The 281,684-nt window shown below is 41.6% G+C and overlaps 17 protein-coding genes, 1 long non-coding RNA gene and 4 other non-coding genes across 32 annotated transcripts; 9 read left to right on the top strand and 13 right to left on the bottom strand.

The window, feature by feature from the left end:
* Positions 1-20,608: 20,608 nt before the first annotated feature.
* On the top strand, positions 20,609-62,731 carry olfm2a (olfactomedin 2a). Of its 2 annotated transcripts, none has more exons than XM_068718858.1 (6): positions 20,609-21,039; positions 50,426-50,575; positions 56,744-56,899; positions 58,701-58,920; positions 59,916-60,022; positions 61,745-62,731. In XM_068718858.1, the coding sequence occupies exons 1-6, from the start codon at positions 20,983-20,985 to the stop codon at positions 62,417-62,419; spliced, it is 1,365 nt and encodes a 454-aa protein (XP_068574959.1). In that variant the 5' UTR covers positions 20,609-20,982; the 3' UTR covers positions 62,420-62,731. The 2 variants fall into 2 exon arrangements, with proteins under 2 accessions (XP_068574959.1, XP_068574958.1); XM_068718857.1 differs by lacking the exon at positions 20,609-21,039 and adding an exon at positions 40,293-40,731.
* Positions 62,732-96,861: 34,130 nt separating this feature from the next.
* trip10a (thyroid hormone receptor interactor 10a) lies at positions 96,862-113,313 on the bottom strand. Of its 2 annotated transcripts, XM_068718507.1 has the most exons (15): positions 113,193-113,313; positions 108,192-108,307; positions 107,630-107,686; positions 107,144-107,291; positions 105,128-105,190; positions 104,574-104,678; positions 104,332-104,460; positions 103,698-103,844; positions 103,369-103,557; positions 100,686-100,862; positions 99,648-99,757; positions 99,236-99,368; positions 98,961-99,049; positions 98,740-98,873; positions 96,862-98,392 (listed from the first exon to the last, which is right to left on the bottom strand). In XM_068718507.1, the coding sequence occupies exons 1-15, from the start codon at positions 113,214-113,216 to the stop codon at positions 98,241-98,243; spliced, it is 1,773 nt and encodes a 590-aa protein (XP_068574608.1). In that variant the 5' UTR covers positions 113,217-113,313; the 3' UTR covers positions 96,862-98,240. The 2 variants fall into 2 exon arrangements, with proteins under 2 accessions (XP_068574608.1, XP_068574607.1); XM_068718506.1 differs by lacking the exon at positions 100,686-100,862.
* A 529-nt stretch (positions 113,314-113,842) lies between these two features.
* si:ch73-208g10.1 (intercellular adhesion molecule 5) lies at positions 113,843-118,365 on the bottom strand. The gene is made up of 8 exons (XM_068719055.1): positions 118,146-118,365; positions 116,803-117,066; positions 116,390-116,713; positions 115,981-116,280; positions 115,601-115,849; positions 115,089-115,415; positions 114,563-114,829; positions 113,843-114,400 (listed from the first exon to the last, which is right to left on the bottom strand). Exons 1-8 carry the CDS (start codon positions 118,210-118,212, stop codon positions 114,207-114,209), a joined length of 1,992 nt encoding a protein of 663 aa, XP_068575156.1. The 5' UTR covers positions 118,213-118,365; the 3' UTR covers positions 113,843-114,206.
* A 173-nt stretch (positions 118,366-118,538) lies between these two features.
* On the bottom strand, positions 118,539-125,233 carry angptl6 (angiopoietin-like 6). Of its 3 annotated transcripts, none has more exons than XM_068718559.1 (8): positions 125,177-125,233; positions 122,519-122,776; positions 121,564-122,060; positions 121,339-121,476; positions 121,052-121,247; positions 119,831-120,024; positions 119,082-119,352; positions 118,539-118,999 (listed from the first exon to the last, which is right to left on the bottom strand). In XM_068718559.1, exons 3-8 carry the CDS (start codon positions 122,032-122,034, stop codon positions 118,815-118,817), a joined length of 1,455 nt encoding a protein of 484 aa, XP_068574660.1. In that variant the 5' UTR covers positions 122,035-122,060; positions 122,519-122,776; positions 125,177-125,233; the 3' UTR covers positions 118,539-118,814. The 3 variants fall into 3 exon arrangements, with proteins under 3 accessions (XP_068574660.1, XP_068574662.1, XP_068574661.1); XM_068718561.1 differs by lacking the exon at positions 125,177-125,233 and adding an exon at positions 124,332-124,396; XM_068718560.1 differs by lacking the exon at positions 125,177-125,233 and adding an exon at positions 123,865-123,931.
* Positions 121,893-122,846, top strand: LOC137878300 (uncharacterized). Its single transcript, XR_011103602.1, has 3 exons — positions 121,893-121,976; positions 122,237-122,374; positions 122,762-122,846. It is a non-coding gene; the product is annotated as an uncharacterized lncRNA (long non-coding RNA).
* A 610-nt stretch (positions 125,234-125,843) lies between the features above and the next one.
* Positions 125,844-129,434, top strand: dcaf7 (ddb1 and cul4 associated factor 7). The gene is made up of 7 exons (XM_068718248.1): positions 125,844-126,203; positions 126,471-126,629; positions 127,149-127,260; positions 127,345-127,463; positions 127,553-127,762; positions 127,994-128,111; positions 128,288-129,434. The coding sequence occupies exons 1-7, from the start codon at positions 126,066-126,068 to the stop codon at positions 128,458-128,460; spliced, it is 1,029 nt and encodes a 342-aa protein (XP_068574349.1). The 5' UTR covers positions 125,844-126,065; the 3' UTR covers positions 128,461-129,434.
* A 117-nt stretch (positions 129,435-129,551) lies between these two features.
* Positions 129,552-129,623, bottom strand: trnac-gca (transfer RNA cysteine (anticodon GCA)). The gene has a single exon. It is a non-coding gene; the product is annotated as a tRNA-Cys (tRNA).
* Positions 129,624-132,179: 2,556 nt separating this feature from the next.
* On the bottom strand, positions 132,180-158,851 carry kcnh6a (potassium voltage-gated channel, subfamily H (eag-related), member 6a). 3 transcript variants are annotated; one of them, XM_068718245.1, is made up of 17 exons: positions 158,654-158,851; positions 158,253-158,370; positions 154,810-155,040; positions 152,979-153,128; positions 152,689-152,792; positions 151,904-152,213; positions 150,154-150,356; positions 142,809-143,234; positions 140,871-141,288; positions 140,066-140,265; positions 138,693-138,945; positions 137,887-138,080; positions 137,101-137,200; positions 136,713-137,000; positions 135,668-135,836; positions 134,854-135,061; positions 132,180-134,578 (listed from the first exon to the last, which is right to left on the bottom strand). In XM_068718245.1, exons 2-17 carry the CDS (start codon positions 158,326-158,328, stop codon positions 134,294-134,296), a joined length of 3,615 nt encoding a protein of 1,204 aa, XP_068574346.1. In that variant the 5' UTR covers positions 158,329-158,370; positions 158,654-158,851; the 3' UTR covers positions 132,180-134,293. The 3 variants fall into 3 exon arrangements, with proteins under 3 accessions (XP_068574346.1, XP_068574347.1, XP_068574348.1); XM_068718246.1 differs by having other exon boundaries at positions 135,668-135,833; positions 158,253-158,851; XM_068718247.1 differs by lacking the exons at positions 132,180-134,578; positions 134,854-135,061; positions 135,668-135,836 and having other exon boundaries at positions 136,759-137,000; positions 137,101-137,196; positions 158,253-158,851.
* Positions 135,546-135,617, top strand: trnac-gca (transfer RNA cysteine (anticodon GCA)). Its single transcript has one exon. It is a non-coding gene; the product is annotated as a tRNA-Cys (tRNA).
* On the bottom strand, positions 139,347-139,418 carry trnac-gca (transfer RNA cysteine (anticodon GCA)). Its single transcript has one exon. It is a non-coding gene; the product is annotated as a tRNA-Cys (tRNA).
* On the bottom strand, positions 139,843-139,914 carry trnac-gca (transfer RNA cysteine (anticodon GCA)). The gene has a single exon. It is a non-coding gene; the product is annotated as a tRNA-Cys (tRNA).
* A 3,575-nt stretch (positions 158,852-162,426) lies between the features above and the next one.
* On the bottom strand, positions 162,427-169,392 carry gfap (glial fibrillary acidic protein). The gene is made up of 9 exons (XM_068718942.1): positions 168,843-169,392; positions 166,865-166,925; positions 166,665-166,760; positions 166,375-166,536; positions 166,134-166,259; positions 165,575-165,795; positions 165,438-165,481; positions 164,667-164,749; positions 162,427-164,444 (listed from the first exon to the last, which is right to left on the bottom strand). The coding sequence occupies exons 1-9, from the start codon at positions 169,352-169,354 to the stop codon at positions 164,403-164,405; spliced, it is 1,347 nt and encodes a 448-aa protein (XP_068575043.1). The 5' UTR covers positions 169,355-169,392; the 3' UTR covers positions 162,427-164,402.
* A 4,455-nt stretch (positions 169,393-173,847) lies between these two features.
* Positions 173,848-192,238, bottom strand: map3k3 (mitogen-activated protein kinase kinase kinase 3). The gene is made up of 17 exons (XM_068718716.1): positions 191,039-192,238; positions 187,196-187,270; positions 186,535-186,656; positions 185,299-185,339; positions 184,750-184,849; positions 184,496-184,609; positions 184,161-184,281; positions 182,694-182,827; positions 182,198-182,271; positions 181,949-182,016; positions 181,445-181,540; positions 181,152-181,313; positions 180,688-180,836; positions 179,364-179,495; positions 178,627-178,756; positions 178,292-178,469; positions 173,848-177,102 (listed from the first exon to the last, which is right to left on the bottom strand). Exons 2-17 carry the CDS (start codon positions 187,197-187,199, stop codon positions 176,874-176,876), a joined length of 1,854 nt encoding a protein of 617 aa, XP_068574817.1. The 5' UTR covers positions 187,200-187,270; positions 191,039-192,238; the 3' UTR covers positions 173,848-176,873.
* A 1,145-nt stretch (positions 192,239-193,383) lies between these two features.
* limd2 (LIM domain containing 2) lies at positions 193,384-204,668 on the bottom strand. The gene is made up of 4 exons (XM_068718879.1): positions 204,498-204,668; positions 196,794-196,838; positions 196,518-196,654; positions 193,384-196,401 (listed from the first exon to the last, which is right to left on the bottom strand). The coding sequence occupies exons 1-4, from the start codon at positions 204,498-204,500 to the stop codon at positions 196,242-196,244; spliced, it is 345 nt and encodes a 114-aa protein (XP_068574980.1). The 5' UTR covers positions 204,501-204,668; the 3' UTR covers positions 193,384-196,241.
* Positions 204,669-205,422: 754 nt separating this feature from the next.
* ddx42 (DEAD (Asp-Glu-Ala-Asp) box helicase 42) lies at positions 205,423-212,913 on the bottom strand. 2 transcript variants are annotated; one of them, XM_068719207.1, is made up of 18 exons: positions 212,818-212,913; positions 211,676-211,891; positions 211,401-211,551; positions 211,225-211,286; positions 210,796-210,832; positions 210,266-210,418; positions 210,028-210,132; positions 209,798-209,917; positions 209,516-209,692; positions 209,267-209,395; positions 209,075-209,174; positions 208,943-208,990; positions 208,744-208,841; positions 208,176-208,452; positions 207,778-208,004; positions 207,580-207,690; positions 207,317-207,424; positions 205,423-206,972 (listed from the first exon to the last, which is right to left on the bottom strand). In XM_068719207.1, the coding sequence occupies exons 2-18, from the start codon at positions 211,882-211,884 to the stop codon at positions 206,115-206,117; spliced, it is 2,970 nt and encodes a 989-aa protein (XP_068575308.1). In that variant the 5' UTR covers positions 211,885-211,891; positions 212,818-212,913; the 3' UTR covers positions 205,423-206,114. The 2 variants fall into 2 exon arrangements, with proteins under 2 accessions (XP_068575308.1, XP_068575309.1); XM_068719208.1 differs by lacking the exons at positions 210,796-210,832; positions 211,401-211,551; positions 211,676-211,891; positions 212,818-212,913 and having other exon boundaries at positions 211,225-211,288.
* A 10-nt stretch (positions 212,914-212,923) lies between these two features.
* On the top strand, positions 212,924-221,123 carry strada (STE20 related adaptor alpha). Of its 2 annotated transcripts, XM_068719209.1 has the most exons (13): positions 212,924-213,024; positions 213,830-213,895; positions 214,212-214,269; positions 216,170-216,198; positions 217,600-217,702; positions 217,925-218,046; positions 218,279-218,387; positions 218,502-218,625; positions 218,869-219,040; positions 219,214-219,318; positions 219,522-219,781; positions 219,879-219,921; positions 220,075-221,123. In XM_068719209.1, the coding sequence occupies exons 2-13, from the start codon at positions 213,884-213,886 to the stop codon at positions 220,228-220,230; spliced, it is 1,293 nt and encodes a 430-aa protein (XP_068575310.1). In that variant the 5' UTR covers positions 212,924-213,024; positions 213,830-213,883; the 3' UTR covers positions 220,231-221,123. The 2 variants fall into 2 exon arrangements, with proteins under 2 accessions (XP_068575310.1, XP_068575311.1); XM_068719210.1 differs by lacking the exons at positions 212,924-213,024; positions 213,830-213,895; positions 216,170-216,198.
* Positions 221,056-223,683, bottom strand: rnf113a (ring finger protein 113A). Its single transcript, XM_068719211.1, is given in 11 exon segments — positions 221,056-221,204; positions 221,314-221,420; positions 221,495-221,588; positions 221,670-221,759; positions 221,873-221,979; positions 222,088-222,197; positions 222,374-222,481; positions 222,706-222,804; positions 222,889-222,968; positions 223,447-223,575; positions 223,578-223,683. Coding segments are annotated over 11 exon segments (1,086 nt in total). The 5' UTR covers positions 223,669-223,683; the 3' UTR covers positions 221,056-221,133.
* Positions 223,684-224,291: 608 nt separating this feature from the next.
* On the top strand, positions 224,292-237,845 carry rundc3aa (RUN domain containing 3Aa). Of its 2 annotated transcripts, none has more exons than XM_068718332.1 (11): positions 224,292-224,562; positions 233,220-233,347; positions 233,597-233,730; positions 233,845-233,930; positions 234,161-234,250; positions 234,700-234,780; positions 234,867-235,032; positions 235,138-235,295; positions 236,124-236,237; positions 236,415-236,521; positions 236,900-237,845. In XM_068718332.1, exons 1-11 carry the CDS (start codon positions 224,456-224,458, stop codon positions 237,040-237,042), a joined length of 1,314 nt encoding a protein of 437 aa, XP_068574433.1. In that variant the 5' UTR covers positions 224,292-224,455; the 3' UTR covers positions 237,043-237,845. The 2 variants fall into 2 exon arrangements, with proteins under 2 accessions (XP_068574433.1, XP_068574434.1); XM_068718333.1 differs by having other exon boundaries at positions 224,293-224,562; positions 233,220-233,335.
* Positions 226,580-231,990, bottom strand: zwi (zwilling). 2 transcript variants are annotated; one of them, XM_068718334.1, is made up of 2 exons: positions 230,299-231,990; positions 226,580-229,305 (listed from the first exon to the last, which is right to left on the bottom strand). In XM_068718334.1, the coding sequence occupies exon 1, from the start codon at positions 230,750-230,752 to the stop codon at positions 230,504-230,506; it is 249 nt and encodes an 82-aa protein (XP_068574435.1). In that variant the 5' UTR covers positions 230,753-231,990; the 3' UTR covers positions 226,580-229,305; positions 230,299-230,503. The 2 variants fall into 2 exon arrangements, with proteins under 2 accessions (XP_068574435.1, XP_068574436.1); XM_068718335.1 differs by having other exon boundaries at positions 226,580-228,354.
* A 1,860-nt stretch (positions 237,846-239,705) lies between the features above and the next one.
* On the top strand, positions 239,706-248,151 carry fam117aa (family with sequence similarity 117 member Aa). The gene is made up of 8 exons (XM_068718669.1): positions 239,706-240,278; positions 241,955-242,100; positions 244,574-244,669; positions 244,858-244,971; positions 245,578-245,694; positions 246,180-246,411; positions 246,529-246,703; positions 247,271-248,151. Exons 1-8 carry the CDS (start codon positions 240,155-240,157, stop codon positions 247,488-247,490), a joined length of 1,224 nt encoding a protein of 407 aa, XP_068574770.1. The 5' UTR covers positions 239,706-240,154; the 3' UTR covers positions 247,491-248,151.
* A 1,241-nt stretch (positions 248,152-249,392) lies between these two features.
* On the top strand, positions 249,393-255,297 carry slc35b1 (solute carrier family 35 member B1). The gene is made up of 9 exons (XM_068719009.1): positions 249,393-249,932; positions 250,769-250,872; positions 250,980-251,110; positions 251,206-251,236; positions 251,856-252,016; positions 252,165-252,291; positions 253,774-253,880; positions 254,017-254,170; positions 254,608-255,297. The coding sequence occupies exons 1-9, from the start codon at positions 249,820-249,822 to the stop codon at positions 254,658-254,660; spliced, it is 981 nt and encodes a 326-aa protein (XP_068575110.1). The 5' UTR covers positions 249,393-249,819; the 3' UTR covers positions 254,661-255,297.
* Positions 255,298-256,904: 1,607 nt separating this feature from the next.
* On the top strand, positions 256,905-258,836 carry ndufa4a (NDUFA4 mitochondrial complex associated a). The gene is made up of 4 exons (XM_068718931.1): positions 256,905-257,046; positions 257,831-257,919; positions 258,160-258,220; positions 258,538-258,836. The coding sequence occupies exons 1-4, from the start codon at positions 257,005-257,007 to the stop codon at positions 258,592-258,594; spliced, it is 249 nt and encodes an 82-aa protein (XP_068575032.1). The 5' UTR covers positions 256,905-257,004; the 3' UTR covers positions 258,595-258,836.
* The last annotated feature ends 22,848 nt before the right edge of the window (positions 258,837-281,684 follow it).

The following is a 281,684-nucleotide window of genomic DNA, read 5'->3' as shown; positions in this document are numbered from 1 at the left end:
TGACATTGTGTCTCCAAAGTCTAGCATTTCCTCTGCCTTTTCAGATAGCTTTACGGTGCTAAACGTTTATTTCCTCTGTTGACAGCTGAACATCTTTGCCATAGACTAGTACTACAAGACAAGAATAAACTCTCAGAATTGAGTTGTCAAACATGACAAAAATTTGGAAACTGTTAACATACATTCTCTCCCATGTGCAGTGGAAAACCAGCTTTAGTGAAGCACTGAGAAGAGCTCTTCATCCAGCTGATCCTGGAGCTCAGATTTGTGAAAGCCTGTGGGAATCCTATGGAAAATGCAAAATTGGTATTTTATGCACACAAATACAAATAGCATGTATAAAACAATGCTGAGAAGATCGTAGCGCCGATCTTCCAATTGGAAGATCGTAGCACCGATCTTCCAATTGGAAGACAATTTACTATTTCATTCTTTCAGGGGTCCCTAAGCCGTTTCATGTTACAGATTCTACAGAAAATACAATACATAACACTGTGTGGTAGTTGTGAAGCTGACGTAGAGAACAGTAAGCTTGTCAAGTATGCAGGGTTTCCGCCAGGAAAGTTGTTAGGTGGCAAGTATAATTTGACAAGGGTCAAGGGTCCAAGGTCCGGCACAGGGCAAAGTCATGACCCGCCTTACTCTGCCTCTGATTGCCCAGTACCTGCTGCCTTCGTTGGTTAGGTTTCGGCTGGTGGCGTTAGACTGGATAAGAATATATCAGGGTGAGCCAATCAGAAGCAGAGGAGGGTAGAGGATGCCTTCGCCATCCAAGGAAAAAAAAAATAGCACTGACAGTTTGGCTAGCTTGCTAATTGGGATGTGAATGCTAACCAAATACGAGTTGTAAAATTGATACAAGAATCTCTCAATTTTACACAAATTTTGAAGGGAAAATGGTAAGAAATTGATTCATCAGTCATAAAATGACACAAGCAGAATGTGTTAGCTCTGTGTATGAGCAGAGCGACAGAGGGTGAGGTGTCCATGTGTGTACCAGGGGAGAGACAGAAGCAGCCGATCTTCTCATCTCATCTTCGTCCGCTTATCCGGGATCGGGTCGCGGGGGCAACAGCTCCAGCAGGGGACCCCAAACTTCCCTTTCCCGGGCCACATCAGCCAGCTCTGACTGGGGGATCCCGAGGCGCTCCCAGGCCAGTTTGGAGATATAGTCCCTCCACCCGGTCCTGGGCCTCCCTCGGGGTCTCGGCGTATTCCCAAGCCCCCTCCAGGATCCTTGCGAGAGTGAAGAGCTGGTCCGTTGCTCCACGGCCAAGACGGAATCCGCATTGTTCCTCTTCAATCCGAGGTTCGACTATCGGCCGAACCCTCCTTTCCAGCACCTTGGAGTAGACTTTACCAGGGAGGCTGAGTAGTGTGATACCTCGGTAATTGGCACACACCCTCTGGTCCCCCTTTTTGAACAGGGGAACCACCACCCCGGTCTGCCACTCCCTAGGCACCGTCCTAGACCTCCACACAATGTTGAAGAGACGTGTCATCCAAGACAGTCCCTCCACACCCAGTGCCTTCAGCATTTCTGGACGGATCTCATCAATCCCTGGGGCTTTGCCACTGTGGAGTTGTTTGACTACCTCAGTGACTTCCACCAGGGAAATTGATGATGCTCCCCCATCAGCCTCCAGCTCTGCCTCTACAATAGAGGGCGTATTAGTCAGATTCAGGAGTTCCTCAAAGTGCTCCTTCCACCGCCCGATTACCCCCTCAGTTGAAGTCAACAGAGTCCCATCCTTACTGTATACAGCTTGGATGTTTCCCCGTTTTCCCCTCCTGAGGTTCCGGATGGTTTTCCAGAAACACCTTGGTGCCGACCGAAAGTCCTTCTCCATGGCCACTCCGAACTCCTCCCACACCCGCTGCTTTGCCTCCTTCACGGCAGCGGCTGTAGCCCTTCGGGTCTGTCGGTAACTTGCAACTGCCTCAGGAGTCCTCCGGGATAACATATCCCGGAAGGCCTCTTTCTTCAGTCGGACGGCTTCCCTGACCACCGGTGTCCACCACGGTGTTCGAGGGTTACCGCCCCTTGAGGCACCAAAGACCTTGAGACCACAGCTCACCGCCGTAGCTTTGGCAATAGAAGCTTTGAACATCGTCCATTCCTGTTCGATGCCCCCAACCTCCACAGGGATGCTAGAAAAGCTCCGCCGGAGGTGTGTGTTGAAGATCTCCCGGACAGGGGCCTCCTCCAGACGTTCCCAGTTTGCCCGCACTACCCGTTTGAGCTTACCAGGTCTGTCCAGAGTTTTCCCCCACCCTCTGACCCAACTCACAACCAGATGGTGATCAGTTGACAGCTCCGCCCCTCTCTTCACCCGAGTGTCCAAAACATACGGCCTCAGATCCGATGATACGATAACAAAATCGATCATCGACCTTCGGCCTAGGGTGCTCTGGTACCACGTACACTTATGAACATCCTTATGCTCAAACATGGTGTTCGTTATGGACAATCCATGACTAGCACAGAAGTCCAACAACAAACAACCGCTCGGATTTAGATCAGGGAGGCCGTTCCTCCCAATCACGCCTCTCCAGGTATCCCCATCGTTGCCCACGTGCGCGTTGAAGCCGATCTTCAGATCTCATATTTTTACTTAAGCTAGGCCGATGACCATCGGCAGTAAAACTTTTTTTCACACTATGATAGTTCCCTGGTCATTTTCTATATCCAAAATGCTCCTTCACTGCCGATTTAAGGCACTTTTTGGTGGAAATAAGGCTGGAGTTTTAACAGCAACCTTCAGGTGAGTGGCAGGACTCTCTCAAACACATAAACCGATCCAGCACACACACACACACACACACACACACACACACACACACACACACACACACACACACACACACACACACACACACACACACACACACACACACACACACACACACACGTTACGTGACTTGCACGAGAAGAGATTTCACACACAAAAAATATGTCTCAATTCAGGAAACAGGAGATCATAGATATCGTAGCTTCTCCAGTTCTTATGGTTATGAAACCGTGACTTATATAATCGCAGTTACCAAACCGATTAATCGCGACATCCCTAATTGCAATAATTATAGTTTATATAACAAAAGATCGATACTTGGCGTTCGTGTATAAATACAATATTGCTACGCAAAACATTGCAATACTATGCTGTATTGATTTTCCCCCCACTCCTAATATATACAGACATATACAAATAAATGATAAATGTAGATGATGAAATTGCTGTTCATTTGTAAGAGGTGACAGGCAGTGATAATTGTATTCAAACATGGTACATAGTTTACGCTTTAGATTAGGGGGATGCAGGAAGCTTTGCAAATTACTTTCAAACATATACGAATAACTTGTAACAGGTGAGGAAGATGTACAAGTGATATGTGAAAACAATTACTTGTGATCAATAGTTTACACTTTAGAGAGGGGCGTGCAAAAACATTTATAAAAGGTGGGTAACAGTGATCATGTTAGTCCTAAAATAATGTAATCTTGAAGAGACTATGTTGATGCTGAATAGTTTACACTTCAGGTAAGCAGCTCTAAACACCTCAAATGTGTTAGTACACATCAATAGAAGTTACAGAGTAATGGCCATTATGTGTGCATCTTTGTAAATGTTTAAAAGGTATACTTTGCATATTTGATCTCCCTCTCTTCCCATTAAATAGCATAAGCCTGAAGTGATCTTACTTAGTCACTGCATATGGCCCATTTGTAATGACTACAACAGTACAAAAGACAACTGTATGCCTTCTCTCACATTCTGAGGCGCCAGCTGCCTCTTTTCACCAGCATGTGAGGAACTTCACTGGTCGTAACATGTGCAGAGGTCACCGTTATGCCTCAGATTCATAATATATTACTTATTAATCATTTACTAATGATTTGATATTGGTTATTAAGGTTTATATATGACTTACAAGTATCATTTATGATGATGAATATTTATGAATGTTTGTTGGTAATTAGTTATTTAAGGCTTATAAATTATTTATGACTGATCATTATTACAAAGTGTTACCAAATCTTTTTTTTCTATTATTTAATGAGTCCTTCGATCCTTAAAAAGGATCTTTCTTTTCAATAGATGGTTTTGAATCTTTAATCTTATGTAAGTGAAGCCCACAGAAGTAGATTTTTGGAACTAAATATAAAGGATTGCTGGAGTATTATTGATTGGGAGAGTGATCTCTGAAAGACACCGCCCTCTGTGGTGCTCTGTCTTTTAAAGCATTATGGACAGGATTGTTGTATTGTCTCTCTTGTATCTCTCCTTCTGTAACTAGAAGGTAACACACCAAACCTGATGCACTCTGATCTGTCTTACAGATATCGACCTTGTAATGTTCACTGTACAGATGAGAAAACGTTAGGTGTACTCTTGTGCTAAGCTCTTGGCCAACTCTGCATTACTGCCCACTGCTATTCCATCAAGGATTTGAGCAGAGCTGTGGGTCTATAGTTGGCATTGATGAGCTACTTTTAGGCCCAGGAGTACATTAGTGTAACCCACAGGCAGGAGGAGTACCCTTAGTTGCTGCATATTGGAAACAAGATTGTCTCTCTTATTCTATCTCTCGTATCTGTGTTCTCTCCCCCTCTCTCTCGCTCTTCTCACATCACTGCCTCATTATTCTGGAGTTGAAAATGTTAGAGACGTTTCTTTGTTGTTTGTTGGACTGTCTAGTCTCCCTTCTATGCTCTTTCTCTCTCTCTAGTTACCCGTGCCCTCAGCTCCTCTCCTGTGACATTGATTCTAACTAAGCTGAACGTGTCACAAAGTCGCAGTGAGAAATGTACAAATTAAACAGACGTTCATTAAACAGAGAGAGGGAGAGAGTCAGTGGGAATATCTACATCTCCGGGTGCACAGGGACACTCCCTTGGTCTCAACACATCCACACAAATCCGGATGTTGTGTCACAGTCGATAACAGCAGACATTATTTTCCACGCCACTGATGTGTGTATAAGTGTGCACGCTGCTCTCAGTTTAGCATCTTGTACTGTACAAGTGGTATTGCGAGTGGGAATAACTTGGATCATCTCTAGCTTGTGCTGAACGTGCTCCTTGATGCGTAGGCCTGTAGATGTGCCTGCGTGGGTATGTGAAATCAGGAGCACTTGCTGCTAAGCAGGAGTACTCTTATTAGTGTGCATGCAAGCGCCTCTCCTGCCATGTCCCGTCCACAGCTCCTTCATCTCCGGAAGGGTGGGGTGAATCATTTCCGCAGATGCCTTTCCCATCAAAAGCGCTTATCGACAAAGCTAACATTAGTAAAGCAGTTATAAAAAATGACTTGAAGGCGAGGTAGGGCAATAGAAATCCCTGGGCGAGTGGACAAAGGGCCCTGTGATGGTTCGGAGACCCAAGGCCCTGTGCGTCTGAAAGAGTTTCAGATGATTATCTGGCAGATAGAGAGCACAGATTCAAACACACAGCTTGAGAACACCCCCACCGCCTCCAAGACACACGCACACACATCCTACTGCTAATTTGCCGTCTGCTGCAGCTCTCAGCGTCCACGGCAATGACCACGACCATACTGCTGTGCCATTGTCGCTTAACTAAGTCCCCAGTAGAAGGAGGACAAAGTTATCTGCAAGCTCCCCAAGACAGCCAAAGTAATCAGTGGTGTCTTGTTTACCACAATGCGAGAGGGACACAGAGATAAATTGATGTATGATGAGAATGAGAGAGCAGAAAGAAAGAGAGAAAGAGAGCCATAGTCACTTGACAGGCCTATGCGTTGTATGAATCACTCAGGCCAATTTAAACACGCACATCTGTTCATAAATCCAAGGCAGTGTGTTAATGAACAAACTTAGCCCGAATCAGGAAAACAGGAGGAATAGTCACAGGGGATCTGTGTTCGGCTTTGTGTGTGTGTGTGTGTGTGTGTGTGTGTGTGTGTGTGTCTTTGATTTGTTAGTGAGTGAGAGTAAGCGAGAGAGAGAGTGATAACTGCATGACCCCATTGCTCAATAGAGATGATTTTTTCCCATAAATCAGACGAGGCAGCCAAGGAAAGAGTGCAAGAGAGACAGAGACTGAGTGATTATGCTGTGGGAGTACACTGGCTCAGACCTCAGTTGAAAAGCCAGGGAAACTAATCGTTTCCATTCACCTCGATGAGTCTGGCTGCTCGTCCGTGGTCCTGAATGCAAAGAAATCCTCATCTTCTCTCCACCTCTCACTCCGTCATCCCCCAACCCGCTTTCCTTCACCGTCCCTCCCCTTTCCCTCCCTTTCCTTCTTCAGTTCCTGTGGCGGCACTAACACGGTTGTTATTCTATCACAGAGAATCAGATGTGGCAGCATTTCATGGGCACCTGGACACTTTTCATAAATACTGCGAAGGCAAGGGTGAACTGCAGAGGAAGCAGAGCTTGTTGCGTGACAGATCTAGTCGAAAGAGAGATATAGGAATAATACCTGTGCGAGGGAACAGAAACTCAGTTGTTCAAGATGACAATATGTTTTCGGTCACTTGTACAAAATCATCATTGTCTCGTAATCTCTGTACTTATGCAAGCAAAATGGAAAAGGCCTAGTAATCAATACACCTGCAGAGGGGATAAAGTGCAACGCTTTCAACCCACTTGTCGGTGCAACTGGCAACGTTTGAATTATGCTTTCATATGTTTCACAGTAATGAGTACAATTGGGCCTGACTCTGCTGCTCTTGAATAATTTAGAACCAACCTGAGACATGAAGCAATATTCTGAATCTGCAAATCCGGAATTATTGCTGCAATCACTTGTTTTTTGATGCCTGGCTTTCTGTCAGTGGTGGAATGTAACATTTACCCAAGTTTTGTACATACAATTTTGAAGGACATATACAGTACTTCCATTTTCATTGTATGCATCTTGCGTTGATGTATATATACCATTTTTTATCACTAAAAATAAATTATGATATTATTATTATAAATTAAACTACCCAGCAGTACATTAAGTCATCAAAACGAGCTCCAGACATTAATACATCAGTGATTATAATCCAGTGATATAATATACGACTCTGAAATGCCAGTTTGCAAAATGAGTACTTTTTACTTGGTTACTTTAAGTATATTTGAATGCTAATACTTTTGTACTTTTACTTTTGTAAGATTTTGAATGCTGGATATTGTCACAAAACATTGTTGCACTGTTGTATTTAGCCTGCTAGAATATTTGATGGTAAAAGATCTAAATACTTCTTCCACCACTGTATACCAGTGGAAATCTTTATCTCCCTCACACATGCAGTACACATTCATAGTACGGTCACAAAATAGTGTATTGGTGGCTTTGAGGGTGAATTCACTTGGTACAGAGGTAATCAGAAAATTGGGAACACTGTAATCATGGCTGCATTCGATTATTATTTTGCAATCAACAGAACACCTTACGTTTAAGTGGGATGGTAACTATCTGCTAATGACTTCTCTAAAATTCAGCATCTCAAATAAATCTAGAAGGCTCTTGAGTGTATTCTACCATGTAATGATAGAAGTGCTTGCTGATAAGCGCTGACCTGTTTCTTTTGGGTATAGTAGATGGGTATAAAAGCTGAGAAAGCAGGCCGACTTAACATAAAGGCACTATCATTGAGAGAAGTCTTCATGCTGGTATTTAATTTTCTTTGAAACACGCCATACAGTGCCGCCCAAACAGAGGTCTTTAGTTAAACCCCGGTTCTCTATCTATTTCCTCTAGGACACATCAAACAGCCATTTCTAGTCAAGTCCCATATGCATGTTTCAGCATCAGATGAAAGTGCAGCGATGCACTGATTGAATCCTTTGCCGTCTGAATAAACCAGAACCTAATCTGTTTAAACCACAATACTTAAATTTGAATTCTATTGAAGGTGCAGGATCCACTGGCGCTCGTTGTGCTGTATGCTTTTTTAACATCTTTACACACGTGTAACACTATTACGGTCATGTTGTAGAATTAAATGTATGCTTATGTTAGAGAGACTGTATGTTGATGTGTGTGCCTTTGCTGCTGCAGTGCTAATGAGAGACTAGGGGTTACAGGGTTTCAGGTGCTGGTGCTTTGAGAGAGGAGGTGAGTGACAGGGCTCATGAATAGTGATGGCCGACAGCTGCTCATTAACCAGGAGACTCTCTGTCAGCTAGCAGACTGGAACAGCAGCCCTTCCTCTATGTGTACACACAGTTTCACATTAACACACACAAGCATGAAAATACATACACATATGCACAAGCCCATGCAGATGTGCCCCCGACCAGCGCATGCACGCACACACACACACACACACACACACACACACACACACACCCACATAGAGTTCATATCTCCTTCATCTGGATCCCCTGAGCTTCCTGTGGAGCGGAGGCCAATCCTGCCTGTCCCCCTGACAGCATGAGCCGAGTGTGCCTATTAGCTGTGTGCTAACACCACTCCCACTGGGGCAAGCCCCTCACTGAATATGGATACACCAGCCAGATGTAAATTCTGAATGAAGCCCAGAGTGCAAAAGGTACAACAGACTATAGTGCCCACAGAAGAAATGTTATTCACTTTTTAAATGGGTTTAAAGTCATTGTTGAAGAAACATCAAGTAACCTTCATTGTCTGCCTCACTTTCACTATGACAACCTTAAAAAAAGATTCTAACACAAGGTGACTTAGATACTTCACATATGACTGTGTGTTTCATTTATTTAATAATTGTGTCACGTTGCTCTTAAAAATAAAACTTTAAAATGCCTTTTAGAGAGTAACAAAAAGTCTGCAAGCCAGTGGTGGTCGCATTGCCTTAAAAGAATATCACACTGTTAAACAGGTGGTCTTTGAAAACCGGCTAGTGTTGGGGACTTTATCATGTTGTACTTTTTAGATATAACTTGAATCGCTTAACTTTGAACATTGTGTGCATGCAGATGCTACCAAGTAAAACTCGCCACCAAACCAATGTATCTTATGCATCTTATGTCTGTATTATGTTGTAGACTCAACCTGATGGTTGTGGGAGCTCACAAACTAATCCTTTCTCACAACAGGAAGGAATAACAACACCTGTTGAGGCCTGGGACTCGGCCTTGGCCGAAAAGGGAATACGCCTGCGAAGGGGGGAGATGAGATAATGTGTTTGTGAAACATACTGTATATACTCTGTAAAACCTTCATCACGGTTATTTCTCACAAGGAAATTAATAAGATTAATTTCCACCATAGCTAGGAATGTGGTCGTTATCAGTACTAACAAAGTACCAAGTAGTATCAAAATTTCTCCAGCCAAATGTCATTATATGGTTATTTTTTCTATCAGATTCAGGTAAATAGCAAAAAGCAAGACAACATCTGGATTAAGGTCTGTCTTTAATCCAAGTCCCTGATCCTGAATTATCTTCTTTTTTTTTTTTTTCAAATACCAGGAATACATACCTTTAAACACAGAAGGCCTGAGACCTTTCTTTTGAAAGCAGTATACATAAATACCCTCCACCAACAAAAACCTAAGGCTTTTCATCAAAAGTCACATATGAAAGCTTAAATCTGTAGTTCTCCCATTTTATCACCCTCTGCAGCTACAAGGGGTTTACAGCAAAGATGACAGTTGTTGTTGTTGATTGTGTAGAAGTCTGTTGTTTACTTTACTCTATTGCATGATTTTGTGTGATTATGTTTGAAGCTTGACTGAGGTGATGCTTGATGCGTAAAAATACAAATTTAGAGTAAATCGTGTTGATTTCAATGTGCTGGCTACATGTTGAACTTACTTTATTGGCATTGTCAACCAAGACAGCTGTAACAACAAGCATGTCCAAATTACAGCCACAGTTAATGTGCATTTGACAAATGTGCACCATTCACACAGATCTATAGTACTGACATATGCTAATCAATTAACAGCAGAGCTACCCATTTTAAAAGAAAAGCTGTCTATATGTTACAGCAATGTGCTTGAACTTGCATTACGTGCTGCTGACAGCTCTGACAAACACCTCACTGTTAAAACTAGTTCAAAGGTCCAAAGTAAAAACGTGACAAGTGATTCAAATCATTTAGCAAGTGAAAAAGGGCCATATCTTTTTTCAGGGCTCAAATGATGCCACTGATCATTGGCATTACATCTCACAGGAGCCTCGAGAGAGTTGCTCTCTTTCATTTGGATATCTATGTGTCACAGTAAATGGCAACAGGACACACGCTGGATTTAAATCCTGACAAAGGACTTGGCAGGAAAGCCTAACAGGCAGTTTACTTAGAACAATGACCAAAAGCAGGCTTTATAAAGTCAGCGGGAATCAGGTAAAGCAAGCAAACCCGAAGGGCTGAGACAGGAAGGTAGGAAATATTAGGTACCGTAAGCAGCATACAAATGCTGCTGACTTGCAAACAGGTTTCAGACCGGATAAGAAAACACAGATTATCAGTTATAGAAAACTTGTTAACTACAGTCAATTTAACTCAGCCACACAGTATGTTTGCCATCATGTTACTGATATACACCTCAAAACCCCAAAATATGTTCTTCTCTCATATTACTTGAATTTGCCCGCCCCCAGAATAATCATGTTCAAATTTCACAATTAGCTTTTTTTAACTGTTAATACAAAATCACTATCACTGGACCATGATGAAGTTTCCAAACAAAAATATGTGAGATATGTACAGTAGTTTACAGTAGAGTACTGTCTCCACCTCAAATAGTCAGGGATGTAGCTAAAATATTCATATGCGAATTAGCATACGATATCATCTGAAGACTTTTGCAGCAGCCAGTAACTGCTGGAGGAGAAATGGTCTTACTGCTCACTCTAATTCCACTTTAATGCTAAATGTCTATTTGGGCGGAGAGCATCCATTTTTAAGAAACACTTCCTCACTATTCTTCAAGCCAACACCCGTTTCTTGTGAGACAGTAACAATGTACCAGTATGCTATAGATGGCAATGCGTGCAGCAGCACCTCTAGTTAAAAGTCTCTGATGGAATGCTCCTTTTGTTTGTAATCGATTGAGAGAGAAAGGCATCTGCCGTGTAATCGTTGCCTCATTTGATCTCAAACAAACCATGCTGCCCTACACAAGGAGGGAGAGAGAGCAGGGCAAGCAAAAGCTGGAAACTCCTTCATTACACCAAACACACACACACACCAGCACACTTACTTCCTTGGCCTGACTCTTGCATGTGCGCAAGCACACACACACACACACACACACACACACACACACACACACACACACACACACACACACACACACACACACACACACACACACACCCCTTCATTTGCACACTCCTTTTAAATTATATCGCCCTCCCTCTGCTGGTGTGTCTTTTTTCCTCCAATCTCTCTCTCTGTTTCTTGTCTTCAATCATACTCAACAAACAACTTTTCACACAGAGTGCACACACATAGACAAACACACACTCACTCTCTCAGCCTATCTTGGAATGAGCCTGGGATTGATTCTAGAGTGGGGCGAAATGAGCAGTCACTCTGAATAGGCAAAGGCGTCAAATAATACAGATATGAACGTCAGAGGAATAATTGAAGAAAGTGTTTTATATGTAAAAGACAGGGGAGGATGGAGTGGAATTGAATCTCAGAGAAAATGAGGAGCGGGTTGTGTCCCAGGGGACCGACTCACAATGCCTGAGCCTTGTTTGAAGAAAATAGAGGATAATTAGAGTGGTCAGTGGCTTCCACAGGGCCCAACACCGCTCAGCCTCACACTTCCTTTATCTGTCCTTCGTTCACTCTCTCTCTCTCTCTCTCCATTTGTAAGCCTCTTTTATTCAGCATCTCTCACTCAATTGTTAGTCTATGTTCATATACCCCATGCCCCTGTTTTCTTTCTTCTTTCTTTCATCTCATCCGTTGCTTTTCTATTTGTACTCTCCAAGCCTCGTTTTTTTTTTATTTCTCTCACTACCTCCCTCCCCCATCTCTCCCCTAGCAGGCGCAGAGCTACATCAGTGGAGTTGATCAGATATTCCAGGCACATATGGACAGCACTGACAGGCATAAATCATGAGTATTTTTGAAGTGTCCATGCAGGGCTCTTCAGACTGCTTATGGTGAGCAGGAACAGCTCTGTGGAACCAGTGCATTAACTCCCTCTCTTCTACCTCCAGTTCCATGCCAAATGTCTTTCTCTTACTTTTCTTTACAAAGTGTCAACCTCTGCCTCTGCAGGTTTTCCCACTCTTACTCTCTCTCTCATGCTGTGCCTTTCATCCTAAGCCAACTCAATATATGTTAATACTAATGCATCTTCCAAACTCTCCATGTCTGAGCACTGTGCACTTACAGCCTGAGAGGTGACTGGTTTTCAAAAGGAACCAGTGCCCCACCACTCCACAGCAAAGTTCTGAGCATATCTGTGGTCTAATCCCTTGTATTTCTTTTTCCCATTACATGTTGGCCAGCTTGTCTGCATGACAAAGACATGTCTCTATGGCAACACAGTAGCCAGCAGCTAGATTACTGTATGTTTGGTCATGTAGCGTTGCCTCAAGCTTTTCTTGGGTCGCTTTGTGTCAGGACAGCACATGACCATATTTCCTTCTCAGCCAGAAGGAAATAAAAACCTGCCCTCCCCCCTTCCATAGACACAATCCACCATGAGTACCAGCGCACCAGACAGGCATCATACAAGCCTCAAGGTGCTTGGCGTATAACATCACATTGAGTTTGAGTAACGTTTCAAAAACAAATTAAAAAACATTAAGCTTCCCAATAACTTCCAGCCTTTCATTGCTCTGTTTTCCAATTCCAATCATATGTGAGTGTCATCATAAACTAAGATTACTTCAGCTAGTCAATATTGTACAGAGATGAAAATCATTACAAAATCAATTGACGTGCTCCATAATCACAGAGGAGATTCCTGGAGCTTCCCATAAGCATTTGTCTCCCTGTGTGTGGCCGCAGGCCGACAAGCAGCACAAATAAATCTCCACGCTCTGCTACGTCCTTGCGCTTTCGCTCCCTCTGCCTCTCTTCAGATGACTTGTCCTCTGTCTCGCTCCGATTCCCTGGATATTGATTGGGACCCTACTGGAAGGAGCAAGAATAAGATAAATAAGAAGTCAGTGGCCATGAACAGTTCTCTCACTCGCCCAACATGAGGGGACAGATAATCATCTTGCAGACATGAGAAAAGGGTCATGTATTTCTCAGGTCATTTTCATTTAAAAAATGACCTCACAAATGACCTAAACCACAGTGACATTTTGATGATTTTAGCTGTTTTCGCACATACGGTAGAATTTTCATCGACTGATTTATAGTTCTTAAAATGACACCACCTGTAAAATATCACATCATCGAAACTGAAATAAAATGTGGTACAGCTGCAAACATCAAAGGCACTTAACAGAAGCTTGGTGCATGGTGCCTCCTCAACTGTGCAGCGAAAAACAAAAACCATTTAAGCAGGTGCCTGCCTGTTTTCACTCTGCTAAGGATCATTATCTACGTAGTTCTCCGACACTGACTGTAACGCACCATGTCACACTAGACCTGCATCAATCAAGCCGGATTTCACTGAAATGCAATAAGGAACACAACTGATTGATTGTCACACACCACTATGTACTGTACAGCCGAACGCTGCTATCCGCACACAAATACACAGCACACAGGCATGCGTAAAGTCATCTGTAAACACGATCACACACAGTGAGGTAAATAACTGCCGGTATCTTTTGCAGCGTCGGGAGCAGCGGCGCGAGGCTTCCCCTCAGATTTTGAAAGCCCTATCTGTATCAGGAACAGCAAACCGAAAAAGCAATTTGCTTTGTCACACAGAGACATGCTTGACTACACTGAATAATTGCACTGCAGCTCTGGAAAGAGCTGTTTTCCTTTTATCTAATGAATGCCTTCAGGGGACGGGGCATGGGGATGTGCGTTTTCTATCTATCTTTGTGTGTGTGTGTGCACTGTGCAATATACGTGTCTCAGGCCTTCTGCATGTATGTGTCAACATATATAAGATAAGCAGGTGCGGCATAAAGACAAATTTCATTGCCCTGTCGCTATCTGATCCAGTGTCCCTTTGCTGCTTGCTTTCCTTTCACATCGTTCCACTGCAAGATATTGATTCATCAAATCTGCATGTTGCCTCTCGGCTGTGTCCAGTTTCAGGTTTGAGGCAGTCCCCTGATTCAATAATGCAGAAGCAGGCTGGAGAATAAAAGCCCCTGTGCCTGGCTTCAGATACTAACTCCTGAGAAGTGCTGAGTCCACACTCTGCTGCCTGCCGGCCTGCCTCTGTGGAGCTTGGCAGAACAGTGTGGAAGCTGGAGCCTCCAACCCCTTCATAACTAAACAGTACAGTACTAAAGTTGTCACCATTATATACATTTACTTACTGTTTTACAACCTGTTTAAATATTTATTATATTTATTATTCTTTTTGCAATATCTGTACACCTGTCTAACACAAATATATATATATATATATATATATATATCATATCATACATTTTATATATAGATTATCCCTATATATTTACTTCTCCACTATTCTAAGTTTTAGATTTAAACCTTTACTTGCGTGCTTTTCTTTTTATACATAAATTAGCATTGTTGGAGAAGCCTGAGATCCAAGATTTTTATTGCCGACAACTGCTTCGTAAGTGTTGCGCACATGACTATAAATAACTTGAACTTGACTATGGAGGACTGGGGGAGGCCCATTTGGAGAGTGAGATTAAAAACAAGAATTTATTTCTTTATTATTGGTCACATCAGAATCCAGAGGCAAAGAAGAAAGTCATGTTTGATCACCAGCGGCGAAGGAGAAGGGCATGCAGATGGGGACAGTGGCAATGAAGACAAAGAGACAACAAACACGACGGAAGAAAGAAGGCACCTTCTCTGATGACTGCTTGTGTGTTCAGGAAAAGGTTTTTGAATTGCCGTAATGACTCTTAAGCATTTGTTCCACTGTGGAACTGTAATTAAGCCATCAGCCACAGTTTGGAGTCTTTACCTTCATAATGAGGCTGAATGTGCGCAGTTCGTGCTCTGTGGATAAGCTGCTGTAATCACTTCTATCTGCTTAATTATGTAAAACCATTCTTTTATCCTCGTAGTGTATCACTCTTTATCTCTTTCTCTCTCCCTCTCAGTCTGTCATGGTCTCATCTTTTGAATGTATAACTGGTACCATAAAAGCATAGGGACCGCAGTAGCAATGAACACACGTGCTGGGAGATATCAACCTGAGACAGTTGTTCTGGGAATTGTAAGTCCAAATGGCTACTGGGAGATAAAGTACAGTGAGAACTGAGTGTTAACAAAGGGCACTATATGAGGGAAGAAGTGCAGCTACTGTAAGAATAAGCACAAAGCGCTCACCACTCGGAGGAGTGTTTTATTACCTTTCACCATGCCCACTTTAGTACCCGTCAGAGGGACATTACAGCTCAGATCTAGGTATTGTACAAGACATTTTGCTTTCTTCTCCCTCTCTCTTTCAAACACAACTTCAATTGCACATGTTTCCTGAATTCTAATAGGACTATTATTATCATTAGTGGTCCTGCTCCAGTGTGACGGATGCTGCAGGTTATTTGCAATGGTGGTAAACACCTGCATGTCCCTAATGGAGAGAACCTGGTTGCACTCTTGTAGACAGACCTACATCAAAGCGCTCCTTCAACAGTACTTCAGAGGTCACCACACCGCTACATGCCGCGCACGCACAAACCCATGTACCCACCCACACATACACTCACTCTTGTGGCAGTGGAGAGTAAAATCTTGTGATGCTCAGTAACTTTACATCACAGACAGGCTGCAATGGAGGAAATAAAAAGCCCTAAGTGCATGAAAAAACATGAAGCTGCCGCTGTTTCAATGGAGCAGAAAAAAAACAGAAGAGAAAAATGTCAACAACAAATAGCTGCTGGTTTCTGTTGCTGCAGGCGACATGGACTTCGTTTCCCTCATGTTTCTTTCCTTCCACATTATGCGTCATGTTTTCATCCAATTAAACACAAACACAGGCCACACAATACAATTCAGGGAGCATCTTTGTACTGCTCTTTGGGGGAGGAACAAACAGAGGAGGAATACAGAGGGAGACGCGTGAGGGGAAGGCGAGAGAGTGATTGTTTGAGATAAAGCAATGGGCAGGTGTGATTGTGTTTGTATGTGTGGGCTGGGTGACTTCACTTTAAAGATGGACCTCTTGGCAGACCATCTCTGTGTGTCTGCCAGTCTCACCTCATGTCTTCAAGTTTCTGTGAGTCTGTGGAGGGCAACGCCGTCCCTGTTGTTTTTTGATTTGACACAGAGACATGAACAGACTACCATGCACTTCATCTCGATAGTGATTGATGATGTTTGCTGAATTATGGCAAGGCAGAGACATGAAGAATGGCGGGGCCTCCTTGCCGGAAAAAAACCCAAACTAAATCTGAGATGTCCTTGCCCTGGTTGCCTTGGTTACGCGCAGGTAGTAAAGTGAGACAGCCCAAGAGAGGGTGTGAAAAGCAATGTTTAATTCCATCTTCAGGCAGCCATTGAGGATTTCACACCTTTCCTTCTGGGCACTTTGGTGAGCATTGCTATGGCAACTGAGCACTCTTAACCTTCTGACCCAACCTTCTCACCATCACTAACTGTTGTGTGTTAGTCCAGTTCAAAATACACAAGGCCTTTCCTCATCTGTACGGACGGAGGGATGTGATTTAGTGAGCTGTTTTTGTCTCAACACTGATCTGACAGGAAGAGCGTTGAAAAATTGACATTTTAATTGTAAGAATAACAGCTTTAATAAATCCTGTCATAAACGGAGGTCCACATTGACCACGTCCAGCACACTTTTGCCTGAAATACTGGAATCCCATATTTCAAAACTTAATGTCTATAGATTTTTGATGCCTTTCCATTAGTGAAGTGGAAAGAGAAACTCAGCAGGCGGGTGAGAGTGAGCTGTGGCAGTCCATTTGGCTGCACAAAGACATTGCACGTTTGGGAATGCTGAATGAGGTGTTTCAAGCTGTTTACATACACACGAGTTGATAAGACATGCATTAGGAAGCACGACTTTCAAATGAGAGATGCATGCTGTTGTAATGTTTGCACCAGGCTTTCGTGTTGGCTCAGACATCAGTGCTATGTTTGCAGGAGCTTCAGGGTTAACACTTCTCCATCTGTGTGTTTATTGGCATGTGGCTGTTGTAGTGAAGTGTGTTAGTGTGAGATAGATTGCCAATGTGTCTATTAATCAGTACTAAATTTAAGCCAAAGACAGTAAGCTCTATCAGCTTAACATTTTCATGTGTGCCCATTGAACTAATGTAGACTCAACATTCTGGATATACTTTCAGGAAGCATATGCTCTTTCAGTCCTATTGCATAATAACTCTGCAGCACTGGCAGTAGCAGTAACATCAATAACATCCACAATGACTTGTTATAGGACAGACTACAATGTTTTCTAAATGGATAGAGCAACTCATGTTCTCTAACTTCACAAAATCCAATTAGACTGTCTGTGTGATGATCTACAATCTAGTCACTCACTGGGCCTATCCTCCTGTCTAATATTCACTATAACCATGAACAAAACACTAAGCTCCTCTTTCTCCGCCTGTGCTCTATACCGCAATTCATTTACAGAGTGTGTTTAAAACTCGCCTTGTTTTCCACTTATTTGAGAAGAATCAACTCCTGGAAATTGAAAATCCATGTAATGATAGGCTTGGCAACGGTGGCTCAATACAGCTTGGTTTTTAGTGCTGATGAACCATACTTTTTGACAAGCAGAGTGCCTGTAGGCAGTCAGAGACAGAAACTACTGCGCGCACACGCACACACACACACAGAGTTGTTCAATTTAGTCCTCAGGCCATATGTAGCATTGCCTCAAATATTTTAGAAACACACTCACAAAGTGAAACACAGAGAGAAATCCCATGATTAAGTCATAAAGCATGAAATGCAATAAAACAACTACTCACTAACTAACATGAACACAGAGGGCAACCAGGAGAAGGTGAGGAGACAGAGTTGATGAGTTCAGAGAGGCAGAAAAATATTGAGGCCGAAAATTTTTAAAAATAAATAAAATTACATTTTAGTGCCACATCTACCTCACACAGTGCAGCCACATGAGGTTACAGGAAGAGAGAGAGAGGTAATGCCTGCCTGAGAGGACACGCAGTAGCCCTGAAGGTCTATTTTTTCCCCCTTTCTCTCAGCCTTCTTGGACTGATCGAGGATAAAAAGAGAAAAATGTTGCATCTTTGACAAATGGGTTATGCTTTGTTTGCATTTACCTCGGAAACATTTCACCAGCTCCCTCAACGCCCCAAGCCTCTAAACTGTAACTGTAGGGAATGGAGATGCAGATGGAGGAGAGCAACCAGGAGAAGGGAGGAGTCCGTTAGTACAGTGTATATACTCAGCATGACTATTAAAAAACATGAGCACTCTCTGACCCCATGCAATGACTCAACATCACTTTTACTCACCCTGGCAGCCTTGGGCATCTCTATTAATCCGAGCCTCATGCTCTACTGTATGAATCTGAGCGGAGGCACTATCCAGGATGGTACAGTAAAATGCTTTAGTGAAAACACCAGCACAGGAAGGCAGGAACAATCCCGGTCTTCTTTTTTTCCTTGTTTTTCTTTCTTTCTTGTACACCACTCCTCCCTTGCTCCCCCGTAGCTACTCATTTCAACTCCTTGTAGTTATTCCCTGCTGGGAAAATAGAGGGGTCTGCACCACGCCACTGGGGGCAGCAGCAGGGGTGGAGAAAGTCAACCCTCTGCTGAACCATACAGGGGCAGGGGCTGGAAGGCCCAAGCCACCAAAGTGCCTGATCTAACATCCATGCTGAATATTATATGAACCACAATACTATAAACTCGAGCCATGGGGTTTTGTCAACTAAGTTGAAGCAGTAAAATAGCAACAATCTAGCTGACCTTTAAAAAACAAATATGGGATTTGGGGTAGAAAAACAAAACAAAGTTGAAATGACAAATACAAAAACTTTGTAATGTGTGCTTTGTACAATGAAAACCACAAATATACACATTTCTTTAGGTCCAATCTCGACACCTTGTGTAGTATGTCCCAGTGTTGGGCCCCAAGTTATATGTCACTGTCTTCCATCTGTCATTACCATTATTCTTTTTTTTTTTTTATTCGATTCATTCTTCTGATAAACTCTAACGACTTTCACCACTGCTTTATGATACCGGGTTTCATACAATTAGATTAGTAATTCAACTACTGTTAAACAGCTGGTAGCACCCACTCCCTCAGGTAAACCCTACTGCTGAGCTCTGCCAGCACTGTTTTAACTGTTAGTGCTGTTAGCAATGTTAGCTGCAAGCAGTTGGCTCACCCCTTGCCATATTGAGGGCTGTTGAGAGGCATTACAAATGCTCCCAATCTTGTATATAGCGCCTGTAAATATCAGCCATCACTTACTACACAAAGCATCTACTCAGGTCACTTTTGCTCGAAATATGGCACGATATGTTTGCTGTGTATGTTGTGCTTTACTTCTTTGAATTTCTTAAAAGGAAAATGGAGTGGGAGGGCTGAACACACTCTTCCCAGCAACAGTTTTTTTCATGTTTTGTCTTTGTTGTTTGACGCTGCGGCCAGTCGTTATAGGGGATTAAGCACAGGTGACATGTTGTGCATTTACCTTTGAAAAATGTTTTTGAAAGCTTGTATTAATGGGTGAGGACAGAGCAGGCAGCAGAGGCTGTTAGATTTTTCATTCCCAATTCAGGATCGCCGGAAGCTACAAACACAGGCTGTCAGAAAAGCAGGGGAATCACAGGCCCATAGCATCTAATCACTGTGAAAGAGTTCACATGGACACACACATACACAGAGAAATAAACATACTGAGGCTGCATGCACACCTATTCGCAATATGACGTGGCCTACAAAATAGTTATTAGAATGCCTCGCCATCATTTAATTACCTCTGTTAGCTAACGATGTTTATTATCTCCACTGTAATCGGCGCAAAGAATAATCTTTATCATTTCCATAAACCCCAGAGAATCCCTTGGTTTTGGCATCTTCTAATTGGATATGCGTCAGAGCTGAATTAATGGTAATAATTCAGATTTGACAGTCACTGTCTCCATGTTACACAATGATGACGGTTATCACTCACCATCGGGCTTATAAGCATGAAGACATTATCAATGCTAAATGTCAACGCTTTCTCGAGGTATCTGTCGTTGTAGTGGTAATATTTAGTGGAGCGAAACGCATCTTCACTGGAAGCAATGCTTCTATCTATCCATCTATCTCTCTATCTATTCATCTCTCTCTCTCAAAAATATTTCCCCCCCACCTCTTCCTCCCTCCCTCTATCCTTCCCCCCAACCCATCTCTCTCTCTCTCTCTCTCTCTCTCTCTCTCTCTCTCTCTCTCTCTCTCTCTCTCTCTCTCTCTCTCTCTCTCTCTCTCTCTCTCTCTCTCTCTCTCTCTCTCTCTCTCTCTCTCTCTCTCTCGGCCAAGCTTGGCTGCGTCAAAGAGTGGCACTTCTTTTGACTGGGCTCCTGGCACATACACGTGCTGCTCCTAGCGTCGGCACCTTGCAAGCACAGCAGTCACCTTCCAACCTCTGCGACTCTCCTCCGCTCTGTCTCGGTCAGTCGCAGTTATTTTTGCAGGACGGAGAGGGACCGCCGGCTGTCCGCTTCGCCCTCCGATTACATTACCCGAGGAGTTTTCAACGCTGGGGGATTTGGGAGGTTTTGCTTTCACAACCCGCCGCCAAAGACTCTATGCTCTGCGAAAGACACGCGGCTGGTCGCTTTACCAAGCCATAGAGGGCTGCCGCCGTGCGTCCTGGTGATGAGGTTGGTGGCGCACAGCCGACACAGCATTAAAGGAATCCCTCTGTGTCTGAAGAAACCGCCCCAGTAAGGGACAAGAACGGGGGGAGTGCTGCGGGAACTGGTGTCGTCTGGGACGCTATCATTTCGACTAGGATGCATCTCTTCAGTGCCATGTTCCTGCTTGTCATGTTGGCTGTCATGCCCTGTGAGGTAAGGACTCCGGCACAAACGCTTGTACGCTATGAATAAGCATTGTTTAAAAGTTCCCAAAGCAGTGCTGACCGCTTATAGATGAATTCCACATATGGATAATTTTAGTAAGAACATACGACGTAATAAGAGCTGTATCAGAGTTACTGTGAAAAAAGAAAGAAAGAAAAGGGGACATTTGATGTTAAGGCAGTGCAAAGACTGTATGCATGTTGCAGCATTAAACAGGCAAATTGCTATTGTTCGTGCTGATAAGAAGCAAGGAGGTAGAAACTTGACGTGAGAATAGGCAGAGCTGCAATTGACGGTAAATCCACCTGAACTTGCCCTTTTAATTCCCGGAATTCAAGTCTCACACATTTTCAGACTGACATGTATCTTGATGCAACTTGTATAAGAATTACAATGGGTGGATCCACATGGTGGTTTCATGGTGAATGAAATTGTTTTGAAAAAAAGGAAAAGTAAAACATGTTAGTGGTATTTGTTTCTGGGGAAATCTGATACCTTTGATGCCCCCGAGGTCGTTGTTTACAGACTTTCCTATCTACCTCTTCATCACTGACAGACACAGAGGTCTCCGAGATATACACCATAACCGATTGTGCCGATTAAGCGGAAAGAACAGAGCGACGGACGGCAACACTGGCAGTCTGAGTGTTATGTGTGAATTGCGGCTGTAAATACGAGCCATGCGTAATTAGCAGTGTACCAGAGCAGCGCCAACAAATGGTTGTAGATTCTGGAGATGTGTGGCGTGCTGTAGTGCATGCATGGCACTCGAGAAAAAGCCGCGTCACTTTGGTCAAAATGATGAGCTTTGATGTGACAGTTTCGAATTGAAGTGAAGGACGGTAAATTATTTGACCCAGAAAAGCTTTCAGTCCAGGCAGTAACATTTGAACTTGCAGGGGTTCGGCTGGTCAGCATACATGCTGCATTGAGCATACGGCAGCTTAGAAAGTATAAGGTCACCTAATAAAGTAGTGTGGCTGTTATTTGGGAGTGCATAAAATAGCCGATGGTGAGTATGTTGGAGGGTGCCGGTTCGCACCTTTAGTTCCATGCAGCAATATAATCAATCCCACGGACAGCGCCGTGTCGCGCCTTCTGTTAAAAAAAAGCAGTCTGAGTCAATTTAGCACCACAGACAGCGCCTCCTCCTATATGTTGGCGGTGAGTATCACCATTTGGCAAAGGCCACCAGACAGACCGCAAGGCCTTACAAAAGAAACACTGCAAATACAATTTAAAAAAGGTTCTAAACAAATGGAACAACAATGTATTTATAAAAAAACAATATATCCTATATTTGAGAGATATAAGAGATGGAACTAAGAGTGAGAGGGACGTAGTGTGGTCCCTCACCTGTTGTTTCATCTCTAAACCATGCAGTTCAAGCTAATTTATGTTTTGGGTTTGGTAGACTTTTCACATATTTAACTAGGGTTACCTCTATCCCTAAATAATATGTGGCCCATTGCTCAGGAACATGCTGAGGAATATGCTTAACATATAGAAACAGTAAAGGCCATGCAGTATGTTGCAGCATGCATTAGTGTTGTATATGTCCTCTCTACAGGGAAGGGTTACACTGGAGTTGACCTTTAACAGAGGTAGAAGCTACAGCATGCTTTCAGTCTACAGGATGTAAGCTGATGAACAAGACTGCACACCTGTGTGCCAGGTTCAAAGGATAATGTGTACAGCACAGATGGTATTAGATGGAAACAAATGGATTTCATCCTGAGTGCAATGAAACAAGGTGCAGGAGTTCCCGGGGCTCTCATTTAACAATCACACTAAACACGTCCGCAGCTGCACGTCTACCACAAAATCACACGATGCTTTGAAGTGCCTCTTTAACCTCCTTTTAATTAAATTAGTTATTAAATTTCCCAAGGCGTAATAACTGATTTAACATCGACTGAAAACTAGTTTAAAATCTAATCTAATTACTAATCCTGACACTTCAAGTAATCCACATCCACACAGCACTATGGGTGTTCTTCAATAAATAACGAGGAATAAACGTCACTGTAAAACAGTCGCGAATGTGACACGGAAAATGTAGCTGATGATTTACTATCATATCTCAACCCTTTCTTTCAGTGGGTTCAAACTGTAATTGGCCTTGGGGGACAATTTGTTATAAGTGTTCACATTAAATATTTAAAAGTCTAAAAGAAAATATCACGCTACCAGTCTCCCTAAGATTGCACTGCAAACATAAAGAATTGATGAGTTCTTGCGTATCTACTGCAATGAGGGTAACACTCCCTACTAGAGTTGAAATATCCATCCACATATCAGAGTCTCAGTGCAGGGCGTGTATTAAATATTTACAGGGCTTTAATGAAACAGATGCACTTGTTCGTTCACCGGATGTGTATGTTAAGTATCCATAAAGCCCATGGGTCCTTAGTGTGACTGATACATGGGCACCTGCTTGACCTTGCCACAGATGTCTTGCTATATGGTGTGCACATCAAGCCATGCGTGACTGTAGGTGCTTGCATTTGGAAGAAATGCAATTTACAGTGCACCCATTTACTATAAAGTATACCGCACCGGCCTACAAATACTGTGTTCGTTTTAAGTGATTTTTTCAAAGTGTACTTAAGATGTCTAAAATATAATGGATCATTTCAAATTAACACCAAAGCAACTCAACTTCTCTAAAACTACCAGACATTCAGGGAAATTAGTGCTGAAATCATTCTGCAAGGTGCAAACAATTTAATTAAATAAATAAATTAAATTGATGTGAACAATGAGATGATCTGATATTGTGTACACAAACAAAAAAAACAAAGGCCACATTCAGTGTGAACGATCCCTTTTATAACAAATGAAGCATCGATTTGGTTGTTGACAGTTGCCCTGAAACCTCGTGGATAAATATAGCTTCTTGACTTTGAAACAAATCAGTCACATTCTCAAATGGTATGTATTTAGAAGAATGTTTACACATGACAAAGATGTGTGTGTTCCACAAATATTCCTGTTCGACCATCAAAGAGATTAAAAAAAGCTTGCTGGAGCTTGACTGAGGGGTGAGGTAATAGTCTTCAGGGGGACAAAAGATTTCTTTGTTTTGTTTTCTGCTCAACTTCTGCTTAAGTTGTCGGTTATAAAGATTGTTTCATGTACTTGAAAGATTCACATTCACGTTTCGAGGCATACAAAAAAAAAAGTCCCACTGGAGCAAGGGAGCGCCAGAGGAATACAGTTATTGGTTTAAGATGTCTGGCCTGGAAGACTCCCACCACTAGCATGGTTGAGAGTGATTGAAATAATGACTTGCTTTGGTGTTTTTCTGCTTTAACACCAAGTGCAGTGGGGAGAAAACCTAATTGCTTGTCATTCTGAAAGAGGGAGTCAGAAACCTGTGTAAGCAATTGGCTGGAATTTTCAGTAATTTACTTAATCCTTTCTCTCATCAGGAATCACGATAAACAATCAGTTTGAACAGACTGCCATTTAGGACCTTGTTAAGTTGTGTTTCCTCATTCTGGATTGGTGTGATGAACGCACCAGCCCGGGGTTGATTTATAGCTAAAAAGCAACGAGCACTTGTAAATCACACCATTATTTAAAACATCATTTGGCACAAACATTTCGTTTATTTACATTAAGCAAATTATACAGTACTTTACTTCAGTGTTGTAATACAAGTGTCACTTAATTGAGATGGCTTGACTCACTCAATTAAAACAGTAGCTATGATAACGCTGTATCGAGAAGACTTTCTTAGCTATGTGTCAGTATTATTAACAAAGCTGACATACGTAAGGACAAGTGACGTGAGGTAGTTAGCTGACCTAATGCTAACACTATCTACAGCGTCTCTGGATGAGACGACAACAAGGACAGACCTCAGCTCAATCAGAGTCATGCAGGACAAACAGCTGGGATGGACAACGTCCAATCGAGACGGCTTTAAACCCACCACCGACCTGGCGGTGACCCTTTGGCCACAAATCCCATTTCCTGGAGCCAGTCCAATGAGAGCAAAGCAGCATGATCACAATACAACCACTCCCCCTGACGTGACTATAATCGAGCCACTTGCGGTAAATTTCTGTCCTTACCTCCGAGCCAAAAGCATTTTACACAGCAGTCTCACCGAAACATTGAAGCTTGTCAAACCGTGAAACAAACACTGTCCCCTCTCCCATAATTATCATTGGCGAGCCTACCTGTTAAAAGCTTTTGTAAATATGGAGGAATGCGACTATGCAGCTGGATGACAGTCAAAGAGGAACAGAGATGTGAGTCTATGTTTCCAAGCAGGAGAGGAAACTAGGTAGCAGGCTGGACAGAGTGTGCTCTGGCAAGCAGCAACCTCCACCAAGAGAATTAAACAAATGAAAAGCTGCTAGAGCCGGGATATAAATCTGCCAGTGAGCGGAAAAGACACACACACTCGACTGTTGAAATCACCTTGCTATGCTATGACAGGTCCAGTGCTTGTCTGAATGACTAACGTTGCATGACCACACTTGCTCTCGGAAGGTCAAGCTGCAACACACAAATACAACCTTAAATCTAATACGAGGACATTACATATTTTGCATGCAGTTCACGCAGCATTCATTTTCTCATGTAGTAATGGCACAACATGACATTTATATTTTTGTAGTATATGTCAAAAATATGTAAGCTTATTGTATTTGTCATGTGTTTCTTGTAATGTTAAATACCAAATCCCATAAAACCTAATTTCCATGTTGCCTGTCAGTCACTAACAATCATGTCGAGCACTATGTGGGTGAGTAAGTGAGCAGGCCGGGTTAGATTAGCCACTACGCCTGCATCCACCTTCACGCACTCCCCATCAATATACAAAAGGTGCTGCTTCACAATCAGCCACAGATAATGAGGTTGCATTATGTTTGATTCAGTGCTGCTTGAAGAGAGTGAATCGTGTGTGCTTGTGTCATGACTGATTAGGGTAGTGCTCGAATCAGTGCTCGATAATGATCACGTTGTGTGAGTCAGAATCTTACCACTGTAAAGAGATCTGTTTTATGAAATAGATGCAGCTTAAGAAAGGGGCCGGAGCACAGAGAGCTATTGAGGCTGTCCGCTGTTCTCTCCCTCATCTCGATGTGCTTTCATGTTGCCCTTCATCATCAGAGGCCTGCGCGTTTGCGTACAAATAATTAGCGGCATTGTGGACTCATCTGAGAACACACATTTGGTCTTAGAGGAGATACAAACTGATGTAAGACCTTGTATTAATGTTGACTAGTTGAAAGAGTGGATAAGTGTGAAACGCGTGGTGTTTGTGGTTAAGAGCTAGAGCAAAATCAACACTGTAAAATGTTCCTCCTAAGTACAGTGTATGTCCGTGTAGTAGATAAGTGAAGGGGTGGTAAGCATGTGTGTATTCTAATGGACAGGGAGGTTTGTGTGCCTGTGTAAGTGGCTTCGTTTTTGATGATGCTGTACCTGTTTCTGGGTCAGTTTTCTAAATGTGGTCTGTTCATGACTCACACAGGGGCAATATTAGTGTGTGATGATGGTGGCAGAGAGCTTTTTTTTTTTGTCATGCAGCCCTGGGTGAAACGGGTGACTGATTTTACTACTGCAGTGCCTTGATGAGGCACGAAGGCAGGCAGCGGTCTGCGTGGTAATTGGCTAACAGATGGAAGGCCGGGTAAAGAAGCATGTGAGGTCAGTGGCCTGACTCTCAGAATAACACTGTGTCCCCATCATGATTGGGCCCCTGTGGTAGAGAGGGTGTGTCAGCATGGCCTTATACCTTTCCAGCTGGAATGTCCATTACCTTATTTTATTTATTTTACCTTTATGTAGCTAGGGAAGACCAATTGAGACAGAAGTTTCGTTTTTGATGGTGCCCTGGTTACATATCATATATAAAATAATTTCTTTATCACAGAATAATAAAATAAAAAGCTATTATCAAAAGAGACAACATTATTAATATATTTTAAGCCTAGAAATCATGCAGTAAATGGGCCAATTTAATTACCCCTTCATTTGTTGTTGAAACCCTGCTTTAAGTATTTTGCAGATATATCACAGAACAGGGGAGATTCTCGTTTTAAACTGAGATTGTCAAAGTCAGAGAGGAAAGTCTGGTAACCTTGGTATTTAGTCCATGTTTTCAATGACCACTTACTCATTCAGAGCCACAGACTGACCATTACTTATGCTCCAGGGTTGTGTGGGCTCTAAATGACCTCTGTTGCTGTTTTCTGTCTTGTTGAAAACCCAGCGGCTTGCTGTACTAAAATGACCATTAACGATCCCATGGACTGAGCTGGCTGACTCCAGGGCAGCTCATAATCGTCATTAGAAGAGTCTTTAAGGTCTTTTGGGACTGAGTGCTGAATACAGTTGTTACAGCTCTCTCATTTATAGAGACATGGTTAACCTGGCAGCTAACCAGCAGCCAGCTGTACACTTAGGGACTGATTACTTTTTATTCACGCAGGAGGAAAGAAAAGTAGATTTACATGTGTCCTCTGAGCCTGTAGTGTCCCCTTTTGACTCTAATTCTCTCTTCCAGGCGATTTCACAACGCACAAATAATTTCTCAAACTATTCTGTGTGCTCATAAAACGTATAGGATGTTTTTTTAGTGTCAGCAGTGTATGGAAGGATCAGCTTGACTGGTGGGGTGAATATCATCCCTATATCGCATTCTCTTCCCCACTTTCACTCTTTCTTTCTGTGTGAGTGTGCTGGAGGGTGCAGGACTCCCAGAGGTTTATGTCAGTGACTCTAAGCAAGAGTGACATTTCTCTGACAACACCCAGAACAGGCACACACATGCACGCGCACAAGCAGTCTCTCTTTCACACACACACATTGTCTCTGTCTCCTGTTCTCTCTCCCCTTTGCTCTCTAGTTCACACACATGTCAGCAGTGGGATTCACAACAGACAAAGAGCCAAACAACGCATTGAATCGATACCAACAAACACGACTGACGCTGCTAAGCCCGTCGTAGGTTATGGTATGAGTGACGGATGCCAATTAGAGCACAGACATTGATCATCAGGCTTGATCATCTGGTCAATGCTGGACACACTGCCATCAGCATTAAGGGCAACAAGAGACGTTACCCTAGTAACTGCCATCGTGGGACTCACCCAACGATTTTTTTTTTTGCGTCCATCTGCTCTTTTTTGCATTGCAGTAGGCACCTCCTGACCAGTTTTCTGTACGACCTTGCTTTCCCCTGCTCGATGAATCTTTTATGAGCCTGGCAATGTGGGTTTCTGTGGAGAAGATTGGAATATAAATATGGCTGTTGCGCCTAGAGCTCCTCTTCCCGCTCTGATACAAAAGCTTTCATAAGACTGAGCAGATTGGGCAAGCCGCTACTTGAACGGTGCTCTTCACATCTCTTCGCTTTTATCAGAAGACACACATCCTCTATCAGATAGCGTTATGCATCCTCAAACACCAGACGTAGATTCAGCTTCCACCTGCTCGATCACATGGCTGGACAACATACTCCCGGGAAATCTCGTTTCCTTTTGAGTCAGCATAGTTTTCTCCTCGAAAGCCCTAGTTAATTACAGATTGCTTGCAATCGTGTATGGAGCGGAATTGGCATTGAATGAGAGGTGATAAAAAAAGTGAGAAAGTAAATATTGGTGATGATCCTTGCTACTTTTATTCCAGAGAATTCTTTTCCACGCCGCCATGTGCGAGTGTGACAGCATTGCCTCCCATGTTCAACGCTAACTCAATTGCAGGGCTTTCATTTTGGGGAATGAAGGATGAGAGCTAGGCACCGCAGCAGAATTGGGTGGCAAGAGGAACCATTTAATCGATGTGTTTTTCGCGTGGCACTGTCACAGCCACTCAGTAGGGCCATTGATGAGGGAGGCTCTCTCTCACTGCGCCAAGGCTTAAAGGCTCCAGTCAGGGAGGCGTGGGAGCCCAGCAGCCACCAGACACTGCTGCATATCAAGCAGGCTGGCAGAGATGCTCTCTGCAGCCCCACGGTGAGCAAGGTAGAGAGGTCCTTTGATAGAGACACTACATGTAGGAGAGAGGAGATAACAAGTTGGAAGGAACACCAGCTTACATTACATTATGCTGCCTGATTCTAAACCCCTGGGATTTCTCCAAGTCTTCCAAACACACACAGACACAGCAGTGTGTAATATGGGATGTGAACACCACATCTGGAAGTAGGTGTCATAATTAGAGAGCTCAGTACACATCATATTCGAGAAAAAAGTGAAATGGAGTGATATATGTGGCCCTGATGACATTTACCGAAAGAAATTTGATCTAGCTTTGATGGATTACACAAAATTGGAGGAAAATGATGTAACACACTGACTTTTGCATTCATATTTAATGGATCAGAAGGCTCGGATTTAGATAAGCATATCAGTGGAAAGGAAATTTTCTTGTGAATAAGCCCCGTGTATCCAGCAATGCCATATATCCATTGCAAATTATGCCCTTTGATTTTGTTTGGAGTACACAAACAAAACATGCTTTTGAAACAATGGCCTTGAACTCGCTTGCAACATTTTCACCTTCTTTTTTCAATAATCCGCAGCCTCAGAAACGCAAAGACAGCCTGTACAAACAACAAAATGTATTTTTTCTGTACTCTAAAATAAAGCTCTAGTCCCTTAGTAATACTTATACTTGGCAATGGGTTTGCATATGTGCATGTAAATGATGTTACTGTGTAGTACAGCTAAGAAAAGTGTTCTGTATTAAAAAAGCATTATGTGAATTTTAAATATACACCAGCATATTCTGCACATGTATAACATGTTTTCAGTAACGCGCGCACACACACACACACACACACACACACACACACACACACACACACACACACACACACTCAGATGCTGTGAACTGAAGATGCTGTGGTGATCAGGGTTGGTGGGCAGTGTCAGAGTACAAAGTGAGAGGATGTGGACGGGGTTTGAATTAGTGCCCAGTGGAGTAGCTGAGCAGGGCAGCATGGTTGTAAAGTGAGTGAGACAGAGAGAGAGAGAGAGAGAGAGAGAGAGAGAGAGAGAGAGAGAGAGAGAGAGAGAGAGAGAAAGGAAAAGACAGAGCGGAGTTGCTGGAAATGAAAATTGGAGATTGCGGGCAGGGATACAGGGAGCAATAGACAGAGAGTGCCCTCCGACTGTGTCTGCCGAAGGGTTATTATCTCTCCAATCCTAACCAAAAGAAGAAGAATAATGAGAGGCCTATCACTTCGTCACCATGATTTTATTCCCCTCACTGGCACTGACACTCCTTGCACATTGTCTTTAATTAGCTCGACATCACTTAATCAATATGGCCGTGACCGTGACAAAACAACGGCATGTGCATCCTGTCGCTCGGGCAAGAGAGACACAGGAAGCAGCAGGAAGAAAGGATGAAGTGTTGACAGACAAGATGAGAGACGAAAATGATGTAAAGTGGCATTTCTGTGGGAGGGGGGGAGGGTGGGGGAGAAACGTCATGCTCTGATAAAAAAAGAAAAAAAATGCTCTTATGAAGATTAGAGTTTGCTCTTGTTTGTCTACTATTGAGTTTGTGTGCATGCAGATGTGTACCTATATATATATATATATATATATATATATATATATATGTGTGTCTGCATCTTACTGCATCACAAGGTGAGAAAAACAAGCTGGTTGAAGTCTTTGCTCAGCTGTATATCAGGCAACAGTCATAGTCCTATCATGTCAGACTATGCTATGGAATCTAATGCAGAAGTCCTCGTTATATTTCTGAGCAGCAGAGCTGAGAGCTTGAGCCACACTAATGGTGATGTGATGAATAGGTATTCAGGATAGGTCTCTCTTTAAGCCTTAGTGCCTCAGGCTACTGGTCCTCTCAGGCCCAGCTCTCATCTCTCACTCCTCTCAGTTAAAGTAACGGCATGCAGGGAGCTGGTGATCAGATCTTTAGGAGTGCTTCTAATTTTTTTCTACTTGGCATGTTCTGTGTTGATCTTATCCAAACAGCCCTGAACAACACTATTAAATGTGAACAGTGGGATTTATTTACACTATGACATATGTAAGTGTGGGTATAACCTGTTGCTTCAGGGGAGTGCCATTAAATGGAGCACAGCAACAAGGAAATAAAGAAAGAAATGAGTGTAGAGTCCTCGTTATATATGAGCCTTTTCAAATGAACACCAACACACAGTGGTTGTGCAGAAGGGGCTGTTGCTTAGGTGTCATTCAAATTTAAATTAGTGATTTAATCTACGGGTGGCAGAAATGTCCCCAGAATGTGTTACCTTCTCAAGCTCCTTATTAAAGGGTATTTCTGTCATTCTAATCTCCCATGCTTACAGGTTGGATTTTATTTTAAATGAATAATGATGTGTGCCAGGAGGAATTAGCAGTGGAGTCGCAGACTGCCATGTTTTAAAGACACCAAATGAAAATATTTATGTTAACGATTAGCAAAGGAAGCGCCTCCTTAAGGGGGAAATCATCTCCCATTTCCTCCTTGTGCTGCTTGGAATATTAATGCAAGGGATGGCCTTTCTGATATTATATCTCCCAGGCTGCTGCACTCACAAAAATCATCATTAAGCACCATAGATGTGCATCGTGCTCAGAGTGAAGACATCCTGTATCAACTGGAATGTAGACAAATGACACAGACATACTGCTTATAGACTGCAGGACATGTCACTATGTTCGCCATTCAGTTTATTTCTCAGTACCTTCCAAAATGCTGCATCTGTTGCTGAGAGATCCAGCCTGATGATCCAATGCAACCCCCTGTGGTGAAGCCCCAGACTCAATGGCCACTCTTTACCATTAGGGCCTACCTCTCCCCGTTCCTCCCACCAACATCTCCCCACTCACAATACTTCTCATCTCACACTTGGCTAACTCCACAGAATATTACCCTTTTATAATATTCAACATACGGCCCTCTCGTTTCTGCTCTGTATAGTAATTTTCTCAAGTTTGTTGACATTTTCCTGTCCGTTTGTTTGTGTAATCATTGAACGGATCAGCGGCTCCTTGTTCTGACAATGCAGCAGAGACTCCGCAGATTACATGGCTGGAATCGTCATCGGGGTGTTGGGGGAAGGCACAAGGAACACAGGCTAACACAAGACTGTGTATTTATACTAATAATTATTTCTACTCCGTCCACCAGCAAGGCGAGAACTCCGAAGAAAGCACACAAGCTAATTTGTTTATCTACAAATTTCTCCGAACCATTCTTGCCCATAACTCCATGTGGCTGAAAATGTAATATTCAGTTAGGGGCTGTTTTGGGATTTCTCTCCACTGCACACTGTGCCTGTGTTGTACTAATAACGTGTCCCTAATTAAATGTTACAGTTTCTCTGAGCATTAATGACCTGAAATGCAGGCTTCAGTGTGAGCTCCACCAAAGACGCTGGACACAAGACTGCAGGCTGGTTCCATCCGTTCATTATTAATATACAGTTATAGCTGATGTGTTCTGGTCATTGTTTGCTCCTGACCATGTCGAGACCAGAGCATTAAGATTTCTTTCACAATCGGCTGCTGCAAACTCTCAGTCAACCGGACTGTAATTGGCAGGATATCACCACTCCTCTCTGGTCCTGTTAGTTTCGCTGTTGCAGACGTGGCAGAAAAACAGACAAGATGTAAATTCATCACCTCGGGGAGTTTCAAATGCATCACCCATTCTTTTCTCTCTTTATCGGTTTCTCTCACTGCTGCTCTCCCTCTATCTCCCCGCCTCTCCTAAACATTGCAGTCTCTTCTATTACCCTCTTGTCTATCTCTTGTGTTATTCTTTGGCTTATTTTCCTCTTGTGTAACCACCACCGTGGTTAGCTAATCATAGTGAAACCTTCACTGTGTAACTGGGTGACATTCGTAAACAATGACTCAGACAGAGACCAAATGAGAAATCTCAAACAGATCTTGTCCACTGGTTGTCTCTTTAGTCATCAAACAAGGCGCTAGGTGCATAGCATCTAAGATCAGATCTCATCTCTTCTGCAGGTATACATCAATACATCACTAATGAAACAAAACACTTTGCAGGCACAGTGATAAGACAATGGAATGGCACTCAACTCCAGCAGTGCAGAAACAGATGTAAAAATGCTCTCAACAGCAACAATAATATTCGATATAGAGGCCAAATACAGATTTGTAAATATTAGCATGACAAAATAGAAGTGTTTTATTAGCAGCTACTTTGAAGAAAAAATTAGGTTTCCAGCACTCAGCTGAAGTCACGTTGCCATCTGGGTGAAAAATTTGAACTATTCTGGCTGATGGCCGGCACCACAAGTTCAGTGAAGGGCGTTTTGAAGAGGCAATGGGGGGGCATCCTCAATTAGTAGGCTTTCTTTGAGCCTCAGCTACCTTGACTCCCAATGTGCTGTCAGTAATTACTCCATTTACAGGAATATCATTCCCTGTACACAACGGAGAGAACGTTTGATTAACCGGGTGGGAGAAAAAGTCAGGATGTGGAAGTGGCTATCTGCTGCTGGATCCGGAGAGGCTGGGTTTTTGTGGGACATTGGTACTCAGGTCGTGTAGCCAGGAAATGATCATAGTAATTGTGTGTGTGAATGTGTGCTCATGCAGATCTGTATGCATGTGCTCATGTGCGAGTGCCTCCGTGTGTGTGGGCAATTCAACTGGGTACATTTAACAGAGGAAGTGCTGCACTGAGTCTTTTTCAGCTGGTGCTGTTGGCATGAGTAGGTGCAGAACAATGGCTGGGGCCATGCTGTGCTGCAGAATGCATGGCAGATGATTGCCGCATGTAGTTCCTGTATATTGCTTTGATCAGGTCTTTTCTTTTGCTAAGCTAAATGTGGCGTCCTGCTTGTCCCTGATTGAGCCCTCTGATATTCAACCATATAATGTTCATTCATACCAAATACCCTACAAATAATAATGCAAAAGCCCCCGTGGACGATTGAGATTGTAAATCAAGGGAGCAATCAGGAGCAATCAATCCCTCTATGAATAAAATTTGAAAGCTTGTTCGAGCAATACTGTATGTCCATGAAGCTTCTGAGAAGAATACTGAACGGAAGATTTCTCCTATGCTGTGTTCGCTTGGCCCAAGAAAACAAGACGATACAAATATGTTTGCAAAGTATACGCCTCAGCTGTATATGTTGCCCCTTTGGTGGGTCATTAAAAAGGCAGGTTGAGAGGCTGCTAGATTTGGGGGAGACACATACAATTATTGTTAAGGACATCTACATTTTTCCATCTAGTGTCATGGTGCAATTCTAAAGAAATGTTCTGGGTTTGAATATTTGCTTTAAAATCTTGTTTTAAAAAAGGTAAAGAATATCTGTAATATATTGTAATATATACAAAAATATATTGTCTATACTGTTGTGAAAGTAATTTCACTTTACTGGTGCAAATTGAGAACAGCGCAGGTTAAGAAGCCTTAGTCTCAGATCTGCAATCTTGCCTTGTGATAAATTATGAATGCGTCATGTCTTCAGTGTGGGTTGATTAGATGGGCACTACGGTCTATACTGTAAAGACAATGGAGGGACTCACCACAGGGTGTTGTAGGTGTATTACAGTCAATATAGCCAGGCAGACACTTAATATTGATTTTCTTTCTCACGTGTTCCCACTGGAAGGACCGATTCGCACCTGTTAACTGACATTAATGTAGTTAAACACTTTGGGCTGAGCCTCTGTTTTGTTCCCTACTTTTGTATCACGCAGTAGTGACCGAGATACTGTGTATTACGTGCATGTCACAGCTCAACCGGGCCTCTCACACAACACTGTGGCAACCACCATTAGAGGGTATTGTAGACATTTCACAGCTCAGTGGAGAGAAAGCGTGGCTCATGCAAGTGGACACAAATACGGAGAGGCATCGACACACACAAACAAATCTATGCACGCATATGTAAACACACACACACACACACACAAACACACACTAAAATGGACACATTTATTGTCTTCAGGAGATTAAAGTGCCTCATCTTGTCAAACTGTGCTGATGCAAGATGAACATGCCAGGTTATCGACTCCCATGAAAGGCCACATTTATCAGTCATGAATCATATACTATCAATCGCCTCTGTGGTCAGAGTGGGACAGAGGTGCTTCATTTGTGGTGAACGCTCTCTGCTTGAATTATTGAACACAATAAACTCGATAGGATGTGTTCTCTGCACTATGCATGCCCGGGTCGATGCATGCATGCATGCTCTATAATCCTCCTGCGGTTACTATAAAGGTGTAAAAGCCCAGATGAATTTCCTTAATCAAAGGCCCACAGGAGCCGTTAATAGATTAAACACTCCATGTTGAAAGCACACCACTGGCTCTGCCTGCCTAAACCCTGGGGTACAGCCTATTTACGCCATTTAAATAGTTACCATGGTAATGAGGTCACGCTTTGTTTAAGCTGATTTTGATCTTGATGTATTTAGAAGGCAGTGGGCCTCCATGTCCATCATCTAATTAATGAATTATGACTCACAAAAATAGCCAGTATTCTCAGAGCCAGATGACTCCAGCATCTTTCAGAGCTCAGGCGGGGGGGCTCTGCTTGTGTGCAGCCTCGCTGCCTCAGTCATTACAGCTCTGCATCATTATGAGGTCTGTGTAATTAGCTGAGGTGTAATTTGGTCCCTTATTTCAGCTGTGAATCTGTAGTTTGCTGTGTGTTTGTGCTCAGTGTGAATGGCGCTTTCCACTCCCCAGTATTGTTATCTCACCCAGAGCTCGTCCCTATGACCTCAGGGCTTTGTAGCGCTCTACTGCCATCCATGGGTGTGCACAAATGCTGCCATTTCAGCAGTTGGTGGCCATTTTCACCGTTTGAACTGATTAAAAATGCCCTTTATAGAGCACGCACACTAGGAGCAGAGTTGATTTTTTTTTTATGGATGTTTATGATAAAGCACAAGGCCATGTTGGCATGTCTATGTGGAGGCACACTTTAGTGCATGTAGATGTTCAAGAGTTTGTGCTGTCACAATATCAGATTTTCACTACACAATTACCTTGGACAAAATAATTCACGACAAAGATATTATCACAATATGCATAGATAATTAAAAAAAAAATTATAATAACAATGCTATGAGTCAAATTCATCTTTAACTTTGTGTATTGTGCATCCTGTCTCTTTTTTGGCAAATTAATTACAAAATACGGGTATAGGGAGGCAGAAAGATGATATCAACTTTTAATTTCTTAAATATTACAGTTAGCTTCAATACCAATACATCACGACACTCCTAATCTACAGTGTGCAGTGCAAATCTAATGTCAAGCATGCAACAAGACAGCTACGATCCCCACTGAGTGACGTGTATGAGCTCAGGACAGAAATAGTAGAAGCTAAGACACATGCAGGATAAAGGAGAAACACATGATATGATGCCACTTTTTCTCATTGCCAGAGGGGCCAAGAGAGACAACAGAGAGAGAGAGAGAGAGAGAGAGAGAGAGAGAGAGAGAGAGAGAGAGAGAGAGAGAGAGAGAGAGAGAGAGAGAGAGAGAGAGAGAGAGGAGATAAAGGCTAAATAAAATTCACAGAGAAGGAGAACAAAAGAGAGCGACAGAGAATTGGAGATAATGACACAGCAGAGTAGCAGCGAAAATGAGGCTGGACAATTATTAGAGTGAAAATTATGAGGAATGGCTGTGAAAATTAATGAAAAGGGATTAAATTAATACAGGTTAAATGGCTGACTTCCTCTCTTGCTAATGTTTAATGAAAGCTTGTTCTGCCAACAGACTCTGTGATTAGACAGTTGATTGGCAGAGCCTGGAATTCTTTGAGGTATGGCAGATTGTCCTCATGAAACTCATTATACCCATCCTTTATTGGATCCAACACTTTACAAAAGATGGCATCTGACCTGCACTTTATGAGAGGAATTTTAAGTTTGAAAGAGTTCAGGTGCACTTCACTCTTCACAAGTAAAGCAAATACATAAGTTATTAACAATGCTCCCAGATGAAAAGACGCCTTGAAATAGAAGAAAAGAGCTCCACGGTGAGAACCTCTGAGAGAAGATATGATGTGGGGGTGTCTGACGGCGGCCTCTATGGCTTCAGTTATTATACACTCAGCAGGTGCAGCATGCACATTTTTCTTATTGTCACCAATGAAGAAAGACGTGTCAGTTCTCTATGCGACAAAAAGCATTGCCGTCAAACTAGAAAGAGAACAGAGTTGTCCACATCGATGTTACCAAGTCACAATGAAAGCTAAAGAAAAGAGGAAAAAAAGAGGATGCATACGGTTGCCTTTAAGGTTTTATTTTGATGTGGTAATATTATCTATTATCTGAAGAAAGAGGAAGGTCAATTTGTGCATGAACACAGTACCTATAGTAATATTAAACTACTATGTCCAATTTAGTCTATATTGACTACTACTAACATTTACATGAAAATGTCAGGGACTCAGCTGCAGTAGGCTGTGGAAACAACATAACTAGCTGAGACTTCTCAATGACTATTTTGTACCCGTTTATTAAATGATCACAAGACAGTTTGGGTTATTTTGAGACTAGAAAATAGTTATTGTGTGATCATGAAAGCTTGTTTTAGCATTTTAAGATCATGAGAAAGGCTAAACATAAAACGAGTTACACACACGGCCTCTTCCATCGGCAATAATAACTGCTGCTAACTCTGTAAGGAGGACCAATTCAAGTTTTAAGTGATGAAATTTTTTTTAAATTAGGGCATTCTGGCTTGTCCTGTGTTATCGAATAGTCCTTAAAGTTCTGTAAGGGTTGGGGTAAGGAATGTAGTTGTCGGTTAGGGGCTGTAGGGAATGCATTATGTCAAATATGATCCTCACTAGTTTGGAGTAATTTGTGTGTTTAGTGTCTATTGCATACGGCATCATTAAGAACATATTGTACAAATTGGGACCACTGGAAGACAAATTAAGATATCAATGTGCTGTAGCCATGGATTTCTACTGGCAGTTAATTATCAAGCTTGCGTCTTGCACAGTGGCCACAGCAGTACATGGGGTGAGTGATGTCTTGGAGCACCCACTTGAGTGATTTTTCATTTTCAGTCAGCCCCCTTGAGTACCAGGTTTTCTTTAAGGAGGCAGAGAAAGGGAGCTTAGTTAAATAAAGTTAAAAGGGTAAAGGATGTCCATATTTATGTTTGAACCTTTGCTGCCACCCTGTGAATGTGACGATTACTGCATTCTCTTTACAGGGTGGTGCAGCAAAGGAAATGTACATTGTACATGACAAAACAAAGGTTTCCTCATCAACATGAAACTTGCAAGGGAAAAAACTCTTGAATATAAAATGTATATTTAATACAATTTCAGTTAAAAACTGGGCATACTTTATTATGTATGATCATTATAATATTTATAATGATAGATTATATACTCGTAGTAGTAGTGTCTAGCTGGACAACTACTTTGATCGATAACGAATCACCTGTGAAATGTAATCAGATGATATATTTGACATATTCTCTTGGCTCCAGGCTATTTCCAACATACCCCTGGACCTTGGCATTACCCTTCTAAGAAGCAGCAGTGTGTGTGTGTGTGTGTGTGTGTGTGTGTGTGTGTGTGTGTGTGTATGTGTACTACTTAAACCTTTTTCTATCCGTTAGACATGGAACAGTGCGATTCAAAACAGCGCTGCCACATGCCCCCTCACATCACCATGACACATTCCCATAAAATGACAACTACCTGTCACCAGTTATATATATGGCACAACAATGACTGGCACTGGCTCGCTCTCTGGCTGTGTGCAAAGCAGCATATTGGGTGTGATTCCACCGGTAACCACAAGGAGTCAGTATTGCTGCAGAAATAGAGGAGCAGACACAGGCGAGACTGATGTGGGAGCAGCAGGTGAGCTGAGGAGGGCTGACATTTTTTTGGATGGGGCTCAGAAAGCTGTCTCTTCTCATATCACTTCACAGTGCACCCCACACAGAGGAGCCCATATCACTCACCCAACGTGACTGTGTGGGGAAGGGAGCCCATCCATGGCTGACAAACCGAATAAGTCAGCAGACCAGGGAAGCAGGCAAGGAAAGGAGATGACCTGGCCGTTTTGTCTGAGCAGGACATTCTGTCATCATTATTCACGGTTGTTTAGGGCGTAAAATGACACTGCCAGCTGTCCAGTATTTTTGCTGGAAATCGTTGTGAGGAGACGCTTCGAGTTTTAAAGAGAAATTCGAGACCTCCTCCAGTTCCCATACCCCTCATTTCATCTGGGCCATTGCGGTAGAGGTGAGTGGCCAAATCAGATAAATATGACTTTAAAACTCTAATCTAAACTTCAGAACACTTCTTAAATCCATCCTGAAATAAACTTAAAGCATGCCTGAGGCATAGCCCCCGAGGTGAAATGACACCAAAATAGGCAGCAAAGCATTTGGTATGATATCTGACACAGGCTTACCTGCTATGATTGTGCTGAAAGTTAAAGCTATTTGGATTATAGCAATACGACAATGGTAAAAAATGTACCACTTTAAAAAAACAACATAGTAATAGCTTTTAATAGCTTCAATCTGTTTTGTCATATACGTCAATTCAATCATCCGTTTCAGAGCATAAGCAGCAGTAAGTGTCAAGAAGACGTGTAAGTGAAGTTGGTGATATGGTTACGCCTCAGACATAGTGGAGTTGGTAAGATACTGTAAAAGTGCAAGCTACAGACTGATTTAGGATATGCCATGAAGCAGAATGACGGATGAGCTGTCAGAAGCAGCCGTGGGCGGCAGCACCTGGATCTCTCCCACATTAATACCTTGACGGCCATGTCTCCCCTCACGAATCCTGGCCAACTTTAAATCCATCCATCCATCCATCCATCATCCTCCATCCAGCACAGACAATATGATGAGGACAGTCTACTTTGGCTGGAATGCCTTTGGAGAACACATGCCACATAACATAGAGCAGCAGATCAGCTCTCTGAAATCAGCCTCAGGAATAAGTACATGCAAACACGCGCGCACACACACACACACACACACACACACACACACACACACACACAAAGATGTGAGTCATAAAAGAACAGCCAAATGTCAGAGAAAGAGAAAAGAATGGATACATGCATGCAAAACAGGGCTGGCAAGAACAGAGCCGAGGCTGATTGGGAGGGGTTGAGACAGAGAGGCAGCCAATGCGCAGCTCTGCATCTTGAGGAAGAGAGGGGAAGCGAGAGAGAGAGAGAGAGAGAGATAAGGGTAGAGTGAGGAAGTGAGGGAGAGGGAGGGGGGTGAGGCTGAGGCAGTCACTCTGAGAGGGAAGATTCCAGCGTGATGCTGCTGGATGTGAGCTGCTCTCCTCTAACCGGTCTCTGGCTGTCCCTTTGACTGAGCCAGCGGTGTGTGAGTGTGGTAACTGTATTTTACCAGCTCTGGGGCACTCTGCAGCTGCTCGTGCTGAGGCAGAAGCTGACTGGCCGGATCCCTGCTTGGGCTGCCTGGAGCAGAGAGGGGTTTGACTGGAGCTGAGGTCCAGGGCAGGGCAGGGCAGGGCAGGGCAGGGCCGGCTGCGCCGGGGCCCCACAGGGGAGCAAACATGAGCGTTCCCATGCTAAAGATCGGGGCGGTGCTCAGCACCATGGCCATGGTGACCAACTGGATGTCTCAGACTCTGCCCTCACTGGTGGGACTCAACGGGACAACAATCTCCAGAGGGGGCACCTCGGAGAGGATTGTCAGCGTGCGTATGACTTCCTTCGCTTTTTTTGTGTGTGCACTGTATCTGTCCCGCTGTGAATGTTACAAAGAAAGAAATGAAAGAGCGTGACACAGCAGATGACGGAGGGAGATAGTTAAGAATCGGAAAGATACTAGCATGCAAGTTAATGTGTGTCTATATGTTTAACTAACAGCTGAGTGGTTTCAGACAGGGGTGTGCAGATGGGAGAGGGACCGCGAGAGTCTGTCTCAAGGGCTGTGATGTATCAATAAGAGAAAGATGAAAGAGGTAGAGGTGCATGTGTTGGTGTGTGAGTCACATTAAGAATAATGCTGCTGAATTGTGCGATTGTGAGAGGCGGAGGACCCAGCGTGAACGGCCGTGGTAAATCATATGTTTTTGCCAGGGTGACGGGAGGTAGAGAGCGGTTCTGAGTGACGTTCAGGCTGATCCCATCTGTCATTCACCTCCAGGGTGAGAAGGATGGTGCTCAGATCCAGAGGTGACGGGGAAGACGGGGAGGTTGAGACAATGTTACGGTTACGTCTTATATCGCTCCGTTCGTCTCAAAATCCTCTCAATCCTCCTCTTCTCAAATAATACTCTGGCATGAAGGGAGATCATAAAGGTTTGGAGAAGGCATTGGGGGTGTTTTGTAACTTTTAAAAAAAATAGTTTTTTGCTAATTTCATATTTAAAACATTTTTACCAGTAGTTTGTCTTCTGTTTAATGCAGACACGCACACACCAGTTTTGTGTATCTGTCTGTCTCAGTGTGCTAATGGGAGGTAAGGTAGAGGATGAGAAATATCAAGCAGCCAAATAAATTAGATATTTTCTGGTTCATCAGCAGTTAATGATTGCCTTTGACTCTATCCTGAGTGTGTTTTTATGGCACCTTACCCATTAAGCAAATGCCTACGTCTGTTGAAATGATTGGATGAAATTGAACGTCCCAAGAGATCTACGACCATCTGGATGTGTGTGTGAGTGAGTGAGTGAGTGAGTGAGTGAGTGAGTGAGTGAGTGAGTGAGTGAGTGAGTGAGTGAGTGAGAGAGAGAGAGAGAGAGAGAGAGAGAGAGAGAGAGTGTGTGTGTGTGTGTGTGTGTGTGTGTGTGTGTGTGTGTGTGTGTGTGTTTTCTGGCCTGTATATGCGTTTGTGTGTTTTAATATATGCCCTGACTATGTTTAGGCATTCTTGTCCCAGGGGTGAAGGTCCATCTGTTTGAAGAAGAGTTTTATCATTTTTAACGGTTCGTTAAAATATCAATCCCTAGCTTCATCTCTCCTTTGTGTTGCAGTGAGGTTTTGGGTTTGAATGTCTTCTTTTGAGAAAAAGGCGTCTTAGCAGAGTGCTACCTTTGTCAAAAAAAATGTCAGGCACCTAGCTAAAAGCTTTTTCATTAATTTTTTTTTTAATCTTTCCTACAACATGTACACATTACATTTTTTGAATACAACATCAAAGTAAAATCATAATCTAACCTCTGCAACAATGTCAGAGTGCAAGGCATGTTTGAATCATTTACAGCACTAAACACTATAATCCTATTGAACACCCACCTTTCCCCCAGGGGGTATGGCCTGGATAAACCATCCATTGATTTTCTATAGCTGCTTATCCTGCTCAGGGTCAAGGGGAAGAAAAACGGTTTATTTTCAGTAAACTCATTCTAATCAAGACTCATGACTGGAAGCCCCATCATTTGCATTTCAAAAGACTGGCTACAATAAAATGTTATACATAGTTATGAGTGGATATATTTCTTTCAGGCAACTTTCATTCGCAACCAATCGAGGAAAAATGCTACCATTGAAGTTCATTTCATCAAAATTTCATCAAAACTGATGAGTCAGTTTGATTGTGCCAGGGATTATTACAATATAACAGCCTGTTGTGATGGGAAATGTCTCCGCTTTGAGACAGGAATAATCTGCTCTCATAAACAATGGCAGCGAATAAAACTTTAATGTAAAACCCAGCCTCAAAGTCCCATCACTATTAATGAGACATTTGCCTGTGATGATCTAAGAAGCAGTCATGACTCACACAATGTTTAGAGCTCTAATCAAAGATAATCACTGTGACAATGTGGTGCTAGCGTGCCAGTGGCCATTGCATTGCGTGGCTGCTGCCCCCCATGGCATCCATGCATGCTGCGTCCCATATTCTCCCAGCTCAGAGCTATTTGCAAAGTCTGCTTCACTTGCTTGCTGCGCCTGTCTTTTAACCAGCTGATCCAAGAACACAGCTGCCTGAGTTTGTATGTGCCTGTCTGCAATGGCACAGAGCACAACACTGCCTGGATGCTTGTGCACATCTGGATAGTAGAAAATCATGTTCCTTAATGAGCGGAAGAGACCACACTTGTAAGGAACTAGTGGGGCTGCACTGGATGATCAAGCGAAGAAAAGCTGTAGACCTGCCAGACTGTGCACGAACAATTTTCTTATATATTATAATCACAACACATTTTTAATTAATTTATAAAATTGGCATTTATTCTGCAGTTAGCTATATTTGATATTCCTTAAGTGCAAGAAGAATGATATTTTAACATTATTTCTAAAGCTGAAATCAAGTCAACGGTAACACCGAAAATCTTGGACACAGTCACCATGGCACTGCCAAATTTGTTTTGCGACATTTAAAGCTTGGGTAGGTTACATTGGTAAAACCAAGAGATTTGAAACATTAACCAACTGAAAAACACAGCCCAGTGTTGTCAACTGTTTTCCAATGAAAGTAGCAGCAAAAGTCAACACTGACAGCCCGTCCCTTCAGGCCTCCCTCCAAAGCCACAACCCCAAAATGATCATAATGATCGTAAACAATGTAAACATAGCTATTGTAATTACTCAAAGCTGTCAAGCTATAGGCTTGTGGAAGACTCCGGTAAATGGCAGAGTGTGTGCAGGTAGGTAGGCAGTTTTATTACAATCCTGTAACAGCCACAGATATCGCTTTTTTGTTTATTTGTCAGAGCATTTCATTGCTTGATTTCTGTCCGGATATAAAGAGAATTTCAACAAAGGTTTCTAAAATACATTGCCCACCCTAGCTTTAATCACTAAAAAAGAATGACTTGTTTTATCTGCATTTTAGCTGGAGTGAATTCTGAGCCACCCACCTGAAATGCAAAGCATAATTTAGTGCAGTATGGTCATAATACTTGCAAACAAGTTTCCCAGCGGTAAGATGTATAATAAAAACAAGTTTAGTCCAAGAATTGAACCCTGGTGTGCTCTACAAGTTACAGCCAAAATAAAGAGTCTATTAAAATAATGTCTGCTTTACATCAATAATAAGACATAAACCACTTCAGAAGTACCTGCTCACTGTCTAATTTAATGGACACAGTGCGTAAATAAATAATTACTCGCACATTATAGTTTATTGTTAAATTAACAAATTTTGTTTGTATGTGTGCACATGTATGCGTGCAAGATATGCATACATACATAGAACTTTACATACTGTGGTTGTATACCCATAATACTGCACTGAAAGACAGCACAGTATTTGTGTGGTGCCTCTCCCTTTGATATCTAAAATAAGAAAGCTGTGAGGCAGAAGAGTGAAGAGAATATTCTCACCATCAAAGGGGAGCGTAGAACAACAAATGGCAGAGTACAAAGAGCCTGGGCTCAGAATCTGATTGGGGTCACCCAGCCTCTGTCTGTCAGCATGTGGGACTGTAAACTTTATCACAGCCACTGTGCAATCCAATAAAGCAGATTGTAAAGATTGATTCTTGGCTATGGATTCAAGATTAAACACTGCTGCAGAATTTTATTTGAGCACTTTTCTTTTATGCTTATCAACCAATCAAACTTGATTTGCGTTCAGAACCTGACAGGTGTCCTCTACTACCTGTAGTCTGCGTGAAACCTCATTGAAAGGCAATCTTGTAATATCATTAAAAATGTTTTGATACACAAGCTAATTTTGTGGCAGCCTGTGTACAAAACAGCAGTATTGATCCCAGACTCTATAATTGGTCTTATAATCAGGCTTTAGAAACGGTTCATTTGCCATTATGAGTGTCAATTTCAATCCAACTGAACTTGTGCCTGAATCATTGCTTTGCCCTTCAAAAGCAATTTGATGATTTCACAATACACATAATTCCATATTTTCCTCCATTGACTGTATTCTAACAGTTTATGCAATGTTTTCTCACACCAGCTACCCTGCCACTCTCGAGTCCCTCCTCTATTTAACACCAGCTATAGTGATAGAGCTATCTCTCGTACCCGTCTAACAGAGTGGATGCCAAATGCGTTCCACCAGGGCACCTGGCACGGCACTAGCAGCCTGCTCCAAAAAGTATAAAAGTTGTAGCTTGTAAGTGCTGAGCAATGGTGAGTGTCATTTCTCTCACTTCTCCAAGAGTTCTCCAACAGAGCCCCCCCACTACAAAAAAACCCCCAAAAAAAACGCTTGACGCATCTGCCCACCCCCACTGTCAATTCAAGTGTTATCCGGATTGGAACGAGTGTGATGCAGATGGGAAGCGAGCAGGACACCATGCGGGAGGGATGGCAGTCACGTGAGTGATGGAGTGGGAGAAAGTGCGAGGCAGCAGGGAGGAAAAGGGAGGCAGCAGGGAGAGGGGCATGATGACTTTATGAGTCATATTATTGACTGGCAAGCATGCTGCGCTGATTGTGGTAATCGGTTTTCCTTGGGCACAGGAGAGACCAGAAACTTCACTAGGAGCCTTCATTGAGTTTTATTGTAAAGGCCAGCAGCTGGCCTGTGCATTGAGGATTGACTGATTGTTCATTTGAAGAACGGGGGTGTGTATTTGCATGTTTATTTGTGTGCGGTGAATTACAGCAATACCCAGCAAATTTGAAAAATTAGATCTGATTGTTTGGCCATAGTATAGATAGAACAGGATTGAGCTCTGTATAGCAGGGACAGATGTTTGCTGGGGACAAGCGCTCAGAGAAGTTATTGTCTGGCATAAAACACAATTCTGCTGAGGGACAGAGTGGAAAAGAAAGTGAAGCTGTAAAACGTGGATAAACAAAGTTGTGTGATGGAAACAGAATTAAGAGATAGATTACATTCATTTTTTATCCTTACTATCTCTTAGACTATCTCTCTTTGACGCCTCTTGCATTTTCAAAATGCTTCTTTCTCCCTCTCTATACAACTTTATCTCAGTCCTTCTGTTCTTACACTGTCTCTCAGATGTGATGGCAAACTCAGGTCACAGTGCAGTGGTCAGCTCTCTCCCATATCTCAGGATCTGCGCCTGCTTCTGCCTGTTTGCCCCTGCTGCCTGCTGCTTATGAAAGTTATAATAGACTTCCCGTCATGCTCATAAAGTAAGGGAGCTGTAGATTTATGATCTCATTTAGCTCTGGCTTTACAGCAGCCAGCTTCAGAGTCAGTCTAATGAAACGCCAGAGGAAGTCCATCTCGCAACTCTCGACAGTGATACCACAAGCTTGATTATTTAATTGGATAATCCCTCTGAACTTTTTTGCATAATTTACAACACAAGGGTTCTGACTTTGCACTGTGAGGAAGCACTTGGGTAACAGCACAAGATGGTTAGATATTTAGTTTCATAATAGTTGCACCTAAACCACACTGTCGTCAGCGTGCAGGAAGAAGGAGGAGTGTTGGAGTTGCATTTGGTTACCACTTTTTAGCTTAGTAATGGCCACACCCTCTCGTCTCATCTCCTCTTCCCCACTCTCAGCAGGGATTTCACTAAAGTTGTCATTCAGCACTGTAAATGGGAAGTGTTTGAACTAAGCTAGAGGAAATTAGAGCCATCTCTCTCCTCCCAGTCAGCCTTTCTCAAACCACAACTCTTTCTATCAGTGTCTCAGCAACTCCCACTTTTATTGGTTTCTTTCTATTGAGAGGATGGGAGGTTGGGGTTGGAGGACATGCCAGCTGTGGATGGTGGGACTTCACAGACACAGGCTATAAGTCGGGATGTCATGGGAACAGAGGAAACCCTGGGGTGGCACAAAAGAGGCAGGCCAGAAATCTAAAAGAGCAATTTTCACTTTAGTGAGCAGCAAGCCCAATTGATTTTCCATCTCTCTTGCCCTCTGCGGTCTCCTATTGTTTTCACTTCTCCCTTAATTGGCTTTTGCATGGCAGCCATGACTGTGACAGCTTCAAATCTGGCGCTTACATATTGTATTTCATCCCTCACATCTAATGGGTGAATTTCTGGGAGAGTGAAGAGAACACCTCCTCTCTCCTAAAACCACTGTCTATGTCTGGGAGGAGAAGATTATCCCTGAGACCTGAAGTGCCCCCAGCTAGCCACAACTGATAGTACAGGTTATGTTATCACAACTACTCAAACATTAATACTCTGAGGCCCGACCTGCCTGCAGTATGCAAACAATATTCACTCATTTCACTCTGCATACCCTGAATATTATTCTGTATATTACACTGTGCACACCCTAAATATTGTTCTGTAAAACATTACATATTTAGGAAGTTGTTTTTCCAACACTATTAAGATATCTGACAGGCTGCATGGTGTGAGCACTATGTCAAATTAACCAATTTCACTAAGCCACTCTTCGCTAGAGAGAGGAGACTTAATCATATTTATATAAATAAACAGTGTTCCAAAACATATTCAACTTTACTACTTGCACCCCGGGAGATCACTTGCATATGAGCGCTGGTATATAGATGTCCCTGAAACGACTGATGCACAAAGCATATAGGGACAGAGTACATTTGCATTTCATAATTATCTCTGCCCTCCTGCTCTCAAAACTGCTACTGTGTTGAGAACAGGGAAGTTAGTGCAGAATGGATAGGTGGGTGGTAATGAAATTGGAACTGCTTCAAATAAGCTCTTAATTTCAGCCCCACATTTATGAAACATTAATGAAGAGAGGAGAAGATGTGATGCTGTGAAAACTCCCTGGCTTGGGCAAAAAGCACATGAGGAGCACAGCGTGAGTTTAAACATGTTGGAAAATGAAGAAAGTATTATGATAATGAAGCCGACATGGCTCAAAAATGACTTTGATGAATTTTGAACGTCTTCCTTATTACTGCCCACTATGTCACATATCATACAAAATCTGTGTGACACCAACTGTGGCTCCCTTTCAGACTGATAGCTATATGAAATATTGATGCCCACTTCTGCATCCATTCGCAAGAATCCTTCTTAACCAAAAGTGAATATCTGGTGTGTAGGCAGACAGCCCCCCTTGTATGAATATGAGGTAATTTTATCAAATGCAGGAGGCTGCACATACCCTCAGAGTAACATAAGTGGATTCTGCTGTTTGAGGCAAGCGAGCCTCCACCTGTTTACACCGCAGGATATGAACTGTAATGAGAATTCGGTGAGAAGATCCAACACACAGGTCCACAGTATCGTAGCAGCCATTGCATATGCTCTCCTAACGTCCTGCAGTAATCATGCGTACAGCCCAACAATCCCTCTCGGGGGTAAAGCAGCAGTGTAGCTGCGGTTTTAAATGCATGTCCAAATGCATGCATAATAATAATCTGTAAGATTTCAATCATGTAAATGCGGCATGAACAAAAATGAACATATGGGCTGTTCTTGCTTGCATGTGCATCCGCAAATATTTAGAGACATGTATGCTCACAGAAATACTTAAACATACACACTTATACACTTGTACACACATGTGCTGCAATAAATCACAAGTCCTGACAGTGAGTGAGATGTGGGCAGAGAAGCAGACAGAGGAGGCGAATCTCTCCCTCAGGCAATGGTAGAATGAAATAGACAGTCAGATGCGGTTGAAAGAAATTGGAGAAGGCCTCTGCTGTGGAGACTGCTTCTTTTGTCTTGTTTTAACTCCAACTCTGGCCTCTGTAGACCTCCGTCGTCTCCCCACCTAACAGCCTTATGAAGCTGGATTGCCTCAAAGAAGGAAGACTAATGATAAAGAAAGGTGCTGAATGACAGAAAAAAAAAATTGCACAAGTCACTGCAGGAACTGTCTGCACACTGACTCGCATATGCATCAATATTAAGAATAATAGAATAATAATTTAGAGAGTGCACTAAAAAGTTAAGTCAGTCTGTCACACTGAAATATCAATAATGTATGTATTTAATAGAAAATATGAATGATGTATTACTCCTTTCTTAGTTTAATGAAATTTAAATGTATTCATTTTTTTAAATGTACGAGTCAAATTAATATACCTAGAAAATAATGAATCAGATCAAATATGAAAAGAATGTATATTATCATTGTCATGGTTTACATTACGGCTTATTTAAGTCACTCACGTAGCTGTAGTCTGCTGGCCACAATTCATTTGGAGTAAGATTTAAAATTCACTCATTCTGAAAGTGTGAGGAGGAAGAGGGAAAAGCAGTGAGAACAGGAGAGGGAAGAGAGAGAGGGGGTTGGGGTGCCAAGGGATTGGCAGGAGTGACAAGATGTGACAGCAAGCACATTGGCTTGCAGGGTGGTTGCTACTTTACACTCCAATCACACAGTCCCTCTGTCCCCCAAGACATTTTAATCTGATCCCCCCCGACCCAAGGAGACGACAGCACAGCACTGCTCAGAGGAAAGCAGGAGAGCGGCGCCGAGCCACAAGATTTTATATCCAGCCTTTTTTCTTCCACTTATGCGGATGGGTCCTTAATTGTATCACTAAGATGGCTGCTCCTTCTCTCATTACATTTTGCTTCATATGCTGAGTGTGTGTAGATGCGGCGTGAATGAACAGATCGTCCTGGCCAAGCGTTCGCGTAAACTGAGTGCACACGTGCGTGTGCGTGCAAGCGCACAGCACTACTTTTGATTGGATTAGTCAGAGAGAGACATCCATCCTCTCAGCCTCGCCCCTCCTGCACTGGTTACGGGCTGCATTATCGATCCCGAATAGCTCCATTTCCTCTCTGTGTCCAAGCTTATTAGATGCTCTGCTTTCACACAGCCTGGCCTGATCCCTGCCTCTTCCTCGTTTCTTTGAAACCTTCATCTTCCTCCCATTTGTCTTTGTCTTTCTTCATCCTCCATCAAGCTCATATCTCTGTCATGCCGTTTGTGTTTTTCATCCCTTTGTGTATTTTCCACCAATGTTCTTATCTTAATCTGCAACCCTTTCTGTTTATTTTCTCTCTCTGACTCTTCTATCCTCCATCTCTCTCGTCTCCTGCTGTGAGGGCCATCTCTCTCTCTCTCTCTCTCTCTCTCTCTCTCTCTCTCTCTCTCTCTCTCTCTCTCTCTCTCTCTCTCTCTCTCTCTCTCTCTCTCTCTCTCTCTCTCTCTCTCTCTCTCTCTCTCTCTCTCTCACTAAAATTAGACTGCAAGCGATTTTGAGTAGTTGGAGGGATCAATTGCGATTAATTGCCTTTGGGGAAGAGTAACTTTTGACAGGGTTGCAAGAGAGGGAAAGAATGCCGTGGAGAAATTATGACTTCTAACGTATGGTGACAGAATGGGCACAACTAATCACGATATGGAATGTATTAGTCTTTTTTTTTTCCTCTAAACACTTTCTACAACCTTTTTAAGTATTTGATACATTAATTAGTTTAGAAAGGTTTTATAAGAATACTGTTATACATGCTGGCAGAATGAAATATCTTGTCAGCCCTTATATATTTTGAAAAGCCAACTTGGGAGCAATGTAGATAAACAACAGCAGACAGAAGCAACATTTTTCTCCTCTTTGTCTAAAATATATACGTCTCTATGTTTCTGCAGACTCTGTACCCGAGCCCAGAGGAGGGCTGGCAGATCTACAGCTCGGCACAGGACGCAGATGGGAAGTGTATCTGTACCGTGGTCGCACCGGCCCAGAACATGTGTAACCGCGACCCACGCAGCAGGCAACTTCGCCAGCTCATGGAGAAGGTGACAGCTGTCAATAACACACTCACTTTGAGACACGACTCTTCCCCACGCAGACACACAAACTGTCACACTGCACTGCGCTCGTGTCTGGCGCCGTCTGTCACATTCAGGCAGCTGAAGTGAATAGTCTCACTTCCTTTACCCCACAGTTAATGCAGATGAATATGACGCCAATCAAGAGACATTGTTGTTTGAACTATTCTTTTTTTTGAGCCACAGGGTTGCTTAAGCATGAATTTCCTTAGAGAAAGAGAAATGTCCTAAACTCACCCATGGAATTTGACTAATTGAGCCTTAGCAGCATGTTTCTTTTATGAATATGAATCCATTTTCCAATCCATTCTTACAACAACAACAATTAAAAAAAGTAACTGTTTTACAAATCAGTGAATATAGTAAATTGCACAGTTACACAAAATGCTAAATGCTGCACGCACTGAATCTATTTACTCTGACTTGAGCTCATTCGGTCTTCCTCCAAGTGAAAAATATAAGTCAACACTTTTTTTTGTGAGTATTCGTGTCATGTATGACAGGCAAATAAATGTCATGTCATACAAAAACATGTCCACCCGCAAAACCCTACAGCACGCTACACTGTTTCAGCAACCGGACAATAAATCTACATTTCATTTACATTGAGTATTATTGACCTACAGTGCAGTGCATTCAAATGTAATTTCCTGCTAGTGGCTAGTGCATAAACACACATAGATCAGGCAGAAGAGGACTTCTGCTTAAAGGGGATCCACAGCTGCATGTTGACTATCCAGATCTGCCACTGTATTGATTGGTGGTTTGCAATTGACTGGCATCTTTACATTCTTCTCCACTTTCTTTCCCCAACTAAATAATAAAAACCAGAGAACTAATGTGCAACGGCTTTCACTTGCTTGATGGGCTGTGGCAGCTCATTCACAGCAGAGTTGTTTTTTGACCAGCGAATGGGTGAATGAGAGGGTTGATCCACAGAGCGAGTGAAAGTCTTGGAGCAGAGAGGTGGAAAGGAGACAGGAGGGGCTGACATTGATGTGGTCTTGTGAGTAGAGATGGTGGTAAATTGAGATGCTGAATAGGCTCTTAGGTCCTGATGGATCAATGAGACACCTGAATTCACATATTGCATTCATTCTCATTGAAGTTTGCTTTTTTTTTTTTCTTGACAGTCTCTGTCTGCTGCAGTTTCAAGCACACGTTCATACAGACAAAATCCACACTCACACATACTTTCAAAAAAAGTATATTTAAACAGAGAAGGTATATCCAGGCTCAGAAAAAGACAAACTTGATTAAGCTATTCAGAGAAAGGAGTTGTGTTCACCTAGTTATGTGAAAGTATAAATGCACTGTATGTCTTTATAGGAATTATATAATGCCTATAGAGACTACTGTTCCTGCATGTTTTGGGTTTTAAAATACAGTGCTGCAGTATGTAATGGGTTTAATGTTGGATATGTTTGTGTATGCTTTTTAGCACCATTAGTACTGCGCATGTACTGTAGCTCATAGCGTACAGTAACTTATTTAAGCATTTTGAGGGACGTAATTAGCTGCTCATTGGTATTTTCTGCTAATAATTCTTTGCACTTTCCAATAGTGGAAAGAATACATTTTAAGCTGTCAACATTGCAAGGTGATGTTGTCTACTGTACATTTTGTAGAGACATAACTTTAGGATGGGTGAAAAGTTAAACATAAAAAAACCGTATTGAAAAGATGAGCTTATTTCTCTGTGAAAATCAGTAAAACCTTGAATATAGAGCAATCTATTAGAAAACACAGGAATACTACATTTGAATTTTGAAACATGTGTTATTTGTTTGTGAAGTCTGTGTCAGATTTCAACAATTTTGAGGAAACAGTTTGGGTTGCTGCATTGTACTGTATATCAGTACAATACCATAAAGACAATACACAAAATGAAGTTTCTCTGACATCCCTAGTCTCTGATTATTCTAACCTTTGCAAATATATTTTTATCATTGTATTAGATTTAATTACAGTTTATGTTATTATAAATACACACTCCTTGTAAGACACCAGTTATCAGAGCCAAGCGCTCCCGTCACATACAGTCCACAGCCCAGCCTAATGAGGACACCTGGGGTCAGCACTGTCTGAGCTGCAAAGAAGTGAAAGCCACAAGTTAAGAGACTACAGTATGTGTCTGTGGCGCACATAAAAGCACCATACTCGCTAAGACATCCTCATTTGAACCCAGAGCATGTGAATTATTTGAGCGGACCGGATCCACAAAGGCTCTCCCTGACACAGAACACCAAGGTTGCACTAACAATGTCAAAACCATCAAAGAATGTAAAGCAGCCTTGTGGAAAAGCCTCTATTCAGCTTTCTGCAAAGGCAGACAAAATACCATCCATGCAGAGCAGGATTGGCCCTGAAGGACAGTGGTGTGAGAACGCTCACGGCGGCAGACTTTAGAACACCTCATGCCCCTTTCACCTCTCTGTTCGACTGACTGAGCTGAGATGAGATGAAATAGGAGGGCACAGTCAGGCATAAATACACACAAACATACTGTAGGATTTGGTTCAGAGTGAGTCATTACACCCGACACCTACGACTGATTAGATTCTGGAAAGTATGAGTGCGGGGCCAGAAGAAAGCGTGAAATGCCTGGTTTGTGTACATTTATGTGTGTGTGTGTGTGTGTGTGTGTGTGTGTGTGGGTCAGTTATCACGGATCAGAGGATGGAGAAGTCCCAACTGCCACCACAGCCCAGGACGGTGGCATTGCATTTGTTTAGACTCCAGGCTGGTGGTTATGTTACACATTCCTCCAACTATTCCATCTGTAGCTGTCAAATACGTTTTTAATTGCTGAAGAAAATGTTTTCTAACTAAATATTCCCTGGCTAGTTCATGAAGCATGTGGGAGATGAGTTGGGCAGTAGGCTGGACACAAAGTAATTGAGTGGGCTGTCAAAGTGTAGGCAAGCAAGGCATTTGGTGCTAAACAGACTTTATGTCAAACTGTGATCTCCGAGAGTTGGACCTGTGTTTGTTTTTGTTCTGAGTTATTTAAATAAATATCTTCTGTTGAAGTGAAGTTTGGTGGCTCGTGTCTGTGTGGGTGGGTGGGTGTCTGGTTATGTGGGTAGTTGGACATATGTGCATGTGAGCACCACAGCCCTGCAACATTTGTCAATGTTCACATGATTTCTGGCCTGTTCAGTGCAATGTGCAGGAGATGAGGAGGTGTATGAAACAGTAGGCTGGTTATGCAGCAACAGAGTGGGCTGTCAAAGCGTGAGCAAGCGGAGTACTGGAAAAAAATTAAACATAGTGCAAAACTGAGAAATGAGATTCAATAAACACCTACTTGACAGCATGTTTGCACCTCCATGACATTTATATTTTTTCATTGCCTGCTATTTTGTATGTATCCATTAACTTGTGCACACTGTCATAATGATACTGGCTTGCAACCCTTCTGTTTTGATAGTTTTTTACTTTTATTGCAATATTTATGATGCATGAATTTGTCACAAATGTATTCCCTTTCTGTAGTTAGTTTTGGGGGGGTTTCGAGTGCGTTTTACATGACTAAAACATGTCTTTTTGCTTACATCTATACTTTAAAAGACATTGTTTACTTCATACTGGATGCAAAGCTCAAGCTTCTAATTTACAGTTCAAAGCTGTGACAACCCTTCAATTGTCATCCACATAAGCCTATTGCTAACATGATGCTAAATCAAATCCCTGGAGAGTTGCAAGACATCCCAGCATGCACTGGGTGAAAGTTATGGAAACACCTTAGAGGGCAGTTTGCTGACTGAGACATCCACACCTGTGAGTTTTCAATTCAGCTGACCTGCATGGAGGGATGGAAAGAGTACTAGAATGTATACTCTCAGGTAAAAGTGCTGTTACTTTACTTGAGTAAAAAGTAAAAAGATAGGTGAGTAAAAATGCACTCTGAGTAAATGTTAATGCGGGAAATTTTGCAAAGTAGGGGGATGTGGGTTACAAAATTAATTGCGCTGAATGTCAGTGCATAGACTAGTAAAGCAACATCACACCACCGAGCCCTAATGTCTAAACCAACAATAAATTCCATTTCACAAGACAGCACTTTGCAGCTTGTGAATACAACTGATAAGCAATTATAAATATACTGTCATAATGTCATCCTCTTGCCTTACTGGAATTCACCAGAAAGGAGGACAAAAAGCAGACAATTAAACCAAAATGTATATTGACACCACGGCGGGTGCAACAAGCATTAATATGTCACATAAAGCAAACCGTCTGCCCAGCTTATAGAATCATCAGCAGAATAAAGCATCACCAAAGCAGACAACACAGAGATGCAAATAATAAAAAACACCACAGCGACTGCAGCCACAAGCACAAGCAAAAAGAGAGTTTCTGCACACACTACACGCATTTCTAGGCAACACAGCAGTACGTTGACTTCAAACAATGTATTGTTGTACTTGCATGTCTGAACGGCATTCTGCGCATCTTGTGGATCACAAAGTCTTCCTCAATTTGTCCAGATCTGCCACCTCTAGAGTAGGCCTAGTGAAACAGGTGACAAGATGAAACAAAAGTCAGGGAGTGGGGTCCAGAAGAATTTTAGACGTCAAATATGCGTTTTGAAATTAGAATACAGCAAGAAAACAACATATTGTTTTGATAGACAAATCATTTTATTGTGTAACAATGCAAAAAAAAAAAAACATGAATGTTGCTGCATATTGTTTTAATTTTATTTAAACTTAATTTCATTTTAATTATTTCATCTTTTACTTTACGTTCTGCTGGGTAGCTTAAATGACCTCTTGGAGACCAATAACGCCTTATTGATTATAATATTAGCAGAATTTGTTCTGAATCTGCAAAGTGACTAAAGCTATCAGGTTTATGTAGTAGAGTAAAATGAAAGGTATACTATTTGCCTCGGAGTTGACCGTTAGAGCTATAAGGTAGCTGAAAACAAAAACACTCAAATAACGTTACAGTAGCCTACTTGAGTAAATGCACTTAAAGTTACTTTCCTCCATTGGTATGCGAGTTGAGAAACGCCATGAAGTTACCCAAAGCTGATGCTGGATATGTTATTTACATTACGTTGCTACGTATTAGCTCTCGCTCCGCTGTTTAGTTGACTCACATAAACTAAACGCGTGTCGTGGACAGTCACTGCCCTGCGATCCACTTGCCTGCGTAAATAATGTGGCGCACTCCAAACTTGACACGCGCAAAAGTAACGTTAATGTTCGCTACGAACATAAAAAACTATAGGCCTGACGTTACCTCATGTTTGTGGACACATTCGGCACCAATCGCTCCAGTGTAATCTTCTAGCTTGTATCGTTCATTCCCCGTGCAAAAATATAACCAGTCAACCCAGCCTCTTTTGTTTCACTGCGAACATCAAAGTTTGCATAAAGTTTGGACTGTTTGAGGCTCTGCAGTCACAACGTGCAGACAGGGATTAGGCCTGTTGTCAAAAACAACAAACCTCTTCTGAAGCTAAAAGTTCCTCAGAAGTCAGCTAGGAGTAACATCCTGGGGGTGTTTGATTTATGTCGCTCAGCCTCCCTGTCAGGTGGGGCATTAAATCAGTGATTTAGGCCTATAAGGGCAGGCGCATCCTTCTTTTTTTTAACTATGCCGAGGTACAATAATGCTTACCATAACTTACAATACCCTATAATGACCCTTGATCCTTGATTGCATTGCATTGTTGTACATGTTTGTACCGTTCAATAACTGCAATCCAGTTGGGGAAACCCAATACTGGGGGTCTGGGAGGCTCCAGACAGATCAAAACCTATGATAGTGTGATGGACTGCAAGGCATCAAGTTATATAAGTTACATTTTTTTCATTATTAATTATTCTACCCATCTCAAATTATCGTTTGGTCTGTAGACTGTCTGCTAATAGTGAACAAACATTTCATCTCAGTTTCAAATTATTCAGATTGCTGTCATAGTAGACAAAAATATTCACATTTGAGATAATCCAAATTGCTGATCAACCAATAAAGTAAATCAGGTCAGCTCTATTAGCAAACTAGACCTGCATGTCTGATTAGAAGTGGACGATTGGGTTTTAAAAAAAACCTAATAGTTCCTCTAAGATTAACACTAAAAATGAAACGTGTTGGTGTGTGTTTCTGTGTGTGTGACAGGTTCAGAACATTAGCCAGTCAATGGAGGTGCTGGACCTGCGGACGTACAGAGATCTACAGTATGTAAGGAACACGGAGAACCTAATGAAAGTGGTGGATGGAAAGCTGAAGGTGGCCTCTGAAAATCCCCGCAGCCTCAATCCAAAGGGCTTTCAGGTAATTGGCTGTGTGTCACCTCCTGTACGGCGTTGCGTGTGAGTATTATTTTCAGGTGAACGCAGATACTCTCAGATGTGACACGGCTTTCCATGTGCACACAAACTTTGGCAGATGCGTTGCGATCTCTTTCGCTCTTCACAGACAATAACATTTTGTACAACTCTCGATAGACTGCCAAATAGGTATACAAATTCAATTCCCAAACTGTCTTTGAGTCATTGAGTTATGCTCAGAGCAAATTCATATGGTCCTGAATTATTAAACTCCTGGACCTAGAAGAGAAGTTTTTTTTTTTCTGTATTCCCTTCTTTACATCCTTTCCCCTTCTCCCCACTCAGCCTCTCTTCCTCTATATACTTAACATTCTGGTGTATGCTCATAGATAACAGGCACATATATTCACATTTATCCCCACCTTATCTCTCTACAAGCTGAGGCTCAGCTGCCATTATCAGCACGCCTTTTTGTCTTCCTGTCAGCCTGCTGTCTTGACATGGCTTTCTCCACATTTCTCACACCCTTACAGATATTAGATGGACCATAAAATAGTTTGATTAAAAGATGCTTCGATAAATGCTAAGTGTGCTTTACTGCTGGTACCCTGCCTCAGCACAGCGACAAGTATGAATGGCTGTGTTTTGCTTTCAGTGTGTTTTATGAAAGCCAGCCCGATGGAGGTAATGAAGATGTTTATGAATAAGCCAATTCCAAAGTAAAGCCTGCAGATGACTAAAATATGCAGAATAGTAAGCATTATTTCCCAGGACTTTCGCTGAATGCACATCCGCAATCAGATAAAGAATTAAAAGAAGTAAAGAAAAAAAAGTATTTTTAAATAAAAAAGAGCAGGATTTGACCAGAGCAGGTTGGCTGATGAATGTATGCAGCTCAAAGGTGCCAATGGCAGAGCGTGGGAGATTAACGAGACTGAATTTTCGCGGCTTGAAAAGGGGAAAATGAGATTTATGATGTGGCGCCACGGGGCTGAGAGCTGCTCCATCAACAGATTTACGATAAACCTTAACAAGGAGGAAACAGCCCCTCCTGTGGCGGCCACACTTTATTGATACACCTATTTCTCTCTTGAGCCTTCTACTTTCCAAGCAGGCAGCCTGGCTCTCCTGCTGCTTACTGCACTCCTACCTAAAGACACATTGTTGTTTTCACTTCTAAACACATGAGTCACCGAGCAAGATTACACCCGAGCAGCACCATGCTCCTTACTGTAGGTGAAAATCACCCGAACCAGCTGAGACAATAAACAGACGTTCATTTGATTGAACGTGGCTTTCTAATACACACACTGTAAATTAAAATATATCCACTTACAGTTCATACAGAGAAGCCAACACAATTCAAGTAGGTGGAAGCTTGATCAATATAGAAACAAAAAAAGCTAGTAACTGTGAAAATGTTTTATTATAAAGGTCATAAGTGATGCATGCAGTAGTTTAAGATATAGCCAAAGAAAAATAAATACATTTCAATGTGTGTACCAAAGTCAATAATACATGAAATCACAGTAAAATATACCTGCAGTTGAACCATGAATCTTATGATGTATCTAAGAAGTCAAACAGATGAACCAGCACCCAGCTACAGTGTGAGCTCTGATTGAGAGATGATCTACCAACCAGAAGTAACAACCGGAGATTGAAGGGCTAGCTACCCTGCACACAATCCCCTGTGCTGACTATTGTGGTCGACCTCATCCCCCAACCTATATTCTCCCAGGGTATAATCTTCTCCACCCCCTTTGTGCTATTCCATGTGTCCTTTTCTGTGATTATTGTCTTAGGAGTTGAAAGACAAAGTGACCCAGCTGCTCCCCTTGCTGCCGGTGCTGGAACAGTACAAGACGGACGCCAAGATGATCCTGCGTCTTCGGGAGGAGGTGAGGAATCTGTCCTTGGTGCTGATGGCCATCCAAGAAGAGATGGGGGCCTATGATTATGAGGAGCTGCGCCAGAGAGTCCTGCTGCTGGAGACCAGGCTCCACTCCTGCATGCAGAAACTAGGTATAACATATGCAAAATGGGTGTGGGTGGGCTGTCATTGAATGTTTCATTTTAAATTAATTCTCAAATGTAATTGTAACAATCGGAGTTTGAACAACATCGATATAGAAAAGAATAAATGATTAAATTATGTTCATCAATTGTCAAAAGTCTGTTGTGCATTGGCAACAATTCCACTCACCTTGGTGTTCGAATTACCAGCATAAATTAAGAAAAATTGGCCAAGAAAGCCTGAATGAATAATTGATCGTGTTCTCAAGTAATGTGTTAGATTAAACTGATGATTTTACAAAATCCCACGTATATAAACTGATGACTTAACAAGAAAAGACTGTAGTTAGAGTTTAGCTTTTAGATCATTAGAGTGTTGTTATTGTCGTTGATTAAGCATTTGCATAAAGCAAAGGACTTAATGCAGAGAGATAATAATTAAAACAATTAATTACACAGAAATACCTATATTTATGTATTTATTTTAGTTGCTGTTTAAACATATGCAGAGAAAAGGAAACTAAGATAGTAATGGAAACAGAAATCATGCAAAAATGTTTTAGGTAAATTAAGATGAAAAAACAGTCAATCAACAAATCAGTCAATATATTTTTGCATATCACTTATGAATTATCAATCCCAACCGCATTTTATTCCCCCTAACATGTAGTGGAAGTTGCCAAATTATGATAATTTTGAAATTCTATATTATGGCTGTGGAGAATGCTGCGTCTTTGATACATATGTGTTAGATACAAACAGTGAAAAAGTGATACAATGTTTTTACAGATTGCAATCCTTAAATTGGCAAAACCATACAGGGCCTTGAAAGCAGCCTAGTGGAACACCATGTTTCAAATGCACTGTAGAACTGAAGTTCCCTGTCTGTGTGTGTCTGTGTGTGTATGCATTGCCACAGTGTGTACAAATTGATGTCCTCCATACAGTAAATACTTACATACATTTATATGGCGTCTTAAGTCTTTCTCTCCTTTGACCTCCAGGCTGCGGGAAGTTGACTGGCGTCAGTAATCCCATCACAGTGCGTGCATCAGGGTCAAGGTTCGGCTCCTGGATGACCGATACCATGATCCCCAGCTCAGACAACAAAGTAAGCCCCTGTGTTTCTATGCTCGCCCCTGAAGTGGACGCTTTAATCCCTGCTACCTACATCATAGTTCAACAAACATAGAGCATAAAGTAGAACCAAAGTCATTGTCAAACAAGTCTTTTCAGCTGATCAATGGAAAAAAATATTCCTCACAGCAACTCTGTCATGATACTTCAGTGACTGATTGACTGTTTTGCCTGAGTAGGACTCCTCGTGAGCTCTGGAGGAGGAGAGGCAGAGAGAGAAAGGGGAATGCAAAGCTGAGTCACTGATGGATAGCATCCTGTTTCCTTATCCCTGTCTACCTCTGTCTCTGCAACTCCAGCTGATTAATCACTTCATCATCAGTGGAGAAATAAATGAGTTGTTTGGGCTAAAGTTTTTCTAAATCACCGAGGTAATTACCAGGAGTGTGCTGAGATGCTCTGGACCCAGATGATATAGTAATGGCTTCAGCTGATAAGAGATCACATGTGGTTTCATTTGGGCAGGTACATGTTCGGAAGCAGGTGGGAAAAGACACAAGTGAGGGAGAAAATTAAGAGAAATTGTGGGGCCGTGGTGAATGGAGGAAGTGGTGGTGGTGATGGAGAAGTGAAAAAGAGAATTATTAACTATCTGCAGGGGAGAATAGAAACTGATGAAGTTTAAGAGGACAGATGACGATGGCCTTTATCATCCCCATCCTGAATCATAACAGGCTAAATGCATAATGCCAACAGAGAAGGTCAATTTCTTCGATTGAATGCCCTGATCTTCGTCTTTGATCACCTTACTTGCTGAGAATACATGAGACTATTTAGATCAATCACCAGTTGTATTAATAGCCAGATACATCAACAATATCACATAAACACCCACATCAATCATGATAATCATATTTGGGGGAAAGTCATTGGGGAGCCAAACAGAAAATAAAAAAAAAGATATTGTGCTCAAGCTTCAGCCTGCCTCAGCTAGAGACTCATTTTGCAGGCAGGGGAGAAACAATGCTTAATGCTCCATAATCTCCCCTTCTCCATAATTCAGCTGCTGTACCTCACCTCCCCCATCTCCTCCCATACACTACCTCTCGCCCCAGTGGAATTGTTATGGAAGGAAAGTGCCTATTCTACACCTGGAAAGCAGGCGAGAGCAGGAAAGAGGAGAAAAACAATGGGTGGTGCATCAGAAGAAAAATGACCTACATCTTAGCAAAGCTCTCCTTGATATGTTAAGGATAAAATAAATATCCAAGCCAACTGCAGTTTAATTGAATCAATTAAAAGCTGAACTGTGCCTCGGCGGAAGCATTGAGGGAATGAGATGGGAGATGCAGCCAGAGAGGGGCCATGTCAGTGGAGAGATCCGCTGAGAGTGCTTGAGGAAAAAGATAGAGCTGCTAAATGGATTGATTTTCTGTAAATGTGGACTGGGAAAGGCCAGGGAGCACAAGCATTGGTTGACTGCAAAGTGCGGGCAACATCTTCACTCCCACACATCAATAGTTCTGCACACATACACATGAAGGCATAAACTCAAACAAGTAGAGATTCACACATATGCACAACAGGCATTCTTTGCTCAGGGCATCGCCATCGGCTATAATGAAACACTGCTTACAGTGTTGTTGCTGAGAGGTGTGTCAGGTATAACAATATTCTCCAGAACTCTAGATCTGTTCATTATCTCCTTTAGTTTTTTCCATCTTCCCAATGGGATTCATTCTTCTTCTCTCTACAGGTGTGGTCCATGGATGGTTACTTCAAGGGACGGCGTGTCCTGGAATACCGGACAATGAATGACTTCATGAAGGGGCAGAACTTTGTGCAACACTTGCTGCCTCACCCCTGGGCAGGCACTGGTCATGTGGTCTACAACGGCTCACTGTACTACAACAAGTACCAGAGCAACATCATCATCAAGTACCACTTCCGTTCTCGAAGTGTGCTGGTGCAGCGCAGCCTGACCGGGGCCGGCTATAACAACACCTTTCCCTACTCCTGGGGTGGCTCCTCTGACATCGACCTGATGGCGGATGAGAATGGCCTCTGGGCCGTTTACACCACCATCCCCAATGCTGGGAACATTGTCATCAGCCGCCTGGAGCCCCAGAGTCTGGAAGTGCTGCAGACTTGGGACACGGGCTTTCCCAAGCGCAGTGCTGGAGAATCTTTCATGATCTGTGGTACACTTTATGTCACCAACTCCCACCTGGCTGGTGCCAAGATCTACTTTGCCTACTACACCAACACATCAAGCTATGAGTACACAGACATCCCTTTCCACAATCAATACTCCCACATCTCCATGATGGACTACAACCCCAGGGAGAGGGTCCTGTACACCTGGAACAATGGACACCAGGTGCTCTACAATGTCACACTGTTCCAGGTTATTAAGACTTCTGGGGACTGAGAGCCCTCAGACTGACCCACTCAAATAATGCTGTGATCATTGTTCGGGCAGGGGCAAGGGAGCTGAGTGGAGGTGGGTAGGGTTGCGGGTGGTGTGGGTTGGGGGTTCAGTGTAAGGGCATAGGCTTGGATTTTTTTTTAAAGAATTTCAATCTTCATAGAGTGCTATTATTCACATTCTCAAAAAAACACTCTGGCAGCAAGGTCGGTAAAGATACAAAGACTGAGCGCTTCTCTTATTTTTCCTTCTGTGATGAGTAAGCATGGTTCTTTTTATTTGTGATGAGAAATAAATATCAATCTTTACCATTTATGAGTTTGTATTTCATTGTCACTTTCATTTCAAGTAGACCCTCACTGTATCTCGGAGGGGTGAACAACAAAGAAACTTGGATGTGTGTACAAGGTGGGTGCTTCAAAAATGTATAAACAGGTGCTTTTTTTAGTTTGACATGCAAGTATTTATTCCTCGTTCACTGAAACCTGAGATATTCATATAGAAAATGTGTTTAAAGTAAATGGAAGCTGTTTTTTAGCATGAAATCTAAAATACATAACATTTCTAAAATATGTTAAATGGCATAATTTCAAAAATAATTAAATGGAATAATTGTGTCTATCTCACTGATACAGAGTGGCTGTTACTACCACAGCCGAATCACAAAATAATGAGGTGACAGCATGCGCATACTGAGGAGTCAATATCCAGGGCTGCACTAAACCATAACTTTGAAAACATTTCATCCAATACATTACATATGAAAAAAAGCCAGGGCATCAAGTTCTGTGTAATAAAACGCTTAAAACGCTAATAATACGCTTCCGTATACTCAAACAGTGTTAAATTTAACTGCAATAGCCACGGCTTACATTTTATGTTTCAAGGTGAACTGAAAATGAATGCAAAACATCTGGTAAAAGGAGCAGGTGTCGCTGCAAAGGGTCGAGAAGCACTAACAGGGAAGGAGACACAAAATATATAAGAGGAATTCTAAGAGCATTTACTTTTGAGTGGGGAAATGAAGCTTCACAGTTACTGTAGCATTTCATGCTCCAATCTGTTCTAATCTTGTTAGTCGCACCGCTCCTCTAACCTGTTTCCTGCAGAGAAATGTTCAAACACAAGGCATACAGTGGGACTCTGCTCACATGAAAGTCTCAATCTACAAACCTTTCATTGCACATTTGTTATTATTTGCTCCAGAAAATAATTCTGACGCCATCTTGACATTCTCTGCTGTATGGAAGGCAACATTGGCACAAATACAACAGCCCTCTGTGCTGTCATTTTATTCCTTTCATTTATAAGACTTGTGAGGGTGCATCCATTCTTTGTCTGGGGTGGACACAGAAGACATGCAATGAAATAGGAGCTTCCACTTTTTTCCCCCTGAGTAACCATGGTGATCCTTTTCATCATGGATGACCTTTCTATCAATAAAGTGCTGTGTTGATGAGTTCATAGAGTACATGGGAATGGATGACATTTAAAACACAACACAATACACAACAGCACAGCACATCAACAGTGTCAGCTGGAAAGAGTGCAGTATGAAATGGGGCCAGGAAAATAAAAGTTTTGGATGATACAAAAATGTGGAGACAGTATAGATGTAATTGGTTACCAAAGAGACCTATAAATGGGGAGTAATTAGTGAACTGCAGTTACACATAAACATAATACCATTGAGGTGAGAGTGGAAAACTGTTGATCGTGCTGCTCCAAGATTATAATCGCCACAGCATCATCTCCCTGCTCTCCAACTGTCTAAAAAAAATAAAAAAAATAGGATGATTGGACTGCCCAGTCAGCTGCTAAGAAAATAGCCAAGCCTATCCTGATTGTGCAGGCAATTATAAAACAGGGCAGCAGCTTACAAAAGAAGTCTGGAGTTGACAGTTTCACCAATGCACAAAGGTATTTAATGTTGGGCGTGACTGCTTAAAATGGACATACACTTTCAAGGCAACACACTTTTACCCTTAACAGAGACCAGGGAAGGAAATAATGACTGCACACAGATAATGCAATCTCTATGATCAAACCCCGACAAATAAAGTCAGCAGACTAGAAACACGCATTAATGTGAGAAATATGAAACATTCATGTCAATATTCTACTTACTTAAGACTTGCAACACAATGGGCTCTAAAATAGACATGAATAGAACTATATACATTTTGCATCCATTTGAACTTGCATTTGAACACATTTACTTAGAATAAAAATAAATATATAAGTTATTGTCACTCGTTCACTCAGTACATTTTTCTTACAAATTCATATGTTGTGAGAAAGAGAAATGCTATTACCAAGTTTTGTTGACAACTTTTTTCATAAAAAAAATCAATTACTGCGAGTGTTTGCTGCCAGCAGCATAACCGTTGCCTCCAGCGCTTGTGAGGCAAACATTAGCTCTGTGAGCACCAGTGAGTGTGCTGTTGTGCCAACTAATGCTCAGAGCCAAGGGCCAGCAAGTGAAGTGATAATAGTGATAAAGATCGGGGGCATGACGAACAGCATTTAATCATTATGGGTCCATTTGAGTATTGTACCATTGTATCTGTGTCAGGATAGATCATCTCGAGCTAAGCCCTACGTGTCAGTGCGCAACCATCTTCTTTGCTCAAGATCATCCTGAGAGTGAAAGAAAAAGTGGATTGAAAATGGCAAAGGTTGTGATTCAAGGGGCCTAAGGTTGTGTAAATGCATGCAAATTCAGAATTCTTGAAAACATCATTTGGATATATGAAGATATATGTTAAGTTAAATGGTAAATTGGTTTATATACCATTACAATGTACAAAGGCACTATATCAGTCAGTATTCTCAGCACTGTCACCTGAGTGGTGAAATGAAAAGTGTGGCGTAAAACTCAATACGATGCAACAACAAAATTGTTGCCAATATGAGATAGCGATGATTAGTTATTGGTTTTGTGCCACCGAGCACCTGATTTATGTCCAAACCTATAAAGACAATACTGAACCGGAGAAAGTGAAGCAGGAAATACTGTGCAGCCTAAAGTTCCGAAAGATGATGTGATCACTTAGCTTGAAAACAAACAAACAAACTGCACTGACTATACTGAACTAAAATAAGCAAAGTGAATCAAGATGTGCAAAGTCAGCAGCCAGACAGTAACTGATGAGAAGTATGAAACTTTGTACATGTCGGTCAAAAAGATGCTTCTGTTAAAAGACAGGTGGATTGTTTGTAGACAAAATCATATGTGACCTCTCAGTGGTGCAACAAGAAAAATATTCACATCCCAGATTATAAACAAGTTCAATTTGTAAGAGGATGGAAAAGGACGTTAAATGTCTTTGATGCAAAGGGGAGTGTGATAACACACATTGTGAAGCAGATTACAATGATTTGCAGTTAGAAATCAGCAAGACATCAGCAAACCTTTTTGATTTTGTCATGTTCAGTCAAACATGTGAGAAACTGCAACTAGTTTACCTTGAAAGACCCTCAGCCATTTCTTCACTTACATTTTTCATTGGTGTAGGGGTCAGCGCCAGCTGTAAATTTCGCTGGAACATTTCCTTAATGCAGAGTCGTACTGGGTCCCTTGGGAAAACAAAAGAACCAACTTTGGAATTAAAGCTGCCCTGAATAATAAGCAACCAATACAGATTTTTTATTAGGAGGACGTATTAACCTACAGAAATCTCTCAGCGTGAACAGCCTGCATTAATGCAGAGGAAAAAAGGAACAACAGACTACAGAGCAGCACCGGCGGCTCGATTTACTTGAAGTGACTATAAGCATGCGTTCTCACATGCACATGGACTGATTGAGGGCAGGTGTGGCAGCGATACAACTGGTTTGATAGAGTGCACAGGGGTGAACTTCAAATGCAGGAACACAGATGGAGAGAGCAACTCAAGAATTAAGAAGCAAACGCACTTCCCACATTAATCAGGCTGCCATCCTCGGGACGAAGGGTTTTGTTTTGATGGAAATACAATGATCCGTGTGTGGAGCAGGTCCTGAGATACTCCTCTTAGATTTCAGTTGTAGCGTACATGCAGAGTACATTTGCCTTCAATACATATCTTAGACAGCAATGCTCACAATTGGTCCTGCTCTTGTTTCATATGTTTGCTAATTCACTGTTTCCTTTCTCCATCGGATTCCTCAGTAATAACCCTCCGCCACACTTGGAACATCTCCTCACTTCCAGAATCAGTGACACACAGGTGACACAAAGGCCCTCTGAACAGTGCTTTGAACGTTTGTTTCCTCATGATTAAACATCACTTGCACATATCTCCCCCCACCACATTTTGTGTTCATGTTTAAACTCAAAAAGGATGCAAAGGTGCCGGGGTTGTGGAGATGGAATAACGGGTTAGTGAGAGAGGAGGTAATTTTACTTCACTTAACTCAGAGAAACTTGCTCATTAATTGGCTGTTTAATTGTGTTTTGAGCTTTCATTGATTCAGCACTCGCATCCCTAATCTCATTAGGTACAGTTTTGTGAAGGACAGTAAAGTAGAATCATTCTGGGCTGGAAACATGGGTGATTCAGTTTTATAACCCTGATGTCCTGACGTCACACTCCTCGCTGAGGCTGTAAAGATTTACCATGACACATGAACTGTAAGTTCTGCTGGACCCCTCTCCTCTTTCTGTAATTATGGTGTGACACTGCTGCAGAAAAGAGATGACGTTTAGCTCTGGTGTGTTGGTAGAGAAGAGAGGTCAGGATACTAAAATACAAACATCACAATACAGCCGCAAGCGGTTATGAGCAACAGGAGTCGATATTACAGAAAATGACTTTTAGAAAAAAGAATATTGAGATAAAAAAAGAAATATTTTTCAGCCCCCACAATGCTGCAGGATGTTATAAGATGTGCAGAAATCTATGCAGTGGAAGTGAATACAATAAAGACTTGGACAAGAAATAGGGTTGTCAACCAAAACTTTATCATCTCTCACAGCAGATTTTACCATTTGAGCATTTTATGGTTGCTCCTGTGCGGCTAAATGCAGCAAAAAAGCAAAAGCAGGATCATTTGTCATGTCCACCAAATTGGGTTAAGAAAATGTAATGTGTTGAGAAAGAGCAGTTTTGTGTATTGCATTTGTTCAGCCAATTAGCAGGTAATATATAGACAAGGATCATTTGTGTGAATAATTTCAGATGTTTTCTGTGAGAAGTAGTTTGACACATTTTCAACAAGAAATACATTTGTGATGGGGACATGTACCGGAAAAGTTTCAGCAGGAAAATTAATGGAATGCAGGAAATGGTCCCTTCCACAAAACGCTGACAACCAATCATAAAACGATTTTGGGCCTGTCGAGCTTTGCTCTGAGTCTGTGCCAAATTTCATGAGGACTCTGCAAAAATATAACAGGTTTAAAAAAAAATGTTAAAGCGGAAAAACTAGACTAATGGAAATGAGTATGATAGATGTGTTGCATTGGCTTAAATGTGAAGTGAATTAGTCAGACCAATGGGGTACTACAGTAGGAACTTTTTTTATTTCAAGGCCCAGCAGTAATGACAAAATGTATGGGTATTTATAATTTGTCAATCAACATATTCAGTTGGTGTTGATGAAAATGCTACAACATATAATCTAAAAAAGTTTTTCTTTTTATGAGGCAGCAGTTGCAATCCTTCCAACTCACACTCCTTTCAGCCCTACTGCTCTACTGACTCACACTTTTTTTGTAAATGCATTCATTTGCAAAAAGAACAATTCTGCTTTAAATTGCCATCAGTCACACTTCCAACACCTACCACTTAGTGATCTGTCCTTTGTCTTTCTTCTTAGTGCATTTCAGCCTGGACCATTTTGTTGAGAGTTAATTACACCATTTGAATTATTAAGCATGATAAAGAAAATTATTTTTTCTGGATGCTCCCTGCTCATCCGTACAAGCACCAATAAGAGCTGAAAACACGTGGGACAACCACGCAAATTCAGATAGACTACCAGTATAGGCTAACTGACCTGAGATAAGTGGTTAGTAGCGGCTGCCTGGCTTGGCGAAAATGAGTCTTTGATGGACAATTGGCACCTTATGAGTTTTATCGTGAATGTGAGACAATATCAGTCTTGACATTCCACCTGAAGCATATATTTCAAGGAAAATATGCAACGTGAGCTATTCCCCATCACCTGATACAGCCCTGCTATGATGAGGACAATCAAGCTCATACACCTTGAGGCAGAAGACTAGAATTTAGAGAATCAGCTCTGCATTTGTGGTCATTGTGTTGATGACAGCAGGTACTTCGCAAGTTCAAACTATTTGAATGGAATTACCACAACGAGTGAATGCGCTCTTAGCAGCCAAAGTAAATCTTACGGAGCCCCCGAAGATGCAGTGTTATTCTATTAGTTTGAACTATTTTTGTGTTACGTCACCATAGACTTTGTGTTCCCTGATCCAAAGGAAAAGTTAGTGTGTTGGTCCAGATGTAGGCCTACACACTGCCAGTTTAGGGAAACGCTCTGCAAATATGTGACACTTTACATTACACATGTATTGCTCATTACTCCTTTCGACAAAGCCACTGGCTGTGAGCACAGCTGCTCTGCCTGCTGCGGTAGTGTTAGCTGTGGATGCGCTTACTGCTCGGACTACTCGGCTGCATTTCAGGTTCAATTTATGGTGCCATGGATATGGCTAGCATAGCTGTAATGTGACTACTTCTTACTGCTCCTATCAACATGAGTCAAGGAAGCATCTCTAAGCCATATGGGAGTTGAATCCGTGGTGTTTGTATCGGATACGACAGTGTTGTTGATGTCAAAAGTAGCTTCCATTCACCGCTCAGCCAATTCACTAGACACACACAACACTGGGTCACACCCATTATAAACAAATGTGTCAAAGCCATAATCATTACAACCAAAGATTGAATACAGACACAATTACAGCGACAGCAAAGGCCAAAGTTATGTCATCCCAAGGCTATGATCAAAGCTACTCTACAGCTTGTCTCTATCAGCCTCGACAGCAGTCAGTGAGAGAGCTAGGTTAACTAGCCCCACCAGTCATATATCTACTGTGGCTGCAATGACTTGCACCTGAGCCAGCCTCATACATAATACTATGTCATAATACAGCTCATACTTTCTCTATGAATCAGAGGAAATACAAAATGTATTTAGTGATAACGCAATATATCATGAGATAACGCAAAACTTAACGCGAGGGAATGCAAACAAATTTCTGAAAAAATGCATTCCTACTGCAACCTTTAGAAGGGTCCGTAGGATCTGTAAAACCTGAATTGTGAATTTTAATTGAAAATTCCGACTGTCACATCAACCAATAGCACAGCTTTAATTTTGTAAAGGAACAGGTGAAAATAGGTAAGCTAGCTCATTCATTTCAAGGGTGGTGTGACTGCAACCTTATGCTAAGCTGTCCCATATATTGCAAATCTTCAATGATTTACATACAGTACCTTCCAGTAGATCTAGTCACTCCACACTCCACAGCAGCTCTTTTTTAGACAGTTGTTCGTACCCCACATGCACATTAACAAGCAAACACAATCTCATGAAGTGCAATGGAAGTATTACAACCTTTAATTCTGTGGACTATTTAAGCACTGTGTCAGTGTAAACATGATGTAACTGTTTTCCTTTTGAACCGTATAATGAGTTGTTTCCAAAAATAGCACAGATTAAATAAAGAAACATAGATCTAAAAGCTGTTAAAAATGACTAACTTTTACAAACAAATTACATCACTTGATATTTTCTCCCTTTTTAAACATGTGTTAAGCACTGCTTCACCTGCTTAAATGGAGAAGGCTCCCAGACTGGGACTACAAAGTAACTCACACACAGATAATGAATTGTTAGTAGATCAGCTTTGTTCTATGCAATATTTGTAATCCCAAACAATGCAGAATACAATTTTATCCAGAACAGATTTATCTAAAATTTTCAATGATGGCTCCAGTTTGTTTGTATTCATCAAAGGTTTCAGGCTAATATTTAAACTTAGTAGAACATGATGGACGTGTTTATAAAAATAGTTTTCAGGCAGAGTGTCTGTAACTGAACACTCGCAGCATTAGAGATGCAGGGCGGCTCATGAGCACCAATAGAATACAAGCAACTTCAAATGCGGCGCTCTGATAAGAAAGTTCATGCAAGTATAGTGAAGTGAGGGGTTGGGAGACAGATAGAGTGACAGACAAAGTGAAATCCAGGCTAGGTGAGAAGACTGTCAGATCACAGGCCTTCTCTACTGTATGTCAGTGAGACAAGATGCTGTTCTCTCCCCCGGAAGATCAAAAGAAATAAGGGGGGGCTCTCAGATATGACAGAGAGAGAGAGAGAGGGAGAGAGAGAGAGGGAGAGAGAGAGAGAGAGAGAGAGAGAGAGAGAGAGAGAGAGAGAGAGAGGGGGATAGAGAGATATTTTCTTTTCCTTTCTCCTTTCTCCTCTCTCTATTCTGTGACAAAATGAGGAAGTTTTCAAAAGAGAAAAAAGAGTGTGTGTGTGTGTGCGTGTGTGTGTGTGTGTGTGTGTGTGTGGGGGGGGGGGGCAGTAGGCAACAGGAGGGTGACTTCTACTGTATTACTGATATATCACAATTGAGTTCTTCTTTATTAGGCTTATCCAAAGGCCCCTTCCCCACTGCATACCCCCCTACTTCCGACACCCCTGCTTGGACCACAACCATCTTCAAACTCAACTGTCATTTTTAACTCAACTACGAACCTGTAAAGTTCCGTGACTTCATCTCGTACGGTTGCGATGCCACCACGGTCATCAAAATGTGTCCACCGACTGGTAATAAAATTTTGTTGAATTTCACCATTTTAATTTCCATCACACATCGAAAACTAGCTCTCTTTGGTTGAAGATTAAGTTGCAGTCTATAAATAGGGATGTTATTGAATATGTGGGTGTACAGGGTGTCCGGGGTAAATATATTTTATATATTAATATAAGCTATCTTTTCCTTTTAAATGTATTCAGTATTGCTGAATGTCTTCTGTGTTACATCTGCTTCGGTAGTTGCTTTATGTAGTATTCATCTGCTTGCTTGTAACATTATTGATGCCTCGCTCTCAATGGAAACATGGGCAGGAGTTTGATTCATTCTTTTTTATCTCTCACACATGTATCACCAGTGCAGAAGTAAAAGCATCACTGTTAATACAATTCATGATAAATTAATATGACATTTTTGCATCCCCCCCTAACTTCAATTGATATAATCTTTTATGGCGGCTCAGGTATCTTCTGAAGCAAGCTTTGAATACTGCATCTTTCTCTCTCACTTATTGTTTTTATCTCTCTCTCCGCCTACAGAGTGTGCTGAATTTTGCTCCAGGTTGAGACATGTGCGTTCACATTCCTCCCATAAAGCTGTTGTATAATTCATGCCTAAAGAATATAAATTCTCTTTTAAATGTTGCATACATCTTCATCATGCCCACATATTCATAAAATGATTTCACCATACCTCACAGATACATTAATTAAAACATACTGAGGCTGGGCATTTAAAAAGAGTTAGGTAATCATCTATGTAGGAAAGCACAAGAGCCAGGGAAATCCCTGGAGAAAGAAACCCATGAGGCTGGGTTTGTATTGGTGTTGCTGATTATTTTTCTTCAACTTGCATTAGGAAGACGAATCCCACCACTAGTCTTATTGGGTGAGCAGGGACACCAAAATACCTTTTTTAATAAATATAAAGAAGCATTAGAAAGTATTCGCTGGGGAAATGCAGCCTTTTCTAGCCTTCACTGCGACGCGACAGGGCCCCACCCACTTCACCTCAAGAGCAATACAAAGTAAAGGTAATTAAAAACAGTTGGCTCAGCCCAACCCGACCATAAACATCGCAGGCTGCATGCACCACGGTACATTTATATGCAAATTGAAGCTCGGGCTGAGATCACAGCGCTTTACTGATCCAGTTATTAAATTAATTTCCCCAAAACAAGTGGCAGGAGCTGCTGAGGTAGTCAATGGGTTTTCCCTCTATCTGCGCATATTAATGAGCCATTATCAATTTTACATTCATCACAGCAGGGAGATGAAAGGGACGACGCACACAAGTACCTCCACCCCCATGGCAGGCCACCCCGCTCTGCAGTCACAGCCGCTACAAGGTCGTCCATCACCAGAGCAGAGGGACGCAGGGGGACCAGGATCTCCATATCATCTTGCTGCCCCCCCCCCCCCCTTTCCCCCACAAGCCCAATCTCATCTGTCTGCCGCTCCATGCAGCTACACACTGAGATGACATGATCAAGTTGTTGCAGTGAGAGCAACAGGTGATGTCACACAGCAGCTAAAATGCTGCAGTCTCTGAGGAGCAGCACTGTCAAACCACTGAACCTGCTGGTGAGAGAAGCAGACTGCAATTCAGTGTGAATTGTGCGTGAACACACACACACACACACACACACACACACACACACACACACACACACACACACACACACACACACACACAGTGTAGGTTATCATCGACACAGTATGTGAATGGACACTGACACACAAGAAGCAAAGAGGTCCCACTGGTAGTGCAGTGACACTTTGCAAAACAAAATGAAAGCGACAGGCTAGTGTTATAAGTTGTTGTCTCTATTGACAACTACACACACACACACACACACACACACACACACACACACACATACACACACACACACACACACACATACACACATACACCCAAACACAAAATACAAAAAGGTCTACCATCAAACCAATCGGACCCTGAGTCTGGAACAAAGTCTATCTATCTATCTATCTATCTATCTATCTATCTATCTATCTATCTATCTATCTATCTATCTATCTATCTATCTATCTATCTATCTATCTATCTATCTAACTATCTAACTATCCACAAAATAAAAACAATTGTCTTCCAAGGACAGCTATTTTAAAGTAGCAATACCACAGTGTAGAAATACTAGTTGCAAGTGAAAGTCCTGCATTCAATAAAAGTACACACGTTTTAGCATCACTTAAAGTACTAAAAGTAAAAGTACTTATATATATATATATATATATATATATATATATAAGTACTTTTATATATATATAAAAACTTTACGTACTGCTAGGAAGCTTGTTAATTCCTCCCTGGGGATCAATGCATACTTGTTTTAATCTGTGAGGTTATTTTAGTCAGTAAATGGTATCAAATAAATAGAGTGGAGTAAAAAGTACAATATTTGTGTAGTAGAAGTAATAAGTGGCATAAAATAAAAAATACTCAAGTAAAAAGCAAGAACCACAAAATTGTGCCAAAGTACATTGTGGAGTAAATGTTCAACAGCCATATTAACAAAGAAGAAAGGAGAGCAGGTGAAATGAAGGTTTCTTGTGTGCCATGTGGGAACAATTCCATTGTTTGTTTTACTTGCCGTCTTTTATTTGTATCTTAAGTGACCTTCGGCAAAACTAGAGATGGGGGACATTAGCAAACCAGCAAGCATCGTTACAGCAATTACTAGGAAATCACGGGGCCACAGGGAGTAATTATGTGCTTCATGTTTACAATCTGAGAGCGATGGGGGAAAAGATGAAGAAGAGCACACATTGAAAAAATTTAGCTATAGGCAAGTAGGAGAAAGTGAAGCGAGACAGCAGGATGAGGAGACAAAGAAAGAGCAGGACGGAATATCAGCAGAGGCAGCGGATGAGTCAGGTCAGCAGTCATGTTTGTGAGAGGATAAGAGAGCAGGAAAGAGGAGGAATTTCAAAGGCAGAGAAGTGGACTCGTAAGTGTAATTGAGTGAACACTAGTGTGGAAAAGAGGAGGAACAAAATAGCCAATAGCTCTTCTCGAGTCTCCAGAGCGTGCATTTCCTGCCACGGTGATAACTTGGATTTCTAATACTGCATCTCGGTCCTCTGAGGCATAAATTTCAAATGGCTCTATGTCCCCACTGTGGCTGCCCACACTGGCAGACGTGAGCGGTGACGAGCTGGCCAGGACACGGCCAGGCTGAGTCTGGGGCTCGGCTGATAAGACTGAGGTGGAGGAGGTCACCGAGCTCACTGTATTGAGACATAACCGCAAGTCAATTCAATTTCCTTAAGGACACAGGAGTCCAATACGCAATCAGAACATTTCATATCACAGCCAAGGCTCCCCTTGCCCTTTTCCCAATCTCATCGGATGAGAAAGGGAGAAAGGTGGAGGAATGAGTAAGAGAAAGCATGAAAAAAAAGAGAGGGAGCGTGTCAGGCAATAGTTGTTGGTGGGGGTGGGAACTTTGGAGGTTACTGCAATGGCCCAGAAAATCTTAATTTCCTGACAGTGTTGTGTTTGTAACCAGTGATTAAGCTCCAGCTGATCTCGAGAGGGAACGAGGGGAGAAACATCAGAGAGCACATTCACAAACAGATTCAGTAAAGCTTTAGCACTCAGACAAACAGGCTAACACTGTTGGGATGTTGGGGTTCTGTAGAAGAGAAAAATCAGCCTCGCACCAGCACTTTAATTATTCATATCAGCGTGTCCTTGACTTTCAGAGGAGAGTATGAGCAGTATACATACATACCACCCAGTGGATCAAACACAATGCCAACTGCAACAGAGGAACCAGCGACAAAGACGCCGAACCCTGCCGAGAAAGAAAGAGTGGAGGAAGGGGAAGAGCTGGGAGATGGATGAGGTATACAAAGCAGAAATCTAAAAATGACTGGAGACTTTAGGACGCCTGTGGACACCCACAGACCTGGAACAAAATAAAAGATTTAAAGTTTGCATCCTCTGCCTACTTAGACCAAACATAGCCAAGATGCGGCCTTGTTTTGTAACTCCTAATTTTAGACCACATTCATTTGAATTCTTAATGCAGCCAAGTGATCACACAAAGTTTAAACCTTTTGTGCTCATTCGATCCCGCTAATGTCGCTTCAGATGGGATTTCTATCATGGCTGCCATTATGATGTACGTGTCAACAAATGCCATTCTCTACCTGATCCATCACATTTCACCGAAGGGGTAAAGAAAGTGGTCCAACTTTTAAATTTCCCCTCTGGATGACACTGAAATGATGCGACAGAGTTGGTAATTGTTGGACATTTTTTTATGGGCAAAGAAAATGAGTATGTGTGCACATATGAGCATTGTAATGTGTCTTCATGTACATCAAAAGGCCCACTGTGTGTGATGTTGGCCCACTGTGTGTAATTTTGTTTGATTTCTTTGGCTATTTTCATGGTGCATTGATAAATAGTCTCTGTGTTTGTTTGTGTAACGGGTGGGAAAAGAAGCGTGAGGCAGAGTTGGATTAAAATACTTGCAGACTAAATATAAGAAAACATTTTTTATTGACAATCCACCTGGTAAATATTCCAATGACAGTCATCAACTGTTTCGCTCATAACGGAAGAATTTCAGTGACAATGGAAATAAACTGGAGACCCTGAATGGATGCCAGGTAATTTATCATTTCATAAATCATGCAGCTATAGGCTCATTCTATAAGCTTAATCAATAGTTTGTGGGACTTTATCAGACAGCACAGACAAGGAGTTCACACTAGTGGGCGGCTGAAATGAAAGTTGCAATAGAGAAACCAGATGTCGAGAGACTGTAAACAACTCCTTTGTTGAAGCAGCAAATTCACAGGGCACTAAAAAATGCAGAACCAGAAACGAGAGGGAAAGAAGAGGTTGTGATGAACAGCTGAGCAAAAGAAGAGCGGCTGATGAAAAGATTAGAGTTTGATAAAGTAGAGGACGGCAAGATATGGGCTCATAATCAAAGGGCATGGAACCAAGTGCAATCACATCGTATGTCTGCTGATTTACATCGGTTCAAAAACTCACCGTCTAGTGGTGTATACATTTATCTGAACAATCTGGTTTCACATTCTGTGTCCTTCTCTCTATCTCAAACGCTCATTTTTCAGGTTAAATGTTCAACACCAACGGCTAGGGAAAGAGCAGTTTCTATAGAGATGCTTTATAGATAATGTGGCAAATACTGACAGGTGCAGACACACAAGGGTCGAGTTGGGCGTTCATAACACTCACTAATACCACTACTCTGAAGTCTGTAGGACACCAAATGATTATGATTATGTAATGCAGTGTGTTCCTAGTTTTTGCTGGAGAAAAAAAAAACAGAGAAAGAGAGAGAGAGAGAGAGAGAGAGAGAGAGAGAGAGAGAGAGAGAGAGAGTAAGATGCGAGGCAGCCCACAAACAGCATCCCTCTGAAGAGAATCTCTGGAGCTTTATTACCAGACTTCCAGCAACAACTCAACCATGTGGAAGCAAACATGCTGTACGTTTTTTTCTCATCTGCCTCCCTTTCACCCCCTATGCACATCCTCCTCCCTGCTCTCCCTGTCATCTTCCTCTCTCCCACATATGTGACTCCCAACACCTTTACTTCACCCCTGCTTGGCCAGCCCTCTGACTGAGTGCCTTATTTGCTCTGTAATGTCGGGAATGCAGCGACCCTTCTCTGGGTCACTGCTTTGAGGCTGAACTTGTATCTCACTGCCTGACAGAAGGAGAAAAAGGGGCCAAAATGGGAAGTGGTGAAATAAATGTGACTCTTTCATGCCCAACAGGAGGGAAGGAGAGAGAGACAGGGGGAACGTGGAGGCAGAGGAGGAGGAGGAGGAGGAGGAGAGAAGTCAAAAAGACACAGAAGACCTGCCATTCTGAGGTCTTCACAAAAGAGAAAAGACAAGACAGCCAGTTGAGGAATACTCGCACACAACCACAGCGTGTATCCCACTCTTTTACAGCCTTCCGTTGCAGTAAAGCGCAGTACCTGACAGCAGTCGACAGGGCCCACAGCGGGAGGCAGTGCAGAGGAGCACACAGCACATGTTTTCTTGCATGTGCACAACCATGCATGAAACAGGGTTTACAGATGCTGACGTGACTAGAGCAGTCTGCAAACGGGATGTATAATTAAAATGCTGCTGTCATTAAGACATAATTTGGATTAAGTTTAGTTTGACGTCATTATAAACTGACACGCCAGTTAATCTTGTGACTGCCTGTTTGTGTGGGTGCATGTTAAGAAAACCACGAGAGGCATGAGAGCTTTCAAACTTTTATATGTGCCCTTTATGTATGTGAGCGGATGTCCACATAGGAGAGGAAGTACGAGCAAACATCTGAGTGATGTGGAAAGTGAAATGTGAATGGGGAGCTTCCATGATGAGTGAGAGATTGAGGTCATCCTGCATCCTGATCCTTTGTTACAGATAGAGGAGGTCTTTCCAAAGGCTGCCACTTCATAATGTGAAGCTAGCTATTTAATCACTGCTCTTCCTCCAACACATATTTAAAAAGTGGTGACATTATTGGAGCAGACATCATTGAAAACAAAGAGCTTTTTGAATAATCATATAAAGCACAATGAGGTAAAAAAAAAAAAAAATCTTGTTTTTGATCTCTGGAAATCATCATTCATCATTAATGGAGGAGAGTTGCTCACAGATTGCACGCTGTTACAATTTAAATCCTATTTCCATAACTGGGCAGCATTATGGACTAGGCCAGTGGCGTTGGTGTGGCGTTAGGAGTCACAGCTGAGAACACGTTTTGTGCCAGAAGGACAATAAAACAGGAGCCTTTTCCATAACATTTTTGCAAGAATTCTTTAATTTATGTTTCCCGCACAGTGCTGAAAGCTGCCCTCCACCACTCTTATAACAGAAACTCACCACATCATCCAACTACACACAAGTGCACCACTGCAAACTCAGATCTCCAATTATAGACCGTGCTTTTGATTAACATGGCCTCTTTAAATAGGTTTTGTCCCACTTTCTGTACATAAAGTTTTGTGTTCCCTATGTAAATATGTAGGAACGCACACATCCAGATTAACAGAGAAATAGATGCTTTTGTAGATGCTTAGATTTAATTAACCTCCCAGCTGTCCTGTTTCCCTCATGCACATCAGGTCAGTCCAAACATTGTGCATGGATGCATGCCAATAATACACATCCTTTTCAGAGACATTACATGACATTGGTACGTTAACCTCACTAATAAATCCCATGCAGTGTTTTCTATTTGTTTTTTTAATTTCTCTGAAAGGGTTTGTAACATAATTAATAGAAGAAGGAAGAATAACAGATTGATAAAAAATAAAAATAAAATACAAGGTCATTTAAAAACGCTGAATTTGAATTAAACGTAGACATGAATAATAGATGAAATGGAGCTTTGAAATTCTGCTGTTGTGTTATTGAAATGAATACAAAGACTTTTAACATGTGACAGTGAAGAACAAGCTATACCTCCTCTAACATTGTTGTTCCTCACTTTGGCCATAAAACCAGACCAAACAGGAATACAGTTGGTCTGTCTCTGCAAGTGCAAACTGGGGACCCCTTTGCAATGAAGCAGACCACTTATCCTTATCCCACTTATTTCCAGGTATATTGTTAAAAACAAAACTAGACACCTATATCTATAATTGGGGCTCTGTTTCCCCTTTCTCTCTCAGTCCTAAAGCAGCAGACTGCCAGACTTTCACTAAAGCAATTTGTGTCGGCATCAACTGATGTCAAGAGGGAGCAGGGAGATAATGAAGCAGAAACACACCTGAAACAAAAACTCACGGCGACTAATATGCAATGTTAAACCTTTATATCTCATCTTAACATGTTTGTTTCAAAAGTGTCAACAAGCTGATTTGGCAGATGCTCATTGTCTGCTGTCGAGCCACTGAGGCTCATTTGAATTTCAATTTGGCGTGGAGGAAGGCAATAAGAAGAAAGGAGAGAGGGAGAAATGTAAGGTAGCGAAGAGCAAGGCAGCAACAGTCCAATCACTCATAGACGAGAGTCATTTGTCTCAGTCTCTGAGGGCCACTCATTCAATTATTCTTCTGTTTTCTTTAAAGCAGAGCAAGTATCGATTCATTTCTCTTTACACCACATCAAGAGAGCAGTTCCCTCAAAAGCCTCTGCACGAAACAAATATATACTGTACCAATCCTTACAAGATTAATGGCGTAGCATCTCATATGCACTCTGTCACAGCGGCTCAAGTCTATGCTGAACGCCTATCATTTATTCTCTTTTAGGATATGGTGACATTCAACTAGTTTAATTTAAAAAAAGTAAGCAACCAAGAACGACACACTGCCCAAATAAAGTTCAACTTGTGTCAAGAGAGCCAAGATTACATCACCGGCCCGGTCACACTTAAATGACAGCGTGTGACAAGTGGTCACGCTAAAAAAGGCACCAACCAAGCCTTTGGTATTTTACACAGGAGCTGTCAAAACCTTTCAAAGCCTGAATAATCAGCTTCTGTCCCATCAGTCTGTAGCGAGCATAATACGAACAAATACCTGGTAAACACTGGATGAAAAAGCAACAAAAAGGATTTGGGCTCCCTAGAGCTGACAAAGCTCTGCTTCGACAAGGTTTGCTGTAGAGGATGAGGAGGAAAGGAAAGGGTTTATTTATTTCTCTACAGATGTGAGTCATGCCATCATGGATGCTGGCGACAGAAAGAACAAGGAAAACATGCAGTTTCTAATGGGTGTTGCATACCTTTCATGTGTGTGTGTGTGTGTGTGTGTGTGTGTGTGTGTGTGTGTGTGTGTGTGTGTGTGTGTGTGTGTGTGTGTGTGTGTGTGTGTTTGTGTGTGTATGTTAGTACGTAAAGTGTGCATGTATGTGCATGAGAGAGGATGAAGAGAGAGAGAAGGATGACAGGAGGAGAAAGTGAGAGCCAGCAGAAAAGAATTGCTGTAAATTGTTAACGGTGAGAGCCAGCTAAATTGCTGACTCATGTACGCCACCCAATTACACCCCAGGACTGCCTGGCAACCCTATTGTGATTGAGCTGCTGTTTGGGCTTTTCACAGCAATTTGTTATATTGAGGATTTTTTTTATGTTTTCATTCCTAAAGCAACTTTTGCGGGTACAGAGAAAACCAAAACGTAAGTCTCATTTTTCCAATTTCAAACAGAGGGCTTGTTCATACTGACAATTATGAATGTTTTCTTGAGTTTGTGCCTTTGATTTATTTCTGATAAATCCTGGTTTCCACCGAATTCCATAGACAATAAAAACCTACTACTACTACTACAAAAAAAAAAAAATTCATTTAGAGACCAGTGCTTAAAATGTGAAAGAATTCAGGGTTTTTTTATTTTATTTTTTGCAGGAAAAGAAGGGTTGAGATATTCTCTACAGAGAAATGGGTTCGGACCTGGAGGGAATGCGTGCATTTCATTCTTCCTTCCATAATGGTAGAGTAACGTCAGGGGGAAAGAGACTCAGCATGAATGTAAATAAATAAATTGCAACCATGATTAAAATAGCACTTAAAAACAATCTTAATTGGCAACAGCTCCAAGCAACACAATCAATGGCATTTGGAAGAGAAAGTGAAATAAAAATAGTGGGATTAAGTGTTATCAAAATAACAGATTGTATTGAGACATAGAAATGCTATTTCTAAGTTGTGGGTTGACTGGATAAAAAGAAATAGGATATTATATGGAGACATTTTGGTCCAGGCGATACAGTATATGCACAATAACCCCAAGCGCAGACTCTGAGTTGGAGTAAATTGCCATCGCAACAATACTACATTATAAGTCAGGCTCTAAAAGTCTCCATGTATTGTTGGTGCAGCTAGATAACCGAGCTGCGTGCAGCCACCTAAGATGGAGAGGAATGTAATCTGTTGAATGAGACAAATCTTTAAAATAAAACACATTTCCTCCCCATTGGTATTGTGCTTTGTCGGCAAAAATGAGGATTTGCGGCGACTTCTCAGACACTCGGGGCCACTGGTGAACAAAAAGAGTTATTATTCACATCACAGTAGCAAGCAAACACACACACACACACACACACACACACACACACATGCACTTGCTCAGACATCCCTTTGCTGCACTTTCTCATCCATTGCTATTCAGAGTCTCCTCCTGCCTGGTCCTTTATGACTCCCTGAGCGGCTCTTGGGCTTTGTGGTTACAAGAGGTACAAGTCTGCTTAACAGGCCTTGCATATTCAGAAGACCTGTAATAAAAGGGGGGGGGGGGGGGGGGGGGGGGGGGGGGCAAGAGCAGTGAGACAGTGGGAGGGCAAAGCTGACATAAACACCTCCAGCAGACTCAGTGACTCCTGAACTCCAGACATAGTGAGAGCTGTGGGAAAAACCAACACGAAAAGAATATTCAAATAAGGTCTTACAGTTGAAAGCCTGTGATCAGAGAGTCTGTTACAGTAACTGAGTCACAGTATGAAATATAAAAAGGACCACCAGCGTTTATACATGTTTTTGCCCATTTGATAAAAATATACTGTATTGGCCATTCTTAAAGACACATTTTTCAGCATGCCTTATCTTCCTTCCAGGCAGCTGTTGGTTTCTATTCATTTAATCATGATGTAAAAATGAACCGCAAACACACAAAACTCGCTTGAGATAAGTTATCGATACAAACCACCGATTTCTTTCATTTATTTTGTCAACAACAACATTATGGTTGCATGACTATGTATCTTAAGGCCCAGACTGATTTGAAATAGTTATTAAAAAAAACTGTATGATCTCTCCCAATGAACTTCAGAAGTATGCATATGAGGAACAATACAGAATATTTTTAATAATACTTAAAACGAGTGCACTTCATTTCGACATTACAGTTACAGACACTGGCACCGATTATATTTCCATTAAAATGACTTAATAATCATGAGCTGTCTAATATAACTATTAACTTGAATATGACGTAGACATTTATAGACACTAACAAAACATTTCCGGTTGAACTATGAAAATGTGCTTTTTCTTGAATGCATATCCCGTCAGTGCATATCCTATTTGATAGATGATTGGCACAAAAACAGTGTGAAAAGGGCAAGCACATTCACACAATTGCTTATAACTTCCTGAAGTAAAAAAAATAATAGCCGTATTTAATCTGTCCAAATAAAAGGTATGTGTGTGAATGTCCATATGGAGAATAGATGAGAATAATTGAGGAGGAGAGCAGAAAAATAGGAATTTTGATCACTAGCCGATACGATCTGGCTCATGCATTATGAATGATGTAAAGGGCGACTGGCTCTCTAAACCATCTGCAAAAGCAGTTAAGAAACTAAAGGCATGAAGAGATGAATTTGCATGTGGGTTTATGGATTAATTTATGGGATAATCAGGAGTTACTTTCAGCAGAGGGTTGTTTAATTAATGTCAAGAGGTTTTTCAGATGAGCTACAATAATTCACATAATTTCAGTTGGACCATTTAGACAGCAGTCCCAGCCCTGAGGGCCCCCCCCCCCCCCCCCCCCCCCCTTACTAAACTCAACATTAGCTTGTATATTTCTCAGCGAGCATAGACAAGAGCAGCATCACCACGGAAACCACAGTCAGCCAAGTATTACCATGGGAGCAGGATGCTACATAATTATGCAAAACTGTACTAAATACACAAGAAATTGCAGAAAGTAGAGCTTTGATGAGACTCACGTTCAAGGCATGTTTATTTATTTTATTATTATTGTTATTATTATTAGGTCTGGACATCCATAAGGCATGAGTAATAGGGAAAAAATGATGTATGCAGTGAGGCAGACACGTAATAGCTGCAGCAAGGCAGAAACAGGAATGTGTGAATGTGTGTTTGTATATGTGAGATAAACACAGAGCATGGGAGAGAAAAATGCTCCCACCCTGTTTGTCATAACATGATGGACCTCATTGGAAATACAAACTGACAGGCGTGTTTAATTTCCTTGCAATAACTGAAAATTGAACGTCGTGGATAAACACTGACAAGGCTTTTCATCAACAGTAAGTGCTTATGATGAACCATCAGATGCAGCAAAAAACATTAGCCTATGGCGCAAGCAGCAGAGAAAATACTTGCAACTACTGTATATATAATAGAATTTAAAGATTATAATCATACCAACTCAATACAAAAATTGATGTAAAAGGCTGACAATACTAATACTATTTTAAAGAAAAAAAATGCTAAACGTACGAGTGGAATTGTTTTGTTCATTTTGGCTGCATTTTCAGATATATAATAGATGATGAAAATAAGGCCACTGAATAAAAATTTTAATACTGTGAAGCATTATGTGCACATATGGGAAACTAAGTTCATAGTTTAAAAATGTCATCTTTAAATTATAAAGCATATCTTGGTGAACGGTACTGAGGCATGTTTACAGCTTGTAATGTCATAAATCAAAGACATGCCTGTGAAATTATAAATAACCAAACTGTTAAACTTGTCATCCATTTTGCACACATCCCTGGAATTTCTTTAAATTAATACTGGAATGTGTTGAACTGCTCTAGAAAATATCACCACTTCAGAGTTGATCTTAACAAAAGTAAACGTTTCCGCTAACACTGTTATGCTGCTCACCACCCAGGAGTGATCTATTTTCTGAAACCACAAATGCAGATAGATGAAAGTGTTTCAGTTGTTGATGCAGAACACTGAGGAAAATGAATATTTATACAGAGGCACACATGGGAGCACTTCACTATGCAGCTGAAAGCCAAAAATGCAACCAACTCATTCTCCTCCCTTCTCCTGTCAGCCCAAACAGCCCCTCAGTCAAACCACCCCTCAATCAATTCTCTGCTAAAAACACAAACACACCCTCCACGCACCGTCCTGCTCACGAGGAATCCGCTCGCATTTACTCTGCCTCGAAAACACTCTTTAGAAGGGGCCAAAAAGCCCAATGTGTGTTAGTAACAGAGAGTCCATGTGATGACTGGAAATTCTCAGCTTGCCGTTTATCCTCAGACAAAAGCGCTGGGCAGAATGAAAGGGAAATTGGAGTGCTTACTGAAGCTGCTGAGAGGGGCCCTAGCCGAGGCACAAATTGCTTCCCTCCTCTCCACTACACAGCCCTAACATGGCTGAAGCCATACATCAATTACCAGCCACCTGAATGGAACATCTCTGCCACTGCAGTACCTTTTCTGGTTTACTGCCAAATGAGTGCTGCGTGTACTTCACATCATAGAAGTCAAGCAGCCAATACTGAGAAGGCAGGTGTATTATAAATCTGCTGCCCATCCAAAAGAACTAAGTAGCTGTTGACAGGTGCCGGTGGCATCTCAAGTAGAGGGAGAGAAAAGTGAAAAAGGTATGTGAACCAGAGTGCAACGCAGCTTCTGATTTCCCATTCTGCTGACTAACAGTAATGAGTAGGTTTTAAATTATTTTCAGCACCAAGCAGTTTGTGTCATACGATTGCTCTCTGTGTTCATTAGAGAGAGAAAGAGAGAGAGAGAGAGAGAGAGAGAGAGAGAAAAAAAAACTTACCCAAAACCCCCCATTCCCAGAAACAACTTTGTTCTGGGCAGTCGTCCATCAGAGTCCAAGCACAGAGTGAGTGACAGAGAGGGAAAAGAGAAAGAGAGAGGGGCTCACAAATACAGCCATTTTGTCCAGCTTACTACATCCCAAGCCCACGTCTCTTGTCTGGTTGCCTGCCAGGCAAACCAGCAATCCCAAGTCACATTCTCTCGTCAGCTATTAAAAAAAAAACTGTTTTACATTTCATCACAACTGCAAGCTAAATCTGCATCAGGCAATTTCGTCACTGCCACAACTTTTGATGAAGCTGGGCAAAAAAAAAGGAGAGAGAGGTTGAAGATATAAAAGATACGTAATGTATGAGGCAGTTGGAACTATGTAGGGAAGAAAATGATTGATGGCTCACTGCTCACACATTTATGCTAAGTTGGTTTCGATGTATTTTTTTTTCTTCAAACAGAGCAGCAATGGTTCTTCGGGCCTCTGGGCAACCGCACATCTTGTGCTTTCTGTATGAATCATGCGTCCCTTCATACCCATGCATGTGCATGATTATGGAATAGCAGCATGTCTGGGGGTCTGACCAGAGCTGGGAGTGCATGGTACATACTAACAGAGAAGCCAATTAACAATTCCAGCAGTCGCTTGTTGAACCGGCACGGTGCAGAGGTCTCTGTTAAGTTAAAATACAAATGCAAACTTGCCAAAAGGGGGACGGAGTGCTTGTAAATCACTTCACAGCCACTTTAAGCAATCAGACAGAAGACAAGGCGCAAAGAAACATTAAAACAGTTTTCTAAAAAAAAAAAGGGAAGACCAAGTCTTCCTCAAGAGACACCTGCAATGCTAGCCTAAGGTTCTAAAAAAAAATGGCACGATTTAGGCTCTCACTTTGTGGAGTTTGATCGGATTCGTTCACTGGAGACTTTTTTTAATTGCTGTTCGCATGGGAAATCACTCAGCCCTTGGGCGAATGAGCAGGAACAGCGCTCTCAGAATTCTACACACACACACACACACACACACACACACACACACACACACAGATTCACACCCCACTAGCTCTCATACCAACCCACTCGCCATAAGATGTTGGCATTGTACGTATCTCCAAACCATGGATACGCTGAATCTCAATGTTTCTGAATCAAAAAGACGTTTGATATCAATGTTTCTACATGCGTGTGTATCGACTTTATGGTGCTTTAATTTCGCTGGCTGCTTCTGCCATTTCTAAACTGCATTCTCAATTAACGTTTAGGGTTAGGTAACAAACTTCTTTGTTAGGTTCAGTATAAAATCATGTTTTGAATTAAAATAAGTTTTTGGTTTCACATGAGAAACAAACAACATTTTTAGGAGACCAGGCTGCTCATACTGGTAAGCTATCCAGCTCTTATTCAGCTTTCTGATATGGTTGAAACATAGTTGAAACATATATATATATATATATATATATATGTATATATATATATATATATATATATATATGTATATATATATATATATATATATGTATATATATATATATATATATATATATATATATATATATATGTATATATATATATATAAATGTTTATATTTACAGCTATTTTTTTTTACTCCCTGTGTACACAACAGTTCTGTCTGTTCTTTACCTTTACCTGTCCAGCATTGATGTCCTTGACACTAACTGTTATTTCTACTGAGTACATTGTGAGAGACGAAAAATAAACAGAGTCAAATTCCTTGTGTGTGCACGCCGGCTTACCTATACTGATTCTAAGAAACATTTAGCCAAAAGGTGACCATCTAAGCCAGCGAATTTGCAGATTGAAGTCCAAGAGCCGGCCTATGGTTAAGTGAAAAGAGGGGGCTGACAGCAGTGACCTAAAATGTATTCACCATACTGTTGTGCTTGAATGCAGAATGTTGTTGTGCTCTCTGGAGCTTCATGTGTCTCTGCGCTGCAACAAGCACATTCCCAACTGGGATCGTTGGGAGTTTAGTACCATTTTAAAGATGCATCTACGTATTTTAAGGATCCCATAAGGCAGTCGGTACGCAGTGAAACTGCATGAGATGGTGTAAAACCTGCTCAGCATAGCTGGTCTCAACTGATAGACCTAATTCCTCGAGCCAGTCCCACCTCGTGTCCATCTATGTCCCTTCATATTGGACTTGTGCCTCTGTCAATCACTCTGTTTAACTGTCTTCCCACACATAAAGATTATGTGCTGAGGATGGACCCTGCACTAATTTGTCTGACCTATTCTCATATGAAGAGATTCACTGTTGAGTGTGAGTCTGCTCCAGGGTTGACATTTAATCCATGCCAATTCATCACCACTGCAGCTCACCCCAGTGGATACTACTGGGTGGCATATTGCCTCAGAGTGGACCTCCGGTACAGACGCAGAGCAAATGACAGCCGTTCTTTCCTTGTATTTCATTTTTGTGTGTGTGTGTGTGTGTGTGTGTGTGTGTGTGTGTGTGTGCATGGCGGGGCTGCATGTGTTGCATACAGGTGTGAGATGGGCTTGTTCGTATTTGAATACAAAATAGAAGATGGCCATAAAGGAAGCCATTGTTTGCACCTTTTATGGCTGCGTGGAAGCTGGCCAACTTTGCTGTTGTGCAGAGATATAGTCATGAATCTCTTCAATAGCCTAGGGAGGAAAAAAAGCATTACAAAGTTTCTTGAGAGATGCATTACCATATTTGCTGCATTGAGAGAATAGTTGATGATCACTTTTGCTTTAAGCGCATAAGGCCACTGTAGAAGTATTCATTACTTGTTTATGAAAGTTTGTGTCAAGAAGCCCAGCCTAATAGGAGCTGTCTGTGTTCACAGGGCTAAACCTGTCAGACATGATATTTTCCCCCAAATCATCGTCAGCCCTCGCGAGCATCTCCTGTGGTAATAAAAAACACAGATTATATTATTTTCTGTCACTTTCTCCACGCTCCCTGTGCATCATTGTGATTGATTTTCAGTTAATTCACTGCAGGAGGATGATCAAATATGTGTCCCAGAAAGGTGGTACACCAACAGATTACAAGAGATGCAGCCTGTCTCCCATACAAAAACCTTGTTTAGGGTGATGTTAACATTCAAGCTGTCACCCTCTGAAAAGGCACATTGACTTTATTTTCAATGATGTGAAAAAAACCTGGAGAGAACGCAAAACCATAAGGAGGTAGACAGTGGAAGCAATATGTTAGTAATACTCATCTTCACTTTGGCACCAGGGCATGCTGACATGTCATCCCTTTGTCTCAATCTGTGTACTGCGCTCACTAATGTCCACCAATCAAGGTTAGAAATGAGAAAGTCAGGGGCTCCATCCGTGGTTATGTTCAGCTATTTCTTGCGAAGGTGGAATATTTGTAGCTTGAGATAAAGTTTTGCCTGGTAGACTCAACTCTGAGAAATTACTTGAGCACAAGAAACAGCTATTTCTGGAATGCGTTGCAACTGTATGTGGAGCAAACCATAGCCATAATAAATTCACAGTGATTCTCATTCAGCTCATCTTAAGGAGATGAACTGTTTATTTCACTGTATTCAGAGAAGGAAATGCACAGATTGCCCCATACGTTTTGGCTTTTCCCATACTCCCACCTCTATCTCTGCGTCCTCATCCTTGCCCCCCCCTGATTTGTCTTCTCAACTCTGGGCTCTCCAATGCCCATGACCCATCAGTTCTGCTAAGACCTCTAAGAGGCCATCCATCAGCAGAGCCGGGCTGCAACCTGGGGATACTCATCAATCACCGGGGGCTACTGTGCATACCCAAGCAGGCTGCAGAAGGTGGGGAAAGGCCAAGCAATGTCACTGACTAGGCCAAGTAGGCACTTGCAGTCCAATTTAAACAAGTCAGTGAAATGACAATATAACTTCTGTATTTAGAAATAAATACATGAATCTTAAAAAAAGATCATATATATATATATATATATATATATATATATATATATATATATATATATATATATATATATATATATATATATATATATATATATATATATATATATATATATATATCACATCCTCCTTGAGGTTTTTCTTTGTGAGAATTCCAAGTATCCAGTATCTAGTATCCATATGCACATACACATTGCAGAAATGAGATTTCATATTGTGTTTCCAAGTAAAGGAAATCATTGCCAATGATGTTGACAATTAATCTTGTTCATTTGTATCAGTAATGAGCAGCAAGACAGCAATCATGACTAACAGACAAGAGGGTTGTGATAGAAAGTGCATGTTGGCTCAGGTAGTGATGCGCAGCTGAGTGTTTGCCTGCGAGCCTTGGCTGAAACAAGACCAGCACGCTCTCACAGAGGCAAATCTCTTACAGTTCACCAGAAAGCCATTCAATCACTCCTGTAGTTTGTGAATTGCACATCACAAACTTGATGATATTTTTAAAGGGGGGGGCAAGATAATAAATCGTATGAATGGAAGGACTGTAAGCGGGGCCCACGGTGACGCAAAACAATGCAAGGGACAATGAAAGAGACCCAGGCGAGGTGAAAATTAATCACTCACTTACAGCGGAAAGACGTGATGATGCAACAGAATAGAAAGAGCCAAACATGGGGAGGAAAAGGGAAAGAAAAGCAAAGCTAGTGATTGCGAGACGGGACGCAGGCGCCTGCAGCGAACAGCGTTGCGTATCACCGACACCTACACAAAGAGGATGCAGCGGTGGTTAAAGCTTTTGTCATGTCCATAGAGCAGGGGTTGAACACAGTGGCTGATGCCGTTGAGTCAGCCAGTGCCAGGTGTCCTTTTGACATGGGCACCACTCCCCTAAATGACTGGTTAGAGGAGAGAGCACGCCGCTGCCACCAACACCCTTCCAATTAAAACCTCCAATTAATCAGAGCTATTTAAAGAAGCCTATTCATCCCCGATGGCGGGAAGCATGCCGACAAGAGAAAAGACAAACTGCACATCTTTGCCCTGATTTACCTTTTCTCTAAACTGCCCTTTGGCACTGCTGCTATCTTTTCACAGCAATAGTAAGCAGCTGTCTCAATTATAACTTACAGAATAAGAGCATCAGACTTATAACCTAATAACATACATGTTCTTTGTCATATTTTCTTAGATTTTTTTCCTTTGTAAGGCAATAATCGTGGACTGGTGTTTCATGACACAAATACATATTCTGTGCTCATAGAATAACTTACTTAACCTTCAGATCAAATAAAGCAAGTTAAGTACATTGTGTGTTTTCCCTTAAATATACAGGTAAGCAAAAAGGTAGTTTGTGATTAAATGTGAGCATGTTGACACTTAATTTACTCATTTAAGAATAAAGCTCTGTGCACACCAACTATAGATAACTGTATTGTTGTTATTACTATTTAACAGATGGAGTATATTTTTTGTTCTGTCATTTAATTTGTATTAAACAAAAATGTACCACTGTTAATAGTAGCTGAACAAGTGTGCTGACTGTCCTCGAACATCAAATCCCAACAATTTAGAAATTATAGACAACGACACATGATACCCGTTACCTAAGGTAAGCAACAAGGGAGAGGAGATCACATGAGATGTGATGGTCCCACACAAGTCATGCAATATCTTGTATCTCTGTCAGAATTTCCCCGAGACCACAAAAGCATTTCATCATTGTCCAAACTTTGTGGAATATAAAAGAAGGGAACATATTTTGGCAGCCTGCGTTTTCTCCCTGTGAAAAGAGCTCATTAGCTTCTCTTGCCCTCAATTGAGCTTCCCAGACAGAACTTCCTCTCATGCTGCATACAAATCCACCTCCTTCACCAGGATTGGGACTCCCAAACACTAAACCATAGCCATAACCCTGACCATCTAAAACCTAAATCAAATATAGTCACTTAATTAGTTGAACTTTTGGGGTGCACTGCAGCGCCTGGAGGCATTCTACCCAAAGGGATCAATTCAGGACAGAAACATTGTCTCTAAATGAAAATGTTTCCTTCCCTTATCTCAAGCTAATATATATTCCAATGGGTGCATGCACAAAGTTTGCACGATATCCCAAGGGTCGGGATTTCCTCCTGCTTCAGACTTTGTTTTACAAACTACAGGAGGCAAGCTCAGACGCAGAAACAGTAAAGTTTAGCAGGTATGTCCCACTATATGGAGAGTGGTACTGTGTTGGTTGGGAGTATTAAAATGCCTCCGTCTTGTGATATTTTACAGACCAATACTCTTTTTAAAACAATTCATTTTCATGATGACAAAAATTAGAAAAACCAGACCAAATTGAAAATGAGTTTAATTGTCCGTTTAAACTTGTCTACCCCTTTTACTTTGCTACTGTTGATCCATTTAGTTTAGAAATGAATGCAAATGTTTTAGTCTTCATTCAAATGTCTCGGCAGCCAAATTGCCTCCCTCAGTTTTGCATGAAAAATCGAATCTCTGTACACACTGACTAATCCAACAAGTACGTGGCAATTTCACAGAGGAGCTATTAAACTGAATCACCTCCATTACACTAATATGTGAAATGTCCTGCAACCCAATTAAGAATAATAGAAAATCATACAACTTGGTGTGGACATCTCAGAAGTTTCTTGAATATGAACTCCATTTTTATGAAATTAAAAAGTAATGCTCTGGGAGAAAACATAAAGCTACCAACAATAATGTCTGTTTTGAGTCCTGCTCATTTTGCTTAACAAGGCATCTGGTCTTATCAACCATTAATTGAATTTTGCAGTCTTTAGTGCTCCAATGTGAAAAGTCAACAGCTATCTTTTGACCGCCGTCCCTCCTCCTCTCTCTATTGGGTTGTGCTATTCATAAAAATAATGTGGTGCCACCCCAGTTTCTGTATGTCTTCCAAAAAAGATTCCACTAATACTATTGGTGTCAGCAAACTTCTTTTTTGGAACACTTTTGCACACCACGCAAACAACTCTAGTGGGCTTGGATGGAAAAGTCCTCCATTGGTGGTTCCCAGTTACGTCTCTCAATCAAATAAGTCACTCAGAACCCAATTGTAACCAAGACTTTAAATATTTGGAATCAGTTTTCCAGACATGGTCAAACAAAAGTCTGCTGACTATGAGGACCCTTTCCCACTAAACAAAAAAACCCACTAACACCCACTAACATATGTCTTCAGTGGGAAAGGTTACAATCAGCATTCATTCCCAGGACCAATTACTCTGCAGTTGTCACGGGTATTTATCGGCTCCAGCTCCAATCGGCAGTGATGGAAACATAACACCTGGGAGGACTCTCTAACTTTCCTTTTTCTGACAGGATCCCATGTGACGCATACTGAAGTAAATTATTAATAAGATCAAGAGGGATTTAGAGAGACGGATAAGTAAATCCCACCTCTTCCAGGTTGCTTTGTGCAAAATAAATTCCCCCAATTTCCCAACCTCCCATCTTTTCTATCGCTTAATAGCCTGGGTTAAAGGGGCTCACTTCAAGCATCCATGATTACATTCCCTGTAACCTCAATTTCTTTAGACTCCTTAGGGGCCATCTGGGACCAAGACCTTGGTATTACCATGTCAGATGAGCAGTGGGGACATATACGGAACCTTGTACACACCTCCCATATATGGGCAGGGCACAGTCTACTACAGTGCAAGATTTAACACAGAGTCCATTTCACCAACACAAGACCAGCCGAGGTATACCTTGACACAACCGATACATGCACCAGATGTAAACAAGCACCCGCTGATTTTATACCCATTTTAGCCTGCACCCTTTGATACAATTAATGGGTTCTTAGATAAAGCAGTGGACCCCTCACTGTCCTTTTCAGCAACACAACAATTTGTTGCATTCAGCACTCTGCTTGAGGCATATTCTCCTTACATGGACACATCTCTCCCTCCTACTCATAATAGATGGACTCAGGAGATACTGCAGTGTGTTAGGCTTGAGAGGATTAGGTTTCGCCCTGAGAGGTTCCCTAAAGACCTTCAATACAACCGGGAAACTCTTTTTAGAACACCCTGGCGATCACTCAGGAAATCAACAAATACACAACTGAGCAGAACATCCAAGTATTAGTGGGAGTGGGCTGGAGTGGGTTTGGCAATAAATCCGTATGAACACTGTTAACACTGCTGGCAATTCTAAGGTTCTAATCTCTATAGAGAGATTTAATAGAAAAATATATTTTAGCTCATTTCTAACCTATGCCCATGAGACCCTGCTGTGGTACACCTCTTTATCTTATTCTACTATAAAATATATTACTTCAACGCGAATTAACCAATACACATAGAAAACAAGTTATGAAACAAACTGTTTTTGTGAAATAAAAGTATCAAGAGCCTTGTTATCTCTTTTTTTCTGAATCAGGAACCTGCAAACATGGTAGATTACTTTGTTGTGGCAGGCAGAGAAAGAAGTCTCCCAGATACTCGCCTTAACCTTAACCACACAAAACCCCAACCCCAGTCCAACCACCTCTAACTTTGAGCTATAAGCATGAATATTTTAACTTGATGTATAAAAGTAATTGCTTTTAAATGTATGCATAAAACCAGTGCTTGAGTTTTCTTCTTCTTTTTATTGCACTCTTGCCTCATCTTAAAACAGATTTTGATGCATTTTGACTACGTCCAGGTTCCAGAAATAAAGTCAGAAAACGAAAACAGGTGCGTTTCGGTTTGTTTTCTTGCAATTTTGTGATTCACATAGGACTAAAATGAAGGCACTTCTTTTCCAATTTCACATCTGCCTGTCTTGCCTCTGAAGCCAAATATCAACCAAGCAGGGGATTGTTGCTGCAAAGGCCTGCTGGTGTAAATGCAATACTTAATTGCCTCTGTTGGGATTTCTTAAATTTGACTATAACGTAAAAATTTGATTTGATTTGGGGGTTGGTGTAGTCTCAGTTAGAGAATTGGATGACTCAGTATTACATTGATCATTATTTACTCGTTATACAAGATTTACTCTGCGTGATGAAGCTGACAGCGGAGTCTGTGGCAGTGTTGCATTACTCCTGGCTCCGCTGGAGCTCAATACAGGCTTGATAGTGGTAATATAATACGTTTGATTGGTGGAGCTTATCACAGGCTCTTTGGATTCACAAATGCAGAATGCCACCAATGTGGCATTCTGCAGAATGGCTGCGAGAAGACAGAAGTAGTAAACAGACTCAAAATTGGCCTCAAGCTGTGCTGCAGGAATGAACACGAGGCAGTGATTAATCTGAGGGACTTTTATTTATACATCCACAATAAAGCTACATCAAAACACCTCACAAAGCAGTTGAAAAAGTTATTCATGAGTTTCATTCTACATACCACAAACTCTGAACCTGAAATATTAATTATCAAGTGATTGTCCAACTAATCTTGTCAATTGTCTTTTGGAATGGCTTAATGGTATAGTGAGATTATATACTATTAGACCACACAGAGCTGCTGAAAAGCTTAAAGGTGTTCCTCCATCTCTCTTTTTTTTCCCCCGCAGCAACTGCTGGAAGATCAAGCTCTTAAATCTTTAATCACCTGTGGTGCAGTAGGCAGAGAAATAATCTCTTATTTTGTAACAGCAGCACCCACCATAGTAAAAGAAAGTATAATACATAGCTAACACTCTTATGGAGACTGACACAGAACACAGATACTCAAGTCTCTCCAGAAGATTGTTGTTTATATGTACAGTTTGTATGCCAATAATACCATAATGTCCAACTGACCTAAAAGGATTGCTAATGATCATCAGGCTGTTGCTCATTAGTAGATCAGCCGTACTGACTTGAAGAGCCTTGAATTGAGGTCAGCCGAGTGGAAGGTGAGCACTGTTAGCTTTCTACGATTCCACTAGAATAAAAACACATACCTAATCACCGCGTGTACATCAACAGCCTCTGAGGTCCAAAGTCGAGGTTTAACTTTTGGTGCTGGAGGCGTTTCCAAAGGCTCAGTGAATCCAGCAGCAACCTCATAACATCACACACTCTCATTGAACAGTCTCACAACTTCACATTTCTATAGTGAAACCATACGCAACCTTTTTTTTGAAGAAACGGTTTTATTTTGTAAAAAACAAACGTGCATATCCATCAATGTTTTAAATGTTTTCTCATTTTGACTCTTTTTTGACTTCAAAGGCTTGTTTCATTCCACTAGGCTCACACAAAGTGCACAAGTTCATCTTTTTCTTCCACAGGAGAAAGCAAACTGATTTGTTTTAGCTACTTTGCCTGAATGAACTATAAATAGATTAGTGAAAATAAGATGATATACAGTGACCACATTAAACATCTTATCTGATTTGAGAGGAGGGGAAAAGACATGACAATAGAGATGCTATCTTGTTAAAGCCATCTTGTACAACTCTGGTACCTACATCCTCTTGCCAAAACATCTTTCCAGAATTTTCTGCAGGATGTAAGTTCCAAACCATTGAAGCGGCTCCAGTCTAATCCCTGTCGCCAGATGAGAGATAACAGAAGTTGCTAACAAGTATGGTGTTCTGTGACAACCGAGGTGAAATAACCCCATCTCCGTTGTCTGTTTTAAAAGGGCAATTCTTTAATGACTGACAAAAACTGCTGTTGTACTTCTGTTGTGTGTGTTCAAAACCTCCAAGCATGTTGCTTTTCTGTCCATGACCCCAGTCATGATGTTACAGCAGGTGGCGAGGGGTGCAACATGCTTAAAGTATGAACCTATAGAGGTATTGCATCAGCTGTCATATTCTCGAATATATGCTATTAAGTATGGATGTCCCCGCCCGGCTGAGCTTCTTTTGCCAGGATGCAGTATTGTCACTAGCTGCAGGCCGACGCAGGATGTTGGCTGGGTCCAGTAGCCTCACTGAAACGCTGACCTTTAACGCTTCTTGAGACTAAGGGCTTTGCATACAAATGATGATCTGATTCCTCAGTCAGTCAATGCCACAGCACGCCACCGCTGGATCCTCCTTTAGCTGAGCAGAGCTCCAGCATTTGTCCCCGTTGACTTTTTAATTTCCATTGAAAATATGATGGAATAATTCAGTTTAAATCGTGTTTTTGTCCAAGTTCACATCCATTGTCTTTGTCTTCACTCGTCCTCTGTTGTGGATAAGGTGAGTATGAAAGTGGGGCACATGCCGATTTGGGGTTATTTAATTAGTCATTATAAACAGTATGGTTTTGAAGCCAGTGCAATTTAATCAGGTATGCAAATGCATGGCCTATATTGAACACACGATTATGCAGAGAGCCACATCCCACAGAAATGAGGCAACAGTGCCATCTAGTGAGAATGACCTGCATCTACTCGGATCAGTTAATGGTAACAGGCATAGCAATTCATTCTGGGCCCCCTGATATAGTAGTGCTCTGTTCCTCATTTTGTTAGATAAAGCTGTTGGGTAAAGTCATCACAACCATTCTCCCCTGAAACAATGGCAGCCTGAAGAAAAGGAAGCGACACATCCATTACTGCAATGCAATTTAAATTTATCTGATTAAGAGTTATTAGGTGTGCAGCTTCCTCTTCTTGTACTTAGTGATTCTTAAGAAACAGCCATATGTTTCTGAGATAATTTTAAAGACTTTAAAAATATTTTTTTTGATTTTGTTACAGTGCCCAGGAGCACCCAGCTTACTGGACATGTTTTGAAATCCAGTTATGAAATGTGTTGAGCTGTGAGCAAAGTTTGGGATATGGGTTGGTGCAATAAACCCTTAAAACATTACAGCTTTTGCCACTAAACTGAAAGTGTGAATGCAATTTTAAATTGAAGAAGAATGGATGGGTGTGGACAAACCGTCTGGTGATAGGAAGTAAAACATTGTGGTTTCCTGGGTGATTAGAAGATCTAAAACTGTAAAAATATCTTAAAAGCCTTTAAGAATAAAAAAAAAACAAAAAAACAAATCAGTCAGCTTTTGTGAACATGAACAATTGTGTTGTCTTATTTGACCTGCAAAACCTCAAATCTTCCTTCCACCCACTGACTCACTCATTTCCTATTAAATAGGGCCACATTTTCATTACTGTGAAACCACAACTTCAAGTTTCATGCTTCAGTTAAAAGTGATGCATGTTCACAAGTATAGACTAAACTGTCCTATTGAGCAGAAAATGTATTCACCGAGTTATTCCAGGGGACAAACTCTAGAATGGGTGTCACTGCATTTTAGACGCAAAATCTTTCTACAAATTGTACATCACCAACAGACACCATGTTTGATTCAAATATTTATTTCCAAGTCCAGAAATGACATAACCACTCCTAACTTTGAAATGTGCTTTACATTTATTAAGAAAACAAAATGTCTTACGAAAATGGTATATACACTATGCTTTTATCCAGAAAGGCACCAAAGACACGAGCAGTTATTGCTTCTCGCTGGCTAACAACGTAAAAAACAGGACGTAGCTCGATCTTGAGAAGATTTGAAGCGAATCCAAACAAAAAATATTTAGCAACATTAGAGACTTTTTTCTCTTACAATGTAACACTTTATTTAAATGGTTAAAAAAAAGCTAATAAGACAAAAGTGGTGTTGTGATAGCTAAAATATATATTATTTATTACATAAATACAATAGTCTTAATGTAGCACATTTTATGTGTGCATTATTTACTCCCTTTTGTGGCTACAGACTGTCCACTAAGTGTGCAAGGGGGAAAAACTATGTGAGAACATCCTTAATACAAAATACAAGTTCTGACATTTGTATTCATAGAACATACATTTGTAATAAATTATTTTAAGTACAATTTTCAAGTTGTAACTATTAGAAAAAAACAGCTATATGCCTGATACTGTAATAGATTGAAAATAGACTTTGATATGGCTGTGATTGTCTGAACATTAGAGTGTTTGTACAGTTGTGTACATGTGATTTACCATGACGGGAGAGCCTAACCCTTGTCTCACAAATTGCTAAAATCCAAAAGTGAAGCATTCTCCCCCTAAAAACCTCACTCATCCCCTAGGGACACTCAAGTTCAACCATGAGCAAAGTGACGGTGCCATACATCTTCGCAAGCTATAGTGAAGCTAGAAAGTGGTATGCGGGAGCGAATGAGAACTGCAGGTCCGCTTTTAACTAAACAAAAAGGTAAACTTGTGCGGTAACTTCCTCCTAGGTTTTACTGGTATGAACACTCAATGTAAAGATGGCAGCAGCACTCATCTTCCTCCTTCTCTTCTTGTTCCTCTCACATTTAGAAGCTAATGCCTTATCAGGCTGTGGGACGAGGCGGACTCTCGAACCGCGATGGTGCCTAAGATCCATGCAACATTGTTAAACCAAAATCCCCAAATTATTGTGACATGATATCCAAAAGTAAAATAACCTTGTGGTTTAGGTGGCTTAGGTAACTGGGATTACAATAATGTAATGTAAGCCATGAGGAACGCACTGTCAGCACCATTCCTCTGCCCATTTGGGGCACTCATCTCATGAAATCAAACCACCTTATTTGGATCTCCTTCTGCGTACACCAGTGGTCCCGCCCATAGTGCTGTGGCTTCTTTATGATTGGTCCCATGAGAAGAACTGCATACAGTCTGGTGAAGTGACCATTTCTTCTTCTCTTGTTCCTCATACGTCTGTCATTTGTTCAGGTTGATGGTGACATAAGATGTAGGTATGTAGCCTTCATCCCCATTATTCCTACGGACACGGGTCCAGCCGTCCCCTTTGTCCTCCTCTACCACTGCCAGCACCTCCCCCTCCTGCATAGAGATGGTCCCTTCACTGGCGCCTGGAAGACAGACAAACTATATGATAGCAAATATTCCTGTACTAGTTTATGCATACAAGAGTACACAACAACTTTGATTCTTAGTATGGTTGTGACCTTGCCCCTTATGTGAGTTTTTAGAAATATTTTCCTCCCCAATGTTTTCACAATTATGATATTGACAGAACTACAGGCAGTATTTGCTGATCAGAAGGCAAGTTACTATAATTTTGAAAAATACATGTATTTCCAAAGGCCACTGATTTCCAAAGCGATAGCTACAATTCAATGGAAACTGATCTCTTTTCATCAAGACATTTTAATCAAGGACACTCACAGGTCCTAGTCCTCTAAAACCTGCGACATACCAGGGAAGCTGTACATGGCTGTGCATTTCCCAATAGGAGTAGTTAGCTCCTCGTCCTCAAAGTCGTCATCAAACTCAGCGTAGATGGCCTGGGAGGGATCAGGAGTGCTTTCATCGGAGTGAGCTCCATCAGGGCTGGAGGGGGAAAACATAGGTTTCCTGTGCAGAGCAGACAACATATTGTGCCAAACACACCCGTCTATGAGCAGAATTGAGTGTTACCTGAGTAGATCGTGAGCGCCGTTGTTGTTGAATGTGTGAGTTTTATAGCGCAAAGTCTCCCCTCGGCCTCCTGCCTCAGCCAGCCAAGTCTACACAGACAAGAGAGACGAAGTGAAAAGGAGAGAAAATATATGAAATATTGTCTCTGTGATGCATTTAATGGTCAATATATCAAGTCGTGTTTATTTGTATAGCCCAAACTGCCACAATGGGCTCACGTCATAATGGTAAATGATGACCTCGTAATATGAATAAACAACAGAGGTCCAGATTACCTCATACTTGTTGAGCTCTCCGCTGAGCCTCTCAATATTCTGCGACGTCTGGCTGATTTGGGATGCCAGACTAGCAGGGTCTCCCATTTGAGGATTTTTCTCATAAACATCTTTCATTTTCCCCAGGGCCTCACTGAAGAGAGAGAGAGAGAGAGAGAGAGAGAGAGAGAGAGAGAGAGAGAGAGAGAGAGAGAGAGAGAGAGAGAGAGAGAGAGAGAGAGAGAGAGAGAGAGAGAGAGAGAGAGAGAGAGAGAGACTTTCAATAGCAGGTAAACACACAAACACCACGGAGTTATACACACTGATGTGCACGGCATGAATATTACATCCACACTCTTCACCAGAGCAGATCTAACAGAGATGGTTTTCAATATGCAGAATGATACCCACAGATACACAGAAAGGCACACACCTCTGATCTACTTCCTTTTGCAGCTCTCGGCAGATTTCCTCTAGTTTTTGTTGTAACCTCTTCCTGCGCTGCTCTGGAGGAAGATGGGCGAAGTCTTCTGTCACCGTAGGCTGCAAGAGTTCACACGATGGGGCGTGTTAACACTGAACTTTGCCTCACACTGAACAGTTTCATACAAGACAGTAACCATGGGAAAAAACCCAAACAAACACTTAAGGAGGAACACAAAACCTGCGGTTTGAGTTCAGCTCAATGATTAACTAGCAAAACATTATTTTCAAATCTCCTCGTTTGTAAGGCATCTTAATATAAAGCCAGCTCATGTACAACAGTGAGCTGAACACTAAACCACCACCCATGGGCAAACAATATGATGAGCACACTCTCATAATGTTATACTGGCAGATAAACTACAAGTTCGAAACATGAAATCTTGGAAAGAAAAGGTGACCCAAGAAAGTGTAGAGACAATTGAGGACACTTTGAAATTGGTGTCCCCTTGTGCTGCCAAGCGTTCCTCCATTACTCCACCACCAGGTGGCCACCTCTTCAATACAAACTCAAGAGGACAGGCCTTTTGCAACATAACATGATCGTGGAAGGTACATATTCGGTCGTTTCAACACAGAAACTACTGAAGTTTCCGGACTTTTGTGAAGGGAAAATTATCACAATAACATGAGCTGTTGTAATGGAAAGGTAGCCATTTATGTCTGTCACACAACTGAGACCCCCCACACCAGTTTTCTTGTCTATATTACCGTGATCGTCTCTGGAGTAAACTTCTGAGGGAAAGAGAAATAGTATGTGTATAGAAAATATCTTTAAATGTGGTTGTTACATGTTTAAAACATGTAAAAATATTTACAATAGCAAAGGACCATATATAAGATCTATGCTACATGTTTATGTGTTGAACATGTTAATTGTCATCTAAGGGATTCAACCATTCTTGCAAAAGCGGGAACACAGGATGATGTGTGAGCCCTGATGAGTGGAGGTCTCCTGAAACCCCAACGGTCTCCTCTAATGACTCACCGATCTCCTGAGTGTCCGGAAGGAAGAGATTCTGGGTTTGACTGTCTTATTGATCTCCTTCAAACAGTACGACAGGGGGTCCCGGCCAAACTTGGGGGAAGGGGGTCCGTTAGCAGGCGAAGGGGCGGGGGGGTGACGAGAAAGGCGGGAGCGTGGAGGGAGAGAGCTGGGGTGGGGGCGAGACCCAAAGTACCAGCACCCAAGCATGAGGTATGCAGGCAGTGTACAGGATGGGGGAGAGGGGGATGGATGGAAAGAAAAGAAGGGAGACGGGGAAGACAAAAACAACAAGGTGACAAGGGAAATAAAAAGACACCATCAACAATTTAAAGCACACCACAAAGCCAGGAAGACAACACAGGAGCAAACCCAGCACACTAGCCCAGAAAGCATGAAAGCAAACACCTGTCTCTTTGGCTCCCATCAACACACTGATTAAAAAAAAAAAAAAAAAAAGCAAGACAGCAAGCAACCAACCACAGCTCCCACACCACAGCCACAGCAGCCCAGCACCTGCAGTCGAACTGGAGCCAGGATGAAGGGTGCTGAGCCGCAGAGAGGAGCTGGGGCAGGCCAAGTTTCAAGTGCTAAAAGAAAATGTTAAATTATTTTCATAGTTTTATCCAACCCATGATTGGTAAAATAATATGAGTTCAGGATATTTTACTCCCTGGCCTTATAGAGATATGGTGACACTGCAAAGAAACATAATCCATCATATTACTACTTACATGGAGGTGATAACGGAGATGAACATTTTTTATATTACCCAAATTGTTATTACTGTAAAATTTCCTAACTGTGATTTGTACTCCCAAAATGAATAAAACTGGGCTTATGTAAATACTGACTGCTTATTATTTAATGTGTTTACTGTGCTCTAAGTTTATAATAAGAACATTAATAATTTTTCTATAGAACCGTTTTCAGAGTTTGGGTCTTTTTGTTCGCTGCCTTCCAGTGTACAGTGAAAATACAAGTCAATAATAAAAGAAATTTCAGAAATAAAAATAAATAATGTCCAAAACTATGAAAATAAGACCCATTTTATAAAGAAAAAACATTATTTAAGCCACATTAGCCAACGCAATCATTAGGATTCTGTGCAAAAATGGATGTCCACAGCTCAACCTGTGCTATTCTTCTGACCTACATAGATAAAATACCAATTCATATATCAGTGTAGTTAAAGTTAATTACCACAGTGTCATTTGTGCATACAGATTGTTTTGGGCTTGAAGGCTGCCCTGTATGACCTTTTAGAAAGGGGTTAAGTTGAAAACATGCCTGGAGTAAACTACAGTAATACCTCTCTGTGTCAGCTGTACAGCACGCCTAAGTGGAAAGGTGGGGGTGGGATCTATTAGCTAAATTACACAGGAGGCGGATGTCTTCTAGTCTTCAATAGTGAATGTCTAAAACAGCCCTATAACAAGGTCCCTTGTGTAAATACTGAGAGCTGGAAGGATAGCACTATCATTATGTGAACATCTACTGGGTATGTGCTACTTTTCTTGAGAGTTATGGCGGTTTAAGTACAGGAGAGCAGCAAAAAGTGGGAATGTTTAAGGACCAAACATAAACCAAAAGCTCACTCAAGCCAATAAAGTCAGCCTCCTATTCATACTGCTGATTGGGAGAGCATGACTAGTGACACAGAGCAGTGTGCCACACACATACACAGAACAGGAAGAGCGCACAGCAGAGCACAGCCTGTATAAGACATGCAGAGAGAAGAGAGGCGCTGAACAAGCAAACACTGCAGGGAAGAAAGAGGGGGTCATTTAGTGCTGATGCAGGAGGAGGGTGTGTGTGTGTGTGTGTGTGTGTGTGTGTGTGTGTGGGGGGGGGGGGGGTCAGCTATCACCAGCCCAATTTTGGATGCCAGCAAGCGTGTTCCTTTGAGATAAGATCCATGATTTGCGATGTAGTGAGGCTCTCTTGACCCAAATAGATTCTGAAGACCAAGTACAAAACGGCAATTATCTATGGCAATGCATGTGTGTGGTTGGACCTGATCCAATTTGTTTGACCTGGCAAAACCTGGTGCCATCCCGATTATTGTTACAAAAATCTTATTGTGAAGAGAGACATAATGCCGGGTTCTGGGCAGTATAATAGAAGCAGTGTGTTTGTGGATGCCTGTAGAGGAAAATGCAATGTTGTTTGGGCCCCGTGCTGATGAAAGCACAAGCACAGCAGAATGCTGACTGCCAGGTGACCTATTGGAAACCACGCTGCAGAAGGAGGGAGGGAGTGTAAGGGGGGGGGGGGGGGGGGGGGGGGGGGGGGGGGCACTCACAGTCAGGGACAGAGTCATGCAAAGGTCCAGTTCTAGAGGTATTTGGTGTGTGTATGAGTTCACGTGTAACATGAGAGGTTCATGCATTATTATTCTTAGCCTTAGAGATGAGAAGGTTGTGTCTTAGTGTGTTTGTGTGTGCCACAACCACAGGTCCATCATGAGTGCTCTCTGCAGAGGGGAATTCCTGGCTCCTTCCTGCTGGCTCTGTGGCTCAAACACTAAACATTGACGTGCAAGGAGTCACCCACTAATCTCTACCGACTGCCCACCTGCAAATTTTCAAAATCTGCTGTCGTTGATCATTGATGGAGAGGATTGCTTGTGCATTCATAGGGGCCTAGGCATTAGGATATATCAGCCTAATGTGGATTGTCCTACCTTACTCTTTTTGCTGAAAAGCCAAAAGTTTTTGCTCCTGTTCTTTCCCAGAAGTTCCATGGGGCCTTTAGGCGTGCCCAGACTACTGTCAGAAGAGGCTCGGTTGATGCCCTGACTGTAGTCCTCAAACTCCACATCTCCAGGACGTTCAAAGCCTGACTTGTTTTGCTCTATTACAACCATGGAGTCCTGCGTTAGATATAATTATGGATAAGAGCAATCAAATGTTATTTTCAAACAGATGCACAGTTAAAACAAATTGGCTGCATAAAGGCAAGTTGCACAAAAAAAAAAAAAAAATTCAGCATTTTGTTTTGAGACCAACTCACATTTCTCTCATTAACATTAGTGCCGGCTTTAGTAATGCCCTCCAGGCACTTGCCAATGATAGGCATCACATGCTTCTCTGTGTCTGAGAACAAGATGTAGCCTTGTGCCAACTTCCGTACTCGCCTCTCATCCAGATCCTGCAATTTCTAGTGAACACACAGAAACAGATGCTTAGACGCCGACACCATCAGGGCTGAGACAATAAACAAGACATTGTCCATATTGTAATGTGCCTCTCAATGTCAAGCAAGAAGTTTAGTTATTAATGATTATGAAAATATATTTGTTAATGCTCTGATGAAAGTTTCAAAGTCAAAACTTAAGCATTTGAAAAGGTGAAACCACATTAATTGATATAACTAAGGAGTTCTTTGCTGGTTTTGAGTCAATATGTGAGTGCACCTTTCATTTATGTTGTTGTTCAGAAATCTTAAGTTCTAAATGTCAGCATAAATTGGCTAAATGCTCATTTTCTATTGTGCATGTATCATTTCAAGTTTTTATGGACCAAAAAAAATCAGTTTATCTATATTTTAGCAAACTAATAGCAGTTGTTACTGTCCCATATGTTAACAATTAAAATAAATGTAAGGGGAAGTAACAGTCACATGTTGCCAAATGTAATTCACTTACATTGAAAATGAGTGGCATGTCATTAAAATAGAACTGGTTCTGCTCCTTGTTGAACTTCTGAAGCTGAGCAGCATAGTCGTTCTTACACTCCTCCGCAATGTGTGATCTCATATGAGCTTGCTGTTTGGCCTGGAACCAACACAGACAGACAACAGGTTAACCAAGTGGATCTGATTCTACTTTGGATTATGCTTTGGATTGACAGTCCTTAAAATGAACAGTTTCATTTCCCCCCTCGTTACTTTTTCAACATCCGCCTTCGTGGCATTGATGTCTTGATCAGTCTTCTCGGCGTACTGTGCTGTGCGCTCTGCTTCTCTCCATTCTCTTTCAAAGCGCTTTTTACTCTGGTGTGCAGAAAGAAAGGACAGATGGAGAGAAACAGAGAAAGACCATGTTCACTTCAACCAGCTAAGCGAGGTTATTGGCTGAATGAAGTATTAGGAGGTTTTACTATTACATATAACATCTACAATCATACCTTCGTGGGTAAGATCTTGGATTGATGACAGGTGTCTAAAATAGGGAACTGCTTTCCATGCTGTCCATCTGTTTTTACTATAGACAAATATAGACACCTGACCAGCCACACTGAACATGCAGGCATTTGCCTACAGTCTTTCCTGTCTTACATAATGGACCCAACAGAAAGGACAAAAAGGGACTCTAAAAATATATCTAACAGCTTCGCTAATCTCAATTAAAAATGTAATCATGAAACATAAGGAATGATGGACGCCTCTTCAGGAAAAATGTTATTTTATAAAATCTTTTAAAAGTCTGTGTTTCCACTTACACTGTCAAGCTGCTTGTAGGTGCTTTCCAAACTCTGCTGGGCCCTCTTGGCCTCCATGAGATACTGCAGACATTCATAAAAATAGGCCGAGTGAGAAGAGGGGAGGCGGATCAGATGACAGACAGAGAGACAGCCATGTGCAGGGGCAGACACTGAATAAACAATGACCTCCTGAAGCAGCACAACATAGCAGACAAGAAAACAAATACCAGTGTGTCTGCTTGAGACATCACGTCTGCAGTGAGAGCCTGTACACGGCTGCAGTGTTCTGCAATCCAAATGAGACAGAGCCAATGCATTCCTCACACAGAAATGGCACACCAGCGCTCCAACCATGCCTCCCCCTGGAGACACGAAGCAAGGCTTCCTTCCTGCCACAACAGTGAGATCTCCACATCTCCACTCCTCCTTTAAATCTCCCTCTATTCTCCTCCCACCCTTTACAGCACACTCCTCCTGAGCTGTGTGTGCTGCAGACTCCTACTGAAAATCTCATTTGGTATGTTCTCTGCTGTTGAACATGGGGCTGCAGGCACATCCAGGTAAATAAACTCAAGAGCTGCAATGATTGGTCGATTAATCATATTCAACAGGTACTTAATATGAAACTATTTTGATAATTGACATATCATTAAAATGGTTTCAATCGAACACAGCGCCCTCTCTACCGCTCTCAGGTGAGCTACTGGGGCGCTTCATTGAAACCTTTTTTAAGCAAAACTGCAAATTCTACATTATTCTGAATATGACAATATGATGTTGATATGGCTCATGTAAACATGATATTCAGCATTAGGCCTTATTCCAAATGGAACATTTTCCAATAAACATAGTGGAAATGCCACTTTAACCAGGTTTTGGGAGCATTCTTTGGACCTGTATGCAGCGCATTAGGAATATGCGTCTTAATGGAGGTTTTTACGGCACTTTGTGACACACAGCCTCTTTCCTGTTTACGACCAGCTCTGTGTGTTGCACACAAACCATCTTGCCAATAGTATGCAAAGCTGGAGGAGAGATGCATGCCCAGAAGAAAAGCTCACATGTGTGGTTGGAAGGAGAAACAAACCTTCTTTTAAGTATTATGAAGGACTTGGATATCAACAGGATTCTGGATATGCAAATATGACCTTTTCAAGAAGGTGGTTGAAGGAATGAAAGAGGGAGGAGGGAGGTTGTGTTTGCACAGTCGAGCAAATCTGCCACCTGTTGAAAACTTTGAAAAAAACATTTTGATGCAAAAAAGCAAAATGGCGCAAGCGGTCCTGGCGTTCCACTCTTCCATATTTTGACGTGATAGACGCCATGTTAAGGCATCGACCCCTGTGGGGGAGTTTTACACTGATCGGAATATGCACGGCTGCACGTAAACGGGAATACAAGTGGAATATTCATTTTCATTAGCCATGTAAACAGCTTATTAGGAATATTGTCTTTTTCTAAATAAGGGCAAAAACCTGAGTAGTAATGCATGTAATCTTGGTTATAGTAAATTGAATATTACTGGGTTTTTAGCTGTTATTAATTCAAAATAAGACATCTGATAAAGTCACCATGGGCTCTAGGATGTTGTGATGGGCATATTTTATATTTAATATAATATTTTCAAACGATTTTAACATGATTATGAGATATATATATATACTACTTACAATTATTAAATATTCAATTAATCTGTTGATTATGATATGTATACATCATATCTCATAATCAACAGATTAATCGAATATTGAATAATTGTAAGTAGTGCCTCTAATACACTGAATGAAACTCAATCACTGTATCAAAGTAAAGCAACAATGTCCCAAAACCCTATCACAACAGAGTAGACAAGCGGAAGATGAAGGTGTATTCGAGGGTAGACAACGGTGCGTGGGGAGAAGAAGTGTAAACTAAACATTTAGTCCCCAACACACCATTTCACCTGTGACAACATTATAGGATTTATTTGGTATACTCGCAGCTGCAAAGATGGACCTCAACCAGACTGACACGATGCACTCCTGGTCGGCTCACCATCTTTCGTTCCTGCTTGAGCTCTTGCAGGTACTTGGTGAGATCGATGCAAATGTTCATCATCATGTTCTCAGCAATTAGCTCTCGCTGCCCCGCGTAGTCGTTCATCTCATTCAGCACGTCCAAAAAAGACAGGTAGCTGGAAAACCTGCCATTCAAGAGGAGGAGAGAGAGGAAAGGGTGGAGAAATGAAAACACAGTGATGGGACCACTGATAAGATAATATGATACAAACACAGGCTCAAAGAGACGTCGGCAATGGGCCAAGTCATAATGAGAAGGCCATGACTTCCTGCTTCATTCTAGGGGCATTCAAATGGCTCACACTACAGCATGAATGACACTAATGAGCTCTTATGGGGTGTAAATCCTAATCGACTCAGTAAGCACCAGTCTAGCCGACATTGTTTTACAGCTAAATGTAATTCCTTAAGGAAAAAGTAAATCTAGAAGTTTTCTTTGAAGATATAATTTGAAATGGCTCACCTGCAATCGGGTTCATCTTTGCCGCTTCGTTTCAGGTTATATTTCTTTGAAAGGTTCCTGTGGACAGTGAAAGTGCATCAAAGGAATGGGGAAACAAATACTTGATACACTCTCAATGGGTAACAGATGGGTGACAGCTAAAGAAAGCTCACTCAAATTAAACTATTCTTATGCAACCACTGACTGTTTTATACAGTTGAATCAAAAGCAGCAGTCCTCTGTGAACACATTAAAATAGCTTTTCTTCCTTCTTTTACTCTCTCTCCCTGACCACATCCTGTCTATCATGTGCCAGTCTGCTCCCACTTCCTCTCCTCTCCAGCAAAGCTCAGCACTACAGCAGATGTGGGCCTGGAGACCGGGAGACAAACGGGAGAGGGAGCACACTGCAGCAGGAGAATGAGGCCAGTGTTTCAGAGACAAAGTTGGATTATGTACCAAAGTAGTCATAAGACCCCACAAACATTTCATAAACAGCCTTTCAACATGCAGCCATGACACACACAAATCATTTGAGGCAGAAAAGCACAGGAGGGGGGGCAGCAACAGGAGCGAGGCCTACCTCAGTTGTTTGGCGTAGTTTTGCTCAATCTCTGTCCTCTCCTTCACAAATTTCACATACTTCTCTACCAGCTCCAGGCCAGACTGTGTGTGCTTTTCAATGATGTCATATTGGTCCTGGAGAACGAAGCACGAGAGACAAATAAGGAAAAGACATTAAGGAAACACTTCGCCGGTCAGGATACGGAACATGTGTTAACTTCTGGGTAATAACTGGGACGTTCCTCTGGTTCAGTTTATGGTCATCTAAACGTATCTTGAATGGAGGTAATAAACTAAACACACTGACGTTCGTTCCCGCATGTTTGATTCCACAAAACTCTCTCCACGCATACACAAAATTCTTGGCAATGATCTCTAAACTTCCTCCTAGCTTTAAATCACAGGGCACACATGCTTTTAAAGAGAGAGGACAGTTGAAGGAAACGCGGGGTCACAATAAAGGAAGAGGGCAGGAACAGTTAGGGGCTGTTGTGATACACAGAGCAATGTGACATACTATAAATATCATCAAATGAGCTTTACATAGTTATTGTAGCTATTTTACCCACTTCATGACTGGTTTCAAAATCATAAACCCGTCTGGCACAGTGCAACTGAATTTGCTGAGTCTTCCTTTTTCAAATTGTAGAGTATGAGGGAGGTATATTGTGTTTCTCTTCCTCTTTGGTTCCTTATTGGGTAAAGCACTTTATGACACATTCAAGTTCAGACAAGTCCGTTAAGCGTGAGAGATGATATCTTCACCAATATTCTCTCACTCTACACAACACCCACAAGCTTTCTTTGCTGGTGTCTTTAGTGTGGAGGAGGGGGCATGTTGATAGAGGATTCATAACAAGTTGGGCCTTGTTTTTCTAAAATCCCTTCCTACCCTTCGGGTAAAACAAAAGAGGCAAAACCCAAATGAATGAGACACAGTGTAGCTTAATCACAGAACACAGTTAAAAGGTTAAGGCAGAGGCAATCCATCACTAAAATAACATCTAACCAATAGGCAGCGCTAGGGGCTTGATTCAGAGTCATTTATAATGGAGCAGAAGTAATGACAGTCAATAAAGTCAACTTACAACTACAGATTTTCTTCTTAGATGTGGAAAGAAAATTTGACTTGCGAGAGAGAAGAATAGTAGTAACAAAGCTACTAATGTCTATATGATGATTTTAATGTAAAGTGTCTTTGAGTACTATGAAAAGCACTCGATAAATAAAATGTATTATTATTATTATAACCGAATGGCAGGGTTTTAGGGCGCTGCTTTGTTTAAATGTAGAATAAATATATATCAATGATTTAAACGAGCAGCAGTTGTCTGCATCCAGTTCAACTTCACCACATCAACAGAGGCTGAGGCTGCAATTATCTACACTGACCATTAGGCATGGGACCATATGGAAATTTAAAGTCACAGTTAACCTGGACAAAATAAACACATGGTAAGATACGTTACATTATGAATATGAAAGAAAGTGTGATGCCAAGTAGTCTGACAAAGCATCAGTATGTGACAAGTTGGAATGAGAACGTGTTGGTAAACAACTTCTGCATTAAGATGACATGTCCTGCTGTCTTTTAATGGTTTGCCATCCTTTAATGGCCATTAAGAGGATGTAATGTTGAATCATCATCATCATAGCTGTAATAAACAAATCTTTTTTGGGAAAGTCAGTCAATGACCTGATGCCTTTCTAGAATTAGCAGGAATATTGTGAAGAAGTTGTGTCCCAGTGTGCTGCCAAAAAACTGTGGTTCGCCCATTGTTGAATATACAGTTTGCACACAAGAGAAGAAACAGCACGTTTTACTTGATTGTTATCCTATTCGTCTAGTTCCAATGGTAAAATAGCATTTTATTTTGTTTAAATCTCACAGGATTACGATGATGCAAGTAGCTGAGTGAACAGAGCTGTAGCTAGTACCAAAATAAAAGATTTTGTTCTATTTATGTGTGATCAAAGTATCGTGTCAAGCTGCACATGAGTGCATCCATCACTTATCAAACACGTCACCCCAACAGCAACTCAATAAGGGAACACTAACTTTATCAAAAGAATTTGTTAAACATAAATTGGGAAACTGACGTGAGCAGCAACTGACAACAAAGCTGAAGAGGCACAAAAACAAACATTTGTAAACTATGAAAAATGGTTGAAACACAACAAATATTAGTTTTTTTTTTAATTAACTAATTAATCCCAAGAAATGTATGAGCGTAACTCTGGTGAACACGGGATTTAAAGCGGTGCTTTGTGTGATAATTCCGTTTTAAAGATCTGTCGATTAAATCAACTGATCACTTAATCGACAAACTCGTATGAGTGGTAGTCAACTGAGAATTTCTTTGGTCTTTGGTATGTCGACTGTTCTTTCTATGTACAGTACGTACATCATACGTTTCTCTGGTTGAGTGCAGCATTTTTGGAGAAGAATGAGCCTCGGCTGAACTCATAACTAGGTGCTCTTTTAGAAACGGCAGAAAAAATAGCAAATGATCATCTCTATAAATGAACTGTGACTGCTTAACTCAAAACAAGAGAGCTCCAATTAGAGAAAAGCCAACCTCATTAAACTGTCTTCAAACCACACAGCTTTCAAGGACATAATCATTGTCACATCTACTGCGATTGATAACCATTTAAAGCCAGGGTGTAAATTATCTTTATAGGTCCCCATAGACTGGGTTTGTACTGAACATATTTTTTTATAAATCATAAACGGTTTGTGTAGGAAACTACTGACAACTTTCAAATGGTCATGAATTTGATTGAACAGTAAATATCATGTGTCTGGTCAACATCCTATTTCATTATTACTTCCTTTCATACATGTACGTATGATTTAGACATTTTGAGTAGCTTTTATATATTGTGATGCATTCCTGAGAGACATTTAGTAGCATCCAACGTGTTCTTTACACTCCATCTTACAACCTTTCCAGTAATACCAGACAGAAAGCTGGCATCCAGCGAATGCCACATAACTTCAGAAAAGAGTCACCCTGAAAGTTGCCGACCTACAAGGCTTGGGTGGATGTTTCAGCCCTGAGTCACCCTGTCTTCTAAATATTCGGGGCCTGTGGCCCGACCAGACCTGCCCCTGTGGTTCTCAGGATTGGCCTGGTAGCACTCACTATCACGGCTAATGCTTAGACACTGATCTTGCACTCTGCAAACTCGTGCCTTAAAATAGCCTTTGGATTAACGACAATCAGGGGACAGATGCCATTGAGCTGACTTGACCCAAGGGACCAAACATTAACACAATTATGCCCGCAAGGCTTTGTTTAACCAGACAGGCGAGGCTACAGCCCAATACAAAAACATTTGAGTCAGATCTCAAGTATTTTATATTGCCTGAAGAAAGAGCGCTGGCTTTTGTGTGGAGACTTTGCAGTGAAACAACTTGATGCAATGAACAGGAAAGCCTCCTATACCGAGACAGAGACTCTGATTATTACTGGGGTACGGATGTTTCTCTGACTCAATCAAAGTAGGGCAAAACTAATTAGACTGTTGCACCAGCAGCAGCATGTAGGATGGAAAAGGGACAGGGGAAGAGGCCTAGGGGGAGACTCTGGAATGAGGTCACAACCTCCCATCATTGCAATGCTCCATTTTACATATTCAGGTTCCCTGAGAATGTGCATGTGGGAGTGTTTGCAAATGTGTGGCTTCATTGCCATGGCACAGTCATTAAGTTGATGTTATATGGTGGGATTTTCAACAGGGTTTGTTTAGATTCTGGAGAGTGTCACTGTTAGCAGGAAATGGCTCACAGTTTACTTTTTTTATGGACTGTAGCACCCAGATTTGTTTTGACCTAGAAAACAGCCCTCATCTTTTAAAACTACCCACTGAAGCACTCATTTTTTTTATGTGTATATCAGTCAGCCCAATAAAAACACAAGTCCGAAAGGAATCTATCTATCCATATAAACACTCAATCCAACAAATCACACCTAAAATCAAGATCTCCTGAAATCAACACACTGTTTGCTGAATAAATAATCATGCTGCTCAGGTGGACACACGAGGCACCTCATCAGTGATGAAGCTTGTTGTCAAGGCAAATGTCACCATCGGATTTCATTGCTATGGAAGCAAGGAGTGCCAGACTGTAAACAGTGAGACGTCCCACTGGGTACAACCCGCCTCAGCACACTTCAATATGCAGAATAAATAGCATTCTGACACAATGTTCACCCTGGCATTACAATTCATAGTCAACATTACAAGAGTGGCCTATGTGCATGAAGATTCTCAGTCATAGAGGACATATGATATCTAGAAATTGGACTTGTTCAAGCTGCTTTTGATTTAGGGCTTTTATATATGATTAGCAGCATTTTTTTTCCTCTATTAATAAACACTTGACACTTTAATGATATACCTGTTTTAACATACTCTTATTCGTTTGTTTTAATATGTTTGTGTTTACTGTTGTGCACCAATCACAATCACAAAACCAAGTAACGTACTCGGCAATAAACAGTTCTGATTCTGATTCAGAAGGTAATCTAGTCTGAAACTAGGCAGAAACAGACTCTTTTTCTTTTCAAGGCAACACTAAGTTTTGAATTTAACCAACTTTATAGCTGTTTGGCTCGTGCACTGCAGATATCCCTTAATTAAAACACTGTGGAGTAGCACAGTAAAAAAAAAAAAAAAAAGAAGAAAAAAAAAAAGATCCACACAAAAGCCAGACATCCAAATCCATGTGGATCCAAGACTAAACTGTCTTACTGTCCACAAGCGCAACATGTTGGTGTGTGGGCTTCAGATAACCCACTCTTTGTCTCAACTACTAAACGCTCAAGAACACTGACCGTTAAAGGACCCGCGTTCATGCATGCACAGTTTTGCAGCGTTTCGCTACTTCTTGGGAAACATCCCTCACCAGCAGGACGCTCAGCGTTACGCGACTTTCTCGGCGAGCTGTAGCATAGAGATCGCACTGTTTCCATCTTGACAACTACCAAAGCAAGCCAGATGACGGACTCACCCAAAGCTCTGTGCCCCAGTCCATGTTCAGCTTGTCGGCCAAGCTGTCTGCCGATACCCGAATACAAAGAACTTCTCCAAAGTTCTCCAGCAGCTCGGAGGACGGGCCCTGGCAAGTACGATCCCGATAAATAAGTAGTGACCACGCGACGCAGTCCGGTGTTGATTGCCTCAACAAATAATGCAAACCAGCATCGTAATTAGTTAGTTAAATAGGGCTGGAAGTCGTTATTCTAGGTTGTCCAAATATTTTTCATAGCGAAGGAAAGAGGGATAAACTAGCTTTCATATACGCGTCACTCCCAAATCCTAAGTCTTAAAGGGGCAGTGCACTGAACCACAGGCGACTCTTCCCAGAGGACCGTGCTGCATCCTGGCTGTTTGTGTTGTTTTACATGATGCTTTTAGTTTATTTTGAAGTGTCATTGAGCAAGGCATTGAGCTGAAGGAGCTGTGTGCTGTCCTGATACAGCATCCTAAAATTCATCATCACACATTGCATCTTCAAAAACGGATGATCTATCACGCTGACTGTAAGCTTGTGTTAAAACACGAATGAGGCTTAACTGACTTCTTAGTGACTGAATTATTTCTCTCAAATTATGATTTTTACAATACTCTTCCCAAAATAATTCATGGCAGTCACCCCTGTCCCTTTTCTTTATGTTTATTATGTCGTTTATTAACATTTCAAGAGGACTACAATGCAAATATGATCATTACAAAGTAGATTGTACACAGTTTCCAAATACAACATACAATACATTAACACAGGCTACTGTATTAATAATTAAAACGAAAAGCTAGGTTAGACTTTAAAGTCCTACAAATAAAAAAATAAAATACACCTTTTTTGTCTTTGCTGATGTAAACCTAAAATCGTACCATACCAAAGTTAAAATGTAAATATATTTACATGTACTTTTTGCCAAGCAGGACAAAGGACAATGATCTGGTTAAGTCTTCATTCTCCAGGCTGATTGATTGAGCAAGTAATATACTGTATGTCCTAAACTTACACCCCGTTGGACTGAGGAGTCATCGGGATACTTGAATCTTGATCACTGGCTTTGTCTGAGACAAAAGTATATTGTCCTTTTTTTGTCCAGCGATGGGCAAAGATGATGATGATGAGGATGAGGATGAGGACGATGACCAATAGAATCAGCAACCACCAAATGAAACCGGCTGCACGTGGTTCAGGTCTATCTGTAAGACAAACAAGAAGAGGAAAACAACATGAATTTAAAGTCACTTCTTGGTGCCATAAATTGCAGTATTTATGTATCTATGGCTTCATCGGCTACCACTTCACTGTATACATTTTCACAAGTGTTCTGCACATTGTGACTACACAGTCAATAATGATACCTTGCACCACCAGTGTGACAGTTCTTCTCATAACATCAATTTCATTCGTGGCGACGCAGTCGTAATCGCCAGCATCGGTAGACGTGGCTCCTGTGACAATAATACTTTTTTGGCGCCCCCTGGTGGTCACCGTCACATTCGCTTTAGAACCGTAGCTCCACTTGATCTCAGGGGGAGGGTTGCCATCAGCACTGCAGTCAAAAGTCACATTGTCACCCAGGATCACGTTCACCTCCTTACTGTAGCTTCCGTTGAACACGGGGGCATCTGTGGAGAGACGGGTGACAACTGAGAAGAAGAAATGGTATAATCCCAACCAACCACAGAACTGTGGGTGGAGGGTTCCCATCAAATTCACAGGACAAGCTGTCAATACTGAAATTCTGCTCCACACCAGCGTAACTGCCTGGGCACGTTTTGACCTGTGGTGTATCTACAATAAAACATCAGCATAAATGAATCAAAACTTTATACTAGTGGGGTGTGTAAAAAAATACCAGAATAAATAGATAAGAGGACAACTCACAGTGCACAACAGCCATGTATTGTGATGAGGTTACAGTAGGGCCGAGATCTGATCCATTTTGTCCCAGGTGCAGCTCAGCCTCGCATCTGAAGAGTGCTCCGTTGTGGTCTCTCTCAGGTGTGACTCTCAAGGTAGAGGACACATTTACTGGGGTCTCTGCGGTGCCATTAAACATCTCTGTGTGCACAGTTTCATTGCCGCGGTACCACGTCAGTTTGAGCTTCTTCACAGGAGCTACGTTGGTGATGTCACATTTCAGCCGGTACTCTGTGCCCTCCACCATCGGCCTCTGATCCAACGCAGAGACTGACACATTGTCTGGAGTCTCTGCAAATAAAGCAAAGGAAAATAATCAGTATGGGGGGCAAACATAATGATATCCATGAAATTGCAATCACAACTGTACATGAAATATTTTCCATTTTTACTTTGCTTTTGAAGTGGCACAGTATAGTGTACTATAAATAATAATCACTTACAGACTAAATATATTGTATGGTACTTATACTCACTATAAACAGTGATGTCTAGCATCACAGAACACTGGTAATCGTTCAATGTAATGTAGCACAAAGGTTTTGCAACCCATTCTTCCACTTTTTCAACTTTCCAGGTGGTTGCATTATCGGAAGTCGCCTTGGACCCAGAAGTAGCCTCCCAGCCCATTTGGAAAACACCTGTGACCGACGTGCTGCAGTTAACTGAGACCGGATCTCCAAATCTCACCACGATTTCAGCAGGCGTCAATACTAGGGGGCAACCTGCCATTCAAAAGTAAGCATATTCAATTAGAGCTTCATTTTGAGGCACATTAAGGGGAGAAAAACAGTTGATCAAGCAAGATAATAGTGACTCATATTCTATATCTATATGTCAATGTAAAGGAGCCTACTTGTTTGTGTTGATGGCTCAGGGGTGGTTATGGCTGCAGGGGCTCCCATTCTGTTCATTTTCATCACATGGACGTGGATTTGCTTAGTTGCGTTTCCCAGATAATTGGTAGCTGTGCAGTTGTAAATTGCGCTGGTTGCTCGAGTTATGTTGAGGTAATCGGTGCTCTTCATTAAATTCACCCCATCGAGTGACCAATGAAAGGCAGGAGCAGGGTTCCCCTCAGCTTCACAGTTCAGGGTGACATGATCACCCTCATTCACATAGACATCTTCCGTTTTGTTCTTGAGCTCAGGGGCATCTGAAGAGGCAAACAAAGGCTTTTTATTTATTCAAATATTTACATCATAGAGAACGACTTTGAGGAAAGAATCAATCTGTTTATCTGGAAACAACAAGAGTTTACTCACAGTGCACAGAAACAGTGTGTATGTTTGAATTAACAGGTTGTGATCCATGTTGCCCAAAGTCCAGCTGGGCCTCACATCTAACCTGAGCTCCGTTTTCTCCTCTGCTGAAGTTGGCTGCCAGAGTGAAGGACTCACTTACTAGTCTTTTGGTTTTGTTTGGTTGTGTGAAATAGTCTGTCCTGATGGTGTCATTGCCTCTGTACCACCTCACAGTGAGGTGTTGAACAGGAGCGACATCGATGACATCACACTGCAGCTCGTACGGTCTCCCTTCCACCGCAGCTTCATACTTTGTAGGAAACATGATGACACTGTCTGGATTCTCTACCAAAACAAAATCAAATATAGATTATTGTTTTTGCTTGTTTTTATTTTTTTTGTATTAGATACTATTAATTTGAAATTAAACTTACTGTACAGAGTGATTGTAAGTTCTTTTCTGCATTCAGTGTCATTCTGCTTTGATAATATGCACTCTACAGTTACATTCCAATCTGTCAGATTAAATGACATGGGTACACTATTTTCTACTGGAAATTCTGTGGATCCAACCCTCCAGTAGAACCTTTCATAATCATTTTCTGCACTGGAACAGTTGACAATCACTGACTCTCCATATTCTGCCAGAACCTCAGGTGGATCCAGGGTGAGCTCACGGGAGCATCCACTGTCTGCATCTGTTGATAGACAATGGGAACGCTTTGATTACACTTTAAAAGTGGACTTTGCTGCACTCTGGTGGCTAAGGAACTGTTTAAGGCTGAATTCTAGCTCACAGTACTCTGTCATCACAGATCTGTATTCATACAAACTTTACTACTTTACAATTTTGTTTTTTAAAACTGACACATTATACACGTAGGTCATGACGGAGAGATACGTTGGTTTTAATTTTAAACATAAAAAAATAAGCACGATCGTATTACATTCATGCTACAATATTATGATAAAGGTTGTAATTTAAAGCAGTGGGATAGTGAGATTCAAAAAGTAAAACTTCACAGACAGTATTTGTATTTATATAGTGTCTGAAAAACATCCATGCTGCCAGGATTATAGTTAACCTGCTGAATTGCTTGAATACTCTTTTTTTCAAAATGGATTCCACCCACCACACCCGCAAGTCAACTGTCACATTGTAGCGGAAGTTTTTACCACAAACAATATAATCCCTTAGTCGCTTCATTTCTCAAATTTTTGCTTACATTTAAAGAAGTCACTTTTTAAAAAGAATCTGTTTCACTTAATTCTTTTAAAAAGTTTAAGGCTACACACATCACATTTTCCATTTTTCTTGACTTTATATTATCCTTAACAGCAACTCATCAAAAGGACATACATTATTGTATAAAATATAATTACACTGAAAAAAGAAAATGATTAACCAACTTAAAATAATTACTTAAATTGGTTATACTCAAACTAATGGAGTTAACAAGTTAGATGAACACAATATCTTTGAGATTGAATTGAAGTATTGAGCTGAAGTATCTGTGTGTTAACAATCAAAGTAATTATTTAATTACGTTAAATAATAAGTAAGTTGGTAAACATTTTTCTTTTTTCCTTGTAACTAGTACACATTTTTCACTTTCTTTTACTCATCACCATCACTGGTAGGACATGGAGCTTTAGAACCTATAGGCAAGCGAGAAACTACCACCGTTTTTAAACTTTGTTTTATAGTCCCAGCACAGAATAAAGTGTTACATTCAAGACCCACACACAGCTCCTGCAAAGAGTCAATATCACTCACCACACAGTGAAAACATGAGCACGAGGAGGCCCAACATCCTGAGAGGCAGCATGCTGGCTATGAGCATGCGGGAGGGAGGAGGTGGATGTAGGAAGTGAGGCGTGTTTCAGGATAGTCCAGCAGATGTCCAGCTTCAGTACTTGGACAAGATGAATCCTGGACCAGACCTGGCCCCGATGGCGACGACCTGCTGCTGACAGTGACACGTGCTTAGGGTGATGAAAAGGAAGTATACAAGGGGAAATTCAACGCCCTGGTGTACAGGAAGCTGCCTGGAAAACGGAAATATGTCACTAAAACCACAGCCATTTGTAGATAACACACTCTTCCTTCTCTCTACACTTCTCTCTTTTAATCTTTTCTATTAATTCAGAACAATAACCATTCAGAAAATAATTGGGCATCATTTTATTTAAAAGTACATTGCAAATTGGAAAACATCACATTTTTGCAGGAAATTGCAAAACAGGACAGAAATGTCAACACAGAACATGTTAGTCAATGTCCAATTATTCACAGTCTACACACATCACTGACTGGCCTCTAATCAACATGTAGCGACAGTATTCATTAAAACTGGCTCAGCACTGTACAGGGATAACACTGAAACATATTCTTTCAAGCCCTCTACATCTGTCTGCATCAGTAAACATATCCATGACGCAACTGTTATGTGGGTTTGATCATCATGGAAACTCGTTTGAGAGAGTAGGACCCTCCGTGGAACTCTGCCCAGTAGACCCCATCCTGGTAGCGGCTGCGATAGTGTCCACCCCGATACCACACACCGTTCAGATTGGAGTGGGCACACATGTGGTACCACCAGCCTCCCTTTTGGTAGTGAGCGCAGTTACCTGGGGACACAACAGAACAACAGGCTTATTAACAGAAAAGATCAACAGAGAGCTAACAAACAGGACCAGGGGGAGAGCAGACCCGTGTAGCTGTCCTTGTCTCGATCCAGAGTGGTGAAGGCCTTATTGTTGTGCCATGAGAGGGAATCCCCTGCATTGCCGTGGTATTGTCCTAACCGCAGTCTGTACCAATCGCTCTCCGGTTCAAGGTGGAAGCTGTCATACTCTGCAATCACCTGCCGGCCCTGCCAGTCTTCCAGAGCCACCCGCAGCTTATATTGGGCCTGTTTTGTCAGCCAGTAGAGGTGTTCCAGTCCAAGCCAATACTCTCCGTCTAGGTTCCCAAAACCTTGCTGTAACACACCAACGCACAGGTTTAATCCGAGGAAAAGTATTAATCCTGTGTTGTTCTTTTTCCCCTGACACTAGTGCAGCAGGTCAAAGTTGTCATTTTTCCAGGGATCTATTTTAACATTAACTGGATGGATTGGAAAACAAAATTGTTCACAGCATTCATGGTCTCCAGAGGATGAATCCTAAAGACTTTAGTGATCATCTGACTATTTGGCTTTTAGGGAAATATCTCGACAACTATCGGATAGATTGCCAAAAATTTGGCAAGGACATATTCATGTCCCCCTCAGGATGAAATGTAATAACATTGGTGATCCGGACTTTACATCTAGTGCCATCAACAGGTCTAAATTTCAATTTCGTCCAATACTTTGGTTTATGACCAAAACGAATGACATTCTCATCAGCCTTAGTTGGACTTGTGTTTTGTGCTGATTATCAAATATCAGCATGCTTACACGCTAAACTAAGAACCACCTTATACTGCTCCCACGTCCGGAAGAAGTTGACCGACCCATCCTGTCTCCTTTGGATCACCGTCCACCCTCCCTGAGCCCGACTCTGATCACACCAGGCCTGCAGGAGGCGGTTGGCACTCTGTGGACGGAGCAGGTAGATCCCGCTGGTGGTCTCACCTGATTCCAGCACATGCTGGCAGTCCCGCCATGGCCCTAAGAGGGGAGAAAAGTATATGCAAACAAGTGAGGGGGAAGCAGCCATGACAAGACATGCTATATGCAGATACATGTTGTAGTATTATTATAACATTTTGAAATTCTTTACTATAAGGCAGAGGTTTTCAAAGTGGGGGGCAGGCCTCCCCTGGGGGGGCTCCAAACACTTTAAGAGGAGTCTCAGGGAATGGAAGTGAAAAAACATTACATTAAATATCAAAAAAAGATCACACAGAATAGCCTAAATGTCTGATTTGGTTAGATAGTTCAGAGATAAAGTACTCGGTGGAGGCAATTTAGGAAATCACAAGGGTGGTTAGAGGTGGTTATGGAATTCTGCTTGTGTTAGCGTCAGTAGGATCACAGATACACAGCAACGCCAGCTTATCTTTTCAGAGCCAAAGAATTTTTCCTCCAAAACATGTTGAGTGTCTCGTGTCCCAGAGATAAGAGCAACATAGAAACCTGCACTGAGAAAATGTATACATGGAGGAAAATCTCCCTACACAAATGATTAATGGTCAACCCTGACAAGCATTTGCAGTCCATGCACAGCCTTTCATCAGACCTTTTAGCAAGAGTTGAGTCACACACACACACACACACACACACACACACACACACACACACACACACACACACACACACACACACACACACACACACATACACACTCTGCTGACTTGTTGGAAAGACTGCTCAAATCCTCTAATTTGTCATTTCAAACATTCCAGTTGTGCAAGTACACAGTATCCGTGTAGTTTAAAGCTCCAACAAATGCTGTAGTTCAAGAGTGAGTCTTCATTATGAAGTCCTGTCTGTTCTGATAAGAGCTGCTGGCTGTTTTTGACATTGTTTAGGCATTCCCAGAGTGATAGAGCTCCTACCAGCAGGTCACTGACTCCTTCAGCCTCTGCTTATCGGAGCAGCTAAATAACTCAGACAGAAGATGTATGCGCTTATACACATAGGTTTAAGTCTAATCGAGCACTCCTGCTTTAAGACGTGTTTTGCATTGATGTACCTGGAGTCTTTGTGACCGGGAAACTAATGAATGGAGAGTCCGTAGGAGAGTTGGTTGAGGTGGTGGGGAGGGAAACAACAGCTTTTTCCTGCTGTGGAGGAAGAACACTTTGGTCCCTTTGAACATCATTGGCCATTTCGCTGGCGTCAGAGCTGTAATTAGGATGAGACTGGCTTTTAGGTGGTTCAGTCGTCACCTGTCCAGACCAACACAAAAACAACACTTTCAGTTCCAGTTTTAAAACCTCATATAAATTTGCAACATGCAGACCACAGTTTGTTCCCTACCAGAGAGGCCTGCGTGGAGTCCCTGCACTGGCACTGCTTCTCCAGACGAGCTATAAACTGGTTCTGGGAGCTCAACATGGAGGTGAGGGCTCCATATTTCTTCTCCAGCTCCCTGTAGTTACTGGACACCTGCAGCGCCTGACATGTCGCACCACCAACAGCAAACATTAGGATGAGTTCGATAGCGATGAGGACAAGACGTAGATGATGCGGCGCTCTGCTCACCTGTGTTGTAGCATTTAGCAGGATGCTCTCCACCCTTCGCTGCTCCGAAGCCTGGTCTTTCTTGTGAATGACTTCATGTAGCAGCTGGGCATAGAGCTGGGCAATGCGAGAATTCATGCTGTTACTCTCTTTGCGCAGGGCTCTTACCTCCACGGCAAGGGACCCCTCCTGCTCCAGCTGGCCGTGGAGCTTCTCCAGCTGCTCCTGCTGCCGTCTGAGCTCCGCCCGCAGCGCTGCCACCTCCGACTGGTTGGCAGAAGCAGACTGCGTATTCAAACACAGCGCACCTGTCAGTTTTTGTTGTGGGACAATGAAAGTGTAGGAGCAACGGCCTCCTTTCGTGTCTGAAGATCGCGATGAACCCTTCTGAGTGTCCTCGCCATGAGCCGAGTCCTTCCGTCCTCCAGCTCCTGGTATGTCCACACAGAGTGTTAAGAAAAGAGTCAGACCTATTGTCAGTGTCTTCTCCATGAATGTGTTGAACTTCTGAGGACACCCTGGTAGCGGAGGAGAGGACATGATTAGAATTACCACAGCAATAACAGCACATAAATAACAACTGACACAAAGACATGAACTTTGTATTCAAATGGAAACAGTGTGTTGTGGGTCTTGACTGTTCACCAGATGTTTCTTTGTATGCACACATTTCCCCCTGGCTGGAATTTATTAGCAGGTCAACACTAAAAGGACAACAGTCAACATCAACCAGCCAGAGTCAACACACTTCCATCTCACGGTCAACAGAGGAGTTAGCTCCACATCCAGACACAACAGCCACGGTCAACACCAAACACACCAATCCAAATAGGTAAATATCGACATCTGACACAAGAATCTCCTCCATAACTTTCTCACTGGTACCAAAACTATGCGTCTACACTTCAAAGACATTTCAACTTTTGGATGCCATAACCAGTAGATTTCGGTCTACATTAACTATATATTGACTTACCACAGCAGCTGAAAAGTGTTCAGGAAGTCTTTGTTCTGCTCCAGTGTGTAGCTGCAGCTCCCAGGATGCACAGATGAAACAAAGATTAAATAAAGGCTAGCGCATTTCTTTCAAAAATCCCATGTTCAAGGATCAGGAGTCACAAGACGCTTCTTCCAAATTAAAAGTTGTCAGTGGTCCTCCGTGAATGTTGACGTGAACCCACGTTTTGTAAGCAGCTAATCTACCTTTACTTCTCCGGAGGTTCTGTGTCAGGATCTGTGAAGAGGGAGACAACTAATTACAAACCATCCAAATGACGCCGCCTCCCAGTACCTGCTGTTTAGCTGGATGTCTCCTCCCTCGGCCATCAAGCCTCTATCCTGCCACAGACTTTATCCTATAAGGAGCTGAACTACTGTGCTATTCAAATGCAGTGATTTACGCAAGGGCTGCAACTAATGGTTGTTGTCATTGGTGGTTTTGTTCGTGGTTGATTCTATGAAATGTCATAAAATAATGACAAAGGCTAATGGGGCGTCCTCGTCTTGTTTTGTCCGACCAACAGTCCAAAAATCATCAAATAGGACAAAGAAAAGCATCATATGCTCACATTTGAAAAGCTAGAAACTATTAGTTTTGTTAAAAAACAATGATGCAATTCATTTTCTGTTGTTCAACTAATCAATTGATCGACTCATTGTTTCAGCTCTAGATTATACTTTCATCTCATCACTGAAACATCTTTGGTTTGATTCATAGTCATAGTGTCTTCCTGCATGCAGTGGCCTGTTCTCCCTAATAGTGTGAGTTTGCTCCAAGCTGTGACGGACAATCCTCTTACTTCATTTTACTAAAACTTAAACAGACAGCTGGGTTTGCTGAAAAATAGACACATTGCAAACAATAGTACATCAGCTATCGATCTATAGGAACTAATATTCTGCTGTGTCCCCTTGCCAACACATAAAACATTATTGTAAACTCTGTAAAAGTAAAAGTCCTGCATTGCGGTTTAGTTAAGTAAAAATCCAGCACAAAGTGCTTAAAGTATTTCTTTGGACCCCTTTCAGAGTTCTGTATTAGAAAGGATGTCAAAATATTATAACTGATACAGACGCAATATTTTAATGTCACAGCTGGTTGAGGTGATGCTAATTTACCTTATTTTCTATACTGCTGGTTTTAGTACCATAACAATGCATTATTTCATATATTATGATCGTATGTAGTTTATGTAAAATCTTAATTCACAAAGTAACTGTTGCTGTCAGATAACTGAAATGTGATGTGAAAAGTACAATGTGTGCCACCAAAATGTAGTAAAGTAGAAGTACAAAGTATCATAAAACGGAAAGTACATATACCTCAAAGTTGTGCTTAGGTAGTTCAAATTCTAATTTCTTCATCGAAATCCAGCAGCTTTTACTTGATCTTTAACTGAGGATCAGACAAGTTGTTTCAACTTTCATTTTCTGGAGTTGTACCACTTAGAGATAAAGAAAGGCTTGCAGCGTTTGACCTACAGAGACCGCAGCAGATGCATTAAATGTTGTTCCATTGGGTTGCACTGAAGGTCACACCCAATCTGTGATATAAAGAATCATCAAGTTTTTGGGTGGGGACAGATTGTGCAACCAGATCGCAAAAAAGAAACAACATGCACTTTTGAGCTTTGAAACGCTATCGCAAGAGTTTGGTATCTACGTGTGAAGCAGTGGTTAGACCATTCTCTGTGGCCAGCAGTGTTGCCAGTAAACACGTTTGAGATAATATCTTTGATATTGCAGCAGTTTGTCCTCCTGTAATATCTGCTACTGACAAAACTGCAGACCTGTCAAAGATCCTTCAATGATGGGGTGGAAGCATGACTCCAACAATTATATTCTTCTTTGTGGTTCCTCAGCAGCTGCTGGTGTTGCTTTGCTGCCAGCTACTTGCTGGAGTTAATTACATCCTGCAATTTCAATTGCTCCTGTTCTATAAAATAAAACAAATGTTTTAGTTTCGTGTTACAGTTGTCTTTCTGCTCTCTTGAATAAAGATACAGACAACTCTCTTTCCCTCTCATGAACTGGACAACAACAACAACAACAACAACAATAATTGAAACTGCTGCACTTTATATAGGTTAGTGTTTATCTTGTAGAATAATGTTTTGCCTTGTCATATTGCAGCCATGTATAATATAATTAATATATTGGTGCTGTTTTATGTGGACCAATGGAAGACAATACAAAAATGTATAAAAAATAACTAAAAGCATTTATATTTGGCCCAAAACTATAGGCCTCCATATATAAATGCCCGAATAAATAAATAGCCTCCACATTATTAGGCTTTTGTGTATTATTGTTTTCTTACTCTGCTTATTTATTTCTATGTCCATCTCCTCATTTATTTAGTTTGCTATTTATGTACTTCTTCTTTGTATCATATAATATTATAATAATCTTTATGCATTCAACACAGATCTGTTCAGCTTTGTTTAGAGGTGCAAGCTGGGATACAGGTAGCTCCTTAGCAATTAGCTCACACACTGTAACAAAGGTATTTATTGACCAAAAACGGGCAGGAGGTGAGACCATATCCAGCAGTCTTTCCCCCATTGTAATATTACAATGTTCACTGACTGCTATTCTTCTTCAGTGATAACACAAAGTTATCACAAAGTGTTACCTGAGGCGTTAGGACCTCCCTCGACGGTAGTTGGAGATGAAGGTGTACCGGTGTCTGAGTCCATCTAGTGGTCACAATGCAACAATGCAGGAACTGCAACATTAAAACCTTCCGTGAAATAATATATTTCAGAATAAGGTAAATACACTGAACCAATCACAAATCAACAGAATGGATCATCAAATAATAACATTATTTGTTCTCTGGTCCTGACAGTTACAATGTACAGCTCCATGATCTGGGAAGAAGACGACTGGATCTGGTAGAAATAAGGATCTGATGATCTTTGGATGGATGTGTGGATTCTCGATGGATCAATAACAATTCTAGATTAGTTCAAAAGCAATGGTTCAAATGAGTCAGTTCATATGATTCTATTTACATAGATTTTTCATATATACATATATATATATTTTTATATATATATATATATATATATATATATATATATATATATATATGAAAAATCTATATATACATGAAAAATCTATAAAAAATATATATATATATATTTTTTAAATGCACGCAATGTTTCTTAAACGAGGAATAATAAGACCATACTATTTACTAAAATGAGATTTTAACAATAATGTGCTTTTATTAAAAGAAAAAGAAGAAGAATCTGCTTTTATTTTGAAAACAATTACCAGAAGTCACATGGGTTTTGTTGGACTTGACAGCGCTTTAGGTCATGACGAGAAATGCCACTCTTTGTTAAGTAAAGTGGTGAGAAATCTTGCTCCAAAACAAGATTAATTTAATTAAATGGTCACTACCACTACATCTGCTGATATTAGTGACTGCAAGTCAAAGTAAAGGGCGTTAGTTGGCTCGCGCGACTACTTATTTCGCTAGCGTGTCAGCTAACAACAGCTGCAGTTCGGGGAGAATGTCGCTTCACGGCAAAAGAAAAGAAATCTACAAATACGAGGCACCATGGACGGTATACGCGATGAACTGGAGCGTCCGACCAGACAAACGCTTTCGGCTGGCACTTGGGAGCTTTGTGGAGGAATACAACAACAAGGTGCGTAGTGTGGTCACCATTCATCAGCTTAACGTCAGCGAGCTAATGCTAATGCTACTTGTTCTGCGCAGCACCAAGGCATACAATCACTAGTCTGTTTTGTTGTTATTCCACAGTAACACAAGAGTACATTTGTAAATAGTCTGCGGGCATGTCTGTGTGTCTGTCACAGGGCTATCCCACAGTAACACCATATATAGCTAATGCTATTTCTAACCCTCGTTGTGATGTCAACAGTAATTCATGTGGGTTTGCTCCTGGGTCCAGGTCCAGCTGGTGGGTCTGGAAGAAGAGAGCTCAGAGTTCCTCTGCAGGAACACATTTGACCACCCGTACCCCACGACCAAGATCATGTGGATCCCGGACACTAAGGGGGTGTACCCGGACCTTCTGGCCACTAGTGGGGACTACCTGCGCATTTGGAGGGTTAGGATGTTTGATCTTACAGCATAAGTCTGGTGATGTAGCTAATGTTTGTATGCTAATCAATTTCCATGAAAAGGTCAAAACCAACAATGAATTGGTCCTAGTATCGCTTGTGCAGCTAAAGCCTGATATATGTTATTCCTTTGTGCCATGGGTGAGATCAAACTGTTGCAGTACAACGTAAGAAAGAGTACAAATATTAAAAATCAATAAATGGAATTCCATAAATCCAAAATATACAGTTCCTTTGTTATGTACAGAACATGCATCAGTGAACCACCGTTACCCCTTATCTGACTGGCCATGGGCTCTACAGACATCTATGACTGCACTTCAAAAAGACGTCTGCATCTGTCAGTTCTCAATCATTCTCAACTGTAGTTTAAACACAAAGTAGTCAGTTTGTTTACTGCTTTAGCTTGGCCAGTTGGCAGCTGTGAAATGCTCACTTTGACATGAACATGGTAGTTGTTTGAAGAAGTCTCCTCACTGCCAAATTCTTTTGGATTCATCTCGCAGGTCAGCGACACAGAAACTCGTCTTGAATGTTTGCTGAACAACAACAAGAACTCAGACTTCTGTGCTCCCCTCACATCCTTTGACTGGAATGAGGTTGATCCTAATCTGCTGGGTAAGGACTCCACTATATAATAAATAGTGAGGGGGATATCAATTGGTCTTTATTGCAAGTTTAACATGTTGGTTCATCCTGCAGGTACTTCAAGCATTGACACCACCTGCACTATCTGGGGGTTGGAGACGGGCCAGGTGTTAGGACGAGTTAACCTGGTGTCTGGGCATGTGAAGACCCAGCTGATTGCTCATGACAAAGAGGTGTGTGGGTGTCTTTGCTGTAAAACGCAGCCCCATGTGTATACAGCCAAAAAAAATTAATATTTCAATCAATGTCTTCGTCTGTGCAGGTGTATGACATCGCGTTCAGCCGTGCAGGAGGGGGTAGAGATATGTTTGCCTCTGTGGGAGCCGATGGATCCGTCCGCATGTTTGACCTCCGGCACCTGGAGCACAGTACCATCATCTATGAGGACCCCCAGCACCACCCACTGCTCCGCCTTTGCTGGAACAAGCAGGACCCCAACTACTTGGCCACAATGGCCATGGACGGCATGGAGGTCAGTTTGCTGTAGAGTCTCTCAGCCTGTCGGTAGACATGTTTTCTGCTTTGAAATTGAAACATTGGTAAGCCAAAGAAGCTTTTTTTTTTTTTTTTTAATTCATTCAGAAAGGATTGTGTTGTTATTTCTGACTGAGAAGAACCCTTTCTACAACCATAAGCATAAACACAGGATCTATTTGTTCGTTGACACTTAACCAATGTTTCACGTTACTATTTTATGTGATAGGTCGTCATCCTGGATGTACGTGTGCCTTGCACTCCGGTGGCTCGGCTAAACAACCATCGCGCTTGTGTCAACGGCATCGCCTGGGCCCCCCACTCGTCGTGTCACATCTGCACTGCAGGTGAAGGCCCCTACAGATTGTGGGATATACTAGGGGGGAAAAACAGATGCTAGCAAAGATGCATCTTTCATCAATGCCTTAAAGCTTAACTTTATCTGTAATCGGCGGCATTTTCCTGCTTTCTCAGTCTGAAATAGCTCTGTTAATGTCTTCTAATGTCTGTCTTATTTCCTTAGCCGACGACCACCAGGCTCTGATTTGGGACATCCAGCAGATGCCACGAGCCATTGAGGATCCCATCCTGGCCTACACTGCGGAGGGGGAGATCAACAATGTGCAGTGGGCATCCACGCAGCCGGACTGGATCGCCATCTGCTACAACAACTGCTTGGAGATCCTGCGTGTCTAAAGCCACGAACACTTGTACGAAGAAGAGAAGCTCCTTCTTGGTTCAGATCTGGACTTGATTTTTAGCCTTCGTCCCACTGCTTTCAAGACGAGGATGAGGTCACGAGTGAACTTTCTGACCGTGTTTGGAGTATCGCACACCTACCCCACAATGACCCGGTTTACATTTTGTCTTTACTGCGTTGTTCTTCTATTAAAAGTATTAAGCTCTTATTTATTTTTGCTCACAAGGTAGTGTTCAGAAGCTTTGAAATCTGAGCAGCTGTCTATGAAAATCAGATTTTTATACTTGTTGGTGTCATTTCAGCCAGCTGTGAGATTATCATGAAGGGTTTAGATGGCACGTGCTTCATCTTTTCGAGTTGTAAAGGTTGATGCAAACTGCTGGAGGTGGCAGAAGATGACCTCTCTAGGAATATGTGGGAGCCTTCTCATGTAAGATTTTTCAAACGGGTGTTTGTCCTGTAGACTCCCACCGAATGATCGAGGCTCAAACTTGTGACCGATGAAACTTTTCTAAATTGTCAGATGACCTGAGAGGGATTTGTATCGTCTGTCATCATATGGTGTGTGTTTTAGTTTGGCTGGTGACGCTGTGAGGCAGCCATGTACAGCAACACTCAGAACCTACCAGTGCAATGTCGTTCAGCCCTTTGAACTCCCTTCTTATTCTCTTCTTTATTTGTAGAAGATTGTGCTTTGAAAGCTGCATTTTCTTTTGTGTTTAAAGTTGTGAAAATGGGAGCAGCGTGAAACAACTTCCTGACCGAGTCTGCCTCTCTTTTTGTTGTTTCCAATAATTAAAGGGTCACGTCCTTGTAGCATGCCATTACAAGGCAAAAATGTACATACATATAAATATATCAACTAGAGATGTTGGTAAGACAAGTGTTCATGTTGTAGCTTTTTCATAAAGTTTATTAATGAATTTGCTCTAATAAATTGTATTCCTCCATGTCCTAGGAAGAAACTTGACATATTGCTTTGTTTTGTGAAGTTGCAATTAGTTTACAGAAGCTAGTTCTTATTTATTAATAAGTATTACAATATTATTCCTCTTGTACACCATGAGATCAAATAATGTGTATAATAAGGGGGCACCCAGAGTTGAACTGGGGACCTCTTGATCTGCAGTCAAATGCTCTACCACTGAGCTATACCCCCACAGTACTGTTACACAGGTGATTGTTTTGAAACTCCTCTCACCTGTGTTTGCATAGTGAGTACCATGGTGATGCCTGCATGTGCCCTCTATAGGCAGGATGGCAAATGATTTCTAAAAACAAAATGTTTGCAAATGACAAATCGTTATGTAATATTTCCCAGGTTTGACTGGTTGTGTGTGTCCCTTTAACTTCATCCCCAAGTTTCTGCTATAATACAAAGGGTGATCTTTTTCAAATTAATACCTCATTTCCAGTGGTGAAAGAAATACTCGGATTCTTTACTTAAGTAAAAAATACTGCCAAAACAATGTAAAAGAACTCCATTACAAGTAAAAGTCCTGCATTTAAATCCTAAGTGAAAGTGCATAAGTATGATCAACAAAATGTACTCAAAATATCGAAAGTAAAAGATCTCATTTTGTTTATTTGGCCCTTGTGTTGGACATATTGTCATATATTACATTGTGAGATAGTAAATACTGATGCATCAATAGGTGAGCAGGATTTTACTGTACTGTTCTGTGTTCAATTCATGATTATTATTTTTTTTTTAAATATTGGATGATTTTACCTCTTATGGCCTCATACAGTTTTTTGAGATGAAATCTATTTTTGGTTAACTGCGAACAACTCACAGACATCCAAAATAGTTGGGAACTACTGGTTCATTTGTTAACAATTAATTTTATTTCATAAAATGATATTGTTTTAGTGTAGAATCTTAATCTGAAGTAATTACTGTCAAACGTAGTGGACTAAAAAGTACAATTTCTCCATCTAAATTGTAGTAATATGAAATACTATAAAATGGATTTACTCAAGCAAAGGACAAGTACATTAAATAGTTTGTGTGTAGTAATTACTCACGTAGTTATCATCCACTATTGCTAATTTCAAGGTTTGATCCCTCCCCTCTACTGTCTATATCGATAAATGACTTTCAGTCAAACTAATTAAAATATGCGAACGAGACCAATTCACTTAAAAAACACAAAGAGGTAACCGACTGTTTATGGAGCAGTGGTGGGTTTGCAACAACTTTGGGTTGAGCGTAATCAAAACAGTGTTCAAGGTGGAGTCAGCCATTCTGGAGAAAAATTGTTGATGAACTCAACACCCAAACAAATTGGTGGGACAATTCAGAATCCACAGGTCCATCTATGATTGTAAGCTGCCCTGATCCCCAGGCACCAAAGCTTCTCATTTAACCCTAAAACTTCTATTTTGGACTCATCTGTCCACAGAACATTCTTCTAATAGTCTTCTGGGTTCATCCACAAGGCTTTCAGCAACTGAAGATGGGCAGCGATGTTGTTCTTGGAGAGTTGTGGCTTTCTCCTCACTATCCCGTCATGCACACCGTTACTGTTCAGCGTTCGATGGTGGACTTGTGAACATTGAAACTAGCCAACGTGATAGAGGCCTGTAGATCGGTAGATCGCACACTTGGGGTTCTTTGGGACCTCCTGGAGTATTTTGTGCCTTACTCTTGGATTTTTGTTTCACATAACAATGGTGTTGAATTTCCTCCATTTGTACACAATTTGCCTGACTGGATTGGTGAAGGCCAAACTCTTGAGAGATGGTTTTGTAACCTTTTCCAGCTTGGTCACCAACAACAACTTTGTGTACTCGCTCCTCTGAACTCCCCTCTGATTGAGGCATGGAACACTTTCCTTCTGGACCCGAGAGCCCCCACCGGTGGGGGCTCACGCAAAATGCCAAACAAGTGCACTCATCAGTAAGAATGTAATTATGTTGCATACCTGCTTAAACTGCAGAGCCTGGGCTACAAAGTCATGCCAGCTGTTTGTACACACTCCAAACACAACTCAGACAAAACTATATACAATATCAAATATTAAAATCTGCATAGCACCCCCTAGGCAGACCCACTCGCCACATTTATGCCTCTAACGCTGTGCTCTGTAGCTCAATGCTAACACACGTTAGCTCAGAAGATCGCCAGTAACCTGAGGATTACAGGGATATTCCGCTACGACACACCATCACCGAGTTATGAGCTAACAGACACCAGCAATACCAAACTTAATATCGATTATCATCACAAAACAGCACCTTACCTGATGTTTTGAGAAGACGAAGCCTTTCTCCCGTAATCCAGTTTTTGAATGTGTTTACCGAATATCCTGTCTTGCACTCAAAGTCATTTTGAACGTGTATGAGGCTGTACTAAGCAGACATCATGATTTGACTTTCAGCAAATCAGATTCTAGTTTTAAATTAAATTGCACACATTGTGCAAATTGTGTAAATGTTTAAAATGTGGAGACCTCGTCTGAAATCTCTGTACTAAAACCTCTCTAACTTTTTTCTGATTCACTTTATCAAAGTAAGAATTTGCCCAGAGACTGTCCATATATTGTGCTATGATCTGGGAGAGGTTTATACCTTGAAGCTACATCATTCCTAAAAATAAATATCCTGAAAGTGCTTTTGTTTTAGATGAAAATAAAAAATTTAAATTTGTGCTGTGTGCCATCTTCATTTACTCGTAACCAGTAACATATATACTGATAATTACACATCTGAACAAATATCACAAGTGTTCCTTTTATTATAACACCAACATTATAAAAATACAGCTCTTAGTTGCAGAAATATAGTCATTTTAGTATGGCTATGCAATCTTCGAGCAGAGGCCTAAAAATAGGCCAAGGGTCCAAGAGGATATTATTAAGACCCAGCTCTACATCCTTTCAATCAGGCAGCGAAACTCAAACCTGATCGTATTTCCAGTGATTGAAACACCTTACTCCAATTAGTCCTTTAAATGAATGATAACCCAAGAAGTTTGCATACATTTTCCTATAAAGACATTTAATGTTGGATAGTTTTGCTAAATAAATGAATGAATACAAATATTTTTTGTATTATTTGTTTGACTGGATCCTCCTGAATGAAGATCTGATCACATTTTAGGTCACGTTTATGGAGGACTACAGAAAAATTTGACGAACTTCATAAACGTTCTTCATTAATTTAATTTACTGTGTAACAAAGCATCATATTTTAGGTGCCCAGTATAGGTTTTCAAAATCTTAATCTACAAAGTAAACAGCAACAGTTAATTACATATATTGTCTAAAGTAGCAATACATTTACATAGTTCAGAATTGTACTTAAGTGCATTTATTGAGTAAATGTTTTCATGTAACTTTACACCATCGTAAAGAAGTCATTCATAACTTACATTCTCTCACCCGTTGAATCAGACTCGTACTGGAGGTGTACACTTGTCTTACAGAGAGTTTATGTCTACTGTCACACTGTTGAATATTTCTCCTGCACTCTATGTGACATTATATTTGTTGGTGCACCTGGAACAATAAAAAGCGTTTCAGACTCCCATTGTAACTCTGCGGTGTGTCTTTAATCTAAAAAAAGATAAATAACAGGAAATTGTGCTTCAAGAAACATTATACAGAATTATAAATGCTTAAAAAGTCTTTACATTCACCCTGTGGTTGGAATTGGAAAATCATCTTAACAAAGGACGCCTTGAGGCAACGTTTCTGTGTGTGTTTGTGTGTGTGTGTGTGTGTGTGTGTGTGTGTGTGTGTGTGTGTGTGTGTGTGTGTGTGTGTGTGTGATTGACAGCTACCGTCCACTTCACATCACTCAGTTGATGTGAACTTCTGCAGTTTTCCCTTTTACCTGTTTTGGTATCACAGTCTAGAGAACTCAAGAACACGTGCTCTAATGTTGGCACTTTTCAGATAAACAGGTGCATTGTGAAACCATGAAAAAGAGTTGAAACAGGGAAAACCAAGCAAAGCGGTCATGTTCAAAAAACAGAACTGTCAGGACTACGTGTAAATGTACAAGAAACTATGAAGCTTTGTCTGTTCTTTTTTTCTGTTCTGCTTGTTCGAGTCTGTTTATTCATGTCTAAATGTCGGAGCGTGAATTATCAGATGAAAATGACACTTTTCATGGAGTGCTTCTCCAACACTGCCTTGAATCCTTTGGGGTGACAGACAGCTACAGTATATTACTGCATATTACTTTTGATATTTGTTTGAACATACACTAAAACAACAAAAGTGTGTCTCTAACTTATACCACTCGTAGTTTATTACATTTACTAGATGTATTGTTCTTAAGACCGATACATCTCTAATATTAGGGAAATAAATTCAATTTCAAATAAATGATTACATTTCTCTAAGCTCAAGTCTAATTGTGCAATTCTTATACAAAGTGAATGCAGATAGTTCTTCACTTGTGAAACATATGACTAGTCCTTGACATTTCACCTCTCCTTAAAGAAACCTTGGTTTGGGATCCAGCAACTGCATGATGCATGTGTGAGTTGTATGTCTTTACTGTCCATTCATGTCTCACAATGTGCCCACCCTGCTGGGCAGGAATAATCTCATCATTGCACAGGACCTCGGGTGTGAAGGATCGCTGGAGCACAAAACCACGGCAGCCTGTGACGATGCCATGGACTCTGTACGTAAGAAACAGGAGGCACTCTGAGCCCTCAGTGACGTGGAAGGCAAGGCGTCCCACGCCCTACAGCAGCATCTCAACAGGACGGAGGGGGTTTGAAGGGAGGAGAAGGGAAGTAACACAGTGGGGAACATATGGCTGTCCCGTCCAAAGGACCAGGCATTTTGGGTGGTGTTGGTAATTGATGTTCTAGCTGCCTGGCAAGACAGGGTCAGAGACATGCCTCTGGATCTCCTGCATCTCTGTGGGGGTCTCCAGGTGCTCGGGGAGGGAGGGGAAGCGCTGGCTGACACATAGCAGTCCAGCAAGCTCTTGGGCCCCTGAAAATTGAGCAGGGGCGAGGTCCACAGAGGGCAGATGTGGTGGGTCAGCCGTCTCTGGCGACATGGACATCGTGTCATCAGAGGCCACGGTGAGATGGATCCCACTGGACAGGGAGTCCTTGGATTTGTGGTTGAAGTCAGAGTCTGGACTCTGGAAAGAGAGAGAAGGATATGGCATTTTGCCGGTTACACTTCTTGTTTTTTGATTCTTCACAGTTCATGTTGTTTGTACGCCCTGTGGCGTTTTGGAGAACAATGCAACGAAAAGCGGAGGCTCGCATTACGTTGCCAAGTATCAACAAAGCTCCTTCCTTTATTTACAAATAAGAATTGCATGACGTCACTGGAATTACACTTATGAAGGTCAAAAAATGAATGCTAACAGAGCAGCAAACGTTATAACTCAATGTACACTGAACACAACACCTGCAGGAGTGAGGCAGTGCTGTCGATTTGTATGGGCTGGATTGGAGAGACAGTGCGGATTGTGGGTGCTCCTGTGCTGTAAAGTTTAGTGGGGTGAGGGGGGTGAGGACTTGGGGACACAGCGCTGTAGGCCGGAGGCACCGGAGCCATCTGCCTCTGGAGGAGCTGCAGGATCACATTGATGTCTGCTGTCATACGAGTCTCCAGCCTTGGCAGGATAAAGAAAGACAACAGGGATTTATTTTCACAATCAGAAAACACTACTTTTTACATTTCTATTGATGTTGATGTTTTGATGGTGGATGGAACACGTCCTCCTCTTTTTACGAGTCCTCTCATCTGCTTTTTCAAAAACGTCCACTAGGTTCCTCTCTTGATCTCTCTACAGCACCTCTCTCTCTCTCATAAACTTACATGAGGATTAACATCCGGTTTACAGGCCGGGATACAAGAAGCACTTACATGGCTGACTTTACAGAGGATATTTCAGTCTCACCTTTGACCCTTTTCTTATCTTTATTTGTCTTTCCATTCCCCCTTTTCTCTCATACATGCATCACACATTAACACCATGCTGGGAATCGATATGCAAACACAGCAGGAGAGCTTTCACAAACACAAATGTGATGTAAAAGTAAACATTGGCTATGATGATAAAAAAAATGCAACACCTGACCATTGTTCACCAGCAGGGGGGTATAGCTCAGTGGTAGAGCATTTGACTGCAGATCAAGAGGTCCCCGGTTCAAATCCGGATGCCCCCTCTTTACTTTTATTCTCAAACACATATATGTACTAATTTACACCACCTCACCGGTTTAACTGGGACTGCAGCAGTTCCAGTCTGGACTCCAGCTCACTGGGCCGATGTTCAGCACAGGGTGACGGGTGGAAACTGGCCCTGGCTGCTGATTGTCGTCTCTGGCTGTCTCTGCGGTCTGGCCAGTAGCCGTACAAACCTGGCATGCTGATTGGCGCTGCTGCTGTGAGGAAGAAGAACAATCCTCAGTAGAGACAGTTCATTTTTCAAGCACTATATTTTCTGTTTAGCAAAAATCATAAAACAGGTGGGCAAAATAGGTGGGCTAGGAAAACCAGTCTGTTTACACTGTTGGGGCGGAGTTATCAGTGAGAGAGACAGAGAGCAGCTGTGAGCTAACCAGTGGGGCAAGCTCACATGCACTAATGCACTAACATGCACTAAAAGCATGCACTGCTTTCCCGGCTATGTCAACAAAGCAAGGTGAAGAGTGGATAACAACACACTCAGAGGGAGAGTGACTTCATTCTCTGCTCAGGTTGACATTACTTCACTATCTCTATACAAAGCAAATAGTCGTTTGCTGCTATATAAATGCACTGAATGTTGTATATTTCTCCTTTAACAAAAGTAATAAACTTAGAAAATTGTATTAAAAAATACACACAGGTATTATCGTTCTATGCTTTGTAAAACAATATAAACTTTTTTTAAACATTTTCCATTTTTGCTCAATATTTTATGGGTCAAATGTTACCAACTTCATCAAATGGCATTTACTTTATTCAAAAAGAGGAGTCCCAGAATTTCAATAGATATTTGTCAATATGTTAAATTTGTTCTCATTTCATTAAAGACATGATGTCCCTGACACATCCAGAGAAACATGGTGGCATCTGAAGTCATCCTCAAAGCAGAGAAAGACATGTAGGAAATCTATGGCTTAGTAAACCTTAAGAGGCCGGGAAAGCGCTGAAGAGAGCAAAGATTGAATTGTGAATTAAAAATGAATTTGGTACCCTTCTAAAATGTTTCAAGGCTCCATCGGGCCTATTAAAGACTACCCATGACCTATGAAGGGCTTGTAGGTAGTCTTTACCTGAGTATGGTGGTCCTCCGAGTTCTACAGGCGGTCCCATCCCAGTCGAGGGTCCACTGTGAGGCAGGAGGTTGACCACTGCTGGGGGGTAGTCTCTGGCGTCACCCCTGGCGGGGTACAGCTCCCCTTTGCTATGTTCCATGGGCTTCATCTCCTCATCGCTAGACTGTGAACAGATGCTAGCACTGCTGCAGAGGTCTTCCCAATGGGATTCTGCCATCGTGCCCTGGTTGTGGTTTGCCATTGGACAGGACTGATCGGGGTAAGAGTCTTCACGGTCCATGCCGTCTGTACAGACATTGTCACAGGACCGCCAGTATAAGACAATGTGGAGGTTAGTCAAAACAGAAACATGTGGAAGCGTGTTCGGGCCTTGTCCGTCACTCACCTGGTCGGTTTCGGCGACGCAGGGAGCTTCTCCGATGCCTTGTCCGGCGGTAGCCACATTCAGAGTCCCTGCCCGGGGTTGGCTGCTGTATTCTATCTGCCTGAGACATATCAGCTTCAGTAATTCAAAACTACACACCGGACCTCATACTTAAAGGATATATACATTCTTGGACTGTCTTACATCATTATGTATGATAAATCTAATAATCCACATTGAAGCAGCCGGGGATCCCCAAGAAAAAGAAAAACGCACCAGCACATAAACAATAGGCCCAGGTATGGCAGGGGTGTTACCAAAAGTCATTTTCTAAGTTGTTTAGGACAGAATATTTATTAACATAGAGAGAGGGATACAACATAAATCTGAGAATAAATAGTCTAAGAAGGTAGGACTAAGTGATGTCTTTTTTCTTTCACCACTTTAAGGCACCCTGTGGAGTCTGTGACCCCTTGTGGTGCTACAGAGCAGTTAAGTGCCATAAATGGAGGAGATATGCCAGTGAAAGAGGATTAAAAAAACGATCGCAAGCCGATAAATTTCAAGGCATTTTTAAAAAGGATTTTACAAGTTTCATGAGGCAGGAAATTAATTAGTGTGAAATGTTAAATGTATTCACATCATGTTTGAGTAGAACGTCAACTCCACAGTGTACCTATTTAAGATGTCGTCAGTCATTAATTCATAAAAAGATGGAACTGGTTAAAACGGCCTTGAGGCAAAAGGACTGAGGTCACTGTTAGGATGGTATTTCTACGTGTAACATCGCCCTCTGGTGGCACTCACATCTCTCAGGTTGAAGGTGATCTCCAAGTTGTTCCAGAACACATCAGAGAAGTCGGGATACATGTCTAGCACTTCCAGCAGGTCGTCTCTCAGGATCTTGTGAAGATCACAGTAGGTCAAAGCCCTGACGTCAGCGCTGGATTTACCTGGTCTCCCATACAGACTGATGGACTCACCAAAGATGTCGTTCTTTCCTATGGAAATCACAACAAAAGGAAAGAAGAGCATGGGAAAAGAGTGAGAGTAAATCAATAGATGTTTGACTAAGTGAGCAAATCATTGCTAGTTATAGTGAAAATAGTTAACTGACAACATTTTGATGGATGAATCTGATTCAAAACTATTGAAAAACAAAGCACTAGAGTGACACTGATCCTCAACAGCACTGCTGTTCAAAACAAGTGAATGATCACAGCTGGAAAAGACATGACCTATGCAGCCTAGATTGCTGTGTGGGCCTATTGATGATCAATGCCACTGTGGAATGGAAGTGGAGCTGAGCCCAAACACCTCTGGCAACACAAAACAGAGATCACACACAGAGTGTGTATGTGTGTTGTGAGTGTTTAGGGCAGTGTGAGTTGCGGCTGTGGCTTTGTCACAGCCAAGGTGGACTAAAAACAGATACAAAAAAGTGATAAAAGGAAAATAAATTAAGATTTTTTTTGTAATGGGCATTGGTCAGTATTACTGACATTTTATAAGTGAAATGATTTATTGATTATTTAAATGAGTGACTGATAATGAAAATAATGGATGGAAAAAGGACAAAGTAAGCAGAACCTCAACCGTAGCTTGCAGCTCACCTAGAATGGCCACCACCACATCGTCCCTGAGGATCTCTATAGAGCCTCTGGAAATGAAGTAGACAGCGGTGAGAATGTCCCCACTGTGGACCAGAGTGTCACCTGGTGGAGCATGGGTAGTCTTGAATCGCATTGCCAGAGCCCGCAGGCAGCCTTTGTTGGCACCTCGAAAAGCTTTGCAGTTCTGTAGCAAGCTGCGGTTCAAATGGAGGCAGATGTCAGCCTGCAGACACTCAGGAAAACCCTTTAAAACCTGCAGGGCAACAGAGGGCATCGGGTGAATCTAGTGGAAATATTTCTCCATGATTTTCGTATTTTTTTCCTGTATCTGTTTGTCCTGTATCTACAAAACTACTTAATCTAAAATGGAAAATGCTAAATGAATCTGAAAGGTACATAATAAGGAAACTGTGGGGTGAGAGAAGGAGAGCAGATTGTGTCAGATTGATTCAGGCAGCGTGCAAAGGACAGTGGCTCCCAGTGATTATCTGTTCACACATTGAATTGGCAGGCACTAATGCTGCACTCTGACTGTGTAATGCTCCAGTGCTGTCCGCAGGTCGAGCCCATAGAGCAATATGACGCACATCATCACTAAAATTACAGTCTCCAATTTGTTCAACCTTAGTAAGAACATTGAGTGTTTATAGTAAAAGGGGGCACCCAGAATTGAACTGGGGACCTCTTGATCTGCAGTCAAATGGTCTACCACTGAGCTATACCCCCCTGCAGAAACCATAGCAGATGATGTTTTAATCTTTCTACATAGTAGCTTGTATTAATCCCTAAAATCTGTTTAAAGTAGAGGGGCAAAAGCTAACTATGATAAAGGTTTGGGTCTGGGTCATAGAGTGCTGAAAGGATGAAGTATTTTTTAAGGCTAACCCCGAAGTTAGTATCAAACTGGTTCCTTCAACAAAATGCAAATGGGATTATTCCATTTCCATTGGTTTTTGGATTATTGCAAAATAAATGCTCTGTACCAAAAACAACATTTATTAGTCTTTCACATTCTGTACAGCAAGCTAATCTTCACAAAACAGCATGTTTTTTAAATTGTGCATGCAATTGTCAGAATATTTGTAGCAGTTGAGTGCCAAGAAGAGCAATTGTGATTATGACGACCAAACAAAGAGTAGTTTAAAGTTAAAGGGGGCACCCAGATTTGAACTGAGGACCTCTTGATCTGCAGTCAAATGCTCTACCACTGAGCTATACCCCCTTACAGAAAACTTCTGTGCCAGAAACAAAAAATTACATCTCTTACACTGTCTAGACGTCCATATTCCAGCAAAATATTCCTACCCTTTTGAAGTTTGCCTCCTGTAAACTAGAGCAAGATCCTGTGTGTATGAATGTTTTACAAGACTTACAGCGTTCATGTCGATGCCGTTGGTGTAGGACCAGGCATGTTGGAAGTACTCCTCCAGCCTCTGTCGCAGGCTTCCTGGGATCTGGTGGAAACGGATGAACTCTTTGACCCGCAGCATCTGGGTGTGATACCGGGCCGTTCCTGAGTACAGTCTTTGAATGATTGCCGACACATTACCAAAGATACTGGCATACATCAGAGCTGCATGGGACAGACGACAGAAATACTGTATGTTGGAGAAATTGATTAAGGATAAATGTTCAATTTTGAAAATAGCTATTTTACTTTTGCAAAACCAGGGTAACATGGAAAACGAATTTCTGTATTTTAAATCAATCTTCTTTCACAACATGCTGAGATTAATTTTGTAAAATGTATTTATTTCACAAAATATATAATTTAAACAAAATATTGAAGGATGAAATTCAGGTAGTTATTCTTTCAAGCACCATCCATCATACTTGCTTTAGACTAATATGTCAATGTATGGATGTTTCAATGAGTCGCCTTGTGAACACTAATAATACTGTCCCATTATAGTGTTAGTTCTGGTTCACATTCTGTCCCACCATAACAACACATTTGTGTCTAGAAACACAGAATGTCTGAATTATATTGCATGAAAACAATATGAAGACTAAATATTGCCACCATTGGTTGATCCAATCAAATCACCAACAAAAGATTCAGAATTCTAAACTTTGGTGACAAAGGTTTTCACACTGATTCTGTCTTTTATTTTTTGGACATGCCAATACATATTCATTGTAAATTAAAGCCGCTTTAGAAACTCCCACTCTACTCACAGCCAATGAGCATGACACAGATGGAGAAGATCTTCTCTGGGTTGGTGTTGGGGGAGACGTTCCCAAAACCCACACTGGTCAGGCTGCTGAAGGTGAAGTACAGGGCTGTAACATACTTGTCCTTGATGGAGGGGCCCGAGGCTGCGTCACTATCATTGTACTGTTTACCAATCTGGTCAGCCAGGTTGTCCAGCCAGCCAATCTTCATGCCTCCGATGCGCGCAGAACCTGTGCGCTCCACGTTGCCAATGGCATACCAGATACAGGCCAGCCAATGAGCAATGAGGGCAAAGGTGCACATGAGGAGGAAAAGGACCGCAGCTCCATATTCTGAGTAGCGGTCCAACTTTCTGGCCACTCGTACCAACCTCAGCAGTCTGGCTGTTTTCAGTAATCCAATCAGAGTGGTTGTCTGAGGCTGGTGGAGAGAAAGTAGACTTCATGTTAGTGATATTAGCAAGCTCTTGTAAAATATGCTCAAACCAGTATCATTAATCACTGGGATTTAAACACACTATTTGTTGATATTAAGTGTATTGATACTTAAATGGAAGCATGCAAGTAATTGACATACAACATATGAAAGCACAGATCAAATTATTGGTTAACATAAAGCGAACACCTAACTGACCTGAAATCTCCCACACTCCACCGCTAACATCTAAAAAATCTCAAAAACGATAAACAGAATCTTGCAAGTTCAGTCTGGGAAGCAGTCATAATCAACCAAACACAAGATCTGGACGTTGGACAAATCAGTGAAGTCGCAAAGACGTTAAGACAACAAATTGAGTGTTGCCAACAACTGGTTAGAGTAGTTGTTGTATCAACAATGGTTTTGCAGAGTGTCTTAGTAGCCGGGTCGTTACAGTGTGTGCCATCTAACTGCAATGTCCTGGGTTTGATTCTGGCCTTGGGTCCTTTTTGATTGAATATAAAAAGTGGATGTAGTCACTGTGTCATCAACCATTGGTTTGAGGACTAACATTTTCAAGCCTTGAGTTTGGCGTTATGGCTGTCGCCATCTTGGATTTCTGCAACCAGAGGTGATGCGAGAGGGTAGAGCTAAGTACTAACAAACGCTGAAAAAGACATTTAAGTCAACACAGATCGTGACAATTAACTTTCATGAACTGAAAACACACTGTGAACGAAAACAACTCCCAGACCAGAAAACGCTGTGGTAAGAAACCTGTTAATCACACGGTAGCCACGCTGTAAAGCATACCATGCTTTATTGTCTATTTTACTCTAACTGGGACCTTAATTTACTAAATGAACATCATGCTGTATTGAAGAAGACTTGAAACTAGCGATTGAGACCATGAACTCATGTTCACAATGTTTAACTGAGGCAAAATATCAAGCGATAAGTAGGGTCATCTTTCCATAGACTTCTATAAAATCTGATTTATTTTTGCAACCCCTGCAGGTTATTAGAGAGAATGCAAATTTAAGGCACTCAAGCATAGACTTCACCTCTCAGACCCGGAGACTTTGCTGCATGGTTGCATGTCCTTGTCATCTCTGCCTTGATTTTATAGGGATACAGTGGAGAGACAAAAAAAAAACACAGGGAGAGAGAGAGGGGTATGACATGCAACTAAGATTAAACCACAATTGTTTTGTTAGGACTCAACGACTACATATCCCACGACAGCTGGGATTGCAGGCTGGATTTCAACTTGGTCATGTTGTGGCAGGAATAGACAGGCGTAGCTGATAACATGACTAATGGCTGCATTCTATTTAGTTGGCTCACTGGCAAGAGCTACTGAGATGCATAAATAGAACACTCACTAATGTTATTTTCTACACGCACTTTTGTTTGACCTTTTGTCTGTTGGGAAAAAACAGTATTTATCTTTTTCAGACAACATTGGACCAATTAAAATGTATGTTGATGTTGTGAGGCCAATTGCTCCCCTTCTTTCTCACCTCCTCAGACCCGGTGCGGAATATGAGCAGATCGAAGGGGATGGCAGCCACAATGTCAATGAGGAACCAGCCCTTGAAGTAGTGCTGCGCGATGCGTCCTGGGTGGCTGACCACCTCGTCATTGTGGTTGACGTAGGTGGTCCTGAAGTTGATGAGGATGTCCACGATGAACATGACATCCACCACCAGATCCACCACGTTGAGCGGGTTGCAGGTGTAGCCGCAAGTTCTCCTCCGCTCTTCCTCCACCTCGTTGAGAAGGAAGGCGGCCGAGTACGGCGTGAAGACGGCGGTGTAGATGACCAGCAGCAGGATGACCCAGTCCCATACCGCTTTGAAGGGGCTGTAGTGAAGGATGGTCCATTTGTGGATGCGTGGGGCCTGGAGCTTGTACTCCGGCAGCACGTCAGCACCGAGGGACAACACCTAAAGGGAGACGGACAGGATGGTGAGGATGTTATTGATAAGGGAGGTAGGACAGCGAATTCATGACGAGTGGCCCAATAATTCACCCTCCACTTTAATTTTGTGGGAAACAGTTTAGACTTGAAGACAAACAGGGAAGATACTGTTGTTTTCAATGGTTTAAAGATGATATGTTGTTTCTATTTTAGTAGTTCACCTCCTACACAAAACAGCCAACACTCACTTGAAAAAACTATAACTACAACATGTCTGTCACTTCACTTGACGGGAGAAAAATGTAATTTCATGATTAACTGCAGAATATTCACACAATAAAGTAGCAGGGACTGTGTTTGCAGAAATGATTGGCTGCTGCACACACTATGTTTTAATGCTTGAGGCTTGACACAATATGCCAAAGCCAGTCAGGCTTTATTGTATAATATTCTGTGTTTGAGAGGTAACTAATGACATCCTCACAAAGATTCTCACCAGGTTTGGATAGAGAAAATGTCACAGCCCCTTTATGGCAACATGTCCACACTGCAACATTTTGAATGCAGCAAAAAGAAAAGCAAAAACTCCAGCCTTCAGCAAGGCAAAAAAACATCAACACAAAGCCCGATCCAGTGTTACCACCCCTCCCTAAATGATTTGTCTAATTGCATTAACAAGCAGACTAACACAAAAGCAAACAGAGAATGAGTCATTAAAGCGATGAGTATTAAGACCCTACTGACCGGTATGACAATTAGGGCCTCCATGTCCACGTTCTCATCCTGGTGTTGGCCACAGCAGCAGAGGAGGAGGCTCCTCCAAACCCTCTGCAGCCCTACCTGCCTGCTCTGTAGTGGCCATCTCCTCTCTTCCATCACTTTCTTGCCCAAAAACCACAGACTTCTACAAAAACCACAAACTCATCTCTAACAGAGTCTCTGTGTAGCTCTATCCGCACTCCGCACTTTAAAAAATCAAATCACTAACTGCTGTTTTTAAAGAGCCCACTGCAGCCTCACCTGCCACTGTTGCACCATGTGATCAACACTTTATTGAGACCATGTGACCTCTTCTACTAGTGTTCTGATCAATTGTGGACCAAAATAAGTGCTGGCATCGATTGGGAGCCATGCAGAGGAGTGATTTTAGTTCATTCTGAAAGGTTAGGTCATTGCTGGTGTGAAAATGCTCTTCTCTAACAATTTGCATATTTTTGATGGCCCACTGCTGACACTCATATTGACAACTTACTAACCCATGTCAAAAAAATACTCTTTGTGCATTGTTGTCTTTCCATTTCCTCACAAACCCTCCAGTGTTTCGACCCTTATTTGCATTTTTGTTTGCAAATGAGGGCCTGACAAAAGAAGCTGTACTCGTATAATGAGTAGAAGCGGTGTGAAAAACTAAACTTACATAGGGAAGGCGAGGAAAGTCAAACATAATCTCGTCTATTTAGACTCTAGTTCTTCTTTCCACTTTCCCAGCTTAGATGACAACAGCAATCAGACATACTAAAAGTAAATTTCCTCTTAAGGACAAAGCACTATATTTCAAAAAGTTACTGAATGTTCATGGCCATATTTGGTAAACCCAAAAAATCAGAGGGGATATGAAGTTAGATCTCCCCTCGGAATAACTAAAGGCTTGTATAGTTTTCCATTACAGCATGCGGTGGCATTAATGACAGAGGGATGATGGCTTCTGCTCTTGCTCCATTAATCAGTTTTTTTTTTTTGTATGACCAATAGACAGCACACAGTGTTAGGAAACAAGGTTAAGGTGGGAAACCTCACAGGATTCACTGGACACAACAACTTCTGCCACTCCTTTGTGTACCAGCAAATGACCACAGCTGCTGAACAGATGTGAAAAGACAACACAGTAATGACAATGTAAACACACAAGCAAAAGTTCACTCATCCAAGAAATGTTAAGTTATTGACGTTGGCCACAGCTCTAATTCATAATGACGACCAGAGAACAACTGCCACCGCCAGTTCGCACGCAACAGCTCTGTGTCATTAGCCTGACTTTATAATTAACATAGAAAGAGTTCACTCTTTATACATTTGATCACATGTGTTAGATTGAGAAGGCAGTTGAGGTGTAAAATAAAAAAGAAGCAGGATACATTTCACAAAAGCCAGTGTGATAATATTAAATATCCACAGACTGTGGATTGTAGGTCATCTGCTATGAAAACCAGAAAATACTACTTTTATCCCTACGTTTGAATAAAGTCACAAAGCAAAGTGCAAAATCTGTAACATATAACTCATTTCACTTAATTTTCTTCTTGCAAAATTCCACCCATAAAGAACTTTAGTAAAGATCAAATTCAACATTTCAGCCAGTGCATCTTCCTCATGCTGTCATATTTCACTCTCAACATAAACACACAAACCAACTGCGGCACTTAAAACACCCTTTCAGTAAACCTGAAACACGTGCAACTCAAAAGCAAAATGTTATAAAAGCAGAATAAGCTGCAAGACTAAATTTGTGACTTAATAATGACTCAAATAGACAAGCGATACCTTGTCATAGCAAGGCAACATGGCATCAGCTAAACATGGATAAAGCTGATGTTGTTCACCTGTGGCGCTACAGAAGGTAAGCAGGGAGGGTGAGGTGGAGGATGACGAGAGGGAGCAAGAAGAGAGAAAGGGACAACAGATAAACAGGGAAGTGGAGCTGAAAAGGGAGGTAGAGAGTTTGAGGAGGACACCAGGGAGCGTGAGAGACCCAGTAAGGCTGAGGTACTCACAGGCTGAAGTTTATGCTTGAAGCTCATGCTGAAGGGCACCACGGGGTAAACAGCAAGAGAAGAGAGTGAAAGAGAGAGAGGGAGGAAACCCCTATCCATCCATCTGTATCCCCCTCCCTCCTGCTCACTCCTCCCTCCATGTAGCCCAGCCCTCACCGCGGGATCCTCCTTCAAACATGAAAAAATAACCCTGCGGCTCTATGAATGACAGCATCCATTTTTTTTTCCAATAATCCTATTTGAGTAAGAAAATAATTATCTTAATGTTGACATAGATGGCTGTATTAAGAATCATGATGTGCTGATTCTGAGCCCATGGGATGTTTTATAAGTCACAAATAGTCATTAATATTAAATATATTACCCTTTAATTCAATCATGGCTATAATACTGTCGCACTGTCAGTATGGCCATGGTTAATTAATTAACTGATTGTACTTAAAGAAGCCAGAAACAACCTCATATTTCACTTTGATGGAGGTAAAGTGGCCAGAAATGTTTGGGGGAATTCCCACAGTATATTGAAGGTTATGCATCCTCCTCAATATATTTTGATAAACTTGTGCTTGATGGCTGCTCTTGAATAATGAGTTTGATCAATGAGCATGTTAAGATTATAATACTTCTTTGTGAGTATAAACCTGTTTAACACGTACACTTCAACTGTGCACACACACTACTGCTCACAACATTTGAAAATCATGGTGCCACCTTTCAAAAACAAATATAAAGTTCTATTTAATTCAAACTGAATCTCCACAGTCTCCTGTTGTGAGCTCATTCAAAGGCAGGGGGCACCACACACAGTAGTAACAGTGTGCTGGGGCTTTTCTACAATCGTTTGCAAGCTACAGTCTAGTCAATCACACTGTGTGTTTCATGTTATGCAGACAAATCAATATGGACAAAGATCAATGACAACCTTCATTTCCCTTTTTGTAAGGTGCCAATCGAAATCCAATTAGAAAGGCGCTACGATGAACAATATTATTGTATAATGGCATAGAACAAAAAGTAAAGGCAACATTTGCGTATAGATTTAGTAACATGTAAACGTATTAATTCTTCAGGCAAAATTGCACTTGGCGGGGTTATTGATCACCGCCACCGTTTGTTCTCATATGACAGCCGCAGCTTTACTGTGACCTGAAACCTGAGCTTCAGGGCTTCACATTGGTCTGTCACCCCACGACTATGATACCCCCGTGAGTCAAGCTGTTGAAACCAGACAAGAAGTCAGGCTGACACCAGCATGAAGACGGCTAGAGGGGACTGCAGTTGGTGGTTTGACAGAAGCGCAGAGAGCATGCCTGCTGTCCTCCACTTCCATTAGCTCCAGAGGCCAAGGTCACTGGCATCAGCATCAAGCCACCGAGTGCCGCTCAATAGCCTCACAGCCGTCACCCTTTTTACTCGCTTTCATAACTACATCTCACCAGAACCTCTCCGTGCTCTCACAGACTGTCTGTGAAGCATCCCCACACACTCCCACACAATCAACAGGGTGTCCCCGGTTCTCCATGCTGCCTAGTTACTGTCTATATGTTGGGCTACATACAGCAGCAGTACTGAGAATAACTAACAGAAACTAACAATCAAGGACATTTTAAGCACCACATTGTAAAACAGATGCTTGCTTTGCTACCTTCTTAATAAAAAAGTCAAACAATAGAGCTCTCATATGCTGAAAATCCCAAAACCTTCAGTAAATATAGTGTTCAACAGCTGAAACTCCAAAGCATAACCTAATGCAAAAGGATTTACACAGCATCAATCCAAAACACATCACAAGTCTTTCCCTTTAAACAAGATACAAATATCTTTAAATGTGACCAGATAATTAATCATTTTTAATGCAACTAAATCCTTTTAAATCACAAAATGAGGGAGATTCATAAATCGCCACTAGATACAATGCGTTTTAAATCAGCTACTGAAACAATTTGATTTGCACTGGAAACAAGTGAATAAATACCTCAACCCCCTGTTTTTACCGAAAGCAAGATTTAAAGACACATTTCTGGACCAAACTGTTGTTAAGATGAAGACGTCGTCCCGTGTGCGGTCTGTCAACAGGAGACATACCAGTGACAGAGAGCTGCAATACGTCTACCTTCCAACAGAACCATAAAGAGTAGAAAACCCCTGCTCACATGGAGAAACACTCTTTATCCAAACTTGTACATGACGTCAGCGGAGTGGAGATAACAACTCAAGTGTTCTGCCAGGCATTCAAGGAGCCCGTCTGTTCATCCTGTCACTTTTTCCAGGGCCACAGAAGCCACGTTGCTTCCACATTGTGTAGCCGGCTGTCAATACCACTCTCCCCCTGGTGTGAAGAAGTGAGATCTCACCACCACCAAGGCAGCGGCACTTACATAGGGTAATAAACATGCAAATGTAGCACTGATTCATAATGAATGTATGTGCTATCGGAAGCAATGCAAATCTAAGGCTTATGTTATGTTTTACAGGAACGCTGGAAATTACTAAAGTCTTTGGGATCTGGTATTACTTTCACATTGTGTTCAAATGTTGTCGCAGTATATGTCAAATCAGCCAACAAATTATGAATTTAGCAACCAATTATAGGAAAATATAATCAAATATCAAAAAACATACAGAAACGTTTTTTGGTGGCTTATGAACATATATTATACACCACGACTGCATGACGTATACTCATTGATTCAACTTGAACCGAGAAATCCAAAGAAAAAATAACTCTACAACACAGAGTTAATGGGATTCTTCAAATAAGAAGGTAAACTGAGTTACCTATATTACTTAGCTGAGTAAAACCTTTTTTATTCAGTCCATGTTTCAGATTTGAACAGTTTAAATCAACACAGACATAATTCAGACAAGCCGCTTCTTGTAAAATGTTATTGTTAGTGCGTTATGAACCAAAATGTAAAGTGCTTCTCACCAAATACTACATTACTTGTTCTTTGGCCCACGGACAAATTTCTTTGAAATCTATTGGCAGATTTTGGAGCTGCTAAAAAACAAAAACAAATAAACAGGTAAACTGATCTGAAAGTGCCCCTTTGGGTCAGGCTGGTTGAAAAAAGAGTCCACTGACTGCTGTGGAAGCCCCGCAGATAAACTGGGTTAATGTGATGCACTGAGGGTGCCCCAAAGAGCCTGAAATTGCATCCTGCACCAAACAGGCCAGTCCATGACATTTCGGTTTTGTGTGTTTGTGCAGACGTGTAAAGTAAAAAAATTCACTCAAGTACCAGTACCAGTTTATATTATTGCCAGTTTCTGAGACAACTTTCTCTCCACTAAATTTCTGAGGTAAATATTGTAGTATTACACATTATTTATCAAATGCTTCAGTTAAAAGCTACTTTGCAGAGTCAGCTTTAATAATAATATAAGATAGGAAAGAGAATCCCTGAAGTGTGCTTCAACAAGACAATGTGTAGTATTGTCTAGACATTTAACTCAAGGATTTTTGCTCTGCTCTTCGTTATTTCATTATCTCCAATTACCGTAGTTTAACATTCAGGTGGGGACTATTCTTCACAATTAAGTCAAATTTTAAAAGCAGAAACTTAACTCATCTTTAAGTGTTTTTCCATTGAGGTACTTCTTGCGCTGCTGTATGTGAGGTAACATTGTGCCAAAATGTGAACAGACACACCCGCGGTGTGATGACAGGTGGCTGATCAAAGTGTTGTGCTGCTGGAGCCATAGATGTCACACCTCAGGTGAGATCATTCTCTCACACTTTCACCCTGCGGACGTTTCTAGCATCTTCAGTGAGCCAGAAGCAATAAACATTTTTAAAACATTTTTGTCTGAAGTGTCCATGTGAAGAGACAATGACTGGATGTGACAATGCGGGGAGAGTAACCACAAAAATGGCCATACAAGCTGAACTTGACAGGATGACAGGAGGAGTAATATGATGTGATAACTATAATTTAGCTAGCAGACAAAGCTGTTGTGAAACTCTGTCACCACAACCTCTAAATATGAAGCTCAACTTGACTCAAAAAAGAGATCATTTCATCCAATAATTTCCAAGAAAATTATCAGCCTCTTCTGTGTCATCATAATTGAACAAAATTACTAATTACAATGAGTGCATAAGTGAAACAATTTTCATTTTTAAATGTCAGAGCATTTTCTCTTTTTTCACTGAGATGTTAAAGGACTTGCCTGAGTGACGTGAGTGACCTTCTCAGTGACATTCTGGGTTCGGTCTTTAATCTTGCTGGGTGCAATGATTTCAATCTCAGTGGGCGAAGGTGGTCTCAACCGGTCCGAGCCGAAGGTGAGAGTAACCTGAGGGATGCGGCCGATGGTCCGATGTCTCATCAGGTCCGAGTCCGACGTAGAGTTCAGAGCGCTCGGCTTCAGATCTACAGCGGATTGTTAATCAACAATTAAGATTCAAAAGCAGATTGTGGAAAATTGTGAGTTATGGTGAGACATGAAACAGAATAGAAACTACGTAATACCTGAAAATGTATTTGAATTATAAATGAAGTGTCCAGCTTTAAAGGTCAAATCATGACCAAATGTTAAAAGAAATGTTACAGTTAAAATGTTTTAGAAACTAAATGTTTTTGTTCATCCACTATATCTTTCCCTCAACAGGGGAAGACAGACTGCATTTCCCCTCAGCCTCAAAGACTGAGATGGACGTACAAATATGATGAAATGAAAGAAAATGTGACGGACAGATTGAGAGTGTGATTGGAACTTGCACAAAAATGATAGTTTCCTCACAAAAGACATCTCTTGAGAGAAGAAGACTATATATGTGCAGTTGTGTTCAATTGTACCACAAATGAACCACAAACCCACACAGAATCAGACAAACAATCACACACACACACACACACACACACACACACACACACACACACACACACACACACACAGCGACAGAGGGATTGATTTGTGTGTCTCTGCTGGAACAATCATCAGGTGGCTGCACACGCTCAGAGAAATGCTCTCCTTGTTATGGAAGATGGACTTCTGTGATTTTTGCAGCTTCTACATCAATTTCATCATATCTGATCGACTTTCGTTTCATTTTATATCAACATTTTCAGTATTGTAACAAATACTATATCAAGGCCATGGTGAATACTCCTTTCTGATTGTATGTCAGGCGTGTTAAGATCATATAACAGTGTGGTGCCGTCAGACTTATTACTATTGCGTCCCTCTCTTCCCTTAACCTTGATAAAGGTAAAATAATTGATGATGTACTCTGAGGTGTCCCTACGTAGAATATAATGAACTCAATGAAGGAAGGGAACCCCTCTCCTGCCTTTATCATTCGATACAGACAAATCTCTTAGAGAAAAGTATCAGTTTTGGTCAACTACAATGATTTTCAAAGTTGAGAGTCACATTTTCTGTTGTGCCAAAGTTAAGATATTTCCCACAATCCATTTTGTTTCCAGTCTCCAAATATGTTGCTACTTGTCTATATTGAACAGCATAGACACGACCTGAAGAGAACTTTCTTGTGAATTATGTTTTGTATTATTTGCAAGACTACACGTCTCATAGGATTTAACTTAATTCCCTGTTGGTTGTGTTGATAGTAATTAAACAATTGTCTTTAAATAAAAGTATGTTAATTATATCAAAATAATGCATGTGGCATTTGTAATATTACACTTCTAAATAATATTTCACACAAGGGGCTTGAACTGGCAATTATTCAGTATTATCAATTGTTGTCAAATCATGTCATAATCAAATAAGAAAAATGATGTAATGTTGCATGCTTTATGTAATTTGAGTTAAAAGGATACAGCGTTTAACTGGATAAAATAAAATGATAAAACATCTGTTTCACTAATATGTTGAAAGTATGTGTTTTAAAGATATTTCTGTTTTTTCAGAGACAAATACTGAAATGCTCTCAGCGTCCCAGTCAGACACTCACTGCTGTTGGTTTGGACGTCCACAGGTCGACTGCTCCATTCTGCCCTCATGCCATCAATGTCGTCCAGTGACGAGGCGCGTCGAAGGCTGCGGACGCTGTCCCGAGAACAGCTCCGAGGTAGCGGGCCCCTGGGGAAGGCGTTGCTGGGGTCCAGGCGGTCTGTCAGCAGGGAACGTCGCTTGGTGGAGGACTGGGCTGCAAGGGATGGAGGATCAAGGTCCTGTTCTATCAAGGCTTCGGTCTCAGACTGCATGCAGCTCTCCTTGGATGGGATACGAAACTCTTTGAGCGGGACTTCCTCGCTGTTTGGCTGACAGGGGCAGAGAGCAGAAAGCCTTGTCTGAGGTGTACAAAAATTATAATTTATTTATAAAAAAAAAATAGATTATCTTTCAACAGTTACAGCATTTCAAACTGAGATTGTGTTGTGTTTTACAAATCAGGTATGGATACTGTCAGGAAATAGTTTCACACAAGAAGTGATTCATCAAAACATGAGAGAACTCTAAACAAAAGTAAGGGAAGACGCTGAGAAGAGAAAGATTAACTCAATGGTAGATTTTTTCCCCCCCTCATTCCTCTCGTTGGGGTCCTTTGGGAAGAGCAATCAATCCTTGAATTTCAAACAATTCTCGCTGCTATATGTCAAACTGCATATTTCATATGTGAAAAGCCTGCACCAAAAGAGTTTGTCGTGAACGTACTACAGCAGAATGCAAGACATACACGCGTACCGCATTGCATTATCTCTTGCGAGTGTTGTGAATGTATGAACACCACCTCACCTGCAGGTAGTCCACAACCACTCCTTCAAACTGATCTTTGGAAAGTGAAGGTTGTCGCATGGACCGCAGCACCGGTAGCCTCATCTTCAACCTGCGATTCTGACCTGAGGGGGAAAGTCTGTGTTCAGCTCAGCTGTTATCAAAACTTAAATTTTATCCACTACAAATCATGTTCACATGCAATTGTTTTGTATATAAGTAATTCATATATATAGTTGCAAAAATCTCTGTTTTGAAAATTAAAAGTATATCATGCAGAGAAGTTATAAGCGAAATGTTAAAGGGTTTACAGTATATCAATCCTTTGGCAACTCTCTGCTTGAGGCCTGACTTCTTGAGAGAAGGATCAATCAGCTCCTGGAAGTCGAGGATGAACATGATCACAAGACTTTCTTCGTTTTTTACGGGGACAACGTCTACCAGGCATGGTCTACAGGTTCCTATAGACACAGAAAGAGAGACACTTCAGTAGGAAAGCAGGGGGCACTTGGACTTGAACCGGGGACCGCTATACCCTCCCCTCAACAAGAGAAAATAGCAACCATCTGATTTGCCTCACGACGCTTCCACTACACTTGCTAAAAAAGGTTAAATGAGCAACACATCCGTCAGGTTAAACTTCACTCTGCAATCAGCGTGGTCTAAAAATACTCACATACACACACGCAAATAGTTCCAGCATTCAGTCCCATTCACACATCCAATCTGAATCACATTGTATCCACTTGTTCGCAATTTTGTTCTACGTGTTCAGTCTGGAAGCACAGTAGGGAGCAGGAGAGTAGGAGACAAAAGAAATAGATGCTTAGTGTTATGTGTATGTGTGTGTGTGTGTGTGTGTGTGTGTGTGTGTGTGTGTGTGTGTGTGTGTGTGTGTGTGTAAGGAGACAGTGAATGGGTTGATGACAGTAATCGTCCTGAGCCTGGTGTGTTGCCGTGTTTCTGTAACTCTGTGTAAGTGACAGATAAAACGGTGAGGGAGGAATTGAACGGATGGTCTCGCATTAAGATGAAGTCAGAGAGTCAAGAGGAAATGGAGCTTTGAGAGCAGGGAACGTTCAGTAAAATGCCACGGTTACCAAGTTTAAACGTCCGTCTCGCTCTGTTATTTCTGCTATGATATTTTTACTCTGCTCTCTCATTATCGTTCTAATATCACCATCTCCACGTCTCTACACTTCACTCCTTCATGCTTCCCCAACTGTGATAATAATATTTCTGCTTGCAAAAATTACGTTTTGAACAAAAGTATAAGTGGAGGATGTGAAAAAATGCACCAAAACATTTTTTGAGGAGGGAGGGAAGCAGGGATTAAGGGTGTACCAGAAAAACTAATATGGCAGAACAGGTAAGTCTAAATCAATGTTCACCCATAGGAGGAGGATTAAAGTGATTAGAGTTTGTGTGTGTGAACGTGCACTGCCTGGTTTTTTGGAGGAGGCCGAGAACACGCTACGGGATTTAAAGCCTCATGATGAATGATTTTTAGAGAGAGTCTGCCAGGTCTGAAAGAAAAACATGGCAGGTTACCGTGAATGGTCTACTCACATGGTGGTGCGAGATTAAGATCTTTTTTTCTTCCTGATGAATCGTGCTTTCCATGTTTGATTTTTTATGAGAAAATCTGAATGTTATTTTAACAGAAATGAGACCTTATTGAGTTAGTTAGGATTTTAAAAGCTTTCTGTATGTTCCTGGAATAAAACGGATTGTCTTGTTGGTGATATTACTTGTTGAATGAGAAGTAATATCAATTATTTATTGAAACAAATTAACCGGTCTATTCATTTTATGTTTTTAAGGCATTTTAGCTGTTGCAAATTCTTTGTTTCATCACTTTGTATATGCTAAAACCTCAAATGTTTGCATAGAGCACAGGAACAAACAATCTGCTGGATACATCTTAATATGAATTTTCTCCATCCGAAATTGAGTGCAGTGACAAAATAGGAGCAAATTACTCAATGAAGGATAGGGTAAAAGTCTGCAATCTGTCCAATCAGGTTTCTTGTAAGAACATGGCGAGTAAAACAGTGGAACATGAGGATGAATTTTATAATTAAGCTGTCCACTAGGCCAGGTATCTGAGGTTGCAAGCACTTCTCCGCTCCGGTGTCTTACCTTCCTTGTCGTAGTAGAGGATCTCCACCTTGTGCTCCTCTGAGCCAAGCAGGGCCTGAGCCAGTTGGGCCAGGGCGCTCTTCATGGTGCCGGGCCCCACCAAGAACTGGCAGGTACAGGGCTGCTGCATGATCTCTGCCCTGGCGAAACCAAACATCTGGCAGAAGCCTTCGTTGCAGTAGATGATGCCACAGTTCGTCGTCTGGGCGTTGGCAATTAGAAACTTGCGATCTGAAGGGAGGAGGAAACGTTAGCGTCACATTCCTGTTTAAAAAGGCAATAAATCTATGTGGATATATAGTGACTGTGGGGTTAAGTTACAAAGTAAGTAAGAAAGCATAGGGTCCACTTTCAAAACTCCCTTTAAGTAGTTCATCTTAAATACCACACAAGATAATAATATATCATCAGTACAGTTACTAATAAATAAAGGAATGTTACTCCTGTAAAACAGGAGTAAAGAGTAAGGGAATTTAGTTTTAGCTAAGGTTAGCTGGCACTCACAGCAGCTAGCTTTGCAATCTTTGCTGTTATCTTCCGATTCACTTCTAGGGCATAATAACATTTCATATGGTAAAACAAACATTCAAATGTGACATTTAATTCAATTCTACTGCATATTGACTGTTTTTTAAGTGATTAGATACCGATTAAAAAAAATCTTTACAATATTACAATACAAATGCACTTAGAGTGTAAAGAACATGGTGTTTAAACTCCACTGTATGGTCTCCACTCGACAATCAACTCAAGTGGAGCTAATGAAGTCCACCTCTCCATGGTGCTAATGTTATTAACGTCACAATTTCTCCTCAGGGACTCAGGAGAAGCAGGTGGGCACTTAACATAAGAGCCTCTGTGGCTCGGTCACACCTGCTGTCACATAGTTCATGGGAATACAGGTTGTTGACGTACTTCAGGATCAGCCTGTAAGATTTTACCTGACATTTTAATTAAACTTGAATAATACAGCTGTTTCTAATAATGATGTGCTCATATAATCATGCTGCTAGATGAGGGTATTTTTTTTTTATTATGATGGATTGTTTCTATGTTCTCGTCTCTATTTATACTGCCAGGGGTGGAGGGAGTGTGCCTTTACTCAAGTAAAAATACAAATACCACACCATAGAAATACTTGCCCTGCATTGAAAATGTTGCTGAAGTATATCATCATGAAAATGTATACTTAAAGTGTTAAAATTACTCAATGTAGAATAATTCCCCTCTGTGTTTGTTCTTGACTGTATCATGAGATTATTATTACTCAAGCACTAATGTAAAAGCAGAATTTTACTGCTGTGGTTGCTTAAAGTGGAGCTGTACTTATATGTATAGTTTTATATACTGTTGTCATAGTCTAATTTATAAAAATACACAATATTTTATACGCTCTTTGTATGTAGAGCTATAAAAAAAAACCTATAATTTTAGTGAAGTAGAAAGTAGCCTCTGAGTGGAGTAGAAGTACAGAGTGGCATGAAAAGAAAAGAACCAGGTAAAGCACTTAATCCACCTGGAATTTGAGTAAATGTACTCAATCAGATTTCACCACTAATTTATTGTATGTTTTACATGGTTTTGGATATTTTTACTTTATCTATATGATCTTTGCTTTGAGGCTATAGCAGTGTTTCCACATGGAATTTATTTTAGAAGCCCACCCAAATATATCTGCCCCGAACCCATATGCATATTAATTATCTCGCTTTCAATACGCAATATACCTGATAAAATACAATGCATTGCTAAAGATATGTTTCAGATGTCCAGGAGTTGTTAGCAGTTCCACCAAAGAAATATTTCTCCTCTGAACTTCTCAAATATTTTCAAATTTGAGGCCCAAACAGGTAAAACTCTCCAGTATTACATAAAAGAAGCAAAGGGGGAATTTGTGTAGCAGAATGTGTCTGTCATGAACATTTAGCTAGCTCATAATACTTCTTTTACTTGAGCATAATGCAGGAATTTTACTTGTCATGGTGTATTTTTACATTATTGTATTGATAGCAATATTCCTTCCACTACTGGAAACTGGACCATAGTAATGTTTTTCTTTCTGCGATGTCAAACCTTTGAGTATTAACTGCAAGTTATTCTTTATTCAGAAAAAAAAAACTTAATAGTCTAATTCCATGCTCATACCATCCAGTTCCTGTTATTGATGGTTGTAATGTACGCAGCATCAACAACCATGAAAGTGAAGCAGGACAGTTTAGTTCAAAGGCTGCTAATGGAGGAGTTCAGTGAGCTGAATGAAAAGGACATATCCTCTGACTGGCCCTTTTATTATCCTGCGGTGGAACTGGGTTAAACAGCTCTTCCCTGTCTGCTGCCCGAACAGATGAGTGGAGGGGAGTCTCTCCTAAGTCCCTCTCTTTAAAGTAAATGGACGAGCTCCTCTGGAGGAAAGCACATCCAGTCCAAAGTCTTTATCCTGGGCTCAAGGGGGAAACACTGATCGTCACACCGTTGCTTAGCAGCAACGCGGTGGCACGTGCACTCACCTGGTCAGGCACGTGCATGTGGCTGCGCGTGCACATTACATACTTAGTGACATACAGTAGAGGCATTACATAATAGAGGTTTCAGAGATTCAAGTGTTATTACCCCCAGATTGAATCAGACTAAAACTGAGAGCAACTATTTCTCCATGTTTGGTCAGTATCTGATCAGCATGTCAGGGTTAGTGATCCATAGAGTTTGGCCTACTAGGCAAGGAAAAACTGACTTTATAAGTAGACTGAAAATATTGTTTTGTAGCATTTCTAAACAATAAATTATATTAACAAAGATGTAACTTGCTGATGTGCAATGTGTGATGTACAAAAGCTTTAGGTAAAACAGAGATAAAAGATAGATAAATAAACAACCCTGGTTAAAAGAAGATATCAAATCCAACATTAATGTAACAAAAAGAGTTATTTTTTTCTTTCTAAATGTGTGAGCGCTGGTCTCACTTCCAGTGGAACATGTGAGCTAATGGTACATTATATTAGACATCAGGTGAGCAAACATCACTGATACAAATTAGATATGTTTTTTCAATGTAACATTAAAAGCCTGTCTGTCTGCCACCTGTTCAAGAGTCTAAATTAATATGAGTGTGACAAATAAAGGATAGGCTGTAGCCCTGTTGTAACAGAGAACATGGTGTGGCTAACTTTTACCCACATGGTTTATCACTGTAATCAAAATGTTGTTACATCCAGCAGCTGTTCCATTCACAACCATGCTTTATTTTAATAACCATGACATAAATATGCATGGAGTGATGGCACACTGCTCCTACTGATGATAACCAGGGACTGAGAACATTATTACCTCACAATTACGCACTTTCTTTGCACTTATATTCGCTATCTGGAGGGTCAACTGCGTGCCCACACTTCGACAGCATCTTATGGTGAGAAAATTGAATTATAATTGTCATGTGCACTTACTTTGCTCGTCGAATTTCCGGATGATAGTGTCCAGGTAGGTGTTCTGGAGTGCAACATGACCGCGTCTCACAGGCATTTTGGTGCTGAGAGAAAAGACTTCTCCGACACATGAACCTTACTATTTAAAATAAAAAAAATAAAATAGAATTAGAATTGCCAAAAAATCCGCTTCCACTTGAACGACGAGCGACAACGGGAGGGTATTTGGTTTCTCTCGGAGGCTGCAGATGATGGTGGTGAGAGCCGGAGCGCAGGAGGGTGATGGAGAGAGGGTCTGGTTGCCAGGGTGATGGCATATGCAGGATGTTGCACGCTGATACTGGGGGGGGGGGGGGGGTAGACTATACTTCAAAATCCATAATGCAACATTTCTAAATCTTAAAAAAAAAAGAAAAACAAACCGGTTCCTTGCTTCCTTGGCGAACGTGTTTTTTGGAGAAGAAGTTGTGAAGAGAAGCTGCAGCATATCTCGGTTTGTTATTTTGATAATCGAAGCATTCTCTCAGGTTTAGACGCTGCACGGTAAGTACAGCGAAGACCAGGCTCCTATGAACCACTTTCACTGGATCCTCTACCTTCCACCTCCCCCTCCCACCGGCTCGACAGGACCGGCAGTGAGCTGCGACTAGTCACTCTGAGTTAACCAGGTCAAAAACGGAAGTCCACATTGATTGACTTTCAAAATAGAGGCAATGTCTTTCTGATCTCTGATTATAAGTTGGAATTTGTTTCAATGCCTCTTAAAGGTAGCTGACACAGGCTGTATGAGGGAATATTTATTCATGTAGCCATGGCATGCCTTCCCCAATTTGGGTAGTTTAGTGGTAGTCCAAAATAAGTTATTTGTTATATTCTCAACATTTTTTACAGCGACCCCAAATCCCAAAACTTTGTAATTCAGTATAGTGCCCTGAAATCCTTGCCCATGGGATTTGTTTTTCTCTCTCAATCACTGAATTTGTTTGTATTAATAATGCCTCATATGACATTTCAATGTAATTTTGGTCATAATTATATCTAGTCAGGTTGTTGTTATTGTGCCTTAAAATGCTCCCAAAGAGTATAGTGGAAGGCTATAATAAATTCAGATGTTATAAAAGGGGCAATGATTTGGGGACAAATACTTTCTGGGTATGTTGGGATTTGGGGACATTGCATGACTTAACACAAAGTATTTCTTAATAATGTGATGTTATATTTTGAAATCCACTTCCTGAAGTGATGTTTACTCTATCATGGATGACTTGATGGTTGGTCTGACACTGACAGAGTGCAGACCCTCATCAGTCTACTCTGCTTAACTCCACATCACAAGTCTCTGAGCTCAAAATAGCAGCATCCTCTCTCTCTGTCCATGGCTGCCATCACACTTCTGGAGTATTATATCAATCTATAGTCATGATAAGCTTTTGTGTGTGTGTGTGTGTGTGTGTGTGTGTGTGTGTGTGTGTGTGTGTGTGTGTGTGTGTGTGTGTGTGGTATCTTGTCCTCTTTGAATCCTTCAGAAAATTAAAGTTTTTGTATGTTGAAGCAGCCTCTTTCTCTGTTCTTTATACTGACTTTCTGCATTACAAATGTGATTAATTCAGACTTTCAAAACAGAAAAACACTTTAATGACGTGTTTTCACCTGAACTTCAGTCGTATGACTTTAAAAGACTACAATCATCTCCCTGAACCTGATGAGGAGACATTTAGTTGGCACAAGCTGAGTATTCAGAGACACAGCAGACGTCCAGGCCTGAGTTTCAATTGTATACCTACTTAAAGGTCACATTATGAGGCTGAAAATGTCTTCTTGACACACAGACACTGCACATTGTTAGTTTTGTTTGGGAATAGCTGCCACAAAAGAGTTTCCTTGACCAGCTAGGCTGAGTGATGTTTACTGCAGGCCAGTCTATACTTCCTCTTTCTCAATATGTCCCACTGGCAACACTGACACAGCACCTCAATTGATCTAATAGCCTTAATTATTATTTTCAGTGGGTATCTGAGATTTACAGAGTCTATATATGACCTATTGTTGAAATCATTAAAACAGAGGTCATAAGGAGACCATGCATGATGGTGATAAAGCTGGTACTTTAGTAGTAGGTTGGTGACCTTATGCATCTGAGAAGTCATTGCTCCACTGTGTCTAATGAAATGTGTTTGGCGATACAGCAGTTTAGTCTGTAAAGGGTGTTTGGAGATCAGAGGTGGCTTCACGGTCCCAGCAGACAGGCTGAGGTGGTTTGCTCTGTGTTTTGTCTTAATGGCCTCGATGAAATGAAGGCTAAAATTAACCCAAGGAGCACACATGCCTTCCCATGACCCCTTAGTGAGAGAGCCAAGTAAGACAGGAATGTGCACTACAGAGGGCAGCGAAAGACAAAGAGCTGGAAAGACAATGAGAGTTGGCTGCAACACTGGATGATAAGTGTGAGTTTGGAGGATCAGTTGTAAAATCCCACTTATCATTTCTTCATATAAGAACTGAAAATGCAAACGTAAAAATTTTAAACATTTTAAGCACTTCACCAAGGACGTCGTTTTCTGTGCCATTTGTATTTTTGTTTGTGTTGTGATCCCTATTATTAGCAGGATATGTTAAACTTGAAATTCATATGAAACTGTATAAACTGTGTTTAGGGCTGTTTCATTATGAATAGTAAAAAAAAACGTGAATGTGTGATTTCATGTTTTCTATAGCTTACATGACAGCTGTTGTCACCTTGCACCTGCTGTGGGAAGATAAAGAGCATAAAGTTGTTCATCTTCACCCCTTCCCAGCAACTCTGGATGAAAAAGTGTTTCAAAGCCAGACGACCCGACTGCCTGAGAGTTTTATCTGCCTGGAATTCCTTCAGCTCAGGGTTGACTTCTGTGCAGACCTGAGACCCACCATTCCTCTGATAAGAGCCGGGCAAAACAGATACAGTGCAAAGTGTACTTTACACACACTCAGTTACACTTCACGTCCAGTCACACTTCAATACACAAATCATCCCAAAGAATGATGCTTTATATGAGAGGTTTTCTCTCAAACATACTGATGCTCTTCATGATGAGTTGAATAAACAAGTTAAAACATTAACCACAAACAGCACATTTATGTGTCGGTGAAATGTTTAGATATCCTGGACTTCCATGTTGGGTCTTTAAAAGGCTTAGAGTCATTTACACAAATGTTTTGTTTGGGAACCATGCTAAGATGCATTTGTAATTTGTTTTCATATTGAGAAGGTTTCTGATGTTGTCAAGCCTTCATTATGTTGTTGTTGAATGTCACAGATAAAGGAAGAAGATGAAAAAGGAGAGGGCATAACAATGAGCCTTTTTTCATTTAGTCTAAGCCTCTTTGAATATCCTCTACCAGCTGTTTCTTCAAATTAAAATACCAATATATAAAATATATTTTTCCCAGTATATCATAGCATAGCACATGAACACTTCATGAATCCTTACAAACAGAACAGTCACCATACTGAGTGTTAATTGATTCAAGCTTCTCTAATTGGAAGAAATGTCAATATTTGTTGTAGCAAATGGAGTCAATCAGATCCAAGATGTGCAACAATTCTTATGTTGTGATTATAATCATTCTTCGCTGCTGGCTGTTAAGAAAATAATCCTTCTTTACATTCTTCCAATGAAAGAGAGGAGGGACAGGGGAAAAACCTTGTGAAGTGACATTTTGGGAAACATGAGTTCAGGTGTTTGGCAATCCAGTGCAGGTGTTTATCTGCATCTCAGGCAGTTCTATTTTCGGCTGCAATTATCTTTCTGCCGGGATATACTGTAACACTCGTAATGAGCCGGGATATTACAGCAAGTGAACCCACCTGCTCAGCAGCAGGACCTGGCCGACGTGCAGCAACAATCAGTCAAGATGATGAATAGTGTCTGTCTGCTGCTGTCATCCCTCTAGTAGCCTCAAGTTAACTGTCAGCATATATAACCCTCATTTCACTGACTATCATTCTCCATGTGGGAAACCTTCATACAAAATCTAACATCTAACCCACTGCGGGACTAATAAAGGATTATCTTATCTTATCTATTTATATCCAATCAAACTTTTGATGAAGGAGATTGATAAATGTCAGTATTGAATCAGAAGAAAACACACACAACTACGAACGCATGAACTAACATGAAAAATGGAACAAAACGAAAAAAGAGACATCAACTCTAATAACCATGTTTTATTGTTGTTAACTTAACATCATAGCATGTAGCATTGGTCAGACCTAAAGTTATATTTCCACCTGCAGAGGATTCTTCCCCCAAAAAAGCAGGATTCATCTGTGTCTCTGCTACAAGACTCAGGAGTCAGAAGTTCTATCTAAGATCGACATTAAAAAACAACAACAAAGGGAACACAAGAGAGGGCTGCATGTTATTGGGAGAAACAGGAGTAGGGGTTGAGTGACAGGAGTGGAAGTTGTGGAGGGGAGCAGGTGGGAGGCACATGGGAACACAGATTCACAGCGTGTCCTTGGCGATGAGCGCAGCGACAGCCAGCTTCGGTATAGCATCACTTTCATTAGCGGCAGGGCCTGTCAGCACGGCTTCAGTCAGCGGGACTTCCAACAAAGCAGGAAGCTTGGATCACAGTGTTTGAGCTGTGACATCCATCCATCCTTCCTCCAAGTCTCCTTTTCCTTTTCACCCCTGCATCCTCCCATTCAAAACATTTAAAAAAATAAGGGTTTCTGTTGCTGTGGGATTTGTTGGAGGTTATCTCCACAGCACTTTCCGATGTCTCTGCATCGCTCTCTCTCTCTCTGTTATCAGACAAACACTACAGAAATTGGCCGGTGAATTTGGGAGGAGGGATATTGGTGGAGGAACTGGAGGCTGGAGGACACGACAGCTTCCAAACACCTCCTCCACTCCTCCAACCTGAATCTGTGCCTATAACCCTTGTCGGATGGCATGCCCTGGCACGTCCTGGTGTCAAAACATGTCTTATCAGGTGGTGTTCAAGAGAGAAGACGCCACCAGCTGGGTGCGTGATGAATAGAGGATGCGCAGAAGAGTAGAAGTGAAGCAATGGAGGAAAGTTGTTTTGCGAGATAATGGAAATCCTGATGCCAAAACTAATACCTCAAACATCATATCTTTGATTGATTTTGGGCTCTACAGTGATCTCATCTAGAATGCCTGTCAGCTGTCTCTGTTTTTCAGATGTCTTTGAGATTTTTTGGTTTTTGCTAACAGATCTTGCTTGACTCCTGTGTGCCTCCCTGGTGTCAGTAAAGGTAAATAGACTGTATATGTCTGTAATCACAATGTCTACAGATCACTGACTGTCCAGTTTCTCGTACAACACATGTGTTGTTATTACCTGGTTTTGCAGTTTTACCCTTTAAAAGCAGCAATAGCAGATTGTTTGGCTGCTCTGTGAGGTTCAGGGTTGTAACATGAGAAAAAGTTACATTAACAAAATACTGAATTGACTTTGATGATTTCCACCCAACTCCAATCTGAGCACATGTCTAATCAGCCAGAGGTGAGACAGGCATGTGCTAATTGAAAACACCTCTGCAGGTTATACAAGCAGCAACAGCCAAGCAGAGGTGGCTGCTGCTAGCACAAATTAATAAAATAGCACCAGGCAAGGTAAAAAAACTAAAAAACTAAAACACAGTCCAAATTTAACTGCAAACACATACCTCTCATTTCCTGCCTAAATCCAATTCTGGTGTCTGCTAAAACCCAACTCCCTCTTGTACTTCCCTTGGCACATTTCACATACACATAACCACAAGTCAACCTCACCAAGCTACATATTAGCTGAACACGTTCGTTACTTATCAAGGCCTCTTCTATAGCAGCTACTCTGAAACAATGCTAAACATCTGGGCTGTCAGTCAAAATTAAAATCAAACAAGTTACCAGTGATTTCCAATAGTTTTTACTGGAACAGGCTACAGATCATTTAAGATGGGTGACCTACATTCTGCTCACAGCTGTACAAAAGCTGAATAAAGATGTTTTTGGGGAGGTCTAGGAGTAATTAATGGTTACGTCATGGTTGTAGGGCAGTAAAGGTGATGATGAAAGGAGATAAAAAGGAAATGAAGTGAAGACTGATGGGGCAGCTTTGGGGTTTGGAAACAATAAATTGTAATAATCCTCAGATCATGAGGAGGACTGAACTTTAAGGAAGATCTTTGTGTTCAGTTGTTGATTCCTTAATGATCTGAAAAGAAAAGACACCAGAGTTAAAAATAGAAAAGTAACAAATCCCAAGTGAGTTTTTATTACATATGACATCAGGTGTGTTGAGCGACAGGGAATGAGTGTGAAAACCTGCAGAAGGGTTCAACATTGCCCTCCAGAGGGACTGAGTGAGAGGTGCAATGTGCAGATTGGCCTGCGTCAGTGTGCGTGAGTTGAGCTGTGTTGTTTTTAAAGCACATACCTCCCCATCTCTGGTCTCCACCGTTCGAACCAGGATTCTCCTCTTCACATGCGCCTCCGGGGTTTTAGTGTCCAGGTTAGTATCTAATAGATGAAAGTGCAGTCCAAGAAATACAAGATTATTATCCACTGTTCAATGATGTCTTAGTAAGCCATCATGTACTATTACACACAGTTAACGCAGTATATTTAAAGGATGAGGACATAAGAGTGACCGCCCCTAAAACAATCACAAATTCATCTAGGAATGTCAGAATAGTTCAGAATGAAAATGGTCCACCAAGAGTCAGTTTCCTGTGTGTGTGTCAGGTGGGTCTCGCCACTGCCCCGCCCCTTTTAGAGCCTAGCAGCAGGTCCTGAGTCTATTAGCTCCAATGGGAGCATTGAACATGAACACAGATTATGACCGGTTCTTTCGCTCCATTGTCAAAAAGAAATTTCGTACACGCAAATCAGGAGAAAATGTACTTTTTTCGAGACCTTGCTCTGTTTCAGCAACACACGCTCGCGAGATCTTGCACATTTGTGAACGCCCTCGGTAACTCATTTTTGCAATGCTAATTATGGCCGGTTAGCAAAAGAAAATACATATTTTGTAAAATATATATTTCAAATGATTGGCGGAGCTTGTAATGCATCATCTTTTGTTATAGATTGTCTTTCATATTAATAATACATGATACTTGCTGAGCACTTTCCAAAATGCAAAAACGTAAAAACATCAAAATAAATAGAGGGATGAGAATATGAAGTGGTCACATCTGACACTGACCTCTAAACTGTAGGTTGGAAAAGCTCTGAACTGGAATGGTGATCCTGGATGAAGAGGAAGGGAGAATATTTACTATCATTACTTGTTTACATTTGTTGATTGTGTCAAACCCAACAGTCTGCCGAGCTCTGGCTCACCTGCTCTCCTCTCCCTCCAGCAGCTTCCTGTAGGTGGCGATCTCGATGTCCAGGGCCAGCTTGACGTTGAGAAGGTCCTGGTACTCCTGCAGGTGTCTCGCCATCTCCTCCTTCAGAGTGTGGATGTCCTCCTCCAGACGGCTCACTGTATTCTGGTAGCCAGAAGTCTCCATGGCGAAGCGGTCCTCCATCTCCTGGAGCTGGCGTTCCAGAGACTCGTTCTCGAAGAGAAGAGACAAGGCCGAGTAATGAACACCAACATCTAATGTAGCAGACTGTAGTTTTCTGAGGCTTTATTTTGAATGTTCAACACTGATTATTTTAAAAGGACAATTCTGCTGCCAACACAAATACTGTGGAACCAATACAAAACATGTGTCACTGTCCTAATACTTTCTGACTTCACTGTCATTTTGTGGTGTCAAAATGTATCATTTAAATCACTCACTTGACTAAATATGTAATTGGAGCTGCATCATGTCCATTTTACTAGAGGTGGATTACACTAGCAAGTATCATCCTAACACGCTGTGTTTTCTGAGGTTAAGTTACTACTTACTGTCCCTTTGAGAGCCTCAAGCTCGCAGGTCACCCCTTGGAGCTGACGGCGGTACTCATTGGCCTCCTGTTTGGCTTGGCGCAGGGCTTCTGTGTTTCGATTGGCTGCATCTGTCAGGTCAGCAAACTGCGTACAAAAGGAAAATAGTCCAAAAGCCTGTAAGCATCTCCTTTAAAATAATTGTTACTCTACTTCTCTTTTTCACACGCTTCATGAAAGGTATATCTTTGAGTCTTCTGACCTTGGATCGGTACCAGTCCTCCGTCTCCTGCATGTTGGAGGAGGCCATGGTTTCATATTGGACCCTGATGTCCCTCAGAGCAGCAGTCAGGTCTGGTTTGGATACATCCAGGTCAACATGCACCTGTTGAGTCATGATCTGCTCCTGTAACTCACGCAGCTCCTGAGAGGGAGAAAGGCAGAGGAGGAAGTGAAGAAAAGTTCAAATGAGGTGGTTACCGGTGGTTAAAGGTACAGGTAGTGATAGTTAAAGTTGATTAAGAATGCTTTTTATTTAAATTGTATTCTTACCTCCTCATGAGTCTTCTTCAGGAAGTTTATCTCTTCCTGCAGGGCATCGATCTTCCTCTCCAACTGAACCCGATTGAGAGCTGCCTCATCCACATCCTATGCGAAGAATGAGGCACACAGAGGAATGAGGGTGGACAGTCAGACATAATGAATTTATATTTGTTTGGATCACGAATTCAGAGAAATGTCAGCCGAATTACCTGTCTGTAGGCATTCAGATTGTTCTCTGCATCCTGTCGGAGGCCAATCTCATCCTGCAACCTGAGTAGGTCACAAAAGAAGAGTAAAAGCTTGAAATAAAGTGCTTCACAGGTGATCGTGGACAATGTTGATTGAAAACCACACAAAACAAATTGCTTATTTCCCTGCTGTCATTAAAAAAAAATCAGTTTAACACTACTACAGTTGATGTAGCTTAATTGCATGTTAACAAATAATTATGTCAACGACTCTTTGTTCTATTGAAGCAGCACCTTTATAATTTTGAATTCTCAATTAACAGGAAAACACATCATATATCATAACATACATATTAATGACACATTTCTTTTGGATATTTTCAAATAACAAAAATCCATCAAATAATCACAACTCATTTTTGATCTCATGCCTGTCAGTATTGTTTTGTCTGTCTGCTTATGGCACACCATCAGTAAAAGAGAAACAAGCATACAGTTTTCTGCAATTCAAATGAGACATTCCTGCATATTAACAGTCAAACTATGGAAACTGAAAACCCGTTTCAAGCATTTTGATCCGATTTTTACTGTGAGCTTCAGTGCTGCTCCTCGTGCTTCAGGAGACGACGGGGGCTCAGCTGAAAGGGCAGCTTCTGCATCGTTACACATTCACTCCAATCTAACAGCCAGAGGCCTTTCCCACGGGATGGAGCTCACACACAAACACACAAAGGGTGCATGTGTGCACGCACAACCTCACACACACACACACACACACACACACACACACACACACACACACACACACACACACACACACACACACACACACACACACACAGTGCAATCCATCTGAGGCTTGGAAACATAAATGCCCAGACTTTGTGTAACATCTGTATAGCTTCATGCAGGGTTTGCTGAATGGTATCACAAAAGTGACCTTTCACCTTCTCAGCACGGCCATCACTATTCACTCTGCGTTCTTTCAGGGGACCGGCAGCTGCGTAGTAATCAGAGTGCAGAGAGGAGTCGGCTTTTCCACCCTCAAGGACATTAAATCACTTATTGTCCTTACTAAATTAAATCATAGATTCATGCCACATGTGCTCAGATAAAAAATAAACTGGATTTGCGACTGCAGTGTATTAGTGTTTTGGAGTAACTGGACAAGAGAACATCTGCCTGGCTGTCTGCTTCCTTTGTGGAAGGCTGCCATTGTGTTTGCCTCATTCCTCCACACTCACTCAATGGCGACGAGGGGTTCAGTCAGGATCAAGTTGGTAAAGAGGGAACCAGGAGTATAGCTCAGTCCGAGCTCAGGGGTCTGCGTTCCAATGAATCAGAGACCAAGCAAATCTGCATATAAATGCCTCTTAATTGAATTTTTTTTTTTTTGAGAAACCTCTGATCTAAGCAAACTGAATTTATTTTTCTACCGCCCTAGTATTTTACAAAAACCCAGAGCAACAACAGCATCAACATTAAAACAGAGCGAAGTTGACCAAAAGCGGTACTACTTTGAACCAAAAAGTTGCAAAGAAGAGGAAAACAAAACAAATATGTCTTGCACACTTTACAGGAGATGAAACAGAAATAAAGAGAGTAAAACCCCAGATATAGGGACAAAGCAGTAAGGAGCTTGGTACTCATTCCCCCCTGTTACATGGCGTTTTTATTAGTTTTATTAGTTAATCAAAATTTTAAACCTTAGTTTTAAATTCATATTTCTATTGTCCACAAAGCTGTGCAGGACTTTTTCCTTCTTTTATATATTAGCCAGTGAGCTGATCTCTAAACTTTCAATACATTTTTTAAGTGCCAAATTTAACTTAAATGTATTGTCATCATCAGAAAGTACAAGCAAGAATGCAAAATAAGTGGTGTGCAAGAGTCAGTCACGTTATGCCAGTGACTAGAGCAATCTTTCAAAAAAAATAAAACATATCTAGGTGGTGCTACTGTGTTCCACCCACATGGGTCCCGCCCTGCTTCCTCCTACCTCTGCTTGAGTATGTTCAGATCTGCAGCCAGGTTGTCCTTCTCTATCTCCTGCCGAGCTTTGCCAGCGGTGAGACCGTCCACCTGCCTGCGCAGCTCTCTCAGCTCCTCCTGGTAGATGTCCCCCAGGCGGCTGGGCTCCTTCCCCTTCAGCTGGTTCAGCTCTGCCACCAGCACCTTGTTCTGCTGCTCCAAAAGGCGCACCTTCTCTATGAAGCTGGCGAAGCGGTCATTCAGGCCCATCATCTCAATCTTCTCGTTGGTGCGTGTCTCCTTGTACTGGGCCTTCATCAGGGAGTCAGCTGAGAAGTCCAGCCGGTCTATGGGGCTCCCCAGGAGCAGGGCCGTGTTGGTTGAGCCCAAGGAGATCCGGGAGATCGGGCTGGAGTAGGTGACGTTACGAGGGGTGCCATGCCAGGAGAGGCGGTTGGAAGAAATTCGGACTCCTGAGCTGCCCGAGCCCTGAGGCCCAAAACGCTTCCTGTACGAGGACTGGACTCTGTGACTCTCCATGGTGGGGAATGAAGCTCACTCAGGACACAAACAGGGTTCTTATAGAGGCAGGCGAAGCCCCCAAGTCCAAAGCAGAGAGGCCACAGGGTGCGGCAAAGAGAAAGGAGGGTGGCAGGCAGTGAATGGGACAAAAAGGGAGAGCGAAGGGGTGGTTTACATGACACTCAAAGAGCTGTGTGCCAGGGATTGTCTGTGCTCGTCCACTCAACTACAAATGTTTCTTGGCTTTCTCCCTCTCTCCCCCCTCTACTCTTTTACCCAGGCCTGTGACTCACTCACTCTCTTTCTCTCTCTCTTACTTTCACCCTTTTCTCCCTTTCTATCTGTTCCAGCTTAATGAAAAGGAATTCGTGTGACAGGGTCTGGTCACCAATTCAACCTGACCACACATGTGCTCTCACAAAAACAGAAAGTTTGATGGAACAAAGGGGTGGAGCTGTTGGGAAGAGATCTTCACACTCTAATCAAAGAAAGCAACAACAGAATCACAGTCAAAGCAGATCAATTAAGACTCATGGGAGGTAGAGGGAAATATGAAATGTTTTGTTGTGTTGCACAATGTCCAACAAATAAGCCTACGGGATTTTGTGGAATTACACTTGGGGTCCCACTAAGGAGACAAACAGCATAGGAGGACAGAACCGGAGCGCTTTTTTCTCTCCTCCTTGGATCTTAGAAGACGTTATCATGGAATTAGATTTGTCTTGGATTAAAGTGACAATTTTCCATATAGCTCTTATCTCAGTGTTCTGCCCACTTTATTAACCATTAAAATCAGCTTTTAATTGTTAATAGTTATTTTATTCGGTCAGGTGTTCAAAATTAATACTTTCCATGCACCTTGTTGAGGGATAGTGATCAACTATAATTAACACAAATTCAGAGCTGTTGAAATTAAACAACCCAAGTCAGCCTTCCAACAATGGATAATATCATTTACCTACTTTCTGTTTTATTACTAACTTCATTTTGGTGTGCTGTGAATCAGAAAAAAGTAAAGACAGAAGCAAATGATTGGATCTAGAATATCACTAAAATAAGATTACCAAATATTTGTCACACTTTGGACAACATTTTCTTGACTGACCGGTGAATATTGCAAAAGTTAATTTTGTGCTATGAAATGTTTTTTTAAATATCAATAATATGTTGTTCGCAAAGAATTTTGTACACAAAATGAAGCATGTGCCTCTTTGCACCAAGACATATAGTGAGTATCAAAGTGTCAAAAGCACCAGAGCCAACGACCTGGAACACATGAATGTAATGTGTCCATGCTCTTGCTGCAATTAATCAGCTCAGTAACATCACAAAACAACATCACACATAACTGTACATCTACAGTTGGTTGACCATCATGCTGCAGGAGCACAAGCACACTTTTGTTATTGCATGGGTAGTTTGTAGGACTCTGGGGTGTTCACTACTGTCGGGTTATTAGATGTCCTGTTGGACTCCAAAGACAGATGGATGGTCGAGAAGTGGAGTAGTGGGAGGGAGGGATAAAGGGAGAGAGAAAGGGAGGGAGGGAGAACCCCAAAGGGATTAACAGAGGCTGCGTTTCAAAACCATTTTCACCCATTACCTTGACAACTGCAGGGCCGGCTACTTCAGGACACTTCAGCTGATCTTTTTCTGACTTCTTTTTGAAGAGGATTGGATTTGTGGAGATTGTGACAGACTGCTTGTTCTTCTTCAAGTGTACATGCCTGAAGACGAGAAGAATTAATACATTAGAGTCCTTTGACACGAAACACTGTCACAGCATCTAGATTTGATCTCATTTACTACAAATTTACAAATGTACTAACTACAAAATAGTCTAACAACCTTTTAAAGTAGCAAGAGGTTGTCAGACAAGTGGAAATGTATATGAAAACATCAATAACTAACACTGACTGTTAAATCATAAACATTTGTTTTAAAAAATATATATAAAACTGTATTTATTTCCTTTGATAAAATTAATTAAAACTTATTATCTTTCCCTAGCTCATTTTATTTTCCTATTTGTCAGTTATCACCACAAGAGACAGAAATGAAAGAAAACCAATGGCTGCCTGGTTGTGGGAAACAGCAGAGAAATGACAACAACTTTACAACACACATTTGAAAATCTTCCAGCATCAATTTAATGTTTAATAAAAATGTTATTTGTTGTTAGGAAGACAAAACACTGATATAATCATTTAACTGTGGCGCTGCAACAGGTAGTAAAACCACAACAGCAGTGTGACATAAAGGACTTCTTTGTTACTGGGTCATAAAATCACAGTGGGTGGAAACCAGTGGTACTGGGAGACAGTGAATAAAGCACCGTATCACTCTGCTATCTGGCCGCCGAGTGTTATTGCTTTTAAGGAAGAAAAACAACAACACGGTGTCTTGAATTCCAATTGGTCTCTGTTAATAGAGGTTAAATGAGATGGCACACTGTAAGTCTGGCTAAGATTTGTTGATTTAAAAGGCTCCATCGCTAAGGATTAATGCCGGGGTTGCATCATTAAGTTGACACTAATTGTTTCAGCTCTCTGGATGTTTTAGACAATCACTGCCGTTGCCTCAGTTCTGGTCACTGAGGTAATATGCCCCGAAGATTAAACATTCACAGAGAGAGAAGAAGGGCAGTGGTGCAGACCCTTCCCTCCCTGCTGCCGGAGTCACTGAGGGCCAAGTCAAACAGCTGATTCATGTGTCCGACATGAGGAGAGCATTTCATTTGCAGGACTTACAAGGGGAAAACGGTGCGGTGCAGAATCCTAATGCTGCTGGACTCAGTCTGATCTCAGGCCAAGGAAACATAGGTGCCAGTGAAGTTTGACTGTGTAACACTCAACACTTGTTTTGTGCTCTGTTTTTTACACCCAGAATACCCAGTGTGAACCTCTTCTCTGGCATCCCTCACCCTCACTGATGGCCACACACCAAATTGAATTCTGACTAACGAGCTGGAAATACAACTGTCTCAGCCCCACCTTCATCACTACATCAAGGCCCTCATTTCCAGGACAGGGTGTAAATTAAAGGAAGAGTAAGCCGTAATCCATAATCCAACATTGATTTACTGAAACACAGGATATGTTACTTACCATAAATTCCTGTTGTACATTAAACAATATAAACGTCAACCATCACAGAGTATGTGATCATTGCATAAGCCTGAGGCTGATACAACAAACTGTAATGGATCACAGAAAAGCATGTAATTGTTAATATTGGAGAGGTAAAAACAGACAAAATAATGGAAGCAGATTAAAGAACACCCTCACAGAAAGAAATATTGATGCCAAGAACAACTTTATATTTGGAGCGAAAGCAACCGATGCAAGTCTGGGATCCAGCAGTGAAATGATCAGCTCTGTTCTTCGAAGGTGGGAAAATTATTTTTGAAAGTGGATAATTTAACTACATAATTCCTGCACATCCTTGTGTGCCAAGATGGAAGAACTATTCAAACATTTTATTTAACTAAATAGCAATACCACAACAGAAACATCATTTTAATCAAATAAAATATAAAATAAAAACACAAATATTGTATAATTTTGGAAATATTCATATAAAATGAGTCGTAGTTCTCCTACACCCTCTTGCCAGGCACACGGGGGAAGTTTCAGTTGGTTGCTACCTGCAACCTCACCGCTGGATATTGCCAAATACTACATACTGACCTGAGACAAAAAAAAATGATGACCTGATGATATAGAGTAAACGTTAAATGATCACCTAAGAGATTACTGTTCATCCTGAAGGAGGGGATGCCAAATTTCATGGCAATCCATCCAAACAATTGTCAAGAAATTTCACATCAAGCAAAAGGGAAGCAGAGGGAGACACAAATATTCACAACGGCCTTGAATGTTAAACAGCTACACACTTTATCTGTTCTGCCTCAATATAAGGGACATCATAAAACTATAGACCATTGTAATTGTCATCCTCCAGAATGTTGAGTATATTTTATTGGACAATTCTGCTTCCCAAGAAGTCTTTTACCAAGTAGAGCGGACATGATTCATTTGGAGAAAATAAATCTTGTCATCCATGTTTGAGAAAACAAAGAGGGTTTCATGTACAATGCAGCTCCTCTATCTTTACTGTGAAAATAAACAGGAAAATTAACCGAAAAGTACTAAAATAACCAAATTATCAGTCTTGTGTGCTGTAAAATAAAAGAGGGTAAAATATAATTAACATAAAGGCAATACTAAACAAACCTGTCAAAAGCAATGCATCTCTGCATCAAAAGGGCCCTTTGTTCGATCTGATTACCCATCTCACAGCCAGACACGGTTGTAGAAATCTCTCCTTCCCGTGTCTGCCTCTTGTTTTAAAAAAATAGAGGAAGAAAACAAAATGAAGGGGAGAGAGGAAAAAACGAATGCATCAATCAAGTAGCTTCTTACTGCCAACAATGAGGTCAGTCTTTCATTTACTGGACTCACTGAGTCTGGATGAGCCACAGCTGTCCTACACATGCACAGAAAATGACAAACATTTTCAAAACAATTTATTTGTTTTGGAGAGAGGGCAACATACAATTTCTTTTCTTACTGTAAAATAAAGTCGATACATTTAGACTTTGCACTGCAAGTCCCGTCATGATACATAATCATACATTTACATATATATAGATCTCTAAAAAACTACTTTGTATTCATTTGCTTACCACAGGGTCCTTTATCTCACTGTCTTTTCCTTAAAGATGCATTATTTGCATTTGTACACATTTAAGCTGCCCTTAGCCAGTAGCAGCCCCGTTGAAAGTTTTCACATTAGCCTTAAGGCAGCAGTAAGCCCTTTGTCCAGAAAATCATTCAATACTAGACTCGTCTGAACCCTGGGATAAACAAAGTCGTCGTCCAGGGTTTAACAGAGAACTCTGAAATCCAGCACTGGCTCCAATCCTGCTCGTCTTTGGCTCACATACATCCTTTAATTACATTTCAGTTACACTGAGATCGCATAAAAAATACTCCCAGCAGTTAAGCCTTGAAAGGTTTCATTCATAAGACCTCATCAATGTGTCAAAGCAGTATGGTCAAATGATGCAAGGTTTCCATAACCTGTCAGGTAACACTGTCATCTAAATCTATAGCTAAGCATGTGTGGAAAAGTGTTTTTTTGGGAGCTGGAACAAGAACCAGGCAGCCAGAGTTCGTTTTCCACCCATTTGTTCATTTATACACCCCAATTCTGTAATGTCTGCAAAACCAGCTGCTCTCAATGATTTACTTTTAAAGACACAATGTCCTGAAAGTATCATGAGATTTGACACAGTCTAAATATAAAAAATATATTTCTATACATATATATATATACATATATATTAGACATATGCATACACACACATATATATGTATATATATATATATATACACACATATATATACACATATACACATATATATGTATATATATTTTGGTTTATAAAAATCGAATTGGGATGGACACGGGAATATAAATAAAAATGAAACAAATTTCACATTTGAAGTAAAAAAAAAAATCAAATTTGGTAAAGAGAACAAAAACTCCACAACATTCATTTTTCATCAAAAGTGCATCTGATTTAAAGCAAAGGTTTCTCAGTCAGGGATGTTTGGTCTAGACACAAAACAACAGTAAGATCTTAGGCAAAGGCAATGGAAATCACTTCCAAATTAAGGCCCTAAGTTTGTATTTTTAAACCATAAAAAGCATCACCTGCTTCATTTTCACATATAACTGATAACAAGTCCGGAGCATTATATTTTATCTGCCCCTTGTTTGGCACTTTGTGGCCTGTCACCTGTGACACTGAAGAGCTATAAAAGGAGGATGACACATGAAAGGATAAGTCACATTTTGGCAAAAGGTAGAGCAAGACATGGAAAAGTCAATTTAAAAGAAACATCCACACTCAGCTCCTCCTGCGCAGTTACATCTCATACTTTATAGAAGTATTTTAAATTCCTAGATTGTACTGAAATGCACTTATTAATTTGATTCCTTTCAATGTATTAATTGGTTTTACAGGTAGAAGGACAGCAATAGTGACAGTGGAGGGAGTTTTTTTCTGTGAAGAAAAATGAAAAGTCATATCTTAAAATATGGTATTCTAGCTGCATAGCCCCAGTTAGGTTTGTGCCTCTCATGTATTACAATCACTTTCAAGTAACAGAGCTAAGCTTTTGTTTCTCTGAAAAATAAACACCCAGCAAGATCATTTAACAGAACTCACCGCTGCTATGAAGGCATTTCAAAAGTCCTCAAAAACTCTATATACTTAAATACAAATGAAAAAGATATCTTTTAACCTTTTTCTGGAGTTGTGACTGTATTTTTCATCCAAGCAGCTGGGAATGACATATGCCCTTGCTCTTTTTGTACAAAATAATAATATGAATCCTTTTTTTTTTTTGCATGAAAATATCAAAATAGTAAAAATTATTTATGACCAGTTTCGTAAGCTGTTTCCAAATTCAAACAAAGATTTTAGTCGGAAATGACATATATCTTTGCATAATTTGCAACATAAACCAAAGAAATTGGTATCAGTTATATTTGTCTACAGTTGACACTTTCATTTTGCGCAGAAGACTAAAAATGTTCACATCCAGATGATTAGAAGAGTCTTCTGAGCAGTAAGTGTTGTCAAACATCCTTCAGGGTTTTTCAAAGATCAATTAATTATTTTTTAGGGAAACAGTTGTTTGCCAATGTGACTTGAATGTAACAGCAATACATAAGAGACACAAACTGGTGCAAGTAGATGCCGTGCATCGTGGTCGATTGAGGGTCCTGTTATTAATTTCTACCACTAAAATGACTAAACCACGTTAAAGTGATGTCTTAATTCTGAAGGGCTTAAACGAAAACATGCCTTGGTCTGTTTAATATTGGTGCATCACTTCATCTGTGTTTCATCCAATCTACGCAGACATGCAAAGAGCATCACGGATAGCTTAGCAGGTGGAGTTTTCCTTGTTTAGAACGAGACAGAGACAAAGTGGGGAAAAAAGAGAACAATCCTGTCCAATTAACACTGTTGAGCACCAGTGGTGTGCTGTAGCTTACAAACGGTGCTCAGCTGAATGCTTCAAACACTGTGGGGCCTCCTGGCATTTCTCATGACAACAAGAGAATGCGAACACAGGAGAGGGTACATAATGAAGACACAACAGGTGCATGGCTTGAAGGACACTGCCTTCGGAGTGCATCATTTGAAGTGTGTGCATACGTGCGTTTGTATCTGAGAAGGTTCCGCACTTAATCCACTTAATCTGTGTTTTGTTTCCCCCGTGTGGTCACTCTTGTAAGTGCACAGTTTTCAAGGCATTGATGACCGCTGTTGACAAACCGTCTTGTTATTTGGATTTATGTGGAGGAGCGTCTGAGCTGGCAGAGGCTCGGTGAGTTTAACACTGACTTCTAGATCAGTTCCACATCCAGATTTTCTGCCATGGATTGGGTGTCAAGGAAGCTACAGACACTGCTGAGGCTGTAACTCTGTGGTTGAAGTTCAGAAACCAGGCAGGCTTCAGCACAGAATCTGGGAGAAGGGATGTCTGAGCAGCTCCTCAGCACTGGGCCTGTGTTTGGCCTCCACAAAAATGCAGTTTATGAAGTCCCGTGCCTGGTCAGAGGTGTGCGAGGGCAGCAGTGGGTTGGTGGGCTGGGTGGCGATCTTGAATATGGCCGCCATGGCCTCGTATTCAGCCCATGGAGGCTTTTCTGTCAGCATCTCTACCACCGTACAACCAAGGCTCCTGTCAAAGAAACGCATGATTTATTTTGCTTTACTTTCATCTGCCGTGGAGTCACATAACATGCTGAAACAAATACCACATATTAGCAGCTCGATACTAAGGTTTTACAGGAATGTTTTGAGTGGAAACTTGCTGGCTGCAGAGGGCCTCCTCCACCTGTTTGGGAGGTACAAGCCCTCCTGGGAGCATTACTCCCCCTCCAACCCGGACTGAGAACCTGGAACATACCAGCCTCTGTTACGACCTGTCTGACTGGCCTTCAGCCAATCACATCACTCGACTGGTAGGTCACCACCCAATCAGATTGCATAGTGGAATGTTGTCTGCTCTGTGTGTGGGGAACTGGGATCCTCACTTTATTAAAAAGTTTTCCCTTTAGGATCACAGAGATTCTGTTTGCACATACACAAACCGAGTTTGTCTGAGTAGTTATTCTTCTAGGTCCAGAAATCAATTATCTAAAGATGTAGCTATTCTAGATGGCATTGCCCTGGCATCCAGCACCACCGTGAAGAATCTCAGAGCTATCTTTGATCAGGATATGTACTTTAAGATCCAAATAAAACAAATTTCAAGGACTGCCTTTTATCACCTCGGTAACATTGCAAAAACCAGGCAAATCCATTTTTCAACGATGCAGAAAAATGTGTTTATGCATTTGTTACTTTGAGACTAGATTACTGCAATTCCTTATCATCAGGCTGCTCTAATAAGTCTCTTGAATCTCTTCGATTGATCCAGAACGCTGCAGCACATTCATTGTTTGTGACACTAGATTCTCAGAGTAGTTACGATACTTCTAAATCCCATTAGGAATCGAGATGTTTAAGTATAAATAGTATATAATATTAAGTATCTCACTTATTTAGTAGCCTAGATGATACATTTGTAAAATCTGTTCCACAGCTTCTACCAGGCAATTAAGGTATGCATTCTTCCTGTCACTCAAACGTAATATATTGTAAATGTATTATTACATTATTGAGATGTCAGTATCTTATCATCAAATAAGAGGGCAAAACATGAAAATCTACAGTGTAAATCGATTCATACTGGATTCAAATGTTTAATGCTTCTCCAAGCAATAATTGATCCACTAATAATTTAGCTCAAACATGACATCTATCCCTGAAAACATGTTCTAGATAAAGAGGGATCAAACTTTAAACTACACTGTTGTGTGTCTTACCAGACATCGGCCTTCCTGCCATAGCCCTCTCCACTGATCACCTCCGGGCTCATCCAGTAGGGGGTGCCAGTCACAGAGCGGATGCCGGTTCCAGACATGCAGATGGTCTGCAGCCTCTTGCTGGCACCGAAGTCCCCGAGCTTCACGTTGCCCGCTGAATCTCGCAGGATGTTGGCACCTGAGTTGACATGGAGCATGTAAATATTTCAGCTTACCAATGACCTTCCACATGCTGTGAAACCCCAAAACCTATATATATTCAAACACTGTCTAAAAACTGATGTAGTGTGTGAACAGTGTAAGTAACTCAAGCCTCTGCAGTTGAACAGGACTACCTTTGATGTCCCTGTGTACGATCATGTTGCTGTGCAGATAGGACATGCCCTCCAGGATCTGCCTTGTGTACTTCCGGGTCACGTTTTCTGTCAGCGCCCCGTAGGCCTTCAGCTGGTCTTTGACTGAACCCTGATAGAAAAAAAAGCATGTGCTTTACAGAACAGCACACAGACCACCCACCATCTACCATCTACCTCATCACTGAAGGTCTGAGCCCAGAACAGAGGAGTAATGTTAAAGTTATCTGGCACCTGAAAGATTTGTGTTATGCATTAAAAGTATGGGCAATGTAATGAAGGGCCTTTAAAATATAGAAAATATTGCATTTGTGTTTGCATTTTCACCGCATCTGAAGAACTTCTTCAGTGATAAAGGCAAGTTAGACTGATAAAGGATCACTGTCTCTTTTTCTCCCTTGTTTCTTAGACTTAATAAGAAGTTGGCTGCACAGCTACGGCCCAGATTCCAAACTGAAACAAGGTTACTGAGGTCAAAATTAAGTTCCTAAAAAAGTTCCTAGAAAAGGTCCTGCGGTTGAAGAGAAAATTGTATTTGACTATATAAACCTAAATTCAGGTGGAAGTGATAGAGGAAACTGAGGGAACTGATTGTTGTACTTTATTTGCTCTCCTTGTGTCTTTTTTTAATGCTCTTATATGACTGATGCAATTAGACTGATCACAAAGATTAAGGTTATGGAATTGAAGCTGTGTAGTTGAACGTTGCTGGGACTCACCCCCGGCATGTACTCCATGAAAATAGTGAGAGTCTTCTCATTGTGGTCCCTCAGACAGCCGTAATACTGAACAATACGCTCGTGATGCAGATTCTTCAGCAACTGGATTTCACACTCCAAAGCGCTGACCTCCTGTGCGGATAACAAAGAGAAGCAGGGAAATTACACATGGAACATTCAAACAATCGCTCAGACATTAAACATAAAAGCTGTCCTTTCTGAACAATGCGTCTCTGTTGATTTACTGTTTTCACATGTAAACAAAATGCATTTTGTGGACACGGTGGAGCCTCTGAGACTCCGTCATATCTGTTACCACTGATGACAAACAAATGCGACTATAAACACAGCAATTTATGGCTGCATGCGAAGTCTGCCAAAAGTGAAATCTAAAGCATAGAGTAAATGAATGCCGAGAGCACGGTTCTCCAAAAGAAGTTCCTGTGTTTACTTCGGAGAAGGAGGCCACAACATAGAGGGAGACAGAGGGCACTAAAAGTAATCCCCAAGTCCCAGTTTAATAGAAACAACTGATACACAACTGCTACAGGCTGGGGGAGGGGAGCGAAGGGGTGACGGGAGGCCAAGGCAATGCTGACCCGTCACCCCTCACTGCCACCGCTCCCCCCTCAACACTCGGCTCCTTTCAGACACAGGAAGTGACAGTGCATGTTTTCTCTGTGGAAGACAGGAAAAGACATTCAAATGGGAAAGGGGGGGGGGTTGTTGTGGGAGGAAAGAAAACCTCTTCAATACATTCCACTTCTTGAGTTATTCAATCTCTTTCCGTCAGATTAATTATTTAATTTATGTGACGGGGGATAAAATAAAGTTTGTGTGGCTTAACACGTGACCGAAGACCACAGAACTTAAATAGTGGATTGATTAATCAAATGCTCAGTAATGCTAATTATCTGCGTTCCAGCATGATGAACTGATTAACATCCACAACATATGAGGTCATTATTGGCGGTTTTACAGTTGGGCAGTAAAGCAGAATTGCAAATTTGTTATTAATCAACAAACTATGGTTTGGTTTTTCAAAAGACTGCAATGTCAACATCCATGACTGATAGAAGTAAAGAGGAAATGACACTATTTCCTGACAAAAACAGCAGACTAATTAATGTGCACCAAGAAGTAGCGACATGTCAGGAAAGCAAACTTTTCTTTTTTTCACAACTAAAGCTCTAACAAGAGGTTGCATGTCCATAAGCAACAGTGGAAATGTTCTCAACAGAAGAAAATAGGAGGGCACAAGACAACCAAGCATTCTGTCTCTGTTAAAACATGAAAAGTTGATCTATCCGTGTTAGTGTCTCACCTTGCTGGTCTCAGGACTCTCAGGATCAAACTGGACCTGCTTGGCAGCCAGTTCCCTCCCGGTATCCACATCGTAACACAGGTAAACCCGACCAAACGCTCCCTGGCCCAGAAGCTTCCCCCGCCGCCACGTCATCGGAGCACTGGGGGCTGAGGAAAAAAAAAAAACAGCAATTCATATGGTACAGGTTACAAAGGAATCAATTTTCACTTTGATTTCACTACCCAGGGGACCAGAAGCGGATTTTACTGACCCACCTTTAAAATAATGTTGCTGAGGTTTTCTCATCCTGCTAAAAGTAAATTCTGGTGGAAACCCTTGTTACATGACACAAGCATCTGTACTGGCCCTTGAACCCTGCAGTCTATCAGTTATTTATCTCTTAAGAATTCATGTCATCCTAATAAGTGATGTGTATTTTCAAAAGGACATTTTGTTTGGAGTTATTGTAGATCAACACTCACACTTATGCGCGACAGAACGATCTTGGGGACGGAGCCTGCCGTGAGAGTCGACCAGCTGCCAGCTGCCCACACTCTCCTCGCTGCCATTGAGCGACCGACGTGACGGCACCAGAGTGAACAGGTTCCCCTGGGGGCGACGGATCCGCGGAAACGTCCGACGGCCTGGATGGGGGGGGGGGGCAGAAAAAAGGCGGGCTGAGGTTAAATGTCACATGACGAACAGGAGAGATTAAGGAAGGAAGTGAGATTATGAGAAATAAATCACATAGTTGATAAAATACGGATCGTCTTACCTTCACTGTGGTCCTTATGATGCAGGGAGACATGGTACCTACGAGGATAGGTGCCTCCTTTCCCTGCTACCCTGTCATACACATGGTTTTCCCTGTCTGAAATATCCAAAAGTGAAAGGTCAGCAGGATTACTCTGTAATTCAAACTGTTTTGCTCACACAACAAAAACACGAGATTCTTTTTCACTGTCCTTTGAAATTTGAACTTGAAATTACTGTGTATGTAGATTTCTTTATCAAATCAGTAATGTACTCTCTGCTTTTATGAAAAGGCCTGGGCCGGACTAATATTTATGTTTTTGGTTGATATGTGTTGTTTAGTTTGTTGTAAACCCAAACTTGAATGCATCTCTCACAACTTGCAGCCAGTCTATAGAAATATTCCACCACGGCATCCATGATGATTTAAAGGAAGTTTATAAGAGGCTGTTACAATGCTTTAGCCCATAAGATGTGGGACATGGACGAGGTCGTTAGAAGGAGCTGTTCTTGTTGCTGCTCTCACCTGAGCACTCCTGACGATTATCAGGGTAACTCTTGGCTCTGTGCATGCGAGACTTCCTCAGTGAAGGGCTGTGAAAGAGAAGGAAGGAAGAAGAGTGAGAGATGTTGAGATACTTCATGTGGGTGTTTACATAAAACAGGTTAAAGTTGTTGTTTTTGTTTGGCAAACACCAATCACGGAAATGCAATGGAAATATAATCACACATGTAATGCGTAGTGAGTTTCTGTCGGGCAGACTTTACTCCTCACCTGTCTGAGTTGCTGTCCAGAGACTGGCAGCTTCCAGAGACTGAGTTTTCTGCACTGCTCCAGGGATCCAGCACCTGTCAGGGGAAAGTGGAAAATAAATGGTGTGTGATCTTCTTGAGTACACACGTTTCAGAAAGAAAAATCCATCCAAAAACAGAATTTATGTTTGAAAACTTTGGGAGCATAAGCCCATTTTTTCCTTTTTTATAGAACAGCTACGCAGACAACTCTCCGGACTTATTGACGGCTTTGTTAAACCTTTTGCTCCAAAATAAATGTTATTTCTTAGCACTTACCGTTCCTAAAAGATATTCTAATAATGTCAATAAGACTTCCATTAATGACCAAAACAATTCAGAGATCAGAAAAGGTCTTGATTCGAACTTCGAGGACTAGTTTATTTATGTGATCAAATCTCAATAGTCATAAACAAACACATCATACGATTTGTACTTTAAGGTGGATTTTCCCCATTACTAGTGAAGCAATGACTCACACACTGATCGCTGGTCTCAGGGATGAACTCCCCCTCACTGTTTATGCTGGTGTATGAACCTTGGCGGGCGATCCTCTGCTGGCGTTCGGGAACGTAACCAGGAGGCGGCGAGCTACGCCCCGTGTTCTGAGAACCTGGGATTAGACAGAAGTTATGAGCATAAAAAGAAACATTAGACACATGAGGAATACAAATAAAAAACAGGCCTGAGGACAGCAGTTGTGATGATAACATTGTTGGAAAAAATGCTTTCCATATTTTTTTTCAAAATGGCCCTGTTCATCTCTATTGACATTTATTGTTTATTTCCCATTGAGCATAGGTAACACAAAATCAAACATGCAGTAGTTGAGACAACAACACATGTGACCACTCACATCAGTGAAGTAACTTTTGTGACACTCTTGTCATGACTGTCAAAATAAATAACAATATTAGGTAACTGTCAGGGGAAAATTGTTTTCACGTGACTTCTAATGATTATTTCTTACTTAGATTCGTTGATCATGTGTTTTCTATCTAGTTTGAACGTTGGCCTTTGGATAAACAGGAGCAGAGTTTTCTGCTTATCATGGGAACAAAGGGGGGCAACTTCCATTTGATAGGGCCTTATAGAGAACAGATGGTTACCTGATTTATGTAAACATCCCTAGGCCACAGGGAACTGGACAGCTGGACTTTGATTGATACGTAGTTTCTGCTGAGGAGGGTGATACTCCGCTCAGACAGGCATTTAAGAAGGGCCTTCTTAGAGAGAAGGCAGAGTCTTCCTTTGTTCTGCCATGGGTGAAGGAACGCTCTCTGCTATACAGCTGTATCGTAATCTATGACTCTGTTTGATTAATCTGTTAATTAATCTGTTCACTATTCTTTTATAATTTTTCTATATCTTATCCTGTAATAAATCCTTAAAAGACAGAAAGCTTAAGATACTTTTTAGATCTCTCACAAGGAAATACTTTAATTTCCACCACAGTAACGACACTCACAAAGAAAGAAGAAAAAAGAAATCTAAGTGCTGATTGCTTCCATAATAACTGAAAGAAGCAACGGCAGAGAGCGGGCCTTAACATTTATGGCCCTCCTGCAGCCACTTCATCCTAAACCAGGCCACTGGTCCACCACACTAATAGCATTCTGTAATCTGATTGGCTGCTGTCCAGCAGGCATCGTCTAGTGATGGTGAACAGGAAAAGGAAGTGGAGCCACTGCTAAAAAGGGAAGCCAAAGAAAGATCAGCCACAGAGAGAGAGCGAGAGAGAACTCGGCAGACGGGGAAATCAAGGTAGTAAAAAAGAAGAGGCAACAGCACGACGACATGACAGCTACCCGTAACAGAACATTAACAAAACTTTAAGCTTCTGAGAAAAATACAAAGTCTAAATGTCCTCCTTTGAATCAGTGCGTGAACCTTTTTGTTACAGATAAGACTATAGAGAAGTTTGAATGGCAGTTAAAGATATGTACCAGTCGATAGGTGGCGCCCCCTGGGCTCGGCGGATTGGTACGCCGTGCTAACGTCTCCAGTGGACTGGGAGGACTTAATCCTCACCTGCTTACACGGAATGTGGTGGGAGGGGGAGGAGGCCTGCAGTTGGAACAAGGAAGGGAAAACAAGGTTAAAAGAAGGCTTTAACACACGATCAAACAACCGCTTTATGTCAGCAACCCAGTTAGTGTAATGTAAATGTAATGAGGAACTTTGATTTTGCACAACACTGCTGTACGGTGAAGAAATGGCAGTTATGCAATGGTACGCTGTGAACGCACGCCCAATATGTTTGTGTTCGTGTGTGTCTCACATTGCTGTGCTCCTGAGTGAGCAGCAGGATCCTGATGCTCTTCATGTTGGAGCTTCGGTCCAGCAGGTCGATCGCCTTGTCCAGGTCATCCTGATCTCGCAGAGGGATGGACAACTACGAGGGTACAAAAATCAGTAAAACATATATGAGCAAACACATATCAAGATTCACAAGCATGCAAAGCCAATTTGTCCATTAGTCGGCTGATAAAACGTGAATCAGCAACTTTTTTTGATGATCGATGCATCACTTACCTCATTGTTCATATAATGCAGGTCTAGCTGCTGGCCGAAGACAGTCGTGACTTTCTGCTGGATTTCCTCGAACTGCACAGGCCGTCCAAACACCAGGATCCTGCACATGAAGACAGCAAGAAGTCACACAGAGACAGACAGATTATGAAAAGATCTGTACCGGCCACTGAGGGAAACTGCGTTTGACTCTCATTCACATGTGCAAGCAAAACACACACAAGCGGCTGTTTGTAGTGTGTGCAGATTCCTCTAAAAACACCTTTGCATATTTGTGGTGTGTGCTGGCAGCCACAGGCTAACCACCATCTTTTCCCCCCTCCATTCTCCAGCTCACATACCAGTCTGAAATAAGTGCTGCTGTGGAGTCTGAGATGTGCTCTTTCTCATGAACTGGGACATGTGACAAGAACAGCATGCCTGAGTGAATGTGTTTACGTCTCTGTGTGAGTGCTCTCTCTCACTTGCGTATAGATGTATACATGTATGCATGTAAATTGCCTACACAAACACACAACATGCATGAAAAAAAAGGCCAAAAACAAAACTCACCTCCGCTCTCCTGAGAACTCAAACTTTATCCTGACATCGTCCTGAGAGTAAACAAATCAAAGTGCAATTAGAAAGGCTGTGCTGATATTCTAAAGATATGTACAGATGTGATTTTCCTCAAAAGAAAAGACTTGCACATGCACTGCCTTCACTTATTGGCCTTTCACAAAGATTGTTCGCTGGTAAATCATGTCACTCTGTACTTCCTCAATTGCTACATCATTTGTGAAAACCCACTTCCACAACTTAAGTTATGAGCTGGGCAAATGGTGGAGACTGTCTTTCCCGGGGGGGACAATCTGTGGTTTTAAGCAAACACTACATTGCACACGAGTTGTCTCCTTTGGCTATTCTCTGTGGCTGCAGGCCGCTGCGGTAAAAAGCGAGGGTGGGTGGGCGACTGGTCACACAGGCAGAATGTATTTATGGAGAAGAAGTTGAAAATAACTGGATTTTGGTAATATGTCTCTCATTATGCTAAATTAGCTAACTGGGTGGCCGAGGTAAAATACTAAGAAACAAGAATATACTTGCATGGGTATTATCCAATTACAGGTTTTTTTATTATTACAGCAGTGGTCCAAAATTTGAATTTTATGGTCGATAGAAGAAAAACATTATTTTGTTAGAATCCAAGGCCCTCCTGACTTCTAAATTTAGGGTAATACATGCTGAACACAACGCAAAGACTGTTAACTGCTTAATTTTGGAGCAAATATCAGCTTTAGTGTTTAGTTTTCCCCCACAGTGATGCAACTGTGTGCAAATGGAGAGTGACGATTCATAGCCTGTTAGGTTTATCCCGCTTCATCCTCGCCTTAACTATCAAGGACTTCAGCAGAACTTCCATTACTGGTGAGGGACACTTCAACAAAATGCATGGCTGTTTATGGAGCTACTTGTGGGGTCAAACCTGGGAGCTTCATGTCTCAGGGTCTCGCTAAACACCTGCCTATATTTCTTCTACAGAACTGTTCAACTGACAGCACTTTCAATGTATTTCATTTCAAGATAACTTTCATTAAATGAGTGTTTCTGCATGGGACCAAGATGTTTGAGCTACAGCTCACAGTGAAATCTAAGGCTATTGGATTGTAACTGCGTATTCTGACTTATAATAACAAATAACATTTCCACTATTTCTGGGTGTAAATCCTGGTTTACAAGGACGACTTTGTACAAGCATAAACTTCTGAACCATCTTCTAAAATGTTAAGATTTACAGCTATACCGCACCTGTCTGTTGGCCTGGGCCGGCGTCTTGGGTTTGCTGCTGTCGTACGACAACACAGGCTGGCGGCGAGTCATCTGGAGGGCAACCAGGTCTTTCATTATAGAGTGGAGAGCCTGCCTCTCATCTGAAAAGTATAGCGGGTTGGGAAAAATACACAATTAAGAGTGCGGATTTGATATTGAATGCCCTTGGTGTGCGTGTGTATGACAGAAAAAGAGCAAATTGAGCCCTTTGCACTTAGTTCTGCACTAAAAGGTATGTGCAGAATATTAATCAGGCATTTTTAACTACATCCATATTGAAACTATCCTGTGGCAGGGTATTAGAGGCAGGCAAGGACTGCAGTGTTTTTGATGTGCCTATTCCCATGTTTGATCTCAGGGCAAGCTCTGCCTTGGCTGGACTAGCTCGCAAAGAGAAAATATTCTCCTTGTGTAGCTTGGACAGACATCATACAGCCCCGAGCAGCGGAGAGAACCAGACCCCCATCTACATAACGCCGAAAACCAATCCTTCATTCGACAGTGTCTGGAGAAGCAGCTCGCACAGAGCTTGGCCTCAGGGATGGTGTTTGTTGCGAGTGTGTGTGTCTGTTTTTATCTCATGCTGTGAGGAAGCCATGCACATAAATGTCTGTCTAACATCAGAATATAGAGGACTTACTCATTGTGGCGATGTTTGCGTATGCGGCCTACAAACCGGACTTCCGAAACTGTGTTGTGCCAACCCACCCACAGCCTGTAGTGATAAAAAAGAGAAATCAATTAGTTAAAAAGAGAAAGAGTGGCTCTGTTTTTGTTCATATTACTTTGCTTGGAGACAGAGCAGAAGGATGTGAGTCATAGAGTCAGACAGGAGATGACACAGGACAAAAGGTTATTAGCCAGTCGAACAAAACTTGTCAGTATGCAAGTAAGTACCTCAGCCCATAAAACATCACCTTGGTGGTAAACAGTACTGAGATGAGGAGGTCATAAGGAAAAGTACAAAAACCCGACGGCCAGCCTGACAAAGTGGCTGCACCGCACCCTATTATATACGGTATAGGTAATTATATTACATGATTTTAATGTGACACTAATCAGAGAACCTATTATTCATGCACAGCACATAATTCCTTGCAGGCATATAAAAAACATGTAACCCAAGCCTGCAGAATACATACCTAAAGCTTTGCTTGACTGAGTGAACCCTGAGTGAATGAGAAAGCGTGCAGTGTGTGTGTGAGAATGTGTGTTGTGTGTTTTGCCCATGAGAAAGAAGAGACAATTGGAAACGGCTGAAATTCAAGCTGCACTGGCAGCAATCAGTCTGGCACAGTCCATACGGGAAGAATGTTTTCTACAGAGACTTTTTAAATATCTACCAGCTTTAAACTTCTCTGATTGCATGAGCTGCAAAAAAAAGCATAACTCCGCTGTGTTGTAGCTCCATTGTTGATGTGAACAGGGCAATATTATGTGCCCAGTTCAAGGCGTCAACAGCATTATAAACTGAGGCATTTCCTTCAATGGAGAGGGTTTCCCTCAGATTTGTCCCAATAAACCATTGGATTTGAACTAATCCAACAAATGAGAACTCAACTTGGTTTTCTCAATTACAGCAGAGGATGGATGAATATTGGTGGGTAAAGCAATTATGACTAGAATAGATAACACATCCAAAAGACAATCACTGCATCAAATAAGTGACTTTGTTTAAATAAACCATCTTCATCAGAGATGGACAGATCAGATTGTTTTCTTTCCTGATTCCAGTACTTCAACGCAGGTAACTGCTGATACCTGATTTGATCCAATACCAGAGCCTTTTCAAACTATTTAAATCTGGTGTTTAAAAAAACTCTTTGGGATCATAGTTATGCAAAGTAACTTGATGCAAAGGGATGGGTTTGCCGCTAAATGCTGATTTGGCTGACCGTTGTGACAAATAAACATAAACATGACATAACATAAATTGATAGAGAAACTGATTAATAAGATCAGTATTAGTATCGGCACAGATACTGGTGCATCCCAAATCTAAACTATAACAATCCTTGTTAGGTTACAGCATATGTTTTAAGTATGCCAGGATAATAACTACATGTTTGGTGTGACCATGAGCCAAAGCGTATATATCTATATGGCCATGTTGAGCCACTGCAAACAAGATTAGCCTCTCAGAAAATTCCCACGACTGCTCTAAGAAGTCCTGGAATAGAGAGAGTCTACTGTTAACAAAGCAAGTGCTGCAGCTTGAACATGTGCTTCAGCTTGCCCACAAATATACTGCAGCAAACCAACCCATGTACATTAGATGGATCAGTAGGTGACCGGGATGAGCAGAGTCTGATGATGGAGCCCACAGAGGAGGTTGCAACCATCTCTGAGGGTCGATATCTGCACAGTGGGAAAGGCTGTCTGAGGTACCTGAGGGCAACTCATTGGCTCTGTGGATTTCTGGGTAATAATCACCCACAGGAATGCCGGGCATGTCCGTCTGTGGTCGTCGGAGCGTTGCCACGTTGCTTTCAAGCTTCCGCTGCTTTCATGTTCCCCTGCGCAACAGAGTAGTTGCCAAATACTTTTGTCCTTCAACCCTTCGAGCTTCATGCTTGGGCCATATAATTGCCCCCTAGTTGCTCGATGTACAGTCACTTCAGGACAGCCATTATCTCCTCTCTCTATCCACAACATGTTGTTCAAAGAAGGAGCATTTAGAGATGCTGGATCTGGAGAGAACAGCTCATTTGATCTCTTCAAGGGGTCGTTGAAGTCAACAACAACACAACTACCCTCTCTGTCCCTACCTCTCTTGATTTTAATTACCTCCCAGGTGGAATGTGGGGAATTCAACGGAGAAGGAGGCTGTGCTCTACCAGTCCGGTCAGCTGTGCCCCGCTTTATTTTCCTTGTATCACATTTCCAGGACTAGCAGGATTTACATGGACCCCCCCCCCCCCCCCCCCCCCCCCTTTCCTCTGTCTGCTTTGAGAGGTGTTTAGTCTGAGGCCGTTTTTCCCAGCCACGACTCCTGCTCTGTCTCTGGCCAGTCATGCATCTGGACCAAGTGCTTCACAGCAAAAATCTCCTGGCCCGATGTCTGTCCTGTTTCAGGTGCACATGTGTTTTGGGTTTAGGGTAACCCACCACATTTAAATATTGCAATCTCGACAAGTCGCTAGTACTTGCCTTGGCTACAGTTTCAAATGTTCTTTGTAGTGTTTTCATGAACACACACACATACAGATACTTTCAAATAAACATTCAAGTTCATGAAGATAAAATCTCCATCTGTGGTCCATTCCTGTCAACCACAAAAACTACCAACGGCTATCTCTTGTCATCCAGAAAAAAAGATGGCTATGACAAACCATGACGGTATCACATGGAGGAGCTTTTTCAAATTTCTGGAAATTTCTGTGGGTTGGAGGGGAGATTGGATTGGAAGATTTGATAATGAGTAATGAATGAAGCATTGAGCCAATGGTATTGAATCCACGATACCAGATATAAATATATACCATGGCTGATATGATGGTAACAATCACTATTTATGCTCTTTGCTTCTTCTATAAACACAAAACAATCACATGAACACATCCAACAGTTCACAATCTAGTGTTGTGGCACATTTCAATTGGTTCCCTTTAATTTAATAAGCAGATAACAGGTTTTTGTCGTCGTCTGCCTGCATTAGCAAGCTTGCTGCTTATACTCCATCATAGACTGTGTAGTACTCCATGCATATGGAGCTGCATTCTTGTAACATGGGAATAACTGTAACTGCACTTTAAAATCTGTATGTACAGATTTTAACTTGTGCAAATCTGTTTGCTCCTTTGGTGCGTGGACAAACACTAAAGAACTACATTAAAGTTATCAATATTTCCTGGTGTTTGTTTACAACAGTAACTGCAAACACAGCTGTCAAACAGGCCTCTTCAGGTACATGCATGATTACACCTGTAATTTAAAGTCAATAGATTTTTTACACTTAACAAAAAAGGACTTTTGTGAGTGATACATTTGAAAGTCTTAAAGCAAAATACTTGTGTTGTACACCACACATAGCTCTCTACTTGATTGCAGATGTGTATTTATTGGTGGATTAATTGTCATCTTATGCCATCATATCTCCCCTATGCTGCTCTGATTTGTTTAAGCATAGTTGCAGCATAGAGGACATTGAAGTCAAGTCCTTTGAATGGGGATTCGAAGGCTTTAACAACTACAGCTTCAACAATTTATAAGCTTTTTTAAGGACTTATTACAGTAGTTTTAGACACTCTGTCTATTTGAATCTGACAACTTTGAGGCCAACGATTACATAAAGGAGTCACCTGAAATATAGGAATTAATGTTGGAAAATATATATTTTTTATGACAAGTATGTTATACTTTGTTGTTGTTACTGGGTTACATTGAAGAGACCTCACAATATACTTTCCCGCCACACGACCTGAATGCAGCGCAATCCACTCAGTTTATACCTGTCATCCCTGTCACGTGCACAACCTCTCACCTGTCGCCTTTGACGACCTCCGTCAGGACAAGACTTCTCCCGCGTGCAACCCAACCACGGTCACCGGTGTCTCGCGGCTGGGACGTCGCAGTAGGTCCAGCCGTTGCTCACGTCCATCAGTCAAACCGGCACACCGGGGAGCGCGTGAGTGGGGTCGCCATGGTGGGACTGACCCCGCCAGGTAATTTGGTCTTTTTTAAACGGAAAATGAACGCACCCACACAAACGGATAATGTCCAGGTAGTAAAAACACATCAGACAGCTGTGGGTGTTACAGAGACAATATTCCGATGGAGAGAAAAACAAGCCTACATCAGGCTGCTCCAGATGTGGCCCGAAGATAAACCTCTGCTCCGCTCCAGCCGCGGATCTTTGGAAAACTTAAATCTCCAAAACATTTTCACATTCGTCGCACACACACGATACCAACGCTTTCAGGCTCGCATGTCGGGGACACGAAAACTACCAAACAAGGTGCAACAATAACCGTGTGGCCTGTATGAAATCCATTTATGACCGAACGATATCCGTGATTTTGATCGCCTCTCTTCCTGCTAAGTTTGCAGATTTTCCTCCTCTGTGTTGCCAGGTTGGAGTCCAAAATAGTCCATACTGCAGATATCTTTATTTTTGAATACAACTACGTCGCATACCAACTTGAATATGTCCATTAACATACGCATATAAACTGCATACAGGCCGATAGAAAAAAGTGCAATTTGATTAAGCGCACGACATGAAGTTGAAACTTTTAACAGTTTGCAAAAAACTGGCTAAAATGACGCAAGCAGAAAAAAAACAATATGTATAATGTTACGTTTATTATACACTTAACCTCGCAGAGCTTCTGGTTCTTGCACTAAGGTTCCTATATTCATGTGAGACCCAAACTGACTTTAATGTCTTTTCTCAGAGTCACCGAGTTGTCGTGCGGTCCACAACTTTACCCCCAAAACCAAAACAAAGTAAGAAACGCTCCTAATCTTCAACCGAGGACGTCAAACTTCCTGACAAGAGAAAATATCGCCACCGGAACACTGCTTTTAAGCTTCCAACAAGTGGTGAAAACTGTCCTCCACAGCCGCGTCCATGTCCTCCAAGTGCTTCACTCTGCCGTCGTCCATAAGTGTTGTAATAATAATATGGGTTTATTCTCAGGGGGATTTCTGGTTATACACGATCTAAATAAAAGCCGTGCAGTTGGCGGGCGCGCGCTGTTGTTTCTTCAGGCGCGCGCACAATGTGGGGGCAGGACTAGCTGTGACGTAGTTCTGTGCTGCTTTCAAAGCTGTCAGTAAAATCGTGGATTTAAATGTACACTTAAACACAGGTTTTTGCCTCTTAATTGATGCAATAATCAGTGGTAGAGAAAGAAGTCAGATCATTTACTTAAGTACAAGTACAAATACCACAGTGTAGGAATACTCTGTTACAAGTAGTAGTCCTGTAAAAGTACCAAAAGTAATAGTACTCATTATGCATCACATTTCAGAACAATACGATATTGGATTATAATTAATTACGTCGCGTTAATTTTGCAGTTGGTAAAGGAAGGGCTAATTTTATATACTGATGGGTTGCTTAATCTATAATAAATAATATTTGTTGATTATATTGTGTATTAATCTGAATCTGTAAAGTAACGACAATAATAGCCTCTGAAATGTATGGAGTATAAGTATAAAGTAGTATGAAATGGAAATACACAAGTAAAGTATAAGTACCTCAAAATCATGGGTGCAGCAGTCTGTCTCTGCTTTGTGTGATCTGGGCCTGAGAGTACAAGTACCTGTGACTGATGTGTATCATTTGATTATTTTTACTCGTTAATTAATGTAAAAGCAGGATTTTACTGTAGTAGTTGGTGTAGTTCACTGTGAACAATTTAGTACAGGACTGCAACCAATGATTGTTTTCATCAGGGATTAATCTGCCAACTATTTTTGCCATTAAATCGATTGGTTTGTAAAAATTCATAAAATAGTGAGCAATGCTGTCACAGTTACCCAGAGACCAAAGTAACACCAATGTTTGTTACATCCAACCAACAGTCCAAACCTCAAAATAATAGAAATACATTCAAAAGAAAAGCAGCAAGTCCTCCGATTTGTGAAACTGTAACATCTCAATTTGTAAAGTAATTCATAATTTAAGCCGTCAAATAATTGTAGTGGAGTACAATATGTCCCTCTGAATTGTAGTGGAGTAGAAGTAAAAACACACTGATAGTAATTTAAACATGCAAGAACTAAACATTTTGACATCCTTGAGCAAAGACATTCAGTCATTAATCTCCAGGGAATTCAAGGATTCTTAACATCAATAAACACACTAAAACCACTGCATTAAATCAACACCAGCGTTTTATTTTTTTCTCCAAAAGCATGTAAAAAACAAAAAGAAAGAAAATGCACAAAATGATTGTGTATATTGGCGTAGAAAGGGTGGGGTGGGGGGGCGCTTACATTTCAAAATGTTACACTTCCATACCACAACTAAGCAACAGAGAGAGAAGGGAGAATAGAGGAGAACGACTGAAAACACGGTTCAAGCGTCCTTTGCTGTAAGGCCACCTCAATCCACAGGTCAAGTCTGTACAGAATACATGTTCAAAGATGCATACATTTAAGATGTCTCGATGACGACAGCATTGAAAAGTAAGTCCACGTCAAGATAAGCACAAAAATGAAAATGACTCACAGGTTTTAACATTTACAACATTACACTGCAATCATTCACCTGAGCCTCTTGGCACCAGCGTCTAGTGTACCTCGTCTGCTCTGTTTCACTTAGAAGTTGCAATTCACAGATTCTGCAGTTGTACCTTGGCAAACTGCTAACGGAGAAAGACAAAGACAGCATTTCTTGATACAATACTCTTGATTTTAAAGCATATTTCTCAGGGATCCGGAGGATGATTTTGAAATAAAAAAATGAAAAATGTACAATGTCACACACAGAATTAGAATTCTTTTTTTGTGGATAAAAAGTGGTTAGATAGGAAAAAATGGCTGCTGGTTGAGTTAAGTTATCCTATGTTAAAGAGTAGGGCTCTAAACTAAGCAGGGCTTGTTTTGAAAAGGCATTATCAGGAGATTTTCTTTGTTTGGATCTGTGCACTCAAAAGGACTTGTTTGATAAGGTCAGCTATTTATTTCTAAGGCTTCTCTTTTTTAAAAAAAAAAAAAGTAGCACATATCCATTTGTTCAAGTTTAGCTTTCTCTTCTGCACAGCATGCTCAAATTCACAGTAAACCTTCACACACAAAAGTACTTTGTGTCATTCAAGTGTCAGTCAAGTGTCAGCGGTATTCAGACATTTACTAAAACGAGATATTTGAATGGCTTTAGACTCATTCTTTGAATAGAATGAAATATAGATGTGGAGATATTGTCCAACTGGGTTAATTTATCTTAGGTGTTGGAATAAAACAACATTTAAAAAAAAAGTGTCTGGAGTGCAGTATCTGCACTGCGGACTGAGGCAACGTATTCAAAAACTTTGAATAAAAAGGCTATGTTGAGTTCAGGGGCGACTCGCTTTTTCTTTCTCTCACACTAAACACTACTGTCACACTTTGTCCAGCAGGGGGTGCTCTGCACCGGGGTTTTGCATGCAGCATGCAGGAGCACAACAAGGGACCAATACAGTGACAAACCCTCCCTCAGCCACCGACTGTAAGTTCAATATTAATAAGAAATAGGTCCAGGTGCTAAGATGCATTTAGCTAATAAGACAGGAGATGAGAACAGGAAGGCATTCATGTATAAAGGAAACCTGTCCACGCTTACTGGATGGGACTGGAGGGGGGGGTATCAAAACGATGGATGTTCAAGACACTGTGACTGTCCAGCTATATGAACACTCTCAAATACAGCAGGGAAAAAAATCACCACAAGACGACCAACAACTGACAAAGCGTGAAAATGACAAAGGAACACAATTGTGTGGTTTCCTGCAAGGCTCGAGCTACGTCCATCAACAACCTCATTTGTGACACAGAAATGTAATTATCAATCTAACCAACAGCTCCTGTTGAGGTGTTTCATCCGACGGAGTGAGGGGGCGATAACGAACAAGGCCTCAGTTTCCCTGTGTTTATCTCATCTGGTGATCATGTGTGGTCATATGTGCAAAGACTAGAGTACAGTACGGTGGGGAATGTTCACTAATCACAAACTACAGCTCTACGTACAGATAGTATACAAAACACAATCTGAGGATTTCATTAAAATTTCAACCATCAATAAAAGCTCGGAAGGATCAACTGATGCCGAGACGTCAAATCCAAACTCAAGTGCTTCTAAAAACCTTTAAAAAGTGAGTCGTTATGCATCAATGAAACGAGTCATTCACAACACAAAAAGATCAATACAGTCATAAGATAAGGCTAGTAAGACCCAGTCATCCCAACATGCAAGGATAAGACTCACAGTGGTCAATAAAATAGGAACACACCGTGGGATGAAGCGGACAATAATTAAACTTAACACAAAAATAAAAACGCGAGAGGTGAGCTGTTGCTGATGTGTGCCGTTGTGTTTTTTTTACAGTACTCTGTACCCTGTTTGTTCCTCAAATATACGAAACCTAACAAACTGACATAACTGTCTGACAGCAAAGTCACAATACTGAGGACTGTTATTTTGATTTGTGTTGTTTTGCTAGAGTGAGTGAGACGATGCAATATTATCTTTTATATCCTGAGTGTATGCTCTACTGCCAAACATGGATGCTCTGTAACCCCTCTGATGTGTTTGCCTGAGCATACAGTTTACTTATTTAATACAAATAAAAGGGTGCAAATTATTAAAAAGAATAAAAAAGAAAAAAAGTGATTATTATTATTATTATTATTACACTCCCCATACCAGAGAAGGCTTTTGGTCACAATCAACGACCAATTCCAAACAGGAAATTGGAAAATAAAATGAAGAAAATACAGATATCAATTAAATTGAACGCAAAATATATCCACAAAAATCTTATTTTTTTTAAGTGATATGGATCATGACTGGCCAGTCATTTCCATGCTGTTTGTTTGTGCATGTATCTGTTCTGATGGCATTTAAATAGCGAGTGAGCATGTGGGAGATTAAAACAGTGCCTCAGCATATGAGGCGCGTGTTCATCGTGATGTATCGGAGGTGTTAGGAGGTGTGGAAAAGAAAGAGGCATGGCTGGGATGGGACACGGACAGGATTATGCCGTCTTTGTTATATTCTCTGACTCCTTGGAGGTCCAGAGCTCTTTGTGCTGTTTGCGCCCGAAGCCCTCGTCGTAGTTGCCTTTGCTTTTGAACAGCTGCTGAAAGTGGGGTTTACAGTAAAATTCACCTTGAAGAGCTGCAAAGGTGCCAAGGCTGCGGGTGGGAGAGAGAGAGAGAGAGAGAGAGAGAGAGGATGAATGAAGCAGTTATATACCAACCAAAAAGGAGAAAGTCAAGTACACACAGAGGAAAACAATGCATATAGTCACCTGAGTTTGGCGTTGCAGTGCTTGCAGCAGAAGCATGATGAATGGAAGACCAAGTTGTTGGCAACCAATCTCTCCATCGGGTAGACCGTTTTCTCACATGATGAACACACTTCCTTTTGGGTCTTAAAGCTGAAGGACTGAGCACATGAATGTACAGATTTATTACCAGGCGGTGATTTTGGGGCCATGATCCTCTGAGATGAAAGCTGGCGTTTACAAAAAAAGAAACAAAAAATGCAGGAAAAGACGTCTTTTGGTCAGGCGATGCATATTTACCTTAGATCGCTGGACAGGTTTCTCTTCAGTGGTGTTCCTGGTGTCCTGGATAAGAAAATAAAAGAAGTTTTAAACAAATGTATTCAGATGTGTGTAACGACTCCTGTTATGCTCTAAATGGCGGCAACAAAATATTCGGTGAAATCACAGTAGAGTCCTTTGAGATTACAAGCCACTGACGTCACAAGGGTGGAAGAACGTGTTCTTCACTGTCCTCTTATTACCTTTAACAGTGTGTTGTATCGTCAAGCCCATCTCTCTTCACCCCCCCCCCCCCCCCCTTCTATTTGCTCCATCTGTCTCTTTGCACCCCTGGGAGAGGATCAGGTGCCTTCTGTCTGGTCATGTGAGCCGAGCTGTGGGACGCTCTGCATGGGGCTGTCCTCAACATAGCGGAACAGCTCAGAACCCGACATCCAGTTAGGAAACTTCACAAGAAAATATCACACCAAGTCTCTTACAAATGGTGGGAGATTACAACACGACAGTCTTCCTCTTTCTAACTTTGTAATCCATAAATGTAATAAGGCATTTCTTGTACAATATGTGGGTGTACTCTTTAATTATCTGGCTGCCATTTTAACATATGTCAACACATTTCCCTACACATTGTAGGTTCTCAGGAGGAATTGAAGACTTCCCCCCGAGGCGCTCCGATGGTTGAGGTTGCACCATCTCAAGCCGGAGGAAGTTGTTCAGTAGTAACGACTGTATCTGCCCTCTCGAGTGTCACAGCCAGACCCCAGCACAGCAACGAGCGCGGCGGCCACATCTTTAAGCAGGGCTAACAGGTAGTTCAAGCGGATAATGATCAGACAGAGAGACATTCAGACGGTTACACAGTAACTGCCACCGAGTGTGCGGGGAAGAAGGGCAGCCTCTGTTTAGGCAGGGGGAAAAGTCCACTGCAGACTTTGCTAAAGCCCCGTTATGTAAGGCAGTTTGGCTGGAGCTGGAGGAAGTGGTGGAGGTGAAGTATGGGGGGGGGGGTGTCAGAGTTGCAAAGAGAAGGAGATCTGTGGCATCAGAGGGAACTGCTGATTCTCATTTTCTTCCCCCCAAGTCCATTACTCTTTGACTTGCAAAATATCTTGCTTTGTAGACAAAATACACATACAAAGTCCACCACAGTGATGGAAATGGTGAATCTGCATCCATCTTCCTCATAAACATGTTGAGATAATAAGCCGGTTAAGTGGCCAATGATTACAGTGTGTTTGACTTTGAAAAAAAACCTTGAAGAAATGTAATCACATTATCTGTAATTAGGGTTTCTATATGTAACATAGTACATTTCCCAGACAATGACAGAGAAACTGATTCTAGAAAGAGGGGTGTCTGTTTTGCCTAGTTTAGCTAATTTAACACCTTAGAAAATAAGGTTCTACTTCATAATGACCAAAAAACTATGTCAACGATTGGTGTATGTATATTCAGGCCTGTATCTGAAACTTTTGTTTAACTTGCCATGAAAAATTACATTCAAAAGAAGGGTATAATATGAAACCATTGCTCAGTGTACAGATATCCTCTGTTTAGTGTGTATGAAGCACACGACTAATGCTGACAAAGACGCATACTAATGCATACAAAGACTAATAAAACCAGAGATCAAGTTATATATATGGATACTGTTTTACCCTTTTAATTTCATGCACCACTTAACAGAGCAGGAAAAGCAGCGAGGCTGTTTTCTGCACTTACGGGAACCGCATGACATGCTTTTGAACCGATGGGCTCATTAAGTGAGGCCAAGCAGCTTCCTGTCGATGCAATCACATCCCAACCGTCTCCTCTCCGTCCCCGACTCCTCTTGAGCTCAGTTAATGTGCTGAGGCTAAGCTAGCAGGCAGCTCACATGTTGCCGGTTTTCTAGCAGACTGCATGCAAGACCACTTCCTGTTGCAGCAGCAGCACATGGTTTTGATCTCCTCGACGTTAATTAACACTTTGAATGTGTAAAGTTCTCACAGAACATTTGTAGTAGAGGTTTATGTCAGCGGGAGGCTGTAAGAACAGTACAATTAGGTAAATATAGGCTTCATTTGTACATATGATATCATGAAATTAATGCAGCCTAAAAAGGAAGGCTGATCTGAGTGAAGGCACAGTATCGCCAATGTTGTTTTTTCTTTTTTTGTGGCAAAAACAACGCAGCAAGATTAGTTACCATGTTAGGAGGGAAGGCATGCATTCCAAACATACACAGGCTTCCCGGAAGAATTCAGATTAGCTTGTGCCATCTTGTCTTCTTTTACCTTATATGTGCATGAGTCTCAATTGCCACCAATCAGCTCGAATGTGGCAGGAAGTTGATGTGACACATCTGGCTTCCTCCGTCTTGCAGAGTCCCAATGGGGGAAGCAGCTGAAGTCCTCACTGACTCTCATCCCAATAAATGACGGATGCTAACGACTACCAGTTCTGTACGGATGCTTCAGCTGCAGAGTGAATAAACTACAAGAGATTTATGATCTCCGTTCAGAGGCATACAACTCACAAATTAGCTCTAGAGTCCTGACTGGCTCATAAAAGAGACAAAGGAGAACCAAATACGTGGAGGGGCTGGAAATGACCACAGAACAAGGTGTTCAATGTAAACATAAATAAAGAGGGTTTGTCGTGTAGTTAATTAGATCTGCTAAGCCAAACACTGTTTTAACTGTGAAGCAATTTGACATACCAGTGTGCGAGAAGCCGGAGCCAGCTGGAGAGTTGTGTCTTTCCGAAAACAAAGAACACTTTCACAGGAATGGTGAAATCTTCTCGCGACAAAAGTTCAACTCTTTACCTCACAGTGCAAATCCCTCGCTTAAATCCCCCCCCCCACTTCCTACCACTTCACTTCCGGCGTCTTTGCTCGGTCCACGGCCATCTTCGAACTACACACCTGTGAAGTTTGGTGTTGCTGGTAAACAGCTATTTCTTAAAGAAGAAGTGAGGAACACAATCCTCACTGTAAAACTAGAACTTGTCGAGATGTAACTTGTCAATTAGTGAGCTTGAAGGACAACTTTGGGTTTAACCTTTTTGTGTCAAACATTCACAGCATTACTGTCACAAATCCCACTGCCTTCTGCCCCCCGGAGGCCGCAGACCACCCACATGACCGGGGAGTTAAATGTCAATAGATGCAATAGAGAGAGAATTTGGAGGATGTAGTTAAGAAAGCAATCTCTAAAATAATGTAATGTAAACCACTACAAACCAGACCCATCTTGTCTACATCTCACTGTTTAGAGAGCTATCTGCTGACGTGAATCACATCCATTTAGAACCGTTACGCTAAAGAATATCACGAGGGCGAAAGCTCAACATGTTCACAAAGAGTTCAAATAGGAAGAAGTAACTCCTCTTTTTCTGTTCCTCGTGCTGATGGACACAACACAATTGGACAGATCTTCCCTGCTTCACACTCCATCATCTCTGAATTCACATCGTGGTGCACCATTCACTGCAGCAGGCCCCTAGAAGGGCAGGCAGGCGCTATGTTAACAAACGTCTTATGTCATTAATCCAAAACGAAGCTCCCACTCTCTCTCTCATCCCTTATTTTTAGAAACGTGATCAGTCTTTGGGATCGTTTGGGACACCGGAGAGGGAGAAAAAAAACCAGAACAAATGGGAAGAAACTTATCCTTCAAAACGCAACCAAACAGTGTTAATGAGCGCATCCATCAGTTGTCAAGCTGACTCAAAACTAATCATAACAAACAATATTTTCCAGTCCAGTACTAGCTACATAAACCGTGAGTGTTAGGTGTAATACTTTACTTTATATTGTACTTTCTGGACCCGCAACTACAACAGCTGCTGCAGGTCAGACGTACAGGCTCGCCTCAACAGCAGCATTCCATCAATAACTCTGAACATGAAGAGACGACGCAAGTTGTGTGGAAAAGATGCCTGGGAAGAAGAAAGAAAAACCTCCAACTCAAGATTGGTAGAGGATTAATACAAAACGGAAGTATTAGCTGAGGTTTTGACACTTGACTGGCTGGGGAACTGATGAAAGTAGGGTGAAACCTCCTTCAGAGTGCAGATGGAGGTTCACACCGGTCTGCAGTGATCACATCGTCGGGGCGTTTGATCCGCCACTAGTTCTCTTCCCTTTTTCTGCTTCCTGTATGTGACGGGGCACTTTTCTCTGCTTGGAGTTACAGGGTATTGAGTGTCTGCATGTCTCTTAAGTCAGCTGACATCGGACAGACACTTAGTCTTTTCACTTCCCGTCTGGGGAGGCTGGAAAAGTCCAGATAAAACCTTTTAAATGATATATCTAAATGTGTGTTTATGTTGCTGTAGTCTGTAAAGTGTTTATAAACGGCTCAACTTGAGGAAGGTGGGAATAATTAGGGCTCCAACCACCACGTATATACAGTACATAGTCAATGAACTACCTAATTATTTTTGTTGAACTAAATAAATAATCCTTCTGTCTATTAAAAGTCAGAAAATAATGAAAAACTCACATCAAAATAGGAGACGTCTTCAAATGTCCACTCAACACTATAAATATATTCAGATAATTATAGAAAACAGAGAAAAGCAGCTAATCCTCACACAACTGGGACTATGTTCGATATTTGTGCTTGAAAAATGACTTGAACGATTAATGTATTATCAAAACAGTAGCAGATAATCTTTCTGTTGACCCACTTATTGTTTAATCAACTAATCATTGCAGGTCTAGGTTGTTTTTTGTTGTTGTTTTGTTGATTCAAAAAGATTACTACGGTCTTCCAAAAGTAAAAAACAAAACGGTCACGTTATATCATTATGTATGAGAAGCTGCTGCCCTTTCACATTGAGAAAATGATACTTCATCAATTAGTAGTCAGCAACTCGGAGAACCTTCAGTAAAGAAAGCCGTCTTTACACTCCTTTTAAAAAAAGCTGCCCAAGGGCACAATTAAAACTACTTAAGTCCTCTTTCCATCATTTGTGTCAGAGATCTACCTAATACACCAATTAAAACATCTCGTAAAATCAGGTACTAATAATAAAGTCAGAAAGCCAAATATAATGTTTATTCCAAAAGCACAGTGTTGTTCAAAAGTGCAATGTTCATAAAAACTAATGGCTGGTGCTGGAATGCTGCAGCAGCTGTTTACATTTTGGTCTTAAAATTGCAAAGAACAAAAGCGGTGAAAGAATGTGTTGAAGACGTGGAGCCTGTGTTGACTTGACAAAGCGAGGCTGCTGCTGAAGGTAGAGAAGAAACAGCCTCAAGTGCTACTTCTGATCAGATGTTATCACACACGCTCGAGAAGAGGGGGAAACATTTCACAACCAAATGCTCCTCCAGGACTGGAATTCAGGGAAACATGCCCCATCCCGTCTTCAAAAAAGAAAAAAATGTACATGCAAATATTTACTTTGCGATCACATCAAATTTACATCACACAATGAAGGCTGCTTAACTGCAAGCTGAGACGTTGTCGACAGGAGACTTGATGTTTTAGACTTTTTTTTCTCCACCAAATCTCCTTAAGTAGTTAGTTCCCAAAGATCAAAAGCAGATCATTTAAGTCACAAGTGAGCAGATTCCCCACTGAGCTCTGCAGAATTCAAAATGTGGCTCCTCGGACGGCTGCTGTTGACGGACGAATACTGGGGGAAACCCTAAACGTCGAGTCTCTCTAACCGGTCTGCCCTGAGGTCCTTTCAAACCAGATAGCCTGCATTAGTGCTGAAAGCCACAGAGATGCATTGCAATGTGAGAACGTGGTTGTTGTTGCTGAAACTATTCACACAAATGATTTCAAACAGCAAAGAGCTGCCGATACAAACATAATGCCAACACATAGTATCACTGAAAAGCCTTTAATCCTACAGAGAGACCTCTACACCTAAAATAAGCTTTATGTTCCTTTTGCTAACACAATCACCCTGACTATAGTTCTCATTTTCAAAGTAATGCCTGACTGTGATACAGTAAATGATTGGGAACGGGGAACAGGCTAGTTAAAACTATTAGTCCGTTTTAGCCTGCAGCTCTATCGCCTCTGGCGACCCATTTAATACTGTTCTGCACATCTGACAGCAGGAAAAACAACATATGGCTCTTCTGACATGCCCAACAAATCAGGTTTTGGTGCAGTTAATGGTTATTGTTTGACAAAAGAGCATATGGTCAAACAAAATTAATGTTATTAGTCCTCGCTGCCGCTTTGTACGACGTGCTTTGTCTAAATCTGCATGATTTGTTTATTTCTTTTCTCTCTCAAATCCACAGAGCAGCGTGTCAATCTGTTCTGTCAACTCTGACTAAAACTACAGTCAGCCTGCCCACTGACAGGAAATGAAAATGACCATATACTGTACTTAAGCCTTGCCGCCATATGCCAGGGCTATAATGACAGGCTGTTTGTGAATGTGGTTCCCTGGATGGATAAAAAGTGGTTTTACAAGACCACAGAGCAGTTTGTAAACGATTCAACAACGCTAACACAGAAAACCGATTTGTATCAAAGCGGGAAACACATGTTTTCTTTACAACTGGTGTAAGGTTTTGAATATAATGATGATTTATACAGAGGTTTATTCCACTCACTCATCCGTTTGGTATTAATCAGATGCTCAGCAGCTGTAGGCGAGTTCATAAACAGTATACCAGCACCTTATCCTGGGATAAAAACCTGGATACGTTTTGGGGAAAACCTGCATATGCTAGCTGGAGGATGTGTGGCATGTAAAGACCCCGTTAAGGTTTCTGATCAGTATGAACAAAGAGGAGTGGCTGAGAGAGACGACCAGCAACCTCAATACAGTTATGATCATGTAGCTATATGGTGATGGGAATAACCAGGATTCACCATTTTCTCTGTAATATGGCATATCTAAAATACATTTAAAAAGTAGGATACAACTCAAAACCAGGATACGAATGTGAATGTCTCAATAACATACATTTGGGGAAATCTTATGATCAGAGGAGTGCTGTAAACTTCCCACCTCCACCATAGATATAACATAGCAATGGAATTTAAACTAATACAAAAATATGGTTTCCAATTTAGTTTATGTGCCAATGTTGTTGAGGGTGTGTGGTGTTAAATCCCTATTGCAGACTAATTCACTGTCTGTACTTGCTGTACTAAAGACCTTAATGCAACACTGGGGAGGTTGGAGCCAGTTACAACATGCATTTACAACAACAACAACAAAAACACACTAATCTGCTCCGGATTGGAACTTTAATTGGTGGTCGAACAAAAACAAAAACATAAAATAACGGAACATAATATAAAACCACAGATCAATTTACAATCCGGCTAATAGGGGAGGGCAATTCATTTAAGTATCTGTTATACATATGGCTACACAAATTATTTTGAATATTTTTTTTTGTTAAATGTATGATTCGGTGAGTTTAAATCCTCTTTGATGTTAATTAGCCAGCAAGCTAGCTAACTAACAGACGTTAAAACACTGCTAGCTTCAGAGGAACACGACGGGGCGTTTAAATTCTCCTCAAATTCAACACAAAAGCCTGCTTTAATATAACCAATATCTAAGTAGTGCATTTACACACAACAATGAGACCACGGCAGATACAACTGACCGGCTCCCGGTTAGCTAGCCCCGTTAGCGGGTGGACGGACATCATCACCTCACCTCATCACACACACAAAAAGAAGAGAGAGGAGAGGAGAGGAGGGAGGCTGCAGACACTAACAGACGATTAAAACACACTCTCACCATCTGTGCTTCTTGTCTGCGACACGCTGGCCGATAAACGTCTGTTCAGTCAGAGGCTGGAGGTTGATATATTTGCTCTCTCATTCAGTTTTCTGCTTTTTGTTGTAGACGTTTTGTCCCCTTACCCGGTGAGTTTCTACCCTCCGCTTCGCCTCACGTCTCCGTTTTCAACAGAACGTTTTTTTTTCTCTCTCCGGCAGGATGTCGCGCGCTATTGGTTCTCATCTGCTCATGGCGCATTCAGGGTCTGTCGGACAAATGACAACTAATAGTGGGAACAAGGATGTCGCTGTCAAGCTTTTGTATAAATATTACCCCACCACACAACGAGTTCCAATGCTGTTCTACTAGCTTTTACATTATAAAAAAAGTAGTATTACCACAGTGTAGAAATACTAGCATAAGTTCCGCATTCAAAAGTTTACTTTATACTAAAGTATTGGCATCAAAATAGACCCAAACATACACGTAGCCTAGTCATGGTGCACAAAGGCCCATTTCATAATGTATAATAATGTACTGATGCATTAATGGGTTCATCATTTTAAGGGGCATCATTTTGTTATTTTATACACCGATAACTAGTGATTAAAGTCTTATCTTATATTTATATCTAATATATATTTGTGGTAGACATATTTCATAAAATGTTATATTTTATGAAATATGTTAACAAATGCAAGTAGAGGAGGAGTACAAAATATTTGTAGAATTTCACTGTCGGAGGCTGCAACTCAACATTATCACTATTAATAACATTCCCTTTGTCATCAGACTGAAACAACAGAGGGAGTTAACGGTTGGTTCAGGCAATTACATTCTGCCCCCCAGTGGTCACAGTGAGGAAATACAACGCGAAAAACCCCATCAAATTGATGTTTGGGAAAACAGAGTGACATTGTGACTCATAGAAAAGATACAAAAGTAGACGCCAAAGGAATCTTTTTAATCAAAACCTAATTTGCCATGTGTGAATGAAAACTTCAAATTCCTCTCATACAAACAAATTTCTTTCTTGAAAAACATTTCAAAAGCATAGACAAACTAAATGCCAAAGAAAGACACTCCACTAGAACTTGAATACAAGACACAGAAAGAGCTACATAGTTTTAACATACGTGTGTGTGACTGTGAATCCTCACTGAGCGCTTTTGTAAATGAAACAGTTTTAAGAGTTTATCTTTGTACATCGACAAAATGCAAACACACAAACACTCTTTGCAGAGAATTAGGAAAAGCACAAAAGCATTTTAGGAGCTCAAACAAGACAATAACCAAAATGATCCTAGTTTTAAATTGTTTACTGACGGCAGGATTCATTACAGCTCTATTGTTTGATCCCGCTGACTTACAACAACAGTCTTGATGATAAATGTACAGTGACCGTCTCTGAGCTGCTTGTGTTGATCTGTCTGACACACTCCTTTGAGCTCTGAACAAATCATGAGGTCCTAACCAACCTCACTGTACACTTTTATTCAAAGTCCACAAAACCCCCCTATGGTCCTGTGCCAGCCTCTGATATGCTCTGCTATCTGCCTACACAACAGACAAGCTCATCATGGAGCAGTTAGTTGCACTCATTATTCTATTGGTGTGTTTATTTATGTGTTTTTTTTAGTTGTCCCACCTACTCTTTCTACGCTTTGGTGGCTCAGGGACCGCAAAGCTATCATCATCTCTCTCCCTCCCTTCTCCACTCCCCCTGTCTCCTCCGTCCCTCTCACTCCTCCGATCCTCTCTGTCCCTCCCCTCCACACTCCCCCTGTCTCCCCCCTCCCTCTCACTCCTACGATCCTCTCCTCTGTCTCTCCCCTCTCCACTCCCTCTGTCTCCCCCCTCCCTCTCACTCCTCCGATCCTCTCTGTCCCTCCCTTCTCCACTCCCCCTGTCTCCCCCGTCCCTCTCACTCCTCCGATCCTCTCTGTCCCTCCCTTCTCCACTCCCCCTGTCTCCCCCATCCCTCTCACTCCTCCGATCCTCTCGGTCCCTCCTGCTTCCGTCTCCATTACGACTATCTCCGTGGCGGCTGCTGCTGTAGCGGTCCCGGTCCCCGTGGCGGTCTCGATCTCTGTCTCCGTGGCGGTCCCGCTCTCCATCTCGATCCCGGTCCCCGTATCGATCCTCCCCACTCTGTCGCTCGCTCCTCTCGCTGTGGCGGTAACTGTCGTGGCGCCCCCGGTCCTCCCCGTGTCTGTCCCGGGGGATGTCTCTCTGTGGGGGAGGTGCGGGCGGAGGGTAGCTGGGCTGTGAACTGGTTTGAGTGGCGGGCACAGAGCTCAGGGAGCCAGCGCTGGTGAAGCCGGACATGGACATGGACAAGGCGGCGCTCTGGGACCGCTCGGCACCGTTGGCGGACTCGGTTGGCACAGAGCTCAGGCTGCCGGCACTAGTCCAGCATGACGAGCTGTTAGACTTAGTACTGAGCTTCGGAGGGCCGCTGGACGCAGCCACAAAGTGGCTCTTATACTGAGCCTAGAAGAAAAGGAGACATTGAGAGGAAGAGATTAGCTGTCTGGAAAGCAAAACAAGGAATCCTGCATTCAAAAAAATTATCTATTTATGCATTTGACCGCCTCACAAAATGACCAAAATATATTTGCAGAGTGACAGCTTGCTGATTTAAATACTGTAGACATAAGCATTTCTTGGTCTTAAGAATTTTTGCTCTCTCACCCATAACACAAGTAATAATACGATAGTATTTTAGTACCATGTTAAGATCAAGAAATAGGAAAGAGAAAGACTGTGAAATAAAGCTAAAGATATAATAAAGACATCATAATTAAGACAGAACTAGAGAAGATGGAGAGTTCTACCTGGAAGGCTTGTTTCATAGCAGACATGCGATCTCCCATCGCCCCAGTGGTTGGTTTGCTGTAGCCTTCAAAGCTACTAGTTGAAGACAAAAAGTTGCCGCTGCGTTCCTGCAGAAACATCCGAGTTATTCACATATCTGTGACTTTTCCCCAAATATCACCATGAATCTCAATAATGTGTTAATTTACTAATAATTACAATGATTATACCCACAATATGTGGGAAAAAAAGCAGATTTAGGGTGAGGCAAATATCAACTCACAGAACTTTCAGCCCCTAGACCGGGTCTCTCTCTGTAACCAAGACCTCCTCCGCCAATATTCATCTTCTTTCCTTTACCACCCTTGAATCTGGATTTCCTGAACCAGGGATTCTGGGAAAAAATGTGAGCAGCATAAAGTTAAAAACTGTCCACAGCTTTTTTTTTTTGTTTGTTGATTCTTTGACTGATCTATCTCACCTGCATGGCTAAATCCATCAGTTCTTTGGAAACGGATTGATTGGCTCCCTCTAGATTTCTCACGAGGTCACCAGCGAATGTGGTGTCTTTGTTGGTGAGGAGAGTGTAAGCCACACCCTTCTCTCCAGCACGACCAGTTCGACCAATCCTGTGTGTGTGCGTGTCGATGTCTCGTGCCACGTCGTAGTTTACCACTGTGCGAATGGATGGGATGTCCAGACCGCGAGCTTGGGAGGAAAGCAAACAGGAAGGAGAAAAATGTTAAATAATGGTGATTTGTTTCGGTTAAAACTCTCATCTCTCGATATACAAAAGACTAAACGGTCGCAAAACCAATGTTTAAAAAGTGACACAAAAACTCTCCTCCCATCTCCATCGCCAGCTCCTCTTGAACTCACCAGCTACATCAGTGGCCACCAGAACAGGCAAGTTCTTCTTCTTGAAGTCGCTGATGACCTTGTTCCTCTCACTCTGGTCCATGTCTCCATGCAGGAGGCCCAGGCTGTAACCCTCCTGGGTCAGGTTAGTAGCCAGCTCCTCGCAGTTTGCCTTCTTAGTGACAAAGATGAGGACCGAGCCGCTGGAGGTGAACTCCACCAACCGCCGGGTCAGCCAGTCCCATTTATCTGTCGCGCTGCGCAGCATCTCCACCATCTGGGTGACATCCTCATTGGCCTGGTCAGAGAAGTAAGGTAACTCAAACAGGCCTGTATATTATTTTATTACATTTTAATGGAAGTGTAAATACTGTACAATTAAATACGTTTCACTTTTGCTGCTACGATAGCTCAGGTTTACCAGGACACAACTGTCTGTGCCTTTTAAACACTGACGTTTTCACGTCACACTTTAGTTTAAAATACAAGTTTTGTATTTTACAAGGAGGAACACTGAAAAAGGATTATATTAGCAAATGTATCTCTTTGTGTAGCCACATCTCTGCAGATAACGTGTGACTTTGCATACCTCTCCGATGTCTCCCTGCACCACACGGATAGGATCGACCAAGATGTCTCTGGCAAGCCTCTCTATCTTCTTCCGGAAAGTAGCGCTAAACAGAAGGGCTGTGAAGGAAAATATTACGATTTTTTTTTTTTAAATGCTCTGAAGCCCTGCTATCCATGACAAAGAGGCATTGTCTTAATACTTAAGGAAACCCACTTACTCTGTCGGTCTGGGCGGACATGGCTAGCAACAGATCTAACCTGATATTCTGAAAGGTAAAAGCAGAAATAAGCTGTAGAGGCCAAAACAGGTTTCAAACATCATTGATGCAACAGTGATAATGCCAACTCACCAAAACCCATATCAAACATGCGATCTGCCTCATCAAACACCAGGTATGACACTCTCTGCAGGGACGTGGCCTTCTTCTTCACGTGGTCAATCAGACGACCCTGTGCAAACACAAAAAACAGTAAATCTCCCATTCGTTGCAGCAGCGGAGCGTGAATATCTTAAGGAGGCGGGTCGAAGTCTTTTCTCTTACCGGAGTGCAGACCACAATCTCTGCTCCCTCCTGCAGAGCTTTGGCCTGCTCCCACATGCTGCCTCCTCCGTAAACTGCCACAGAGCGCAAAGAGTAGGCTTTCCCAAAACGCTTACATTCTGCATGGATCTGGTAAAGTGACAGATATTACTGAACCAGCTCGCTTAACGATGCCTTTCTCAGTTAATACTAAAGCAAACATCCTCTATACATTCACAAAGTCTGACCCAGTTCCTTCCCATTTCTTACCTGCTGACAAAGCTCTCTGGTGGGACACACGATGATGGCGATGGGCCCTTCTCCTGGCTCCAGTTCCTTTTGGTCCATGATGTGAACCAGCATGGGCCAGATAAAAGCTGCAGTTTTGCCACTGCCAGTTTTTGCAATACCAATCATGTCACGTCCAGACAGAGCTATGGGCACACCCTAAAACCCAGATCGAGGAGGAAAAACAACGATTCTTCATGAAATCGCCATGAAAACATTTAATACTGAACAATTTTTTAACCTTAAGATAAATCGTCACTATACCTGGCACTGAATCGGTGTGGGCTGAGTGTACTCGGACTTGCGAATTTGGTGCATTAACTGCTCATCAAAGTTGAAGTGGGCAAAGCTAGTACAAGGTTTTGGAGGAGCTGCACCAGACACCTGAGAAAAACAAGAAAAAATCCAAAGACTGTGTCAACAACTACTATGACGTGTTCATCGTTTTAGCTGTATAACATTTATGGACTTGTTTGCATGAATCCCCGACTTACCCTCAAGTTCAATTTGTGCCTTAACTCCAACACTTGAGTTCCAGTCAAGTTGATGAGCTCTTCATGCTCATTGAAGAAGTTTTTCTCAAAGGGTGGGTAATCAATCTATTGACAAAAAAAACAAAAGAATTGCAACAAAAATCACTCAAATGACACACGTTAAAGACATCAAATATGAACCCATAGTTGGGACAATACTCTTCAACTGTCTGTGCTCTAACAGTCGGGTCAACTGTACCTCGGAGTGGTCAATGGGGGGAAGCGGCAGAATGATTTTCTTGGTGGTGGGGGCGATTGGGTTCCCGTCACTGTCATAGTCAATGTTTTCATCCTCCTCCTCTAGGCTCAGCCCGGCTGTGGGATTCTCTGCCATGTAGCGGAAGTAGGCTTCCTGCAGAGAATCACAGCATTTCATGTGAAAAACTGAGCCGGTGTGCTGCTCACCACAGCGTCCAGGTACTCACAAAAACCTGAGGAGACATTCAGCTCAACAGACGGGAAAATTACTTACAATCTGTCATCATCATATTACTTGCCAATATAAAATCAACAATTAAAACATGCTTTTTCACACTTTCTAGACAGCAAGAATAACCACAAGAAAAACAACTCCATCATAATAATCCTAAATGCAACCTGCGTGGTCAGATAGAGGGAAGGGGGGGGGGGCTTTATAACATTAGAGAGGGTAGATTTAGGGGATGTTTGGTCTGGAGATCTCTCTGAGCAACGATGTAGTAGATGAAGAACTTTGGAGGGCTCACTCACTTGTTCATCTTCTTCTTCAATGTCATCACGAATACCCCTGAAATGACAAGCGGAGAAAAAAAAAACTTCCCTGCGGCTCGTTCATACACCCAAGACAGCCCACAAACCCATTATGACTAAAGTCGGTGCTTACCTGATAATATCTATTGCTGGATGTGCCAGTAATCAAAAAAACTTACGATGTAATTACTGCATAAAGATAATATGCTATTGGTAGTTAAGACAGTGAATAGAGCAGGGCTTACATACAAGTTAACAGCAGTATTATCTCAAATTAGGGGGGCTTATACTTTTGCTCACAAAATATTAATTTATGTGGGTGATCATTTTTTCATTCTAGGCACATTTTAATTAAAGCACCTACATAATGACCTCAGAAGTGACTAAAAATCAAATAAATGAAAACGTTAGAACAGATTTGAGTCTTACTTGGCTGACTTTTTCTCTTTTTCTTTTTCCTCTAGTTTCCTCATGTCTTTAGCTGCTTGGTTCTGGAGGGGGGGGGGACAAAAAGAAAGAAAATGTTTGAGAAAAAACAGCAGATTCAGCATTTGAAAGCATTTTCTACCTTGGCTCTGCCGGCAGCGGATTGAATTTCTTCTCACCTCAACCTCTGCCATGAAGGCGTCCAGTGGGTCATCTTCACTGTCTGACCCACCACCAGACTGCATCTGCTGCCGTGTGGGCGAGTTCTCCGCTGGAATGTACGGCAAATCCACATTGCTGCTGGACTCCTCCTCATCGTCCTCAAAATACCTGGTTAAAAATGACAACGCTGCAGTTGTTTAATTATTCAATACCACCACATCATCATATTATTTCTAAAGGGGTTGACTATATGTAGAAGAGTATATTCGTATGGAAGAGGTGCAATACTCACGCATTTTCCTCATCAAAATTGGCTCTTTTTGTCCCTATTTTGTAGAACGATGGGAGCTGCTGGCCCTTCCCGTATCCACTTGATCCCGGGGTTCCGAATGATGTGTTCGGGTTCTGAGGAACACTAGGTTCTTCTTTTTTCCCTGCGAGGGAAAATCCTCCAAATCCGAACCCTCGCTTTACACCCGGACCACCTTTGTTCCAGTTCATGGCTGTGCTGTAAATACACACACACACACACACACACACACACACACAAATCTTGTTTCAAACACTTGGCATTTATTTGTGTGCCTTTGTTCTTTATTGAAGATACTCCAAATTAAATGTGACTCAGCACTGAATTATGGAAACCTCTCTTCAGCCAGACCTATCTCCACACTTTGGACACTTCATCTTGCCATTTAGACAACAACAACAACCACTATTAGAAGGTGTATTTTCAGGAACGATGGCAGTTTCACAAGAAAGTAGACCAATTATTAGTCATAAGGCCAAATAAGTAAACGTAGCCCTGACTTTTTTTTAGTTAATTGTCTTTCAAATCAGCAGAATAACCTTTAATATTTTTTTATTGACGGGTACTTCCTCCATCGTACCAACATTGAAGACCATAATGTCTTCGTAAGTAACACTACATATCTAACGGTCGTAGTTGTGCAGATTAAACGTAAAACGAATGTTGCAATATAACGTTAAAGGCTATGTGCGCATGTTTGCCAAAAAAGCAATAATACATTAATTAGGTATAATTAATGTTAGGTTCTACAGGAGAAAACGTTATCAGGCTGAGAAACTGGCGTAACCGAGTTAACCTAAAGCTAACTAGCCGTTAGCTAAACACGACGGTACGAATCATCACAGCGTTAGCGTTCGGCTGCTGGCTGCAGGGCGGCTACTTGTTTCATCGTAACTTTATAACAACATAACATTGGCCATCGTTACACGTACCGTTAGCGTTAGCTCAAGGCCGCAAAATGAGGCCGAGATAGAGAGATAGAGGTGTGTGCGAGGATCGTCACCCCGTGAATTGGGTGAAGTTAGGCTGCGTCTCACTACCACGCGCAGTATACGGTAGCATTATCCGTTGGCTGAATGTATCAATATTTTTTTTTTTAACGGGGGCAAACGGGGTGTATTTACCTGTTTCTTGTGCCAGTGAAACCTCCAATGTTTTCAGAAGACCAAGAGGCGCTCACGTCATCAGTGCGCGCAAAGAGTAGGTTGTCGTTTAGTGCGCGACGACGACGCTCAGAGCGTAGTGAAGAGAGCGGCCAAAACATCCCGAATACATTATCCTAAAATATAGTATTTCTTCAGGCAGGCGTTGCTGTTCTGAACACAATATAGGTAAGTTATTAATACACTTAAATAACACCATTTGTTTTTTGCTAAAAATATGTCAAGGTAGGTGCTTTAGCTAACGGTAACGTTAATCTACTATTGCTAGCCATGCTGCACCCTTTGCATTAGCAAGCCATTATTTATAGCCGAGCGCAATTTGTGACTTATCTGCTATAAATTAGCTATTTGTTTTTGTTGGGTCTGTTCAGATTTACGTTACTTCGCTTGCTATCGTTGGGAGTCAGCCTCTCTGTGTTCGCATCACAGCCACCATTATAAAACATTGAATGTTGAGTGGTTTCAACCTCAAAATCTTGCATGAATAAAATTAATCATCCCTCAGAGCCAACACTGACTACTGAGATCATCTGGCTGATAGACTCTACTTTGCTGTACACGGTTTAGAATGAATATGTTTGGTCGTGTGCCAAAACATAAGTCATTTCACTGATCATCATTAAAACTTTAAAATTGTTCTACGCAGATGTGTGCTATTTTTCAGCATATTGTTTTTATTCTATTATAGAATTCTAAAGTGTAGTAATATATAATCACTCTCATAGAGGTTAGTCCTCATCTGATTAAATGGTGCCAATATATTTATTACAAATGGAGAAAGAAGGTATGACAGAAGGTTTACACTTGTAGTATTTGCTTTGTTATTTTGTTATGTTTGTGGATGCATATTCTGTAACTATTCTGATAATAAAGTGAAATCACATCAATTAATGAGCATTAATGACCAACCACAGCAGAAGGAGATCAAACCAAGACATCTTCTGCTTCACAGCTTTTTTGTTTGTCTTTAAAGGTTTCCTCTGGATGTGTTTTCAGCTTCTCATATGTAACCCACTCAAGAGGATCCATGTCTTTTCTTGTAAGTGTTTGCCAAGTACCTCATATTTTAGACAGAGGCTTTCATGGCCAGTTTAATCTCAGACCTCGGATTAAATCTACACTACTTGTATGTTTTTAATCAATATTTCAATTGAAGCTTAATCCCTATAAGGGAAATCGAGCTACAATCACATCTATGACAGCTTTCATTGCAAACAGCCTGATACTATTTAAGAGGTCAGCATGAATCATCTTCCTGTAACAGTTTTGAATATGTCTCTGTGGGACGTTTCTTTATTCTGCTTGCATTTTCTCCCTTCTCTCCATGTCTGTTATTAACCCTCTGTGTCTGTCAGCGTTGGGTATCTGAGAAACTGAGTGTGGAGAGCCTGCGGGACTTGGAGTTATTTGGAGGTGAGGTCCAAAGCACACTGAGATACAACAAAACTGTTCAACTTTCCCAAAACCACTGCTTATACATTATGGGCTTCATGAGCACAAACCAAAAGCAACAATCTGCTCTAGTGGAAGCTTTTATCCACTTAATGCCTCATTCTTTCTGTTTGCTACAACGATTTTTCAGAGGATAGCACGGACAAAAGGTTGCACACTTGTTTTTGTCTGTCAAATATTTTAATTTTGCATTATACTTACATTTGAGTTAATCCCTCTTGTGGTAACTTGTGTGTTTAACATCATTTGATTGGGGCTATAAAGTCTAAATTTGATAGAATATATTGATACAACAAAGTATGGAGCTCAGTGGTGTGCAGAGCTTTGAGATAGCAGTTAGTGTTGCACTTATGCTTTAATTAAATTACTATAAATGTGAGCTGATAACTGTGAAAACCTTTCACATCAGTGGTAAATGCAAATAGGATAAACATCTGTGTATGTATCTCCTACATGGTATCATGTAATTGCAGGTTGACAAGGATCAAAATCAACATTTATGTGTAAAGTAAGAAACATTGACAGTGTGATCAGCTATGATGCCGTTCCAGTTCATCAGAATCCAGAGTTTGATATGCTGAACTTTGTTCAGTCGCAGCACATCCTCTTTGTTTTAATCGGTATCAGACTTGCCAGCTCACGCTGAATTTATCTCAGCTCTGCACGACTAACTTGTTCACATGCAACAGTTACATCATTATGTGCTGAAATGGTGCAAAGCGAGCTGGTTGTTAGCGGTGAAGACTGTCAGTGAGGCACACTCTTTTCATGATTGTTGGCTTCTCAATTTTGTTCCCGCAGCATTTACATAATATTTTTTTATCACTTGTCCAGGCTTAGTTTTGCCCTATTATGTTTGGTAGTTAGTGTACCATTTCCAGACCACTCAGAACAAATCCCATGGAGAGACGATCATAGTTGTTTCTGCTGAAAATTGCGGCGTGGATCCAAAGACCATCACTACACGCTGTTCATGTTGACACAGAAAAAGGCTGACATTGTTCCTCAAACCGTGAATACCATAACTATGCAGATTCAGAAGGTTTAGTGTCTTACATTCTCCCAGTTTTTGAAGTAAGTTCCAAGTAGCCTGTGAATTGAACCAACCGTCCAGTCATAAATCTGTCCTGTAGACTACTGCAGAGCTGATTTGATTGTTTGTATCTTCATAAAAGTAGAAATTGATAATTATGATGGTCTTGTTCCAGACCAATAAAATGTGTTCTGTGAAAAACTACATTTATATGTTATTTGATATCATATTTGTTGCTGTTTGTTTATCCTTTTAAGTGCCGTGTTTTGCCTCAGCAATAATCTGTATAATTTGTGGCACATTATTGAAGCATTTGCGTATTATGGAAAGGTTTAGGTTGCTTTATTCCATTGCAAGCTTTGCCTCATTTTCAATTTCATTGGTCACTGTTGCATGTTTGTTCAAGTGTATCATTTCTGTTTTGGCTGTGCTATATTCCCATGGCCTTACATAATATCTGGAAAGATCCTGCAGGGCATAGCTAGATTGTTTTTCAATTTTTATCTTTTGCTTTGCCAAGAAAATATTGAAGTGTCTGATGTAAGCAAACTTTACTGGGGTGAGAATACTTTTTTTTCAGTTGCAGTACAGTATCAGGTTAAACACATCAGGAACACCTTTTGCATTGGTAATTATACGTCACTTTGTGGGCGGTCACCTGAACAGACAAAGCTGCTTTCAGTCATCTGTTGAATTCTGCAGCCTGCTGCAATCTCCCACTGCCAGATGCTGCGACTTCCAGTTCAAGAGCCGCTCTAAACCCAGACCCTTCTCTTGTTTTGTGTTTGTACATGTCTTTATGTCATTGATGTGGTTTTTCTACCCCAGAGCAAGCTCAGGGATTCTCTCACAGGAAAGTAAGTGTGGTACTCCTGTCATCATCACCCCCAATTTGCCCTTTGTGTATGTGCGTGCATGCATGTGTATGTGCGCACACAGATTTATACATAGAGGAATCCACAACACCCCCCCCCCGAGGCTTTGCACATTTACTTATGCATGAGTGTCTAGCTCATGACACATGCTGTACACGCGCGTAGCTCAGAAGGTCACCTCACTCACCAGTGCTTCTGTTGTGGATTGAAAGAGAATAAACAAGTCTAATCTAAATAGTCCCGTCTGAGTCCTCAGTGGGCTGTTAACTTGCTTTGTCCAGGTAACTGCACTGTTTGGGATGTTGGTGTCTCTTTGTCACCTCACTAAGAGTCTAATTTTGTGTGTGTTTTGCGTTTTTGACACTTCCTGTCTGTGCCGATGGCTTGTTGTTGTGTTGATAGTGAACTGATGGTGTTACACTTTGATGTCAGGCTGTAGGTGAACGGAGTTCCACGTGTTCAGCTTTAGCAAGGCATGGCAACCCCTTCTGAATCTGATCTAGATACAACATGTACAGATGTTCTCTTAGCTGATGGCTGCCACAGCATGTTTGGCTTTTGCCGTCATGCCGGTTTTAATGTACAGTAAAGTTGACTTTGTAGCAAAAAAGCACCGTTTGACTTCACGTCCAGAGAGAACTGTCCACACATGGAACAACTCTTGGTTTTATCTGCGAGTGTATTTTCAGAGTTGCACGTGTCACAGAACTTGATCTTTATCTTGAAGCTACCTTCACCTGTTAGGATACAAGTGTGCACAAGGAAGTGCTCTATTCTAATTTGGAAAAGATCCAAATATTCATTCAGCTTGCCTTCATTTGCCTCCACAGCTTGCTTCTGCAATCTGTCCATTGACATCATGGCGGTAAATTGATGGAATTCAGGAGTCGTCACTGCCGGGATTATTAGCTTTCCTTTACATGTGTTTGTGATTCACATGCCTAAAACATTTGCTTATGTGTAGGCAACATTTTGTCTCTCTGTATTTGTTTATAATGTTTTTATAGAAGCAGTAGTTCATCTGCTATTACTGTCTTTTGCCATTAAAACAACACACACTGTTTTTATATTGATTGCTGATCTATGGTATTGGAATGTTTTTATGACTAGAACCGACAGTAGACACTTGTATTCACTAATCGTTTTTGCCGGTGATGGTTTTTGGGCCAGTATGTGTTACCAATGGCGGGTCACGCTAACACACCTTGATAACGCATCTCAGCCTCTCCTTTGGGGATCTTTTAACAGTTCTCGCACATACTGTATCACAAACCCTCCAGTAGTCACTCACAAGCTCCTTAACACAGTCCTGCACTGTAGCAAAGTGAAGTCAAGTGTCAGAGCCCATCTTCACTCGTTCTGTTTCCTCTCCTCCACCTCCAGGCCCATGAGGACAGCCAGGAGAGTCTGACCTCCCTCCCACGTCGGGACACCATGGGCAGCTTCCTCCCCGACAGCAGCTCCTACGAGCTCCTCACGGTTATCGGTAGGTGAACACACACCTGGACGTGGCTGCTTCGGTTTCATTCCGGGTTTTTTTTATGGCAATAATTACTAGTAGTTATATAATATTATTGGTTAAAGTACAGCTGCTTGTAACGAGACATATTGTCTTTATGAAACTAGTTCACTGCACATAAATACTCTGAAAACAAGGACTTGTGTAACAATGACATGAGTGGCTTTTAAAATGAAGTCTGTGTTTTAGGCCGGGGCTTGGACGACTTGATGACGGTGAACCTGGCTCGATACAGACCCACCGGAGAGCACGTAGCCATCCGGCGGATTGACTTGGAGTCATGCACTAACGACATGGTTACCTACCTGCAGGTCCGCTCTCGATTTCCATCATTCTGCCATGACTCAGCTCCCCCGTAGTCTTTGCCTCTCTCCTGCTTAAAATATAATCCCCCTTCTTTCATCTCATTGGGAATACTTCTGTAACCCTCGTGTCTGTGTTCTCATTAACTCTCCTGCCTTTACTGCTCAACCTCTTATGCCTAATTCGATTCAGAATCATCTTTTCCTCTTGACTTGTAACTTCCTTTTCTCTGCCTCCCAGGGCGAACTACATGTGTCAAAGTTGTTTCACCACTCCAGTATCGTACCCTACAAGAGCATCTTTATAGCTGAGAATGAGCTGTGGGTCATCTCCCCCTTCATGGCCTATGGTAAGAAATATCTTTGAACTGTTGCTGTGTTTTACCATACGTCATAAACAGTTTAGAAGCAGCCTGTAGTTATAGAGGCCAGCTTTCTCATCGTGGTGATGTGTGTGTTTTCAGGGTCAGCCAGAGATCTGATCTGCTCACATTTCGCTGATGGTATGACTGAGCTGACCATCGCATACATTTTGCTGGGCATGCTCCGAGCTCTTGAATACATCCACCACATGGGATATGTGCACCGGTAAGATACACTTCCACATTGGGTTTGAGTTTTTATGTCTTTTTGTATCAAAATAAAATGCAATATTTGGAAAACATTCAAGATGCATTAAATGTTTCTCATGGAATGTGTAACACAGTATGCACGCCATCATGGGACGCTAAAACTGTCCCCTGAAAGACAAACTTGTGATTTTTATTAGGTTTTTTGTAAATACAGTTCAATGTGACATTCGGTGTCTTGAATGTCTTTGGATGTGTGTAGGAGTGTGAAGGCCAGCCATGTGTTGATCTCAGCCGACGGACAGGTCTGCATGTCAGGCCTGCGGAGCATCTTCAGTCTGATCCGCCACGGCCAGAGGGCCAGAGTGGTCCACGACTTCCCCCAGTACAGCGTCAAGGTGCTGCCCTGGCTCAGCCCGGAGGTGCTGCAGCAGGTACCGTACCGCATTCCTCCACAATCGAGTGTTACATAATTCCGAGGTAATACTGTATGTGCTGCCAAAGTTCAGGAGCAACAGTTCTCTGTGATACGTTTAGCAGCAGAATTCAAAGGAAATAGAAGTAAAATAGTGAAGTAAATATCATATATGAATCTTTTCTTTCTCAGAACCTGGAGGGCTACGACTTTCGGTCAGACATCTACAGCCTCGGCATCACAGCCTGTGAACTGGCCAATGGACACGTGCCCTTCAAAGACATGCCAGCTACACAGGTCAGAATGAACCTAGCAGCTCCCTTACCTGTTCCTCTGCATCACAGTATCTGTTTGTAGCAAGACATTTAGTGACAAATAGTTAAGCTTTCTTAGTTTTAAAAACTTTACATTGATGAGTAGATCTAGTCAATTGATAGGTAAAGATGTTTTTCCTCCAATCAAACAGTAACTAACACTCTGTGTCCTCTTCACTGCCACAGATGCTGCTGGAGAAGCTGAATGGGACGGTGCCGTGTCTGCTGGACACCACCACCATCCCACCAGAGGAGCTGTCGATGAAACCGTCTCGCTCCGGTGCCGACTCCGGCATCTGCGAGGGTCCGGTAGCCGGAGGTGTTCGCCACTCCAACGGAGAGCCCTCCACCTCCTCCTCGACAGGCGGACACCCCTACAACCGGACGTTCTCCCTGCACTTCCACGCCTTCGTCGAGCTGTGTCTGCAGCGGGACCCAGAAAAGAGGTGGGCCTCTCTCTTCCTTCACACATAAATATTGTATTGGACGTGTAGAAAATGTTACGTTGAAGATACTAATTATTTTCCCCGTTTTGCTTTTCAGACCGTCTGCCACCACTCTCATAGGTCATCCATTCTTTAAACAGGTGTGTAAAATGTCTGTTCCTGTAACTTGCTGTATTTCTAGTTGATACAAAACAGCTTTGTTTTTGTACATTTACTGTGTGTTGACATTAAAAATGTAAGATTTAAAGATGGTTCCTCCTAATGTTGTTTAATTTCCCCCCCCCCTCTCTCAGATCAAACGCCGGCCCTCAGAGGCGCTGCCTGAGCTGTTGCGGCCCATCTCCCCGATCACCAACTTCGACAGCTCCCAGCCGCAGGACTCCCGCTCTGGACTGGCCAGTCTGGAGTCGGGTCTCAGCCACCTGGAGGTGGACGACTGGGACTTCTGACAGTGGAAGACGAGGCGGAGAGACGCTCATGGGATTCGGATGGGAAACTCTCTGAGCATACAGGACGAGATGTGTTTTTGTAATGGTCCCCTTGTAAATAATTTAAATCTCAAACTAAAAGGAGTCGCTGGTCAAAGGTTGAAAGCCAGCAGCCATCTTGCCTCTTTTTTTGGAGTCTCTCATACGCGCTTATGTTCCCTAGATATGCTCAGACTCTTGCATTGCACCGATGGCCTCTCTCTATTTCTCACACACACACGTTTACAAAACACAACTCCTCTATTTCTCATGCTGCTGCTGCTGAGGTTTCAGAGGAGTATCTGTGGGTGTAGATGTAGCTGAGACCTAAAGATTCTCATAAAATGGATCAGTGGGAAGCTGCTACTAAATATTCAGAGAGGGTACTCTACCTCTCTGCACGTAGCCCATCTGCTCAGTGAGACCACCATAAGGGTGAACACCAGTCCTCACAGCTCATTCAAGCCTGCTGCACACCAGATGGAAAGTTTGTCCCACGGGTCAGCTAAATTAACAGCATGTTATACGCATTTCCTAACTCCGCCTGTGTTGAAGTGTAAACTACAGCTCATGCTTTACACGTCTCTCTTTTGTTGCACAGAGGTTAAGCATGACATCTGTTTTAAGTTTAACCTTCAGAGCTTAGCAGTTTGTATTTTCTTGAGCGTGATGTTACTTATGTGAGAAGTGAATGTTGCATTGTTGCTTGTTTTGTCTGCATGGACATTTGAAAGGTTAGTGTTGCAAAATGTCAAGCTTGACTTTTAACAATAAACGTAAAAAGTGAGGCAGTTAACTGTCTTAAAAAAAAAAAAAAAAAGTTACTTTATTCCAAATTGACATAGACAAACACATAAGGGGAGGGTTGAAAAGGTTCAGATGCTGCTAATCTTCATCCTCATCTGACGGTGGCTGGTCTGCTGCGGCGTTACGTTTCTCGATCTTGGCCATCAACTCTGGAATAACAAGAAAATAATAGAATGAAGGGAATCGTCAAGATTCAGGCCAACACATGAATTTCTTAGAAGAAGTTTATTCTCCCGTTTTAAAAGGTAATGGACTTACCCTTAGCGGGGTTGAAGACACCGTTGGTTTGAGTGTTGCACACATAGCAACGCTGGGACTTGCGGTAATGCTGAAGAGCACACGTCTCGCAGAAGTAGTGCTTACACCTGGGAGATATTTAACTGGTTAACACGTTGCAGCTGGTAGTAAACGGTGAAGAAGCGCAGGAAAAGAGGCTCACTTTGTGATGATGGGATTCTTAAAGGACTCCCTGCAGATGAAGCACTTGAAGGGCAAATCCTCATCGTCGCTGCTCACCTCGTAGTTCTCCTCGTCTAGATGACGGCACAGTATTGTTCAGGAAATGCCGACGCAGACACAAAAAAAACTGACATGCATTCTGAACCTGAACTCACCATTGGCTCCGTATCGGCCCTCTTCCAGTTCCCGCTCAATCTGCCAGCCATGTTTGTAGTCCGATCTGTCGTGGAGGAATTTGCAGCTGTCTGAAAGCAGGAGAGAGAAGCGCTAAAGTTAATGCTCAAGATGGTAAGTTAATAAGTTTTAGCTATTCAACGGATGACTTTGATATTTCAAATGGTACAAATATCATACGCACCTCCAAAACCACAGAAACCAGTCTCCTTGTAGTCTTTGCAGATGTCCGGCTGGTAGTCCCACCTGACTGTGGCTCTCAGGTGTTCAGGGGCTCGGATTGGTCCTTTTCTGTTAAAATAAGTGACACATATCAACACTAATGGATTACATGACATTCATAGGTGAGGAGTGTCTTATGGAAGCATGTGCTAAATATTGTCTGGCCTTAGTACTCACCTGACCATGCCAGAGGAGGCGTTGCCCATGGTGGTATCTTTGGGCTTGATGAATTTTTGGTAGTTGTTGATGCCACGGTAGATTTTATCGTCTTCTTTACCCTCCAGTTCCTGTTTAATGAAAAAAAAAAAAAAGGATCATCCAGTCAGTAGGAAACACCAAAATGATTTATAGTACTGAGTATTTAGCTTAAAAAAAAATGTAAATGTATGAGGAAACACTTCATAAATGTGGATTAAATTGTAACTTTTTGCAAAAATGTGCCATGAAGTATAATCTGCTTTACCTCTAGGATTTTCTGACTCCTCTCAAAGATCGCCTGAGCGTCGTTGTCTCTCTCCGTGTCCAGCTCGTATGTAGCAGTTGCACCCATGTCATCGGGTCCCTCCGGTTTCTTTTTTGAGGCAAGATTGAGAGAATAGCGAAGACTGAGAAAGATTTCTACACCACAAGACTGTGGCTTCAGAACAACATACCACACTGTGAACACACAAAAAGTTCCTAAAAGACACATTTGTTTCTCCTTCCCTTTACCCTGAGATGGTGACGTAAACCATTGCACTCAATGGTTCCTGCCGCTCTTATAAAATGTAATAAGAAAGAAAAGTCTCCACTCACTGCTGACCGCGTGGACTTATAGGCAACAGTGATCTTCTTCTCCTCTGTGTCTCCTTCATTTTCACTGGAAGATGCTTCATCTCTCTCCACCTTCTTGGTCTGAACAGAAACAAGACCAGGGTCAGCTTTACCTCACTAATAAACTCAAAATGGATTTTAAAATAGTTATCATTAGCAGGGTACCCTTTGAATCATGGGGTTGACTCGAGTGTCCTTCTTTCCTTTTCTGACCACAGAGCTCTGATCCTCATCGCTGTTGCCATCTGGAAAAAAAACATCATTTTTGGCATCTTGTCTTTAAGTCAGAATGCTGTTCTCCATAAATAAATCAATAACTTAGTAAAGGTTTGAATTCAGGACTTTTACTTGTAGTTGAGTATTTTTATTAATATTATTTAAAGTATCTGAATAGGCTAATTTTGTTCCACTAATACCAATTCATGTATTAAGTGGTAGCTGTCAAGCCACAATGCAGGTTGCACTAACATGTCATAACACACTGAATTCCGAGGGACCGCGAACGCAGCACAAATGAGGAAACTGGTATTTGTCTGCGACGAAAAAAGACTAAAACCTCATTTGTTGCCTCGTGTGGCTCTAATCATGTAAATAGCATTGTTGTTTTTAAAGAGAGGAACACAAACACTTGCCAGTTAAGCTGGTTTGTGACAAAGCCGCAGCGTTACCAGCAGCACAGGGGATTGTCACCCTGAAAAACACCAGAAACATTAGCTAAAGTACCTTTGTCGCTGTCGCTTGCTTTTCTCTTCCGTCCGGAGAATTTCTTTGTAGATTTTTTGAAAAGAAAAGTGCAAGGACCTGCTTTTGGCTCTTCAGACTCCGCCATCTTCCTCTCACTGCAACACAAATAACCGTCGTCGCCGTCAGCACAGCGCCCCCTGGTGTCTCGGAGTCCGTGCTGGTGTCCTCCTGCTGGACAAGATAGGAATCTCCGTTTTTCATAATTAATTGAAACGAATCTTCACTATAGCATAATAGAGTCTATTGTCGTTAAAGTGTGCTGTTTATTGCTGCATTGTGTTTCCTCTAATACACACACCATATGTGTTGAAACTGGTGGGTTTCAACACATCAAAATGTGTTTGGTTGTTTTTACTGTGTATTCTTTATAATGCATGTTCAATTGTGTGCCCACTGTGTTAACCAATTTCTCTTTGGGATACGAAAGTTCATCAATTAATTTGGTATTCATGTAGGCCCACAAAATCTATTTTGATTAATATCTGAATAGGCTCAACAGATGAAAGCTTGCTAGCACAAGTGGATAACAACAAAAACATGTGTTCAGAATAATAAATGAGTTTCTCACACCAACAAAGGATTAACACAGTTGTATTTGATGTTTTGAAGTTATACATCTTGAAAGCTATTGAGTGGGAGTATACATAAGTATGCGATGGCATCATTTCTCTCAGCTGTGCCAAGTGCATGACGTATGCTTAATAAAACCGGAAATAAAGCTGGAAATAAAGGTATTCTCGTTTAATTAATCTAATTTATCAAATAAGTGAAGGGATTTTATTTCGAAAGTCATAACCGGAACTTGTGCATTCAATCATCTCTAGTTTGACGGTGTTGCCGTTGTCCTGTCCTCCTCCTCCTCCAGCAGCAGCAGCAGCATCCGCGGCTCCCCGCAGAGGACAGCGGGTGTTTGTAGGACACAGAGCCCGCGGAGGGAGGGGACCTGGCCTGGGCACGGATCCCAAAGAGGCCCCGGGGCCGCCGCTGGATGGAGTCGGGCTGCATTCACACAGCAATGGCTATGGGTCTGACATCGAAAAAGGCGTCTGCTCGGAGCGTCGGTGTGGAGCGAAAAAACCTCATCACGGTTTGCAGGTACTCATCACGACACCATCGATCCACAGCATTCTCTGCAAGTAGCCCACCAGTCCCTGCATGCTGTTCAGTTAATATTTCAACAATCTTACCATAATGGAGGATGCTTATTTAATGGTGAAACAGCCGGCACACAGAATATAAGGAAAATAATGCAGAAATATTGACTGACATATTTCTAGAAATGCTATGGATGAAGAGGAGGCAGGTGCATTTTCACCTTCACATACCCCTGCCATCACACACGCATCTCCTACAACATTCCCTTAGTCTTCAATGTGTTCCTTTGCATTTCCTGGCTACACTTTGCTGTACCATATTCCTTCAAAGATCATGTATTTGGTGTGGCATTTATGCAGGATCTCTCAGAGGAAAGTTTATTTTATATTTAACAGGTTGAGACACCTGCTTGATTCCTGTCTATGCTGATAGATGCAGCTTCAAAGGGGGAACAAAATGAGACTAGTGGGATGATACTGTTTCTAATAAAGCCGGAGAGAAAATACAACAGCAGGGTTTCCTCCTCCATCACGGTGAGGTTGAGTGACTGAATGGGACAAGGGCATTGGGAGCAGTGCAAGGACTCCTCCCTCCTTCAGTGTCCCCCAGCCTACACACACTGTGATGTGCAGTCTCATAAATCACTCTGTAAAATGATGTGCATCAGTGAACTCACCTGATGCAATGTCCAGTTAATATTATCTCTACAATTTTGTCTTCAAATGTTACTCGGAGAGTAGGTACGCTTCTCTCACAGTGGTGTCATTTTTATGCCCGTAATTGACATTTAAAGTATTCTTTTCTGTATCTCAATGTGGTCTAAATAAGTATAGTTTCCAACCTTTTTTGTCTTCTGACCCCCTAAAATGAAGGATTGTCTAAAATAATCAGATATTCTGAGAAATTTCAGTTAGTTTGTGCTTGTTATTATCAATTTAGACGACATAGTCGTGTGTCACGGTATCTTGATATATGATTCCACCACGATACAATTCCATTGAAAAACGATAAATTGTATTGAATTGCTGCCCCCCCCATGTGTACGATGAGCATGTTTACTTTCTTGTCCCTTTAATCATCTTGTGCCCTTCAGATTTATTGTGGGACCCCTGAGGTTGGATACCCCTGATTTAAATAATGTGTGAGGTCTAATATAGAGTAAGTGTACTTAAAAATAATTCATATTTTATGAATTGATATTAAATCAGTCATACAGTAAGGTTAGCATTGTAAGACGTTCATGTTTTGCATTGATAATTACTCCTAAATTAATAATGAGCTATTCTAGGCTAGGATACTTAGTAGCTGTTTTGTTTTGAGGATGACCCTTTGATATTATCTGCAAATAAACTGCAGTCATGAATGCTCCAGAAAACACATATTCAGTGTTGTACATAGTAATGTCTTAAATTCATAGTGCTACAATTCTCCAACTCTGGATTAAAATGTATCTTTGATATTGTTACTGTAACTAACGATTATTTTCATTATCAATTAATCTGCTGATTCTTTTCTCGATTCATTGATGCACTGTTTAGTCTTCAAAATGTTATGTTATACTTATACTGAACAATATTCATCTTCATAGAGCCTGAGGTGACATCTGCAAATAGCTTGTTTTATCCAACCAAATGTCCAAAAGCTGAAAGAGCTATTTTATAGGGACTTCTTCTGCTCTCTAGTATTTTATATTCAGTGATTTCACCAGAGGCTTATTGGAAAGTTGCAGCTTTACTTTTCATAGTGCTCTCGTAAAAGTTATTATAGCATTGCTATGTGTCTTGAATTTCAAATCGCCTATAGTCATGACTACTACTGCAGACAGGGACTAAATTATTGGTAGATTGTGCAGGCATTCTGCCAATTTGACGTAATGCATCCACATCTTGCTCTTACCTCTTTTTTGGTTTTACTTTCTAAGAATTCAAACTGTCTTTGGCCTTATTTACAGTGAAAGTGTTTAAAACTAAATACATCCCCTTAAAAACACAAAAAAGACAAAGTCTGGACTTTCAAATAGACACACAATCAAGCATTTTTATTCCAGTACCTTTCTGTTCAAAGTCCTGTCTGCATTTTTAGTGTCACGTACAGTGAAGCAAAACAACACAACATCACACAGAGCATGCCTGCAAAGAAAGAAAAGTTCTCACGATGGACTCACAACACAGAGAAAGATTAGTGAGGGAACAAAAACACTGTTGTTTTCAGGTCGGCCTGACCGTGCTAAGACCAATTTAATCATTTAATCATTTTAATGACGAACACACAGGACGAGACAAAAATATAAATCTCAAACAGCTTTCCATCAGTAATGCTAACTACACAGTTTCTTTCCATTCTCTAATTAGCAACATGACATTGATTAGGTTCAGTTGGAGGGAAACTCCTTCCAGGCGTGTCTGTGTCGCTGTCAGATCTGCATCTCTCTGCATCTTTTTCAAAATGTTTTTCTTCTTGATGCCATTCTGGTGAGAGTTGATTCAAGTAGTCAAAGGTTGTTGTGTGTGTTCGTACAGTCTCATTGGAGAGAGAGAGAGATCCTGAATCAGCAGTGGGCCCCTGGCTGTGTATTGAAGCAGACTGGGCGTCATGTTGGTGCAGGATACAGGATCCAGGCTCTGTCTGGCTGCTGAGACAACAGCTACTTCCACAGCTTGAACCGCTGCCTGGCTACAGAAACTAAGCTGACGTTAGTGCAACATTAGTACACCAGGCCAAGCCTTTATTTTCCCCTAATACAGATATGTATAAAGTTTGACCTATATTCCTTCACTGTCACATCCTACACGTTTAAAATACAATCAGCACACACACAGAGATTAAGGTTTTCAACTCCCAACAAGTTGTTTGATGAAGTTATGTCTTTTTGTGGGACAAGGGGCTGTTTCTGTTCAGGTTTGGGATCAAGAAATTCACTTGTTGTTCCCGTCTGTTACCGGGGGGCATAACAAAGACAAACTGGCATCACAGTCCTTATTTTGAAAAGTGTATTCACATGATCTGGCATAATGTGGGTCACCAATACCAGGCACAGAGATCTGCTCAATGTTTCAGTGCCTTGTTTTCGGTGTCATGCTGAACTGAAGGAGCCCATTTGAATTAGAAACACATATGTACAGCAATAGACATTTGTGTATAATTAAGGAAAACCTGATCAAACATTTGCACCACCACAGTTTCTGCAAGAGGCCTGCGTCAGGGACTTGAAGGCGTTACAGTAAAGACTTAAAATTAAGAATAATAATGGCAGAGAAAAAAATAATAAAAGAGTCTGCTGCGGTCAGGTGAAAAAGTTGCATCTTCGAAATGTCTTCTAAAGAAGAATACTTGTTAAATTTGCTCCTCCTGCTGTGGCTTGTATCAGCCTTCAAACTGAGGGGAATAAAAACAACCATGATTTTAACTGCAATGTTTTTAACCCGGCCGACAACATCAGAAAACCCAAAGTTGTTTTGTCTTAATGGCGTTGAAGACACTCCGTGATGTTTATCGTGTCCACAGTGACAGCAGTGACATCGTGATCTACTGTGTCTCTGTGCTGTTGCCACTGGCAACAGGTTTTTTTATTTTAACAGGGCAGGTCTAAGGCTTTCTGCAGTCGGTGGGAATTTTCATACAACTCCAGTTTGTTTATCTGAGCCCAAATATTGTTAACAGTCACAATGGCAATTTGTTTACAGGCAACATTGTGCTGTTTGACATTTTCTGTTTTGTTGCTTTAGTCTGGCTGAGAGCTCTCATGCCGTCATCCGCGACTGGTGGAACGGTGGTGCCGTGGTCACGGTGAACCTAAGGAAACATAGATAGGATGAGTGAGACTGGACAGGTCTGATGTCAGGCTGCCTCCTGTAAACAAAAGGGAACGGGGGAGTGAAAGCAGGGAGGCTGGCGGTGCGGTGCAGCTCGCCTGAGGCTTGAGCTCTTCCGGGGCGTGGCTCGAGAGTAGAGAATAAAATGTCCTGTGCCGTAGTAAACACAACCACGTATTCATATCTCATGGACATGCTTCTGCAAGTGGGTGGCTCTTTGTGCCTTTAAAACATTCTGAACAATAGTAGAGGGGTGCCACTTTCTACCGGTCTCGGTTCCATTTTTTTAAAATAATCTGAGATGTCAACAAATCTTTGCTTGTCTGGAATAACATTGTTTTCTGATTCAGTTTTTGTGCAGCCTTCTATTTAGCATTTTCCTTAATTTGCAAAGCAATTTTTTACCATCAAGCATGTGAAATTACAGCAGAGGTTTCTGTAGGTTTGACTAAACATTTAGGCGTCTCTCTTCTGCGGATCAGTCTACTCTCTCACTATGCTGTTATTCTTCATTTTACCCCCCTATCATGTTCAAACATCTGCTTTACACTCTCAGCGCTTCTCAGCCCAACACGTTCACTTTCCATCTTGCACACTAATCCCTCTACACCTCCTCTGACCATGAAACACTTTGCCTGTACGTTTATTCACACACGGGGCCGGTGAGAGAGAGAGAGACACACCCTGCTGTTGTTGCATTTTCACATCTTTTGATCTATTCAGATTTGGCCCTAATTCTCTCTTTTTTTCTTAATATTTATCAAAGTGCACGGCGCTCTTTATCTTGGCTGTTTGTGCAGATCCGGCACAGGACAGGACGTCTCCCCCGACAGTCCAGGACGATTAACAACAGCACTGGCTGGTGGTTACACAATGCTGCGGCCAGTGAGGAGTCTGCCTGTGTCATCTGATCCTGCCGGCTATGCCAAGACTAAAGAGAGGGACAGAAAGAGGAAGAGGGAGAGAGAGAAAGAAGAAAATGAAAGCTGAGGGGGGTTAATATGAAACGTTGTGTGTTTAGATTCTGTGTCACTGCTGATAAATGTAGTTTGGGTTATCCTAGGTGGTGCTGAGGGTCAAACACACGTTTGTAAGTACAGTAGAGGGGTGAGAATGGAGAACAAGAGGGCCTTTTGAAGAGAACTGAGAGTGGGCTTGGCGGCGATCCAGCATCAGTGAGAGGGGGCACAAAAGAAGCTTGTCAGAAGGCCTTGCAGTTGTTTTTCAGTGTCAAATCGTACCAAGAGCATTTCGCTTTTCCACTCCATCCATTTGCATTTGAGGCATGCCAGCAATTCCCCTTCAGATCAAAGGACTTCAGTTAATTTAAAATAATCTGCTGTAATGTTTCTCTTGAGATAACGCTGCCATTCTATCAGGTCAGAGAGGTCTTTTGCAACAGTCAACCTTCTGCTCTTCTGATTTTAAATGCTATTACATCAACAAACAGGTAGCTGTTATTTAGTGGTTCTCATACTGGGCCCTGGGAACCACTGGGGGCACTTGGTGGTTTTCCAAGGGCTTGGTACTCTGCATAATGAGGAATCGCTTGGTTTCATAAATGTTTCTGTCATCGGATGTCTTCACAAATTTGACCAGATTCAATGTTTCTCTATGCACTCTTCATTTTAAGTTTCTGACAGAATAGAACAATTCTCCACAAAATCATATCCAACAAAACTTTCTTAAGACAAAGTCACGTAAAAGGAGTTCCTGCGCTCTATAGCAGATCCCTTTGAGAAGGTTAAATGTGCTTACTGGCAAACTGGCATCACCTGCCAAGTGGATTTTTTGTTTTTTTTAAGTTTGTGGGCTAGTCCTGTAGACCACACAAAATCCTGGAGCTCTATTATACCTTGCAACCTGACTGACCTACTTGGTTTTTGCAGATAACATTATGAGACAGAATTTTGATGCCACTGACCTGTTTCCTTGATAAATCCGGCATGACCAAAAACAAGTCAACGGTCCATCAGTAACTCTAATCCAGTTTGGGCTCTCAGTTGGAACAGACCCTGTGCAGATGCTGTAGTGGTGTCCAAATGTTCTCTGTGATGGTGCTTCTTTCTTCTTCTTTCTTGTGACATTTTGTGCCAGTCCCCCCAGCCCTCGACGAGGTCCCTTCTCATCTACAGCGTCTTGCGTTTGGGGAAGAGGGCTTTCCGAAAAGAGGTGGTGGTGGAGCCTCTGCTGAAGGAGGCGCCCCCCAGGGCGATCTTGGTCTTTCCACTGGTGATGGTGGAGGAGCCCAAAGATGTTGTTTTCTTGCCCCTGGTGATGGAGGAGCCCCCCATGGCAAGCTTGGACTTTCCCCTCTTTATGGTGGTGTTGCCCAAGGTTAAGGCCGTCTTCCCCTCGGTGAAACTGGTGTTGCCCATTGAGGAGAGACTCGTCTTCCTGACCCAGATTCAACGACGGGATTCGGGGCTCACTCGACGCAAAGCATCGCACACTCATGCAGCACGTCCTGCTCTGGCCCTCGGGGGTGATAGTTACATCTGCTACAATCCAGAGAAGACCAGAATGCTAAGCGTGGATAGCACGACCCCCGTGTCGCATAATGCCTTCGTTGAGATGATCGACGTGGGCTCTGGAAGGCCACATACCACCCATGTGTCCCTGTGAATGGACAGAGGCAGCCGTAGGTGGCCACAGCCTATCTGGGGGGACGTGGACAGTGGAGCGATTGTCCCATCTCCACGACGACACCGGACGGTTGAAGGACACATTGTTGCAAAGGGGGCAATCTGTGGTGACATCACTTTCTTCTGAGCCATTGTTCCCTATAGCCTCTGATTGTAGGACATAGCCTCTGTGTACGACTGTATGTACCATATGTGAAATGAGTGGCAGCAGTGTCACATTTGATAAGAGAAAAGATGAATGTGTTTTAATGTTTTCCGCATGTAGTTTCGGCTTTGATTGCACCTCTCCTATATTTGTATCGTGCCTCTATTTGAAATATGGGTGTGGTTCCTTTAGTTGGTGTTTATGACCCAAATGTGTCCTTGCTGAACTGTTTGCAACAAACAGCAATTAAGTCTTTAATTTCTACCATTTATGTCATTTAGATCCTATAGTATCTCACAAAAACTCAATTTACAAAACAATCAAGCCAAGCAGTGTTTAGGCATGTTACTTTTATAAGCATTGTTAAATCAACCAGCTTTACAGTTTTCTAGTTTAAAACTGTGTTTTCTGGTGGACATACGGCAGCATAGTTATGGAAATGCAGGCAATCAACCAATCTTATTGGCGTGCACAAAAATACCACATTTGTACCAAAGATGTAGACATGATGATGACTGTACATGAACAACATACAGGAGAACAGTGCTGGTGGAAAAACACACACTCTCTTGTGTCACTCCACATACATCCCACACGGCTGTTTCACGCTTTCCCTCCCTGCCAAGTAGACACACCATAAGCCGTCATCTCATCGCTGTCACATTTGCATAACACGCTCACCATGGCTTTGGAAGATCTCACTCTTGATTGCAAACCCATTAGATGTGCAACTCACTTTTGGCCAACAGGTAACAGATGGATGTCATGCCACGTTAACATATACGCACATTGATCACAAAAATAGCAGCTCTTTTTTCTTATTACTACTGACCTGCTAACAATGACCAGATAGAAATATCCTTGGGTTTTTAAGTGTGTGCAGGAATCATGTGTGAAAATCCCAGTAGATGTTGCTGTGCGTTTCTGTGCCCCTGATGAGGGTGGTTTTGACCACAGACACAGACTTGGTCCCATGGGCGAAGGTCAGCGTGGTGAGAGAGCTTGTGGTCTCCCCTCGTGTAACAGAGGTTTTGCCGAACGCTATGTTGATGTTGCCCAAAGTTACAGTGGTTCTGCTCCAGGAGATTGAAAATTTACCCCAGGAGATGGCGTACTTAGTCCTCAGGATCGAAACCCTGCCTTTGGTGAAGGAGGTCTTGCTTGACAGGAATGTGGTTTTCCACTCATTGTTAGCGTCTTTTTTGGACTGCTTGGCTCCCTTGGGTGTCTTAGCCCCAGCTTCAGGGTTCCTGTCCATCTAGGTGGTCCTGCGCTTGGACATCAAGGCTTTGCGAAATGATGTGGTTGTGGTTCCCCGGCTGAAGCTGGCCCGTCCCAGAGCCACTGTCGTCTTTTGCCTTTGGATGGTGGAGTCTCCCATGGAGGTGGTGGTCACTCCCCTGAAGATGGAGGAGTTGCCCATGGCTACAGTCGTCTTTCCCCTGGCTATGGAGGTGCTTCCCACTGCCAGGGCAGTCTTGCCCTCGGTGATGCTAGTGTTGCCCATCGAAGCGGAGGCAGTCAGCCCGAGCCTGAATGCCGGCTCCTAACGTGCAAGCTGCATTACTGCCCGGGGTGCAGCAGGGTCAAAAGCCAAACTAAAGCTGCGGCAGCAGTTGCCCTAAATAGATCAGACCACCGTGTATATATGAGGGAGGAGGGAATTATTTGATCATTCTTTGATGCTGGCCGGTCCCTCAGAGAGACAAGACCCAAAGGGACCTGGAAGCACAGCACTCACAAAGGCTGAGAGGACAGGGGGTTAATTGTATTGTTTTCAAGATAACACTGCCAAAGCACTGAAGGGGTACATTGTGCAGTACACAAGACAATTGGGGTGACCTCAGTATGATAAGATGGCGTGGTTCCCAAAAAAGAAAAGAAAAAAGCTCCACTTCGCTATTGTTGCAGGGTTCAAATACAGTAGTGCATTTGTCTACTTGGGTACAGTACGCGGTGGCATTTCAGCGGCTTGTGAAGAATAGACATGCAAAGTTGAATGTTTTTCACATTGCATTTTTCTAATTCCTCCTTCTCTGTGTGCTTCTATTTCAGATTCTCTGTAAAGACTCTCCTAGAAAAGTACACAGCAGAGCCCATAGATGACTCAGCCGAGGAGTTTATTAACTTTGCCGCCATTTTAGAGCACATCCTCAGCCACCGCTTCAAAGGTAACACTGCAGGTAACATATAGCACAGGACAACATAGACAAGTCAGTTAAAATGACTCTGAGTTTATGGCAGTAAAACTTAAATATTTAATATAAAACTGGCAGATGAATCTACTGCATAGATTACACTGCAAACATGGAAAGATGGAAGAACCTGCATGATTATGCAGTTAGCTGCAGTGTAACGGTGGTTGCATGCTCGCAGTGTGGGTCGTTGCTATAGCAGAAGTGCTTCATTGCTGTGTTTTAATCTTGGACCAGGTTCAGGAAGCTGGTTCAGCTCAGATGGACAGCGAAGCTTCTGGGAATATATCCGGCTGGCGTGCAGCAAGGTGCAGAACAACTGCATCGCCAGCATTGAAAACATAGAGAACATCAGCACATCACGAGCAAAGGCAAGGATATTTGTATGCAGAATTGTGTGAGAGTGTGTTTGTGGGTGGGACATTGCAAGAGAGGGCAGCAAAGAAGGCCCTCTGTTCCTACTCACTTCTTACGTTGTCCTACAGGGGCGCGCATGGATTCGAGTGGCGCTGATGGAGAAGCGTCTGTCTGAATATGTGTCCACTGCTCTGAGGGACACAAGAACTACCAGGTCAGACTAATGATTTTAAAGGGACAATAACCACATTTCTTATTTTGTTTATTTTAGTTTTTGATTGATTCTGAGCTCACTCAGTTTCAATGTAACATTTTTCACCAGAGGAAAGTGCACAGAAAGTACAAAAGATGTTTAACATTAAATGTACTGTAAAATGCAGGTAGAATCACAGTTGTATCAGTACCATATCTTAAAGAGATGATAACCACCTCTTCACCTGACAGGAGGTTCTATGATGATGGGGCCATTATGCTGAGAGAAGAGGCCCAGGTTCTGACTGGCATGCTGATTGGACTGAGTGCCATTGACTTCAGGTGAAGACATACGCTGCAGACTTTGATATACAGAGGTTTTAAATATATAAGCACATAACCCAAATCAACACAGTTTGGTGGCAAGCTATTTTAAGAACCTTTTCTGTCTCTTTCCGTTGTTTTTAGGCCCAGTATTTAGGAATTAAAAGAGTCCTGACGTGGATTTGAGTATAGCATATATTAACAGATTATACAGAAATAAGTAGAATCAGAATAATATTTAATGGCCAAGTAAGTGTGAACACACAATGAATTTGACTTTTGTATTTTACTGCTCTCAATGTACATGCACAGAAATATACAAATGTCTAAAAGCAGGGACAACGAAGCTGAACAAGATAAACATATTTCAATTGATTAATATGGAATAGATATGGAGTTGTCTTACTATTATTTATATTTCGTAGTATATATAAAATAATGATCTTTTTCTTGTTGTCTGTATGCAGTTTTTGCTTGAAGGGGGAGACTCTGGATGGGAAATCCTCAGCTGTGATTGACTTCACACCCTACCTGAAGTTCACTCAGAGGTGAGACTGATCCTGTCACTCCAAGTTTGGCATCACGTTTGTGTGCATCTGTGCCGCTGCAACACTGTCGCCTCTCTGCTGTGTAGCTACGACTACCTGAGTGATGAAGAGGACCGTCGCAGTGTGGACAGCAGTAACAGCGAGGAGAGTGTCCCCGAGCACCCCTACATCCCTCTGGTGACCGACGAGGAGAGCTGGAGCAACAAGTGTCGCAAGATGGAGCAGAGGTTTAAGATCGTCTATGCCCAGAAGGTGACACAAAACAGCTGCTAGAACCAAGTTAATGCTGTTTATATGCCTGTTTTTCACTGTAAACGTCTACACACAAATCCCCGTCTACTTACTGTCATGTTGCAGGGTTATCTGGAGGAGCTGGTGCGCCTGCGGGAGTCGCAGCTGAAGAACGTGGAGACGGAGAATAAGCGTCTGAGAGCAAAGGTGGAGGAGCAGACAGTCCAGAGCCAACAGGAGAAGAAGGAGCTGGAGGCCGTCGTACTCGAGCTGCAGGCACAAATGTGAGGAACACACACAAACTTTAAGATTACGTTCATCAAATTAAAAAGCTTCAACCGTAGGATTCATTCACGGGTTCAAGGATCATTTATTGTCATTATGCAACACAGAGATGCACAATGAAATTCAGTTGTAGCCCATTTGTAACGCAACAAACACATGACAAACAAAACAAAACAAAAACAGTAGTACATTCCTGTAGTGCATTTTTTTTTTTTAAATTGCATCATAAGGAATGTAAACAGCAGCAACAAAAACAATTCTCTGGGCAGATAAGATGGCCGACATTTCTACATTAATAATTCAACATGAGGGAAATATAAGCGTGGGCTCCAGTCCTCCTCACCCAAGATCATTTATTTATTTATTCTTTCCAGCATTATACTGTGTGCAGCTTCATCAGGGGTTAGAAGAAGAGTACAAGTTGGATTTTAAAAAGAACCATACAACTAGAAACAGTTGTTATTTTGATGGAACATTTTACTGAGTAAAAAATTCATTATTGCTCTCCTAATCTACTTAATGTAACTAGTCATTTTTCTTCAAAGGAGATGAAAAGAGACTGAAAATGTATTGCAGATGCAATTTTTGATTTATGGAAGTTTATAATACAATACTCATTGAGAGGCTACACATTTATTCTCTGTTGAATTTAAGACAATGTTTCAGGAAGTAGAGTGATACTAATGACTTACAAAAAATGGCTCCTTGAAATTCACAAGCGATGGGTGATTTTTTCCGCTACTTTGGATGTCCAGGTTCATATTTGATTGCTAAAATGAAAAGTGTCACTTTTGAATTGACGTATTTGTACTCTGTGCTTCATGCAGCTCTGCCCTCATGCCCTGTGATTCCTCCCATCTGGCTAAAGATCTTTCCATCCCGCTGGTCAACCAGTGGTCCGTAATCACAAACAACCAGGGCGATGTCAAGCTTTTCCGCAGGTAAACCTAAATGAACAATATGTGTCTATTTTATTTTTATTTGTTTGTATTCATAAATTTAAATATATGATCCCTATTGGTTAAAAACACACAGCACAAATAAGCAGATGCTTATAGATGCAATTATTGTACAGAGCTTCAGATATGTGTGCCATAATGATGTTTTTGTGCATCCAGGAGGAGCTTCCACAGTTTGGAGCAACTTTCTGTTGAAGTCAGTCTGAACTCTGACTCCCAGGGGACCGATGGGAGACAGAACGGAGATGTTGCTTGGACTTCAGCAGGTACAAATGCTACTACATTCATCCCATGTTCACCACAACATTTAAACCTGCAGTCATTTGTAGTCTACTGTTATTTTTTGTTGTACTTTAGCTATTTTATGCAATATTCCTAAGTAACTTAAGTACATTTTGACATAGCTACATTTGATTTGAACGCAGTAGTAAAGTAACAACATTTCTGCTTGAGTAGGAATATATTTGCTTTCTCTCCACTGCTGCATAAAAGCCTTTCAGAGGCAGCAACCCATGCACATGTACATACATGCTCATACAAAGGCAGGCTTGATGGCTGTTTATGGTGTTTCATGTGGGCAGCTTGAAGTATGCACGATCAGAGGCTCATTTTTATTGTGCTTTTTCTCTGTTTCGTCCCCTTAGGAAAAGACAATACTCCCTCCATGCTGGGTCTGTGTGGCTCTCTGGCCTCTCTACCAAGCTCTAAGTCCCTGGCCAGCCTCAAGTCCAGCGAGTGTTTGGTCAACATCAGCACTGAGCCCAGCCCTGCGCTCACTCCCTGCTAGGAGCTGCAGACCAACAACAGAGATTGAACCCCTTCCGCCTGTCCGCCTGGTGATGCTGCATTGACCACAAACCCGACAAAAACCCTGCTTCCACAATCCACCAAGACCATCCACAGCTCCATGAGAACAGGGAATTCATGACACCATCTCTGGATTTTTGTACACATGAGATTGAAGTCATTTTTGGGTTCTTTCCCTTCTCCTCGCCTTATCCGCTCAGCTCCTCTCAATCACTCTGCCACAACCACTTTGTACTATCTGTGATTCCCTTCATCCAAGATCATGCAATCCCTCTGCAAACTCCCATCAGACCTTTCTCCAAAGCATCCATTTTATTTCCTTAAATAGTACTCCCATCTTGCTCCTTATTTGAATATCAGCATTCTTCTCCATGGCATCGTCTGTGTGTTTGTGCACCTGCTTTACTTTATTTTATTCAAAAAGTGACCAAAACAGCACTTGCAGCTCTTTGGATGCAGCCACTTGCAAAGAAAGATGTGATGATAATTCTAAGAGATACAGATTATCCATAAAAGGTAGAGGATGTGTTTTTACAGACTGTCTCCACAGTGACATAGCACTGAGAAGTATGTTTTATGGATGGGACCATAGGATCATTCCTGCTTGAGCAATCAAACACTGTTTAAATCTCTGCAGCTATTTATTGAATCGATCCAATCTTAAGCTACCGCATATGATCACTTATCTGATTTTATCCAATGCAGCAGTATTGTTCTTTTTACATGTATACTTTGATTTATTTCTGTTTGGTTTGTGTTGCAATAAACTGCCTTTTTCCATTATGAGTGTCCGTTTGTGTCGATCACAATGTTGTATGGAGAGTCACAGGAAAACCAGACCCAAAGCAGTGATTAAAAAAAAAAAAAAAGGTTTCAAAACCGGAAGTTAATGGAGATGTTGGATCGAGCAGCCGGTTGCTTGGGACACGTGCTCTGGCACCATCTTGTGGTTTAGCGTTATCAGGGGTAACATGAATGCATAAATGCCCAAAATGCTGGTTAATTGTTAAGAACAACCTGAGGGTCTTACAGGGAAACATATGGGTGGCTCAATTATAAAGATGAGATAAATCTGATTTTAACAAGCTATGCCAGGTTGGACAAATAATTCCTCCAGATGGATACAGAATATTATTTTCACCCATCCTGCTAAAGTGTCCATTTCCAAGATGCTGAAGCCCCGACCACCTGCACGCCTGCTCTATATAGTTTTATTGCAGACTGTGAACCTCTGTTTGGTTCCTATGCTGTGTCTGTGTTTCCTCTCGTCAAGGCTGCAGACCTGATTGGAGTGTAATCAGCGGCATTGGACACACCTGGGCCACGATGCATAAAAAGCCTGAGCAACAGAAGTCAGTTGTTGGCATATTTCTCTCACTGCACTTTGCTGTGTTGCGGCGTTTAGGTTCTTTTCCTCATTTTTGCTGCACATTCTCATGCATCCACACTACTGATTTTACAGATATCGCCCATATTTTTGTTTGACTTATTTTTACTATACGTTTTCATTAGTAAATCCCTATATTTGTTGTATGTAACCATGTGTCTCCCAGTTTTCGAGCCGGGCCGTGACACCATGACCTCGGACCTCCTCGTGAAGAAGATCATGAGAAAATCCTGATAGAAACAGAATCAGGATGTATGTGGCTTTTTAGTGAAACACCTTTTCAATTTCTTGGGTTCATGTTCTTGCCGTTGTTGCTGCTGGTTGATCACCATCCCTCCACTTAGCCACGGCACCTTTCAAAGAGCAGCACATCCCCCCACAGTCAACAGAGCAACAGATAGTGTGGGAACGCTTTATTCACGCCACTGAAATGGCTATTAAATACAGAGTTTATGAAACATCTGGAGGCGTATTGGATTAATTTCTCCTCGTGTCATTTTACATGATGCTAGAACCTGCACATATGTCGTGTGTCTTTTATGAAAACAATGAAAGGAATAGAAACATGGGGCTGAATAGAAAACTGTTTCCTTAAAGCCTTTTGGTCATTATGTAAACAATTTCTTTATCTATACAGTTTGTTAGATTTGTGTTTGTGGCTCATGTAGCTAATATATAACTAATAATATACATCAAAATATTATTGAATAATGCAGATGAGGTTTGTTTTATTGAATTAAACATTGTTTAAAGTAGTTCAAACAGTACAAAAAAATGTATATTTAGGTGGGGAAATTAGACAATAGATAATGATCAAACTCAATATTATTTTAATTTGTTTATTTTACTGAATGAACATCTTGCAATGTGTTATAACTTGCTTGAAATAGCTACATCTATATGCCCTTTGAGGAAAGTGACCAGTTTCTCCCATATCATCGTATATTAATTTTGACCCTCAGTGCCCCTATAGTGAACTTTAGGGGTCTCTGAACCACACTTTTAAGACCACACACACCCTGTGAATAGACCCCAGAGTCTGGACGTGGGTATGAAGGATAGGAGGGGAGGGGCCGAGAAAAAAAAACTCAACAAAGTGGATGGGAGCTTTAAGTTTTTTTTTTGGGGGGGGGGGGTCCCTTCAGAAGACAGATGGGCGTGAAGACCAATACGTGCTCAGTAGTACTCTGCAGCAACCAACCAGGTCGCCCTCCCTTGGAGTCATATACTGCACGAGATAGTTGCTTCAGGTTGAGCCGAGCTGTTGTGGTGTCACTTTGCAGACAAGATGTGCGGGAGCAGCGCGTGGTCTCCGCTCGTGTCCTCTTCACACTGCAACATGAAGGATTATTTATGAGGATGCGTTAAACTGCAAAGCTGCGCTCAGTTCGTCTCTCTCTCTCTCTCTCTCTCTCTCTCTCTCTCTCTCTCTCTCTCTCTCTCTGTCTGTCTCTGTCTGCGCCTTCAACTCGAATATAAGCAAGAAAAACCATGATCGTCATCACAAAAGAAAGCTCAAGTTTGGTGCCCAACAAGAGGCCCGATCGGAGTTTTGGATCATCGCTGTGGATGAACTGAATGTGGACAGACGGGAAGTCAGCGCAGTTGCAGTGAAAGAAGTGAAGAAGGAAAAAGCAGAGCCGTGTGTGTGTGTGTGTGTGTGTGTGTGTGTGTGTGTTTTCTTAAGCGAAGCTTTGAGTGGGGGATGTCGGGTAGAAGTGGAGGAGCGCCTCGGGGGTGCAGCAACCCCAGCCTGCAGCCCCTCAGAGCCACAATCCCATACCAGCTCCAGAGGGGCTCAGCTCTCCTCTGCAGGGAGGTCAAGACTGGTAAATACACACTCGGGGGGGGGGGGGGGTTGCATTCACCTCCATGTGGTCCAGTGTTTCAAAGTTGATTTGGTGCCACTTTATGATCAATAGCTGACTCTATATCTCGATATCAATATCTGAAATTATGTTGCCTATAGGTTTCATTTACTACATTTATTTTTAGGGCTGCCCTGATCAATCTTTTTGGTCGATTAACATTTCTTTATTCAATTATTTGTTTTTGTTATGCTTTTTTTTAATGCTGAATGACTTATTTCCAAGAAACTTATGAGCACATCTCTGGTAAACATAAGATTTAAAGTGGTACTTTTAGTGTGATTGTCTGTGGGGAAATCACACAAACAGCTTTTCAGATCTGTCTATCAAATCGACTAATTGATTGGTCGACAAAAACGTGTGCATGTTAGTCAACTATGAATTTCTTTGCTCGAGGCCCGCCCTATTTCCTTCTCCAAACTTCTCTTTTTCTATATTATATCACAAAAGAAATTGACACAGATAATTCATCAGCAACTATTTTGGCAACCTATTAATCGCTTAAGTCATTTTTCAAGTAAACATTTTGCTTGCTCCAGCTTCTACCATGTGAGGATGTGCTGCTTCTCTCTGTGTTAGATCATTGTGAATGCAAAATGTTTAGGTTTTGGACAACAACTACTGGGGCTCTGAAAAACTGTGATGGACACTGATATTGATCAGCAGATTAATCAATAATGCAAATAATAGTCAGTTAGTTGCAGCCCTAAAGGAAAGCAATGCAGCATTAGTCCTCAGGTACTCACAAGATTAAATGAAAAAACAGTGTTGATGAAGCCGTTTTGAATGAGTTAGTCCTTACATTTTAACTTAATTCATTCACAACATATGATTTTAGAAAAGTAAAGCAACTAAAAAAACAGGCTTGATTTCAAGACTGCAATGGTTATGAGTAAAGGAAAGGGTCATGCTTCTCGTACTAATTCAGGGAACCATTGACTAACTGAACAATGAAGGCTTTTAACCCTGAAACATAACACTGCTCTCATAATGTTATTTGGACACTCAAGTTGCCTCTTTGCACTCTGACCTGTGGGATCTCTGCTTCACGCCAACGCAGCAGCCGCTTTAAGAGCCTCTCTATTTGACTTTAGCTGTAACTGTGCCAGTCACATCTGCATGTAGTGGTGTTTATTTATACATTCAGTCTGCCCTGCAACATGACAACATACTGCATGTGCGTGTGTTGTTGGTGGTAAATGTACTTGAAGCCTGTGGTGACTGTTGCCAGTGTTGTGTAGTTGGATGGCTTTGCTCCAGGTCAAAGGCATAGTCCACACCTGCCAGAGATTACAAATAGCTGCCAACATGCACACACGCACACACACACGCACACACACACACACACACGCACACATAACTCTACACACTGCATGCTTACTGGTGGGGAGGAAGCCTGGGAGCAATTTTGTGAACAACTACCACTGGTGTTGAAATACTGTTTAGCCTCTTTTAAAAGGGAGTTTTTAATACACATATATGTCACATGCAGTGTTGTGAGCTAAACGGGATCACACATAACACAAGTTTTTATAACTTCTGCAAGACCAACATTATTCTGGCAAGTGCTGAGTTAAGGCTTGCGAGGCACAGACATGAACACTGACTTAATGTGCTTTTGTTTATGTTCCCAAAAGCTGACAGGACCACGGCTCGCCCGCCGAAACCCACCATCCGCCGAACTCTGTCTTTGGACGCCATCGTCGGACCCTATCTGCAGGGACAGTGGCCCAAAGAGGCAGAGAGCCCGGCTGTTACCTGTGTCAACGACAAGGCCACGCAGGTGAATATTACTATATCATGACACGGTCAAATGAGTGGTGACAACTTGGTGTAATTACTGTTATTTAACAAAACTGGGCCTAGATGAGTAGCCGTCTGTTATACCAGTGCTACTGAGAACACGTTCCCCATAAAACCTGTTGCTTCATGTTGCAGGAAAAAAAAAGAAAAGCATACAGGAGACCAAATGTTTTCTCTGCCTTGCTTTTCTTGTATGTGAAGGATTTCTATAGAGGAGAAGATATCTGATGTTGGCTCTGCAGGTGTCTGGTGGTTCCAGTTTGACGCTGCGGGTGGAAGTCAGCCAACTGGAAATAGTCGTTTTTTTTGTTCTTCTTTAAACTCCGCTGTTCTTCCCTCGCTCCCCCCCTCGACTGTATCTGCTCCTAACTAGTGCACAAAAGCCCCGTCTAACATCACCAAGCTCCGCAGCTTCGTCTTCGCCTATGACACAGTTTAAACCCGAAAGAACCCCCTTTGCCTCCATTGTGAGGAACAAACCCCTCCTGACCTCATTATACAGACACCCCATCCCCCAGCACTCTCCTCAACCACACACACATGCACCCAACCACCCAGCACCTCCTTTTGCCACACTCCGTCGCCATTACTTCAGATGATATAGCTCATTGTTTGTTTTGTCACTCATTGACGGGGATTTTTCTGCAAATTGTACAAAAAAAGTTCTGTGATGTGAATTTCTATTTTTGGAGATTTAAAAAAAAAACAGTAGGTTATAGTCTGTCAGTTTCTCATGACAAACATGTGGTCAATCCCACTTGGGATTTCAAAACATGATCAAACATACATCGCCCATTAACACGTAAAATGGAAAGAAATAATAACACACTTCCAAAAACCACATGTGCAAGATTGAATAACGATAATAAATGTAGTTAACCGCCTTTAACTATGCTGTAATTCTACAGATATGTGCTACAGATGGGCATGCATGTGTGTGGACAAATATCAACCTTTATGATGCAAAGCAAACCAATAACAACACTAAATATCACTACAAAATTGGGATCAACACAGTCTAAAAAAAAAAAAAGTATGGTGTTGGTTTCAGGTTCAGTATATTACATTTCAACGTAAGTTGATCTTGTAGAATGCTGAAATAATTAATCAATAAATCGGTTTGTTAAGCGAAAGAAAATAATCGTCAAGATCTTTGATAACCAAGTAAATATATCAGGTGTTTATCAAGCAAAAATGCTAAATATTCTCTGCCTCCAGCCTTCCAAATGTGAGGATTTGCCGCTTCTCTGTTTGATATAAATAAGTTGAATATTATTTGGTTTTGGACAGTTGATCCTAAAAAAATTAGCACTATGAGTTGCCCAAAGTGGAAACACTAGCCAGACCAAATGTTCTGCTACCTTTTTGAGTCTTTTTATAGGTTTGAGTCCCATGACCCCCTGTTCATATTTTGGTCAGGGTGGGGTTGTTGGTGTTGGATGATTGGGGGGGGGGGGGTTGGCAGCTGTAACTCTACCCGGGGTCACTGTATGACTGACTCATGCTGCGTTCTGACTTATTTAGCCAGGCGATACACTACGTATGAGTGGACTGGACAGGACAAGATGGTGTCTGTGTTTTCTTGCAGGCAGTTAAGGCACCAGTGACATTTCTCTGAGTTGTGAGGCCAACACCTGAAGAACAGGTCAGGTATTTCGGGGACGGAAAATCATGACATAGCCGTACTGGAGACAGAGAAAGCTAAATGTGTAACGCTAGCTGCCTTATGAATGGCATAGACGCCGGTGAGGGGCCAGTAAGCGTGTGAAGCAGTTGACTAGAGGCACCAGAACTGTGAATATCTTTTCCTGTGGGTCAACTCAACCTGGGTTTCACCTGGTGAGGATGAACTGCCAATCGTCTGCTCCCAACCAACGGCCGGGAGCGGTCAACCCGGCGCCCTCTGGTAGAAAATCAAGAGTCCATGTGAAGAAATTGGTACGAACATATGAGTGAAAGTTTGACGTTAAGGAGTTGTGACTGAGAAAAGAAGAAGTGCACAAAGAAGTCTCTGTGTTTTGTTTTTGTCTTAGTTGTGTTTCCTCCACAGTACGTGACTTTGTGAATAACAAGGTTACTTAAGTGTGATAGTGTGTGTGCACGTAAGTGCACTGAGGTGTAAAACGCTGATACTTGCATTGTATTTATAGTCTTCACCGTGATGTGGTTTGGATTTGTGTGGAAGCTGAGCTGTTTTGCAGCTCTGGGTGGTTTTTCTCGTCGCCTCCCTCCGTACAGCTGTTGTGGGGCAGGTGTGCAAGACAGCTGTGGGGCTTCTCTTCTGTGCTGTACTCTTAAGTTGTAGTGTTTATTGGAAGTGCACTGGGTTTAACAGAAAATGTAAGAGGCCTCCAAAAAGGCTGAATTGCTTCCAAAAAAAGAGGCCATTTTATACCACAACCTCCCAAATACTCATTATTCACCACACTGTAATAATATTTTTTTTTTCAAAGACCCCCAGTTCCTGGGCAGAGGAGACCCGAGGAAGGAGAAGCGCCGGCGGACACAAGCGCTCGGCCTCGTGGGGCAGTGCGGAGCACCTGAGGGAGGCAAGTATCAGTTTATCACTTTAGCAGTTCATTAATCAGCTTCCTTGTTATTCCCTCTTACTCACATGCTTTATTCTGCACCACTGATGGCAAGAAACATGATCTGCTCCCCGAGGGGAAAACGAGTAAACGAGTGAATCGTAGCGACTCCTGAATTTTGTGTTTTTTTTACTCCACTCTGCCCTCAGGTCGCCAAGCTGAGGAACCAGCTGCAGAAGCGCTCCCGCCATGTTCCTCCCCCAGCAGGGTACGAGCTTCCCCACCACCCCCTGCCGGCAGGTCATGCAGCAGGCGTCACTCAGGTAGCCCTTGCTCTTTTGTCTTGTGATGACAAACTGTCTTCCACAGGCAGACTAGGAAGCGCTTAGTAACAGGGATGTAAAAAAAAACAACAGCGGTGCTTTTCTTAGTAACTGCTGTCATCACGTCTCCTGCGTTAATGCCATGCTGTCACAAGAAGAGCATCTGAAACCAGCATATCACAGCACATCATATGGAGGAAATCTTCTGTCTAGTATATGTGTGTATTTTTATATTGTGTCGACTGCCCTTGACCCACGGGTTAAAAATGACCCGCCTTTGCTAAACCCCCAAACTAATGCGGCTTATATGCTGGAAATGACGATTTCAACTATAAGATACTAGTCTTCTCCCATTTTTAACCATTTCCCTCACCCACAAGGTGTATAAATATGAATAGAATAAGATAATAGATATCCAAAATTAGCTTTCCTTTGGGGCATTTGATGAATGGTCATTTCAAATATTGTGGTGGGTAATTTTAATTTTCCTTATATTGTCCCCTGTGGCGATTAATCACCAGAACTGTACAAATCAGACACAGTGTAGGAGTGAAGGAGCTGTTGCTTTAGATACACTCCTCCTTCATTTGACTTGTTTTTCTCCAGACGCTGCCTCTGATGCCGCTGAACAGACTCGCCACACGGCTGCGACGCAGTGTTGAAGGCCTCAACCTAGAGCTGGAAGAGGTGTTTGTTTCTGAGAAACCTGACGATCAGCATGAGGTTAGGCCACTGAGTTTAACATTAGTAAACTAACAATTGCCTTTTCCCCTGTAAACTATCAGGTTCAGTTCTGTCGTAATAAGAAAATACTGACTTTTTCATCTCAGTTTTGATACTGAGATTGTTTTTAGAACACCCTGGGGGCCTCGGGGCAGAAAATACACTTTGGTCTGCTGTTGAAATTCCCTGCAAGTGCCGACAGAGCAAATCGAGCGTCACATCATCAAAGCGCCAATAGTAACACGGTTTAGTTTTCAAAAGTAAAACGATTTTGACCTAATGTCTAAGCAGCTGCGAAGCACAGATTGGCAATCATAAGATAACGAGCTTGTTGTCATGAAACAGCTTTGAATACAGTCGTGAGTCGTCTTTACCCACATCCATTCTTGACATTTTGTAAACCCTGGCTCCCAGAAGGGAATGCATCTGTATTGTTTCTTTAGCTCCTCTGACTCCTTCACTTGTTTTCCTCCTGAATATTGCAGATTTTGGATATCCCAGATGGCCACAGGGCCCCTGTCCCCGTCCAGAGATGCAGCAGTGGCTCTCAGAGTGAGCCCTCCCCCGGCCCCTTGGATCTGGACGCTTCCCTCCTCTCTCCTTCTCAGTCCCCCTGTCCACTAGATCCATCGCTTCTGTCTCCATCGAATTCCCCTTCTCCATTGAACCCATCTCTTTTTTCTCCATCACAGTCTCCCTGTCCCATGGGAGAGCCAGGTTAGACAATCCTTCATTTTTTGTGGCGTACTTTAAAAAACTGTATGCTGAGGTTTCAAAGAGCAATGTATCATTTTTGTATAGTAAAAGTTTGGATGTTTCTGTCCTTTCTTGCAGAGCCGGTGGACTGTGAGACGGCGTGTCCTGCTCCGTCGACGACGCTCCCTTCGTTTGCGTTGGATCCTCCTCTGTTGCAGCCCTGCTCCTCTGCTCCTCGTCCCAACAAAACCTACTCCTTCCAGCGCGAGCCGCCAGAAGGCTGTGAGCGAGTACGAGTGTGCGAGGAGGGAATGTAAGTTAACTTCTTTGTAGAACAAGGCATCATGCACTGATCATATAATCATGTAGTCACTGTGGCTTGCCACTAGAGGGCCTCAGGGCAAAAAGTTATGTTGGGACCCCCCCATGTACTAACAGATCAAAATTTAATTAATTAATTAATCAAAATGATGAACGACAGATCTTTTTTTCACCCACTTCTCAAATTTGTTCCTCAGACCATCTAACTATGCATTACATATTTAGTTAATATCATGTGCAAATTTGCCTTATCTTGGTAAAGTGAAAAAATTAGCAATCACAGTATCGGTGGAATCTCACAAAAAATAGATTATCCTCTTAATACACTCACGTGGGCGCCGTCCTCAGGTTATGGGAAGTTGTGAATTACATTTTTTCACTAAATTCTGACATTCCATAACTCAAATCAATCATAATTAAAAAAATGTTTTTAATGATTGTTAGTTGCAGACTTAATTGCTATTGTGATGTTATAAATGTGCAAAACTACATGCAAAGTTGTGGCTCTTGGAGCCCTTGATGACCCGGTACATACCATTCACTCTCTGCGTCTCTTCAGCTCCAGATCTGCATGTCAGGATGAGCCTCTCCTCCAGCCTTCCTGCCCTGACCCCAATAAAGTCAACTTCACCCCCTATGGAGGCTCCGCTTTCTGCCCTGTCAGCCTTCTGAAGCCTCTTCTGCCCTCCATGGACCTCCTCTTCCGCGGCCTGTCAGTCTCTCCGGTCACTGGCTGCCCAGGTCAGGCCTCCCCCACCAGGCACCTGGGCATGCAGTAGGTGGGCATCTGAGCAGAGCCTCCTCTCAGGACTGAACCACGCTGCACTGCCAGAACCCACACAAACTGGATATGGTTTATATGCCATCAGATACCTGTGGTCACATGGCTCATCACTGCTGTATGGTGCCATGATCACTGTGATAAAAATAAGAGAATTTGTGACTCATACTTGAGATTAACTTTGGGCTAAAATCTGGCTGCTTTACTGATTATTTCCACCATCAGGAAACCATTTAGCTGATATTTACATCATCAGCATTTAGTATTCCTCCATATGGCTTATGGAATAATAATGTGGAAAATGCTGAAAAGGTTTGACAGCTGAATGAGTTTTGATGTTGTTCTTTTTTATAAAACTGAATTTTTGTTGTTGTTGTGCATCAGCAGTTCAAACAAAGACTGCAGTCTGCTTGGGATGTTTTCATTTTTAATGTCCAATTCAGAGTCAAAAACTCAAGCACTTACAACACGAGTATTACTTTTTTACTACCCTTTACTGTCTGTCGAGCAAAGAATTGTTAAGTTTAGTTTAACTTTCAGCTTAAATTGAGTACTTGATACGTTTGTTCCTTAAATTCCAGAAAATCTGAAGTTTGTTGGAAAGAAATATTTTTGGCCCAAGGTTTAATGATGGCCTGCTTTTCTACAGATGTGTTTCAAGGAAGATATATATATATATATATATATATATATATATATATATATATATATATATATATATATATATATATATATATATATATATATATATATATATATATATATATATATATATATATATATATGTGTGTCTTTATTAGGAGGCTGGTGATACTGTTTTTGTATTCACTGAAAGAAATCAACTTGTATTTCTGAATATACTTTGTGGTTAATAAGCAGGAATGGATGTTTTAGTAGCTTTAATTGCCCACAGCAGGCATTGTTCTAACCAAATAAAAGCAATTTTGTCAACTTTTTTAAGAATTTGAGTTGACCAAGCTTTGAGTCTTTGGTCTAATGTGAGCCTCTTTGCCCCATGAAGTTCTGGCTAGAAAGCCTTAATGTGTCAATATTCTCTTGGGATACGGAAGAGGTTGATTCGCTCTGCTTCAGTTAAATGGATGAAACACTCTTTGTCAGCATGATCATATGCAACACTGAATAAAAAGAACATCCTTGTATTTTTTTCTTAACTGAATATGCACCCTTTTAATAATAGAATAGAAAGAAAATAGAATAACCAGATTTTCTCGGCATGTAAATACCTTCTATACTTTTTAGAATTACTGTGGTTGTTGTTGTTGTTGTTGCTTGCCTTTGACACGTGGATTTGCGGTTTTTAAATCGAAGCACCGCCCTTTAAACCCAAATCCGCTTTGTGATTGGTGGAGGAGAGAGAAAAAATATCTCTATTGCCTTACATGGACCAATGAATTTAATCCACATCCTAGGACGACTACATGGCACGCGACGTTTTCAAGAAAGGACCTCATAATTTTTGTAATAGCTGCATTAGCAACTGCCACATGACATAACACAGCCCAAAAAAGTTAATTACAATATAACAAAAACAATATGCCTTTCTGCACTGGTGAAATGTACTCAAAGTAATGCACTTAAGTACAATGTTGTTGTACCTGTGTACATTATAATGTGTAATTACTGTAGGTTGATTTATAATTGAGAATAACTTAATGGTCTAAAACGGGAAATTCTGCATAACGAGTGCTTTCTCTTTTCGGTACTGTAATTGCATTTTTTTGTTTATTTTTATTTATTTTTTACATTGGATCGACGTGGTTAGAATTACCACACTTATGTGTTTGTGCTCAAGTGCTTAATTCATTAAACTAACAATCTAATTGTTCAGGCACAGCTGTGGACACCTCTGAGGTCCTTTCATAAAACCCAATTTCCTGACGCCACCGCTTTTTCCCTTTTTCCACTAATTACAGGCTTTCATTTCTCAATATAAACACGACCTGTACTCTGCGGACACTATCGATACCTACCCGGTGTGAATATGGGATGTTTCTGATATTTTAATTGAGAAGTTCAGATACATCAGAATGATACAAAACAAACAAATGACATGAAATCTGACTTCAGCTGCAGACAAGTCAAGGTACCGTTAGCCAGCTTTGGCGAATTTACAGTTAATTCGCACAAGAAGGTGACAAGGGGAAACCTTTGACGTTAAAACCACCACAGGTACAAACACCTAAGCTGACAACTCGAGCACCATTTCCGGGCTCGTCACGTCGGCTATAGTGGAGCGGGACGTCGGTGTGAGGGGCGCGGGCAGCGGAGCGGTGTCGGTGAGCATACCCGGACGGCTGGAGGACAGCATGGCTGCTGGGAAGCCCGTCTCGATGTGGGACAACATGCGGATACGGTTCATCGTGTGCTTCCTCGGAGTCTTCGTGTGTTACTTTTACTACGGGATATTACAAGAGACCATGTAAGTAACTCACAGCTAGGTAACCTGTGTGGTTTATGTAACCGATGTCTCTCTGTCCTGTACCAAACTCCATTCAAAAACGAGCTATTATTTTTTTTTTTAATTATTATTATTGTATTATCTGCTATAGATAATGTACAACCAAGTGCAGCATATGTTAGTGCGTTTGTTGTGTAATCTTTACAAATTGCCCTTACCAATGTGGAAGGCAAGTCTGACACTAAATCGTAGTTTGGCGTGACATTCTGTTCATATTAGAAAATGCCACGTGTTGACCCCAACCCCATTGAGCAAGCTGTCTCTTTTCCTACTTATAATAATACTAATAGTATTAATAATACTACTACTAATAATAATAATAATAGAATAAGTAAAACAAACCCAAGTGGTTATTTGTGGTTCTCTTGAAAAAGGAGATGAAGTCAGGGGAGTCCAGTTTCGGTTGCATGTCACATACTGAGGCATGACACATGTGGTATGTTGTTGCCTGAATCACTAAAGCGGACAGGGATCATATCCACTTACAGAATGATGCAGCGTTGTTACAAACCAAAATGATTGCTCTCCATTATATATAGTTGTGAAAATAATATTGACATTATTGCCCTTTGAAACTAACAAACAAGCAACACTGCTGCTGAAGATTGTTGGTCCCCTAACAAAATGTCACCACCACTAGCCCACCCTGTCAGTAGTAGTTTAATGCGTTGGGTTCTCTCCTTGAGGAGGGGCGTTGTCATAGCTTGGAGACTCATGAAAGCTCAACACCCTTTAGTCTCTACTCTTGTCTGTGATCTGTTGCACTAAATACAATGTTGTCTCTCTGACTCTTCCAGCACTCGAGGTGATTACGGTCAGGGAGACCAAAAGGAGAAGTTCAGATTTGCCCGGACGTTGGTCTTCATCCAGTGCGTTGTCAGTGCTCTGTTTGCTAAGATCTGTGAGTATGTGCTGTACAGAAGAGACACAAAAACTAATACAAATGGTTTATATGAAAAAAAACTCCAAGACTGGTTCCTGAAGCCAAATCTTCCTCTTTATCATCAGTGATCGTTTTCTTTGAGGGCTCCAAGCCGGATCACACCAAGAGCTGGCTCTATGGGCTGTGCTCCCTCTCTTATCTTGGAGCCATGGTTTCCAGTAACTCTGCCCTCCAGTATATCAACTACCCCACACAGGTGAGTCTGCCCTTTTAGATAACATGATTCTTTTGAATGTATTACTGTTTGGAGCTGTCTTACCCTAAAGCTATGCTTTTTTTTTTTTGTGATAGGTGTTGGGTAAATCCTGCAAGCCCATACCAGGTAAATCTCTGATAGTTAGCCTTCTGCTCCCCGCCTTCATATCACCTGGTTACCTGAATGTCACTTACGTCATTTGTTTTTTAACAACAGGAATTATATTCTAATCTACAAAAGAGCCCTCAGTTAGTAAAAACTCAATATGGACTGACTCAGAAGCTGCCACGTCTCATAATGCATTGTGCTCATGGTCATATTTCTCTTAAGTGTTTGTTTGTTGACAAACAAGAGATATTCTGAAATCTTACTGATCAAGCAAATACTTTTCACATGTGTGGAGTGATATAGGACATATGGCAGCTTACATTATGTTCTGTTTGTACATGAAGGTTGTATCTCACTGCTCACAGCTTGGTTATCTCTCGTTACACACACACACACACACACACACACACACACACACACACACACACACACACACACACACACACACACACACACACACACACACACACACACACACACACACACACACACTCTTTCGCAATCCATAGTTTCCACTCTCAGGGTTGAAGGCCTGACATTTTTGTATCCAGCGTAGGATTACCACAATCTTGAGAGATGTCACCCTGGTACCCGTGGCTAAACAAACGTCCGTCATGCTGTTGTTGTGTTGTTGCAGTGATGATCCTTGGTGTGACAATACTGAGGAAGAAGTACCCGCTGGCTAAGTATCTGTGTGTGCTGCTTATTGTGAGCGGTGTAGCACTGTTCCTCTACAAACCCAACAAGAGCTCAGCTGTTGCAGATGACCATGTTTTTGGGTTTGGAGAGATTCTGTTGGTGAGTTTTATGTTCCATCCATTTCACCTTTATTCCATTTATTGCCACATGTTGCCGATCAGTCTGTGTGTCCCTGCTGCAGCCACACTGTGACATCTCTGTGACGCTGGTCTCATGGCTTGGTGGTGTCTTTTTATCTGTGTCGCAGCTGGTCTCTCTGACTTTGGACGGTTTGACTGGCGTGGCCCAGGACCACATGAGGGCTCGCTTCCAGACCAGTGCCAACCACATGATGCTGAACATCAACCTGTGGTCCACTCTGGTGCTGGGGCTAGGTGAGTCCACCGCGCTCTCTGCCAAACTTTCCTCTCACCGAATATGTGGCGTGAGGCGCCAGGACTCGAACGTGGAGAGATTCAGTCCAACCAAAGCTACGCCGGGCAGTTGGCCCACCTGCAGCCAGAGAGGAGAAACTAATGAGCAAAATCACCTTGATGTGCTTCAGTACTGCCAAAATATGACAGAATGAAACAGAAACACTGGTGCACCGAACCTCCTGTTGGGATGAAAGCAAAGGTTTAAAGCATTTTTTTTTTTGTACATTAATGGATTTTTGTAACACTAAAATGGTAATTTATACACTTCACTACACAAAATGATCCAACCAGAAACAGTTAGCTTGTTGTCTTTGTATAAAGCTGGTGTAGTGTTTGTACATGCTGGCAGTCCTTGAGCTACAACTCCTATATTGTGTTTACATGCTCACCAGCGCCACATTATACAGGACACTTGAGTTTTCTGTATTTTTTTTGCACATATACTGTAAAATGTCTGACAAGACAAGAGAAGGTCTAAAATGATCTGAACTGAAGTCAGATTAATTAACTTGTCTTAAACGGGTCTTTTATTAACATGCTGGTCTCCATGAGCTGCTTGTTCACAAGATGTAGTATCAACAGCTCAATTATATCATCACTGTTGGTGTAATGTGCTTTAAAATGTCATTGTTGAGTAGCTAATGGCGAGCCAAATAAGTACAAAAACTCAAACCAAAACCAATAATAGCTGCGTTAGAGGCTCTTTTTAAAAAAAAAAAAAGAAAATGTGATCAACTTTTCTCCCAAGAGCCAAAACTCATTAATTCAGTCAAGGCGAAAGCGTTCAGTGTTATCTTTATAGATAAGGAATCCTGCACCGCAAAGCCTGCAGTTCTGTGAGGAGGTTGCTGTGATATACTGAAGAGTACGGCACATAAAACAAATGCAACATAACGAGAGGCTCGCTCAGGTGAGACACTAATGGGCTGAAAGATAAAGATCAGAAGGTCAAAGCCAGTGTGAGAACTGACAGACTGTTATCATTCCCACCTTATTAATTGGCAGTGTCTGCTATCTCTTAGTAAGTGTCCATCTCTCTTGCACACATGCTGCACACTATGCAGGCTGTATCACATTAAAAGAAAATCTATATTGGTGTTTTAAAAGTGATGAATTCAGTTCCAGGCTGCATTAAAATGCCTTCAGAGGTCTTCAGGTTTAGTTTGTGCTCGTAACTCCAGACACTCCGCTAGCTTTGACGTGCTGGTACTTTCCTGAAATATAACAGTTTTCTTATACCTCTACTACTACAAATCCATGACACCCCCACACTAAGGCGTCCTCTAAACGCTGTTGCTGTATTACGCCACTTGGTGGTGCTGTATGCCCACACAATGAACACGGTGATGGAATTATTCTCAGCATGTGTGACAATATGTTCAATTAATGAGTTGTTTTTAACATGACATCATTTTTAATTTTCTTCCTCTTTGCTCTCAGCGGTACTGTCGACGGGGGAGATATGGGAGTTCCTAAGTTTCACCGAACGCCACCCGAGCATCATCTATAATATTCTTCTGTTCGGAGTGACCAGTGCTTTAGGCCAGGTGGGTGGATACCTGTATGAGCTGATGGGTAATGTTGTGTTGTTGCACCATTGGAAGAAATCCTTTACTTTGATCAAAGTTTTGGAAGAAATGCTCCAAATTCCATTCCTTGATGTGTGTTTTAACTCCTTACCAGACCTTCATCTTCATGACGGTAGTGTACTTTGGGCCTCTCACCTGCTCCATCGTCACCACCACGAGGAAGTTCTTCACCATCCTCGGCTCTGTTATTCTGTTTGGCAACGTCATGACCACGATGCAGTGGTTTGGCACCATCCTCGTGTTCCTCGGTGAGACTAAATTCTGGTTAAACACTCTGTCGCCCTCTTTGGATTTATTGTAAATCTCTCACGTGCTTCTTCCCCATTAATGCAGTGTATCACTGTAATGTCTATGACAGCCTATAACGCTAGCAGATGCTTGAAAGAAGCCTTCCACCGTAGCCTGAGATGGTTACTGTATGTGTTTGTTATAACAAACAATTAGGTTCAATTGGGGAATACTTAGGCTTCCCACGCAAACCATTTGGTTGAGTGGTAAATTATGCATTAAGAGTATAGCTGAAGGGGAGTCGGTAAATGTAATACAGAAATAGTAGGAGAAGAAGCAGGAAGGCTCAAACAGTTTAATGTTTTTATTGGTTGAATTGAGAGTGTAAAACAGTTTCTGTTTAGCTGCCGAGGCTTTTCTTTGCTCCTTGGTCACTTCTTTACTTTTCTCTCTCTAGGTCTCGGATTTGATGCTAAATTTGGCAAAACCCCCAAGAAGACGACGCACTAAAACATCTGGAGCTCACAAGAGAATAGCAAACCGATTGAAAATGGAAACACCTTATTGTCATAAGACGTCCTTTACAGGCACACTGTATGTGCCTATGAATTGTTTAAGTATGGTCAGATATTTAACTTAACTGTATTTAAAAGAGAGTCCAGCTTCTGTTATATACTGTTGATGTATCGAAGAGACACGTTTTACTTGGGATCAAATCCTGAATGAACTGTGACAAGCCATTAACATATTTTTTTTTTTTTTTTTTTTTACCACACTTCTGTGGAGTATTTGGACAGGTTGAAAGACAAAGGGGGACAATACTGTATTTAGACAAATCTTGTATGTTTCTGAAACCAGCTCACCTCCCTTGGATGGATATTGAAACCAAACAAGGATTAAAATGTATGTTTCCAGCATTTAACTCATGAACTTGCCACTAAGTAAGGCTTGGTTTACAAAGTGTTGCTTGAATATGTGTCATCATCACATATATAGTTTATTTCTTGGCAAACAATCAGCCAAGTATCATTTATAAAATATAAATGGTTGTATGTAGCCTGTTGTGTCCAGTCTTACTATTACATTGTTTTTACTCCTTATTTTCTACAAGGGGGAAATAACTTGCCATTAAAGGGAAATTGTGATATTTCATAGTAACTTTCTTTTTATTTCAGACTTGATTGGATTTATTGTGAATCTCAATTGGTTCACATCAGTCAGTTGAGATACTCATCTCTGATCGGGTGCCACTTGTTGCAAAATGGCTGTAAAATAACCCAAAACACTCAAAGTCATTACCACCAGCAATTTATGTATCTCTTAGCCAACACATTCAAAATGATGTTAACTTGTTTTGCCACATATCTCTTAAATTATGGGGTAAAGTAACATTCACTCAAGTATTGTACTTAAGTACAATGTTCAAGTAGTTAGTAGTCCATTTTCTGCTACTTTATACTTTACTCCCACTACATTTCAGAGGTAAATATTGTTCTTTTTACTCCGCTAGAGGATTCAGATTAATACAAAATCAAATGAACAAATACATTCTGATGTATTGTTATAGATCAAGCTATCCAGCAGCATGTACATTAATTAAAACTAGCTCCACCTTTATCAGCTGAAACATTAAAGTGATAAACATAACAATGCATCTATTATTAGACAGTTATATAATATATATTATTCTGAAATTAGTCGTTTTGCATATTACTTTTACTATTGGTACTTTAAGTGCTGCTAATATGTACTTTTAATTAAATATATAATATAATTATATATACATAATATAATTATTGCAGGACTAAGAGTATTTTTACACTATTACTACTTTTACAAAAGTAAAAAGTAAAAAATCTGACTACTGATATTGAGAACTTTTGTATTTTTGAGAAGAAAAAACAGCAACTAACATGTATCTTAAACTGATACAAGGACTAGGGATGCACCAAAGCACACTGGATTTAGAAAGTTAATCTTTGCCCAAATAGCCCCAGAATGAAAGAACAGCAAACTCCTAAATATGAGGCACCTCAAAATAGAAAAAGACCAAAATTGTTCTTAAATAGGTGGATTCATTTTAGCGGAAAACGCCATTAAACTTGAAGATTACAACTGATCGACTTCCTTGAAAAGTGTCCTTCTCCTCTGATGGAGATAAACAGCGCCCCCTGCTGTCACACGGTGAGACAGGCATTCCACCTCACACTGACGCAAGAGACAGGAGCAATGTCTCGTTATCTCCATCATGTCACTGACATTCATTAACTAAATAGACTTGTTATTTACGTGTTTATTAAATGCTGGCATTTCAATCATCCAAAGAGAATCAAACTAATGCACATGGTAGAGTTAATACATAAAATGATGAAACATAGCCACAAGGACGTTATGTGAAACAGGATTAAATACACACTATACATTATATACATTTAGGCCAAAACTGCAGCTCAATAGAGAGACGAATATAGGCTCAATACAGATGCATGGGTTTGTTTTGGGGTTGAAAATCTAGTGATTGTAGCGTCAATATGATCAACATTTCGTAGATTTGCCAGAATAAAATGCAGTGTGGAAATAAAAGCTGAAGCCACACAGCGGCATATTGATGAAACCCTACAACATGTCTCTGTATTCATTACATTCAGCGTGACATAAACGGTCTACATGGTACACATAATAATTCATAATCGTGTGTTTTCGTTACTATCGGTCAGGCACTATGTCTCGCATCCTATTCGTGCGGGTCGTCCGCCTTTCTTCCTTCCGATTTTGCAGATTAAATTGCGCACCGTGTTGGCAACACTTGAAGTAATCCGTTTATTTCTGTACAACCTTCACTAACGGGGGAAACATGCTCGCCATAATGCGCAAGCAGCTTAAAAGCCACCCAGCTGTGAGTATATCCCGGTTATAAACAATAAAGATTCGTGTTAGATGTTTTCTTTCAAACGCCATCATCGTCATCCGTGGATTCGTGTTGCTAACCTAGCTTAGCTAAACTAGTTAGCTTTAGCCAAGCTAGTACTCTGACTTTGACCGCACTGACTTTGAGAAAGTTATGTTAAATATTATAAGAAGTTTCACTTTTTAAAATTGTTTTCTGTTGCAATCATGGAATAATCAGTTTCCTTATGTAGCAAGTGACACTACTTTTGTCAGTTAGATGTTTTGGAGTCAAATCAGGTCACGACCCAGAAGTCGATAGCAACTGATTGCAATTTAGCAACTAGGACCACATGCTACTAGTTAGCTGGCTAGGTAGCGTTAGCAAGTAACATTTCTAGATGTTTACTATCACTAGAAACACATACTATTTATATACAGCTTGTTATTTCACTAGAGCAAGTTCACTTAACGTTTAGTCAAGAAGTGGTGACTGGAATATAGTTGTAAACATAATAAGTAACTCAATTAAGCTAAAGTATCGTGTCTCAATATATGGCAGCTGTCGACTGTCAGGGCAAAAAAACTGACGCAGAGGTAACATTAAAGTTTAATATTCTATAGGTAACTGTCTAATGTAAAGCCGTTTTTCCCCCGACAAGTCATACAGGGAAAGTTTACTGTTTATACAAGCTGCCAGCAGCCTCCGTGTGTTTACTCAGCGCTTTCTTGAGCTGTGACATTTAGCCTTCATGTTGGTGAAGGTTTCCTATCTTCCTGTCTGTCTCCTACAGCTGATCCCCCTTTTGTTCTTCATCGGTGGAGGAGCAGCCATGTCCATGATGTACCTGGCTCGTCTGGCCTTGAGAAACCCTGATGTGTGGTAAGGACTTAGGTTGTGACACGAGAAACTTCTTGTGTATTTTATTATTTTTCAAAATGGCTAATGAGGGGTTTGGAAGGGGGTTGTACACAAGTCATTGGCATCTATTGAGATTTGCAGATGAAACAAAAGGTAAAGAAGCTGACAGTTATTGTAACCAAATATGTTACTACTCAGTGTGTAGTTACAGTCCCTCTTGATTAATCTTTCACAATGTGTACCTGATTCTCCTCTTTGCAGCTGGGATCGCAAGAACAACCCAGAGCCCTGGAACAAGATGGCCCCAACTGATCAGTACAAGGTGTGCCTCCGTCTCCTCTCAGGGAATCTTAATAACCATGCTTTGTTGCAGTGTTGATTTCTCTGTGCTGAAGACTTGTTGTAATCAGGGATCACAGTATGGATCTTTGCCAGACCTGTGGCTGAGCCATGGATTATTCATTATGTTGGATTAATCAAATGACATAATCTGGTTAATTTGTAGAAACAAATCGGATGAAGTCATTAACTCCACACACTTAATCAAAAGAGTTTTCTAGAGACCCATGAACTAATTTTTTGTTGCCAAGGCATCTTTATGTCAAGTGTTTGTTCTTGAGCTGAGATTTGTATTTTCAGTTCTACGCAGTTAACGTGGACTACAGCAAGCTGAAGAAGAATGGCCCTGATTTCTAAAGATCCCATCTTCTGGACCAAAAGCACAAAGACGAGCTGATCCGCACAGCCCCGTTTGGAGCTTCCTCTGGGAGCCTGAGGGATGCAGAGGCTAATTCCGCACAGTGAATCATATTTAAGTTTCCTCATTGCATCAAATTGGCATTTGTAGAAAATGTCACTTATTTCTCATTTTCAATGGTTGTCAATAAAGTGAAGGAGTCTTTTCTCCTCCATACAGAGAAAAGAACCCGTTTCATTCATCCTGACTCCATTTTTGGGTTCTTTGCTTTCCGTGTCCTTGAGCTTCTGTCATGTTTTACTTTGTTTTGTCACTTAAAAGTTTATATTTATTCTAAATACACATTTGCGTTACCACCCAGAACACCCTCCACACTCTGTTTACAATCATGTCATGCTTTGCTGTTACTATATGGGCTTTCACCTCATTTCACCTTGTCCTGCCGTGACCAACTGCGGGTGAGTTAAGTGCCACACGGTTCTTGGCCGCCGTCCAGAGCCTTACTGCTACGGCATGGGCAGACTTTAACCTTTACTTACATTTGAGGTGTAGGCTCCCTCTGGTGGTCGCTGTGGCAGTCCAGAGGATGGGGGTGATAAAACCATGTCCGTATTTAGTCCAGTTTATGAAGCCAACCCAGAGCTTCTGATGAAGAAGAAGTCTCTAAGCTTTCAGAAGATACTGTGTGGGAAGAGTAAGACAACTCTCTCTCTCTCAAAAGGTTGACTTCTATTTCTATTAAAGCAATAACGTGTTCTCGTTCGACGCTGAACAATTGCAGGACATGTGGAGGTGTTCCTCTTTATAGAATGCCATCGCTCTCTTAGCCAGATGAGATTGTGAATGTCAACAGGTCGCTCTGCCCTATATGCAGCTCGGGGGGGAGATGCGACAAGGATGAGCAGCCAACGCAGTGCTGAAAATGTCAAGGACACCTTCATATTTGAATAGAAGCCCACGTCTTAATTCTTCACCCATCCTCTCGACGGCTGAGGCGCTCGGCACGCATCTTTTTTTCTTCACCTGGGGAAGTGAGAATTAACTTCAGGCACAGCAAGTAACTGTGTGCCGCTTTGGAACAATATTTTAATTGTTCTAGCACTATATGAGTTCAGCTGGTCTTGAAAATTGGAAATAACACAACGTGCCTTTTATATTCCTAAGCTCTTTTTTTTTTAAATTTTTTTTTTTTTATGTAACGTGTTTTAATCTGAAAAAGCAGAATAAAAGTAAGTGACATGCTGTGGCTGTTCCTTATTTTATGCTGCCACTTATGAGACTTAAGCAAGTATTTGGCCACAAACCAAAGGCTTTAGCTTAACATGGAAAGTTAGGAATCACCTAGAGGCGAGTGCATTGTCCCTACCAAATTTGATGGCAATCGATCCAGTAGTTGTCAAGACATTTAACTCAAAAGCAGAAATCTAAATCGTGATGTCACTAGAGGAAAAGTATGAGGATCACCAAAGTCAGCAGTATTTGTCTACAGACATCCTTGGATGTCTGTAGACAAATACTTTTTAGACAAAGACTTTTTTTTTTAATCAATCCCTCAGATCTAATAATTGGATCGGTCATTTTATTGCATTGTTTTGTGTAGAGATGGTTAAAATGAATTAGTGGAGTACTGAATTTGTTTTTACAGCAGACCTGAGATGTCGATTCAGGATGAAAATGCAGTACAGGGAAAATAGATTGTTTCTCAAGTTCCGGGTTTTGTTGCCCGACACTACAACTCAGTAGCCATTGTCCGGCCCATTACTGCTGGCTGAGGAGCTTTTCTACAGTCTGTCGTCAACACTGAGGGTCAGCTTCTGACAGCCAGCTAGAGGGTTCGGAGTTCAAATGGCTTCGTGGCGGTGAATTCTCTGAGGACACCGGCTGAACAAAACTGCAGAGCCAATCTGACCCGCATCTTTACCCTTCTCCTCCCGACCCCTGACCCCTCCGTTGAAGCCGGCCCTTTTCTGCCACGCTACAATGGCAACATTGAAAAAATAATGAGGGAAAATAATGTGAGGCGAGGTGCAAGGCGATTGCTGCTGCAAATTGTCTTCTAAAGGTCATGCCAAAGATCAGGCAGTCTAGAAACACGGGGAGTGCAGCAGATCCTGCACCATTCGTTCTGACAAAGTCCTTACTGAAGTGTTTTCACAGGGACTGTGTGAGTTTCAAAGTGTGTGCAAGAGAAGGAGGGATAAATACACTTGTGTCATCTTACACCCACACTCATGCACAGATGTCATGGTTGCTCGGTAATATTGTTCGCTTATAAAAAGCCATATTATATAATTCAAGTTGTTTTACTGGCATTTCCATGTATAATATGTTGATAGGACCAGTTAGTCTCCTGCGTTGTCTTTTCAAGTATTTCTATCTTGAGTATTCTAATTGTATCACTCTGATCATTAAAGTTCAGCTGTGAAGATTATGCAGAAACACAGATGACATTTAGCAATAAATTGAATTGAATTTGACTGAAATTACTGCTTTTTATCGTTCATGTTCAGTGATGTCACTGACTTTATACTCACTATTGCGTAAGTTTTGCTGCTTTAAACTTGAATCTATAATTGTTCTTGCCCACTTGGGAACAGCACAACAATCTGCCAAAAAAACTCACCTTGAAATATTGTTGCGGTCAATGTGTTAGCAAATAGTTGCCTATTTATGCAGCCAACAGATACGGGGCAACATTATCAATGATTATGAGTGATGTTTCTGACCATCTGGAGAGTGTAAGATCAATATTCACTTTTTATTTAGCTTCGTTTTGCTTTCCACCAACTCATGAGGGAAATATCTGCCTCTTTAGTGATAAAATGCTCCGCTATGTTCACCAGCTAGTCGCTAACTTTGTCCGTCTGCTGTTTGGTGCTGTACAAAAACACTGGGCATCGTTTTATCCTACAGTCTGGGCCGTTAGTGATATCTCCTCCACTTTAAAGCTCCAAACACGAAAAGATGATGATGATTATCTTTCTAACTCCTGTGTCGACTCTCTCCGAACTTCAGATCTGCAGATGCAAAAGCACGTGCTGTCTCAATCAGACAGAAAGGTCCAACAACATGACCACAAATTAACACACCCTCTTCAGTTTATTATCTTACTGGTATTCTGAACAAAGGAGAAAAAAAGTAAAACAGTTCTCGCTTTCATCCACTTTTATCTTGGTGTCAATATTGCCTCTGTAATGCCTTAGTTACCTCTCAATTACCTCTCTATTTCCCCTCAGTCATAGACATACACAGACATACATACTCACGGATGCATTACGGAGGGAATAAACCGCTTTCCCTCCCCTGCTGTGAGCGGTGTGGAGTAATGAGTGAAAACCTTTCTCCCTCTGATTCTCGCAGAGAGAGCGTCTCTCATTTTTTGCCATTTGGTGTTCAACTCTGAGCTGCTCTCCACTCGTACTCGCTGTGATTTGCCGCTGCTTTGTCCTTGGTTTTTTCCCTCTTTCGTCATTCCTTCTCTTTCAAGAGTTTTTCAATTTCGCGAAGCCCAGACATGGACACACATTCTTTTTCTTCTGCGTCGTAGAAGTTTTATTCCAACAAAATCACATTGATCCTTGAGCTTGGTCACAGAGGATGACAAAGTGCCATTTGCAGCAGATGCACAAAAAGGTCAGGGTTGTCGATGTATTTTTGCATGAGGGATTGAGTAAGGCCACTGCAATCTAACAGCCATTTCAACAGGAATACCACAGGAATTAATCATCCCCGATATCTCAGGGACAGAGAAGCTGTGCGAGCATGCTTTATGTGGTGTTTCAGAACACGCATCACTCACTTTGGAGCCAATATAAAAGCTCTGCAGGCTGGATGGTTAGAGATTGTCTCATAAATACAAGGTCTCAGGTTTGATCCCTAAAAACAACAGTGTGTCTCTTGTTAAAGTGTCCTTGATCAAGACAGTGGATGCTTCAGGATAGATTGTCAACCAAATGAAAAGGGATTTGTAAGTTAAAGAGCAACATCAAATGTGTGGTTATTCTCCTTGGGATTGAAAGACATGAAGAATGGTAACAGAAACTAGCAGACACGCCCGATGCAAGTTCCCATCATCATTGGCATCTGTGTTTAGATGAAATCAGTTTTTTTTTTCTGCATCCATGGTAGGAAAGCAGGTCAAAATTTAAATAGCTGAAAATAGAACATCTGGCTGGGCCTTGTCAGTCAGCAGTGTGTAATGAAATATGGAAATTGGGGCGCTCTTCAAAGAGATACGGGCCTCTGGGTGCCGTCCTGGGTCTCAAGCAGGCCCCTCAACAGCCCCGATGGAGCCCCGCCCCTCTGAAACGTGTGCTACATTTCCAGGTGCTGCCGCCGCGGCCTAGTCCGCCACCAGTGCCAGCTCGTTAGCGCTCACAGCCTGGTGGAGCTGGCAGCTGGCATCATTAAACTTCAAACCGGCTTTCGACCCGGGGTGCCGCCGCGGGGAGAGACCGCCCGCTCATCCGCCTGCCAACAGCTGATTAGAGCCACGCTGACACCAGCAACCAGACTCCATCCACACGCTATCCAAACAGCATATCCACACACCAGCAACCACACCACAAACAATCCAAACAGCATCCAAACATCAACCTCTGAGGACAAACCGGTACCATGTGTCACACAGGCCTCTAGAAATGACCCTGAGCCCTAACTGTTTTGATTTGACAGTTTTGATCTTTATGAAGATGATCCCATTGTATTCAAACTCAATGTGCATCTGTACAAAGACATGTTTGGTGATGTGGTATAAGCAAAACTGTCGCATAACCAAAAGCTTCCATGTTCATGCTATGTGTAGCCCCCAGGGACTGGTGAGGAGGGCAGGTGTAACCAGTGGTTGATGTAACTCTCCACCCACATAACAGGACATATAAACACAGGCATATAGTCACAGCCAGCTCTTGCTGTCTGGGGTCCTACCACTTCCTGGTTTGTGGTCTATGTTGGCATGAAGACATGTGACAGATATGTTACCTTTGTGCTTAAACTTAACAACTAGGCTTTGAACAGATTTCATATTTTTTAGACTGTAGTTACAGCCTTTAAATGTTGCTCACATAATCAATTTTGCATGAGGCTCGCAGTTGCAGCTTTTGGTTCTCCATGAACAAGTGGCAATCTTGATGTGTTCAACTAAAGTCCAGACTGTGGGAGACTGGTGCACCTACAAGACAAGGGTCCCACCGACAAATTAATTGGGAGCCTTTCGCACATGGCCATCGGCATGGGTTGTCAGCTGCTGTTTTAGGGTTTTAATGTTGTTTCTATAACAGATTTCCTACATTTGCCGTTCCCTTTTGTGAATCTGAGCCAAAGTACATTGCGGTTTAGGGTTTTCATGCGAGGTACATCTGATCTGGTGTGTCGTGAATTACTAGCACCTGAGTGAAGTGTATCTTCTCTTGCATGTTGTTTTTCTCCACAGAGTTAGCCTATTATTGAAAAACACTAGTGCAATAAAAGACAACCGCCTGCTCTTCAACCTAGTGTCTTTATTTAGGATCTTGAAAAATACTGTTATTCACTCGAAGATAGCTCTTCTGCATTAGTGTTGTAGTATAGGAGCCTTGTCAGTTTGCTCCATATTCAATAGTAAACATAACGTTTTGACACTCAAATAGAGAAAATGTAATTTTAATGGATGAGCCTGGTTTTGATCAAAAGTAACAAAATTCACCCTGCAACACCTCTAAAACTCACAAATTAAAACGTTATATATTGTCTGTTTAGTTTGGTTTAAAAACCAAAGAGTAAAAACGTCATGTTGTATTTTTTACAGGGGTTTGTACCCATGTGCTAAATGTTTCTTGACTTGTAGCAATCACCTTCTGAAGTCTGATGACAACATTTTAGGAAATCGCTGCTTTAGATTGAAAAAAAACCCCATAACGCAACACTGGAGGCCAAACAGTCGGCCCGTTCTGAACAGGCACGTTTGGAATGGGCACGGCACTAGGCAAAAGGGTTCAGTTTCCCAAAATGTCAATGCTGCATTTTGGGAAACTGAACCCTTTTGCCTCCTGAATTGGCTGATAAAAGTTGGATTTGAAGAACATGCAGGACCTTTTCCATGATTTCGTCTACATTCTCCATGAGCTGATCACCATCATCTCCATGTCCCTGACCAGCTCTGCGACACTATCCACGTTTTGTTAGTGTCACTTTCAGGAGCATCAGTTCACAAAAACATATAATATCATTCCTCGCCAAAACGTACAAATACGCCTTTATCAACTTCCTTTGAGGGACAAAGCGGAACAATTTGCAAGATGTTTTGTCATTTTGATAAAAAAAGAACTAACTCACCAAGTGCACTCAGCTCAGAGGGAACATGGTCCCTGAATGTTCTTTTGATATGATTTTCTTTACAGATATTGCCTCCAAATAGATTGTTGGCCATTTTCGCTCATTCTTTGCCTTCCATTCAAATGATGAAACAAGATTTAATTTGCACTCAATCAGATTCAGGTATGGCAGAGCGCCCGTATCTCGCCAATCCTCAGTGACGCACATCAACACTGGTCCCACTGGAGCCACAAACTGGTTCGAGCTCCATTATCATCCTTTTGTTTCCTTGCATGTCTGTTCTTTTTTTCTTGCCCACTGCTGGGCTCAGGCAGAGACTTGGTAATTTCCACTGTGATTGAGTCATGAATGATAATGGCTTGATTATTTGGCGAAAATTGGTCTCTTTAGATTCATTTCATGTACGGTGATAATTGAGAAGCTTTGTCGGTCTGGATAATATCAAACCATTTGACTGACTTTCTCTACACGTCCCTCAGTCAATTCTTTGGGCCAGTGGAAAACTCATTTCATTTTTTTTTCGTGCAGTGGGAAAATCTCCAGATAATTTCCTTTATATCAATGTATTACAATCCTGCAAGGCCTTTGCGAGAAACCTCTAAATCTATACTCTCCTGTGAGTAAAGACGAATCTCCCATGATACCCTGTGGTTCATCAGAGAGCTCTCGAGAAAATGTTGTCCATCCCTTTGGGCTCCAGGTCGTCATTGAAGCGTCCACGCTGTCCCTCTCTAGAGCAACAGCCCGAAGGAGACTCCCTTACAGTCAAACACCGGATCTAAAAAGCCTGTTTAAATATCGATAACTTTCTTGGGATTTGATCCGATTTGTTTATCGTTGAAAGGAAGCTTTTGCTACAACCATAACTTTCTTCCTGAATGGCAGAGAATCCATTAATGTGCTCTAAAGGCTCCTCTGGGAGCAGCGTGGGCTGCTGGGAGGAGAGACAGACCAGTAATGCTGCTTTGGAGAGAGGCCTTTAGTCATAATTCAGCTCCATTGATAATGAAACGGACGCTCACAAATATCAAGGCTAATTCTGGTAAAAACCCAAATAGGGAAGAATTTATTCATTTGGAGAAAGATAACAGGGAACAGGTACGAGGTCTGAAGGAGCTACTGTAACGACAGCATTTTGAATTTTCTGCTTTCTCTTTCATGTGGACCACCTCCTTCTAACGAGAGCCGTGTGCATCGTTACAAACAAATGAGCGGCAGGTTAATAGGAGGTCCAGCAGAACAACTGGTGTGGGTGGCTCGCCTCTTAAAGGATCCCTAATGAGCTGTCTGCGCTTCTTCAGAGACCATGCATTGATTTATCACAAAAGCAACAACCCAAAGGTCACCAAAACACCCTGTGATGGACTTCAGTACTTAGGGGGTTTTCACACAACCTTTTTGACCGCCACCGTGCATCACGATGCTCTCATCGTCACACAGTCCACATGCATCTCCATACGTCCAAAGCACTCCTCGGGGATAATACAGCTTCACATCAGCTTGCCACCTCTCCCTCTCTATCCTTTTGGAAAAAGGAGCCGCTTACGTGAAGCCTCCAGTTGTGATCATTTCAAAGCTGGCATTGTTGAGAGACCTTGAGAGGGCATGTTTTGTCTGTATAAAGAAATGCTTTAGCTCAGCCAGGGCTTCATCGCAAAGATGTAGTTGTTGCTTACGTCCACGGGGAGGCAGCACAGTGTTTGTGGGAGAAAGAGGGGCGAGCCCTCTCTGTAAGCAGTTGACCCTTGTGGCGGTGGAGGGTTTGGTATCGTCTCCCCTGGCACGGTGCCCTCAGGCCGGGGCGGGACAGAGCTGGACAGACCGAAGAAGCAGCGCTGGGACCGGAGCAGAACCTTCGGACTCCATCTGTCGCTTTCTCCACAGTGGTGAAGAGGGAGACGGGGAGAGCCAGAGACAGGTGGGCCCACCCCCCACCAGCTGGCACTGCAACCAGCATCTGCCCTCAGCCAAGGCAACTTTCCTTTCTCCTCGTCATCACCGATCAGACGGCTCACAGTCTCCTTTCTCCCTCTCTCATCCCTCCACCTGCCACACTCCTTTTATATGCTTGTATAGTGTGGCCCAGCAGAATGAAAAGCACTTCATTACCAGCACACTTCTATGCTTTTCTGATCAAAGATTTTACTCCAGTATTGTTCTTCTGCTGCTGTTACCGTCTTCAGTCTTCAGTTTCATAATTAAAAACTAAATCAATGAGAGCAAATATGGAGACGTGAATTGTGGAAAAAAAGGGCTGCAAGTTAAGTTAGACTGATATACAATATTTTTTCTAAAGTCTTATTCAGCAAACAGGCACAGAGAGAAATCTGACCAACAGTACAGATGCAGATGACACAGATGAGTCCCTAGATAACTGCATATTTGGGTTTCTATTCTTCCAGAAAGTTTATTTTCAACAGTTTTTATTTTGGGGCATTTAGTGCCTTTTATTAGAGAGACAATGTTAGAGAGGCAGTGAGAAATGAGGAAAAAAAGATGGAGAATAACATGCAATAAATGTCCTCAGCCAGGCAATGGCCTCCAAAAGCCTCTTATTGAGACTGTTTTCATGCATATGTGCTCATCTGTGGCTGTACATTTTCTAGAGTTTGTAAAAAGATTTCATGCCAATTCTATTTCTTTATTCACAGTTTTGAACATAATTGATTGACTGTGATGGAAATGTATTTTTTTTTTATGAAAATGTTGTAATGTGGCATATTCTTAATATCATATTCTTATAAAGTTTGAAACCAATGCCAAAGCCCTTTGTCAATGAGCAGATCAAATATAATTATTATTACTTTTTAAGAAGAATGCTTTTGAAGTGATCAAAATCCACTTCTTTTCAAGGTGTCTCTTCACCTTGTTTTCACCCACATGTTATTGAATCTACTTTAAAAGATAATTTAAAAGATAATTCAGCCCTTCTGGTCTTTATTTTCCATTCTTTTGCTTACAAGCTCATTTAAAATGACATAGCTTACTTCATCGTAGAGCTCTACAGGGCACCATGTCTGGGTGACGTTCTCCCACGCACACACAATATGGAGAGGGGTCCACTTAGAGCCCCCCAAACTTTAGTCCCGGCCCGGGAATGTACTATATGTCACAATGCGCTGGGCCTACAGGGGGCGGTATAACCTCTCTGAATGTGTCACTGAAGTAATGCAGAACCCCGGTGCTCTTTTGACACATTAACGACATGTAACACAGGGCATATGGCCTCAGTGTTCCCTCCTTTGCCTCTGAATGACATTAGGCACACCATGCAGTCTTCACTGTGGCAGACTGAATACTGTGATGGCAAGGTGCTGTGATAGCAGCCCCTCCTCTCCCCCTGCCTAATTCTGCTACATCTCTGGTGGACGGGGCTAATTTAGTTGAAAATTGATACAAGGTTGGGGATAAAATGTTAAGCAAGACAATCCAGCAAGTCTGATTAGGCTGTATGTAGCCAATTAGGCCTACTGGCTCCCATCTGAAGTCGAGCGGGCAGCAACCGCAGGCACATTAGCCTACTGGAGAGCTTTTTGTCAGTCCCATTGTATAATTATACCCACACTGTAACATTTAATCTGATTCATGTCAGATTTAGCGTTCTTTTCAAGAGCAGACAAACAATAAAACCAAAAGGGCAAAATAAAGCTTGTAGGTCTATTATTTCAGTGGTCGTCGTAACATTACTATTACAAATCTTGCTTATTATTCCTGAACTGATGCAACGTTTTTCCCTTGAATGTATTCTACTGAACACTTCATTGTTTATAGTTGTTATCACCTCTTTGCTGGTAACTATCATCCCTTGAGTTCCCTTCAAAAGAAGAGGAGTCCAATTTAAAAGCTTGCTCCATATTTCCTGTAATCTTTGAATGAGTTTTAAAGGGAACAGCAGTTGGTGGCTTCCAACAGTATAACATACAAATGATGTCCTATTATTGCTTTCAGGTTACATGCAAACTTGCTTCCACAATGCAACTGGAAATTAAAAAAGGAATTGACAAGACATGCTTAACTTTTATTTGGAGTGAAGACATAGTGTACTTTGTCACTTGTGCCAAAGTGTGCCAGTTGTGTAATAAAAAGCTTGACTGTGCAAATGTAAATTCATCATCTGAAAACATCACTGATCACGTAAAGAGACGAACGAGTGATCAGTGCAAAAAGAAAAAAAAACGCTTCTGTTTTGTTCTGTTGCCTTGTCTACATATTAGCTTCAGTGCCACAAATTGTTTGTCTCTGGTTCCTGCTGGGTTTAATCTCAGCTCTCCATGGACCCCAATGTCCATCTATTCACGATGATTAGCCTTAATAGATGTGCTGTTGGGTTCTGTTTGATGACCCAGGTTGTTTGTTGACAAACGTTTTTTTTTATTAAATAAAATAAAATGGTTTCCTTCCATGAGGATTCAAAGTCTATGCAGAAGGACCAGAAGGTGTGTATGCACTACTCATATATAGAATACATTTATCAATTCATCACTGCTCATTACAGTGCAATCATTGCAGTTTGATGTGATAAGACTTATAGACCAACAGAGGACCCTCGGGCTTAAAAGGTTAAAAAGTGGAAAGTAAATGTTCATAACACTGTGTGTGACGAGTACAATGCACTCATCGCATGTATCGTAAAGAAACCAATGGCTCAAAAGCAGTCTGATTATTTTGTTCACTCTCACAATTAACCATAAGGTTTTCAAAAACCTTGGATAATGTTCACCAGAGTAATAGATGTTATGTGACAGACTTCCACACCTTAAAATCACTGGCAGTTAAATGAGGTGTAAATAGGTATTTCAAGGTGTGATAACACTCCTCAATGAGCACATGGTACTATTATAGATGCTCTAAAGCGTCTGATCTCTCCTGCAGGTAACAGCAAGCACAGAAAGAATAAATTACATGGCGTGAAAATAGGCTGTCAGAGAGGAACGTTTGCTTCCAAAGCCAGAGAGCATTTCAGATAATATGGATGTATGTTATAACTAGATTTCTGTGAGACAACAGCTGATATGTATACAAACACTGGAGGCTAATATGGACAATTCTTGTGTCAGGATAGCTAAAATTTTTGGGTGAAATATTAATGATTGATTTCCTAGACAGACATCCTATAGAAAATATCTGACGGTAATCTAGATATGATTTAGATGCCAAATGTTGACTCTCTTGACCTCAAGCTCAAACGCTGAAATTTTACATTTTCCGTCTGCTTTAAGTTTGCTAAAATACACATACTGTTTACGAAAAATGTACCATGATAATGTCAGCTAAATATGGCAAATTAAAAAAACGGTCTCACCCTTGCTGTCACTGCACTGCGTTGCCCGATTTGCACTGTAGTGGAGGAGACAAATGTCCCAAATCTCTCTCATTCACACTTTTTATAAGAGGTCTAATCCCATTGCTAGTTATTGCCTTCATTTATCTCCAGTGTTATCATTACTGGAGGTGATTGGCAGTCCCAGGAGATGCTTTTTGGCGGGCCCTCTCTTCACTTGAAATGTGTGAGCCAAGCGTGATGGAGGCGCCTCTTGGCACCACGTAGTACCTATCTTCTGATCATCTGTTATCTCTGACTGAACATATTGGATTATTGATTCGAAGAGGGAATGTGTTATTGTAGGCGTTCAAAGACCAACGTTTGTCTGTAGAAGCCTAACATGCTCATTGCAGCCTAACTGTAACCCAATAAAATGCACAAATTCTCTTTGTATGCCGGCATTTGACAATTTCCAGACTGGAGCTGTCCGTGGTGCTGAATCAGATTTTATTTCCATTTTACATTGAAAGCTGCTAGGAGGAAATGTGCTTTAGTTTTAGCCTTAAAAGAAAACTCCACCAATTTAAAATTGCACTCCTATAAGATTATCGGACTCAAATTGATCAAAATTAGTGCTCAGAGCTCCATCTGACGCTGACTCAAGTGATCCCTTAAGGCAATTTACCAAATTTTCCAAAACTCCCTCTGGAGATGGAAAAAGGCTTTATATACAACTTTTTCATATTTGCAATAGTGCTTCCAAAGAAAACAAAACTCCTGTGAAAACAAACTCTAATGTGTAAAATTGATGGAGTTAACAAACATGCAGTGAAGCTCCTTCGTCATCATACTCTTGTGTAACCAACTCGTTGGTCATTTTCCCCACACAGAGCTCTAAACAAAAAAGGTTGAAGAGAAGAGGTGGTGAGAAATAGGACAAATGTACAAACACACACACACACACACACACACACACACACACACACACACACACACACACACACACACACACACTCTATACTCTTCACCATCTGGGAGTAGGATTCATTTCTGGACTGTTGCTCAACCTACACTATTTATGTGCATCCCTTGCACCATATGTGTAAAAAGTGTGCACAAAGGGGTAAAACGAGTGAGTTAAGAGGAAGAAACATAACGGTAATACTACAGGCACTTTGATGGTTCCTCGGGAGGATCTATGAATTAGGACAGCCTGAAGATCAGCAGAGGGAGAGAGGAGGAGTCTATCAACAGGCGGAGAGCAAAGTGAGAATACGTGGCAATGAAAGCTATTGATGTTTCTCCTGCCTTTTGTGTCTGTGTGCATGTGCATGCATGTGTGAAAGAGGGAAAGATTGCGAGAGATTGACCAGAGACACAGGCCTGCTCAGCTGCCAAGTCACATTAATTGTATATCAGTAACTGGCTTTCATTCCCCCGGTCTGCAGCGTATCTTGATGCTGCTTCAAGTAGCACCATGATTATTTAAGAAAGGCCTCTGAGAGGGACAGCCAATGGTTTCTATCTTTGGGCTTGGTTTCAACTCATCCTGTTAACTGGCTTTAACTGAGTTTAGTTAAAAGCACATTGCAAGTAAAATGGCTTCCTTCTTCGGTGGTAATCACTCAATTAGATATACGTAGATATTGTGGTCAGGACTCGATCCATTTCTTCTTCAATTATATTTCAGTTGAGCTGTACAGTAAATGTAAAATGCTTAAGTTCCCTCACTCTAGAGTTTTTCCCCTAACCAGACAGTGGATGGTTGGAAGAGTTAATGTATATTCATGAAGTGGGAATAGGTTGAATCACTTTTATGTTATATCATCTCTGTTGCTGATTGATATAATCAGGCATGTAAATTGCTTCTCATAATCAGGGACGAGACGCGAAAAGATGAGTATTTATTTCTGTGACATGTTGCCAAGTTGTTCTTTAAACAAAGCTGATTTTCTTTTTCTCTCAGATGGGTGAGTTTGAACTCTGAACTCTTTTCTTTTTGGACGTTCCCATAGCTGGCTCGTACTCCCTTTAATGATGTCTCACTCGAACAATGAGGATCAAAGTGTGTATGGCTGCAAAGTCCTGCTCTCTCATTGACGGCCTGTGAGAAGCGCCTTCTTCCTCAGTTGTACTATACACACACACACACACACACACACACACACACTCACACACACACTTGCCCCGGTGATATTAGCTGACGGCATGCTGTCTGGAGGCGCGTGAAGCACTAGGGACCTGCTCCTACTGTCCCCAGCTGTCTATTTGAATTAGTAACACACAGTGCCACTAATGCCAGCAGATCACAGTCTCAGTCACCGCAGCATCTGTGCACATCTGAGTACATCAGTGTGAGTCTGAGAGTCCTTGAACGTAGCAGGGAATTCGCCCCTAAGGACTCTGTCAGACGACCTGTAGGGGCGCTCTCTGCTTTAACATACAGGAAAGAGCAATGTGTCTTTTTACATGCTCGTCCTGACTGCTGCCATATGTAGGGGGAAGTGAAGACAGTTGCTGTGTGTTCAGGTGAAACACTGAGCTTCTCGTGTTGACAAAGCCCTCCTCGTCATCCAACCACCACCTCTGCAAGACTGTCACTTCACCCCAGAGCTGTGCCTCCGTTTCTGCTCATCACTTCTTAAACAATCCCTTCCATCTCCTTTTTCTATTTTGGTTTCCATCTGTTTGTTTATCTCTCTCCCTCTTTCTCTTGCCACACAGCCCCCTTTTTTCCCCTCCTGCAGGCAAACAGAAACATTGCCAAGAACAGCTCTGTTGGCCTGCTTAGAATTTACATATGTAAATGAGAGCCAATGTTGCTCGTAAATCTGCAATTAAGCAAACAGCTGAAGCTTACAAACAACGTCGGTCCCTATTACTTTACCAATAATAGAGTTCCTGTGCACTGATTTATATTGCCAACCCCATTACCTTCTTTCTCCTGCCTTTATGCAATTGGTTGAAGATAATGTCCTGGACCGTAATCAAGGTCTTTGACTAGTGGAGCAGCACAGTGTGTTGAGAATAATCTCCATACTCTTTTTCCAAATATATGGGAGCAAAACACAAGCTTGACTCACTTTTTATGCCTGGTTCAAAGAGCGTACCAGCATGTGTTCATCAAAGCACTGTAAGTCTATTTACATACTGTACTCTCCAAAGAAAACAGCTCCTTTAATGAGTTGCAGAGGTCAAATGCCATGACCAAAATTCTGGATTTATACCATCAAACATTATATCCTGCATAACAGTCAACAACATCAATGTGTGAAGAGAGACTTTCTACTTATTACAACTGTGTGCTAACTCTTGCTAACATTACTTCTACATCCAGCAGAAGACAGAGCAACATAGGCGCCAAATTAGAGTTTAATGTCAAATCTTTCTCTTTAACTATGAGTCCAGTATTCTTTTGGATTTTAGACCCTGGTTTGCGGTGCAAATTCTGCAGGAAAATAGCGATGTATTTCCGCTTTTGTCATGTATCATTGAGCGGCTATGGATGAAATGACTCCTCCAAACCAGAACAATGAGCTGAGCTGGTTGTTGATTCTCAGGGGGATCAACAGCACCAGCAAACTGTATCACATCAATACTTGAAATAATACATTATTACAATACAGGTTATTGTGAGGATTATATTCATGTTAAAAGTTATACATAATAGTATACGCTGGCAGGCTGACATGATAGCCGACAATTGCATCCTGGAAATCTCACAGCGAACCCGACCCAGTTTCATACATAGACTTCCTTGCAGCAGCACCGTCCCACAACACTCTCCCCATGCAGAAAGTTGGACTCTGTAACATCTTTTGGATGTAAAATTTGATGTGGTATCTTGTGCCGACTGGCGATAAGGAGGTCGCATTTGTGACTGCGCCCTGGTAGCCCCAGTGCTCTTAAGAACTTTATCTGCGGAGAGTTGAGGTCACTGTGACCTGCCCCATGTGTGAGGTGAGTGAAGGTTCTCCAACATCGCCTCCCCTCTGGATGATTCCTCCACAGGGGGAACCAGAGGAAGGATTCAAAGTCTGTTTGGTGGCTGGGAGTCTGAAGTAATCAATCCAGGTCATGCATTTTTGTCTTGATCTCACTCTCACTCATGTGTCTCTGGCACAAACACCGAACATTTTTTGCAACAAAGATACAACTTTTCAACTGTGTCATGCTGTAAAACTAAATGCTTAAAAACAAGTCACAAAGCTTGGAGCAATAATTAACTCCAACCTAGATTTTCATTTAGAATATCATCATGAAAACAAAGCATGATTCAAAGGATTTATGTCCAAGTAAAACTAAGAAAACTTCCATTAACGGTTTTATTTTCCATTAGATGTGGAAGTGTAACGGTGTCTTCACAGCTCTCTCTAAAAACAGCAACCAGACAGCTGAGTATTTACGCAGATTAAGAAAGCAAAGCACAACGATACAGTTCTCTGATCACTGCACTCTGCACAGGCTACCTGTATGTCAAAGGACATATTTCACTGTAAAATACTATCTGTGTTTCTTTCTTGTAAAGCACTGAAAGATTAAGGGCCAAAATATTCATCTGTGACCTACTTCTGTGCTACAAACCCTCCAGACATCTCAGGTTGTCTGGGGCTAGTTTGCTTACTGTTGCAAGGAATCACAAAAAACATTTGGAAGCCGCTTATTAAAGGATATACCACAGATGTGGAACAAATGTCTGAAGATGACCCAACTCCTTTAAATCTAGACAAAACACAAGTTCTAGGTCTCCACCAACTCCTGAGGAAATACCTTGATCTTTTTGTCTGTTTTTTAAAGGTGCTCTACAACTATACTTTCCTTCCCATGTTGGTTGGGGTTAAAATAATATGAAATGCTGGATTTGGATTATGGCACATGATGAGAAATTAGGCACGGGACTGCTGAGATGTTAAGTGTTACAGTCTCAGACCCTCTCTAATAGCGTGAAATGAGAACAGATCTGTTGAAGTCTCAAAGAACACAGAAATGGGAAGGGATTGGCTTTACGCCATCGTACATTACCGCCCTCACACTGATAGGCCCTTTATGAGACTTAATTTAAAAGTCGATGGCATCTTTAATGGCCACGGCACTGGTTGTTTTTCTGTGTTTTTAAAACGCTGGCTCCCTAATGAGCAGAGGCAGCCTCATTTGGGGAATGGAGGACAGAAAAATGTTTCGACCTGTGGCATGAGGTCATTATGCCCCAGCTGTTTTGGGAAGACAGATAAGACTGTGTTGTACTGTGCTGTGGCTGCTGGTCAGTGAGCATACGATTGTATCTAACAGATGAAGCCCTTTACAGATACATCATCAGGACAGAGATACAGTGGTTAAATGAAATGACAAATGGAGTGTCTGGTGATCGAAAGCTATTCGGTTTGTTCTTCATGCAGTGACTTTTTGGCATTTTGTTTCATGTCCTTGTTTATCTCCTGAATTAGAAACAGAGTAATAGTGCAACACGTTTGAAATGGAGCCAAGCGTGTCAAAGACTTGAAAGACAGCCAGAGTCCTTTCTGTCTCTGAATCTACTTTAGTTAAAGTTAATGACTGCTGTTTGAAAGACACAGATGAGCGCCTCTTTTGAGTAAATGTAATACATCATATCTTACACGGATCTTAATGATTTGTCTTTGAATGATGATTTGTAGCTGCAAATGTTGCCATTCCCAAAGGTTTTGTATTTGCTTTCCTGCAATTAGATAGCTGAATGTATTTTTGTGTTGTCATCAGGTGTATACAATATGTTATACCAGTATTATTTATGAAGTATTGCATAAAGTTGAATTGCCTCATGCTGTGCTGGAGCAACATTTCTAAGTTGAATCGCGGGGAAGGTGTCAGGCTGCTATTTGGGGATCCTATTGACAATTTATTGGCATCCTGAAACGCGTTTGAGTCTGTGTGTATGAACGACCCCGTAAGACTCAGGATACCTACACATTTGCGACTTCAGTTTTGACAATCTTCCCTGTCTCTTTTGAGTTCATCAACTGTGTAGAAGAACAGTAGCCCTTTACTTTTTACAATTTAAAGGAATGTGTTTGAGCTTTGATTCAGCTATTTCATGTTTAAAAGTCTTCAAGACGTTGAATCTTATTGTGTACTTGTGTCTTCACACATTTCACTTATTTTTACCTTGAAAAACTTTCAGCTTCCAACCCTTTACTATGCAAATGTTTCTGTGCAAGTCAATGCTGGAGGGGAATTAGCTTTTTGAGTCAGTCAAATTGAGCTGCATGGCTCAGCTTCTGAAAAAAAAACAACAAGCCTCTTTCATTTTGGTTATGTGTCTCACACTTTTCATATTGTAGTTGTTAATTAAGATATTAATAATTTGGTTCACTGAGGCAAAATACGCTCAGAGCAAGAATGTGCTACTTTCACCACAACAATACGCCTAATGCGGAGCAACACATCTGCAAGTATGCAACTTTTCAGTGCAGCATTTATGAACATCATTAACCCTTGCTGTAAGTGTTGGTAAAAAGCAAATTTGACCACGCAAAAGAAGTGTAGAAAAAATTAGCGGAAATATATTCACAACAATGAAAAGTGCATTGAAGATTCCATCCATAAGATATACAGTGGGGAGATTGAGTATAATCCAGCAGATGCATTTAACTCTCTTTTTCATGAACTGTCACATCCCATAAGGCTTCAGTCGCTGCCTGCCACTGTTGAAAATATTTCCCCACCTTTATAGTTTAATGTATTTCCAGCCTGCTCGAGCCTGACATTAGCGAGGGACCAAGCGTCAACAGCTCTTCTTTCTCAATCTTTGAAAAAAATGATCCTCGTTCAGAGCAGCGAGTCTGTCTTCCAAAGGATGCCTCTAATTGGAGGAGAAAAAGGCTTCTTTCTGATGGTGCTGGAGATTTCAAATAAAGCCCATTTGCCAATGTAAGGAGTCATTAAACATGTCATTAAACCCAGCTTCTTTGATATAAGCAGATGAAGCTCTGGATCCATTTGGTCTTTGAAAAAGATGATGGAATTTAAACTGGTCTTATGGCGGTGAAAGGCTCATGCTTGACCTGCCGACACTGTTCATACACAATTCGTGGGTGTATATTGCGTTAAAGGAGGCCTTTTAAAATCTATCATTTTCATACAGGAGGGCACCGAATCATCCCATTACTGAAGGAGGAGAGTGTGACATTCAGCCACCAAAAAAGACAAGTGCTTGATGTTCTCAGACTGGTCACGCTCCTCTGTCTGACTTGCACTTCTTTGTCTCACTGTTGCAGTTGATTTTTTTTTTTTTTTTTTTACTCAGCGGTCTGATTTGGCCTGCAGCGAGCGGCTGGTAAGTCCCAGTGGAGATGTCGGCCTAAACAGCCGGGTCTGAAGTGATTATGTGAGTGCAGTGTGAGAGATTCCTTTAGGGCCTGTGGGAAGCCTGCACTTTCTTTGTTGACAGTAGCAATGAGGAAAGAGAGAGAGTGAGGGAGGGAAAGGTAGAAAGCAAAGAGATGATCTAAACAGACAGAAAATTGCTGGTGTCTGGGAGATTAAAGGAACGTGCACGTATAAAATCCTCAATTTGCAGTAAGCTATTAGGTTGTCCTTTATTTCTTCATCCACATATCAAATTAGCATGAGCTTTGCATTCACGTTACAGAGTTACACCTTATAACACTGTCAAATTGAATTCAGGGAACCTCCTCATATGTATATTACAACATAACACTGTCACACTGCGTTTGTGCAGCCTCCAACTTATTATACTGTAAAAGTGATTTCAGAGTTAGAGGAAAGATAATATATATATATTTTTACTATTTTGGATTTTCTTCTGCATATTTTCTCTTTGAAAACTTTAAAATCACACTGTGCATCATGCGAACATCACAACTAAGCATCAAGAACCCTTCACAAGGCTCTATAACAATTCATTTTTCACATTCATATCAGCTCACAATGTCTTTATAAGTACAGCCAAGCAATCAAATTGAAATTTTCATTTTTTTCCCCCTTCATTGCCATTGGCCTGTTTACTGTAAAAGCATGTCCTTCAAGCATCTCCTTGTCAGAATCGAGGCGCTAAGCCGTAGAAAAGCGAGCTGTCGTTTATCGCTGCCTCGCAGACAAATCCACTCTAAATGGCCGGTGATTTTCACTCATTGGCTCAATAATCCATTTGAGAATTAACTCAGGGACTCAGACACATTGTTGAGGTTCTTGTTTATTTTTTTTTGCTCCTTTTGAACAGATTCCTCTGTATAACCCCTTCAACTTCAAAGAGACTTGTTTAAACAACAAAGAAAAATGGAAATGAATGCACATACAGAGGCATTTCAAATCAATAGAGCTACTCTGTGCAGCAACGGGAAAGTTTAAAAACCCTCAGATGGTTCCATGTTTGCAGATGTCCTTGTTGAATACAAGGCCAGAACTTGGAGAGGGAGACCTGAGTCACACATGGATTGATCCTGCTCCAGTTGTTTGTCCTTGCCTTTGCATGGATCTGTCCTGATTAGAGCTTTGACTCGAATCGCATTCATACATTTTTCTCTTTGTGTCTTCCCCAGCCACCTTGCTGCTTTGCGGTGATGCATTCACTGTCCACCCTTCCTGCCTACTGTCCCTCCCATAGTACACTGTGGTAATTGAGTGAGAGCAGTGGCCCTGGAGTCCTTGTGTAATCCACACTTTATAAGCACTCTAATTGAAGTGCAAATTCAATACTCCCTCATCAGCCTTTTACTGGCTATGCCTTTGCCTTCACCCCTTAGGTAATTACAAGGAGACTGGCAGTTCAATCATTTTGCAGAAAATAATGTAACAAAAAACATAGCTGCATACACGAATCATTTTACTCTGGCTGTGTCGAGAGTATGATTGTCGGGTTCACACAAAACGCCTTTCTCTCTGTCGGCAGGAAAGTAACCTGTGTGATGAAAAAACCTGGAGGACCTCACCTGAATACAACACGGCAATACTCAACACTCACATTTCCCTTCTCTTGTATTGGTTTGCCTGCAGACACATGCATGCTTGGATGCAGGCACATAGCAAGCACACGCATGCAGATACTCAAGCACTGCATGCACACACACAATTTCCTCTTTTGTATAGTTGTAACACACGCACACGCAGACATACGATAAGGCAAATGAAGTGCACACACAAGCACACATAGCTTGTGTTTATTGGTTCGTCTATATTACTGTGTGTGCCTGTGTGGGAGTGTGGTTTGCAGCTTTAATTAAACTTCCTCTATTTTCTCTCAGCTCGTCCCCATAGGGCCCTGTCTTCTTGCCGACCACATGCTTATTTATTTATAATTGCATCAAACTCCAGAGCTGAGCCATGGCTGAACACGGTGCCAGACCTGTGGAGCAAACTGGGATTGTCACACAATAATACAATTTCATGTGCTGAAATATCCCACCAGCTGGGAAAAGTCCACATTATGAATCGTGTAGAGATGCACTGTACATTAAACAACAAGATGGTAAACAAGATTATTATTCCCAATACCAGTGTAGCAAACACAGAATGTCAACGCAGATGTATACAATTTAAAACGGTGGGACAACTGTTTCGCACAACAGAGGCGCTAATTCCTCCTGTAAAAGATCTTATCAGTATCATCCGTGCAGCACCGTGTTCCTCAAGAGATCAAACATTCCTGAGAAGAAAACAATCACGGTGTCACAACAACTTTTATCTTCTTCCCTTTATTCAACTGCCAGATTCTTCTCCGCTTTTTGTTTATCTTTCTAATTTGCTTTGCTTTCAACTAAATATCCCACCAGACAACCTTTTGGATGAGCATCACAGCAAAATCGCGAGTGCTTTTGTTGAAGTTGGTTGGATGTGATTTAAATCTTCAAAAGAGAAAATCATATTATGATATCTTATAAAATTGTGGAATTGCCAAGCTACCCTACATGGGCAGCTACCCACATGTGGTGACTTAATATCTGCAACACTGCCTACTCACATCTGCAACATAAACAAGCCTGCACTCCATTCTTTTCATGCCCAATTTAAATGCTGGCATCAAGATCATAATCTTATTATAGCACATCTTTTCAAGTCATATCATCAAACCGGTAAAGCTGAAAAACAAAGACACTGCACTGTATTTTATGTTTTGCATTATTCTCAGTACATTTGTAATTGCTTGTTGCATTACCTCCTATATCCTCATATATCTTGCTTAATCATATATCCTTTATATATATATACAGACTTTATGTCTTCAGCATTGATGTGTGGCTACATTTTGTCTTCCGCATAATAAAAGGTATAACATTTTACACACATTAATGTGCACATAGTTTCAACATCATGATAATTTGAGTTTCATGAGCGAAAAGTAGGCCTAATTATAGAATTGCCTAGATACATAAATGGTCTTACTTTGCTTTAACCATATGAGAAACATTTGCATTGTAGTCCGTCTCTCTCTTTTCCTCATCTCCATTCCCTATTCCCCAGGTCCCTTCTTTTTTGCCATTTTTCATCCATCCACTCCTCAGACTTCCCCTCAGTTCCGTATCACCTGACTGCCCCACCCATCTACACACCTGTTCCCACTTCCATCATCTGCTCTGCAGTTGCCTGACCGTGCCCCGATCACTTCCTCACCTGCATCTTATTCCTTCATCAGCCTCTCACTTTATAAAATGGTCTCTTTCCATTTTTGCTTTGTCAGATCATCATAGTTGCTGTATGTTGCTTACTCACGTTTCGGGTTTGTTTTTGAGCCACCTGTGCCTGCCTGCCTTCAAGCCTTTCAATGTGAATAAACCACTGATATCCTGCTGCCTTGCATTTGGGTCTTTCCCTTGTTGCCACTCTCCCTTGCATTTGTGACAATTTTAGCCAAATACTTAATGTTTTCATTGGTCTAATTGAAGCATTCTGTAAGTATGTTGTATTTTGATCTTACATTACATTTATGCACACTTTAGCAGGTGTAGCCTAATTTAGAAGATAAAGCTTCTTTTTTCCAATATGTATTTTGTTCTACTCATCTAAATTCTGTTTTTTATTTACTTTTGTGGAGTTGTGAAATTTAACTAGTACAATTACTTTGTACTGGTGCATCATTTTTGAAATACTTATAAAATATGATGCATCGCCACACGCTAAACAACAATATCAATTTAGCTTCACCTCAACCAACTACAACAATAAAATGATGCATGAATAATGAAACAATACAACTCTGACAAGGGCCATTCTGCTGCACAATGAGTAGTTTTACATTGAAGAGCATTTGTCATCTTCCTACCTAATTGATCTAAATACTTTTTCCAACGCTGTTCTTTGGTCTATTTCTTACTGTAATGCTAAATTTACCTCCTGACGGTATCAATACAGTTATATTTCTTAATTAACTTGAGTAATATTGAAATCAAACTAAACTAAACTAAGGCACTACTGAAATACAGTGTTACATGCAGTATTGGAAGACATATTCAGGTCCTTACATACTACCACTTTCTGAAAATACTCCACTACATGTAAAAGCCTTACATTAACAATTTAAGT

This window comes from Cebidichthys violaceus, unplaced genomic scaffold (assembly GCF_023349555.1).
Source record: "Cebidichthys violaceus isolate CVI_PGR_0920_01 unplaced genomic scaffold, fCebVio1.0.p SCAF_23, whole genome shotgun sequence".
NCBI classification, from domain to species: domain Eukaryota; kingdom Metazoa; phylum Chordata; class Actinopteri; order Perciformes; family Stichaeidae; genus Cebidichthys; species Cebidichthys violaceus.
This window is presented reverse-complemented; position numbering and strand designations above follow the sequence as displayed.

Excerpts from the sequence above, each read along its gene's own strand:
- olfm2a (XM_068718857.1), top strand. The coding sequence starts at position 40,588 with ATGAGCGTTCCCATGCTAAAGATCGGGGCGGTGCTCAGCACCATGGCC. Across the intron at positions 50,576-56,743 it reads TTCGCCAGCTCATGGAGAAG|GTTCAGAACATTAGCCAGTC; the intron begins GTGACAGCTGTC and ends TGTGTGTGACAG. Across the intron at positions 58,921-59,915 it reads CTCCTGCATGCAGAAACTAG|GCTGCGGGAAGTTGACTGGC; the intron begins GTATAACATATG and ends TTTGACCTCCAG.
- trip10a (XM_068718507.1), bottom strand. The coding sequence starts at position 113,216 with ATGGACTGGGGCACAGAGCTTTGG. Across the intron at positions 104,679-105,127 it reads CCTACAAGCAGCTTGACAGT|AGTAAAAAGCGCTTTGAAAG; the intron begins GTAAGTGGAAAC and ends TCTGCACACCAG. Across the intron at positions 99,050-99,235 it reads GAGAGCTCAACAAGTATGAG|ACTTGGCTGGCTGAGGCAGG; the intron begins GTAATCTGGACC and ends TTGTCTGTGTAG.
- si:ch73-208g10.1 (XM_068719055.1), bottom strand. The coding sequence starts at position 118,212 with ATGCTCATAGCCAGCATGCTGCCTCTCAGGATGTTGGGCCTCCTCGTG. Across the intron at positions 114,830-115,088 it reads ATACATGGCTGTTGTGCACT|ATGCCCCCGTGTTCAACGGA; the intron begins GTGAGTTGTCCT and ends GTCTCTCCACAG. Across the intron at positions 114,401-114,562 it reads TGTCACACTGGTGGTGCAAG|ATAGACCTGAACCACGTGCA; the intron begins GTATCATTATTG and ends TTTGTCTTACAG.
- angptl6 (XM_068718559.1), bottom strand. The coding sequence starts at position 122,034 with ATGGAGAAGACACTGACAATAGGTCTGACTCTTTTCTTAACACTCTGT. Across the intron at positions 121,248-121,338 it reads ACTCCACGCAGGCCTCTCTG|GTGACGACTGAACCACCTAA; the intron begins GTAGGGAACAAA and ends TGGTCTGGACAG. Across the intron at positions 120,025-121,051 it reads CCCGGTCACAAAGACTCCAG|GGCCATGGCGGGACTGCCAG; the intron begins GTACATCAATGC and ends CTCCCCTCTTAG.
- dcaf7 (XM_068718248.1), top strand. The coding sequence starts at position 126,066 with ATGTCGCTTCACGGCAAAAGAAAAGAAATCTACAAATACGAGGCACCA. Across the intron at positions 126,630-127,148 it reads ACTACCTGCGCATTTGGAGG|GTCAGCGACACAGAAACTCG; the intron begins GTTAGGATGTTT and ends TTCATCTCGCAG. Across the intron at positions 128,112-128,287 it reads GTGTCACATCTGCACTGCAG|CCGACGACCACCAGGCTCTG; the intron begins GTGAAGGCCCCT and ends TTATTTCCTTAG.
- kcnh6a (XM_068718245.1), bottom strand. The coding sequence starts at position 158,328 with ATGCCTGTGAGACGCGGTCATGTTGCACTCCAGAACACCTACCTGGAC. Across the intron at positions 155,041-158,252 it reads CCGGAAATTCGACGAGCAAA|ATCGCAAGTTTCTAATTGCC; the intron begins GTAAGTGCACAT and ends TCCTCCCTTCAG. Across the intron at positions 135,837-136,712 it reads CGGAGGACCACCATACTCAG|CAGCAGCGCCAATCAGCATG; the intron begins GTAAAGACTACC and ends TCTTCCTCACAG.
- gfap (XM_068718942.1), bottom strand. The coding sequence starts at position 169,354 with ATGGAGAGTCACAGAGTCCAGTCCTCGTACAGGAAGCGTTTTGGGCCT. Across the intron at positions 166,260-166,374 it reads AGGACTGGTACCGATCCAAG|TTTGCTGACCTGACAGATGC; the intron begins GTCAGAAGACTC and ends TTTTGTACGCAG. Across the intron at positions 164,445-164,666 it reads TGGAGACCAGAGATGGGGAG|ATCATTAAGGAATCAACAAC; the intron begins GTATGTGCTTTA and ends TTTTCTTTTCAG.
- map3k3 (XM_068718716.1), bottom strand. Across the intron at positions 179,496-180,687 it reads AGAGTCCTGAGACCAGCAAG|GAGGTCAGCGCTTTGGAGTG; the intron begins GTGAGACACTAA and ends TTATCCGCACAG. Across the intron at positions 178,470-178,626 it reads CGTACACAGGGACATCAAAG|GTGCCAACATCCTGCGAGAT; the intron begins GTAGTCCTGTTC and ends ATGTCAACTCAG.
- limd2 (XM_068718879.1), bottom strand. Across the intron at positions 196,655-196,793 it reads AACCTGTCCAGCGATCTAAG|TCCTTCAGCTTTAAGACCCA; the intron begins GTAAATATGCAT and ends TCATGTGCTCAG. Across the intron at positions 196,402-196,517 it reads CACTGCAACGCCAAACTCAG|CCTTGGCACCTTTGCAGCTC; the intron begins GTGACTATATGC and ends TCCCACCCGCAG.
- ddx42 (XM_068719207.1), bottom strand. The coding sequence starts at position 211,884 with ATGAACTGGAACAAAGGTGGTCCGGGTGTAAAGCGAGGGTTCGGATTT. Across the intron at positions 211,552-211,675 it reads AATTTTGATGAGGAAAATGC|GTATTTTGAGGACGATGAGG; the intron begins GTGAGTATTGCA and ends ATTTTTAACCAG. Across the intron at positions 209,693-209,797 it reads CCACACCGATTCAGTGCCAG|GGTGTGCCCATAGCTCTGTC; the intron begins GTATAGTGACGA and ends TCTGGGTTTTAG.
- strada (XM_068719209.1), top strand. Across the intron at positions 216,199-217,599 it reads AGGGATTCTCTCACAGGAAA|GCCCATGAGGACAGCCAGGA; the intron begins GTAAGTGTGGTA and ends CTCCACCTCCAG. Across the intron at positions 219,041-219,213 it reads GCCCGGAGGTGCTGCAGCAG|AACCTGGAGGGCTACGACTT; the intron begins GTACCGTACCGC and ends TTTCTTTCTCAG.
- rundc3aa (XM_068718332.1), top strand. The coding sequence starts at position 224,456 with ATGGAGTCGGGCTGCATTCACACAGCAATGGCTATGGGTCTGACATCG. Across the intron at positions 224,563-233,219 it reads AACCTCATCACGGTTTGCAG|ATTCTCTGTAAAGACTCTCC; the intron begins GTACTCATCACG and ends CTTCTATTTCAG. Across the intron at positions 233,731-233,844 it reads TCAGCACATCACGAGCAAAG|GGGCGCGCATGGATTCGAGT; the intron begins GCAAGGATATTT and ends GTTGTCCTACAG.
- zwi (XM_068718334.1), bottom strand. The coding sequence starts at position 230,752 with ATGGGCAACACCAGTTTCACCGAGGGGAAGACGGCCTTAACCTTGGGC.
- fam117aa (XM_068718669.1), top strand. The coding sequence starts at position 240,155 with ATGTCGGGTAGAAGTGGAGGAGCGCCTCGGGGGTGCAGCAACCCCAGC. Across the intron at positions 242,101-244,573 it reads TCAACGACAAGGCCACGCAG|ACCCCCAGTTCCTGGGCAGA; the intron begins GTGAATATTACT and ends TTTTTTTCAAAG. Across the intron at positions 244,972-245,577 it reads ATGCAGCAGGCGTCACTCAG|ACGCTGCCTCTGATGCCGCT; the intron begins GTAGCCCTTGCT and ends GTTTTTCTCCAG.
- slc35b1 (XM_068719009.1), top strand. The coding sequence starts at position 249,820 with ATGGCTGCTGGGAAGCCCGTCTCGATGTGGGACAACATGCGGATACGG. Across the intron at positions 251,111-251,205 it reads ATATCAACTACCCCACACAG|GTGTTGGGTAAATCCTGCAA; the intron begins GTGAGTCTGCCC and ends TTTTTGTGATAG. Across the intron at positions 253,881-254,016 it reads TGACCAGTGCTTTAGGCCAG|ACCTTCATCTTCATGACGGT; the intron begins GTGGGTGGATAC and ends ACTCCTTACCAG.
- ndufa4a (XM_068718931.1), top strand. The coding sequence starts at position 257,005 with ATGCTCGCCATAATGCGCAAGCAGCTTAAAAGCCACCCAGCT. Across the intron at positions 257,047-257,830 it reads AGCTTAAAAGCCACCCAGCT|CTGATCCCCCTTTTGTTCTT; the intron begins GTGAGTATATCC and ends TGTCTCCTACAG. Across the intron at positions 258,221-258,537 it reads CCCCAACTGATCAGTACAAG|TTCTACGCAGTTAACGTGGA; the intron begins GTGTGCCTCCGT and ends TTGTATTTTCAG.